Below are 266,802 nucleotides of genomic sequence, written 5' to 3' on the forward strand. Positions count from 1 at the left end.
CCTAGAGACCATTTTATCACATTTTCTCTAATGAAAGGCACCCTAAAGGGCGCTGTACCATGTTTTATCTACCGTAGAGGCATCCAAGAGTGTATTTTTGCTGTGTTTCTTTTGAACATCATTTTGTCTCTTTATATATTAAAGGCATGCATTGAGAAGTGACACTCAAAGTTTCTGTCCACCAGCTAACCTGCTGGTGCTATAGATCAGGCTGATATGCAGACACATATTTTCAGAGCCTCCTGAGCGTGGCTGCACATCTGCCGGGACTGGCATCCAGATGCCGTGCCCTCAGCCAGACCTCAGCCCAGACGACAAGCTCCACAGGCAGTGTACTGGCGTCTCTCGTCCTGCTCTACCCCTGTTTGCCCTCAGAGCTTCGGGGCTATCCGCCTCTACGGCTGCCTCTGTGCCAGCCTGACAGATGCCCCGTCAGCGCAGATGTGAGTGGTGTTTGGAGGGGTGGGGGTGGGGGGTGGGGGGGGGGTGGCGGCGGGCATGGCAGAATAGAGCTAAATCACTGTGTAATCAACGTGTGTGGTTGGGAGGCGATGGGGGCTCAGCGGGCACGCAAACATTTACAATTGGCCAGGCAGTCCTTGTAAACAGGAGTGGTTGTACAAAAGAGGCAGGTTGAATAATTGATAGGATGTAAGAGGATCTGGCTTTGGGGGGTTTTGGAGCATTGATTCTGGCTGAGAGGGAGTGAGCGAGGTGGGAGAGAGAAAGGCTTTCCTGGTGCTAACCTTTACAAAATGCTTTTCTCTTTCCTTCAGCCTTCACCTCGGCCAGCCGTGCCGATTCCATGCATGCCAGGTATAGTTTTTCCTGCCTGCCTCCATTCCTTTTCCGCCTCTCTCTCTCTCTGTGCTCTCCTTTTGTGATGCTTTTTCTGTGTGAAATGGTGGATAAGCCATCATGCCAGTGCATGACAACAACATAGCCAGAGAGAGGAACAAAAGAGCAGATGGCCGCAAAGAGCAAGAGAGAGAAATAAAAGACAGAAATGATAGAATGGGAAAAAGATGAAGGAGAAATTACGCAAGAAAAAGAAGAAGAGGGAACAGGAAGGAGAAAAAAATGATGGTGTGTCAGTGAAAGGGTAAAGAGAGGAACACTGTCATAGCAAAACATTTCATTCCGTCTGCCTCTGGCGCAAAATGTCAGAAAACAACTAATTTAAGTGTGTGAGATTTCCTCACTTTACCTGGATGAAAGTCATTAATAATCCGCTCTCACACACACACCGAGACATACGTACATGCACACACACACACTCCGCCTGTGCTGTGGTAACCCTTTCATCTCGCCAGCTGCAGGGCTCATAAAACGAGCTGATATAAATAAATTCACCAGCCTGGTTTCAAGCCTGAGTCTGCCAACAAACACACACAAAATGGTGCAGACACACACACACACATACACACACACAAGCACGCACTGTTTCGCAGCCTCTTTTGACTTTGCCCGCTTCACATTCGCATCATGTCCGCAGACTGAAAAACAAGCTTATCTGTGGTTGTTTCACTTGAGCCGTACTTTGCAGAAAGCAGGAGAAAATGTCTTGAAGTCTTCTCCTCGTCTCATCAGACAGAAGAGGTATCAAGATGTGACACTTTCTCAACACTGGTCACTGGTTATAGCGCCGCCGCCTTGTTATTGTTGCTCTAGTGATGGGCGCTCGCTCCATTCAAATGGAAATTTCTCTTTGAACAGCTGTACCGTGAGGTGCTTTGACTGTATATTGCCTGTTTTTTTTTATCAGAATACATCACAAACATTGCGCTTGCATATTGTATTCTACTTCAAAGTCATACACATTTTTGTGCAGTTGCTGTAGTAATTTAAAGTCCTGGTCTTGCCTTAGCGTATTGCAATTATCTATGATGGCTATGCTAATGCTTTCCCTCCTCTTGGCAACTCTTTGGTTTCCTACAGAGCTCATGTGTCTGGGGAAAGTGAATATAGATGAGGCTTCTTTTTTTATTTTTTGGACTTTGTCTTGCTCCGGGATTTGCTTTATCTTTAGTTCAAATGAGGCCCATTTTGTGCATGAAGTAACTGAGAACAGTGGGTGGCTTCTCCCAGACAAGAGACATGTGTTTGTTTGGCATTGGGTGGGTGGGTTACATCATCTAGCTGTCCGCCTCATGGCCATGCGCTCCTCTGTGCCGACACAAAGACAACGTGCTAAGACCATCATCAGAGGAAATTAGCTCAGTGGCGTTGAAAGCGCTCGCTTCTCACAATAGCCAGTGGCCATGCTAAATCATTAGCCTGTCACTTCGTTGGGGTTGAGTCCAATTATTCTCTCAATCCGCCTCCAAACCAAATTGCATTATTGCAATTATATCCATTGCATGACATATTGTCGCGGCGAGGGTGTATGAGACGGGGGAAAGGAGGAGAGGGACTGGAGAAAAAAAAAGAGGAAGATGGAGGGGGAAAATAATTTTGGTGGCATTATCAAGCACCAGGGAACGTCTCACTGTTTGCAAGCTGCCTCTATAAAAGGGCATATTGATTGTGTTTTCTGCTGTAATGGACATTTGTATTTGCCACATAAACATCTCTCCCAATCACTCTTTCTCTCACTTTCTCTCATTGATTAAGACATGTCCGTGTCAGACTTTGTTAGAGGACCTATTCTTGTTTCTTGCAGTGGGCAACACCGAGGTCTGAGAAGTGAAGCCAATGCTGAAGTGTCTTAAACCTGCATTCTTTCTAATAGCCAGCAGGGGGCGACTCAACTTTAACCCTTTCACAGTGTGTTTTCATTTCATGAAATTAATTAGAACCTTTTTGGTTGCCTAAAAATGTTTTATTCAGCGTTTGGTTGCACTTAGCTCCGCCCTCTCGTGTCACTTCTGGTTGCAAAAGACCAAAATGGCGACGACCAAAATGCAGTCGTGTCTAGAAGGTAACCCGCAAATTGTGAAATCGGATCTGAGATCTGCAAAAACTCTCGCGAGACTCGCTGCCCGACGACCTAGCCTAACCTTAACTATTCGAGGTCAATACCTAACCTTAACTATTCAAGGTCAATACCTAACCTTAACTATTTGAGATTAATGCCTAACCTTAACCATCTCGACTGAGTGAAAGCAGGTTAAACTGTCAGACCCTGCTGCAGTAAAATGAGAGGTTTTCTAAAGGGACTCAGGTGCTCGGGAGCACTACAGCTTTTGTCTGTAGGGACCGCCAAAATCAACACATAATGAAAGTTCCTCATAGTAACTTTAAGATTATAAAAAAAACATTATTTATTACATTACTAGAACCTAAATTCATTCAAATTAGCATGTTAAAATGTCACACAGAACTGCAAATGCAACTTTCCTACAAGTGTAGAGACACAGGATTAATGAAGGCTGCCTGCTGAGCACATTAACACAAACTCCCGTGACAATTTTTCACAAGACGGATCCTTTCTAGCCATAACGCTTCAAAACAGCAGTCCACAAACCACTTGGTGACGTCACGGTGACTATGTCCACTTCTTATATACAGTCACTTGTTACAGACACTTCTTCCTCTCTCTTTCTCTTCACACCCTCTCTCTCTCTGTGTCTGCCCAACTCTCCCCCTGTCTTTCTTTCACAGAGTCTCTCACCACAGCTTTTGATGTCACAGCACTCATGTCATCAGGCTGTCAGTGCTAATCATGGTGCTGCTGATCCTCGTGCATCAGATCATTATCCAGACCCTCCGCTCTGATGAAGTCCGAGGTGTAATACAGCACGGTCCTGTCAAACCCTGCCTCCGGTTCTGTCGGTGTCACCTGCTTGAACTGTAGTTCCTGCCAAGAGAGTCAGTGCTGCCACTGGGATGTGGGAGCATCAAACTGAGGTGTTCCACAGTTACACTGACTGACTTCATATTTCATACTAATGCACTCCAATCTCTAGCTTGATACACATATTGGCTCCCGGTTGCAACTCCAAATGATGTCAGAAAATAATATTTCTTCTTGCTTATAAGATTAGGATCAGCCCTCTAAGGGGGAAGAAAAGTTAATATACCGTATGTAGAAATGCTGTAGCTTCACTGTGCAGTTTCCAGTTCTCCCACGGCCAGTTTAAAAGTTAACCCTTTCAAGGGTAACTTAGGTATTTTTTAACCTGGACCCTATTTTCCCATGTTTTTGTGTCTAAGTGACTAATAGGGAAAACTATTTCTGAAACTGGTCCAGTATTGAGGGATAATGCTGTAACCGGTGTTGCACTGAAATCTGTGACCGTAGAGAGCCAGCAACACATGTCGTCACCATTTCTGACGGCTGTTATCAGAAAATGTGACCTCACTGTACCTGTATAATAAATGACGCAAATACGTGACAAAAAACACACAAAACTAAATTGTTTAAAAACATAAATGTATTTTATAGCTATATAATATTTAAAGATATATTCACAAAACTAAAAGAAAGGTAAAAGATAGGTACAGTATGGTCACCATGTCTGACGACAGCCATCAGAAATGGTAACCTAATGTTTGCTGGCTCTCTGCGGTCACAGATTTTGGTGTAAAACCGGCAGCCGAGAAACGAGCTGCGAGGGCAATCGAGCAGCGTCAATGTAACATTACGTTCACTAAAGGTGCTTGTTTTTGCCACCGACAGGCTCAGCTTGTTATTATAAGTGTTTAACATCATTGTGGAAAGGACCCTACAGAGAAATAAAACATTTTCTTTCCTTTCTCTTGATCTGATCTGTTTGTTATTGTGTCCAAGTCCCGCTCAAGGAGAAGTCTCTTGAAATCTGAGTATCCGTATACTCTGGCTGAAATAAATTCGGGCGGCCATCGAATTCAAAGACCTCATCCACATTGTCGAATATAATATTTTAATATTATTTAATATTTAATATTTAGCCATGACATTGAAAACGTTTAGGTAACACTAGGCTACGCTTTCTGTACTCCAACACAACAAACTCTGCCCGGCAGGTACTCACGTTTCCACCATGGATGTATTCCACTATTCCACCGTTGTCTTCCGGCAACACGTCACCTCGCCAGATTTCAGAACGAGTCTTCTTCTTGAGCGAGACTCTTTCTATAATGTCTGACACTTATTATAACAATCAGAGCCTGTCATGGCAAAAACAAGCACTTTTAGTGGTCATAAATGACGGTGCCAGCTTGCCCCAATAGCACCATATTGTGTGAGCCTGTGAGCAGCTGCTGTCTACAGCGTTCTCCCTCAATACTGGACCAATTTCAGTAATTGTTGTCGCTATTAGTCAATTAGACACAAAAAAATAGGGTCCAGGTTGAAAAATACCAAAGTTACCCTCTAACTATTGTTTTAGTCAACGCTGTTTGTTTCTTGCTCTCTGTGTGTATGTGTTTGTAAGTGTGCCCTTGTGTGAGTGCCGGTGTCTGTCTGCAGTGAGACCTTGGACTCAAATGTAATTAGACTTGGTAATTATGTGGCCTGTTTACAGCTTAAGCCCTCTGCTAATGATAAATGCACTTGACACATGTAGTCCGGACTACACTTCAAATAAGAGAGTGTGGGACAAGCTCCATGTCAGTTAGTCAGCCAGCGGTAATCTATCATTGATTTACATCCTGGAGCTCGTGCACAGAGACACACGTCCTCAGAGAGGTTTTGGACTGACCACAGTTTGGACAGCTGACTAATCACTCTGGAATTATGCAAACTGCAGAAAACCTCAAACTTAGTGAGCGAACTGGTCTAAATGATACAGCTATAATAAGAGTTTCACAGCTGTTGCTTTTATTTGCTATGTTTGTTGCAGATAAAATGTTTTTACTCTGTACATGTCCAGTGTTGAAGCCAAATCTCTTTAAAGGGTAACTTTTTTTTCAACTTGGACCCTATTTTCCGATGTTTTTGTGTCTAACTGACTGATAGGGACAATTTCTGAAATTGGTCCAGTATTGAGGGAGAACGCTGTAGACAGCAGCTGCTCACGGGCTGCAATAAGGTGCTATTGGGGCAAGCTGGCACCGTCATTTACGTCCACTAAAAGTGCTTGTTTTTGCCATGACAGGCTCTGTTTGTTATAATAAGTATCAGACATTATGGAAAGAGTCTCGCTCAAGAAGAAGTCTCCTTCTGAAATCTTGTGAAGGGACGTGTTGCCGTAAGACAACAGTGGAATAGAGGAATACATCCCGGGTGGAAACACGAGTGCCAGCCGGGCAGAGTTTGTTGTGTTGGAGTACAGAAATCGTTGCTTAGTGTTATCTAAATGATTTTCAATGTCATGGCTGAATATTTAGATGATTTCGACAATGTGGTTGAGGTCTTTTAATTCGATGTCCGCCAGTATTTATTTGAGCCAGAGTATACGGGTATTCAGATTTCACAACCAGACTTTTCCTAGAGCGGGACTTGGACACAATAACAAACAGACCGGATCAAGCGAAAGGTAAGAAAAACATTTTATATCTCTGTAGGGTTCTTTCCATAATGATGTTAAACACTTATAATAACAATCTGAGCCTGTCAGTGGCAAAAACAAACACTTTTAGTGAACGTAACATTACATTGATGCTGCTCACTTGCCCTCGCAGCTCGTTTCGTGGCTGCCAGTTACAGCGTTATCCCTCAATACTGGACCAGTTTCAGAAAATGTTGTCCCTATTAGTCACTTAGACACAAAAACATGAGAAAACAGGTTCCAGGTTGAAAAATACCAAAGTTACCCTTTAAGTTGTTGGTTTAAATTGTAATAAACATTTGTCTCTTGGTCAAACAGAAATGTCCTGGAGACGAGCGTACTAATGGACTAATATGCATTTCACACTGGCAGAAAGCCATGAGCTTGACATTATGAAAGAGGGATATACTGTATATATATACTGTATATATATAAAGAGAGAGAGCGATGCCATACTATCCAGACCCCTGACCACCTGCTCCCCCATCCTGCCTTTAGGTCACCGTGGACACACTCAGCAGACCTCCACTTAAACTCCTCTGAATCCGACTGAAACGCACGTTCCTCCTCATTAATCCACTCAGCATGTGTGCGCAGCAATGTGTGCACTTGGTGGTAGTGTGTAGCCAGCAGTGCATGCATGGCCCTGTGTGTCCTTGTGTGTGTGAAGAAGCTGGTCTGGCCCCCCGGGGGGTGAGATGGTGGGCTAGGTGCGTGGTGATGTGACAGCGCTGGGGCAAGAGCAGTGCCAGTTGGTGCAGCTCCATCTGTGGCCCTTCTGTTCCTTCACCACCTGACCTTTGACTGTCTTTAGGTGTTACATGACAAGGATATCTGAGCCAGGGCCCTTTAGGGCTGCTACTGCTGCAGACTCAGTATCCACAGAGGTTAGCTCGGTAGTAGGAATGTGCATAAAAGTGGCTCCAAAATAAATCACACCTCCTGCCAAAGGTCAAAATGTTGAATTCAGGAGTCCTTGTATGTGTGTGGACGGGTGTTTCTGAATAAAACTGAGAGGGGATTTTGTAGAGGCTTTGATTCACACTTGACACTGTGCTAATGAGAGAGAAAAAACTGTCACTTCACAGCGCTAATTTGGGTGTAATATCCCAAAGTCAGCCAATCCACTGTGGAGAGGAGAAAGAGAAAATTAAGCATCTGCTTCATTTCCCTAACTGGCCGTAGCCAGACTCATTAACAAGAACTATGCTCATACAGGGAGGCTCCACCGTAGCTGGGGTCCTCACAGAAACATGCACACAGCCAGTTAGTAAAGCACGTAGCAGACTATAAAGTCTGCATCACGGCTCACCTTCCATTCGCAGAGTCACAGAATCTCAGAGGGAAATCACACTACGGCAGCAGCTTAGTGACGACCAATGACATTAAACTTGAAGGAACCTTTCATGATATCAGAGGGGCCGATGTTCCAGACGTTGCTGCTGACGTGTGTTTCCAGTGAGAACGGACATCCTTCATTAACCTCTGTGGTGGGCAATGATGGTGAGCTGCGAGGCCAGCTTAAACAAAGCTGCCTATCAGGAGTGCAGAGCAGCCTGGAAACATTTCTGGGTCACTGAAAGCGAGAGCGTAACAAAATGGAGGTTGTTGTCACTGTGGAGCCGCAGAGCAGATGGGGTGCGGAGGCTGTTTACGGCCACAGCCACAGCAAGGTTTTCCAGTTTACAGGGGTTAGTGAGAGTCAGAGGAATCAATTAGCTTTTGATGGGGCGAGGTTCTTAAGATTCATTAGTGACTGCCTAATTACGGAGGAACAATGGGCTGATAATTACATCTGCAATAATTAATAGACTTATTGTAACAAAAGGAGCATTGAGAACACAATCATCAGCTAATAGCTTATTACTGAGTCGATACAATCAGCAATTCTGTAATGAGAGAGAAGACAGAGCTAGAAAACTTGGGCAAAAATGGGGGACTGTTGTGACAGATGTTTAACATCAGGATGTATTCCAAAAAGTCAAAGAAACACATGGTCGTCAATGAACTAGCATAGGGGAGAACGGGGTGGGTTGTCACATGGGCTGGTTGCATAGACTGTAAATAAGAAGCGGACGTAGTCACCGTGATGTCACCCATTGGTTTGTCGACTGACGTTTTGAAGCCTCTAGTTTGGCATTTTGGCCGTCGCCATCTTGTTTTTTTGCAACCAGAATTGATACAAGAGGGTGGAGCTAAATACAACCGATAACGCCGTATAATAAAAAGCTTATAATTAACTTTCATGAACTGAAAACACACTGTGAAAGAGTTAAAGTTGTAAGACAAAAACATGGACAACTCCCAGACCGGACAACGCCGTGGTAGTCACAAGGTAGCCACGCCCTAAAGCATCCCCTGCTTTATGGTCTATTTGACTCTAAATGGGACCATAATTTACTAAATGAACATCATGCTGTGTTGAAGAAGACTTGAAACTAGCGATTGAGACCATAAACTCATGTTTACAATGTTTACTGACGTAATAAATCAAATGAGAAGTAGCCTCATTTTCTCATAGACTTCAATACAATCAGACTTCTTTTTGCAACCAGAGGAGTCGCCCCCTGCTGGTTATTAGAAAGAATGTAAGTTAAGGAGGTCGCCCGGTGGCTGGCTGTCTCATTAATTAGATCTTCCTCCCTGTAGAGGGCGCTGTTAAAACAATGTTGCTACTGAAATTTTCAGAATTGGGGTCAGAGGTCACCTTCAGGGTCATTTCAGGAGTCACTTGACAATGAGGTGAGAGGACTTTTATTGTTTTTCATGTCTAGGCTTTTACACAATGTGTTAATAATATATATAAAATGTATATAAAATGAAGGTTGTTATCTTTAATGCTAGCAAAAAAATCCCAGTTGGGGATGCTTGTTGGATTATTATTATGTAGGATTAAAAAATGCACTTATAGGAAGGATTTTTCCTCTTCATGTTGTTAGGTTGTTGCATTTCAATGAAATTAACCATAAATTAATTTATAAGATTGCCTCCATTTTTTGTTTTTCTCCATTAAAATAACACAGGGACAACCAACGCCACGATGGGGACGGTTGTCACAAGTGCACAAGACAAATTTGACAGTCCATATGTTTTGAACAGAATAAGCTTAAGGAGAGTAACGTCCCTCTATTCCTACCTGACAGTTCAGGTTTCCATTGCTCATTGAAAGGTAATCTAGTAAGAATACAGTTTTTGAGGGATTAAACTGAAAGTAAAAAGTGTGACGACCAACCCAGTTCTACTTACTTAAAGGTCTTATTGATAGAATTTTATGTCGAGTAATTGAGTATTTTTTTCTAAAATAATAGATCCGACCTCTGCTGCTGAAGGTCAGACAGCTGTTTGTGGACCTGAGGCAGATCTAAATATTAATATTATCCTTGTTGTGTCCAGTCGAGTTGGTTCAGGAGAAGGATTAGCTGCTGTTTAGTTCAGTAAGTTTTTGATTAAAAAGTTTATTCTCTTTATTGATTAATCTGTCAAATGTTATTTTAAATTCATGAATGAAAAGTCCGAAAAAAAAGTTGATTTGATGCTCAAGTTGACGTCTATAAAAGTCTTGTTTTGGCCAAAATATAATCATATAAAACAGCAAATCCTCAAATTGGAGAAGCTGGAACCGGTGGATGTTTGCTAGTTTTTCTTGATTAAATAATTAGTATGAATACAAAGATTGTTTTTGTTTATTAATTGGCTATTCGTCCTGCGTTTTGTTCCAACATGTCACAATTAAGGCTTGTGTATCTTTTTATCTTTCTGCTGCTTTTATTTACTTTTTGAGGGAATTCAGTCTTTTCCACACAGAAGATTTAAAAAATAACTTTTCATGAAAAAAATGTCACAAAAAATAAATAATAATAATAGTAATACATCCACAGAGCTTTTAGAAAGGTGCCGAACTAAAGTTTGGCTTTTGCTATAAAAAAAATTGTGATTGTGAATTAATCATTTAAAAAAATTTGGCGGTTCCAAATGTTTTGTTTATCTCTGTGGAAGATATCTGACGTTTGATTCCCACTTCTAACAAGGTGTGACATATAGTGGCTTAATGTTATCAATGTTATCAATGTTATCAATAGCACCTTTAACATTACTTTACATGTTTACTCAAAGCTAACACATCATTGTAGCAAACAGGAATATGAACCCAGCTAATTTGTGCTAATACACCCAATGATATTGAGGTCTGAGACCAACAAGGGACACAGGCAAAAACTGAAATGAATATTGCGATGCCGTACTGCCCTATACCTTCACAACTCTGTCCTCTGCTGATAGACAGGGACTTGATGGGGACACTGAAGGTGACAAAGTCTGGAACGAGAGCATCAATGATCATACAGACCCATCCCAGAACCTCATCAGGGAGGTCTCTGCCGAAATGAGGGAAGCGCTCATCAGTTCAATACCCTGAAGGCGCCTCAATGCCGACGTCGGGTCCCAAGTGGACGTCATGTGAAACTCGGGCAGGAGACAAGGTCACTGCAGGTAAAGTCATCTTAGCTGCCGTCCTGCTTTTTCAGCTGAGAAAGATGTTGATCCCATCTGTAGGTACACAGATGTTTACACAGCTGGTCCTGGGTGGGGCTGTGGTGGGTTTGTTCTGATTGGCCCAAACAAGAACATGCACATTTCAGTGGCTCAGTAAAGAGTTGGTGAGCTTGTAGAGTACAAAAGAGAATGACGCATGTGGCGAATACAACGCCAATGACTTAGTTTTCCCTGTTTTCTAGTTTGTGCGTTGGCCGAACTGTCAATCAGTTTGGGAGTGAGCAGGCTCCTTCTCCTTTATGTGGGTCTATAGTATGTTTATATTTAGTTCACAGGTTGTTTTTAAAAAAATATTTTAATATTTGTATGCACTGAAATAAGACTAAATCAAATAAATACCAAAATGTTCTGAATTGGCCATTACTTAAAGGGACTATTTGTAACTTTCAGAATTGCTTGTTAACAGCGACACCTGTGGCTGTTAAATCAACGAACGTCAGTGTCGGGCTCGTGCTTGTGCTCGCTCTAAATAGACATGAACGAGCATCGCTCAACACAGTGAGGCGACACACGTCAGCTAAAACCACAATATCACTCTATATTTCAGCTGCTTGGCAGTAATGTTAGCTGACCAGACGGAGGTCTCTCCATGAATCACTGCTGATCCTAGTGTTGGCTTTTCCTGCCGTAGCCCCGCCGCTGCGGAGCCCCGGCTAAGGCAGCGGGGCTCCGCAGCGAGTAACGTTACCGTCTCCGCCCACAGCCGGAGGGAACAGTGAAAACACCGGCACCCGGTCGGAGACGATAACGTTTCTCGCTGTGGAGACACGGGAAACCTCTGTTGGTCTGGAGGAGCTGCAGCATTTATTTCTGCACAAACGTCCACTGTACATTCACTAGATATTCTCAGAGCTACTAACTCTTCTGCAGTGTGTAGTGAGCGAGCGTTGACATCTAGAGGTGGAGGGAGCAGAGCGAGAACGCGCGCTGTCTGAGTGAAGGCAAGCAGGCAGAGGAGACGAGGCTGCGGCCACACGCGAGCGCGCATGTGTCCAGACCCGGTACATTTATACGCTTAAAAAGTTACAAACAGTCCCTTTAATTAAAAGTAATACCATATACTAGAGCAACCTATTTTCCTCGAATCCCCCCCTACTTGTATCTAAGAAAAGCTGATGGCTTCCCCCCATATTAGCAAAAAATATATCTTTAAAAATAGTTTTATATACAGACTTTTGTATAAATTTACCAGTGTGTTATTATGATTTATGTTGTGCAAATCTAATTTTGACAACCTGGCGCACCCCCCTGTGATCTGAGGCGCCCCCTAAGGTCAGCCCAGACCCCAGGTTGGGAGCCCCTGAGCTAGAGTAGTATGTATCTGATCTTTCCAGACTAAATGGGCCGATCAGTTCATTTTTGTATTCATTGTATATGCAAGGAGCTACTGAGCATGTGTTCTGAATATTATATTAGTCAGAGTCCCCTGTTCAGCTTAAATAGCAAGTTAAGAGACAATCAGATGAGGAGACCAATTGCCTGTACAGTCTCAGCACCCAGTTTTCTGCTCTGCCTGTTATAGTTTTATTATTCAAAGGAACAGTGTGTAACATTTCGGGAGATCTATTAGCAGAAATGGAATATAATATTCATAGCTATGTTTTCATTAGAGTATAATCACCTGATAATAAGAATTGTGTTTTTGTTAGCTTATAATGAGCCCTTCATATCTACATAGGGAACGGGTCCTCTTCAAAGAATCCACCATGTTTCTACAGTAGCGCAGAAAGGACAAACCAAACCCTGCCTCTAGAGAGAGCCTTTTGCGTTTTTATGTTACCTGAAGGCCACCGTAGTTCTCCAATATGCTTGTGAAACTGCGGTAACGTGAGCCACAGTGTGTAAAACTGTGGTACCGCCAGCCGCCGTCTGACTCCTAAAGTAGTGTTATTAAGGTAAGGATGGACTCTGAGCGTAACGGTTTTACCACGGTTTTACACTTAGCGGCTCACTTTAACGCAGTCTTGCGCGGTGAGCGGAGGGGTTTTCAATTGGTTGCAATCTGCAACAACGCCACTAGATCTCCCCAAATCCTACACACTGTACCTTTAAGGAGTTTTTTGGGCTGATTGAGTGTGTACAAGATGCAGATTTTAATGAACAAATAACAATTGTGGCAATACTATATAAAATTACATTTGGTTGCATTTGGTTTAATCACAGTATTCATTTGTTTGTGTGCTTTGCATTTATCTGCTGCAAACACCTATTTAGCCTAATTTAAGTTTAATCATTTTTTATCAGTGTAGAAATACAATCATTGCAGCATGTTAATGCAGGGGAAGTGATTTGTTTTCTGTATTTTTTTCCTTTTACAGCCACATTCAAGTTTACAATTGTTACAGGAAAACTTATTTGGAACAAAGATTAATCGGTGGAGTTAAAGCCAGGTCCATGTGCGTTCTTACCGATGCCCCACAGCGATTTCAGTCTTTAAACAGCCATTCCAGACAAGATTTAAAGCCCACATAACAGCATGAGAGGACGCTTTCTTGATGTCTCCATATGAAATGGCGAAAATAAATCCTTTAATTGATACCACTTATTATATTTGTACATTTTGGCATTTCTTGATGAATCCTACCATTCCACTCTGCAGTGCTGTTAATTTAAACCCATGAGAGGAAGGTCCGTTTTAATTGATTGTTGTATGCTTGGCAGATAATGCACATGAAACCCTGGGCCATGATCAAGGGAACTATAACCGCTCATTAGAAAGTGTATAAACATAAGATGTCCACAGGGGAAGTCATAAACCATCTCCTCATTATTACCTCTGCACACCTTTGCTTGTGTGAAACGGTGTAGTCTGCAGCAGCGTTAACGCACGGAGAGCCCCCCCCCTGAGATCAGACTGTCTGCCCCGTTCTCAGACGCCTCGACAGATGTCAACATGTGAGCGCTTGTCCTTGAGTAAACCTCCAGTGGGCTGGAGGATGTGTGACGATGTCTGATGTAAGCTGGAGGAAATGAAGAGTCCTTGAGAGAGTTTGAGGCTTTGTTTGAAATACTTGTCATGTTTGCTTGTGATCACCGATGTTTGGAGCATTCAAGAGGCAAACACGTCACACATGGAAGAAGAATGAAAATACCCCAAAAAAAGTACAATAACCTTAACATTCAGAACAACAAAGATTACTGTAGAGTTATAGTCAATATTATTGTGTGACATTTAGGGACTATAGTCCAAAATGTATTTTCTATTTTGTATTTGCGCATAATAGGCTACAATATGTTGTGTTCTTTCAAATATGTTTTATTGAGCGAAGGATTCAGCTCACCATTGTGTCAATGCTTATATTCATTCACACGTAAGAATCACAGAACTACATTCGTTTGTATTCACAAATATGAAACGGATAATATAAAATGTACAGGATTGCATTTGGAGAACAATATAAAAAATAAGTAAATCAAAGGAAAAGGAAAAAATCTTCAAAATAAAGGAAATAGAGCTGTCAAAGTTAACGCGATAATAACGTGTTAACGGGAATATTTTTACCATATTGTTTCTTTTACACTATTTCTTTAACGCATTAACGCAACTTGTGATTTTTAGGTTGTCGCGGGCTCAGTTTTAAAGCGAAACTGGTATCATATGAAACTAGAAAGCCTTAGAAATCCATTGGTACAAACCATGTCATACTAGCTTGTCTTGAAGGAGGCTAAATAACAAACTTGCGCTAAATTTTGGCAAATAAAAACTGGCATGGCTATTTTCAAAGGGGTCCCTTGACCTCTGACCTCAAGATATGTGAATGAAAATGGGTTCTATGGGTACCCACGAGTCTCCCCTTTACAGACATGCCCACTTTATGATAATCACATGCAGTTTGGGGCAAGTCATAGTCAAGTCAGCACACTGACACACTGACAGCTGTTGTTGCCTGTTGGGCTGCAGTTTGCCATGTTATGATTTGAGCATATTTTTCATGCTTAATGCAGTACCTGTGAGGGTTTATGGACAATATTTGTCATTGTTTTGTGTTGTTAATTGGTTTACAATAATAAATATAGACATATATTTGCATAAAGCAAGCATATTTGTTCACTCCATGTTGATAAGAATATTAAATACTCGACAAATCTCCCTTTAAAGTGCATTTGCAATCATGCCATTAATCGCGATTAAATATTTGAATCGATTGACAGCCCTAATATATATACTAAATTGAAGGAGCTATAAATTAAATATAATTCTAGGAATAGGACAGTATGTTGTATTAACTGTATAAACAATAACTAATTTTCATGCCAGCCAATGAGAGACGATGTTAGTCGCATAGACCAGCTGTTTGTTCACATCGTCAAGGCTATTTGAGCAGAGGACAAGTAGGTAATTTCTGTACAGTACTATATGTAAGACCATTCATATAACTAATCTTTGAAAACATCTTAAACATGTTTTGTTAGACACGTGTCAAACTAATTTTACAATTCATTCTTTTAAAGAAACAAACACATTGCTGTTCCCATCTTTTCAAAAGGATTGCTGGTCACTGGTCCTTTAAAAAAAGACAAATTATGTTATTTATTGAACATGGATTTACTGAAGCAACTCTGTGTAGAATGCATTTGCAATGCTCTCCCAGTGGCCTTCCCCTCTCCTTCGGTCTGGATTGTGCACATTGTTGCATTCAATATTTCAATCAAGGGTACTTCTCAAAGGATTTCACAGGCTGGCATTAGACAAGGAGCAATATCACAACCCCAACCTGAAGAACGCCTCGGGCATGACATCGGAATAACCATTCTACATAAAAAAAGAAAAAATCTTTGATGAGTGAAGAATATATCAAAATAGCAAAAGAAAGACGTAACAGAGAAGAACAAACAAAAATAGTAAGAGTCTCTGACGAGGTCATGGCACAACATCCTCCTGAACAACATCACCAGTGTAATGATGCACCGTCTGGCAGGAGGAAGAACTTTTGTACGTGTCAGTGAGGGCAACACCTGCAACCGCTGCCAGGAAGAGTACTGTGTTGGTTGGTGAAGGGCTTCAGCTGGCGGCGGTGACCAAAGAGTCAATGGCAGCATCTGCATCCACTGCCAAGCGGCCGCTCTGGTGTCTGACATCTGGGATAGAAGGGGGGAGGAAATAGACATTCACAGCCTTGCACAGACTGCAGACAGTCAGTGAATGTAGAAATCCAGCAGCAGGGAGGACGCTTACTGTCAAAGGGGCTCAAACTGGCGCTGTCTTTTTGAATTATGGCTCCCTGTAATCACGATGCTCCTCCGCTGCCCAGGGAGTCCGAGGTGAAGCCGGTGTAGCCTAAAGTTTAGTTTATTTTCACTTCCTCACATCCTTATTTGAAGCATCGCTGCTCCTCACTGCCAGCAGAAGTCATTACTTCTATTGACCTTTTAGTTTCTGCCAGAACATCTTGTGCATCGCTGCAGAAAGCTGTTTGAGGCAGCGGACGGAGTCACGGCGAGATCGGACTGTGTGTCTGCCACTCTATCAGACAGGTATATTGACTTTTATTCATGGGACATATCTCTCGCCGTATGCTCAGCGTAAATGTTAGAGATATGACTATGTTTGACTGATGCTGTAGATCTCCCTCAAACTGAATATTCCCCTCATGAGCAGCCGTGGCCAGGTAGCTACATGGCTGTCAGCGGGACGTTCACAGCTCTATTACAACTGGCAGGGCACGACACAACTCAGCCAGATAGCCTGACTGCTATTTACACCTACTCACATCCTGCGTGCTGTATTTCTGACAGCCAGACCTGTTCCACCTCCAGCTCCATCCGTTCTCTCGGTGGAAATATGTGTACAGAGACGTACAATGTGTATCATCACGTCTGGTTCTACACAGTTAATTGTGTCCATCATTCTCTCATAACGTCACCCTTATTTTTCCACAGTCTTCGACGTCCTTTCTAGCCTTGTCAAAGCCAGCCCACACTCCTGCCTCTGTCAGCGAGGTCTGCCAAGGCCATGGGTAAATAAGCTCCAGACAGATATAATTTCAGATGGGTTGTATAACAGGTGAGTGATACTTTCACACAGACATCAACACGAACCATTCCTACATGTGTTTTGGTGCAATAGGTTTTCATTAGTCCTCATCCGATGTTCAAACTGTAATAAATACATAGTTTGATGCTCTGACATCGCTGTCAAATTACTCCTAAATTGTCCACCAGACTCAATTTATGAATAAATTGAGACAGGAAATGGACTATGCAGACGCAGAATCGGGTTTCATTTTATATCTAGAGTTTCAATAGATTTAAATTAAGTTTTAAAGTTCCACGTCACGATGTAAACATTCCCAACAGTTTACTGAAAGGTCAAGGAGATATCTGAAATGGCTAAATTGACCCTTTAGTGCAGTCATTCCCAAAGACGCAGGAGATTTCATCAGGGTCACCAAATAAATTAGCAGAATTTCTTCCACAATCTTTTATTTAAAGGGACTGTTTATAAGAATCAGAAATGCTTGTTAACAGCAACACCTGTGGCCGTTAAGTCAACGAAAGTCAGCGTCCTGTTGCTCGGGCTCGCGCTTGTGCTCGCTCTACATAGACATGAACGAGCATCGCTCAACACAGTGAGGGGACACACGTCAGCTAAAACCACAATATCACTCTATATTTCACCTGCTTGGCAGTAATGTTAGCTGACCAGACGAAGGTCTCTCCATGAATCACTGCTGATCCTAGTGTTGGCTTTTCCTGCTTCAGCTCCCGACCGCGGTCAGAAGGAACAGGGGAGACACCGGAGTTTTGGTCAGCGACGATAGCGTTTCTCGCTGTGGAGCCTCGTCACTTCACAAGACACGGGAAACCTCTGTTGGTCTGGAGGAGCTGCAGCATTTTTTTTTTTCACAAACGTCCACTGCACATTCACTAGATATTCTCAGAGCTAAACTAACTCTTCTGAAGTGTGTAGTGTGCGTGCATGCATGTGAGAGGTGGAGCGAAAGAGCGAGAACGAGCACGGTGTGTGAGTGAAGGCAGGCAGGTAGCGGAGCAGAGTACAGCAGAGACTCCGGCCCTGGAGACCAAAGCTACGATCTCCCCCATGTCCTCCGACCGCGGCCAACACTGTTTTGCAAGACGGGCTTCACTAGATATAACTTCGCAGTTTTGGTGCTTCCATATAGTTTGTGTTGGAGTCTTGTCTGAACAGCTTAGCCACACACGAGCGCGCACGGGACACCGACCCGGATTGATTTATACGTTTAACAAGTTACAAACAGTCCCTTTTAACATTTATACCTGCAGTACACCTTTGAGCCACATGATTGAGCCTGAATGTTCTGATAATTGTAGCCTGCTTATAACATTGAATCTAATATGAAAGGCTAGCGTACATTCTGTATGTTTTAACGATGAGAGGGAAAAAAAGTATAAAAAAGTATGAACACTCTTCCTCTCTTGATCACAGAAGGCTTTGATTCAACCTTGATAAATGTCCTTTCTATAAATACCCATGAATATGCAATTACAACACACCACGGGCACGTCTCGGCACATGCATGACATCCTGTATATGAAACGGATAAGGAGCTGGTGTTGCTGTGCATAACACTCTCAGCTTATGACGTCTTAATTAGCAGCATCTGCGCTGGATCACTGCAGTAAGTGTGTATGATAAACTCCCCAAGTCACCGCAGTCTGCAGGGACTTGGTTCTATAATGGCTGTTGACTATTTCTCATTCTGCGGCCGGTCTCACTGCAGTCCTCCGAGGGTTGGTTTCCCCCACCTGCACACACTCCCGGGGTCAGGCCATGACCCTGTCAAGCCTACCCACCTGGGAGATTAAACAGAGAGGGGGGACTAGTGGTTTGGTAACAATGGGGATATTCTAGCTCCTGGGAGAGAGAGAGTAATCATGTGTTTGGTGTTTATAAATGTGTCTGTGTGTGTGTATATATACGTCTGCGAATGGATAATTGCTTTCATTGCAGTTGCATCCATGTGATGTGTTTGTGTGCCTGTATGTAATTGCATTCATTTGGCATATCAACCCGATCGTACAGGAAGGTGAATAAATACTTTCCGCATGTAATTGCAACAAAATTGAGTTTTCGTCCACAGTTAGGTTTACTGTGGCAACAAAACTACTTAGTTAGGTTCCGGAAAAACGTCATGGTTGGGCTTAAAATAAGGATGTAATCCTGATAGGCTAGTGGGAAGGCACTCTTTAGATACCTTTACCGGAGGTAGAACAAAGCACAACAATGTTCTTCATATTCTCTTAGTTCTCCTACATATGAAATGGATTCTTGTATAAAAATATTTTACTGCAAATGAAGACAGATATTGTGACACAACCCATAAATAAAAGAAGTGCAAAATAAAGCCAGGCCAAATGGATGATACACCTGAACTCATGTAATTTCATAATGCAAGTTCTGATTGATCCTAAATTTGGTGTGATAGTGAATATAGTGAATATCTTGATGCATTGAGGGAATACAGTACTACAAACACATAAGAACAATAAGCGGAAATATCAAATATGAAGGTCTATGATGAATGTAGTCACTTACTGTTAGGCAGCTTTGGCTGGGATTGTCCCAGTATCACCAATCAGGGTTTGCTGGAATGGTATGACTGTGCATATATAAATAACATATGTACGGAAACATCTTAACATCAGTACGAAAAACACATCACAAACGACCCTAACGTAACTTACAAAACAAAACACCAGTCTCCTGGTTGAGAGTCCTGTGTTTGTTGGACCCATTCGCCTCCCATCTCGCCCACTATAAGCAGTCTTTCTCACTTTTTATTCTACGTCACTAGCTCTGAGCGTGACATATTTACATGGATGCATTTACACTACATCAGTACAGACTAAATGGCGTACAAATGACACACCTAAAGCAACAACGACGTTGTTATTGCACAGTTTTGCCTTGCGCATTATCGTGTCATTCATACGTTTTTTTCATGCCACCGCAATGGATATTTAATAATGCATTACGTGTGAATGTACTTGCTCCTGCATGCATTTCTGCAGGCGATACAATAACAGGAAAATCTGTACAGCAGCACAACCACATACTGTACTGTGGCCTCAAACTTCAAATATTACAATAACGTGGGTTTAATGCCTCAGCCCAATTCAATAAGCTCAAAATCAAACATCATGTGCTTCTCACAGATAGAATTTAATATGAAGATGTAGGATTGCATCATGTTATACAGGTGTTCCTGTTATGAAAAACACAATAACAAACAATATAGACACATCCCCTCCCACTTATCTACCCAAACATCAGACGAATCTATTTGAATTCACGAGAGAAATGAATATACTGTTTGCTCGCCTCCACTCAGCTTTTCATTCCGCGTCACCCGGAGAGAGCAGGAGGTGAACTGTGTCATATTACGATGACAGCATAGCAATAGACAAGGTCAACCTTAATCTCCACGCTTGTGGATGTGTTTTACCTCGTCTTCACCTCACCGAGAGAATATTCTGGTCAACACTCGTTTATTTATTAAAGGTGTTGAGTCCAATTATTCAGTGATAACAATAACGTAACATTAGAGACATTGATTAACTTCCTGTCAGTGACTTTGTCACAAGGCTATCTATCCAAAGTCCTCTTTAATCTGATCGCTTCATGTGGATCGCGAGTGGATTTTCGCTCCTCGCCGAGCCCCCACTATTCATGTTTTATTAATGTCATATGCTGTCGAACTGGGCTCTCCTAACTGACTCACCAAGTCATCCCTTTCCTTGTCACAAATCAAATTAGCCCAGGCTGTGATTAATCATCAGGCGGAGCACCCAGTGAAAGGGGGCTGGCACCTTATTAATTTCCTTAATTACATCTTGTATTAGGTTTCAGAATCGTCCCGTCTAATTATGCCGCCTTTGACTCCCAACACTTTCAACCTGGCTACACAAATTATTTGTGTAACTAGGGGTATTTAAATGGATTTCATTTATAGGTGAGTGTGATTAATGTAATAAAGAGGGGGTCGGTGCAGGTGGAAGGTTTTCAGTTGTTTCATAGGCTCGAAAATTACACCCCCTTTTTACCCACCATGGCGGAAATAGGCATTACATCATCTTGTGACGTTTGAGTCAGTGTTCGTCAGGAATTATTGATTACTGTAACCTTGACTTTTGCGATATTAACGCCCCGAGACCCGCGGGCGATCCCAACCGACTTTACAGTCTTTCAGAGGCTGTAGCAGGTTCAGTTTTAGAGCTACGCTGAATGTACAGATATCATATGAAACTACAAAACCTAATGAATCCATAGAAACCAACCATGTCATGCTCATGGAGGCTCAATATCATTCCAAAGTTGGGCTAAATTTTGGCGAGGAAAAACGGGCGTGGCCATTTTCATAGGGGTCCCTTGACCTCTGATCTCAAGATATGTGAATGAAAATGGGTTCTATGGGTACCCACAAGTCTCCCCTTTACAGACATGCCCACTTTAAGATAATCACATTTTTTTTTTCAGCATTGTATTTGTTTATTGCTTGTAATTGAATATTTCTGCATACTGGGGTCCCTAAACAGTCTTGGAATTACATAAATTGGGTATCACTGTAAAGCTGAGACTCTTGTGGATCCAATGAGTCTCTGTATTCATGTGTGATGATGTTAGTCCCCATAGTAGACATTTCATTGTAGTGAGACCATTTTTAAAAAATCTGACCTCACTGTATAAAATGACCTGTGGTGACCTCTAGGATAATCACAGCCTCATGAAACTTTACAGTCACAAACGAGAGACCTAGAGCATTCAGAGGATGGATGGCTTTCCTAGATAGATTAACAATAAGGGGGTTTCTGAGCAGTTTCCAGAACAGAAGTGCTCGTCATCCAATCGCCGAAAAATGCCGTTCTTGCATAAATCTCCAAATGTCAAAAGTTTTTGATGCCAAATCACAGCGTGGCTTTCTCTATGATGTTCCTCAAGGTCTTGGTGTCTTAATGTGGTATTTTGGAGGGATTATTGATCATTTTTATCAATTCTCGAGTTGCTGCAACATCATATGAGACATATTAAAGCATGCTGGTCATCACATACTTCTATCATAATGTTCTAAAGTCTTAAACACTTTTCATAATTTATTTTAATGAATGAATGAATGAATGAATGAATTCATGTTATTTCTGATTTATGACTAGAAAAACTTCCCACCCATTGCTGAACTGCATCTCAAATTAATCTTCAAGTTCCCAGCTTTCAGATGATGTACACCACTTCTATGTGACGTCTACTGTTGACCTGCTATCTCCCTCCAAAGACCCCCTGTACCCCCCCCAAAAAAAGACAAAAGTGGGTATATTGTGGGTCTGCGAGGGTTAAAGTGAATGAATTGTGGTAATAACAGCAGGAATAACCTAAGATGTCTTTGCTGGATATTAAAAAAAGGCAAAAATGATCTGCTTTAGACTTTACAGTATGTGTTAGTGTCTCTACACAGTGACAAAATATCATGTTTTAAAACTACCGCAGCATCCTTAAAGGGTGTAATTGCATTATCTCTCACACGTACCCTGCGTAATAGCAATATATTGCTATTTAGCATGCAGTAAAACAAATGTCTGACTGCTGCAGCACAGAGCTGTGCTTCCGGGTAGAGAAAAAATTATGAATCAGCCAAATGATCAACACATTTCATATGAGCTCGTGGATAGGCTCGCAGAGCTTTGCTGCCACCGTCATTATTTGTGTTTAGAAGGCAATTCTGGAGGTGCTGAAATGAAAAAGAGAGATTATGTGGCTGAGTGCACACACGCTGCCTATGAATCATAAGAGAAGGACTGTGCTGTTTAATCGATGACACAGACCAGGCATTCATTTACTAAGTTGTTCATTTGGGGAGCGAGTTTAAAGTGTTTCGCTTTGAGCAGAGCAGGAAAATGCACTGCCAGTGTTATATGAAATGAGAGCGGTGGCAGGGGACATCCCCGTACCGGCCTGCAGTCTACTGTACCTGGGGATTACAGTTTCACTCCGGTTGAACATTTCACATTAAAGCTTTACCATACTGTAAATGACACCATGTAAAGCACACATAACTGCTTTCATATGTACTAGATGGCTTCAGTGAAGCATAGTAGCTGCTGTAAATGCATTTTATATTATCATGATGAACACTCTTATGTGCAATCAGTAGCTGCAATATTGTGTTGATATTGCATGAAACATTTACATTTATTCACTAAAGGCAATCACATATTCACAATAAATATAGATTTACATTCACATAGCAACATGGAATGAAATACAAAAATATATGGTGAGAATAATACAGAAATAGAGTGTATACCCAGGAGAATAGGAGGATAAGGACATTGGTGAGCTATAGCCTACAGACAAAACGTTCAAATAAAATTTGATTGCAGTTTATTACAATTTTTTTTATCTCCATTAAAACCTCCTAAACTCCTAATTGTAATTTAGATAACTCTTTACCCCCCGTCCGCCCACTTGTCTATTTGACCCCTCCCTTAACGGAAATGTATTTTAATGCCACTAATTTCTTTAATGTAGTAACGCGATCAATATTTTGGAGGTTGTAGCGGACTCAGTTTTAAAGCTAGAGTGAATAAATACCATCATATTCTTGCTTTTTGTAATTAAGTCAGTGCTCTTCATCATATCATAGCATCCATTTACTAACCTGCTGTCTTTCTTTGCCTCTGAACCTCCATTCACTGCTCAGCCTCCATCGTAGCCCAGAAGTGGTGGTGCCAGATGCACCCCTGTATGGACGGAGAGGAGTGTAAGGTCCTGCCTGACCTCACTGGCTGGTCCTGCAGCACTGGCAACAAAGTCAAAACCACCAAGGTGAGAAGAATGCCTGTCTGTGTTTTGTATTTTTGTACACAAGTGTGGTGCTCTTTCAGTGTCACCTACTTGTTAGGGTTGGGGAAAAAAATCGATACAGCATAGTATTGTGACATTTTGTGTGGCAATATTGTATCGATACACAGATGTCAAGTATCGCTCTTTTATTATATATCTGACCGCCCGACGGCGGGGCCGGACACTGTTCTGTCTTTCACAGAGTGTAGCGGGCTCAGTTTTAAAGCTAGATTGAAGATACTCCTATCATATGAAACTACAAAAACCTAAGGAATCCAACCATGTCATACTAGCTTGCCACAAAGGAGACTAAATAAAGCTCCAAACGTACACTAAATTTTGGCAAGGGAAAACTGGCATGGCCAGGGGTCCCTTGACCTCTGACCTCAAGATATGTGAATGAAAATGGGTTCTATGGGTATCCACGAGTCTCCCCTTTACAGACATGACCACTTTATGATAATCACATGCAGTTTAGGGCAAGTCATAGTCAAGTCAGCACACTGACACACTGACAGCTGTTGTTGCCTGTTGGGCTGCAGTTTACCATGTTATGATTTGAGCATATTTTTTATGGACAATATTAGTCATTGTTTTGTGTTGTTAATTAATTTCCAATAATAAATATATACATACATTTGCATAAAGCAAGCATATTTTCACACTCCCATGTTGATAAGAGTATTAAATACTTGACGAATCTCCCTTTAAGGTACATTTTGAACAGATGAAATATGTGTGATTAATTTGTGATTAATCTTGATTAACTATGGACGATCATGCGATTAATCGTAATTTAATATTTTAATTGATTGACAGCCCTAAAAACAACACAAAAAAAGAGGGGAAATAATTATTATATAAGATCCAATTATAATATTATAGCTTTAAAAAGCAGTGAAGCTTATAGCTGACCTTCACTGGGCCACAATGACACGGGACAACGGGGCAAATTATGGAAGAGTATAAAAGTACATAAGCAATACATCATCAGGCTTAATTAACTTCACAACCAACATCTGGAGCATCATGTTGAACACGAGACTGAACACGAAGAGCAAAGCACTTGTGCTTTTGATATATCATTCGTCTTTGGTAAAGCATTCTTATATGAATATTGATATCGGCCGTAGAAAAATTAGACCATTAAGTGAAAAATTAACCAACAGAAGATAATTTATTATATCACACTCACTTTACAGTACATTAGCCACAGCAGCAGCTTAATGCAACGCTGGTCAAGTGAGCATCACTTAATGTGAATGGAGACAGTGTACGCTGACTGCCTCTTGATGAACCAGTGTTAACAATAACTCACCTTTATATTTCAGTGCCTTGCTTTATGACAGCTTCATGTCACTTACAGGTATTATGTATACACAGCTCTATTTGTCTTCTATCAGCTGTCTGCTAGGGAAGGCAGGATCGTTAACATTGTGACAGCCAACAGAAAAAATACTAATGCTTCAAGTCACCTGGTTGCCAAAGTTACCAATTTCCAACCTCTAATGGAAGCTTTGCAGAACTACAGTATATTTGAAGAGGCTGTTCTTGGCAGGTCTGATGTAAAGTATTGCAGGGACGCTGGATATTCTCTTGTATGTGGGTGAGTGTAAATAGTTGTGACTGTGAAAGTGCTACAAGTATTGTTGGAATATGAAACTACGGTATATGAGATAATAATGAGACGTCCTGGAGGACTGCGTCAGTCCAGAGAGCTGTCAACTATTTCTCCCTAATAGATCCATGAGGGACAAAGAGTGAACAGGGCACGCTTTGTTTAGCAATCTGGATGTTTTTGCATCGATTCTTATGCATCCATGTGCTTAGAAATATTATCTGTTAAGGCATCAGTGCCATTTTGAATTGGTGTTATTTTCTACAGTCGTCATGTAGTATGTAAAAACTATGACCATGCAGCATATTATGATGCATTCATCAAAACTGTTGACAGAATACCAGCCAATTAGACTGTTGTCAGGCCATTAAATAGGCGTTATATGTCGCTGTAAGCACCATAGATGTGGGACAGTAGGAGCCTAACGGCGTGTCCGCCGAGGCTTGTTTTCTGAAATATGTGCAGGACAGTGTTGTAGAACATGCAGTGACTTGCAGAGCTCCATGAATGAATAAAGTACAGGGTTTTAATTGCGGATTATTACTATTATTTACAAGTGAGCAGATGCTTCTTCAGTTTTTTCTGTCTAAAATAAATATAAATGACATTTATAATGAAAGGAAATGGCCATTATGAAAGGCAAACTCTATGTAGAAAGAAAGGGCTGGCAGCAGCAGCAGAAACGTAGCTGGTGTGGACACCAAACACGTGAAATACGCAACCTTTCAGCGAGGCAGCCGCTACGCGCTACCGACGTTCCCTGTGTGAACAGAGTGTAATACACCCAATATTAGGTTTTATCTTCTATTTACATGGTAGATCACCGAAAGAAGGTATAAAAGCCACCAAGATAGTGACTTGTCCTTGATGTCTGAGGTTGTGAGTTCAAGACCCGATTGAGGCAGAATGAACATGCTAATGCCTTAAAAGATTAATAGAGATGATGGACTGTCCTTCTCATTTGTCTTCCTTCTCTTCCTTCAGGGGCGGCTGTAGCTCAGTGGATGGAGCACAGCGTCTTTTATCCACAAGGTTGGGGGTTCGATCCTTGACTCCTGCTGTCTGCATGTTGAGTGTCCTTGTGTGAGACACTGAACCCCAAGTTGTTCGCGGGCGCTTTACAGCAGCCCACAGCTTCTAAATGCTTAGGATGGGTTAAATGCAGATGTCAAATTTCATGTATGTACCTCTATGTATATGATGATTCTAATAATAACGTTTAAAGCCAAAACACAATGTTTTTCCCTAAACTTGACTAAATGGTTTTGTTGCCTAAACCTAAAGAAGCTGTTTTGTTTGTGTTCAAAATGTAAAGTTTCATTCAGTTTTACAACGTATTAGAACGTGTTGCTTTTAAGTTTCACTTTCACTTTTACAACATAGTAGGTCCCCAATGACCCACAGCTATGGTGCTTATGACAATAACAGTCAAATCAGGTGTTAAGAGATGTGAACCTATAACATTATTATTCATATAGATCAGGGGTTCTCAAACTTTTTGGGGCCAGGGACCCCCTAAAGGGGAGAATATTTTCCAACGACCCCCTCGTGATCGTAACACCAATTAAGCTTAATGTGTACTACCATCTGTACTCTTAGATGCCATTGGAGTTATTTGTATTCTAAAACTTTTCAACCTAAATACTACAAAGAAACACATTTCAATTTGAATCATGTAAACACCACTTTGTTTTGCTCTAATATTCCGGGTGCTTTGTAATCAGATGTCGCTTTAGCTTGGCCGGCTTCATGGCTTCATTCAGTAGCACCTGAAGACACATGACGCATTTTGGTCTCCCATCGCTGTCGCTCGATAACTGTTGTCATATTTTCTCAATTTAGTATATTATATTTCTCCATGCTCGCCAACTAGCAAGCTATGTTAAGCAGCAGCAGGAACGGTTCGTTGCGCTCTGAGTGACATTTCAGATTGACGTGATGTGTCACAACCGTATCAGAGTTTCTATTGGTCCAAAGCTAACGTGGATGGGAGTAATGGACCCAATATGCTTGTTTTAGTGACGCAAATGTTCCCCATCTGTACATATGTACTTTTTAATGATATAGCACAATTTTATAATTTATAGCATATTATTTCGCGGACCCCCTGACCGACCGCTCTTTGAGAATCACTGATGTAGATTAATTCTAATTGGTTAATTTTATACCTGTACGAATAAGCAGGTTATCTATAGAGCTGCTGCAGTGTAATTTGGGTAATTGGCAGCCCTTTGTGATGCAGAGCAGCCGGTTTTAACAAAGCCATGTGCTACAGCCCTTTTTGTATGGTCTGTCTCTCTGGTTGCACTCATCAATGTGGCCCGAAGAATAAAATGCATTGTGCTGATGGCTCAGGCAGTAGTATCTCACTTCCAATATGGATCAATGGCCATCGCCTTGAGACACAGACACCATTCTATTTGGGATGATAGCTTGGGGAAAAACAAGGTGGGGAAGGAAGGTAATACAAAATAGAAATACCCTGGACAGTCATACTCAGGCCCTGTCGTGGGAATAACATCTAAATTGATTTCTGCACCATGCTCATGTTAACTTTCCATTATAGCAGCCAGGTTTGCTATACTGGCTACTTAGACAGAGGAAGGTGTTCTGCCCTTTAGCGTGCTTGTGTGTCTCTGTTCTTGTTGCCAGGTTATGGTGATTGGCTAAACAGGCTGAGTTATATGCATTTAGAGCCTGGATAGGACATTATGGTAATTCACACTAAAATCTGGTTTGATAGCCTCATCTAGACTTGCAAAACAACTACAGGTCACACACAATTGTCTCTGTGGCTTGTGCAAGGAAACGCCTGCTTGCGTTCTTGGCGCTGTATGGCGTGCAAGCATGGCACTTAGATTTCACCTGCCTAAGTGAAATGATAGTGTTGAATCTAAATGAGGCATGCTGCTTGGCCCTCCAGGGTAGCTCTGTCTCCTCTTGGTCCAAAGACTTTGTCCTTCACCATCCCTGCTTGCCCTTGTGCCTCTCATTTGCATACCAGAGAGCGAAGCAGCTCATTGGCTGAGGATGGAATTGGGAAAAGCAGTTCCATCCTACACCCATTAGACAGTCACCTTTACCATTAACCCAGACTAAAGACTCTGCAGAGAGCTGTCTCTAACTCTACTGCATCAGTGTGTTAATATGCTATTAATGGATGTATACATAGCTAAAGTAAATACAGGTAATGCATTAAACACTACAATGCTTCTCAAACTCTTGAGGTCCTAAGCTCATCACTTGACATTTTACCTTTATTTACCTTTATATACTTTACATACTGCTTTACAAACTGTTACACCTCTTTCTGTGTGTGTGTATATACATACATACATATATATATATTTAGCTTGTCGCCAAGGAGGTTAAATAACGCTCCAAACTTACGCTAAATTTTGGCAAGGAAAAACTGGCATGGCCATTTTCAAAGTGGTCCCTTGACCGCTGACCTCAAGATATGTGAATGAAAATGGGTTCTCTGGGTACCCACGAGTCTCCCCTTTACAGACATGCCCACATTATGATAATCTCATGCAGTTTGGGGCAAGTCATAGTCAAGTCAGCACACTGACACACTGACAGCTGTTGTTGCATATTGGGCTTGAGTTTGCAATGTAATGATGTAGTATGTATAGAGAAGTAGTAAATGTATATGTTACTTCTCATCATGCATATACCGACTACATCCTGCTTATATTCAGTTTTCCCATTTGAAATACTGTCATCAACTAAATTCCAAATTTACATTTACATTACTATTTTATATCTACTTGTCTTTATATTTATTTTAACTGTACTATTTTATGACTTAGATTATCATTTTGCCTTTACATTTATACTTCTGTGATTTCCCCTTTTATATAAACATATTTTATGAGCATTGTTGAAGGAACCTGAGACCAAAGACTTTCATTGCCAATGACTGCTTTGCTGGAATTGACATAAAATAACCTTGAACTTTGTACAGGTAACTGCTAGAATCCATATCAGAGTCAATGTACCAATTGAATTTGAGTACCTATTTTTTTTGCAAAGCATAATGAAAAGAGTGCTCCATCAACATGTTTAGCAGCTAATTACAAATTATTATAAATTATCAATGCTGATGTCTCTGAACCCTCTCAAGTGGTATCATTTAATTAATTTTTTCAAATCAATTTGCAGAACTGAAGGGTAGATGATACATAGTCAGGTAATGAATGAACAGCTTGATGTACAGTCAGGGTAGGCAGTGCCTCACCAAAGCTAAAAATAAATGTTGAGATTACATGATAGTTGTATTTACTGATAATTTCTTCATATTGATATTTTTTATTAATTGTATTTATTAAAGGGACTGTTTGTAACTTCTTACACGTACAAATCAATCCGGGTCGGCGTCCCATGCGCGCTCTCGTTTGGCTACGCTGTTCAGACTCAGACTCCAACACAAACTACACGGAAGCACCAAAACCTCAAAGTTCTATCTAGTGAAGCCCGTCTTGCAAAACAGTGTTGGCCACGGTCGGAGGACGCGGTGGAGATCTTAGCTTTGGTCTCCAGGGCCGGAGTTTCTGCTGTACTCTGCTCCTCTGCTCCTCTGCTCCTCTGCCTGCCTGCCTTCACTCAGCTCGCTCCAACTCACGTGTATGAGCACACACTCCACACTGCAGAAGACTTCGTAGCTCCGAGAATATCTAGTGAATGTACAGTGGACGTTTGCGCAGAAATAAATGCTGCAGCTCCTCCAGACCAACAGAGGTTTCCCGTGTCTTGTGAAGTGATGGGGCTCCGCAGCGAGAAACGCTATCGTCTCTGACCGGGTAGCGGTGTCTCCCCTGTTCCCTCCGGCCGCGGTTGGGAGGCTGAGGCAGGAAAAGCCAACACTAGGATAAGCATTGATTCATGGAGAGACCTTTGTCTGCTTGGCTAACATTACTGCCAAGCAGGTGAAATATAGAGTGATATTGTGGTTTTAACCGATGTGTGTCGCCTCACTGTTTTGACGGATGCTCGCTCACATTCAGGTAGCGCGTGCACACGGGCGAGCGCGAGCAACAGGACGCTGACTGTCGTTGACTTAACGGCCACAGGTGTCGCTATTACAACCAATTTCTGATTCTTACAAAAAGTCCCTTTAATTTACTTTTTTTCATTATTTTTAATTTTAATTTTTTCAATTTTCACTATTCATAATTTGTCTCAGGATTACACATACTCCAGTGAAACCAGTCAGAATAGTATAGTATGCTCCTTTAATTGCTCTTAAAAATACTGTTCCTGAATGCAGCAAGTTCAAGGCTCTATCTTGTCTGCAACTTTACGTAGGTTTGCGCATGCGTAGTCGTCATTTTTTGTTGCCAGTTTTCGCAGATTGTGGGTTCCCAAAGATGCTCTTTCTGAACCCTCTCTGGGGTTACCTTCTAGAAACGACCAATGACGACCCAGCTCTCATGTCACGTGACATCCACTCCCTCTCGGCTCCACTCTGCACCCTTCACAGCACATGTCCACTCTCCTTGTCATCGTGCACAATGCAAAGGTAAAGGAAAACAGTGGATTATTAAAAAAGCCTCATCGATTTGACCTGTTACTTTGCAAAGCAAGAGCTCAGCCTAGCTCTGTCAGTCATGGAAATTATGTTGCATGTGTTTGCAGAAAAAGATGACAAGATAGCCACATATTTAAGCTCTTCAAAGGCACATCAAATGGTATTAAGGAGGATTTAATTGAAGCAGCAGTCGAGGTTATCAGGAGTCATATAAAACAATGCATACAAGCAGCATCCTTTGTGGGAGTGGATGAGATGGAGGATATCACAAACAAGGCCTGGTGTTGAGATGTCAACAGTTGCAAGTGAGTTAAAAGAAGCCTTTTTTAAGAAATTTGACATTACAAATTGAAGAGTCTGTCCAGATATGCAAAAAGTATTTTATGTGGTTAGATTAAAGTCTTATCTCATGGGATTATACTGCTCTCAAACAGTCCAAGGATCGAGGCCAGTGCAGCTTCTTACTTTGGTGACAGATAATGATCAGCAGGACACTGTAAAAGAGGCCACAGCACTCTTAAAGCTGATACCACCAGCTGTGGAGAGGACCTTTTCAGTCTTAAAGCACATAAAGACCAGCAGCGGAATGGAACAGAACAGGCTTTGGTCTTTGGCTCCATTGAAAAGGAAAGACTTATGAAACTGAGCCTAACAAGGAGGACTTTTACAACAAAGTCACTGACATCTTGGTCCAGAGGGATAGGCGCATGGATTTCATCTACAAATAGAGTAAGTGCCTCCTTTTAAAATATAAATAGATAAATAATATATATATATGGCTGCACCGAATAGGTTGAAAGTTCAATCATAACGTTGACATTTGAATCAAAGTATTATTATTAAAGGTCCCATATTATGCACATTTTCAAGTTCATACTTGTATTTTGTTTTTCTACTAGAACATGTTTAAATGCTGTAATGTTAAAAAAAAACTTTATTTTCCTCATACTGTCGGCCTGAATATACCTGTATTTAACCTCTGTCTGAAACGCTCTGTTTTAGCGCATTTTGACGGAATTGCAACAGAATTGCATTGCTAGGCAACAGCTTGGGTCCATGTGTACTTCCTGTCAGCTGATGACATTCATACACACTGCAACCAGGAAATAAACTGGGACACATTTAGAATGTTTACGTTTAAAATTATGTCAAGGGTCTAAATATTGTATATTCGTGACATCACGAATGGGCAGAAATCCTGACAGCTTGTTTTAAATGCAGAGTTTCTGAATACGGGCTGTGTGTATTTCCCTGTGGATTGAGTGTTTCGATACTGTCACAGTATTTATATAGGACTGAAGCCTGCTTTATAATAAAAAACAATAAAATCTCACTTTTTTTTAATATGGGACCTTTAATATCTTACAGAAACATTGAGTGCAATAGTCGGCCTACACCTTCCACCTTCTCTCACACACGCAGCGAGCGACTCAGCACTCGACAGACACTCGAAGCTTCATTCGAATACCTCAATAGAAGCTTGGGTACAGCCCTAAAATGTATAATATATATATTTTTTTAACCTGTTAATTGTCTTTGTGTATGCTGTCTGGTGTTAGGCTACTGTCCTATCCTGGTGCGCCGTCACCAGACTCTCATTGTGTGTGGGTTTGTAGGAGTGAATAAGCTGTTTCTGTTACTGATGCGCCGACACCAAGGTTTCTCTCTTTCTTCTTCATCCTGGTGCGCCGTCCCCAGACACTCGTTGTGTGTGGATGCACTTTTGCACATTTTGTAGGAGTGAATAATGGGCCTTTCACACAAAACACAGCAAAGGCACTATTGTGCTCTGACACCCATTATTTCCAATGGTTTGCGCGGAGCAACAATGGCTTTTCGCCGCACTGAGCAGAGCGCAGCGTATACTGTAATGTGCGCTGAACCAGCGGCGAGCGCAACACAAACTGCGTTCGGTGTGAAAGGCCCATGAGCTGTTTTCTACTGCTGTGCTGACTACAAGATTTCTCTCTTTTTTTTCCAATCTTGGTGCGCCATTGCCAGATGCTCATTGGTTGTGGTTATTGGTGCACTTTTTGCGTATTTTGTAGGAGTGAATAAGCTGTTTTCTATTGGTGCACTGACACCAAGATTTCTCTCTCTCTCTCTCTCTTTCTCTCTCTCCCTCTCTTTTCTTTATCCTGGGTGCACTTTTGCTCATTTTTGCTATTTTCTACTGGTGCGCTTTTTCTTTAATCTGGTGCGTTGTTGCCAGAAACACTCATTGTGTGTGAGTGTGCTTTTGCGCATTTTTGAGTGAATAAGCTGTTTTCTACTGGTTTCATTTTGTGAATAAGCGGTTTCGTACTGGTAAACTGACACCAAGCTCTCTCTCTCTTTCTCTCACTCTTTCTCTCTCTCTTTTTGCTTTATCCTAGTGCACTGTCACCAGATGCTCATTGTTAGTGGGTGCACTTTTGCACATTTTGTAGGAGTGAATAATGGGCCTTTCACACAGAACGCAGCAATGGCACTACTGCGCTCTGGACCCCATTATTTCCAATGCGTTGCGCGGAGCAACAACGGCTTTCTGTCTGAAAGGCCCATAAGCTGTTTTCTACTGGTGCACTGACACCAATCTCTCTCTCTCTCTCTCTCTCTCTCTCTCTCTCTCTCTCTCTCTCTCTCTCTCTCTCTCTCTCTCTCTCTCTCTGGGCGTTTATTGTGTTGCATGTCTGCCTAACTAATGTAGACTATTATGTTATATATCCATGTGTAATGTAGACATAACCATATGCCTCACTTTCACTGCACGTTTCTGCTTCAACTGGCAACCATGTGGGAGTTATATAAAGATCTCGATATGACTTGAGGGCGTTATTAAACATCACTACTGGTTAAAAATGTACTCGCATTTCAGAATAATATCTATCGATTGAGAAACACAGGTAACTTAACAGAGAGGGAAAGAGAGATATTGCATGAACCCAGTGGCATGGCAAAACTTTTCAGTCGGTGTGTAGGCAAGACGAATGCTCTTGTTTTCCTTTCCATCATTCAAACTTGAGATAAGTTCACTGCATCACGCTGTGTGTGTGGGCAGGTATGGACTGACGGCACAGTGCTTTGTCTCTGGCAGGAAGCCTGAAGGCCAGGATGCTGTAGTGAACTCTCCATACAAACTTGGACAGACAACATGAAATTTCATCAGACTTCTGCTATAAAAAAAATTTCCAGTACACTCTCTTCCTGGTTATTATTATACCTGTAATGTACTAATAGGAGAAAATATTTGTTTAAGCAGGAAGGTGATATTTTAAACATAATTTGAAAGAACACTATCTAGTGTTATTCTATATTATGGTATTCTATCACATAGAATTGCCGCTATATAACGGCATCAGGATCACATTGATGTGTGAAATGAATGACTAGTACTCCTACAGGTTACTGAATGATGGGGCTTAGGACAGAAAGGGGAGAAAGAGGAAACCTGCAGTATGAGGGCTGTATTTCCAATTTCTGGTGGTTTTTTTTTCCAGAAAATTGCCTACTCTGGGCTACCACTTGAATTACAATCTGCTGAAATGTTATTATGGAATTTTTGCCCAATAATGCCACAATTAAACTGCCTCCCCCAGCTTTAATGTGTGATAGGTATAGTTGGGTGATGGAATAAGACTAAATATATGTGACTTATAAAAATAAACCCTGTATGCTCCCCTCAGGCTCGGAACAATGTGTCATTAGCTCTTTTCTCTACCTCTCTTTTTGAAAATCCAGCTCTCCGATCATTCAGTCGCAAGTGGCAAACAGTTGAGAACCTGTGTGTTGACGTCGATCCAGCTGTGTGGAGACACTGCTATGAAAAACGCTCTCTGTTAAACGGGAAAGGGTTAAGTTTGAAATCTTCCAACGAGGCTGGTCTGTGACGATATTGGTGTCCCTGCTGGAGGCCAGTTGCTCCACTTTGGGTTGAAACATGATGCAAGATGAGGTGAGGAAAACGGTAAAGCAGCAGAGAAATAAATTGTCATTATAGCAGATGCTGACAATCACAGACTGCCAAGTCATTTTTAGCTGACAGGTGTATTGGTGGTTGGCGGTCATGGCGTACTGTCATGGGACTATGACAGTGATGCATTGTGTACCCATCAGTCTGTGTGTTCATTTGTTACAAACAACGGCGAAGCAGCAGTGTTTCACTGTTTCGCTGTTTCGCTGTTTAGTTACAGACTGTAGAGGAAATGTAGCTGCAGGTTGCTTTGTATCAACTTTTTGATCTTCATGATGACTATGTGGTCTTGAAAAGTATCACATCTTCATCAAAGTGTAAAGAAGCAAAGAAACAAAACTCTGGTGCTTTTTTGGACTGAAAAAGTCCATGGCCATAGATGTATAAAGAGAAGTCTGTAAATCAGAGGATCATTTTTTTTAGGTAAATCAACTTCCCATTAAATCATTATTTCATAAAAGTTGTAAATTAACTAAAAGCCGAATTTAGAGTTATTTTCCTCGGCATAATGAACGTACATCAGACCCACGGGACTGCACCGCCCTGCCCGCTTATATGACATATGCGGTTCTGCCATCTTCCTGCTAGCTGTATGCGGCTGTAATAATGAATATATTGACTGTAATTCATCACTTTTATTATCTTATAATACATCCATGATCTGTATGCTGTGAGCCTGTACCGTGGTGGATGTCTCAGTTCCCAAACAACCGGCTATCGGCCAGTATCTAGTCGCGCTAGTAGCATGACACAAAGAGAATTTAAACTAACACACAGGGCAAAAGCACAGGACACAACCTCTTATACATCCATGGTCTGTGGTCTATTGTACATCGATTTTGGAGGTCCTTGACATGAAAAAGTTTGAGATTGCTCTCAAAATCTGTGTGCTGTTTTTTGCTTACGTCCATCGCTCACTTTATGCTCCTATGGGAAGCGGCCAGGCAAAAAAGTTTAATCAATAAATAAGTAATAAACTAAATAGTTATAATAGTATGTATATTTATAATATATTTATTGTTCAACACGGGCCATTTCAGTAGATACTGTACATTAAATATGACAATAGAATAGAAATAATTGTTTAAATTTAGTACGGCACTTTATAGGCAGACTTTTTACCGGCGTTTTACTGGTGTCCGGTAGTCGCTCTCAGTCCAAAATGGCGGAAGCGTAGGTCTGCTGCTGGGTGCTGACGTTGCAATGGAACGACCAATTGACTTTCACTTCTTAGCAATGTACGTTCTTTGTCTTCATCATCAACTTGCTAGTTAGCTTGTTAACTGTGTTTTAATGACATGATTAAAATGATTAATCAAGAATGTACTCAAATGGTAATAATGCCCAAAGTGTCTGAACAGCTATCGTGAGACCAAGTTTGAGTGCCGAGATGATTTTGAGATGCTCTTAGTTGTCCATCTCCAGTGAATGTTAATTGTAAAGGCGACATTCACAGTGACTCATGCCACATAATGACTATAATTATAGGCCGCAAAGCCCCCACAGGTAAGGAAGGTGCCCTTTCCACAGATTATAGTTTTCTATGCAAACTGATTATGAATGCGATAAAGTGCAAAGATGAGGAAGTGGTGTCAAAGAGGAGTGGAGGCTCCCACTAAAAGCTCCTAAAAGCAACCAAGCATTTAGCTTCTACGCCGGGCAAAAGTTTGCATTTCACTTGAGATACCCTTGGAAGTTACTAATGCAAGTTTTATAAACACAACACAGTCAGACATCTTCGGCACACGTCATCTTCTTGGCTGTATGAAAAAGGTTGTCCTTGCTGTCAGGCGTTGATTAGCCGTCCAGCGTGATGTGGACGCGGCTGTCTCTGTGTCTCGGTGGGAGGTCGGCAGGACTTGATGGATGTCTCTCTTTTGAGATTGCGCAGCACCGCGGAGAGGGAGGAGGACTCGGCCCCTGTTATCTATTCATGCTGTGTTCCTTTCTGCTCTGCCTAAAATGGAGCAGGACCTCCCTCCACAGCAAGACTCCATCATTTCTGGAGAGAGCTAAGGAGTGCATAAAAGAGAATAAGAAAAAGCACCTTTTCCATTTCTGATCCCTAAGCACCTTTTAAGCAAAAAATCCACTTAGAACTTGCATAAGTAGAGAGGGAGAAATCCCTTGATTTTCTACACAAGCACTGAATTGGAGGATAATCTTCACAGTGTGTCGTTGCGGGACGCCTGTCTCACAGACTCTGGGTACCCTAAAAATACATACACAAGCATAGTAAAACAGACACACATACACTCACATTCATTTACAGCGACAAAAAGCACCCAGAGACACTTTCATACACTCACACAAACTCATTCCCTGACTCATTTTCTTTCGCACAAGTTCAATAAGACTGCAGGACAGTGAATCCTATTAGATGTGAGAAAACAAAGACGGGAACGGCTCATTGAGGAGGAAAAAACACGCTCTCGCTCGCTCTCCCTTTGCATATTCCTTCCCGATTCTGGCAAGACCGCTGGGAGATTGATGTGTCTGTCTTTTTCATACCTTCTGTGACTGCTCAGTGAGGCGCCGGGGCTCCATGAAACTAGCCAAATTCCTAAATGATGAATGTACACTAGCGCGTCCACCGGGAGAAGAAATGAATCTCATATCACCCGAGAGAGGAGGTTGATATTGAAAATCATCTGGAATTTCGCCTGCCACGATATTGGAAATCTTTATTCTAATTGCACGAATGAATTGAATGTGCTGTTCTGATAAATCCTCGGCGCCACAAAGGGAATTGTATAAATGAAGCATCACAGATTCGTTTGTGTGTTTACTGCATGTGTGTGTGTGTGTGTGTGTGTGTTCGTCTGCCCGTGAGTCATTTTCACACTCGCCTCGCGCTGTTGTTGATTGCTTGTTTGCTCAAGCAAAAACTCCGTTCACAATGTTAACATATCATTTAAATGAAAGTCTGACAAGGTCTTCCACCCACATATTACAACATATCAAATTGTCATAAGAGGAATATTTTTCACAGTATCAGTTACAATATGAAGGAATGGGAGACAGCATATCAGTATAGAAAACCATTTTTATTTCTCATAAGGCTGTCCTGTAATGTACTTATATCTACTGGGGGGGATAACTGTATGTTTCTCCATTGTGACTATACTTTCTCACTGTCATTTGGAATAAATCATCTCTCTCCGGTGTGTGAGCGGGAGATCTACACGACAGACACAGTCGTCCATGACCACTTTTCTACAGCAGAAATAGACACTAACTGTCCGATTATGGTCCGGCTGCTGTTCCGTGTCCCTACTGTATCTGAGTGGAAAGCTCAGGGGTTGTTGTTAGTGCTGCTTTCTTCTGTGAGGCAGTTCTATACAGTGTTTTCCTCATCTTTACAGAAACTACAAGCATTTTCTGGCTTAACCAAGGACATTGCTGAATGACGAAAAGTGACCAATACTTTATTTTTATGACTCTGTTTGTGGCTTTTTCCAAAGCAAGCATAGTCCTATACACACACACACACACACACGTATTGGGCCTCTTATATTCAGTGGCTGGTCAATAATCCACCGGGGGGGCTCGAGCTCCTAATAGAGTCTTAAATATATTCTTCAGCTTCTTGGATCTGTCGTCTTATATGTGATGTATTTATATATGTATATATACACAAATTATCTTACATACAAAGAAAAAGAAGTGCTCATGGATTTACATCGGGCATGCCCACGAATAAAAGTCAAAATGTCCATCGTGAAGGATGAAGGTGAGGCCATGAGGACTCTTCATTAACTCATTATAGGCTGCTAGTGGTCTCCGTCACTGAAAGTCCAGTGTTTTTCAACCAGCAAAGGCCGTCCAGCTGCGGCAGCGAGTCAAACACAATAGCCTTCCACACAGAAACACAAGGATATCAAGGTAATTTCCCTCCTTTTGCCCCTCAGTTCTGTGGATCCCATATGTTCAGGTCCATGTAAGCTCCTAAACCGGTTTACCTTCAGGCAGGGGCGAATGTCTTCAAATAATGTTTTAACAACCTCTAAATAACCCCTGCTAAGCTGTTTCAGTTTTTGAGCGGGAGACAGAGTGTGTCTGGGGGGGGGAAACGGAGAGAGAGAGTAGGTCGGAAACTGGCCACAGCTGTGTGGAAGAGGAGAGTCACCAACATGGGGCTCATTGATCAAACAGGGGATTAGTCTGGTTTCAAATCCTTGGCACCACGCGAGCAAAGCTGTTTTATCTGGGTGGATATCCTTTCTGTGGTCCCAGGTAATCCAGTCAGTAGACGTGGATGTAATAGTTTTAGTCCGTTCGGCGGGAAGAGAAAGGGTAGATGAAGGGAAGAGCCTGGCACGCAGCCCTGCAATGGTGAGCTCTCTGTTAGGTCCTGGAATGAATCTGCAACACAGAGGAGGAAGAGGAGAGGAGAGAAAACACACATACACTTAGATAGAACAAAGGCATACAAGTGTGCGAGGATTACACCCAGAGGAATTGCTCCGTTCGCGTGTTTCAAAAACAAGGGGGGAGTCTTTTGAACTGTGGAGGCTTTGCACAGTCTCACCTCCCGGTTCCCGCTGCTACTAAAAACAGACAGCTTATACGAGTGGAAACGAAAAATGGAGGTGTGTTTGGCAATTTATAGGTATACCGGGATATATCAGGAAAGCTCTTTGTGCGAAAAACCCCTAGTGTGTTTCCATGCTGCGTATGTCTGATTCACAAATTGATATTTTTGACTTCATCTCAAACCATTTTAGCCACATCCACTCCCCTTCTTTGCACCTTCAAACCAATCACAGCTGAGGATTTTCCCTTCAACCCGATAGAATGACGGTATTCTGGGCTCCCACTGTGGTGTCTGAGCTGTTTCTGTGTGACTCTGGTTCAGGGACTCTTATTCAGCCTGAGTTGCAGACCTGGACACATTCAAATGGTACATTGTGCAACCTTGAGACTGCTATTGAATGTCCCGCTTTTCAGCATTCTGCTCAGCCTGAATAAAAACGGTGTGCACGACGTCTACAACGGTCGAGTTCATTGCCCCCTTATGACCGTCTATGCAGCAAAAGCATGCTCACGTTTTACAGAATATTTCTTTACCTCACTTTCAGCGCAGTTATTTTACTGCTTTAATATTTTACAGCTAAGAAATACGAAGTTCCCAGCACACCGTGGGGCCAATTAGAAATCCCATAATCCTGTTCAACTAAGAAATACAGCCATGACATTTCCAGCAGGCTTGGCAGGTGGTAGCCAGGTGTGTGGATTTGATTGTGAAGGGTGCTGCTTGGGACTCTGTGAGCCGTAGCACATAGAGGATCTCAGAGCTCCAATATGTTGAACATGCTGGCAAGAGAGTGATTTTAAAGACCATTTTCTGTGGGTAGAATTATGTGCACCTGTATAATTCAACTACCGTATTTTGTGTGTTATTTTGAGAATATGCTTCAGAGAACAATCAGAGAAGCAGCAGACTCTCAGGCATTTTAATTTGGGTTTAATTTAGCGTCAAGTCTGAAAACATAACGCAGTGTAGTTATATTGTTGGGAGATAGTGTTTGATTTGACAGAATCATTTGATACGCTACAAAAAGTCTTAATTTTTAGCGAGTTGTTTTGGTCATAAAGCTGTTTCTTTGCACTTGTTTCACCAGTTTTTAATGAAAATTAATAAAGTATTTTCTAGGATCAAGTGTCATTTGCAGACTTTTCTCTTTCTTCAAGGTGAGCATGTTTTCAGTAAGGATGCACGATATGTATTTTTTTTCAGCCAATACCGACAACCGATGGCCAGTACCGATAAGATAACCGATAATTTTACATTTTTGTATTTTAAAGTTCATAACCTGTAGTTTATGCACATCTGGGGGTAAGAAATGCTTAGATGTAGTGAGCAAAAATTAATGATTTCATATTCCACAGCTCTGACTGAACACAACACAACAAAAACAAAGAAGAGTTCTGACTCTTCAAAAGTTAATTATTTTTTTTAGTGAAGTGCATCAAAAAACTTGTATTGCAAATTGCAATTGTGTTGTCTTCCTCTGAAACTTTGAAAAACATCCACATCGGGGACGGCATATTTGGCTCCCTAGTCAGCGTGCTGCGCTTGTTTTTCTTCTTCTTTTCTGTGTTTGTTGGTGGATCACAAACCAACTTTAAAGTACATACCGCCACCTACTGTATCGGATGTTTAGATGCTGCACTTTTTAAGTCAGTGAAAGCAATCTCGCTTTGTATCATCAGCCGATAATTTATTGGCTATAATTTCATTCTCAGAATAATACATAATAATATACATTTTCCGTTATCGGCCTGATAGATATCGTGCATCCTAGTTTTCAGTCCTGTTTGTCAGCAGGACCGATCTCAAAAAGCTTTTAAAAGATTTCAAAGACGTTTGATGTCTTTGTAAAGGAGTTAAGTTTGGTTGTAGGTCACAGACCAGGTATTATTTGTTGGTGCAGATCTAGAAATTTTACCATTTTCACACGAACGTCTGCATTTACTTGAATTAAAAATGTGTCCCCTAATTCAGAGGTTCTCAATTTTTTTTTCAGCCGAGGACAAGACACAGAATATACCGGGGACCCCCTCATGTATGTCCCTTGGAACAATTTGACGTAGCCTATTTTTTACACTTCTATACTTTTATTTATTTGAAAGAACAATACAAGAGAAATATATTAGAAAGATATTAGAAAATATGTATTAAACATTTTTGCAGATTCATATAGATTTGAAAAGTGAAAAATTATTCGTTGAACTATGAAGCCTTTTGTAAATAATAAAAAATATATAATTTATTTAATTTATTAATTATTTTATTATTATTTTCATTTATAAATCAAATGAATTAATCTGAAACCTTCTCACTTTAAGATTCACTGCTCTAATTGTTTGTTACACCTTGTATTTTGATGCAAATCCAGATCCTGATGCAGATTAATAATCTTCAAACATATCCTGTTTCTAAAATAACACATGCACAGGATTGCACAGTTTTTGCAAAGGAATGTGCTGAGTACTTTGTAGATCTATCTCGTTTGAGGATACGGATGCTAGAAAGTTCCTGAAACAAGGGAAGCATCACTAATAATAAGTGGAACACCATTGGCAGATGTATTTTTGAAGAAAAATCTTTTTTGAGGACCAAATGACTTGTTAAGAAAGATGTCAAAATGAGCTGTCTCCCAGCGCTGTGTTAAAGGAACACTTAGCAGTACTGACGTATTCTCCCTTGCTGAATGCATCACGCCTATAGGTAGTTGCGCTGCAGCTGTTCCTCTCTGGGTGTGTGCTCTAAATAGCTTTCACATGTTGATTTCACCTCCAGGTCTTTTCACAGTGTCTTTCTTTGCACAGATTCACTCCTTTTTTCCTCCCCATGATGCTTAAACACAGTAATCCTCCGGGCTCATCTGTCCGGCATTTGCATCTGTATCATCTACTGTACGACGACATATCAGAAATGTGGGATGACCTCTGTCAGAACAAGAGCAGTAACAGGTTACACGTTACGGCTCACTCTCTACCTCAGACACAATCCACCGGAGGTTTGTTAGTGGGAGAAGAGGGGTTGTATGCAAATGCTGTGTGTGTGTGTGTGTGTGTGTGTGTGTGTGTGTGTGTGTGTGTGTGTGTGTGAGACTATAAGTGCCCTCTGTTTTTTTTTGTCCTCTGTCTCTTCAAATGAACGGTGCAGCAGGTAGCAGCGGATTGCTCAAGGATTTCCTGCCTATCCCAGTCTTTGCTGGCAACTAAGCCGGCCGCATTCTAATTTGCCGGCCGCATTAAATTGCAATTTACTCAGACTTCAGTTAGTAAAAGGAGCCAAGGACAACTGCCTTAGCAAAATAATTTAGTGCAAACACAGCCTACCCTTTCCCCCTTTTCTTGTTTAGTGCCGAACAAATCAATCATGCCAGCAGAGAAACCCTCTTCAAACAGCACTAAAGAGCACCCTCTAAAAACAGAAGACTCCAGACAACAAAATACATCAAGATCCATTTAATGTGACATTGACAATGGAAAAAGAAAATGGGTGTAAATTAATCAGTAGCACTCCTCCTCCCCCTAAAGTTGTATAAAATGCCATAAGAATGACAATCTGGCCATTCCCAGCAGCTCATGACTTCATACTTTAAAGAAAAAAAAAGTATTTTATTATCTCAAACGACACACTACTTTACCATTTGTCTATGCTTTTATGTTTATCATCATGGTGACTTTATACAGGAGTGAAGGAGGAGGAGAGGTGTTGTCAAGCACAGCGATGGAGGCAGATGATTTCTCGGCGGAGTTGAACTGTATGTGGCATGGTCGCTCGCCGAGTTCATTTTGATCGACTGCGGAGTGCGGTCTCCCGATTTGACAAATTAGATGGCGATGCGTCTGCCGGCAGGTCACTTTTGCTCTGAAACTGTCTCACAGATGGGCTACATCCTGTCACAGTGTGCTAGTTTGCTTGAAAAAGTGCCCTCCGCTCCTTTTAATAAAAGGACACGTGGGTCTCTGAACAGCATGTAAATCATGTTGGACCAGCTGAATGGGACACACACGGCAAAATGTGAAAGATGGTGTGTCCACTTGAGTTTGATGCTCACTAATCTGAATTACGTAGTAGAGCTGCTGTGTCCTTATACAGTTAAAACAACTACTGTACATGAGTTATGTTGCAGTGTAAAATAACTTAAAAAAAGCCATTAAAATTCATCGAGGGTTGTATTGCCACATTCCCGCCTTGATGACAAATTCATATTCAATCTAGCACACTAACAGAGGGGTTATGAAATCAACATCATTCCTCTCACTATTATCAAAAGCAGGGGAGAAGAATGAATGGGACAAAAGATGTTTTCATTACATCCCCTCTCATTCTGCCTGTCTCTTTTAAGGTGTGTAATTGTTTGGAGGGAGCAGCGATGGATTGGTCTATTTAGCGAGTGGAGCGGGTAACGCAGATCTATGGTGGGCGAGCTCCCGCCCCGTCTCGCTCTCACTGTGACTTCCACAAACAAAAGGGCCTGCCTTGTCTGCTGCTACAGAACAGGCAATGAAGGGCTCCCTCTCTGAAAGACATAAAGAAAGAAAAGAAGAAACACGGGTGTCAGGCACTGGCTTTGCTTTGGCTTCTTACTTTTCATGCCAATTTATTGAGATGAAATCTGTTTGCTGGTGAACATGTGTGTGTGCCTCATCGTGCTACGCTGACACTTTTCAGAGCAAAATGAGAACCTGCAGGTGAAATAGAGCGCTACAGGAATGAGTCCTAAAACCAGGGAATGAGTTAGCATTGTAGCAATTCTGGTTCCATCATCTGGAAGTCAATGGGTTTTTAGTTAGATGCCTGAAATAAGGTCTGTGGTTAACACAACTTTAAGAGATTTTAACGTTTTGTTCTATGATATGAAATACGTCGTCATCACGCCGACTTGCCCGCCTTTACAGCCTCGTTCATGCGACCGTGGTGTAGTTTCTTCATAGCCTGGCATTAGCTTTTTACTTCTGGCGATTGCATTCACACTTCAAAAGTCATAAAAGTGGTGTTCATTCATGGAGATTATCTTGTTGAACAAAACGTGTGACGGCAGGGACACACTGCCCGCATGAGCAGTACGTGACGGCTGCCTTGCTGAACTGCTGTGTGTCTCACGCGTGTGACGTCCACATTGGTGCTGTGCTGCTGCTGCTGCTGCCAGCCCTTTCTTTCTACATTGAGTTTGCCTTTCATAATGGCCATTTCATTTCATTATAAATGTCATTTATATTTATTTCAGACAGAAAAAATGGAAGAAGCGCATGCTCAATTATAAATAATAGTAATAATCCTCAATTAAAACCCCATACTTTATTCATTCATGGAACCGTGTAAGTCACTGCATCTCCTACAACACTATCCTGTGTTAACAAATGAAGGAATCCTGTCCACAGAAAAACGCTAGAGCGCTTTTATTTTTAAATGGAAGCAGGAAGTGTTGATTTAACAATAAATCTTTACTTTTTTTCATGTCCATGACATATTTTACAGATATAGACATTGAAACTGTAGTAATGTTGCTGGTATGATGTCAATATACTGTCAAAAGATCACTTTCACTGTCTGTTGTTGCTGTGAACTGCGGGCGGCTCACCGTTTAAAATAGGCGAGACCTCGAATCTCGAAAGAGCTGAGAAGTTCTGCTCACGCTGCTCACGCTGCTCACGCTGCTCACGCTGCTCACGCTGGCAGTGTGGCTGCTCTAACCTGTTAATATGCCGAACACCGAAACGCCACACGCTGCTGAGGTTCCCTGTGTGGCCCGCGCTTAAGTATCATAAACGTGAATTTGCCACAGAGCTTATTTTCTGCAATAATCCAAAGCCTAATAGAAAAATCACATTGGCTTTTTGTTGAGGGAACCCAATGCGATGCTAACTTCCTGGTTGGCCTACAAAAATACGTCATCCCCGGCGCACTTTATAAAATGGCGGAGAATAAAAAAACAAACAAACAATGCTGCGTTGTGTGCTTGCTGGCTTGTGACGGTAAAAATATACAAATGAGGCAATTTGGCCTGAGAGGCAGGTGAATGAGGAATGTTGATTAAAAAAAGAAAAAGAAGAGAGCAGAGTGCAGGATGAAAGGCCTTTCATGTAGCCCGTGGGCTATGCTGTGCACTGATAGCCGCTTCAACAAGACCCTCAGAGGAGGATCAGGATATCAAGTGGCCTCTGATAAGAAGCCACACAACGGAAAGGGGAAGAGGCCTGCCCGCACACACACACACACGCACACAGACATATCAAACACATCAAACACGTGAGTTCATACACAACACACACAGAGAGGAGCAAGTAGCATGTCACAGATTAGTGACTAATGGGATTGGCAGAGCGGTGTGAGGCACTGTAATCAAGCCCACACAGTTGCCGATAGCGAAAACAGGACATGGAACAAAGGAGGCAATGAAAGGAAGTGCGACTGATCCTGCCATTACACTGTTCACAGACAGCGGGGTTCTGCTAAGGGCTGGACCTGGCACTGAGTGTGTGTGTGTGTTTCTACAGTACTGCATGAGTGTGCTGCTACAGTACACGCATGTTTACCCGTCGATGTACTGACGGATATATTTGAGCACACGTGCAACCGTTTATATGAAAACTTACTTTTTATTCATGCGTGCGCCGCCTGCGCTCGGTGATAAATATTTACAGTGGGTGGCGGTGCGTTCAGTATTTGTGTCACGCCTGCCTAATCATGCACAGCATGTAAACACACACTTGATTATTTCGCACTGAGTATTTGGGTTAATGAGAAGTCATTGAACATGAGTTGGTCCCGCTCCTACCGCCCGACACTCAAGTGCATTACAGTGATGAGAGTGAGAGAGAGAGAGAGAGAGAGAGAGAGAGAGAGAGACGGGAAAACAAAAAACAAAGAACAGCTTTGAGAAAAGGACTAACCTTTACAGAAGCAAGAATGCAGCTCAATTTCTGTTGACCCATCCTCTGCATTTTGCTTCCGGAAGCTAAAAAGGGGAGTATGGCTGGGTGTTCTGCAAAGAGAGGGTCAAGAAAAAAGGACACGTGTGTATTGGGTAGAAAAGCAGCTTCCGGCCTGACCTTTTGGCCCTCTTCTCTTATGGTTTTATAATATGTTACTCAGAGATACGTATTAATGCTCCTCCTCCATTTGTGTGTAGAAATGTACAATGTGGATTAATGTCTCTCGAGAGAATAAATAAACAACCATGCCTCCTACAAAATGACGTTCCCATACAATTAAACTGCATTCTCAATTATGTTTCTCCCAGATTACGGTTGCAATTTTAAACACGTGGTTAACGTTGTAAATTGAAACAAACAAAAAACGCAAGAAAAAGTACTCCGTTGGTTAGGTTTAGTAAAAATCATCATGGTTTGACTGTTTGTTACGTTATTTAAGCTAAGTGAACGTTGATTTTTGGTTTCATATGGAACACAGCAGTAGTAGGGATGCACCGATCCGACTTTTTCAGTCCCGATACTGATAGCGATACCTGGGCTTTGGGTATCGGCCGATACCGAGTACCGATCCGATACCCGTGTTTAATTGATAAGCTGTATGGCTCACTGTATGGAAGTGACTGGGATCATTCTTTTATGTGTAAGGCAATATCAGGCTTGACTTAAACATGTTTTTCTTAATTTTGTAAAATAAAATGTAACAAATAAATACATAGATATAAATGTACTGAATTGTTATTTATTATTAAAATAATGAATTGTACATCAGAAACTTTTTAATGCAGCAACAAATTGGTCAAAACGTAAACGGGAATTAAAATTTCATATATAATGTTGATAGTATATAAACATAGAATTGAATTGAATAGATCGGCCCCATTGTCACCGATACCAGATCCAGCTATATGAGTCCATATTGGCCCCGATATACAGTCCGTTAGCGGTATCGGTGCATCCCTTAACAGTAGGGGTGGAAATCACCAGAGGCCCCACGATATGATATTATTATGATACTTTAGTCACGATACGATTTTATTGCGATTTTAAACATTTTGTGATATGCTGAGTATTGTGATAAGGTATATTTGATTTATTGTCTTTTTTCAACTGCAAGTTATGCAGTTTGTCAACATCTGTTTTTATCTAATATACAGTTTTCACTCTGTTCACGTCAGAGCTTTCATTCACAAATCTTGAGGTCAGAGGTCAGAGGTTTGAAAATGGCCAGTTTTTCCTCTTTAAAATTTAGCCTTACTTTGGAGCGTTATTGAGCTTTCTTCCTGGTTGGTACCAATCGATTACTTAGGTTTTCTAGTTTCACATGATCCCAGAATCTTCACTCTTGTTTTAAGACTGAGCCCACTACAATCCATGAAAGACAGAATCGCAGTCAGACCCCGCCTTCGGGCCGTCGGGCGATTGTTAAGAGGTTAATAGGTTATATAATAACAGATCAATACTTGATGTCTGTGTCTATGCTGTAACAATTTTTTCCCTTAACAAACAGTGGTCTCCTGGGTGGAAGTCATGTGCTTGTTTGACCCATCCACCACCCTTCTCTTCTCTGTCATTAGAAATGTATTTTTGATAAGTCAAATACAAATGTAATCCTCGACGACAAAAACGTCCCCTTGAAACGTAATTCACAATGCAGTTTTGTTGTACGGGAAAGTAATTTTTAGGAGACAGGGCTGTAAATAAAATAATCTGTTCTATAAAGACAGCTTACTTTACTTTTTTCAAATTGTGCAAAGGACTGAATTGAGAATTAGAGATGCATTCTTTAGAGTGAACCAAGCACTACGCCTTACCTTGACAGGAGGGCAACGCTCCATTCGATCAACTTCTTTTGTGAACATTTTGGACCTGTGGTGGCTGTGAAGTGGTCCAGTGAAAGCTTTATGTCTATCTGCTGACGTATAAATCTGCAGAACAACCTCGGGAAGCCCTGTGTGGTCTAACCTTCACTGGCTGTCCCCTATCATCACATTAGTCTCTGCTTCCATTCAAAGTCATTGTCACCGAGGACTAAGAGAAGACGGGGGTTTGCTTATCGCGAGCAGGTGGGGAGGGGGAGTCAATTAAATGAATACAAATCGGGTGATCAACCTGTCACAGAGTGCTGGACTGCTGGCTTCGAGGACTTAACTCCCTTCATTATTTTTGCATGGCGCATTCGCAGTCAGTTTACAGAGCCGGAAGGCAGTGGAGAAGCAGAGTGGCAGTTAAGTTTATCTCTGAGAGGAGTGTGGCCTGAGGCAGAGCCCACCTGTTTGTTTACTGCCTTCTTTATGTTTGTTCTTTACTACTATGGGCCCTTAGATAGGTTGCTTACACCGAACAGAGTCCATCTTGTTATACAGAGGGCACAGATGTGCTGCGCTCTTTGAGTATTCTCTATACGGTGGGACACATGCTTTGTGACACAGTGCTGGCTTGATTGTTAAATGGCAGAAGATTAATTAAAAATTAAGCAGGCAGTTGGCAGAAAAGCTTTGCTAAAGCATTTAATCAAAGTATTCAAACACAGCCTCTTGTTATATCTAGTGATTTCCTCATTTCAAGCCCAAGAAGGGAGGTTGACTAGTAAAGTGAAATTTGTCTGGTATTTGATCATTTACTGTGCACAAGTGGATATGTGTGCAATTGTGTGTATGTCGGGGTTAAATGTGCGTACAGAACAGCTCTGTGCGTATATTGTACATGTGCGTGTGCATCTGTAAATTGCGGGTGTAGGTCTGTGCATGCAAGTAAATGCATTTGTGCTCAAGTGTGTGTGAGGTCTCACTCTTGTAGTCTTGATTTTGTTCCCAGAGGAGCACATCCATCCAGAGTTGTCAGGCAGAGTCTTACACTCTTCTCCCTCCAGACATGGTTCCATCTCACACCACCATTTCCCAATTACAATGGACGCTGGGGGGAACAGATACGTAACAAAGCAGGTTAGTTTATCACGCAGACACCTTTGTGCACACACATTCATGTATATATGCATTAGGGGTGGGAAAAAATCGATTCACCTAGATATATACTGTATATATATACAGTGTCCGCATGGATACGACCTGCACCCTCACATTAAAAATCCAAAGTGGTAAACACTACACATGGAAGTATGGAAACGTGCCGACGCTACAACTGCATAGCACCAATATACTGACATTTATGTTAAATGCATTCAAACGGCCCCGATGGAGCTGAACTTGGATGTATAAAGAGAACGGAGCTGACGGGAGAGCTAGAGACGGACTTGGCAAAGTTAGCGGGAGTATACATGTGTGACTACGTCCGGTTTTCAAAATAAGGTGTTAACAAAGAGAACTGAATATACAATATACATATATGGAAATAAGATTGATTGGATTATATTCACCAGAAGTATAAAACATTACATTTCCCTTATAAATTAAAAAGAAAATACCACTAATTTGTGAGGGAAATGTTGTTATTCTTTGATTTTTTTTTGGCTGGAATAAATAATTCCTGACAGTGACATCTCTGACTACATTTATGCTGAAAATTCAACACTTTTACTGTATCAATTTAGATATTTTCCAAATTTAAAAGTCCTTAGAAGTGTATGGTTCCACTTTTTCCCATGGTTTAGTGTTAAAATAAATCATAATATCGAATCCCAATACATGTAGAATCGCAATACTTAAAAATCGCAATACATATTTAATCGTCACCCAAGAATTGTGATAGTATCGAATCAGGAGATAGGTGTATCGTCCCAGCCTCAGTATGCATACATACAAATACTGGTAATACCAACAAAAGGGAAAAAATAAGTGAATTTAGTAGATAAAAATGAACAAAAGTTCAGGGCGTAATTAAAAAAAAAACTTAAATGAGCATTAAAAGTAAGCTTAACAATAATTATAGCATACAATTAAAAACATAAACCAGTGTTTAAAAAGAAGGCAGAATCATCACAAAAAGTTGAATGCATGCAGAAACCTCCCACGCAAACACATTTAGTGTACATGTTGTACACAGGGACACTTGTATATGTGCACGCATACACTATATTATAACACCCAGCCGAGCCTCTAAATGGATCTTTTCCCTCCTCTTCGGCCTCAGAGCGATTGTAGCGTTGCTGCATGGGTACTTTTGCTGTCGACAATAATGTCTTATACAAACAGAAATTAATCATTATTTTGTTTTGATATAGCTACATTGCATGTAGGGGAGCAATCTCATTTTTAATCAAAACTAATTGCCTCTCATTAACATCGACTGAATTCTTCCTCCAGCTATCCGACAAAAACAAATATGTTCTCATCAAGATCCCCGTTCCTCCTTTCCTCTTTTCTTCCCTGCTCTTCCACATCCGCGTAGTTGTGATGTATTTGAAGTAAACGACGGTATTACTTCTAACAGTATTTTATATCAAGCAAGCTAAAAAGCACCTTTGCAAAAATGCATTTGATATAGTTTTATTCTTTTTGTTAAATCCAGATGTCTTGCAGTGGGAACCGCTCTTTGAATTAATTCATAGCACACATATCGAAACCATTTTTTGAAAGTCAAGTTCTGATTCATTTATTAACTATGATGTGCGGAGAACTTTTTAGTTCCTCACTCTCCTCCGTATGAGGTGTCTGACAGCAAAACGTGAAAAGTTCAAAGCAGTTTTTCAAATAAAATCCTCTTTTTACTCCCCAACAGAATTTTTTTCAGCATATAATGTTTTCTAAAAATGTCCTTTTTATCATGTTAACATAAAGAGGACATGAAGGTCAGAAGACTGAATGCAATGAGTTAAACCAGTATCATTTCATTTTCCAAAACCATTTTCTTGAACCATTTGGAAAAATATACTTTCCCCTCCAGCCTGTGTTGCCAAGGTTACAGGCCAACCACCAATCAATTGTGAGTATGAGCAACATGCCGTCCGACTGATGAAAGGAGACGGTTAAAGTGCAGTCCCTCGCAGCACAGAGCGTGCTGCCGTTCTGTGTGAACACACACACACACACACACACACACACTCACATATATACCAGACTGGACACAGAGCAACACCCCACTGCTGCTCAGTGAACTTGATGCATTTCTTGACTTCCTCCCTCGCTTCTCCCTCCACGAGCTCTGAGGATACTCAGCGCCACAACGAGAGCATCCACTAACAGGCTGCGAACCCGCCCTTTGGCTCCCCCCATGGCTGTTTACCTTATCCACTAATTACCACATGTTGGCCCATCATGCTCCTTGCTTATTCTCCCTCCGTCTTCATCCATGGGCTAAATATGCGTTTCACATCATTAATCATGTTTACATTCAGCTGCGGTTTAGGTGCAACACCATAACTACGCAGGAAGTCCTTGTTAAGTGGCAAATTATGACTTAGGCTTGAGGAGATGGGTTTTAATCAGTTCCACCGAGTGACGATGACGTGCCGCGACACCGCCACTCTGTTTAGCCCCCTTCTTCTTCTCGCTACAGAGCGCGGGGGGGGGGAGAAGTTGTTTTTCATTATATCACCCAACTGAGGAGGATTTATATTCAACAGTGTGAATGCAGAATCCACTTGAAATTGAAAATGGTGAAGTAATACCTGCAAAGCAAAAATCAATTCCTTCAAATGGAGCCAGAGAGAAAGCAGGGAAAGGGAGAGAGGAAAAGGGGAGCAAAAGCGAGGCGGGAGTTGACTCACACAAGGTGCCGGAACATGAGAGCCGCTTTGCATGAAAGTTGAATGATATTTACTGTACTTCACAGAATTGAATTCACCTCGCCCTCTGTGCCCTGAAATGTGTGCACATGAAGCATGGATAATTTATACAAGGGGAGCCCAGGAAACGGCCGCATTACATGGACCTGTGAAGTTTTTCATAGAATTATTCATAGTTTTCATTATTTATTTCTATGATTATCAATATTAAATTACTGTACAGTTTTTTTGAATTAGGGAAGAACTTCTGATTTGTGTTAAAGTTAACGCGCTAACACCACTAATTTCTTTAACGCAATCGATCTTTCAGAGGTTGTAGCGGGCTCAGTTTTAAAGCTAGAGTGAAGATACTGGCATTATTATGAAACTATAACGAATCCATTAGTACCAACCATGCCATACTAGCTTGTCGTGAAAGAGGCTAAATAAGGCTTCATATTTACGCAAAATTTTGGCGGAGAAAAACTGACATGGCTATTTTCAAAGGGGTCCCTTGACCGCTGACCTCAAGATATGTGATTGAAAATGATTTCTATGGGTACCCACGAGTCTCCCCTTTACAGACATGCCCACTTTATGATAATCACATGCAGTTTTGGGCATGCAGTACAAATGTGTTATTTTCACCTATTCTTAAATGATGTATTTTAATATTTCTGCATACTGGGGTCCCTAAACAGTCTCTGAATTACATATAACTGTAAAGCTGAGAGACTTGTGGATCCAAAGAGTCCAATTTTATTCATGTGTGATGACGTTAGTCCCCATAGTAGTTAGTCCCATTTCACATATTGACTTTCTTTACTCAGATTTTACACATATGGTGTGTCTTTATACTATGAAGGTTTGAAAAAAATCGCAATATCTCGCTTTGCTAACAGTATCGCTATATATCGAAATATATTGAATTGTTACCCTGTATTATGATACGTATCATATCGCCAGATTCTTGCCAATACACAGCCCTAATTATGATCAATATAAACTTCCTGTACAATGTTTTTGAATTAGGGAAAAACTTCTTTGTGAAAAAAAACAAAACACAGATCAAATTATGTTTTTTTAGAATATTAGGGCAGTGCCTGCTCGTGGCGTGGCTGTTTAGAACACGTGCCCATTTGGAACGGGCCGATTGCTTGTCACCCGGTAGCCTCCCGGTACGGCTGCTTGCGGCATTGTCGGGGGCTCGTGCCCGTTCAGAACACGTGGCCGTTTGGAGCGGGCCAATTGCTCCAACATACATGCCCCAAGTGCTGCTTGCAGCAGTGGCGAGAACCACTCATCGCTCATTGACTCCAAGGAAGTGATGGGTAGTTTGCTTGTTGTAACGTTAGTACAGTATATCCATTAGCAAAAGTGAACTGCAGGAGCCGCGCTCTGCCTCCTGCGGACAACATGCTCGACTGCAGAGCCCTGAAGCTCCTCACCCACTGCTGAAGAGAGCGCTGGTTGCTTGTTTTTTCATATTATATTAATATTGAACTTGTCACGTGTCCAAATTGCACCAAACTCGACACTGCACCCCATGGGGTCCCCGGCAATACACCTGCCAAGTGTGAAGTGGATTGGATGAGCGGTTCTAGAGATATGCAAAGGACATACAGACAGAGATTCATTGCTTTATAGTTAGATATCTGGAGGGATCTTTAAATGTATAAACTTAAAAATTGCAGCCACATGATACACGTGACATCAATAAATTTGCCTAATTCTAACATTATTATTTTATTTTTACTCATGAGGTTGTGCTTAAGTAGCGCTCATGACTCTCTAGCTTGGAAATAAACTCTCCAAGCACAGAGAGCGCAACCTCCTTATTGTCTGCATATCACGCCCACAAGATCAAAGATGGATTACCAGAGACTTGACAAATCGCATTGTTAAGCAGAAAATATGTCATCGTCCAGAAATTGTAAACTAGAGCATGGCTGTGTTAAGAACGGAAAAGCCTTACTGTAATATTATTCCACAGCACACAAACCAGATGATGTTGATAACGTGCCATCTTTCAAAAAATGCACTTTTGCTCAACCCTAATTAATACCTTGACAGCTTCCCATCTTGTACTAAAAGGAGAGTAAAACTTTAATGAGCAGTGAATGTGAAATACATCTTATAAATATTCATGTTCAAATTTGATTTTTGCCGTAAATATCTATTTCAGTCGGTCTATGTGGAATACAGCAGGTCGATCTGAGAAAACTTGACGGCGCAGACTGTTAATGAGCCTAATGTTAATACACTCGCTTGATGTCCGTGGCTGTACCCGGGCCAGGACATCTGACTCTGACCTTGACCACTGGAGAAGAGCCATGTCTGGGCCGAGATCCATGCATCACTCTCTGGTGACCACTGACCTCCAACAGTCATTTTACTTTAACTACTCCCAGTGCAGCCGTCAGCATGGAGGGTACAACCTTTGTTCCACTATCAGCAAACTGTACTCCTCCTCGGTGTCTGCTGGGGAGTGCAGGAGGAGGAGGAAGAAGGGGGACTTACAATTGACCACTGTCCCAACTAAGCCTTTTGGGCCGATTATTAATTTTCCATCTGTTTACAAGCCGAAAGCCTTGGATGTGGTTTAAAGCACCAACACCAATTAACACGATCCTCACATGTTACCATAAAGTAGCTGCTGTATACTGTCAGAGATGACAGATGGGCTTGAAATAATAAGCAAACAAGGACTGAAAGTGATTCAAGATGTTAGCCATGTAGCAGGCTGGAGTCTTCAGCCTTGATGGACAAACAACCAAGAGTGGAATTGATTGAAAAACACGAGGCGATGGACCTTTTTGCAAGTGCATCTGTCAGATCAGCTGTGAGCGCACACTGTGATGTGATGGACTGAACTCGCTGACACGTTCCTGCCAGGTAGCAGGATGTTTGAACACCTTGACTGATGAGGAAGTGAATTGATTTCTGTCTTTGTCAAAATGTGAATTTGTGGGCTCAATGAATAGTTAATGTTTTTTTTTTTTTAACTTGGAACGGCCTGCACTGCACTCGGTGGACTTAGATTAATCATAGCAAAACGATGGCTTTCCAGTGATGTCAGCCGTAGTGTCTGCTTTTTGGTGAGTCACTGAAATCAGTCGCCTTCAGCCAAGATCTGGAGCAGAAAGCAATCAGGCTTTAAATGCTCGTGACATTTTGTTTGGTTGAATTTACAGTTTTAGATGCAGGATCGATGCTTTCCACAAGATCACGGTTAACAACCAGCATCACTTCTTTTTAGGGCTGTCAATCGATTAAAATAGTTAATCGCGATTATTCGCATGATTGTCCATAGTTAATCGAGACTAATCGCAAATTATTCGCACATTTTTTATCTGTTCAAAATGTACCTTAAAGGGAGATTTGTCAAATATCCAATACTCTTATCAACATAGGAGTGGGCAAATATGCTGCTTTATAAAAAAATTATGTATATATTTATTACTGGAAATGAATTAACAACACAAATGAATGACAAATATTGTCCAGAAACCCTCACAGGTACTGCATTTAACATAAAAAATATGCTCAAATCATAACATGGCAAACTGAAGCCCAACAGGCAACAACAGCTGTCAGTGTGTCAGTGTGCTGACTTGACTATGACTTGCCCCAAACTGCATGTGATTATCATAAAGTGGGCATGTCTGTAAAGGGGAGACTCGTGGGTACCCAGAGAACCCATTTTCATTCACATATCTTGAGATCAGAGGTCAAGGGACCCCTTTTAAAAATGGCCATGCCAGTTTTTCCTTGCCAAAATTTAGCCTCTTTTGTGAAAAGCTAGTATGACATGGTTGGTACTAATGGATTCATTAGGTTTTCTAGTTTCATATGATGCCACGATCGCCACTCTAGTTTTAAAACTGAACCCACTACAACCTAAAAATTGCATGTGGCGATAAAACAAATTTTTGTTAAGGCGTTATTATCGCATTAACTTTGACAGCCCTACTTCTTTTCATTCACTGACTCATTCAGGTCATCTATCTCTACTACCAGAAAGTTCTTTTGTCTCTTCCTTTCACCTGATTAGTTTACGTCAGTCCTCCAAGTGCTCGGATCACCGGTTATTAACCAAACAAACAGCCAATCAATCAATCATTCACCATATAATCAAGCACGTAAGCAAACAGAGTTAAAGTGAACCGCTTGATTAGAAAAAAAAACACAATTCCTTGCTAATGAGACAGAGTTATGAGTGCAAGCATTGTGCAACAGCGGTAAAGTATTGAAAGGGTCACGGGTGCATGAAGCAAATGAAGCAAGTGTGTAATTACAGCGGGACTGAGACTTGGACCCCTGAACCAGAGGTCAGCTTCAGAGAGTCATTATTCTGCATTAATCTTTGCCCCTCGCAGAAAAGAGAGAGCCGAGGTTTGATTAGCTATTCAGGAAATATCGTTTGGCTTTCTAATCACACAGCTTTTCTGAATTTATGAACTTGTAATGGACACCCGCAGACTTGAAGAATAATTCCTGTGTTTTCATTTGATTATTTTCAGCATGGTATATTTTTTAATTAAAATGAATTCTCAGAAATGCCACTGAACGGTACTGGCAGTCATGAGACGAACACAGCATGTGGAATAATTCTGGGTCAAGATTGCTATAATTAAAATATACATGTGGTATAGTGGTATTTGCTATTACAGTAGAAAACCACTTACTGTATATGGATCTAAAAGCTTGGCAGAGAATCATTAGATTTACATATATAAAAAAGGTACAAATTGAAATTACATGGTGCAGAAAACCCTCAGAGGGGCGAATAAATAAAGAGAATAAAGAATAAAGAGAATAAAATATTAAAAGGGATGGTAAAGACAGAGAGAATTCCTATATAAATGCGGTTTAAATAATTCAGCTATAGTAATCAAGTGGTCCGTTTACAGTGTTTATTTGGATCTTTTTATACAGACGACATATGGAAAAATTGTTAAAACTACGGTAATTCTATATACAGTATATGATAGTAGCCTGATAGGCTACTTTGCCTTGCGGCTCGCGGTAACCCGTCTACATTCCAGCTGGCTACCAAAGGCTGGCGCTGCGTAAACATTGAAATCATGACGGGAAAAAAAATAATTTTCTCTGAATGAAATCAGATGCAGCAGCGAAACGTGGTGTTCCTCAGACTACCTTACAGAAAACGAATGCGCACGGGGAAAACACCTGCGGTTGAAGCCGCCCTCGTCAGGTGGATTGATAATGCCTGGTCACGTAATGCCCGCTTAAAGTGAAATTCTGCCGATCCTCAACCGGCCAGCACATGCAGACGAACGGCGCCCGGCCCGTCTCCTTTCATGCCGCCAGCTCCCGGAACTCAGTCCATTTGCCTGTTGAAAAAGTGAACAAGGAGCCCCGGCAAAGGGCCGCTGTTCACCGCCTGCGCTACAGTGAAAGAGCAGAGAAACAGCAAAGTCTCACCCCAAGCGAGCCCTTGGTGTTGGAAAAGGCAGAAGAAGTGTGTGCTCCAGGGATGACGTATTTTTGTAGGCCAACCAGGAAGTTAGCATCGCCCTGGTTCCCTCGACAAAAACCCAATGTGATTTTTTCAATTGGCTTGTGGATTATTGCAGAAAAAAATCTCTGTGGTAAACACATGTTTATGATAAACTTCACAAATGAACACCACTTTTATGATTTTTGTAGTATGAATGCAATCGCCAGAAGTAAAAAGCTAACGTTAGGCTGTAAACAAACTACACCACGGTTGCATGAATGCGAGTATACACAACGAGGCTGTAAAGTTGGACGAGTCGGCGTGATGGCGTTTCGTAGTCTCATTTAGCCACTTGTTAGCAACCGCCTTTTTTAAGACACATAGAGGCTTCAAAATTCACAAGTGGGATATTTACTGATGTATTTTATATCGTAGAACAAAGCGTTAAGTTCTCTTCAGCTTGTGTTAACCACAGACCTTATTTCAGGCATTTCACTAAAAACCCATTGACTTCCAAATGAGGGAACCGGAAGTGTCAAAATGCCAACTCATTTCCTGGTTTTAGGACTCATTCCTGTTGCACTCTATTGGCAGCGAGCCTGTAAATAGTGAAGTGGCCTGTTTCATGACTTTATATTCATGTAGTGAATATACAAATGTCAATTAGATGGTAATCTGCACGAGAAATAAAGAGAAACAAAGAATATCTGCTTATAGTGATCAACTTGACCCGGACAGACATGATCACATATAAGCGGTTTCCTCTGTAATATTATTATGATGAAAACTCTAGTATCAGAATTATTGAATGTGATTACTGTTGAGTGTGTCTGTGTGCATTTTGAGCATCCATGAGTGAGTGTAACTTCGTGCCTGTGGACTTAATGTGTGTGTGTGAGTAGGTGTGTGCGTGCGCACCTGTTAATGGTTGAACAATGACTCCTTTTGTTGTGTGGTTATTTTCTTTATGTGGGTACAAAAGCCATTTACGAAAACGTACCTCCCACACAGCTGACAGAGATCTGCCTTATGTTTCTCTATACTCTGCACTTGTTACTCTCCAGTAGTGAGAGCAGAAAGGAAATATGATGTTCCTTAAAGAAATAGAGACAGAGAGAGAGACGGAGAGGAAAAACCAAACTAAGGAAACCTCTGAACTCCAGCGGAGGGTCAGATCGTCTCCTGGCAGGTTAAAGGTCGAGAGTCTAATCACATCGTCGATGCTGTGAGAGCTCAGTGGGATGTGACAAAATGGAGGCGAAAACCTGCTTCACAATCATTATCTTCAACTTCTCCAAAGACACAAACATCTTTTTTTGGCCCAGGAGGATTTCACTGTTTGTCAGTCTCTCGTTATGTCTGCCTGTGTGTGTGTGTTTGTCAGTAAGAGAACGGAGTTATTGTTTTCTATTGTGCAGTATAATATGCTCCTTCTGTCCATCCCCTCAGGCAGTATCTGCAGCAGGTTTGCGTCTTGCCAACCACATACAGTAGCAGGGGGCTGTAGAACAATATGAGAGGCGAACTGTGGGGGGAGGCAGGGATTTTATAATAGGACGATGAGATGTTTGCTTGGCTGTTCTTGGGTGTCATCAGTTTGGACTTTGCTATCCATGCAAGCAAGTACAACTATGAATAAACTCTGGTTTTGCAGACCAGATATGTATTTATACTAGGGCTGTCAAAGTTAACGCGATAATAACGCATTAACGCCAATTTTTTTTTGTCAGTTTTAAGATACTGGTATCATATGAAACTAGAAACACATGCTGGCCTGTGCAAGGAGGTTAAATAACACTGCAAAGTTAGGCAAAATTTTAGTGAGGACAAACTGGCATGGCCATTTTCAAAGTGGTCCCTTGACCTCTGACCTCAAGATATGTGGATGAAAATGTGTTTTATGGGTACCCACAAGTCTCCCCTTTACAGACATGCCCACTTTATGATAATCACATGCAGTTTTCGGGCAAGTCATAGTCAAGTCAGCACACTGACACACTGACAGCTGTTGTTGCCTGCCTGAGTTTGGTATGTTATCATTTGAGCATATTTTTTATGCTAAATGCAGTACCTGTGAGGGTTTCTGGACAATATCTGTCATTGTTTTGTGTTGTTAATTGATTTCCAATATTAAATATATACATCCATTTTCATAAAACAAGCATATTTGCCCACTCCCATGTTGATAAGATTATTACATATTTGACAAATCTCCCTTTTAAGGTACATTTTGAACAGATGAAAAATTGATGATTAATCTCGATTAACTATTTGAATCTATTAACAGCCCTAATTTATGCACAAAACACATATAAGGACATGGTTTTGGTTTGATACACTACATTCCCGCTAATTACGGATGTCACAAGATCTGATACTTTGGAACCAAGTCAATGCCAAAATTCTGAAAACGTGACAGAACTCGTTTTTCGACAGTACTGCAGGTACCGTAGGTACTGTCATGGCTCGAGACTAACAGCGCGCTGTCGTCCCGGGGACGATTAAAAATGTGTTTGGGACGCAGTAAACTCTCTATTGACGCACCATATTTTTTCCCTGATAATGTTACATTGCAAACAACAAATATGTGTTGATATCGACAGGATGAGAGCTAGTTAACTTTAGCTGTTAGCTCTGTGCAGGACTGTGCTGTTTACTGGCTGCTAACAGCTAAAGTTAACTCGCTCTCCTCCTGATGATTTCAACACGGGAGATGCCATTGAGTTACATTATGATGCTCTATTCAAGCTCTATTCAGTAAAGATAATAATTGGGTGAAGGTCAATTATAATGTTATCATGATGTGTTCAAATGTAATTTTGTAAAATGTAGCTTTTGGCGAGAAATCCAGTTGTTTGAAGGAGATGTTTTTACAGCGATATAAAATAGATAATAGACATGGAATTATGATTAATTTGATTATGTTTAACTTCCTAACAAAAACCAGTATGCAAACGGTGATAAAGGAGTGGATGTTGAAGTACATGTGATTTATTGTTTTACTTTAGTTTTTACCGTGGTATTGAATTGCTATCAAGAGCCATGGCATTTCACTGGTATATCGACAATACAACATTTCTGGTATCATGAAATCCCTGATAACAATGGTGGCCTTCCTTGTAATGTAACAATCATGTTTTAAAGACCATGTCAAACTGTGCATCCTACTCATACATGCGTATGATATTCTGATTGCAGCTGTTTGACCAGTAATGTAGGTGGAAGAACTGCAGCGCTTCTTGTCCCTCCCCTAGTCCATGTGTGTCTCCCCCCCTGGATGTATCTCAAATGTACCATGACAACCTGTCATGCTCGGCTATACGCGCCCGCAGCCAAACAGAAGGGTTCATTCCCCATCAGTGATCAGCAGCGAGCGGGCATCTGCGTGCATCTCATGTAGAAAGAGTTTACTGCTACAGCGGCTACATGACAACACAACGCCGGAGCATGTGTGCTTAGGAGGGCATCTGCATGCATGTGTTGAGTAAATGAGTGTATGTGTGTGTATGTGTGTCCATACTGTGGCTGAGGGCTTACATGTCTCATACACTGGGATAAAGGCAGTGGTGCAGTGATGAGCGCCTAATCCGAGCGCATGTGATCGGCCCGGCGAGGCTGGAGAGAGATATGAGCGTTTGACTTGTTAAAAGGGATGTTCTTCACTAAGAGCCTCGTTGGCCCTGACATATCTGGGACATAGTTCTCCTTGTCAAAGCTAATAATCAATTCCCACTAGAGGGATAATCTGACAGCAGACCCCCACCGAGCACGACACCTCCCAACGCAAGCTGTCGTCACATCCCCATATATTAATAACAACCCAAACAGTTACCAATAGCAACTGCAATAACCCCACGAGGCCCGCTTTCACGAGGTAGTAAACACTCGACAATGGCGCCGCTCCTCGCTGCGTGCTTTGAAGTTGGAGTTTGATGCTAATGACCGATAATACAGCACGTCGGGGAGACTGCCTGTTTCTGCAAAATTTGGCCAAAGATAAAGGAGTGTTCGTTCCTCCAGGCTCTGTATGTGTGTCCAAACCAGATGACCTCTGAGGAAGACACACTTTTGATTTGTTCTATCAGAGCACTGGCAATTCTTTATATTCTTTTCTTTTTTTTTTTGTTGGAACATAACCTGTGTATGGTACAGGGGCGGCAGGTGTCCCCCAGGGGTGTGGCGAGATGAGCTGGGCTGCGGCATCGTTCCTCATCTGGACGGAACATTAATAACGCCGGGACCTGGGGAGAAAGCTCCATCTGGGCCAGGCCGGTGCGCTGCTGAGGGGACAGACCACTGACTCCACAAGTCTATAATCCCTCACATGGTGCAGCCGCAGCCCGCGGGGCCCGGTTGAGAAACACATGCAACTTTCACGTATACCTTTTCCTCGATAATCAAAAGCCTCGAACGGAGTGCCGCCCTCACCCACCCCCACCCTGTGTCCATTTATTTCCACACTTACAAAAAAAGATCCTTTAATTAAATGGCGTGTTTGCAAAGCGTGACACCTCCGACTACAGATGAGCTCTTATGAATAATAACATAATTATTGCGTCTGCCCTTCAGCCCTCATCCCGTGGTGATTTCTGTGTTAAATAAATAACAGTCTGACTCACTTCTAAGCAGGTGGAAATTATCCAAGAGAGGAGGCAAAGGCCCCGACTAAAGGAAATAAAATTATTAAGAGGTCAGGTCCTTTTAACGCTTTCAGTGTGGTGCAGTGGTGCTCAATAGTGTAGCTTGCTGCTCAGCGGCCTGTCATTTCCATTTTTATCACCACTCCCCTCTATAAGAGCTTGTTAGTCAATACACAAACAGCAAGGACTCTCGCTGCAGGAGCCTGAAGCATAGAGGCATGAAGTGTTAACAACATCTCCAACTTCATTTCCATTCTTCTGTCCGTGTACTTTAGTTTTTAATTTGTATACCTTCGTCCTACTTCTACTGGTAACTTTTACTGTTACTAGAGATGCACCGGTCCACTTTTTTCAGTTCCAATCCGATACCTGCATTTGGATATCTGCCGATACTAGATGAGTAACTCACAATTTAATCACGATACAATATTATGTCAATTCTTTGGACAAAGATTACAATATTTGCCGATATTACAAAGTCTGCCACGATACGATTTGCATTCAATTCAATTCAGTGGCCTGCGATCAATATTAGACGATATCATATAACCATTTAACATAATCAGTTATTTTTAAAGTATGATTTGACAGTTGTATTACTTGGCTCTGTAGGGAGGAGGTGCGCTTGGACGGAAATGGTGACACAGGCATGCCATGTGAATTTCAAAATAAAGGCGTATATTTAAAGATGACGACAAGTATTGATGTTTTCACTTTGCATTGATGATATTGGATTGTTGATCATTGAATCGATACATCGATCGTTACCCCCTTAGCCGATACGATATAATTCCGATATCAGTTTGCATTGCATTCTTATTTTGCATTAAATTTAAATGTATTCCAACACAATTGATTTGAACTCAATAGGTTTAGTAGGCTTCACATACTAACAGGTGTAGGAGTCCAAGTTGCTATGGCAACTCCTTAAACGTTTTGAAAAACTTAGAACATATGAAGTGCACAGCCATTATCAACTCCTAGTAGATTTCTATACATGAGTTCAGAAGTAATAGGATCATTTCAAAGACGAGAGCAACGGCAAACTGACAAGTCTTCATAAGGTGTTGAAAGAACTGTATAGAGAAATAAATATCCACCTTAAATCTGCTTTGTTATAAAATAGTGTGGTGTGTGTGACCAGATGTTTTTATGCATACATTAATTTAGATCAAGTAATAAAAAGGCGAGACCAGAGGACATGGAATAGAGGAAGTGATGAGAGGTTGCTATGGTTACCAAGCAGAGGTAGTAATCAGATGGAATAGCGGTTCATATACGACAAGCTAGATTATAAATACCCACTAGAAGTAGCCTACATGTTGAATGGTTTATTGAGAGCTGAAAGACCATCACTATGATTAAAAAAATTATAGGCCGATCGTGTTTACCTAGTCGAGAGCCAGAGGACCGTTACTGTGAAAATACAAACGATAGTAATGTGTCGTTTATCATGTTTATCTCCTGTTCTGGGCTTGGAGCAGCCACTCGACATCCATGCTAAAGCCGCGAGCGTAGCTAACTAACTTCTTTGCAGCCGTAACACAGCCGGAGGGACGTTCTCCACCATTAGTACACCATCACTATACACCACGCACCATTATTGTGTGAATTGTGAAGCCAGTACCGATATTGGATCGGATCGGCCCCATCTCTAACTATTATGGTTTCCATCTTATGGACTGGAGTGTAATTTTTAGTTGTGGTCAAGAAAATGTCTCAGTTTGATGTTGAGGTTTTCAGAATTTTTATTAGGTTTGTCTTAAGGCCATGTTTAGTGAAAAGACACAATGTGAGTGAATATAAAAGGAGTCCTCTAGCTGTTTGGTGCTGTGGAAGAGAGTGTCTGGTTGTCTGCCTCTTTGTACAAGGACAACACAGTCTCCATCTGAAGGTCAGAGCTCTCTAAATGTTTCATTCAGGAGATGTGTCCGACCACAGGGCAAACACATTCCTTTCTTGAACAAAAATGTCTCAAGGACTCAAAATGTAGCTGTTCCGCGCAAAAAAAAAAGTTTTATAAGGCTTTAGGTCATTTTACAGTACATGGAGAGAAAGTTTTTTGTGCCATCCGTGGCTCATATCTAATTTATATTCTAGGGTTTTCTTGAGTGTCAGCTGTGGCTAACCAACCCTGTGAAGCCCACTGAGCAGGCCTGTCTGGCCCTTCATGTAACATCCTTCATAATGAAGATATTTTGGTGTCACTTCTTGTCGAGAGGGCAGTCAGAGGGATGACTTTGATCTCTGCTGGAGGTGGGGGTGTAAAGATCGAGGCTGAGGAGCAATAAATGAGCTTCCTGGCGTGAAGGGGGGCATCGCAGTTCTGTCTCAGTAGACTTGTGACTTCCTGTCGGCTTTTTTTTTTTTTTTCCTCCCGTGGAGCTGCTTCTGCCTGATTTGTTTTTCTCAGCTGAGGTAATTCAGGTGCACTAGCCTGGAGCTTCCCTGACTTGTGTTTATTAGTTATTCATTTCCATCAGCCTGAGCTGCCTTAGGCGATGTGATCTGCAACGTGCTCCCTGCTCAGGTGTTCAACAGCCCAACTGGATCATCCTTTAACTCCCATGATGCCTAGCAGCACAGCACTACTGGGTTCTTAATGGTTGAATGTATTTTTATTATTAGAGAAATCACTGAGAAACAGCAGAGGAAGTTATTGGAATGTGCTGTAGGTCTTTGTCTAAAGTGTTTATGTAAAACATAAGTATTATTTTTTTTTTTTAAATAATTCATTTAAACCTGATGCTCGCCTTGGAACCATCTTGTTTTTGAAATATTAAGTTTATACCGCACATGTCCTGTACACAGCTGCAGTTTGGCAGAATGAATCAATGAGAAATCTCCTATGTAATAATTCAATAATGCATATATAATCAAAGTAATAATTAATTAAATTCAGCAGATACTGTATATACAGTGACCTCCAGTGTGATTACATGGAAAACGTCTTCTCAGGTTTCTTTACTTATTCTCATATAAAAGTCTAAGATTTCTTGCAATATTCTCATATTTGTATCCTGATTTATTGTAATTTAATTACAAATTACACAACTGTTATTTAGATGGTCTTTTATTGCAAATATAACTTTATTAACATTTAAGTAATATCCAATTTTTTTGCATAGCAGTGTCCTATTTATTGTTTTCATTCATTCAGTCAATTCATTAATTTGACGTGAATGCTATTTTTCATACCAGAAATGTGCAAAGTGTCCTTATAAATGATTATATTACGTTAAACCAGCTATTCTGAACCACTGGGCCGGGGCCCACTGGTGGGCCTCAAAGTGCCACCTAGTTGGCTGCGGAGGTACTGTCCAATGGTTACATGGGTAGACCTCTTCAAAATCCGGCAGCCTCTATTCTGTCTTTCAGAGGTTGTAACAGGCTCAGTTTTAAAGCGTGAGTGAAGATACTGGTATCATATGAAACTAGAACAGCTTAGGAATTCATGCCAGCTTGTCAGGAAGGAGGCTAAATAACGCTCCATTTTGGCGAGGAAAAACTGGCATGGCCATTTTCAAAGAGTTCCCTTGACCTCTGACCTCATGATATGTGAATGAAAATGGGTTCTATGGGTACCCACGAGTCTCCCCTTTACCGACATAACATGCCACAAAATGGAGTGGTTCTTGAAATGAAAAACTGAAGACAACCCTGCACCAGTAAAAGCTCCCAAGCGTGCGGTGAATACTTTGGATTCTTAATGGCAGGCAGTGATGGGTGTGGGTAACCTGGATATTTACAGTATGTGGGTCATTACACCTGACAGTGGCATAACAGATATTTATAGCCCAGTTTGTCATTTATTTAGGAAGGTGGTCCTCTGAATTTTTTTTAACAATCAGAAGTGGGCCTCAAGTTACAAAATGTTGAGAACCCCTGCGTTAAACTACTATTTTATTTTTACATTCAGTGCCAGTATCTTTAATATCTTTAAAATTCTTAATATGTCTGTTAGGGGTGTAAGAAAATATTGAGAATAACGAGTATTGAGATATTATGTTTGGTGATACTGTACTGATTCTCCAAAACACTATTTAATTAATAGTTTACATACAAAGATGAACTCAGTCAATACTTTATTTCATTTGCAAAGATATGCATCCTCAAAGTAATGCTATGATGTTGGATGTTACAGGGACTCTGATAAATGGACTGTTCTGATTGCATAAAAAGAAATTTCTTTTACTAAGATTTTATGGATATTACAGTCAGTGTGAACTATTACAGACAGTTTTCCTAAAATTAGACTAGAAAAATCTGAATAGATCCCCTTTCTTACAGTATCACAATATATTGCAGTATATTGAATCATATCAATACACAGCCATAATATCTCTGCATGAAAACTATGGTATGATTAGGTTTAGGCAAAGACTGTAGTTGTGGCAAATAATCAGGTAATAGTTACTGTTAATAAAAACGTGAATGCTGATTGCAGGTTTGTGTTAAGAAGCAAACTCCGGCCTCCTGCATGAAAGTCAGCTACACGGCCATAAACCACCTCAATACTGTTCCTTCCTGCCTCTTTACATAGGACACACTACTTCCTGCGTTGGCTCTGAATGTTGGCATGTTGGATGTAATTTGTGCATCATTTCTTGGGATACTTGGCTGGGTAAGACGAGGACTTTTCCCCTCACAAGAGCCTCCAGTAATTAACAGTCAGCAGCAGCACAATGTTAAAACACATGAGACGTCCTCACCATCCACACAGGAGGGTTTGTTGCGTGTCGTCCCGGCCACTTTCCCCGGTAAACAGGAGCACTTGACCGTCTGAGAACGCTCCTCAATACGATTCTTGTTACAGCATCGGTGGGCGGCGATCACCTCACACGTACCTCCCTCTGTGGAGAGACAGACAGACACAGCGGTACACGGTCAGAACATGAATGAGATTAATGTGAGAGGAAACATGCCACTGATAATTAACTGAAGCATCCACGATGGCCCCGTAACTTTTCATTAACAGACTAAACATTAACAGTCCACACATACTCAACCATTCAGTCTGTCTACTATTATATTCAGTTTTTTCACTCTTTACTTATTATATCTTTGTTTATTTAATTACTGTTTATTTATTTATTATTTGACATATTTATTCTATCTTGTTTTTTTTTTTTATTGATGCCTCTTGTTTTTTTAAAAACATTATTTAATGATTATATTCTAAAATATGGCCCTCAGGCTTGAGAAGCGGCTGTGCGCTGCTCTTCATCAGAGGTGGAAAACCAAAACTAATAGAAAACACTTCTGATCAGGCACAAATCTCACCATTGTGTGACTTATTGTCTTCACAAATGTAACCTGGTAGCTAACTTTCAAATAAGTTATTTGCTAATTATTAATTCAATTTATCAGCAGACCTTGAAATAAGGCCTATCAATTAACTTTGTATTCTTTTCCTGGAAATGTATTAAATAAATCACCAGCTATTGAGAAAAAGCAGAATATAATTATTGAATAATGTTTATAATAAAGTAATTTTCGATAACATTTGAGGTAAATATTGGGGTAATTTGGCAGTAATTCCAAAGAAATTTCAAAAAGTTTACTTGCTAATTATCACCATTACATTTGCAGACCTGTAAAAGGAAGTGTTACCGAAATGTCCCCGCTGTGGGACTAATAAAGGATCATCTTATCTTACATGTGTTTTTACCAACATCAGAAATCCAAATAAGCAACATTGTGAATGAAAGATGGGCTTGGGGAAACTTGTCTGCTTCACATCACATGATGTGAGGGACGCTGCAGTACAATCAGTGGGCACTTACACTGTAAGTATGTGTAACAAATTGGCCCTCGAGGCATCTCAATTATGTCATCTAATTGCCTCTCACTCAGTGCTGGCTGTTCTCACTCCATACCAATCAGCCTATGATGAAGATCACATCATGCACTATGAATGTCCCTGCCTTTGCACCCTTGACGTCTTCCGTATGTTGTCAATGTGATTAAAAAGGGATGAACCTTTTGTCGACGCTCCTCCAGGGAAGACCTGGCAGTCACAGGCTTCAGTCATACACTTAGATGGCTGACACCTTTGAGGCTCATGACAGAGCCAATACAGTCTTAGGCTGTGCTACACTAAAGCATTAACTCAAAAGCATAGGTGACATCAGTCAGAGCAAATGCTGTACAATAGGTCCCAGTCTGACAAAGGAGGATGTCAAAAAAATTCTGTGAAAAGAGAAGGCGATATGCGCCGATGGCGGTGCTGGGTCAAAATAACAATAGTGAGGATTGCCCACGGGAGGGAGAGGGGGTGATGGAGCAGAGGGACATCCTGAAATGAGTGAGACAGGCAGAGAGAGAGAGAGCTAGAGGACAAGGTGTGTCTGGCTGCCAGGGACTGGCCATGCCAGTGAGTAATGAGGGAGCCACTGGAAGTGCCCCCTTCACACAATTATAAAGCGTGGGGCTAATGCAGCCAGCGGAGCTGCAGGAGAGAGGCCCTCCATCACCGCTCTCCCCTTTCCTTACGCCCCAGGAAAAACTCTTTATCTTCCCTTGACAGCCACCGCAACAGACACCAGCGTCCAACAATTAAACTGGAGCTCATCCCTGGAAAGAAGAGAGGAGAGGAGAGGAGAGGAGAGGAGAGGAGAGGAGAGGAGAGGAGAGAGAGAGGAGAGAGGAGAGGAGAGGAGAGGAGAGGAGAGGAGAGGAGAGGAGAGGAGAGGAGAGGACAGAGGAGAGGAGAGGAGAGAGAGAGGAGAGGAGAGGGAGAGGAGAGGAGAGGAGAGGAGAGGAGAGGACTAAGGAGAGGAGAGGAGAGGAGAGGACTGTGGAGTGGACTAAGGAGAGGAGAGGACTGAGGAGAGGAGAGGAGAGGAGAGGAGAGGACTGTGGAGTGGACTGAGGAGAGGAGAGGAGAGGAGAGGAGAGGAGAGGAGAGGAGAGGAGAGGAGAGGAGAGGAGAGGAGAGGAGAGGAGGAGGGTTGAACTTATCCTCTCCAATCCACAGAATAGATCGAGGATAGAGTGCAAGAAGAAGAGGAGACAAGCAAATGTCACGTTCCATCTTGTTTGCGCATTATTTCTCTCGGCCTTTACTAATTTTTAAAGAGGACGTCCTTCTGCGTCCTTCCCACAATGCGTCTGCTTCCACCGGCATGACAACAACCGGGCTCGGGTCATGAATTACGGACCTGAGCTCCCAGCAGCCCAGACAAGTTTGGCAACAGTTTTCTTCTCCCATTCCCATCAATGTCTGCCGCGGCCGGACCAAAGGCCGCTGAGTCCCGGATTAAAAGGCAAACATTTGCAGTCCTGCCGGGACCGTGCTGTCGTGCAGTATTAATGTCACTCTCTCAGCGCTTGTTGTTAGATATTTCTGGGCAGGAGGAGGCAGAACACAGACTATAAAAGTGAGGAGAAAAGTCCCCCGAGTGTTCTAAAACCCCAAACCCCACAATGTGTTGGCTCGTTGAATATTTCACCGACAGCTTCCTGACCTGCAGACTTGCATTCAAGTCAGAGCAGATCTCTGAATAAGTGAGGACTTTACGTTGCATCACAGAATACTGAATGAGGTTGAATCCCCTCTGCTAGCTTCAAAGCCTGATCTGCAGGTTACATGTAGGACAACAGAGGTGTAACCAACAAGGGACAACTAAAGGAAACCCCAATCATACTAATATCACTTGGTTAAATGTGATGTAATGTGTCCTGATCTGGGACTTTTAGATTTGTTTCTTCAGCGGGACTTAAGTTACAGAAGCAAGTTTGTGTATCTTCAGAATTGTGTGTTTTCCCCATTTTAGCCAGAAACACTTCAGTCCATAAAGTGATCATTTATTACACAGTACGATTCAGCGAACAAGGCTCCGCTCTTTGAGAGAAACTGAGCAGCAACATTTATTCTGCTAGGACAAATAACCCCTTTTAACACATACTAATACATAATCAGGGATAGCTGTAAACATACACATTCATACAAGTCAACAATACCAAAGCTTCAGTTACATAAAGGAGGTTGAGGTGTTGGGGGAAGTTGTGGCAACAAGGAGTGTTGGCATGAAGGTATCAGAAGAGTTATATTGGTAACTGATTAGGAGTGCAGTAAAAATCAATACAGCATAGTAGTGCAATATTTTGCGTGGCAAAGTTGTATCAATACACGGGCGTCAAGTATTGATCTTTTATTATATAAACTGTTAACCTCTTTACAATATGACAGCCTGCTGCTATTCTGTCTTTCAGAGGTTGTGGCGGACTCAGTCTTAAAGCCAGAGTGAAGATACAGGCATCAAATGAAACTAGAAAACTAAGGAATCCATTGGTACCAACCATGTCATGTTAGCTTGTCGGGAAGAAGGCTCAATAGCGCTCCAAAATCAGGCTAAATTTTGGCGAGGCAAAACTGGCATGGCCATTTTCAAAGGGGTCCCTTGATCTCTGACCTCAAGATATGTGAATGAAAACTCTGAGATGAACAGAGTGGAAACTCATTAGATAAAACAGATGTTTGAAAAACTGCATAATTTTTAAATTATGAATCCCACCACAAAGGAAAGGCGGGAGGATTCACCTTGACAGCCAATTCAGCATGAGATAAAAAATGTGCCCAAACAGTTATAATAATAACTCAAAGCAAAAACAGAACAATAATAACCTAATAAATCAAGCAAGTATTGAGTCGCAGTCAGTTGATTTTTAACTTGTACTGAAATAAATCAAAGCCGATGGTTGGCATTAAGGCACATTAAACAATCTGCTGTACATAAATATACTACAATTTGCAAAATGATCATCAGTAATGTACAGAATAAACGGTCCGTGGGGGTTAAGCTTGTAAAAAAGAACAAAAGTGATCTTTCAGTGGATTACGGTTGTGTTTGTGTTACCGTTGGACATTGACTGAATACATGTAATTTGGACAGAACAAATTATTTTGATTATTATGATCATTATGATCATTATTATAATTATTGCCATCAGAATCCTGGATTATCCCTAACACACACACACGCACACACGCACACACACACACACACACACACACACACACACACACACACACACACACACACACACACACACACACACATATAAGCACATGCTTGTGTGTGTGTATGAACCATGGGGTGAGGTCCAGCCATCAGCCAGGTGGACATTAGGTGTGATCAGTATGAACCATCTGGTCTGTGGAAGAGAGAGCAGTGTAAATGGCTCCACAATGACTCTACTGGGCCAGTCACGAGAGCCACTTAGACGACAAATGGCCACTTGGACGAGACATAATTTCATTCAGGTAGCTGGGAGCTCGGGGTGGGGTAAATGACCATCCATTATCTGTGTCTGAGTATATGTGTGTGTGTCTGTCCGTATGAGTGTGTGTGTATTTACGCATACGATATTTTGTGGCATTTCATAATATATATCTTGTGCTGAAACGCTCAAGTGCACAACAGTAACTGTGTGTGCATTACGGTGCGATACGGGATCACAACAACTGGAGACTGCGGGTCGTGATGGATGTAGTGCTCGGAGCCCGTCAGGCAGCTAAAGGGGTTAAACCAACCCGCTAAGATGGAGTGGGTGGCGATGCACTCTAGCCTTTGGTGAGGGGAGGTGAAGGGCATCGATGGGACCACTGACTGGTCATTTTTCTCTCGGCGGCCCACAGTGACAGCAGCCATTAAATGACTGGATGAGGTGATTATGTTTAAGGAAATCAATGCTTCATTGTTTTCAGCTTAGCCCAACGGCCAATTAGGGGCTGTTAATGAGGTACGGCTGTAAAATGTGGAGATAGATGGGGGGGAAAAGGACTGGGAGCTCAGGATAAAAAGCCATACTTCATATTAAGAGTATTTTCTGCAGAGCACTCAGACATTGAGATTTGTAGACTGGGAAAATTTACATTCAGCAAAAATGCACATATACATACATTTTTAAACTTACATAAATGTACCGTATTGGCCCGGATATAAGATGATATTTTTAAAAAAGTGTGGTCTTTTATGACGATTGTCATATAAGCAGCTATTTTTTTTTTTTAATGGAGAGAGTACCACTGTAACATCGACTCCTACAGAGAGTGTTGCATTATGGGTTGTATGTAGAATTAATCTAGCATCTTTAAATCAATTTATAGTGTGACTTTTAGAGATAGTCAGTGTTTTGTTAGGCCAGTTTTAACCTAGATGAGTTTCTGGAGGCTTGTGTTTTGCTGCCACCGAGGAAATAAATTCATCCATCCATCCATTATCTGTAACCGCTTATCCTTTACAGGCGGTTACAGCTGGGATCGGCGTTGGAGCAGATCCCATTGGGACGAGAGGCGGGGTAAACCCTGGACAAGTTGCCAGACAATCACAGAGCTCACACACAGAGACAGACAACCATTCACACTCACGTTCACACCTACGAGCAATTTAGAGTTAAACTGCATGTCTTTGGATTGCGGGAGGAAGCCACGCTAAAGGCCTTTGCGCACCAAGTCTGTTTTTTTTGTCCAAAATTGTCGCACGTTTTTGCATCCGTGAAAAGGCAAAATAGGGTTGTTTGAGCTCTCAGAGCCACCGTCCGTGCAAACATAACCATCCAAAATGGCATGATAAACATTCACTCAGTCTCCCAGCACAAAACACGTATACAATAAAGAAATAAAAGGATACAGAGATGTGGAATTTAAAGACAGATTGTGGCAGGTGATTGCATATAGGCTGCTAAACGAAAGCTTCTTGCTAATGTCATTCATTCATTAGCCCCGTTTGGGACTAGCGCTAACCATTGCACCCACGTAGTTAATTCAGTTTTGTCTCGTATTAGAATTTTTCGAAACGAATCGGACCCAGTGTGCAAGGTTTCTGTGCATAATGTCTTTTATCGGATGACGGATTACAAAAAAAAAGAAAAAAAATATGTATATATGAAAACGGACCTGCTGTGCAAAGACCTTAACCCGGGCCCAAGCCGGCCAGCAGGTTCAAACCCAGAACCCTCCTGCTGTGAAGTGATGGCGCTATCCACTGCACCACCGTGCCGCCACCCCACCCTCGAAATATATTCATGACGAGTGAAAACGAGTCCAAAGCGTCTCCAGGCGTCCTAACTGCAGAAACGGACCAAAGACCGAATCATCTGTCAAGCAGCTCAGAATTACTGCTGTCACAGCTGATGAGGAGCTCAAAAAGACTGCCGGAGAAAATAATTTTGACCGCTTCCGAGAGCCTGACAGGAGAAGTGTGTGTGTATGCTTTAATGGTATTATTTCATGTTTCACTTCTACGAGAGAGAAAAAGCTTCAAGGATAAGGACTCACTTCTCCTTGGATTAATAGTATCCCAGGGAAACATTCCCCACAGAAGTAGTGTTTGAAAAAAAAAACAGGTGTCTTATGGGTCCTTTTTTTTATTTGGGCCAATATGGTAAACTTTAGATGCTTAATTCCCCATGCAGATCACCATCAAGAGCCACAAACGCATGATGGGGCTGCGTTCTGCGCATAAACTCAAGGTCACCGTAACAAACCCATGACAGTTTATTCCCCCCAAAGACTCGACGCTCGCAGGAATGAAAGTGACAGTTTCCTTTTATCCTCTGAGTGACAAATAACATACTCTACTGCCTTCTGATCTCACTGCATCTGGCAATTTTTAAACACACAGAGATAAATGCAGGTGCTTGTGACAATGTCACCACAAATCCCCCCCTCCCAAAACAAACATTTTCCCACTACATCTTGGCTCAGCTTCAGCGTCAACTACTATAATCTATGCAGAGTGGCCAAGAGCAGTAATCACTGGCTCACCATCGGCAAGCATTTCTGTCACCTCCTCTCTCTCCAGCTCTCTTTAGCTCTCTCTCTCTCTCACACCGCTCCTCTCACCGCTACACTTATTAAGTAATGACATATGGCCGAGGGATGGAACACAGCAGCCGGGAAAACTTAAGCCTCTCAAGAACTCGTCGTAACAACTTAATCAGTGCACGCTCAGGTGAAAATGAGCCGTTTCCGCCTGCGTGCTGGAGTGCCTGTTTTGTTTTGCCAGACACGCAGCTGCTGCATCAACCACAGTCCATCTTCCTTCGCAATCCCTCCTTGTTGTTGTTCCCCAGCGTTTCTGCGTCTTAGCACTTCTAATTGTCAATTTACATCTCAGGTGGCTACATGAATTACGGCTTCCGTTTGTCAGTAAATAAACGTAGATATGTGTAGAGCGGACAAATGTAAATTCTACACAGTTCTCACTCGAGAAGCAGCCGCATTTCAAATCATTGCTGCAAATGATGCACATTTGAAAGACAAATTGAGACTCTAGCGCTCGCCAAATTCCTTTTTTACAAGTGAACAAAGTTACTTTGTGGCGCGCGCCAGAAAAAGTCAATTCAAACCCCCGTAAAGTTTTATTAAGCAGCAGATTGTTAGAGGTTTTTTTTTTTCCTATCTGTCAACTTTTCTTTCTGTGAAATCATGCATAATAGAAAATTACCCTTTTTTTTACGACTTGTGATGCACAGTTTTAAATATAATATAAAATGCATCTGATTGAAAAGTCGTCAGATATGTCCAAAATGAAAAAAAGCTCTATTCTGTTTGTCCCGATTAGTTTTTCAGATTTGAGGGGAAGGGAAAAAAAAAAAAGAAGCAGAATATTAATGATCTGTTTCAAGAAGCGAAGGCATCAAAGTGGCTGTGGGGCAGCTGTCCCAGTGCATATATGTTTAATGATGCTCATCAGAATTTAGCTTTCCATTACTTAAACATCAAGTTAGAACTTCATGAACACTCCCCCTGATTACTTAGGATAATGTTTAAACACGCTACAAAGCGCCGTTGAGTGGATTCCAAATGGAGGCCTCAGAGGCAGCGCCAGGGAACAACTTTTCATGTCCTTCCTCTTGGCAACTGATACGGTTTATATAGTTTATCAGAAATTACACAACCCTCATTTATTGCTGAAATTCCTCTACTTCAGTAACAGGACCAGATAAAATGAATAGTGTGTGAAGAGAAATCTATACAGCAGGGGTGGGCGATACAACCTAAAATGTATATCATGGTGTGTATTATATCACGGTATTACAAAATTAAAAGGGATACTTCACTTAAAACATGATTCTCTGAACATGATACTCTTTTTTTTAAACGTGTTTATTGGCTGAAAATGAGGTATAGGCATACAGTAGATGTGTTTTGGGAGGAGTAGCCTGCACCATAAAGTAAATGTAATGTCATTCATTCAGAGTTAATAGTAACAGCCATGCTGTTGTTTTGAGTTGTGAGTGAACTGTAGTCGATTGCTGAGCAACCTGGAGATCGGCAATAACGAATATTTGGAAAAAGTGTAGTTTTTTCACATATTTACTAGGGCTGGGACGATACACCTATCTCCAGATAACCTTTTTAACACTAGACCATGGGAAAAAGTTGTATCATATACTTCTAGGGATTTTTTATTTGAAAAATATCTAAATTAATACATTAAAATGTTTGATTTTCAGCAAGTATGTACTCAGAGAAAAATCTGAAAAATCAAAGAATAAAGAAATTTCCCTCACAAATGAGTGGTATTTTTCTTTTTTATAAGGGACATGTATTGTTTTATACTTCTGGTTAGTATAATCCTTATTTCCATTAATTTATTTTCTATATACAGTTCCCTTTTGTTAACACCTTATTTTGAAAACCGACGCAGTTACACGTGTATACTTCCGCTAACTTCATCAACCTGTCGCCAGCTCTCCCGTCAGCTCCGTTCTCTTTATACATCCATGGTCAGCTCCGTTTGAATGCATTTAACATAAATGTTAGTATATGGGTGCTCTACAGTTGTAGCCTCGGCCGATTTAACTACGGAGATGCGCGAGGCGGCTGCTTTGACCGCACGTTACCGCAATACGATAACGTTTCCTGTCCGTGACAGAGTTAGCACGGAGCTTTAGCCGTGATGTCTAGCTCTGCTTTTCCTGGCAAATGTGTGAAACCCAAAGTGTTTCCATACTTTACTGTATGTGTAGTGTTTACCACTTTGGATTTAAAAAGTGAGGGTTCAAGTCGTATCCACGCGGACCCTACGCTGTTTTGTACGTCTTCGTTGCGGCCAGCTGTGGTTTGTTTTGGTTGACGTATACGGAACTGATATGACGTCACGTTACTCTGACTACAACAATAAAAGCGCTAACTTCCTTCTCCCTCCGTAAAGACTTAAATGAAGCAAATATATTGATTCTAGTTTTAAAAAATTGATTTCAAAATCGTAAAAAAAAACGTAAGTGAATCGATTTTTTATATTTTCATGATGGAGTGCTTTTGCTCTCTGAATAACACCTTAAAGAGCTTGGAGGAGGTGTGTGAACTAGTGTGAAGAATAAGAGAGAGGCAGAGAGAGAGAGACTGCATGCATAGTGCACATATCGGTGTATTGCCGCATTAGAGCTCTGCTGTTAAGCATGTCACTGACTGGAGGTGTGAACACGGACACCGACTGTGTGTATTCCACATAATAAAGAGCCCTTTGTTGGTAAAAGAGGCGACATTCCTCTTATGGTTTGGACATGGAGTACTTTTGAAGTTCTCCTGGCCTTTGAGAGTAAATCGTCCACTAAGGCTTGAGCCCAAGCCACTTGTTCTCACTCTGAAGCCCTTTCCCAGCGGGCTGCCTTCCACCGATGAATAATAAAAGGTAGCCTCTAGGAGGCAGGCTACCAGAGGAGCTCGCACAATTTGCCACTAAAACACATCTAAAGAAGAGGTGGGAGGAAAGCCAGCTGTGGGGGGTTTTACAGTGCGGACTGCCGCCAAGAATAACAAACAAAATTAATCTCAGGCCTTGTTAACCATTGTTTATCCAATCTAAAAACCTTTTGACCCAGGTGTAGCTAATGCATCAGGAGCTGGAGTGGATTCACCATTTATCAAGTGCCCATCAGCACCCTGTTGCAGCGATCTGTATGGTTTCTCTGGCCGCAGCCAGTGTGACGGCTTCGGGGCTGGTTCCTCTGACCCCTCTGTGGCCTGGATTTCACTTTCCTCCCGAGGCAGCATCACCCACAGTAATGGGAGTAGACAAACAAGTGGACATAGCAGCTATAGTAGCGCCTGGAGCTACCACAAACCTGGGGGATGGAGGGGGGGAGAGGGGGAGAGAGATACTCCAGAGCTCAAGCTGACTGACAGGAACCACTGACCCAGCTATACTGGAGTCACACGAATCAATGTTGTTTTTTTCCCCCTCTGCTGGTATGGCTCACCTCTGGATCCAGCTGCAGTCATACAGAATACTAAATACTGCTTTACTACAGTAGCTCCAACATACAGAGACTTGGGGTGTAAATCATCCGTTTCATCAATGATTATATTGATTCTCTGGTCAACGATACGATATTTGCCGATATCGCAAAGTCTGCCACGATACCATTTTGATTCAATTCCGGTGCCTGCGATCGATATATGACTATTTAACACAATCGGTTGCATTTATATCAACTCACAAAAAGAAACTAAAATATGATTTAACAATTTTATTACTGAGCTCTTCCAGACATTTAAATAAAAAGAATAAAAATAGACCTGTTGTTGTTTAAGATCTGGTTGCTGGTCAATGCTGGTGAACGGCTTGTTTATAAAATGAGAATAGCTGGTCCACCTTAACAGCCCACCTTAAGTGAGTCTGAGCTGAAGTTTTTGCTAACTTCAGGGCTATCCTCCTTCACTTTGACTTTAACCAGTAGGTAGCAAGCAAGACACAGGAGCTTGGCTCGGGTCTTGAGGAGTTCTAGCATTCAAGCTTTGTTTATACTCGCTTGCAACACTGTGGTGCAGGCATTCGTGGATGCCGCGCGCACTGCGAGCATGCACAGAGGTGTTTATGCTCAGTGCGTTGTTCGCCAGGGGGCGTATATAAACAAAATAGTCTTTGGTTAAGCAAGAAGACAATGGGTGTTACCAGAAAGGAAAGTAGGCTGCCTGGCAACAGTAGCAAACACAGACGGGCCGCCAAAACATTGCATTTGTGTACTGTCATTTTTACTGTCGCTTACCTCTATTTCAAAATGACTTTCCGTCTCTCGGTGCTTCCCCTCGGCTCGCCAATCTTTCCATGAGACCTTTTTTTTTTTTAGCTTTTATAAAACGATCTCTTATTCTTTCACAGCCTGCGGCAAAATTCCCCAGTGTGTTGCCTGTTTCTTTCCAAGTATTTAATGTCATGTGACTGTCCCTGTGGTCTCTCAATGAACAACTGTAGAGATGTCTATACCGACGTACCTGCTTGGCCAATCTTCCCTCGAAGGCATCCGTGTTGAAATGAAAGGCGCAGTATGCGCGTAGTTCCAAAAATAAAGAGTTGCACCAAACGCCGCGACAACTTGCGGAGCCTTCGTGCACCAAGCGAAAACAGCAATGATGTAATTTTCTGGCGCGCGTACTTTGCGCCGGCTTCACTACGGTGACCAGACATCAGGCTTTATTCACCAACAAATAAACTGACTTACACACACTGCACTGCTCGTCACACAAACTCTCTCTCTCTCTCTCTCTCTCTCTCTCTCTCTCTCTCTCTCTCTCGGCTGATCGCTAATGGCGCTGGATCGTTGGTCATTGAATCGATATATCGATCTGGATCGATGGATTGTTACACCCCTTAGAGAAACCTACCATGAATGGGTTTTATATGGAGAAAGACAGAAAAAAAGACATGGAAAAAAGGAAAATCTTAGTATTCAGTTTGCTTTTAACAGACATTCTTCATGCATGGAGACATGGAAATAGGCTCCAGTTTACTGAATAGGAAAAGTATAGTGGAGCAATTGCACCGTTGGTGGTAATAGTCTTGACATCTTTAACAGGTAATTCCATTAGTACGAATAAGAGATGCGAGGTGCTGCTGGCCACGGCCCTGGTCGATTCTTAATCACCTGTATGGGTTTCCTCTCGTGGGCCTGTATGACTCCAATGCTCACATCTTTATGGTTATTAAAGTTAACGATTGCTGCGTGCCTCATTTACCAAGGCTCTATCAATACCAGTTCAGCACCATGAAATTACCCCAGTCCAGAGGGAGCAGCGTGACAAACCGGATTAAGAAGGGCTCTGTAATGCCTTGGCATATATAACTCGCCGTGTCATGGACTCAGCCCGCCGCAAGAAGACCCACTGCCAAGCTAAAGCCCAGCGAAGGGAGGGGCGCCACAGGGGCTGCTGACAGCCATTATAGCTTAAATGTCAATTCAAGCTTTTATTACCCACATGGTTGTTCAGAAAAAACTAATATCTGGCAGGTTAAAAAAAAACACCAACAACACGGCTTTGGAGAAAACACATTAAAAGTTCTCAGAAGTTACCTCACAGATGAATGGAGAAAAGGGGCTGATTATGGTAAATATATGCAGGATGTAACCTACTTCTGTGGTCTTTCAGGTGTAAGGATAACTTTGTTGGATACTCTTTTATAAGCATGACAGTTAGATTTTGTTTGGAGACGGGCTTCGTTGCATTTTAAATGTGGTATCGGCTCGCGTCCCTTCACTTACATCCCGCTTATCTTATTTCCATGACAGGAGGGCGAAGCCAGAAATAGTGTAGTGCAGTGCCAGTAACACTATTGTACAGAATTTACTATGCGCCGTCACAGTCATATAAAGAGATAAAGTCAGCAAACTTCTATTTATCGCTTCTTATTTTTTGCTTTATGCCTCTCTTCTGGCGTGTGTCTGAGCACAACCGTGGGATCAAGGCATGCAGGTGTGGCTGCAACTCTCCGTGTTTTACTGCACCCTGCAGTACAGTTGGCGGCGCCTGACCTCTATCCAATGTCCATACGACACAGGTCACTGCTCGCTCTAAATGAGAGTCGGATGGTGAAATGAGAAACTAAATTGTCCATTCAAAATCACAAAACGGACTTTTTGAACGGCACCAGAGAGCAGCCTTCAAAAAGTGACATTCCTTGGTAGGAAACAATTGGATGCTGTGAGCCCTGGCAAATGGCTCGAATACAGACCATGAGTCTCAGTTCACCTCTTCTAAAAAAGGAAAAAGTTCTGAAAATGGCTAATAATAAAGTTATAAAATGCTATATGGGGTTATTGAGTACATCAGAGCTTCTCTCTGGTCGAAGGTGTGTTTTGAATATAGTGTGACACAGACCGACAAAGCGGAGGAGGTCTGATGCAGAGAACATGGTGGCCGTCTCGACGAGCAATCACGCCATACCGGATGCTTCTGCGTGTGGGGACCGGAACGATATGTCGCTCTGGGTTCAGGCGAGGTCTGTCTGGGTTACACACAATGCATTATCTAATATACATAATGCATCAGCAGGCACTTAACATCAAATTATAGATGCATGCAGTATGTAGAGAAAGGGCACTTTCCTGTGTAAATAATGTGCCCGCCTTCTGTAAAGCCCGGGCAATCAGGGAGCTGCATGATTTTGCATAACTGGGCCCCATATGCAATAAATGTTAATGAGCTCATATCCCTCTCACTCGCATGTTTGCAGGTTTTTATGGTGCCTTTGAGCATTAAGTTAGTTGGCTAAAGCTTAAGGTCTGTCTGTTAATGTTCTCTTTTATTTATTAATATATTTGATTCTAAATACTTGCAGGAACAAACAGCATCTTACTCCCATTTAGAGTAAAAGCGGGGGATGCTTTGGGCGTGTCTACCTTGTGATTGACAGATCGCTACCACGGCGGTGTCCGGGTCTGGGTGTTGACCGTGTTTTACTGTTACAGCTTTAACCCTTTCACAGCGTCTTTTCAGTTCACAACAGTTAAAGGACCAGTGTGTAACAATTAGGGGGGATCTATTGGCAGAAGTGGAATATAATATTAATAAGTATGTTTTCTTTAGTGTATAATCACCTGAAAATAAGAATCATTGTATTTGTGTTACCTTAGAATGAGACATTTATCTACATAGGTCCTCTCCACAGAGTCCGCCATGTTGCACCGCCATGTTTCCACAGTAGCCAAGAACAGACAAAAAACAGTTTTTTGAAAGTCGATAACATTGCTCGCACCCGTCGCCACCGCTCTCTCTCTCTTGCTTCACCACTCATTTCCTACGTACACACACACTCTACGCACTCTACTCTTACAACAACTGGCTCTAGAGAGGGCCATTCACGTTTTTGCGTCAGCCACCGTAGCAATCCTACACTCTTGGCACATGGGAGAAGTTGTAATCTGCAACCTCACCGCCAGATCCTACACACTGTTCCTTTAATTGTAACATTTTGGTCGCCTAAAAATGTCTTATTCAGCAATCGGTTGTATTTAGATCCACCCTCTTGTGTCACTTCTGGTTGCAAAAAAACAAGATGGTGACTGCCAAAAACTAAGATGGCAACGGCCAAAATGCCGAACCTCGAGGCTTCAAAACTGCAGTCCACAAACCAATGGGTGACATCATCATGGTGACTAAGTCCACTTCTTATATACAGTATATGATTATATAGGCTCTATGATTAGCACACGTGCTGTACAAACACATGACTCCATGCTGAGAAGCAAGCAACTGGTTGAGGCCCATCCGAGTCAAAGCAGCCTGGTCTCATTGATGTACAGTGTATGCCATCTCTCGCTAACTACATATTCTACAGATGTGTCAAATGCCGAGGATCTATTAATGAAAGCTTACAGCTCTTGCACATGTTTTATGATTCACTGATTCTCTCTTTAGGTTCAGTGTCATGGGCCTGACCTTCAAGACAAAGAATTTCCCACTAAGCACCGTATTAATGCGGATATTGGCGTTTAAATGACGCATTCGTGAGTTGATGATTGTATGGCAGAGCATTGATCACTTTCTCAAAGACCGACTTCTACGTGATGATCAATCTAAGCAGGAGCGAAATGGGGGGGAATCAATGTGCTCAGCCCTTAGTTCCTGTTTGACAATGCAGAATAACGATGTCAGATGTGGCATTAAGCGGCTGACCTTGCTCAGCGGTAGCGACAAAGACAAGAGTGTGTTGTGGACAGAAGACAGGAGCGTGAAGCTGTCATAAAGAGCTGTAATTCATCATGACGGAAGACATTTTATTAGATTTGATCATGTAACAGCCATTTTTTATACCTACCGAGATGATAGGTCATACACTAAAAAAATCTCTAGATTAATCCATGGACCAAATAAAGAGAACAAAGGTTATTTCAATAAAATAACCACCTTTTGTTATCAGATTCCCCAAATTTCATTGGTGGATATTTTTTCCTGAATAGGAATCTGTAGCTCTTTACTTTTGCTATTTCATATACAGTATATACTTTGAACTAGGTGTGACATGATGATTTATAATGCAAGGTTATTTAAATTGTCATCCATAACAACGTAGCGATCCCGTTAATATATCTGGTTGTATTACATAATTATGGTGAATGTTACAGGACTGTTTAATGGCAGTGTTGGATTTTTTTATGTGCAACACCAATGCGAGTATCTTGACTTGTCAGGTATTTAAAGGTAGTTTTGTTAGTGCCGTTCAAATACTTTCTTTTGTCATTTTTGTTTAAATTCTCATAACATCCGGACAGCAATCAATAAATCATATGCTGTGACAAAAAAATAAATAAATCCGGTAACTGTAGCTTTTGCAGGACTGTAATAAGCCCGTCTGGTCATTTCATTCGGCCCAACTTTCTCTCTAGATTTAGCGTTTTTTGGAGCTAGTGCTGCTAGCTACTGTCATTGGGCTGTTTTTTTTTCAGTTGGATCATTTTTAAAATCTAGTGTACTCTTACTCTTTTCACAGCATTACCGACCCAACCTTTAAATAGCTGGATTAACCAAAAACAGACATCAGGTTAGGGATTTGACGACGAGGAAATTTTCCCACCGGTTAATAAACTCATGACACCACCGGTGTTACTGATTACACCGGACATTTAACAAGAAAAGACGGCGCTCGATATCTGTAGAGCGCTTTACTTTCATCTTTAACGTTTTGGTGTCTGGCCTCTCCGGTAGAGCTTTTGCTGCGACGCTGCAGGTTTACACCCGGCTCGGCTGCGGCGATTGACTCATTAATGTTATGGTTCTGCTTTAGGATTGGGTTTAAATCTGAAATATTGGGAAATAGGCGCTTTTGCTCTTCGCTTTGACACCAAATCCTCTGCCATCGTCTTGTCTGTCGACTCTCTCTCGTCCTGTGTGTTTGAAATCTGACTCCTGCTGCTCTGTGCTGAGACTCCGTACGGAGCAGGCACTTTCACTTTCATTTTGTAGCGTCCCTCGTCCGACTATGTATTGATACGGTACGAGAAAATTAACTAAATGGGTTTTATTTCTATGAACCAAGCAAAACGATGGTGGATTTGGTGGGCAAGTGTTATATCATCAATATCACAATATAACATCACATATAATTCACCTCTACTCTGCAAATGCTTAAAATGATAGTGAAACCCTCTCCCTCTACACCTTTCTTATTTCGGAATTGGGGGCGTTTGTGTCCGACAATATTTGTAACTTTTAAAAATGACTGGCAGTACTGGCAGTATTGACTGTACTGGCCAGGAAAGTACTGTCGGGTTTGAACTTTTCTCTTTCTGTCACTGTTATCATGTACAAATGATGAATGTCCTCCAGGAGAGACTGTCTGAAAATGTGGGCTGTTATTCATATTCAATACATATTTAAAGTATTTAAAACGACCACGTCTCGCGCCTCTCCATGACAGCCGTCTTTTCACCTTCAAGTGTCGCCATTTGGAGCATTTACACAACGTATAAACACTTTTCCCTTCCAACGCGGTCAGACCACACGTCGTCAAACAAACTAATTATTTTCCAGCACAACCCAGCCTTGAGTAGAGGCATCACAAAGAGAGGACCCTTTTCACACATTCACAACACATGATTAAATGTAATTGTTGCCAGCGATTGTGTGGAAAATGATTTGACGAGCGGAGTCTCCACTGTTAATTCTCACTATCCTCAGTCGTGCTTCTTTACTGTAGAAGCTAATTATCCTCCTCATAAAGCATTGCAGATACCTTTAGAGACGCCTTCTCAATCCTATCACAGAGCAGAATGGAGACTATTGGAAATCCAGCACAGTACACAATGTGCAACAGATTAGCCAGGGGCCAAATAGACATCGGACAATGATAATCTATTTTTTGTGTCACGGAGCACTAAAATGGGTTTTCAACCTATTCCTCCACCTGTGGGAAAGAATCACAGCGATGACAAATGACGACGAGCGAGACGAGAGATGGGCGGTGGGGGTGAGAATGAGAGAATAAGGGGAGCGTAGTTATTTGCAGACTCTAAAATCGGAACAATATGAAGACTGGAACACAATTTGGCATCAGATTACTCACAGCGATATCCATCAAAACACACAATTCAGTCACTCAACATCATTACTGTCGGCTTGATAAGCTTTTAAGCTGGAGATAACATCTTGATGCGGTAACACAAGTGGGAGAAGAGTCTCAGTCTCATCTGTTCCTATTGTTGAGGCCACAACAGAGAAAAATGAACCGCGTGCCAGAGCAATGAGATGAGATGATTCATTACAGAAATGATTGACGAGTTTATCATTAACGAGCCGTTATCTCACATCCCCGGAGAGAAGAAGAAAGACTACAAACTTTCCTCAGTCTCTTTGAACCAATACTTTTATATTCTGGAGGTGTTTATTAAGAGTGTTTTTATACGAATCGCATGTTTTCTCTGTGAGAGATAATACTGCAATCCCGTTTTTGAAGCTTCCTGTGGCTTCTTATCAGACGTCGTAACATTGGGAACACACTGAATAAGTCTTGCTGAATGCTGTAGCTTTGTGACAAGAAAAAAAGTTTAACTCTTTTTTTTGACTGAGAGTGATTACTTCATCTTCCATAGCAATCGTCTGCAGAGAGGAATCAATCATGAATTGAAATATGCCGTGATTCAGTCACAGAAACTATCCCCCTATCTAGGAGATTAAATATCAGCCGTAATGAATGACACCGGCTCTTGTACCCATTAATTACATAGATTACAATCATGACTTTGTTTTGAACTCGTGCCCACGCTGGTTCTCAAGGTCTTTCTCTCTTAGAAGAGGACTGAACTTGGAACGAAACACAGAGAAAGAATGAATGAAATGTTTAAAAAATAGTTTCCAATGCATTGTTTCAAAACATATTTTTTCGCAAGCTTTTAGTTATGTTTAGTGTGTGGTTAACGGGTATAACTTTTTATTATTTATTATTATTACTTTTATTATTTTAGAAATCAGGAAGGCTGTCGAGGTGAAGGAATTTCCCCTGCGGTGATAATGATTGGCTCAATATGCGGTATTATTGCAACATTTTTTTATTTTTTTTTAGCAAGTTACACTATTTATCCTGATTTTAGTGATGTATAAATAAGCTTTATATTTAGGTTAATATTATTATTTTTTAAATTTTTATTATTATTATTTTTCAGCAAATTACTTTATTTATCCTGATTTTAATGCTGTATAAATAAGCTTCATTACGGCTATTATTTAAAAAAATGTTTTGTTTTTTTAGCAAATTACTTTATTCATCCTGATTTTATTGCTGTATAAATAAGCTTTATATTTAGGCTATTATTTTATTATTATTATTATTATTATTTTAGCAAATTACTTTATTTATCCAGACTTTAGTGCTGTATAAATAAGCTTTACATTTAGGCTATTATTATTATTATTTCTTTTTCTTTTTTAAGCAAATTACTTTATTTATCCAGATGTTAGTGCTGTATAAATAGGCTTTATATTTTGGCTATTATTTTTATTTTTTTATTTACATTTTTTAAGCAAATTACTTTATTTATCCTGATTTTAGTGCTGTATAAATAAGCTTTATTTTTTAGGCTATTATTAGGTATATTGTTACTTTTTAAATGACTTGTTTCTTGTTAAATGCAGAACAAAGAAGGGCAATGAGGCACAGCGTTTTTTTTTCAGCTGAGGTGCTTTGGTCGCGTCTGGTTGCTATAAAATCGTATGAAATGTACTATATAAATAAAATTTGATTGAATGATTATTCGCTTATGAAAAGTTACGGTGACAAAACGGACCAAATGATGAATTCTTAGAGTCTCGTATGAGCATTTATTCACAAACAACGCATGCACCTTTGGCATTATATTGTCTGGTAACTGTGAAAGTAGAGATGAAATGAAAACCTGAATCTCGTCATCAGTCTTGCCTCTACATACCTGTAAATTTGATCTGTGCCACCAGGCTGGACTGTGAAATCATGTGGCTGCACATCAAAGTGTGACTGAACTCAGTGTGCATACTAATGCCAGAGCGATGCATGCACTGAGCTCTGCGATGGAGAGAGGGAGAGAGAGAGAGAGAGAGAGCAAGAAGCAGAGAAAATCTCCCTTCAAAGAAAAATAAATATATTGGAAAAACTGAATTGTGTTGACATTTAGTGAATATTTTATTCAGGAGAAAAATAAGGTTAAACACAATTTTCAGGTACATAAAGGTCCACTTTTCCATGCCGGTATCTAGCTTTCATCCATATATTGTACTTTCAAAAATCCCCCTCCCTCCTTAACGCATCAACTTGGGATGAGAGATGGCTGGTGCCCTGCCAAAAGCAGCAGTCACCGTGTGTATCCTCTTTATCCATCATATCCGCTGCATCATTTCCCTGGTCATTGCCTGTGTACTGTGGTGGGTGCTCCAAGTCGTGACTGTGGGATCAGAGCTGGGAGATAAGTGATTGTCTCCTGGCAGACAGAAGAGCCGCCTTGACAGGCAATGAAGAAAGGAGCCTCTGCACAGCACTTCAGTAGATGTGCTCTCCCTATATTTCTCTCCGTTACGTCTCCCTCCATCCATCCATCCACCCATCTGTCCGTCCGTCCGTCCATCCATCCAGCGCTCTCCAAGGTAGGTCAAAAGAAAGATCCGGCATGGCAGCTCATTCCTCACTCTGATGAAGCCGCTTGTTAGAGACTCATCAACTCCTCTCTGCGTCTCACACACACACACACGCATGCACGCACGCACACACACACACAAACACACTACAACGCTATCTTTCACTCTAATACTTGTCTTACAATGTCTCCATTTTCTCGCTGCCTGCCTTCTCTTCTCATGTCTCAGGTCTCTCCCTCATTAAAGACATCTCCAGCAGCGGAGGGAGGTATAGCATCTGACCGGACTGAACTGTGACATGTTCAAAGAGGGCAGATCGCACCATGCAAGGGCTCTCATTACCCCAACTCACTGACCAGAGGTCAGAGGCCCTCAGTGGCTGGCAGCTGTTGCATCAAAAAAGCGCCTCTGCTCTAAAAAAAACAAACATGCGTGGGGACGTGAGTAGGCTGGCCGCGGTAGTCGGTGTTACACGGTGTTCGGGCATACAGCGAGTACATTACGTACCCACCGGCGTTTTTCTTTTTTGATAGTAATAAAACCCATTTATAGATAGTCGCATGACGGACGCTACAAACCGTAAGATTCTGCTCCATACGGAGTCTCATCACAGAGTAACAGGAGTCAGATTTCACACACACGGGACAATAGAAAGAGTTGACAGACCAATCCATGGCGAAGGATTTGGTGTCGAAGCGAAAAGCAAAAGTGCCTTTTTGGTAGGGATGTCACGGTGAGGAAATTTTCCCACCGGTTAATAGACTTGTGACAACACTGGTGTTACCGAATACACCGGACATTTAACAAAAAAAAATGACGGTCAATATGTTTACCATACTTAGTTTGATCTTTACTGTCGGATGGCGGTGTGTTTGGTCTCTCCGGTAGAGCTTTCACTGCGGGCCCGCAGGTTTCCACCCGGCGCTACTCCGCCATGCACACCCGCTGTGAGCGCTCCGTCCTCCTCTCAGCGATTGCCTCATTAACGTTATGGTTTAAATCCGAAATATTCCCAAATAGCCGCTTTTGTTTTTCACTTTGACACCAAATCCTCCGCCATCGTTTTGTCTGTCAACTCTCTCTTTTGTCCCGTGTGTGTGAACTCTGACTCCTGCTACTCTGAGCCGAGACTCTGTACGTAGCAGACATTTTCACTTTCAGTTTGTAGTGTCTGTCATCCGACTATCTATTGATAACATGCCGCTGAAACGCCCAAATGAACTAAATCGGTTTTATTTCTGTATATAAAGCAAACCGACGGTGGGGGGGCGGTGGGCAAGTAATACCATAATTTTAACGAGGCACTCGGAGTCCATTCGGAGGACGGAGCGGTCACAGATGGTGTGCGCGGTGCAGTAGCGCCAGGTGGAAACCTGCGGCCCCGCAGCGAATGCTCGACTGGAGAGGCCAGACACACAGCCGTCCAATGTCAAAGCTCTACCTATATTGAGCGTCTGCAACACCGGCGTTGTCACAAGGTTAATAACCGGTGGGAAAATTTCCTCACCCTGACATCCCTAGACGTGAGGCATGCATGCGAAAATGGAAAACATGCAAAAGGGGAACGGAAGACAATTACGTGTGTGTTATGGATTATATACAATTATTGCAATTAAGTCTGTCGCACAAAGGAGGCATTCAACACGGCGCTCATAAATGCTCCTAAATGGCAACTAATGGAATTGTGCTGGATGTCTTCTCCTCGACACTGCTGCAAAGAAGTATGTTTTTGATTCATTTCATCATGGGGTAATTTGTACATTCATTTTCACATTATTGCTCTGATCTGTCAACACCTATGCACTCTAAACGGAGGAAAATGCAATAACGATATTTGCCAGCTGCTTCTCGCACACAAATCAAATTAGAGTGCAGCTCTCAAGACTCAGCAACAGATGGTTGATCACAACAACAAGAGGAGAGTAAATCCCCAGTAGTTACTGTACTATGACACTCCTGTGTTTATCTCCGCAGACCTTTCTGGAAGAGCTCCATTATTTATCCATTTTCACAACTGATGGCATTTTGTAGCAGCAAACCGCCGTGTGTTTTAAACCAGGCAGACTCATCCAGCTGCATACAATGGCAGCTTGTTTAAACGTGTTTGAAAGGTCTCCTATCTTTCGTTTTCAGGGTTGCTTGTGGCGGAGGCAGATGCCAACTCTATACAAAATAGAAATGTCTTCAGACCCGCCTGTTCTCTTTGGAATTTAATTAATCACCTTCAGATTTTGGCACGTGGCCTTCTGAGAATAGTGCAGATTTTTGCTGTCACGGGTGGAGCCAGGCACGTCCTCGCTGGCCTACACGCCTCTGTGGGCACCGATAAGACGAAGGGACGGCGCGAGACACAGATTGTGGTATATTCTTGGGTCTAGCTTGTAACCTGAAAACCCTTGAGGCTCTCACTCAGAATGGACACTACCTACTCCCAATGCACTGCAGCACAGCAATATCTTTTACAGAGGAACTAATAGGACTTAATCTGGTTTGAATAAGACCTGGGTTTTATTTGTCGTAGTTTTTGATTTCTATTGGTAATAACTAGGGCTGCCAAAGTTAACGCAATAATAACACATTAACGCAAATTTGATTTAACGCGGCTAATTCCGTTAACGCATTAACGCAACTTGTGATTTTTAGGTTGTGATGATGGCATCATTTGAAACTACAAAACCTGAGGAATCCATTGGTTTCAACCATGTCATACTAGCTTGTCGGGAAAGAGGGTAAAAAATGCTCCAAACTTGCGCTAAATTTTGTCGAGGAAAAACTGGCATGGCCATTTTTAAAGGGGTCCCTTGACCTCTGACCTCAAGATATGTGAATGAAAATGGGTTCTATGGGTACCCACGAGTCTCCCCTTACAGACATGCCCACTTTATGATAATCACAAGTCATAGACAAGTCAGCACACTGACACACTGACAGCTGTTGTTGCCTGTTGGGCTTCAGTTTGCCATGTTATGATTTGAGCACATTTTTTTTAATGCTAAATGCAGTACCTGTGAGGGTTTCTGGACAATATTTGTCATTGTTTTGTGTTGCTAATTGATTTCCAATAATAAATATATACATGCATCTGCATAAAGCAAGCATATTTGTCCACTCCTATGTTGAAATGAGTATTACATACTTGACAAATCTCCCTTTAAGGTGCATTTTGAACAGATAAAAAATGTGCGATTGACAGCCCTAGTAATAATGTGTATCTGTCCCTGTCTTACCTTGTTGTAATGAAGTCACTGTGTTCTCAGATTTTGGTAATTACTTTAGTTACACTGTTGTCATAGCCAATAGAAGTGTGCCGTCCACTGTTGTTACCTTGATTAAATCACACGCAAATGACACCAGGCTGCTACAGAATAACCACACACACCTCTACACATATCAGACCGGTCCATTATAACTTAGTATTCAGTTGCTCATGCTGGAGACGTCGGATTACAGCAACTCATAAATCCTGCGTCCTCCTTTCCAACTTTCTAGCAAAAGTAGTATTTAGTTATTATTCCTCAAATGTTTATGGGTTCAAACGTTGTTGCATCACATTTTACAATAAGATGTGACCATTTATGATGTGACACACAGTAGAATTAAAACGGAAATAGCGTCGGATTGATGCGATCATATCGACAACAACATTTTTATTACTTGTTTCTATCATCATTGTACAAATTGAATAAAAAAAAGCCACCATCTGCCTCTGGCTGCAGACTTGATGTCCTCTGTGTTCACATTGTGCCGCTCTGCTCCGTCCAGACACAATATGATTCCCTGAAGAAGCGTCTCTTCATTTGTGGAGGTATTGTTGTCATGCTTCCCTGTGATGATCGGTGCAGCTGTTTCAGACTGAGCGATAGGACCGGCGATGTGTCTGGCTGAGAGTGTATTTATTAATCATCACACCCTCAGATTCACCCGGCCCTTTTGCACTTTGCATTGGTGCACATACAGTACACAAACCAAAATGGGCTTGGAGACGCCCACACAGTCTGCTAATTAGCACTACAAAAAAGTACAGCGGCGGTTGAAGGAAAAGTCATTAGTTTTGCTTTTATTATATTTTTAGAAACATATATTTCCCTCTACGTTTTGACCTCTCGTCCACACCCAAGTTTTGGGTCACAAAAACGGATATGATTGAAAACGCCTTGAATGTGCTTTTGGGTGATTGAAGGCAAGGTTTGGAGCACTCAGAGGGGCTATGGACATAAACCTGAATGACCGCCCTTTCGTCATTTATACGTGTAAAGAGTTGATGACAGCAGAGTGATGACAGTCGACCACGAATCCCAGCACCAACAATAACTGTTATCCAACTGACCTGTAAATATTACGGCGAGCCTTTGGAGTCGTTCTTGCGTTCGAGTGTGGACGGAGATATTTTGTAAAACGAAGGTCGTGAGGAAAGATTATTTTTTTAAAGGAGGGAAAAATATCAGTTTTTAAAAATATCTGTATACGTGTAGACAGAGCCTTAGGCTGGACCAAAGTGGTGGACCAGCTGACAGACTGACATCGTCATCTCTAGAGCCACGGGATAAACAAGCACACCTAGAAATACCAAACATTTTTTGGTAGGTAACAATGTCACGGTGAGGAAATTTTCCCACCGATTAATAAACTTGTGACAACACCGTTGTTACCGATTTCACCGGACATTTAACAGGAAGAGATGACGCTCAATATATGTAGAGCGCTTACTTTGATCTTTAACGTCCGATGGCTGTGTATCTGGCCTCTCCGGTCGAACTTTCGCTGCGGGGCCGCAGGTTTCCAACCGGCTGCGGCATCCTCCTCACAGCGATTACCTCATTAACGTTATGGTTCCTTATAGCATTGGGTTTATATCTGAAATATTGCCAAATAGGTGCTTTTGGAATCTGTCATCTTTCTTTTAGACTTCACATTAAATCGATTAAGTGGCGTATTAGTTAATCCTAAAATCAATAGATGAATCTATCATGAAAGTAATCCTCCGTTGCAGCCCTATGAGAGCGGCGGATGAAAAGGATGAAAAGAGACGGAGGAACAGGAAGTCGGATAAGAAGACAGATGGAACAGGTTGCCAGCCAGCAAGCTCGCCATAATGTTGTGTCTCCTCATATAACTCATCACAAGGCGCATCCCTTTTTTTCCTCCTTTCTTCATCAAGACTAGGTCTCTCACTGACCTTGTCACAACATGTAACTAAAACTTTTCTTAGAGGACACAACGAAACTTTCCCGCTGCATCTAGCGCTCCTCTTTTAGGAGATAAACAGGACCGTGAATGTGGGTCATCCCTGCTGGAATGCCTGAAGACTTTCAATCGCAAAACTATTGATGCACAATCTGGCTTGCGAAGAAGAAGCCCCCCCTCCCTGAAAAACTCCTTAATCAAAACCACTACCTCAGATCAAAACTTGAGGAAACCATTAGATTTCTCTCATTAATGTGATTAAAAGGAAGGAGGAACTTATTAAGCTTCCTGCAACATTGACACCTTCCAAGAGGAAGAGAGAGAACACAGAGAGGCATGAAAAACTACTTAAGCCATCACATTATCAGCTGTCAAATCTCTCCTTAAGCACTGTTAAACACATCATTCCTGTCATGCATTTAAAGACACTGCAGCCTTGGAAACGACACAGTTTTCTCATGAAAATGCGTGCACATAGAAAGTCAAACAGGAATTTCTCAACTCACTCAAGCAAAGCTTCAAACTATTGATCGTTATATACTGTACTGCAAAGGGCATTCATAACTGTCATATCTAGGCCTTGCATCAGCCTTGCTGCCAGAAGTAATTCAGCCCGTTGCACTTTACTTTGCGGTGTCTCTGAGCAAAAACTCTGTTGGATCAGAACGCCTTGTCATATTATAAGGCCTTCTCCATTATGGTGGAAGGCATATGGATGGACTAATTAGGAACGCTCTGTTCTTTGCCACGAAGTGCCAGCTCCCAGCTCAGGGCCAATGACTAGACCAGCCAGGTAATGAGCTAAGCCGGCCACATAGCAGCCCCTGAATGCCGCTACAGGGGACGCCCCAGCTAAGACCCCCGCACCGGAGACGTGTTCCCCCAACACGCACGGCGGCATGCGGCGAGGTACGCCGCGTCACCCCCACAGCAAAGCACTGTTCACTCAGTGTTAATGAATCAATCAATTCCTTCCAGATAAATCACAGCGAACGCCTCGCAACGGCCGACTGTCACCATGATGAATTCCTTCATTTCATGTAATAAGCTGGCTGGGAAGTGATTTATCCCTGGCGCGTAGGCGGCTATATACAGCAGTGGACAGAGGCGAGAGATACAAAATGAAGTGTAATATGTCATTGAAATATTTCCCGTGCAGTCAGTGAATAAGGTTGAGCCGAAGGAAAAACACTTAAGTCCAAAATCCAGTCGATATCAAAAGATTTCGCTCAATCTCTGAAGCAGCCAGTTGGGATATTCGGTTGAATGGCCGGTCTTGTGCTGCGCTAAGCGCTCCCAGAGCTGCTGCGGGCCGAAACATATTTCCTGACATCACCAGGCTTGGCTTGAATTATGCACTGAGCCTTTTCAGGACTCCTGTTCTCTCCACTCCTTATATTACAGAATGAGACAAAGATCAGTGGGAGTATAACTGCGTTCTAATGCTATTGATTGCCTTTGCTCTGCCCTCATTCAGGGCCGAGATTAAGAGCTGTTGTGATTTCTTTAAATGCAGACCTCCTCTCTGGCTGCGTGCTAATCAATTTAAACCACTGCTGAGCTCAAAGCATCACGCATAACAATCCCCTCCCAGTTTGTGTAAAGGGGTTGATGAGAGTGTTGTGGTTTTTGTGCTGATCCCGGTTAAGTGATGACTGAAATCCATCTGCCGTTTGACCCACACAACTTAAAATACTCCATCAATAACAGAGCAAATAGAACAAATCCAATCAGTGATATTTGTAGGTGTGAATCACCAGAGGCCCCACGATACGATATTATCATGATACTTAAAGGTGCTATTGATAACATTGATAACGTTCAGACACTAATTGTCTCATTCTCCATCCCCGTTCCATTGCATTCATTGTTGCCACGATAAATATTCACGTATTCTGCAGCCTGATGGAGACACTGTTGTCAGTGGTGCCAGGCATGGCAGAGGCAGCTTCTTTTAGAGCACTTGGGTTTGGTATGGGTGAGAAGCCAGGCGCTTACCGTCAAACTCAGCCATTTATCGTTTTTTTGCTGACGACACGGTGATACCACGTGACAGCAACGTCGTTATACTATTGGCTCACAAGCCTTGTTAGAAGTGGGAACCAAACCTGAGATATCTTCCACTGATACAAACAAAACATTAATTTTGGATTCGCCAAATTTTTTTTAATGATTAATTCACAATAATAATAATTTCTTTCAGGAAAAGCCATACTTTTATTCGGCACCTCTCTGAAAGCTCTATGGATTTCTTAATTTTTAAAACTTATTCGTCTACATAAAAATGTTTTCAATGTAACTTTTAAGTCATGATACGATCTTATTGCGATTTTTTGAACATTTTGCGATATGCTGAATATTGAGATTAATTAGAATTTATGTGATTTATTACCTTTTTTCAGCTGCAAATGATGCAGTTTGTCAACATCTGTTTTTTCTAATACGATACAGTTTTCACTGTGTTCATCTCAGAGTTTTCATTCACATATCTTGAGGTCAGAGGTCAAGGGACCTCTTTGAAAATGGCCATGGCAGTTTTTCCTTGACAAAACCCCACCCCTACTTGATGTCCTCACCCTGTCAACTGATTTTTTTAAAATGTTGTATACATTGCAGTGATCTTTGCAAAACTTGACTGGGCCAATCCAGATTTGAAAAGGAGTCGAAGGCAGTAGAAGTGAAATGAAATGAATTTAAGCGATGCAGCTATCAAACTAATGGATAATTCTGTGTGAATAAAAAAAGGCCTACATCCATAATCATTAATCACATTTATATTAACACTGCTAAAAGATTTATACTTAACCAAACTCCATTGATGGATCCGTTCGTTGAAATGGTGAAAAAAGCTCTCGGCACATTTCTCACTGCTCCACATATCAAAATAAAATCCACTTTCATTTATGAGTCATTAGAAATCTATAATAGTGAAAGTAATAATAGTATTTCATGGTTTTCTGCAGAGTGAGATAATTGGAACTGAGACATTAGGTGGCAAGTGGTCAGTAAATGAAAATATTACTTTCAAAAGATGATCCAGAAGCCTGACTAATCTGTTTCAATTAAGCTGCAAAGCAGGGACCCTTTGTACGTGTCGACAAGATGAAAGCTTGTAACAATGTTTGTCCACGTGTTACCAAAAATAGTGTTTGAAATAGATATTGCTTTCATAAGACGCACACAGAGTAACAACTTTTTTTTATTCCACCTCACCCAAAACTCAAAGTTCACAAACGAAGCGCCCCGAATTAGCCCCCGAAGATTCGTCTAGCCCTCTAACTCGTCATTACCGCCACCTTTATGGTGCTATCTGATAATTAATTAAAAATAAATGAGATATTCCCTGAACTTATGGGCTGTAGAAATCGAAAGGTGATGTAGGAGGCTGTGCTTTAACGACTTAGGCTGGGTGATAATTAAGAAGCCGTCATCGTTTGTTACCTCGTCGGCGCATGTGTGCGCGTTTGACTGTGCATGTATGGGTGTTTGAGCATGTGTGTGTGTGTGAATAGATCCGAGCCCGCTAATCTCTTAATATGCGTCTGAGGTCTCATTTGAGTTCAAAAGTCACCATTTAATTATACCGCGGCAAATACTTAATTTTCAATTATGATGGCGCTGGGGAGCTCACCTTGGAGAAGGACGACTCGGAGACGGGCGGACGGGGCCCCTGCTAACCTTTTCAGAAAGGGTTTTTATTTTTTTTGAAACACTGGAGTTTGTCAGTGTGGTTGATTTGCATGGAGGCTGTGGGATAATGAAGGTCGGGTGTTGGTGACCCTTTTTAGTTATGACTTGGAGGTCATGTTGCAGGGATAAGCTCCTGGCTGCCGAGGAATCTGCCTTTCACCGGGGGCAATTAGCGCACACACACACACACACGCACACTTCTTAGTAGGGCTGTGTATTGGCAAGAATCTGGCGATACGATACGTATCATGATACAGCGGTAACGATTCATTATATTGCAATATTTTGCGATACTGTAAGCAATGCAATATATTGCAATCTTTTTAAATTTAATTTTTAGGAAAACTGTCATCGTCTAAAGGAAACACCAGAAATACACCATTTTAAAATATGCAAAAATAACACAAAAACTGCATGTGATTATCATAAAGTGGGCATGTCTGTAAAGGGGAGACTCGTGGGTACCCATAGAACCCATTTTCATTCATGTATCTTGAGGTCAAAGGTCAACAGACCTCTGTGAAAATTGCCATGCCAGTTTTTCCTCACCGAAATTTAGTGTAACTTAGGGACATTATTTAGTAGGGATACACCGATACCGATCTGATATCAGTCCGATACTGACTCAAATAGCTGGTTTATATATATTATAGACTGGAACTTGAATTCCTGTTTAAGTTTTGACCAATTTGTTGTGGCAAAAAAAACGTTTACACTTGAACTGTAATACCTGTTAATTTTGACGTTTTTTTTTGCCAAGTTGCTGGTGTACGATTTATTATTTGAATAATAAATAACAATTCACTAAATTTATATCCATGTATTTGTTTGTTACATTTTGTTTTACAAAGTTAGGAAAGCAATTTTTAAGTCAAGCCTGATGCTGCCTTACACATAAAAGAAATATCCCAGTCACTTCCACACAGTGAGCCATACAGCTTATTATTAACCACTGGCATCGGATCGGTACTCGTTTTCGGCCAAAACCCAAAGCCCAGGTATCGCTATCGGTATCGGAACTGAAAAAGTTGGAGCGGTGCATCCCTGTTATTTAGCCTCCTTTGCGACATGCCAGTATGACATGGTTGGTACCAATGGATTCATTAGGTTTTTTCTAGTTTCATAGGATGCCAGTATCATCACTCACGCTCACGCTCTAAAACCTCCAAAAGACAGAATAGCGGCCAGGCCCGATGGCGGGCGGTCAGATTTTTCAGAGGTTAAGTAAAAATCAACTGTGTTTTGGAGAATAGATATCGCACAACCTAATATCACAAACTCATATTTCTCAATATTTTCTTACACCCCTACTTCTTAGAGAAACATTTATGTCTGTTTTTAGGCAAGACTTAGTCCCATGTGACTCCTCCCTACGGAGTGGTGAGCGAAAGAAAACCAAAATCAGACCCAGAAATGCTGACACGGCACGATAGAAACAAGGTCACGACACAGTTGGGCGACTATTGTTTGAGTCATTATTCAAAACATAATTTTCACTATGGGAGGTCACCTGCAGTGGTGAAACTGCTATTCAATTATAATGTCCCGTGTTTGAATTGAAGTGAAATAAAGTGGCCGGAATTGAAACGCTAAGTGGCAGGTTTGACAATGTAACTGCAGCTCAGTCCAGAGGCGCTGTACCACATTAGTGGAAACATTAATGTCCAAAAGGCTGAAAGGGGCAATTTCTCACGACGGTTTGACTTCCGATACGGAGCCGAGAAGTTTCTCCTGCGGAAAGGAATTAGCATTATGCAAAATTGCCCATTTTATGTTGCCTCAAATCTTCTCAGAGTGGCAGCCAATAGACAGCACTCAGCAGGAGGCTTTCCTCCGAGCAGTTGGCATCGCTGAGCCAAACAGTGGGACAGTCTCACAACACAATGAGTGATGAAATGGCTCCCGAACCAACCTCGCTGCCTCGTTCACTTTCCCTTCTTCCTCCCTGTCTGTTTCTCTCTCACTCGCTCTTTCGCCTGAATACTCCACTTCAACTGAAAGCGTCCCTTGTTCTCAGCATGGAGGAGCGGATGCAGGTTGAAAGACATTTCTTTTTTGCTTCATCTCAGTGAGAAAATGAGCCTGTTTCTGGCGTCGGTAGGGAGAAGGCTTTCTACAGCTTTCTTCTACTGAGAGCAGGTACAGTATGTGAGTGCCAGTTCTCCACATTTCCATTTTGCCAGACGTAAAGATGCCCCCCTACACTCTTTTTCCCAGCTCTAGTAGCATCACCGCACACTGTCAACTATCCTGCTCAGCTGTTACCGTCAAAGAACGAGAAGCAAAAAAAAGGGGGTGAGGAAGCGAGGGTGGAAAGAAGAGAAGGATAAGGAAACTTTTTTTTTTACTGTTGAATGCAATTTCCTCTGCTCTGTTTGTTCAATTCAAATGCTGCTCATTTATCAGGCAAAACTACCTGCTGAACAGGAGAGAAAATACACAATAACTAAATCCCCACAGACTTACGGAGGAGGAGGAGAAGGAGGAGGAGGAGGGAGGAAGAAAGGAAGGAAGGCAGCAACCAACCTCGTCTCCATTGGCTGACTCACTTTTGTCACAACCGGACCCAGTCTGCATATCTCTCTCTCTCTCTCTCTCTCTCTCTCTATCTCGCTCTCCTCTTTCAATAACACCTACACCGGAACACCTACACTCTTTCTAAGGTGACATCCGCCTGCTTCATGAAGGCAACCCGCACGGAAACAGGAAAAATAGCAGCGGTCAATGATGCTGACTAAGAATTTGTATATTCACGCTCTGAAAATAGCAGCCAACACAGGGTGGGTGTATTTATTCATGACATATGCAGTATATATGAAAACATGCATATTAATGATTTTGTTGGGAGAAAGTAATACATGGCCGTTCCTTTATTTATCAGCCTTAAAGGAGAGGTTTAGATATTCTCAAGTCTTTCTTAATACAATCATTACATACCATTGAAAAAGCTATAGTCACTGTTAAGGATTGGTACCGCAACCCGGTATTAAACGGGCACATCGGAGTATTGATAAGCTCCGACGTTAACAGTTCTTTTATCTGTGCTTTTTAACGTTTTGGTGTAATTTATTATCACGCTGCAGTGCGCATCTCCTCTGCTATCTGTTAACTCTTCCAGTCAGCAAACAGCAGAGCAGAGTGGCAGCGGTAGAGACAGGGAAGTCAACCAAGTGAAGTAAAGATAACTATGACAACTACGCTTGTTACTGTAAGTGCAATAAAACCGTGGCAAGTAAAAATCCAATACTTTATCAATACACCTGTAAAATAAGCATAAACATGATGTAAATGTGTAGAAAAGCGACCTTTAAATCGGCTCCGTTCGCAGTCTCTCATCCACCGCTACTATGTTTTACACTAGCACAGCGCGCAAGCTTGGCTAATAGCGAATAGTTACAAAAAACAAAGCAGTCTGTGTGTAGTCTAATTGTTTTGCTGAGTTTGCCACGTATCTTAAAATTCTTGTATCTGCTGGCTGAGACAAAGCAGCCCCTCCTCTCTCTACCAACAGTACCTGCAGCAGTGATTTACATCAGCAGAGGGAGGAGGAATGACTGATACTGACTGTGTTATTCATTCTTTATAAACTTCACTCAGGAATATTATTTATTTTATTGACATTCTAGCTCAGTTTCCAGGATAGGATATTATCGCGTTTATATAGTGATTTTCTGTAAACATTACTTTTGCTGCTCTAGAAACATGTAGTTATATTTAAAATATTAATTAATTCTGAATTTCTTTTTTTTTTTAAATAATATTAAAAAGCAATTATTTAGTAATGATAAAGAACCGATAAGGGAAAAGAGTAGTAGTATCAATAAAATCCTACCGATACCCATCCCTAGTCACTGTAATCATTCCTCCTCCATACCAGCCTTGAAGTGATCCCTTCCTTATACAACTCCTTATTGTAGGTTAAACACCTCAAATATCCAGAAAAATCAAACACAGAGAGAGGAGAGGATGAAAGATAACCAATAACTCCTTTAACATACAGTACATTTGGCATTAAGACAGACTTGAAAAAAGTGAATTTGCTGACTGCCAACACTATTTTTACATTGTCCTTACCCCCCGTTCTGATTGAAGCTGTGCACCGGCTCTCAGTTGGAACACAATCTCATTGGAAGAAGAGCTCTGCTGGATACACCAGCTGGCACTTTACCAGACAGTTTCAAGTATGAACAATATAACCCCTGTTTTGCTCCACTTTGTTCAAAATTGTGTTTTGTGTTTTTAAGCCAAAACAATTTGGAGAATGTGTGTATTCTTCTGGGACACGGCAATTGCCAATACGTGTGTGTGACTGAGCAGACTGTTACTAATTTCCTTTTTCTCTTTTCACCTGTTCCCCTTCTTTATTGGAAGAGGAGACCTTGAGGCTCTGTCGTCTCTCTGGCACAAGAGCAGCCTCATGTCGCAGAAATACGTGACATGACCACGACCTCTTAACAGCATATTATGTTGTGGTGGTGGTGGCATTGTGGAAACAATGCAAATGGAAAGTCAATTAGGGTCCTTTATCCTTTGTGGTGGACAAATAAGTTCGACCAACACATTCTTATCCCACCTCACCACATACTGGTGTTTTGTTGAAAATTGAAAATTATCATGGTTGTACATAAAACTACTACGTTTTGAAAGTGAAAGTGAAAATGAAACTGAACGTTGTGAACACTGGACACGAACAGCTGTCGCCTGGATGAAAGCCTTATGTTTGTTGTTGCCTAAACCTAACCAAGTCGTTTTGTTGCCTAAACCTAACCAAGTAGTTGTGTTGCCTAAACCTAACCAAGTCATTTTGTTGCCTAAACCTAACCAAGTCATTTTGTTGCCTAAACCTAACCAAGTAGTTTTCTTGCCTTAACCTAGCCAACTAGATTTATTGCCAAAACCTAACCAAGTAGTTTTGTTGGCTAAAACTAACCAAGTATCTGTGTTGCCTAAACCTAACCAAGTAGTTTTCTTGCCTTAACCTAGCTATGTAGATGTATTGCCAAAACCTAACCAAGTAGTTTTGTTGGCTAAAACTAACCAAGTAGTTTTGTTGTCTAAACCTAACCAAGTATCTGTGTTGCCTAAACCTAACCAAGTAGTTTTCTTGCCTTAACCTAGCTATGTAGATTTATTGCCAAAACCTAACCAAGTAGTTTTGTTGGCTAAAACTAACCAAGTAGTTGTGTTGCCTTAACCTAACCAAGTATCTGTGTTGCCTTACCCTATATTGTTTCCGTGGTGGCGGCATGTCATTTTAACACGGTACGTGCCGCCACCACCACGTCATACGCTGTTAAGAGTTCGCGGCCGTTTCACATATTTCTGTGAGATCACGTTACACCAGGGAGCCTTTAGACATCCAAACAGCACCTGGATCGAATGCTAAAACGTGTGGCAGCTGTGTCTGATATTTGAAAACTGAAATAAAAAGGGAGCAAGGAAGAGAAGAAAGGCCCGTAGTGAGTGGTAGGCTACTGTTCACTGCTTACTGAAAGCGTCAGTATCTGCATGTATCCACTGAGGGTTCTACGTACACTGGACATCAAAACTGTGTTTTCTCTTTGTTTTCTCTCTACTCATGCGAGGAAACCCACAGGGGTGTAACATTTAAAGAGGTAGGGGGTCTGACAGGGTCAATTGGACCGCAAATGGAAATGCACTATTTAATATTATCAAAGCAAATAGTTGGATTCCAACTGCAAGTGATAGAAGCGGGGAAGATGATGGAGAAGGGGGGGTTCTTGTTAGTATCCCATCGAGGTTTATCGCTGGGTGGTCGCGGCATCCCAGGGTGCTCCCTTTTTCTCATGTAGTGGTTTAATTAGCGATCCAACAGCACTGGAGAGGACGGGGGAGGGAAGGGCCGATGTGGTGCGAGATAGAGGGAGTCGCTGAGCAGAGGAACTCTTTGTGCTTGTTCTGGAGGCAGAAATTGCAAGGCCTTGTTTGTACTGGATTAATCAGCAATTGTCCTACAATTGAGAGCCGGAATATTTATTCTGCAGACAAGCTGATAGCGCTAATGATGTTAATAATAACAACAATAACAACAGTTGAGTCTCTTGGGAGAGCCTTTTCTGTGGGCATTTCTTCAATAATTACATGATGCATACCCATAATTCAGCGCTAATGTGTTTAGAAAAATAGCGGGGGCTGAGAGGTAGGTTACACAACCGAGGGAGGCTGAAGTCTGAAAATAAACCAGGCAGAGCTAACATGAGGCTGCACTACTGTTGTGGCTCTGTGTATTTAAGAGATAAACCAGCTGAAAGGCAAGAAAAATAATAACCCCACCGAGACATGGGTGGTCCCGTAAAATTCAAATGATGTTGATAGTTCCTGCGGATCCTACAGAGGAACCCGTGTGCCCGTTGCCCCCACGGCGCCCCCCGAGGTGAGCCCAAATCGCTTTGACAAGGGCGCTTGTTTTTATCTCATGCTTGGCTTCTCCGGGCTTGTGATTGATGCAGGCCCTTCTGGAGCAGCAGCACTCATTGTTTTTAAGACCACATACCTGAGTTATGAATGTTTCATTCAGGAGACTAAATATGAACCGGCTGGGCGAAAGCCTCCCAAAGAGCACTGAGAAACGGAAGACTCATGCGTGCTAATAATGGCCTCAGAGAGGCTGGAAGAGAGAAAGATGGTAATAACAAGAAAGAGAAAAACAGGCAGCAGCCAGCTCATCAATTCATTGCCTTCCGTAATCTCTTTCTTCTAGGGGTGTAAGAAAATATCAAATATCAAATATCACAATATTATGTTTTGTGATACTGTATTGATTACCAGAAACACTACACATTTTTAATTAATAGTTAACATGCAAAGATGAACTGAGTCAATATTTAAATTAATTTGCAAGGATACAGTATGCGCCGCCGTCTCAGGTCCTGTCTATATGTATACAGATATTTTTAAAAACGGATATTTTCCCCTCTGTCCTGGTCCAACTGCATGACTGTCATCACTCTGCTGCCATCAACTGTCTCTTTACACGCATAAAGATGAAAGGGAGGTCATTCAGGTTTATGTCCATAGCCATTCTAAGTATTCCAAACCTCGCCTTCAATCATCATTCGGCCTCGACATGTTTAATGTGTTCCCTGCTTTGGCCTCCTGTGACTGGATTATTTTTCAAATGCAAAGTAGTAAATTAGTCCGAGCAGTGCTGACAAAACGTAAAAAAAGCCGGTAGTCCGCCATCTTTGTTAGTGTTTTTGGCGCATGCTCATTACGCAAAGCAACAATGGGCGGGCGCGAAATGAGGAGAGGACGTCATCGTTTCCCAAACGCTCCGTTTTACACGTCCACACAGACACAAAATAACCAACAATAACAAAATACGTTTTTAAAAAATCTGCCATCGGACCATTTTTGAGTCAAATTATTGATTTCTTAAGCAAGTAGCCGTGTCATAAGCGGGATAATGTACAGCTAGCGAGTCATTGTTTGGAAATAAACCCCTTCTGGGCGATGCAAGACACCTCTGCTCCACGTCTGGGTGCCGCATCGCCCTGTCGGGGTTTATTTCACAACAATGTCGTCCAGATGTACATTATCCCTTTACATATTGCACTACATTGAATCGTAACCTCTGTATCATGATACGTATCGTATCGCCAGATTCTTGCCAATACACAGCCCTACTCTCTTCTGTATTTCTACCCTCTCCTTCAATCACTCTCAATCCTTGTTACCAGAAACAAAAATTCTGCGACAAGCTTCCCAAAAAACAGAGAAATAACATGAACGCTTTTGACTAAAGCAACACAGCAATAGATCCATCTTTGTGACTTGGGAGACGTGGGGAATAGTGTTTTGCTGCAGTGACACGCTGGCCTGTCGCATCTGAATTCGGGCGAGATTTATCAATATAACATGTGCTGCAGTGGTGGCTGACAAGTCCTCCTCTGTCCCACTGTGAGGTCTGCACAGGGGGAGGTCTTGATCTGACCCCCCCCCCCCATCCCATGCTGAGGTGTGAAGGAAGCCCCGGCACGCACCGTGTTAGGAGTTAGGAGTGGAACAGATTGAAAACGCAGTCATCCATGTGCAAGAAATGTCACATCAGCAGCGAGATAGTAAAACATGTTTGGTACACGGATGACACGAGTGTAGGTATGATGTGTGTTAGGTGTGACATGCAAATAAATCAGTTTGACTGTCTTTCTCTCTCTCACACATAAACACACTCCCACACTTAAACTCAATGTGACTCTCTGGCGTCGAGTCCCTCCCATGCTGAATAGTTCCTCTCACCATGAGCAGATTATGATTTGTGGTGAACCGAGGCACACTAGCTGCTTAATGGAGTTGAACAGGATGGAGGAGTCTCATTCTCATCTGCCAGTAAGAGACATGCGCATACACAGAGACTGATTGAAAGAAAGGGAGCAGGGAGAGAGAGAGAGAAAGAGAGAGAGAGAGGATGGGATCCAACGGGTCGTGTCAAATGTTGCATGAATCACTAAATGCCTCCAGCTCTAATTAGCTTCATTGAGAAGTGCTGGAAGAAGAACTCTGATCTTTTGCTGAGGTACAAGTAGCAATACCATGATGTAGAAATATGCATATTGATATTTTTACTTAAAGGGGACATATGAAAAACGCACTTTTTCAGTGCTTGTACACAAACATAGCAACTATTACTGACCAATAAATCATATTTTTGGCATCGCAATATGAACACGCGCGATAAATACATAGCAAAATAATTTTATTTAGGGAGGGTTATCGAAACCCGGTACAGTGGAAAGCGTTTATAGTGATCACGGTTACAGTGAACGCTTCATTTTGGGTCTTTTCATACATGACAACATATGGAAAAACATTTAAAATTATGTTAGACCAACGTTAATTACATTTTTGTTTTGTTTTTTACTTTACTCCCTTGATACTTTGCTTCGTGGACTGTCTGCTTTCCGGCTGGATACCTGAGGCTCATGACGGGTAAAGGAAAGTCATTTTCTCTGAATGAAAAATGAATGCACACAGGGGAAAGCAGTGATCCTCACCCGGCTCTGCGCCACCGCAGCGCGTGGCCAGAACATGCAGACGAACAGTGCCCGCCTTAATTGAACATTTATCTCGATCACGATTTGGGATTCCCACATTAAATGAAGATGATCGGCTGCGATATTGACGTTTAAAATACGTGCTCCGCTCATAGAAATCTCTGCTGCATATCAAATCAAGCACCTCCTAAACTAACAGGCAGCCACCAGCCGGCGATCGAGATGTTTTGGCTTCACTTTTGGGGTGAAAAACTTTCCTGAATGTTGTGGCTGCAGTCCAGAGTAGAAAAGTAATAACAGAGAGCAGATGGGCAATACAAAAATACACTGAATTCAGGTGAAGAAGAACCTTATTTAAAGTCTTATTTCGATGCAGAGATTTGTATATTAGCAGGAATGTGGCAAGACATGGAAGTGAAAGAAGTGCTCTGTTTATTTAAATGTGAAAGTGTAATAAAAATATTTTGTCCCTAAAATCAATGATAAATAATCGTGAAGCCCTACTACCGGGTGTGCGAGCGTGGAGCCCCGGCAAAGGGGCGCCGTTCATTTGCATGCACCGCTTGCTCTACAGAGCCGGCCAAAAAAACGGCAATGCCCTCTTCCTCGGTGAGGGGAAAAAGGCAGTGGAATTGTCAGCGAGCCAGTAAATAGTGGAGCGGTCCGTTTCATTACTTTGTATTGATGTAATAAATATACAAATGTCAATTAGATCTGCATGAGAAATGAAGCACAGCAACACAAATTTGTTTATAATAATCATCCGCTTATGTATGATCAATACGACCCGGACAGACGTGATCACTATAAGCGGTTTCCGCTGTATTTAAAACTGGTTCCTTTCCACCGCTGCTTCACTACACCAGCGTCCCCCACGGTGGGAGCCTCCCATTGTCTCTGTGTGTGTCTCACATCCAACACTCAAAGTGATGGGGATCAAAGGATTGCCACTGTGCGTACCAGTGAGTCATGAAGTGATATTGTCAGCCCCACTAAGGCTCAGATCCTAGTATGCAAACGTATGGCGGAGCTCAGGACTACTGAGCGAGGGATCTACAATGTTTTATTCAAACAGTTGAAAGTCTGACATCAGTGTTGAACAGACATTCAAAGTGAATACCAAAAGCACTTGTCCTGGACCATCATATAGGTTCTCAACATTCATTTACTTCAAGTATTCCTGACACAAACAAAGACGAGAGCACATTCACACTATGTTGTATGTACTGACACCGTTGAAGACTCATAAGGATGCTACCAAAGGGTGACCTGGAGCAGAAAACAAGGTTCAGGTTTAACTGTTGTGATTAATGGCTTTCAGTGGCTTACATCTCCGTTACATCATATTTTTTTTTTACCAGACACTTATTAAGTATTCATGGATTCTCCAATCCCTACATTGTTAGAGTAGCCATAATATTCCTGCTGTGTGTGCAACAATCGAAAGCGACAGAGTAAAATGCAAAAACACTCGCACATTTATATTTTACTCGAACATTTTATACTTTACGGAACATGGGATGTGAGCTAAATGACAGCATCTATGATACACTGTAATCAAATGGCATCATTAGGCAAACATGCATTCATCATTTGTGTAATGTATTCAGGAATATATAATAAATGTCATATTCAATGATTTTTTGCAACAAAAGCCTGCGTATTGAGTCAGACCGTGTTTACTAATGCACATTTAATCACTGAGAATACAAGTGATAAATAATAATTTCCTTCTGCACTTTGGCTTGTATTCACTTCTCTCATTTCGCCCTGTTGTTGAGTGCAAGTTCGCCGTGCAGCTGGTTATCCACTGGTATTACTCACATAACTTATTTTGTGCACACAATACTACATGATGCCTATAATATATAACATTAGGTCTGTCAAAGTTAACACGATAACGCATTAACGCAGTGATTTTTACGTTGTAGCGGGCTCAGTTTTAAAGATAGAGTGAAGATACTGGCATCATTTTAAACTAGAAAAAAACTAAAAAATCCATTGGTACCAACCATGTCATACTAGCAAGAAGGAGGCTAAAGAAATGTCCTTTTACCTCCAAAATCTAATCAATTCATCCTCGAGTCCAAGTGGACATTTGTGCCAAATTCAAAGAATTTAGCCCCAGGCGTTCCTGAGATATTGCATTCACGAGAATGGGACGACTCGGAAACAAAACGCCTCCAGCCACAACTGTTGCCGGCACCGAGGCATAACAACACATTATGGATGATAACTGAAGCTGTGAGTCAAACATTTATGTTACAAGATAGATTTTCTTTTGACAGTGTTATACAAATAAAAATGTAATTGCAGTATAACGTGTTCCATATGTGCGCAGATGGCTCATGGATTGGAATATATAAAGAAGATGGAAGATGGAATACACAGAGCTCTTGTCTGGGTCTAAATTAACAGTGGACTGCAGTAGCACAATTCAAACAGCTACAAATATAACAATAGTTCCCTTTGTCCACCTAAAGCCTGACCGGCGACAGAACACAAATGTTACTATTGCTTTACATGAGCTGTTTTTTTGGGGCATTTCATGTCTTAATTAGGAGGACGACAGAAGAGAAATAACAGGAAAGGAGGGAGAGAGCGAGAGATGAGGAACAACAAACAAACAAATGTCGAAGCCCAAACAGCAAGCACCCAGAGCATATTGTTCATATGCTGAAAAATTAAGATATGTGAATTAGGGTTGTCAAAGTTAACCGGATAATAACGCGTTAACACAGATTATTAATGCAACTTGCGATTTTTAGTTTTTAGTGGGCTCAGTTTTAAAGCTAGAGTGAAGATACTGGTATCATATGAAACTAGGAGGAATCTCATTCTAGCTTGTCACGGAGGAGGTTCAATAACGCTTCAAAGTTACGCAAAATTTTGGCGAGCAAAAACTGGCATGGCCATTTTCAAAGGGGTCCCTTGACCTCTGACCTCAAGATATGTGAATGAAAATGGGTTCTATGGGTACCCACGAGTCTCCCCTTTACAGACATGCCCACTTTATGATAATCACATGCAGTTTGGTTAAGTCATAGTCAAGTCAGCACACTGACACACTGACAGCTGTTGTTGCCTGTTGGGCTGCAGTTTGCCATGTTATGATTTGAGCATATTTTTTATGTTAAATGCAGTACCTGAGAGGGTTTCTGGACAATATTAGTCATTGTTTTGTGTTGTTAATTGAGTTCAATAATAAATATATACATACATTTACATAAAGCAGCATATTTGCCCACTCACATGTTAATAAGAGTATTAAATACTTGAAAAAATCCACCAAAAATGCACCTTACATTTTGAACAGATAAAAAATGTGTGATAAATTTGCATTTAATCATGATTAACTACGGACAATCATGCGATTAATCACAATTAAATATTTTAATGAATTTACAGCCCTAATGTGAATATTATTTAGCCTTGTTGTTTTCCATCTAAAACCTGTGTTTATTTTGCCATGCACCCCAGCTGTTGTTAAACCGTCCTTGGCTGTGCAGACTGTACTCAGGTGTGTGTGTGATACACTTGCTACCCGTCTTCTGTTCGGGAGGATTGTTATGGTTCTGCTGTATGTTTCTTCCCATTCCCCAGCTCAAAATGGCCAGGGGGAGTCAATTTAACTGGTAAGAGTCTGACTCCTGGGACTGCTTGAGTGCACAGATAACCCACTGATTGACACACTACACTTAAACCTATGTAGGGCATTGGCTATTGCAGGTGCGTGTACACACACACATAAACACAATATACTGGAAGATACACTGTAGAGAGTGGTAAGAAGAAAAAGACAGTTGCTGGCAAAAAACATCCTTTTCTCTGACCAGTCTCTGAAACTCTGGGTAATTCCCAACCCTCTGACCTCTCCCCCTCTCTTCTACCTCTAGAGGCTGCTGAAAATAAACGTAGAGGACTCATGGAGCACCATGACCAGTATGTCTTAGCTAAAACTGCCAGGCCTCACCCCAGGAGAGACCTAACATCCTCAGATGTACAACAACTGAGCCCTCCAGGCATTTGGCTCTCCTTTACCTTATCTGAAAGCCCTTACAGTCATCACAAACATTCACTAAAAGCAGCAGTCGAGGGGATAAACACTCTGCTAAACCACATGTGTGCACGGTAACCCTGCTTTGTGACCATGAACCTCTAAAACTCTATTTAGTATAACTTTGCTAACTCAACTTGGCTTCCCTCAAGCCATAAAGCCGGCAATGATCAGAGCGCAGTCATTAAAGGAATAACACTCGGGGAACATCAATAAATGCCCACAAGGCTCTTGGTTCAGGTCAATCATTCTAGTCAGTTAACGGTCTCCAAACAACAGGGCAAATTCATCATAGGGCCTAATCACATTGGGCAAGTCCACACTTCGCCTCAGAACAATATCCGCTAACGACATTAGCAAAGGGCTAGTAATATGATGTGATTTCCTGCCGTCACACAGAGAGGTGCTGATCGATGGTAGCGGAGTGGAGAATAATTCAGGGAAACCCAATGTTCCCGTAGAAATGTTCCTACCTGCTGCACAAACACTGTTACGTGTGGTGTTGCATGCGGAGTGTTTTTGTTGTGTCACACAGTAAAGGATTAAAAAGCACTCGGTATGTGATAAATGATGACAGATAGATACCTTGTTTTGCTGACTTTTAAAGGCAACGCAACAAGGGTTGGAAATTAAGCACCAGCCCCCATCCTAATGCTGATAAAATATGCAAGTGGCTGCTAGATTTGCTTCACTCACCAGCCAAAAAAAAGAATAGTAATCTATTGTGTGCTACAGGAATGAGTCCTAAAACCTGGAAATGAGTCAGCATTTGAGCACTTCTGGTCCCCTTATCAAGTCAATGGGTTTTTTGAATGTGTTTTTAGTCAGATGCCTGAAATAAGGGTTGTGGATAACACAAGCTGAAGAGATTTTAACGTTGTGTTCTACGACATGAAATGCATCAATAAATACTAGGGATGGGTTATGATTTTGTTTTTTTGAATAGTCATTAATTGTACAAAATCGAATAGTTTATGCGACTATTCGTCCCATCTTAAAACATATATATTTCCCTTGTATTAACCGTTGCAGGCGCTGCCTGGCAGTAACGTTACTACCGGTAAAACGTGTGTGGCTCAACCCCCGTGTTGCCGCCGTGCCGCACTCATGGTTTAAGGTTCCAAATGGCTGGCCAGGCCCGTTGGCACCGGGGCACCCTCCCCGGGCAGCCAACTCGCACCGCCGCGAGCGCACCCCAACGTCGTGTCCGTGTGCAAGCGCCGCCGCGCACTTAGTAGTTTCAGCAGGTAGATCAGCTGTTCCAGCAGCGGAGCATATCTTTAAATATTATCTTCAAATAGTATTTTTGCTTGTAATGCACATCCCTAATAAATATCCCACTCGTGAATTTTGAAGCCTTTATGTTTCTTAAAAAAGTCAGTTGCTAACAAGTAGCTAAATGAGACTACAATACGTCATCACGTCGACTCGTCCGCCTTTGCAGCCTCGTTGTGTATACTCGCGTTCATGTGACCGTAGTGTAGTTCGTTTATATCTTGACGTTAACTTTTTACTTCTGGGGATTGCGTTCACACTTCAAAAATCATAAAACTGGTGCTTATTTGTGAAGATTATCTTGCTGAATAAAACGTGTTAGTATCATAAACATGTGTTTGCCACAGAGCTCATTTTCTGCCATTATCCAATGGAAAAATCCCTTTGGCTTTTTTCTCGAGGTAACCAGGGCGATGCTAATATCCTGGTAGGCCTACAAAAATACGTCATCCCTGCAGCGCTCTATTGAGTGGCTGGTCAAATTAGGAATCCACCAGCTACAGAGGCAGGTAGACAAAAATGTTAATTTCCAACTCTGAATACACAACTCTAAACGCCACCCCTCGTATGGCTAGAAAATGTTGGTGTATCGCTTTGAGCTTGTATGTTTTTGCTCTTTGCTGGAAGTGAAACTAATATGTTTTTTTTTTTTCTTGAATGGAAAAAAAAAGAAGTATTTCTGGGGTCAACAGATTCAATTAACCTTCAAGAAGAAAAGCATCATACAGGAAAAAGAAGCAAAGAAACCCTTCAGTGAACCCATGGATGCACTCACACACACAGTCAGCTCCCTGTGAATTGAGTCCAGTCACCGTGTTTCCCTCAAAGGAAGGAGTCCAACCCCCCCCACGCCCCGAGTCCCCTGAGTCCCATAGGGTGTACATCAGTTGTGACAATAATTACAGGGTTTGCAGTTGGATTCTTGGGTGCTCAGATCGACTACAGATCCCAGATATATCCTCAATTTCCTCCACACACACACACACAAAGCTCTAATAACCGCCACAAAGAGTTTCCCCACAATATCCACAAAGATTGCAACCGAAGCCAGGGCGGTGAGACATGAATTGTAATTTTGCTGTCATTGTTAAAACCGACATCATCAGCCATGAATCTTTTTTCATCAATATGAATGGATCCAGGGCAGTGTATTATCAATTTTCAAAAGGAAAATGAATAATTACAATGAGGTGCCCTTCTGGCGGGTTACAGCAGTAACTGTAAACCACAGATCGGTGATTTTTATGACAGAAATATTTAATCTAAATTAATCACACATTTTTTATCTGTTCAAAATGTATTTTAAAGGGAGATTTGTCAAGTATTTAATACTCTTATCAACATGGGAGTGGGCAAATTCTCTTGCTTTATGCAAATGTATGTATATATTTATTATTAGAAATCAATTAACAACACGAAACAATGACAAATATTGTCCAGAAACCCTCGCAGGTACTGCATGTAGCATAAAAAATATGCTCAAATCATAACATGGCAAACTGCAGCCCAACAGGCAACAACAGCTGTCAGTGTGTCAGTGTGCTGACTTCACTATGACTTGCCCCAAACTGCATGTGATTATCATAAAGTGGGCATGTCTGTAAAGGGGAGACTTGTGGGTACCCATAGAACCCATTTTCATTCACATATCTTGAGGTCAGAGGTCAAGGGACCCCTTTGAAAATCGCCATGCAAGTTTTTCCAAAATTGAGCGTAAGTTCAGAGTGTTATTTAGCCTCCTTCGCAACAATCTAGTATGACATGGTTGATACCAATGGATTCCTTAGGTGTTCTAGTTTCATATGATGCCCTAGTTTTGGCTTAAAATAACTAATTTTCAAAAGTGAAAGTAGCGAGACTCGTGGGTACCCATAGAACTCATTTTCATTCACATATCTTGAGGTCAGAGGTCAAGGGACCCCTTTGAAAATTGCCATGCCAGTTTTTCCTCGCCAAAATTTTGTGTAAATTTGGAGCGATATTGAACCTCCTTCTCGACAAACTAGTGTGGCATGGTTAGTTGCGTTGATGCGTTAAAGAAATTAGTGGCGTTAAAACGAATTTGCATTAACATTTCATCATTGCGTTAACTATGAGAGCCCTGATCCAAATATTCAGTGTGGAGTAAAGGATTTTTATTTGAACTGACAGAACCCTAACAGGTCTTGAGTTGTGAAATAGGTGGTGGCCACATTTATTTATTATCTCCTGTATTAGTTACACTTCACTCTGCTGCGCCCCCCGGGCCAAGTCGCGTCTCAGATGCTTGGTCCTGTGCTGAGCAGTCACTGAGCAGTAACGTTTGTGGATGTTCTGTGGTGTTTAAGCGTTACTGGCTCTTGAGCGGGTAGAGCTCAGCACAGAGGCTGTCTGTCCGCTCTGCCACCTCGCTGACAGGCGAGCAACGCTCCCTGGATCCGCAGCTTCTCTGGCTCCCCTCCTCCTCCTCCTCCTCCTCCTCCTTCTACACCTCCCCAGCAGCACCTCCATCCATATTCACAGCCGCCTGCTCCCTGTCATATTCGCCTCCCTGAGCCTCCTCTGCTGCCCAGCCTCATTGTCACTCAGCTGGGGATGGGTGGCCAGGCGAGCTGGTAGGAAGCCAGGGCCTGAATAATGGCGACTCTATCCCCTACCAAGAGAAACCAGCAGTCCGTTTAGAGGCAATCTTACTGTGCCTATAAACACAGACTCCTGAGAGACACGCACAATAAAAGTGTGAAAACAACAGGGGAAAAAGGGACAAAATGGCGCAAAAAGACGCCAGCAGAGAGCTGACAAAGAAAACAAAGGAAAATGTGTTTCTCCTCTAACATTCTCTCACAGCTGTTATTATCTGTGGCTCCATGCAATTACCACATCATATAGTTATTTGGGAAAATGGAAAATATAACACCACGATACACTGCTGTCTGCCACAACATAGACACCAACACTTAAGTATTTGAACACAACACAGCCGGCCTTGCAAAACAAAAAGCAGTATGTGGGATTCCTTCAATCCTCTTGCTCCGGAGGTCTGATGCAGCGAGCAGTGTGGACGGCTGCCCTCTGATGGTGGCCCCATGCTGACTGCTGAGCATTACTGGCCAGACTCCAGCTGACGTCCCTTGACAGCCTCTGATCAATCACGCTAGCTCATTACCCTGCAGACAACTGTAGACAGTGGGATACCACCTTGGAGTCACCTTGGGTGTTTAAAGTCACTGTAGTACTGTAGTTAGATGTTATAGGTGGGCTTAAGCCCTGTCTACTCGTATACAGATATTTTTAAAAACACATATTTTCCCCTCCGTTTAAAAAAAAAAAAAAAAATCTGTCCACACGACCTTTTGTTTTACAAAATATCTCCGCCCACACGACTAAAACGACTACAAATGCTCGCCTTAATATTTACATGTCACCACAAAAGGTCAAAGAATCTTATTACCACCCTTCTCACTCCCGTTCCTTTGGCTTCATTACAGTCAGTTTGATAACAGTTCTTGTTGGTGGGGGGTTGGGATTCCTGGTCCAACTGCATGAATGTCATCACTCTGCTGTCATCAACCATCTCTTTACATGCATACATGCATAAAGATGAAAGAAAGGTCATTCAGGTTTATGTCCATAGCTCCTCTGAGTGCTCCAAACCTCGCCTTCAATCACCACTCGGCCTCGACATGTTTAATGTGTTCCTGCTTTGGACTCCAGTGACTGGAACATTTTTCTAATGTACAGTAGTAAATTAGTCCGAGCAGTGCTGACAAAACGTAAAAAAGCTGATAGTCCACCATCTTTGTTATTGTTTTTGGTGCATGCTCATGACACAAAGCAACAATACACGAAATGAGGAGAGGACGTCATCGTTTCCCAAACGCTCCGTTTCACACGTCTGCACTGATACAAAATAACAAGATTTTTTTTCAAATATACCCGTTTTTGTTTCCTGAAAGTGGCAGTAGGCAGTATATGCTTTTGGCATCATTGTGCAAAAATTCCATAATAACCTTTCAGCATATTGTAATTCAAATGTTCTGAAAGATTACTAGACTTCTGCTCCTCTCGGCTCTGTTTTCAGGCTTTAAAAGAATCTAGCCTGTGACGGGAGACTTTGACCAATCACAGGTCATTTCATTGAGAGAGCGTTCCTATTGGCTGTGCTCCGGTCATGTGACCGGAACTTGGCGTTCCTTCAACAGATTTTACAATGGCGGCGGCGTCACAAACTTTCTCATTTTACAGCTAAACCGTGCACTACAAGATGATTCTGAAAACGTTTGAGGAGAAAAATAGGCATTAACGTAACATAATATTGATTCATATTTGATCAGCGCTGCCTAGTTTGACCGTTTGGTCAAAGTGTGCTAGTGATTGACAGCCGGCTCTCATAGACAGCAGCTGGACAGCAGACCTCAGATCAGCTCTTACTGCTTGTTTTCCTCCGGTCTGTGAAATCTTGCAGATGGCGTTAGGAGCACCGGAGGACACAGAGGCACATTATTTTTTTTTCAGGTTACCCGTTTCATGAGCTACTGTTAGGATATAGCAACTGTTTTATAAAAATAACTTTTTTTAATCATATTTGCTCCAATCTCGCCGACTTCAGCTTTAAACCATTTGCGTGTGGACGAGAGGCCAAAACGTCGAGGAAAATATCAGTTGTTAAAACGGTTTGCACATTCACAGTCTGTATACATGTAGACTGGGCCTTAATTTAACACAGAATCAGACCTGCTGAGTAATTGCCGTAAAGATTGTGTTCCTAATACCAAAAGAGTGCTGGCAGCTCCCTCCTGCCTAATCCTTGGTTGTGCCGGGGCCAGGTAGCTGTCAGCTCCAGCCTGGTCAGCTGGTGGCCTGGCAGCTAGCAGCACTACGGCAGAGAGGGCTCGCTGTAGTTCACCAGGGCACTGGGGCTCACGCAAATCCATCTTCAGCACCGAGTTGTGAGGCAGAGTTGTGACAGAGGAGCCGTCACACCTCTGGTGGAAGGGCAGCCTTGATGGAGGGTACCCTGCAGCAGATGCTCCAGGAGGATGGGCAAGGTTAATGTGCATGGCTTTACCCTGGGGTGCATCGCCTTGTCAAAAATTAACAGAGGACAGCTTGATTGAAACTCAGCAAAGCAGGTTGTAGAGAGGTTTTCAAATTTAGATTGACCTTAATTTGCGACCTCGTGCTCTGCTCCATAAATAAAACACATTCTATAAAAGGTTGTTTACTTGTAAATGGCTGGCTTCGGTGCCAGGGCATGTTCCATCTTCTCTGCTGACATATACGTACATGCACCATCCCGAGACACTGACATATATAAATAATTCTCTGCACAATTTCAATGTAGTTCATTTCAGAGTTGTAGTTCAGAGTCGTTAAAAATAAATCTGTTTTGTGAGCTCACAAAGTTAAGTTAGGTCTAGGCACAAAAATGACTGAAACATTGTGGATTTGGGTTGAAATAACTATTTTGTTAAGGTTAGGGGAGCTTCGTTGTCATGGTTACAATAATAACCACTCGGTTAAGGTTTGGGAACGATCGTAGTCGTAGTAGAAACCAACCCATTCTCACTCCAAACTCGACAAATACCACCGTTTGGTAAATGCCCCTTGGCATTGGAGAATGACAGCCCTAGTTATCACCCTACAAGGTTTTTCTGTAAATGTTTTATTGAACAATAAAGCTGCTCTTGTATGATTCAAATACAACAGACCTATAGGCTATTTATCAATAATATAACTGCTGAATGAATACAGCCGTTATCCACCTGACCTGTCAGCTCTACTATAAGAAAACCTTTGATGTGTCAGCTCCAGGACAATCTAAAAATGAAACCTTTTGCAGTGGAATTTATCTGTGTTGTACAGTAGTAGGATTAGATGAGAGCATTGCACAGCACACACAGAACAAAGACAAAGTTTTAGTATTCAGTCTTATTCGTAGTTCTAAACTGCAGCTGCTGCTGCTGAGTCTTATTTCCTGTCACTGCGGTTCAGACAACAGAGAGAGTATTGGCTGTTCGTGGTGTCTGCTGTTTTCATTAGGGTCACTGCGTACCCTTGTTTAAGGCGGGGGCTGGACAACTGTGTGTTTTTCAGGATACAGGAAAGGGACCAGTTATCAGTTAGCTCCTAATTGAGAGGATGCTGGGACTAATTGTGCCATTGACAAATTGAAAGTGTTTACCAGGGATTATCTCAAGAGAGCAGGTTCTCATGTTGAGTTCAGGAGTGAGAAGTAGATTGTAAAATAATTAAGAACTGGGGAGTTGGCGAGACGGAACTGGGCTTTGGATCTGACGGGTTTAAAACATTAAAGAGGAACAATGCGAGTTCACTGCAATGAAAAGTATTTGGTTCTAGCACTGATGAACCCAGATATTCTCATCAGAGACTTGAAGCTGTGCTCTTGTTTCCACTCCCATGCTCATCGTTTTGTCATTCTGTTCTATTCTGGTGCTGTCAATCTGCTAATGTGTGTATCAGCTTGTTTATTTATATACTTGCCAAAGCTGGAGCTATGGGTTAGCAGTTTTTACAAGAGATGCCACTGCCACATTCCCCACATGCCTCCCTGGGACACACGGAGATAAACACAAGTAGAGCGCTCCACTTCCACATAGCTCCTCCAGAGATGGCTGGTGCTAACAGCATTATCATTATGCAGACATGTGCCGCCGTAAATTAACAGCGGATGGAATGAAAGATTTATGGGGACATGGTGGAAGTTAACTCCCAGCAATGCCCTTTCTTCATCTTGCCGCAGGATTGGCGAAGGAGACAATAACTGGGAAAGGTGTGTTTTACACTGTGTGCTGGAATAGAACGGTAAATACCGCAGCACCAAGTCGATGAAGTGAATGTCACAGTGGGACTTGTGTGTCCAGGACTGTAGCCTAAAGGTACAACAGAGGAGTTCAACACCAAACGGAATTCACTCTCTCGCTCTCGCTCCACTCTGAAGATCAGTCTGCTCTATATAAAGCACCATGTCAGTGAAATTCACTTGGACAGTTACACGTTTTTATATTTTTTTCCTAAGGCTGTATCATACTCTCAGATCATTTATAAATGAGTTGGCGGGATGTCTGCATCACGAGACGTGCCTGAGCGCGGCGAGAGAGCGTGATAATAGACAGACTAGCTCTGGCTGGGCATCAGTTTTTCTCCAGCGAAGTGGGTGAGGGTTATTATGTAGAATCACACTAGCAGCCATGTAAATTGTTCTCCCCGTGTTGGGCCTCTGTGCCAATTTTCAGTGTGAAATGCAGCGGCAGCCGGAGAAATAATAAGGCAGGGGAGACGTCTCTGTGCTCAGACACATATTAGCACAGACTTACTGCATGTTTGCATGCATTCGCACAGCATCCGTTCGGCTTAGAGGTGAAACATATCTGAATAATCCTGGCAGTGACTGGAGAAGAGAAACACGGCTGGAAGAGCAGGTCAGTGTAATGACTTGCATGGCTTACTGGAGTTGAGGATTAAGGCAATGAGGCACTGTCTGTCAGATTGTTGAGGCTCAACTGTCTGTGTCTATGCCTGTTAGGGGTGGGAAAAATATTGATTCACCTATGTATCCCAATTTCTTTTTTTTACTATTTTGAAATTGATTTTTTAATTCCAGAATCAATATATGTGCTTCATTTGAGTCTATGCGGAGGTAGAAGGATGATACCGCTTTTATTGTTGCAGTCTGAGTAACGTGATGCCATATCCGCTCCGTATCCGTCAACCAAAACAAACCGCAGCGAGCCGAAACGAGAAAGCAGAAAACGGCGGAGGGTCTGCGTGGATACGACTTGAACTTGAAGTGGTAAACACTACACATACAGTAAAGTATGGAAACACTTTGGGTTTCACACATTGCCAGGAAAAGCAGAGTTAGACATCACGGCTAAAGCTGCGTGCTAACTCTGTCATGGACAGGAAACGTTATCGTATTGCGGTGACGTGCGGTCAAAGCAGCCGTCACTCGCATCTCTGTGGTCAACTGCAGCGCACCCATATACTGACATTTATGTGCGATGCATTCAAACGGCCCCGATGGAGCTGACCATGGACTTGCTAAGTTTGTGGAAGTATACTTGTGTTACCACGTCCGGTTTTCAAAATACGGTGTTAACAAAAGGAACTGTATATACAAAATACATATATGGAAATTAGATTGATTGGATTATATTCACAAGAGGTATAAACCATTACATGTCCCTTATAAATTGTAGTATAGTAAATAAAAAAACTAAATGCCACTAATTTGTAAGGGAAATGTCCTTATTCTTTTATTTGACTGATATATTTGACCAGGATATCTCTGACTACATATATATGCTGAAAATCAAACATTTTTACTGTATTAATTTAGATATTTTCCAAAGTAAAAGTCCCTAGAAGTGTATGACTCAACTTTTTCTCATGGTCTAGTGTTAAGAAAGTTAGCAATAAATCATAATATTGAATCACAATTCTTGTAGAATCCCAATACTTACTTACAATAATACATATCGAATCGGCACCCTAGTATCGTGATAGTGTTTTGGGAGATGGGTGTATCGTCCCAGCACTAATGCGTACACATTTATAGACTGTATATGTGGTCCACTGTGGGTTTTAGTCCCAACAGCAGACATCTGATGCTCCAGTGCCAAGCCATAATCGCTCATCCGGGTGAAATGTGTGTGGTAGTGCAGGAAAGGGATCATGTCGGCCTGTGAGACGACAGATCCAGCTACCTGAAGGTTGAAGGTGTGCAGGTGTCAGTCACACTGTGCCTCACATGCTTAGGGGGTTCGGTGCGCTGCCTCCATCATCAGTGACCTCAAAGCCGCAGCTCTGCCGTGACAGCTCTGACATCTGTCCGTACACGAGCGAGCTTCCAGTTTCCTGCAGTCAAGGTCATGCGTGCTGCAGCGGGGGTTGGGTCAAAGCCCCTCAAAGGGTCCCGGGCAACACCGCGGAATATGTCGAGTTTGCCTGAAAATGCGGCTTGTCAGCAATTTGCTATACAGAGCAGGGGTCAGTGCATCTGGACAGGCTGCTCCTGCTGCTGCCACCGCTGAACCAAAGGGGGGGCGTTGGGAGGGAGACACCGTGAAGGGCACGCGGTTCATCACAGGAACACAGAGGGCCCGACCTTCGACAGCCACGTCAGAGAATTGGGGGTTTGAGTGCAAACATCCTTTTCAGGACCGGAGAGAAAGGCTGTCTGAGTAACTTCAAAAACATTTGCTTTTTTAGTGCTAGTATAGAAGGGGTGAGGGAAAAAATCGATACAGCATAGTATTATAATATTTTGCGTGGCAATATTGTAAGTCAAGTATTGATCTTTTCTTATATAAGTTATTAAACTCTTAACAATCCTCGCCTGTCTTTCAGAGGTTGTAGTGGGTTCAGTTTTAAAGCTAGAGGGAAGATACTGTTATCATATGAAACTAGAAAACTTAATGAATCGATTGTCGATGGTTGAACACTAAATAACGCTCCAAAGTGTGGCGATCGCCCAAATAAGAAATATTATAGTTTGTTTTTGTTCTTTGTTCTCATTCACCTCCACACACCAACCAGTCCTGTCGACCTGGGAGATGGCTCTAATTTACCCGCTTTCTGGAAGTCTGGCTCCGTTACGTCCCTTTATGATGAGGTGCACAAAACAGCATGGCGTCTGACGCCGGCGAGTGAGGAGCAGGGAGAAGTTCAGACCTCCACTTTGTCTGCCTACCTAGGCATTTTCGCCGTTAAAGTCTGAGTTTAACTGCGATTCAGCTGTGTGTGCGTGCCCCGTGGAGTCGTGGACCTGTCCTGTCATCGTTCCTCCTAGGAAGGAACTCGGTCAAACGTATTTAGATTAGGGCTGTCATAGTTAACGTAATGATAACATGTTAATGCAAATTTGTTTTAACGCCACTAATTTCTTTTACGCATTAACGCAACTAACCAGGTCGTACTAGTTTGTCTAGAAGGAGGTTCAATAACGCTCTAAAGGTACGCTAAATTTGTGTGAGGAAAAACTGGCATGGCCATTTTCAAAGGGATCCCTTGACCTCTATGTATGTGAATGAAAACTCTGAGATGAACAGAGTGAAAACTGTATCTTATTAGATGAAACAGATGTTGACAAACGGCATAATTTGAGGTTTAAAAAGGTAATAAATCGCAATATGTCTTATCGCAATACTCGCAAAATGTTTAAAATCACGATAAGATTGTACTGTTACTTCAGTATCGTGATAATATCGTATCGTGGGGCCCACCCCTATGGTATAATCAAGATGTAATTACAAGATGCATAATTGTTAACATTTTGTTGACAGATGTGGCTCCTGGATGCCCCCAAAAAAATGCTCTAAGCTTTTAAACGGCAGTGAGTTATTCTGGTCTCCTTCCACAGCTGTGCATTAACTCAATAAAACACAGCGGTAGGAGAAGTGAAACAGTTGCATAACAATTGATCACCCCCTCATTGTAAATGGCAGAGCGTTGCTGTCTTGCCAAATTTAACTGGAGGCGACGGGAGTTGTGGGTGGACATAGGGCCTGCTTCCCCCCCCGGCTCTGTCAGAGGCCCATGGGCAGCCCAGGGCCTCTCGACATAATTTCAAGGCCTAGTTCCCTTTCATCTCCATTATTTATAGACTTAGAGCAGAGGAACAATCTCCCTTGCGGCAGCTCATTGGGCTTATGTCTCCGCTCCCCTCCCCTCCCCATTACACAGAACCTTTATTTACACAGACATCACTGGTTAAGCACTGGCCTCGCAGGGACAATGCTGTAAGCCCTCCGTCTTTGCCTTCTGTGTAATATACTACAATATGAAGGAAAGCGAACGGGGACTTAGTGCTTAAGCTATTCACCGTGAGCGGCAAGAGAATTTATCAAGTTTTTGAAAAACCCTTTGTGCTTTGTATCCTTGCAATAGCTCTCAACTAGATGTCATCATCTTGCAATGTCCTCGTGTTTTCAAAGTCTATTACCCTTCAGGGAGAGAGAAATCATCTCTGAAATAAAGCAACTTCAACTTTGCATCTGTCACGTATCATAAACAAAAACATAATCAATGAAATATGACAAACTTTAACCCATTACCATACCGCTCTGTGTTTTTAGAGGGGTGGGGGACAGGGGATGTTCAGGGGAGATAAAAAGTCATCAGTATGTGTCACATAGAAGTGGTGTACATCACCTGAAAGCTGAGAACCTGAAGATTAATTTGAGATGCAGCTCGGCACTATTTCACAAGTTGTTCTAGTCATTAATAAGAAAAAAAATAATGAATTAATGAATTAAAATAATTTGTGAAAGTGTATAAGAGCATAGAACATTATGTGTCATTCCCATGCTCTATGATGTCTCATAAATTGTTTCAGCAATTTTGGGGTTGATATCATTTGTTACACAGATTTGGTGCTAAATTTAATCATTTTTTTACCACTCGAGAATTGCTAAAAAATATCAATTATCCCTGCAAAATACCACATTAAGACAGCAAGACCTTGAGGAACACCATGATTGGATTGAGAGCACTTCTGTTGTGTAAACTGCAAAAAAAACAAAAACTTATTGTCAATCTACCTAGGAAAACCATCCATCCTCTGAATGCTCTAGGTCTCTAGTTTGTGGCTGTAAAGTTTCATGAGGCTGTGATTATCCTAGAGGTCACCACAGGTCATTTTATACAATGAGGTGGTGTTAAAAAAAAAAATGGTCTCTACAATGAAATGGCTTCTATGGGGACTAACATCATCACACATGAATACAATTGGGCTCATTGGATCCACAAGAGTTTCAGCTTTACAGTGATATCTAATTTATGCAACTTTAAGACTGTTTAGGGACCCCAGTATGCAGAAATATTCAAACACAGCATTTTAGAATAGGCGGAAATACCATATTTATACTGCATTAAAAAAACTGCATGTGATTATCATAAAGTGGGCATGTCTGTAAAGGGGAGACTCGTGGGTACCCATAGAACCCATTTTTATTCACATATCGACATATTGAGGTCAGAGGTCAAGGGACCCCTTTGAATATCGCCATGCCAGTTTTTCCTCACCAAAGTTTAGTGTAACTTTGTAGTGTTATTTAGCGATCTTGCTGACAAGTTAACATGACATTTCTAGGTTTTCTAGTTTCATATGATTCCAGTATCTTCACTCTAGCTTGCTCAGCCCGCAACAACCTCCGAAAGACAGAATAGCACCCGGCCAGCCGTCGGAGTGTTAAGTGGTTAAAACAGAAATACATGTACAGAAAACTAAAGGGAAGCAGAGCTGGGTGGGGTAGGGGGATGTGTTGAGGATACCGTTGCCAAGTCTCTTGGAAATACTTTAGACAAAACAGGCTTTTAAAGCCAAAAAGAGTGATGATGGTGAGAGAGAAAAAGAAGGGGTAAACACACTGAGGAAGAGAAATGCCAGCATGTGTATTGTGCATCCTACTTTATCTTCCTCTGAAATATCAAAGGGTAACGTTTGGAGCTTTTGTCATCCTGATTTTAATACAAAGCAGCGAGCTTTGTAGGACAGCAGCAGGAAGACAGAGTTGTCCCCCTCAGGGTGACACATCCAAAGCCGGCCCATCAATCTCCAGACCCGGCGCGTCTGGGTCGGCTGCTTGGGAATTCTACGTGAATGCCAGCGTTGATGAAACCCTGATGCCGGCCAATTCTACTTTTCTACTTAGAATAATCAGGTAAAGATTGTGTGATGTATTACGTGTCGACTTAATTTCATACGACTGTGTATGTGTCTGCGTGAAAAGCCCCGGTATGTGTACATACTGTACGTGTCAGTAGTGGCGGCGTGGTGTTAAACCATGTATGAAAGTAATCACATCCCTGGAATGAAGCAACGTAAAAAACTTGAGGATGCAATTATGCTCCCATTGAATAACTCATCCTTCCTGGCAAGAGCTAATTGCATTAAAATGGATTGTGTATAGTCCTCTAGCATGAGGCATTAAGATTAACGCCAGGAGAGTTAATAGTGTGTCATCTCCTGAGCCCACCCCACTCTCTTCCAAGCAACCACCGCCCCCTCCCCACATCTCTAATATAAGATTAGAAGCAGGGAGAAAAAGCGAGTGCAGGAAGATAGAAAAACGTGTTCTGCTTCTCCTCTCAGCATCTGCTCTCCCAGCTGGGAAAAGACCTGAGCTATTCATCAGGCTCCACGCTGCTGTCTGCATGTATTCAACTCACTCAAAGGTCACACCGTTAAAACACCAATCTGAAATCTTCTGGCCTGTTTTTAGAGCTGCGTCCCTTCAAATAGACCGAACCTGTAGGCCAAACTTATTTACATACAACACAGACGGTTGTGGGTAGATATATGCGTTTCTGCATCATTTATCAACCTCTACTTCTCCTCTGTGTTCGGTGGCCCGGGGTCCTGTTGACAATGTGTCCTCTCCCATTTATTCAAATTTCATACTCTGTAATGATAATTAATTTGTTACGAATTTGTTTAGATTGAAAATTCAACTTTTGAAGGTGTGTACTACATGCTAATGCTTAGTGGTGGGCGATATATCGAATACACTCGATGTATTGTGGCTTGTTCTACGTGGGATGTAGTAAATGACTAAATCGCAAAGTGCAAATTGTCACAATTTTTTTAAGCCGCCGGTATGAGACTCGCTTTGGCGTTTTGCCTCTCCCACGGCTCTCTCCCCCTCACACACTCTTCTGGGTGAGTGTGTGTGGCGTTTGAGCATGGATGTGCATATGGGGCGGCGGGTGTTTTTGTATCTGGAGGGAAGCAGCGAACAGGGAAAGAGCCTGGAGAGAGCGAAAGAAGTGAAGCGCCGAAGAGAGTTTATACTTGTAGACTTCGTAACCAGTGATGGAAGATGCCAGCCTCCACTTTGAAATTAACCCTGCACGTTGTTTTGCGATACGTCTATAGAGATCCTAAGTCCCTTCACTTCCAGTGGATCCCATGGGACCGTATTTTCACAGTCTGGTACTTCAACAGTTTTACAACAAACTGCGACTTCCTTGACTTGCAAAATTAATTTTTAAATTGACAAACATCATGTGTGTGATTCATGGCACAATTCAAACAGGATCAAAAAGTATTTGTCTCTCGCTGTTGATTACTGTTAATTTTTTTTTCCGTATTTCCATGTTTTTAATGTTGTGGAATTATTCCATATTTCATGGGCTATTTTGGGATTTATAGTTTATTATTGCATATATACTATATATATATCTTAGGGATGCACTGATACCGGATCGGATATCGGACCGATACTGACTCAAGTAGCTGGATCGGGTATCGGTGAAAAGGGGGCCGATCTATTCAATTCAATTCTATGTTTATATTCTATCAACATTATATACTGACATTTTAATTCTGTTTAAGTTTTGACCAATTTGTTGCTGCATTAAAAGGTTTACAGCTGAATTGTAATCCTTTTCATTTTGAGGATTTTTTTACCAAGTTGCCGCTGTACGATTTATTATTTTAATAATAAATAACAATTCAGTAAATTTATATCAATTTATTACACGGCTGTGTTGAATACTCAATTCTGATTGGTTAATCATGGCGTTCTGCGGTCCGTAATTTCTCTATAACAGACCGTTGCTATGTATAACAGACCGTTGCTATGGGCGCAGCTCTGATGTCAGACTCTGGGAGAGCGTTTTTGTGTCAAAATATTGATTTCTTCAGTAAGTAGCCGTGTAATAAGCGGGATAATGTACAGCTAGCAGGTCATTGTTGTGAAAGAAACCCCTTCAGGGTGATGAGAGACCCCTCCACCCCTGTCGGGGATTCTTTCACAACAATGACCGGCTCGCTGTACATTATCCCTTACGTATTGGATCGGTACTCTGTATCGGCCGATACCCAAAGCCCAGAAATCGATATCAGAGCTGAAAAAGTCGGATCGGTGCATCCCTAATATAATATATATAAAAAACATGAAGCATTCGAATACTGATTTGGAGGTCGATTACCATGGAAAAGGTCGAAGTTTCGAAGCTTCAACGCATTCGGGTCAGCCCTAATCGAGATTTATATTGTATATCGCGGCATAGCCTAAAGATATTGAGATATTACTTCTAAGCCTTATCGCCCAGCCCTACTGTACTAATGCCACTGACATCGGTCACGTGTGGACGCACAGCGGAGTACTCGGGGAGCTACCTGTTCTCTCTGAGGTACAAGTGTTAGGTGTGTGATCTGTGCGGCAGCTTACACTCACACACACTTAGGGTTCAAGAAAACGTGTGTGTTCAGTTGTAACGCTCCCAAATGGCTCAACGCGCTGTGTCATAGTTCCCTGTCAGGCCCTCAGCGCTCCACCAGGCAGCTAATGCCTTGAAGAAATGGGCTTCCGAGCTAAACATTAATCCCTACAGCATTTCTGTCCTCGCTTCCCTCCTTCCTTCCTGTCAGAGCAAATTTAATGTGACACATATTCACAAGAACATGGGCCCTTGTAATTGTTCGGGCTCCGGTGGATCCCAAGTCGTGATAAAAGCTGTTAGCCATGTGGCTGTGTTGCCAGGGTACCAAAACTTCTCGCAAACGGGGGCAAATCCTCACTAATGGCTGCGGAGATGTGTTGAAAAGGAAACACAATTTCTCAGTTAAATGGTGTGTATAACACATCCCACACCGGGGAAGGTTCCCTCTCTGTCCTAAGAAGAGACGTCTTAGAAGTTCTTGGCTCGCATCCACAAAGCATTTTCTCACCCATAAATACTGTATATAAAATATAAAATATATATTCTGCATAGCATTAAATCGAGGAACTAAAGCGTTCTGTGATGTTATGTGCAGAGCTAGCAATTTTTAACAAGCACTTCTAATCTTAAAGGGCGGAGTTGACACTGAAAATGTAATCAGGAGGCGTTACGGCGCATCAGGCGCTGACACAAAGACTAAAATGATGAATAATGTTAGTGGTTCATCTTTCCTGCTTAAAAGAGTGTCACATATTTTGTGATTTCACTTCAAAAACAGGGCTGTTGTTTCAGAGGACAATAATGGGGATTATTTATTAAATATAACAAGCTGGGCATAATTTAAATATGTATTCACTACTCCCTACTAGCTACCAAGGGAGTTCTATGTAGATGACTAGATAGTGAGCTCATCTGCGAAATGAAAAAAACACTTCTGGACACTACTCTGGTCATTGTGTCTGCGTCGTCATTGCTGTCATTGACGTCATTGCCGTCGCACAATTAAAACCTGCCAGATCAACATCGGCTGGTAAACCATCCATGATGTGTACCGACTTGCATTTTTTGTGATAAATACATACAGTATGTAAGCTATGTTGTTGAGTTGCCTCTTAGCAAAATGCTCTGAGTGAATTTTAGTTCCCTCTGGTAAGCAGTGATGCAGCGTATATGTCTAGGGCTTTTATTGTGAAAGGTAAGAATTAACGGCCGTTGTGAATGTGGGGGCAATAAGCGTATTAACCCTAATTAATAAATACAAAGTACTTTGTGGCCGTTTGTGTTTTGTTGCTGCTCTGCTCGCATTAAATACATTATTTTTGCGCCACAACTCGTGGATTTGTCTCAATCGCGCTGCTCTCTCTCTCCTCTCGTCCGTCTGCCATTTTTTCTTCTCTTCCTGTATGACAATAAATAAATGAAAATGTAATTTACTGACCACCACCACTGGTTTCTTTTAACATAAGTTGGTCTCCGTTAGGGGTCAGCAATCAGGGTTTTCATTATGGGAGTTAATGTTTTACAGGTGCACTCAGTGGAAATGCAGATCTGTATTTTCAATATGTTCTCTTTATATCTTTTAACTCATTTAAAAAAAACATTTATATGTAAAACAGTTTGTTCTAGGATTGTATTCAAGAGCAGATGTCATTTCATCCATTAATACATTTGAGAACAGAGTTACAGCGGCTTATGTTAATTCTCATTTGGCAAAAAAAAAAAGACTCATATACGCAAATGTATTTTCCTTGTTACACTGAGAGACTACAGATGGAGCTGATATATATTCTCCACGTACTGTATGACAAAAAAAAAGCGGCCTGCTGCTTCATTTATAGTTGAATGAAAGTACTGTTTTTGACATGAATCTAATCTATTCAGGCTAAAGCTGTTGAGTCAAAACTGTGTTTTAATATAAGTGGTACTTGTGTCATTTGAATGAAATGGATTATTTGTTATTTGTGCTACAGTATTATGCATAGCCTGATGCTGATTGAGGCACAGTAGCCCCGGTTTTGCGTGCCTCTTGTGGGGGGGCCGAATATTTTTGTAGTAGGGCAAGATTTGACCTACGGGCCGATATTTAGGTTGAGGAAACACCAATCAGCGACAACAAGGCAAGGCTCTGCAGCTCTACAACCCCATGCAGCTCTTTACTGGACTCTATAGGGGAGCTTTCTATACTTGGTTAACATCTCCTGGTCCACTGATTGCTGCTGACGGCGTGCGTCTTTGAAGTCTGAGGGTGCTTGTGTACATGCATGCGGTACCAATGTATGAACCTCTTGAGAGAGAATAAAGAGGGCAGAGGAAGTACATATCCAGCCACCGTATAAAAACCAACTAATGGTGGTGATTTAAAAGCTGTGGGGGAGCCAGATAACCTTAATAAAAGCTGTAAAATTATTTTTCCAAGGTGCAACAACGACCCGAGGAAGCGGCAAATTGCATTGTGCTGCTATATCCTGGCTATTAAGTTAAGTTTAATGAATTCATGCAACGTTTATGCCATGAAACAAATCAGGTCTTTGAGTTGAATATAAACTGTAAATGGAGTTGAAATTTATTTTCACTTTTCTAACTATACTGTGCAGTAAAACCTTAGTTAGCCCTCTAATTGCTGGATGGCTGTGAGGGAGGTTATATGACCTATTGTTACTGTTTGATTTATTTGATATTAAGTCCTCATAGGTGCTCGGTTCATTGTCCTACGAACCTCACTTTATATTCCACAAGAGCTCAGAGTTAACATGCAGAGTTGTTTTCAACAACATCAGCATAGAAACCGCATGCCTGAGTGCATCTGAGTTCACTGTGAGTCACTCAAAGTCGCTCCGTCAAACTTCATCCAGCCCCACAACATGTTTCGATGCATCTATTCCAAGTTGGCATTCAATGACATGAACGCTTAACTTTCCATTTGAGAACGTTGCATGCAACCAGATAGAATATTACCGGTTCAGCGAATTAGTTGAGCTGCTAATACTGAGGGGAAAAGCAGCGCGGGAGAAAAAAAAAGAGCTGCTTTTTCCATGTGTTGATTTGAATGACCTGACAGCAATCACGCCCCAAACAGACACTGGGAGACAACAGCTGTAGTTTTGGGCGTTGAGCGCAAACCGACTGACGCCACGGTTTTCCAGAGAAGACATTCGCAGCCCACGGCGTGTCACTTCCATGTCGCTGGAGCGGAGGTGTGTGTGAATGCGCCGCTGTGAGCGAGGAGGAGCAGCTTTTATGTGATTAAGAAGATCTCACTGCTAGTGCAGGGAAGAAGAATACACGGCCTCGCTATTGATTTGGCCCTGGGTTCTCCTGCTGTGGTTGTTTATTGGCCCTTGACTTTGCTTTTGTGCTGAGGAGACACCTGCCAAGTCCTGACTGCCAGCTGACAGACCAGATTCCTGAACTCATGGCTGGATGGCGGCCCACCCAATAAAACCCACAGCTGCACACACGCTCTGGAAAGGTGTGAAAGGTGTGTGTGTGTGTGTGTGTGTATATGAGACAGTGTATCTACCAACTGTGTGTCTGTGTCACTGGACACTTTTCTGATGTGTGTGTGTGTGTGTTTGTGTGCGCTGAGTTCATATTGACTGATCGCAGTGTGATGAGAGTTAAAGCTAAGCAGCCCGGGGAAGTGTGGATTAATCGAAGACGCTGGCAGACAGATTCTTCTGCGGCTGCAGACATCTGGTCAGTCAAGGCCTCTTTTTCCAATACATATCTGTGTGTATGCGAGTGTGTTTTAAAAAACACCCACTCCCTGCTATCCCTCATCCCCATGCACCATGGTGGTGTAATCTCAGTGTCTCAGACCAGTTCAGGCTCTGATCCTCTGAATAAGTAATGCAGTTAAAATGTATCTATTACTTCGAAGCAATGAAACTTAAACTTTATTATGTTTGTCATACACATACAGATATATACATGAAATTTGACCTCTGCATTAACCAAACTGCTTAGCAGTTTGCTGCTGTAAAGTGCCCGAAGAGCAACTTGGGGTTCAGTGTCTCGCTCAAAGACACTACGACATGTAGAGAGTAGGAACTGGGGATCGAATCGCTGACCTTCTGGTTATAGGACGACCCGCTCTACCCACTGCTGCCCCCCAAAACTCAACCCAGGAGAAAATGAAAGAGTTCATTTTTAATGCAGCATTCTTAAACAAGCTGAGGAAGGAGGCTCCTGTCAAGGCCGGCCCACACTGAAAGATTTTTCAAATCTCAAACGATGTTTAAAATGTGAGACCCCACACATAGCGACATGTTTATTTAAACAGTTTTGTTCCTATAGTGTGTGGAGAGCAACAGTTTGACCAAAACACCACACCACACACTAACAGATTCCATACAAGAGTCCCGACTCTCAAAACCGGAAATCTCTAGCAAAATCTCTCATGATTAAACGTGACTTTAGTGTCAACAAACACTCAAGAACAATTAGCGATGTCAGTTTTTGCACTACTTTGTACTGAAAATTTGCAAAGAAAAGAGAAAGGTAATGGACGAAGTCATGTAGACATGTTAAATAAACACTTGTTTTGTTGCCACAAATCAACAAGTTGGTCCTCTATTTCTGAGCTCCATCTTACGACTACTTTATGCCTCGCGTTTTGTAATAGCTCATGCATTAGTCACGTCCGCCATGACGGCAGTTGTTGTACTTCCTTCTTCAGCCAGCTTGGTTCCCAATTGGCTATCGTTCTTTCCCATGCGACTGCCTCATCGGCTGTCCTCGGGGTTCCCCGCACACAACAGGATATACGATAGTAAATATTGAATCGGGCCGATACTGACTCAAATAGCTGGATTGGGTATCGGTGACAATGGGGCCGATCTATTCAGTTCCGTTCTATGTTTTTATACGTTACATTATATACTGACATTTTAATTCCCATTTAAGGGATGTTAAAAATCACTCTTAACATACCTCACACCACAGCAATATCTGGAAAGAGTCAAATCGGGCCCAAAATCAGCTTGATTCTCGTGTAGTGTCAACCCGGCATTAAAGAGGGAAGCCAAGTTTTTTTTTTTGTTTGTTTTTTACCTCAGAAAAAAAAAAAGTGCAGTAAATTCCTTCCCTTCTCTCACGCTGCCTTTTAGAGAAGAAACCCATTAGGCCTGGTACAAATGGCTGATGGGACAGGAAGGACTCAATAATTCAGCAACCATTGTTTCCTCCGCTCTCAATTGACCTCTGCTCCTCTGTTGTTTTTCCTGCCTGATGGATCTCCTCAATGTGAAACAACTTTTTAGAAGACTCCAAGAAGACCTAAATAAAAACATGGCTAGAGGCAGCAGCTGTAGCGACTGCATTATGTATAAACACACACACACACACACACACACGCATGTCTGGCGAAATGAAACGAGCAGACAGAGAAACACACAAAGAGAGAGCACACACCCTGGACTTCTACATAAATTAACTCCTATCTGTTTATCAGCGACAGGCGAGCCTCTGCCCCACAGCTTAACTGTCACTCAATGATAAATTAATTACTGGAGCACTGCTTGTTTCTTCAGGCTTATCTCCACCATACGATGGACTCGCGTGCATATGTGAAAACACAGGATCGTACAGAGCATCGTAACCCCAGTTGGAAAGTCCTAATCAAACGGCTTTCTCTCCCATTAAAGGGCTTATTAAACCACTGAATTCACTGCTGTTGTTGACTTCAGTCATTTAATAAACATATCAGCAACGGAACGCTGAGTGTGCGCTTGTTTGCAGCACAAAAGCACAAGTGTGGTGACCATTATTAACATGCTCGACAGTCCAACAGCTCACTGGAGGAATGCACTGTAAGAGGTTGTAATGATTCAGAAATCACTCACATTTTTACTCAATTATCCAACAGCCATAACTGCCCGCTGACAACTTTGACCAAATTAAGGGATTTACTGGAAGGATGATTTGTGCCTGACTTCAACAGGGAGATGAGGAAACCGGAGGCTATAGGGTGAACACGTCTGGCTTGGTTTGTATGATATCATGCAAAAGGTTATTCCTCAGTTTTTGTGCATTTTCCTATGAACATCCAGCAACATTTGATGCATGTGTCAATTTCTGCTCGTTACATGTATACAGTATAAAAACTAAACTTCCGTCTTCACAGGAAACAACTTGGTTAGGTTTAGGCAACAAAACTACTTAGTTTTTAGTGTACTGTTTAGCTGTAAAATGAGAAAGCTTGGGTCGCAACATGATCTCAACAGGGCTGCTGGGTCAGCCCTGTTGAGATCAGTTGAGGAAATACCAAGCACCGCCCACCAGCTGGAGCAAACTTTCTCATTTTACAGCTAAACAGTACACTACAAGATGTTTCTGAAAACATTTTAATTGAGAAATAGACATTACAGTAACAGAATATTGATTCATATTTGATCAGCGCTGCCTAGTTTGACTGTTTGATCGGCGTTCACGAGTGATTGACAGCTGTCTCCGTTGAATGAACAGCCAATAGGAACGCTCTCTCTCTCTGAAATGACCTGTGATTGGACAAAGTCTCCCGTCACGGGCTAGATTTTTTAAAGCCTGAAAACAGAGCCATGAGGAGGTGCAGAAGTCTAGTTTTCTTTAAGATCACTTGAATTACAATATGCTGGAAGGTTATTATGGAATATTTGCCCAATGATGCCAAAAATATACTGCCTACTGCAGGTTTATGTACGGAAGTTATGTGACGGCAACAAAATTACACTGGTTCAGGAAAAGATCGTGGTTTGGGATATAATGGCTTAACTTCAGTATATAAGTTATGTGACAAATAAATCATCGTTGACATCGGTGAAAGTCCTCCCTACGCAGTGTTTGTCGCTCTTTGTACTTCCTGGTTCACGATTACATGGATTCCATACAAATAGATTTCGTGGGATATATATATATATATGAATTACAGTGCATTACCCTTCGTAGGTATATCAACAAACGGTGTATGAGAACAGCTTGCTCAAAGTGGTGTTGTGATTGGCTAGTTTCCACATTGCGTTTCCCCACAGGGAGCTGATGTTTTAAGTGGACTGAGTACAGGAATTGTGGGTTAACCTGTACCACATGAGCTGCATTAAGCTGTCACATATTCAAGAAATACAAGAGGCAGAAAAGCATCTACACAGACGACCTGTGAAGTTTGTTGATCTCTGCTTGTCCTTCAAGTGGTGCGTTATTCACTTCAGCTCTTTGACAATGAAATCTTATCTACTGGCTGAGTGTTGTGCGATTCAGCATGGGGCTGGTGTAATTATTGCTCTGAGTAATTATTTTTTTTCTCCAGTAGGCAAAGACTAATCCATCATATTGATAGTCCACATAGATCCCTATGGGGGAGTGCACGTTGACTGAATATTTATACACTGTGTGGTGAACCACTGAGTCATTCATTGAAACTGTGTGAGGTGAGAAGCTTTTCCTCTGTGCCACAGCAAAGACTTCTCTGACAGCAGCCTGAAACAAACAGAGTTTTTTCCCCCCACTATGAATTGCTCATTTATGCTTTTTCGACTGTGAACTGGAAGATATCACAAAATCCACCATCTGAAAAATGGAATAACTGTTTTTACTTCTTTTTACCCTCCTCCTGTTTTTTTGGGGACAGGGCATTTGGGAAACGATTTCTTAAGGCTTATTCAAGGCTCTTAATGATCTAATACTATCACTGGGGTAGATGAAAACGCACTCCTCCACACAGCCCCGAAAAGAAAAAAAATCATTGAAGTTCAGAGCTCAAAGTACTGTAAGATAACGCAGAGACATGTTTCTGCTCCTGTCTAGCCATGGCCAATTGGATTAGCTGAACCAATGATAAACTAGAAAAGTGAAGGTCTCTCTCTGTGTAGCACCAGCGTGTGCTACATTAAAAGCCTCTTCCTCTTCATAGAAATGCAAAAATGGCAAAGTGAGACAGAAGGAGAAGAAAAAAAACCTTTTAGTAAGAGAGGCGCTGGCTGTTCCTTTAGCGGCAGCCAGCCTGCATAAGACCACTTGGCTCACGATACATAATGTAAAACTAGCTGGCTGTGGAAGTTGTGCTATCATGGAAAGGTGATGCATGATGGATGGAAACACTGTTCTGCCCACAAAGGCTGAACACTCTGAGGAGAGAAGAGGCTGCTAAGCCCTGCAGACAGCTTCTTAAGTTCCATCTACCACATCACTATTGGTTAACGATTCTTCGTTCCGTTCCTGCGGGAGCTATCGGCTACCTATACGGTACGAGGTCAAACTCTCCGACTTCCTTTACACTTGGCATTAAGATACCGTTTTGGGTGACTGGATTGCAATCTGATAGTGCTTGACCACAAGAAAGTACGGATGTACTGTAAATGCTCCCAAAATGCATTGAGGATGGATTGTGATCCAATCGGCCGAACCACCTCTGGAGGTGGTCAGGGATGCATTGTGACCACATTGGACACAAGTGTAAATGCAATTGCGTTTTCAATCCACATACAACAACTTTGTGGGCGGAAATATGTAATATTTCTTCCTCCTCTGGTCACTGGACCGCCGTGACCAGTCGGGCTGTGTATTGGCAACAATCTGGCGATACGATATGTATCATGATACAGGGGAAACGATTCAATATATTGCAATACTGTAAGCAAGGCAATATATTGCGATTTTCTAAAATTTTATTTTAGGAAAACTGTCATAGTATAAAGAACACACCCGAAATACGCATTTATACTGCATGCAAAATACTGCATGTCTTTTGCCCCAAACTGCATGTGATTATCATAAAGTGGTTGCGTCTGTAGATGGGAGACTCGTGGGTACCCATAGAACCCATTTTTAATTCACATATCTTGAGGTCAACAGTCCCCTTTGAAAATCGCCCTGCCAGTTCTTCCTCACCAAAATTTAGCATAAATTTGGAGCGTTATGTAACGTTCTTCTCGACAAGCTAGTATGACATGGTTGGTACCAATGGATTCCTTAGGATTTTCTCATTTCAGTAACTTCACTCTAGCTTTAACTGAGCCCGCTACTGGACCGTCGGATTTGTAAAAGGTTAATTCAAAATCAACACAGTGTTTTGGAGAATCAATACAGTATCGCACAACATAATATCGCGATACTCATGTGTATCGATATTTCGCTCTGTCTGTCCTCAGTGTCTCCTTTTCTCATACCTTTATTTGTGCGAGTGTTATCGTACTTCAAAGTCACGTTTACGGGTTCTAAAGGGCGGCGTTTGGAGGCTGATATGTCTGTGCATTACGCGCCGTCTCCCTGGCAGTGCCCGGCTGCAAGACCATACAGTAATGCAGCCTTCCTTTCAGCCCTTTCAGACAGAACGATCGGATCTTAATGTGGACACTGAGACACATATTGATACCAGGTGTAATGTAAATCAGGTTAAATCATATCTTGGTACAATCTGGATACGAGACGGATTTTAATGCCAGGTGCAAAGGGGGGGGGGCACTGTTGCCCCAACTCTTTAATCTGCACATGAATAAAACGTATTACGATTACACTCAGAAGAGAGTGAACAGAGTGTTCTCAACGCACAATGGCAGCTTGCTTCATCACACACGCTGAACATCTGTTGAATAATCAGACATATAGTTTTTTCCCTGTCTTGCACTCAGTGAAAAGCAGCGTGAAAAAGCCTTAATGCGCTCTCAGAATCCTGATTAACTTTCGACCTCATGCACAGAGACAAAAATTTACTCTTTTTTTTACAACCATCCTTCTTATCTGTACTCTCAATATGTTGTAAGATGATCACGGCTTAAACAGAAGAGCATCTATCACTGTTAGGATTTACATAAGGCTTTACATCACACTTTTATATAATGATGTATCTAAATACTGCACATGCTCACCAGTGAAAGGTACCTCGATATAGCACCGACCACGCAGCCCGGACACACACCTACACCGACTCGTTCACCCACACACACACCCAGGCAGTGTGTGTTTCCATTACACACTTATGTTCCCATCTCCTGTTTTGCTCTCTACTGTAATTGGAAAGCCAGTGAAGGCATTCTGGGAAACATGACCACGCAGCTCGGGGAATGCACCCAGGCAGAAGATTTTAAAATGTATAAGTTCCACCTTTTTTTGTCTTTTTTTTGTGACGGCAGTTCAGAGTGGGGTTGTGGTGGTGGTGGTGGTGGTGGTGGGTGGGGGTACGCCACAACCGGAGCGGATGGGGGACAGTCGTCGTCTCACATAGCCCTCCGGTGTCTTCCCACGTCTACGGTCATCTTGTGGGTACGCTAAAGTTTAACGCTGATGAAAGCTGACTGACATCATGAGAAATTAATGTTACACATCAGCCAGAGTGCTCCTGCAGCTGGAGGAATTTAGATATTTTACTTTTCCTTTGGGGAGGTGGTTGGTGGGTTGACAGTTGGGTGACTATGTGTGTGGGTTAGGATTGTGGTGTGCGCTTCCGAAGAAGCGAGCCGAAACGTCAAAGCGGAAAACGGTTGAGCGTCTGCGTGGATACGAACTGCACCCTCACATGTTAAATCCAAAGTGGTAAACACTACAGATACAGTAAAGTATGGAAACACTTTGGGTTTCACACATTGCAAGAAAAGCAGAGCTAGACATCACGGCTAAAGCTGCATGCTAACTCTGTCATGGACAGGAACCGTTATCGTATTGCGGTAACCTCCGTGGTCAAATAGGCCGACGCTACAACTGTAGAGCACCCATACTGTATACTGACATACAGTATATGTTAAATGCACTCAAACGGCCCCGATGCAGCTGACCGTGGATGTATAAAGAGAACAGAGCTGACGGTAGATTTAGCGACAGACTTGGTGAAGTTAGCGGGAGTATACACGTGTGACTACGTCTGGTTTTCAAAACAAGGTGTTAACAAAGGGAACTGTATATACAAAATACATATATGGAAATAAGATTGATTGGATTATATTCATCAGAAGTATAAAACATGACATGTCCCTTATAAATTAAAAAGAAAATACCATTAATTTGTGAGGGAAATGTCTTTATTCTTTGATTTTTGGGTTGCTGGAAAAAATTTAAAAAATGATTACTGACAAAGACTGATATATTTGACTTCAAGACATCTCTGACTACATACATGCTGAAAATCAAACATTTTTACTGTATCAATTTAGATATTTTCCAAAGTTAAAGTCCCTAGAAGCGTATGATTCAACTTTTTCCCATGGTTTAGTGTTAAAAAAGTTAACAAAAATTGCAATAAATCATAATATCGAATCGCAATACTTGTAGAATTGCAATACTTAAAAATGTCAATACATATCAAATCGGCACCCAAGTATTGTGATAGTATCGAATCGGGAGGGTAATGGGAATAATGGGCATATGGTCTCAGGAATACCTCCAATTTTCACTCGTATGGCAACACTATAAGAGCATTTTCGATAAGATAAGTTTCTCTGAAAATGCTTGGATTCATTTGCAACATTCATGGCCACAACCATGTCAATGGTCCCTGCGGATTAATTAGTGCATCGACACTCCCACCTTCAGACTAACACCTAACTTTGTTCTCGTTATGTAGCAGGTCTTTAATTAGTCAGGGGGACGTCTGTTGTATGCTATTTTTACTGTCAACCATGTTTGTTTTGTTATGTACTCTCTTTATGCAGTGTCAGCCTGCACAGAGGCCTCACGGACAGTTCAAACGGTGACGTATCTGCTAAAGATGCGTCTGAAACCTTAATGTGTGTTGTATCTGGCTTTTTCCCTGAAAACAAAACAAAACCAAACAACAACAACAGAGGATACAAGTTACTTTGTTGAGCAACTAACAGTACATGCTGGACTTAATTACTGCTGGAGGAAAACTGCCCATCGTCAGCGTTCAGCGGGAGAGATCAGAGAGTTGACTTCTTTGTTCTCCTGGCTAATTAGCATGTATATATATTTATATATACACAAGTGGAAAATAAGTGTTGTAAAAATCATTATCATCAGGAGGATAAATCTCAGAATACATGATTACTTTACACAGTACTCCACAACTCGAATGTCTTAATTTCATTTAGGTTTAGGGTACCGACACCAGAAATTTAGTAGTCGATACCAATACCAGTGAAATTCCACGATTCTCAATACCAATTTGATAACACAGTAAAAAATAGTAGTAAAACAATAAATCCCATGTACCTCAACAGACACTCCTTTATTATTGTTTGCATACTGTTTTTTTAGCAAGTTAAACAGGTCATAATTCCCTCTTTATTATCTATTTTATATTGCTGGTGAATAGGGCTGGGCGATATTGAGAAAACCAACAATATTTTTTACCAAATACCTATAATAATAAATATTGTGACGATATTGTAGGATTGACTACTGGTGCTTTCACAAAACATTTACACAATGAGATTTTTGATAAATAATCCTAAAAAGTAATATGGTTATAATGACAAAAAGGCAAATAATAGTACGGCTAGAACAATCTGGTAAGTTCAGATAATTACATCACTTTACTGTAAAAACACAAAAAGACAACACTTATAATACGCTATATTACAAAATTTCAATATCCAAAATTGAAGGTGATATCTAGTCTCGTATAACGATATCGATATAATATCGATATATTGCCCAGCCCTACTGTGAAAACATCTCCTTCAAACAACTGTTTTTATTCAAGTTTCCCGCCAAAAACTCCATTTTACAAGATTACATATGAACACATCATGATAACGTAATAGAATTTTCCTTCGCCCAATACTCATTTTTACTGAATAGAGTCTGAAAGCATCATAATGTAAGAGAGCTAGTTAACGTTAACTAGCTCACATCCTGCCGATTTCAGCACAGATCTGTTGTTCGCAATGTAGCATTATCAGGGGAAAAATAGGCTGCGTCCCCTGGACGCGCTGATAGCGAGTTTCCCAAACACATTTCTTTGGCGACGGGACGCCATTAGTCTGGAGCCACGGTAATTGCGGTACTGTAGAAACACGAGTACTGTCAGGTTTTCAGACTTTTCGCATCGACTTGGTACCGAAGTATTAGATCTTGGGACATCCCAAATTTAATCATGATACATTTCTAGCTATGTAAACACATCTGTGCTTACATTTCTTTTTTTCTAACTATCAGTTTCTAATTTCTCCCATTCAGCTCCCTGAAATCACTCATCTAAAGAAAAGAACTGTCGTAACCTTCTTTTTTGCCTTATTAGCTGATGCCCTGTTTTCCTGCATGGCAGCTGGTAAGACAAGAGGGTGGGGACTCCTATCTCTGCTCATTGTGTAGCTGTCTGTGTATTACTTTGTAATCTGTTGTTATTTCTTTTTACGCCATCTACGGCAGGGCGGGGCGGCGGTGCAGGGGGAAGCGTGGGGGCGGTGGGTTGGATGAAAGCTGGTGGGACAATTTATCATTCTGTTTCTCCCTTGTCAAGTCAAAACCCAAGACTGCTCTTCTCTTAGCCGTAGAGCAGTGATAACAATAGGAAAACAGTGGAGCCGTTTCTAACATCTGTATTTCACACACAATCCCCCCGCTGACTGGGGTTTGAACATTCCCCCTACAGCCCTTGACACAGCAAGCTGCCTGCCTCCTTACTTTGGCAGTTGCTGCACACAAACATACACAGAGACGCACGCCAGGAGCTTGCACATACCCCAGCAGAGATGCAGATAAACAGTTGAATAGATAAGGAGCCGACAAGATGAAATGTAAAAACAATTTGACTTGACATACCACACACAAACACGCACACACTCCTCCTCCTCCCTCGCTCCTCCATCCCTGCAATAAGAGCATCATCTCTGTTGTTGTCTATGTCAAGCTGTGGTGCTGCGTATAGATGCTTTTAGAAATGAGATGAGCGATTACAAGTAATTAAGAGTGAAGACACAGAAGAACGAAGTGCTGCTCTCCTTTGTGGTCGCATAGCAAAAAAATACCCACCAGTCTTTTATCGGTAGGAGATCAGGAGAGCAGTGCAGGAGTTGAAATATGTTCAAAGACACATCGCTGTGGATTAAGTGTCAGACAAGCGCCAAGGACCCAACACAGGAAGAAAAATACAACTTTGGTTGAATCTAAGCGTAATTTCTGCTCACTCTTCAACTCCATCGTTTCCTGTGGGCATCATTTTATCATTCACCTCACAAAATATGCTTGGAGACATTTTTTCTCCCTCTTGAGCACAGACAAGTTCTTTTCTATGCTGGAATTTTCTGGATGTTTGTGGCAACTTTACCCACGTCAAAAAAAAGTACTTGCTGGGGGAAAAAAATAAAATCTAACTTAAGATTTTGATCCAACATTTTTTGAGACTCTGGCATTTATAAAAAAAAGTGTGTTCTGCAGTGGGGAATAGCAATATAGTCCAAGACGTGAGGCAGAATAAAATTTTGTTCTTGGTCAAAGGGCTTTTACTGGGTATGTTGACATCTTAAGATATTAAATTCCTGCTGGTACCCTACTGAAAAAGTTACTACTTTTGAAAGTGCTGTAGAATTATCTAAAGTGTCTGAAATTAATACAATAATCATCATAATCTGGCTGCATGGATTATATATGAATTGATTACGTGGGTTATATACAAATTACAGTGTATGAGAACAGCCTGTTTAAGTGTAGGTTAGAGTCCATCAGCTAGATTTCTTGGCTACATATTCCCTCCTTAAAGATTTACAGAGAAGTGATGGTGACAACACAGGTGCAGTCGGTGGCAGCAGATCTGATCCATTAGGAAGCTAAAGGGCTCCTCTATCTGTCTGTTTCTAACGTTTCACCCCCTTTTTTCTATCCTGACGGCAGCACACACACTCCTCCTCTTGTATTCTCATCCATATCACACTATTTTTCATCATCTACTTCTTTTATTTATATTTCTTCTTTATTTATTTATATTTTCCCCACCAGCATCCAGACTATGCAAACACTTTTCACTGCCTCTGGCAGTTTGGCTGGAGTTTGTCTTCTTTCCCTAACATGAATATATAAGTATTTTGTATTCATTGTTGAAGCTGAAGCATGAATAATTTACACATTTATAAGTTAGAGTATCCCCCTATCCAGAAACAATGAAGGACAGCAGACTTGTGTAGTTTATAATAATCGTTCAAGTTGGATTCTTTTGCAGTTTTGTTCATATTCTCATCACAAAGATGTTTTTTACCCAGCAGGAAATTATTCCCATTATAATTTAAACTCAAGGAGCCGTATTCTGTAACAATCTTCACATGCCGTTGCACCATTAAGTTAATAAATATGCATCAGCAGATCAAATCACACTTCCAAACTTCCTTCAGCCTCGTCTCTCACTTTTATAAATCCCAGTTTTCCACCACGATGCCACATACTGAAGTTAAATAAGCAGAAACCTCCAGTTAGCTTCATAACGTTGCTCCATCTACTGAACAGTCTGTCTCTGCCAAAATAGATGATCAGCGCAAATGGTACAGGTTTCTGCCAATTTGCATGATGAGAAAATGATATGCTGGGCAATGGCCCCGGTGTCGATGAAAAGAAATATGGAAAATGGTTTCTATATTTAGCATACCCACGAGCATTCAGTTGGGGGTGGCTCTGGCTCAAACTCGTGCTGCTTTCTGCGAGCACGGGGATGAAACGCTGGTAGTGGCTGTTTTTAAACACCGTCGTTTCGACAGGCATGGCAATCTGCAATTTCAGGAGTCGCTTTCTTGTCCTTAAGTGGCACCGAATCAAACGGCAGAGATATCTCAGGGTGTAAGATGAAAGAAGGAGGTGTATGAAGCACGAAATACATCAATTTGCATTTTTATGATGGACGTAGTCGGGGGGGGGTATAATGTGTGTCCGGCAGTAGGGTGTAAGAGGGCCAGGAGCCGAGGCCTTGAGTGGGCCCATCAGATAGTGATAGCCATCATCAGTGCAATATAGTCTCCCATCACTGCCCGATCCAGCCCTCTCTTCTCCTCACAGCAGAGAGCCAAGCAGCCTGATTGTAACCTATATAAGTACAGGTGCTGTGTATGTACTGTATGTGTGTGTTTAGGGAGATTATAGTGTATACTGTGCGGGCATACTGCTGTAGCCTCCACCTCTGATTAACTCAGTGGGGGTAAAATGACTGTGAGGGCTGCATGGGGACTGGGATGAAGAGGGCTCGGAAAGGAAAATAATAGTGCAGAGAAGAAGTGGGGTTGGCTCGAGGAGTGGGTGGACAATTTGATGAGATTGTCCACTCCGTGTGTGTATATGCGTGTGTGTGTGTCTGAGTTGAACTATACCTTTTGTTTTAGTTTGTATAGAAGGTATAGATGAATCCGGGGTAATACCGGAAGTAACCAAGTCGCCATTACTGTGATGTTATCTCCCTACAATGCGCACACATTTGAATGCAAGCTGTTCTAATAAGTGCACTATTTTCTACTTTTACCTTTACTTTCTATTAAAGATAATAACACGTTAACGCAAATTAGTTTTAACGCCACTAATTTCTTTAACACATTAACACAGTCGATATTTTGGAGGATGTGGTGGGCTTAGTTTTAAAGCTAGAGTGAAGATTCTGGCATCATATGAAACTAGAAAACCTAAAGAACAAGACCATGTCATACTAGCTTGTCGTGAAGGAGGCCAAATACTGCTCCAAACGTATGCTAAATTTTGGCAGGGAAAAACTGTCAGGTCATTTTCAAAGGGTGACCTATGATCTGTAAGATATGTGAATGAAAATGGTTTCTATGGGTACCCAATAGTCTCTTTACAGACATGCCCACTTTATGATAATCACATGCAGTTTGGGGCAAGTGCATCTGTGTTCTGCTTTTTTATGCTAAATGCAGTATCTGTGAGGGTCTCTAGACTATATTTGTCATTGTTTTGTGTTGTTAAGTGATTTCCAATAATAAATACAGTATATACATTCATTTGCATAAAGCAAGCCCATTTGCCCACTCCCATGTTAATAAAAGTATTAGGTACTTGATAAATCTCCCTTCAAGGTACATTTGAACAGATAAAAACTGTGCGATTAATTTGCGATTTAACTATAGACAACCGTGCGATTAGTCGATTTTAATCGATTGATAGCCCTATTTCCTACTTGTAACATTACTTTTTACAATGATATTTAGGAGTTCGGGAAGAACCTGAGGAGTTCTCAGCTGTCACACGTTAGCCTGACATGATGTAACAAGTCACGTCAGCTACGTTAACACTGCTTAGCTAATATTAGCTAACGTTAGTGGGCTAAAGACGCTGTCTAGGGGCTGTGGTGGTCTTTACTCAATCAACTAACTGTGGCGTTTAACCGTGTTAACTGACACTCAGCCGAATGCGTCATGGTTGCTCGTAGTGACCTCAGCTGTTGAAAACACAAACATATAGGTATCATCTTAAAAGCCTACAATTTGACGTATATCCATTTTAACTACATAGTCATCTGCGTTTATTATATACGCCGACCATTTACATAAGTTACTATGAGCAACCACGGACGCTTTCGGCTGACAGTCGCACAAAGCGGTCGCCGGATTCATCTATATAAACCTGTGAGAAAGACTCTTGAAAGCCTATTATAGCATATTTCACCTTGCTTATTTTTCAGTGTATTTATAAGTAAATGCAAATGCATATTATTACACAATGTTGATGTTAATTTTAGTGTAAGCATTTTAGGAAAAAGCACTTTTGTTCTGTTACAGTCTTTCCACACAGGCAGAGCGTGATGGAGTGACTCAAACTATCTAAATATTTTCTGTTGCTCCGCCTGTGTTAAGACCATCATTGCAGAACTTGGCATTTTCCATTACAGCTTGACAGCTTCTCTCTGAAGTTTGAAAACATCGCCTCGTATTTTTCTCAAGCCCTTTAGTCCTCAGCCTCATAACCGGGCTAGGAAAAATCCGAGGCAACAAGTTGAGCCTAATAGGCAATTAGCTTTTCAATAAGCTGTGATTACTGGACTACATTAGTCCGTGATTCCCAGTAAGAAATGGTTGCAAGCCAGATAATCACAGCCATGTTTGAAAGTAATTAAAGTTTTGGTGCAGTCAAAAGTATTTTGCATGACAAGGTAGAGCTTATATTTATAGAGTGTGCATCCGTACACAAACGCTCCAGGAATAAAATTTAATACATTGAAGTTTTTTCGTTTACCACTAAACCAAGAACAGAACATTTCTCCAGGGGTGCTCAGTTCAGGTTCACTTCACACATTTCGTGTTGTCTCTACACTACTCTCGCTGACACGGCCCTTCCTACTCTCATTTGGAAAGACTTCATAGTGCGTGCCTCTGCTCCTCAGTGTCCCTGGCCTCTCCTTGGCCCCCCATCTCTTCCTGTTTCCTCGCATCAGCTCCATTTTTTGTCTCCGAGTGTCTGTGAGAGCTCCACTCGTTCACCCGCTCCAGCCTGAGCCCAGGGATCGATGAGCGACCGGGCCTCTTACTGTAATCACTGACCCATTCCCCAGCCACCATTTGGCCCCTGACCTCCTTTCTCTCCGCTCTGAGCACGGAGCTTTATTTCTGCGGGGCCGGGTCCAAGAGGTCGTAATGATTCCAGTTCACTTGGGTTACGGCCCCTGAGCCAACTCAAACTCCAGAAGTCGTGACAGATTTTGTACCCATTATTATCCATTGCTCTCACTTCTCACTGTTGGTAGAACTTTCTGCCAGGTTAGCAGAATAGACACACCACCAACACGGCAAGTTGCGTAGTTCAACAACAGCCAGGATGTCGCTTTCGTTTTGATTAGGGGTGGAGATCACCAGAGGCCCCGCGATACGATATTACCACGATACTTAAATCATGATACGATCTTATTGCAATTTGATGTGTATTGCGATGAGATATATTGTGATTTATTACCTTTTTTCAACTGCAAATGATGCAGTTTGTCAACATTTGTTTTATTTAATAAGATACAGTTTCCACTCTGTTCATCTTAGAGTTTTCATTTACATATCTTCAGGTCAGAGGTCACCAATTTGAAAATGGCCATGCCAATTTTTCCTCGCCAAAATTTAGCGTTATTTGGTATAATAAGTGTTATTTATTCCCGATAAGCTAACATGAGAGGGTTGTCACCAATGGATTCCTTAGGTTTTCTAGTTTCATATGATATCAGTATCTCCACTCTAGCTTTAAGACTGAGACCGCTACAACCTCTGAAAAACAGATTAGCAGCCGTCTAATTAAGAGGTTAATAGTTCTCAAACCGTGGGCGGTATATTCTAATGTGCCCGCATGCACCTGATTTGACAGTTATCAGGCCATTAAATAGGCATTATCGGTCGCCATAAGCACCATAGCTGTGGGTCAGTAGGGACCTACTACGCCTACTACGTTGTAAAAGTGAAACTTAAAAGCAACATGTTCTAACACGTTATAAAACTGAATGAAACTTTATATTTTGAACACAAACAAAAAGGTTTCTTTAGGTTTAGGAAACAAAAACACTTAGTTAGGTTTAGTGAAATACATCGTGTCTTGGCTTAAAATAACCATGTTTCAAAAGTGAAACCTAACGCTTGTGAACACAAAGACAACTACACATTGTTGGTCTCACACGGGATGCGAACCCCAGCCTCCAGGGTGAAAATCCGGTGTTTTGTGTCCCATCCATCGCCACTGACCACCACCCCATATGGAGTTTCACCGTGCCTATACTACAGCTCTAAGGTAACTAGAGGTTGCTGTCATGTTCTTTTATATCTTTTTTCAGTGATCTACCATGTAAATAGATGATAAAACCTAATATTGGGGTTTTAAGCCCCTCCTGTCCCACATCTATGGTGCTTTTAGTGACCGATAACGCCTATTTCATAGCCTGATAACTGCATGTGACATAGGAAGGGGAGCCAAATCTTGTTTGTATTGTAGAATCACATGTTTTCTGCTCTAGGCAGCCCACAAGAAACTGACTGGGTTGTCTTATTTCATAGTTTGAGGGTTGGTAGGCAGCCCAGGTAGCCAAATATATGAGCACAAGCACTGAAAAAGTGTTTTTTGTCCCTTTTAAAATGTCATTATGTTTGTGAGAGATTCACAATCCATTCCTGACTGACCAGACACTTTGTGAGCTTCTTCCTCTGAGAGCATCAAGTATCTAGGCTACATATCTGAGGGTGTTTTTTTTATTTTTTATAAATCATAACTTAGGTAGTCCAGATATCTGTCTCCATGGCAACCCTCAACCCTTGTGCATAGTATCTGCAGCACTGCATAGCATCGCATGGTTCTCGGCATCTAAGGGCAACAATTATAACACACTTCCTCAACAACTGATGATGGAAGAATGGGGAATTTTTTTAAGTCCAGGGTCAAATAAATACATTCTCACACGTTAGTATTCGACTTGTGTGTCACCGGACCTCGCTGGCCTTGTTTCTAGCTTGGCAATTCATCGGGTGAAGACCCCTGTGGGATAATGGTGTCGTGTTTGCTCAAGCCCAATGATGCTCTCCTGAAAATATTCATTGCTCAATAGCTGCTGAAATCAGACGGCAGACAGAGGATGCCAGCTAATTAAGTGTTAGGCAATAAGGGCACGGGCTGTCGGAGAAAGCTTTGCTTCTGACGCAGCCGTGTGACAGCGCTACTGATGTTGAATAACAACATCGGCCGTGCTGTAATGTTTGAAGAACAGGTTTTATGCATAACGCGGGAGGTTGATAGGGTCATTATTTACAATAACAGCACTCTCCCTGAGATGTTGAAAACGTAATCTATCATCTGTGTGAATCATCTTCGCAGAGTGATTTACTCCTCTGTGTCTCCTCGACGGTGGGAGCTGATAGCAATAATGTCAAATCCTGCTGGCTTTAGAGCGAACATTTGCGAAGGCATGTTGACACTGTCTGTCGCGCTCATGCTATTTCCATGTGCAGTGAATCATTAAATTACAGTGTGAAATGAAAGGAGTTCCTCACAGTCATGTGTGGATCCTAATCTTGTCTGAACATGTTACAAGTGTTGTGTACGTGCTTTTAATCCTACACACATTTGCTCGCCGCTTTTTGCATGTGACTTAATTCTTAATTTTGAATCTTCAAACAGACTTAGAAATGTGTGCTGAGAGAGGGCTGATTGAATTAAGACTTTACGCATTGCAATGTCAGGAGGCAAAGTTTGCTTCACCTCGGAAGACACTGATTGGCTCAGTGCTCTGCTGCTGTTTCATTTTAAGGTTAACATGTGTCTTGTTATTTTCCATATTTTTACATTTTATTATGTTATGTTCTATTACCACAAACCACATCAGCAGCACGTGGCGGCTGCGTGTCAGCTCTTCTAGAGATTTGACGTCTCATATTATATATATATATATATTTATATATTTATTTATTTATTTATTTATATATATATATATATATATATATTTATTTATTTATATATATATATATATATATATATATATATATATATCTTGATCCTCTCAAATATTGATTCATATTTGATCAGCGCTGCCTAGTTTGACCGTTGGATCAGAGTTTGTGAGTGATTGACAGCCGACTCTCATAGACGGCAGCTGGACGGCAGACTACGGCTCAGGTCTGATTAGTTGTTTTCCTCCGATCTGTGAAATCTTCTAGATGCCGTTAGGAGCATCGTAGGATACCGAGGCACACGATTTTTTTCAGGTTATCGGTCTGACTACTGTCAGGATATAGTGACCGTTTTATAAAAATAACTTTTTTTGAATCATATTTCCTCCATTTCTACCTACTGCAGCTTTAATAAAAATGCTTTTATTCTGAAATATTCGCAGGAAAGTGTTGTGAAAAAGCAGTTACTTGCAGGTCTCCATAAATTAATAGAGTATCGGCTTTTAATTTTGTAAAAACAGCAGTCATAGCAGGAAACCCCACGTATGCTATAAATATAATAAGTTATGTTAATAAGTTAAAAGAACATCAGGTAAAAGTCAGTATTTTTCCGATGTGCTCTCTGTCTGTGAACAAAACCTAAGGGATGACGCAAAACTCATCGTGGAGGTAGAAAAACACACAGAGCTTTATGATCTTAACCTTTTCTGTCTTAAATAAATATAAAATCCCATTTATAATGAAGTGAAATGGCAATTTTGATAGGCAAACTCTATGTAGAAAGAAAGGGTTGGCAGCAGAAACACTGCCGGTGTGTCACCACAGGCGTGGGAGACGCAGCGGTTCGGTGATGTGGCCGTCACGCGCTGCTCATGCGGCCTGCGTGGCCCGGCCGTTATATTTCAAGACTTGAGCAAAAACACATTTATCATGTTGACACCTCAATAATCACATTAAACAACCTCATTATTTGCACATAGAAAAGTTTGACACAGTGACATCTATGCCCGGGTAGGTTTAAAAATATTAAGACAGTGAAAACTAATTTATTGCCGAGCTGTGATGTGTTACAAAGCACGTCACACTCAAATGAGAGTGCCTTCTTTGTGAAATTATAGATATTTGTGTGACATGGTGAGAAAGGAGGATTTTGCTTTTTGTCTGGTCACCGAGCATGTGTGAAGGAGACGCTTTGTTTAGCTCCCATTAGCCAATGGGCTCCTGCGTCACACGACATTAGCATCACCCCCCTTGTCCACCAAGGCCGTCACCCAAAGGTGAGTCAGAGTCAGAGCTGCTATTTGTTACTATGGTGCCAAGTCTCAGTCACTTTCCCTTTTTTTTCCCCCACTCGTCTCTTTCATGCTTTCCATCCATTCTTCCTCACACATTTTTATGAATACATCACATAATTGCAGGCAGCATTGTTTGCTTTGCAGCACGCGTGCTTCCAACATTTCTATCTTAAAGAGTGCAGCGAGCAGCAAACACAATGGAGAGGAAGACTGGATGCAGAAATGGAGGGCTAAAACCAGCCATTGTTTACTCTCCGAGGAGCCTAGCTTAGAGGTTGCATTAGGTGCTTAAAAAAAGATTTTGTTTATCCCGGTGTATAGTCGGTAAATAATAAATAATGAATTAATTGATTCCTTTCTTCAGGGGTCCTTTGCTTTGAAGCAAGGTGGGCTTTGAAAACTTTGGCATCAGAGAGGATTTTTCCAGGTAGCTGCCTAATTACACTTCCAAGGCCTGGCTGTCTAATAGATTTAAGTTTCTAACTATCACAAAAGCAGCAGTCTGCCCCTTTGAGGCACATATGTCCTTTTAGAAAATCGTAGTAGGGATTAAGAACACTTTTGTTTGCTGTGGTATTATTTTTAACTGACTACACGAGCAGAGCAGAGCAAAGTCAGGGTATTTTTACACCGTTTTGTGAAGTATAAAAGGTGACGTGTTGTTGCCTCTTTGACGCAGCATACAAGTAGAGTTTAGATAATTTATAGTGATGGTGTTAAATATGTATAGAGGGTGGGAAGCAGGAGGATTCATGTTTAAACGCAGAACGCAGTGCTGACTTTTATCCGACACGGGCAAGGAAACATTTGATCAATATCAGTATCAGTTGTTCTGAAACATTTATAGACTACACGCTCTGGTCTCTGCACTCTTTACTTTCCTCTGGCCTGTCTCTCTTTCTATCAGGGATTTTTTTCTTTCACCCTGGTATCCAATAATATTTTGCTCTTATAATTCGCCCTGGACAAACCATTCAGAAACAAATAGAGTGGTGCAGGAATGACATATTTTTGTAGGCCAACCGGGAAGTTTGCATCGCCCTGGTTCCCTAAACAGCCAATTTTTCCATTGGGATTTGGATTTGTAAGAAAATACTGAAAATATTGAATATTGCAATATTACGTTTTGTGATACTGTATTGATTCTCAAAACCACTGTTTTGATTTTTAATTAATAGTTTACATGCAAAGTCAGTTAGTCAGTACTTCATTAATTTCATTTGCAAAGAGATGCGCCCACTCAGTGTATGTGCCCTCGCAAAGTAGTGCTGATGTTGGATGTTACAGAGATTAAGATAAAATAAGATCAACCTTTATTAATCCCCAGAAGGAAATTCAGGTGTCAAAGCAGCGAAAATAGCAAACAGAGTGAAACGCAGGAGTTACAGGTGTACAAAAATTATAAAAAAACAATAAATAGAGATGTAAAAGATACAGAGTGAATGGATGAAATTGTGATAAAAGAAAATGCAGATCCCAAAAGTAAACCCAAAAATTATACCCAGATTTTATGCATATGGTGGTGTGTTATTTATACTACTATACTAGATTTAAAAAATCGCAATATATCACCTTGCTTACAGTATCACAATTTATTACACGATGTGTTGAATACTCGATTCTGATTGGTCAATCACGGCATTCTGCGGTCTGTAATTTCTTTATAACAGACCGTTGCTATGTAGAGCAGACCGTTGCTATGGGCGCAGTTCTGATGTCGGACTCTGGAGGACCGTTTTTGTGTCAAAATATTGTTTTTTTTCAGTAAGTTGCCATTTTATAAGCGGCATAATGTACAGCTAGCAGGTCATTGTTGTGAAAGAAACCCCTTCAGGGCGATGAGAGACCAGTCCAGCATCGTCCTGTCTGGGATTCTTTCACAACAATGACCGGCACATTATCCCTTACATATCGCAGTATATTGAATTGTAACGCCTGTATCATGATACGTATCGTATCGCCAGATTCTTGTCAATACACAGCCTTAATACTTACAGATTTTGTTCACAGACATTATTTCAGGCATCTAACTAAAAACACATAAAAAAAAAACATTGACTTCCAGACGAGGGAACTGGAAGTGCTAAAATGCTAACTCATTTACGGGTTTTCTGACTAATTCCTGCAGCACCATATTACACGAGAGCTTCCTTCTCCTCTCAACATAACAGCATCAGAGAATTCACAGCATCCTCTCTGGATAATGAAGAGTTATTTGAGTATGAGGACTGTCATTGAGACTACTGGACTGACTAATAAATTGTGACATTCAGGCACAGCGGCAGGTGTTGTAAGAGATATGTATGTCAACAAGTGATCATCAGGCTGCTCTTGAGAAGGGAAGGTCTGCATGAAACATCGGCAATTATATTTAATTGTATGATACATCGTGTCAAAGCAACATGCCTTCTAGAAGTGAAAACAGGAGGGCGGTTATGGCGGTTTTGCATAGATTACATATGATAAATAGGCTGTAATTTGATGATAATCTGATATAATTACATGTGGATGAGTCATTACTTGTGTGTTTGCTCACGTCTGAGATAACGCCGCTTGTGAGGCGGAATACATCGGCACGTTTGATGAGCTGGGAGGTGCAAACAAACAGAGTATCGCCGACTGAATGAGAGCAAGCTTTAGGAGGTTGACGGAGGGGGGAAGTAGGGGGGGGAGTGTGTGCAACCAGAGTGCTGCACTGAAACGTTGCAGTTACAAAGGATGCATGCATCACTATGCAAAAACGTACAACATTTACCATGAATATGCATCTGTGCACAGGCGCGCACACACACGCAGGATCACACGAGAGAGAGCACAGCATGTCCACTCGCAAGTTAATGAACCAGCAAATATCTCAGCATGCACACATCAATGTTAAGTGCCTCTCTTCAACGGAGAAAAGTTAACTTACACCTCCTGGCTGTCGTAAAGAGACATGAGCAGCGACTGCAGCGTCTCTGTAGCTGAGTCTGAGCAACGGCAGGAAACAAAAGACATCCGATGATACGTCGCTGCGTTTTTACAACGGCGCCAGACATTCTATTAACTAGCGAGCGTTCTCGACTTTCTCTTGACATTGCCCAATTCAAGTTTGAGTCACGCTAATGTCAGTGACTGTGAGTGTAGCAGTGTGGGAGTGTTTAATGTCGCAGCTAGTAGTGTAAACAGGCAGCCTAGCACCATCTGTTTCTTTATGATCTCTGGTTCGATTGGGTCTAACTTACTACCTCCTCTCTCGCTTCCTTCTTAATGGCAGCTCTCCAGAGACGAGTCTGAAACTGAGGCCTTACTTTTAAAGAACCACGTCCACTGTAAACCATAAACCATAGAAGACCATAAAAGGCTTAAGCTGCCCCCCATTATACCCAACCTGGCTTGTCGGTTCGTCCCATAAGTGGTAATTGATTAGTAAGAGGGCCACATGTGGTAAAGCATCTTAGTTAACGTTATGAGGGGTTTGTGCATTTAAAAGCTGTTTCTCACCAGTGGGATGTGAAAATGTGGTGCAGGAATACGGAAATTTAGAGCGTTGCTGTGTTCCATTTTCGTCAATGAGGCCAAATGGGTTTCCTCTTAAATAGTGCCGTTTCCACTCCACACAACAAAAAATTATCCACAGAATGTCTAAGAACATCTAATGTTTACTCGACACCACATAAAACTAAAGGACCCCAAATTTGATTCTAACCATCGATGCATTTAAAGAGAACTGGATATAGCGTTCGAGACAGGCTCCCATTCATTCCTATCAGAGTTGCTCAGTGGCGCATGAAGCCAAAATGGTTTGACTGCCAAGTGATAAAGTACCAGGAACATCCGGCGATCTTCCGCATCCATTGGGTCCATAGAGCAGGCACAGTAGCATTTGCTTTGACCCCGTCTCCTGGCCTCAGTCCAGCCTCAGATTGGGTCTCATTCACAAGGAACGGAGGAAGGGAAATAACTATGGATTCAGCTATTTGTGCATTTTAGAACTTTTAGTACCTAATGATTTAAATAAGGGCTATTCAAGTGTTCATACTGGGAAGTGGATTTACCTAAAAAAAAAAAGATCCGCTGAGTTACAGACGTCTCTTTCCCAATGTAAGTCTATGGGAAGAAGTATTTTTGGGCCCAATGGCATCACGCGACGGAAACGGAAGTTGTAGTACCGCCGTTTGGCCACTGTGAAAATTTGCTTCAAAGCCCGGCGCTCTTCCTCGGGGCTTGATGCTAACGATCGCTGTTGTGGCTAGCCCCGTTCTGTGACCAACACATAACGATAGCAAGTGTTCACCTTACATTACCATCTTCATCGTATCCGAGCTCAAGCCATATATTGTTCCCTATTTGGTTGTTGATGCAGTAGTGTTTGTCGTATATTATTGCGTGTTGAGAAGGGGACGGCCCATTGTTATTCTGAAACACCAACAATCCCAAAAATGGCCCATTAGACCGAATAAAGCCCATTTGTCCGACAGTCTGATACCATGAAAACGAACGCCCATTGATCCAAACATACACACTCTATGTGCAACAAACAGAAGCACATGGCTGATTATATGGTAAATGGACTTGCATTTATATAGCGCCTTTCTAATCTTCTGACCACTCAAAGCGCTTCACACTACATGTCAGCATTCACCCATTCACACACACACATTCATACACTGATGGAAGGTGCCAACCATCAGGATCTAATCTAAATACTCATTCACACACGCCTTCAGGAGCAATTTGCGGTTGAGTATCTTGCCCAAGGACACTTCGACATGTGGACTGGAGGAGATGGGGATCAAACTGCCGACCTTCCGATTGGTGGGCGACCTGCTCTGCCTCCGAGCCACAGCCGCCCCAGTTACTATGCAGAATGATGATGATCAGTTGGAACAAAGGATCTCATTGGTCAAATATATATTTCCGCAGCTGGAAGTCCGTCTGAATATCTTTGCCCCCTGCACGAAAATTCCCCAAGAGTGTGCAAGCATTCATAAGAACCCACAAAAATCAGTTTTTTATATTAAATTTCCGTACGAATGCTTGGTGTGAAACAGCTTTGAACCTGCATTATTTAGATTTAGTGTGTTGAATGACTTTACTGTGTTGAGACTTCCCACTCCTGCTCGTATCTCCCTCCCTCTCTTTCATCATGTGTCTCTAATTTGGATTTCACTCACGGATCTCTTGGATCTCCCCACCACCACCACCCTCTGTACCACCAAGAGTCTCCTTGTTTAATCTATCATTTAAGAGCATTAGTTAGAGAGTGGCCTGTTAAGAGAGAACCACCCCGCCCGATCCTCTCCCTGCCAAGTGTGGTTTTTACTAGAGGGATACACGTCTGGTGTAAGCTCTCACCCTTTCCGGAGGTGCTGGGTTAAGTAGGTTAGCAATGATTTGGCATTTTAGAGTGCAGAAACAGGAGACATTAAAAGCCCTCACTAGTATGCTACATATTAAGATTGGATTCCTTCAGAGTGAGGCTTATTGTAGACGACTAAAGAGAAGGGGAAGAAAATGTGGAAGCGGTGAAAGAGGAGCTGCGTATCAGGCTGTTGCTGATTATCCTGTTGTTCTGTTCGGATTTCTCATATCAAATGGATTTGCAGCTTACAAGCTCTGATAGCTCTGTTGCTCATAATGTGTGTGAGCGAGCGTGACTGTATATGTGATTGAGTGTGAATATGTGTGTGTGTGCGTATAAGGTAATATCTGCGTTTTCATCTCTAAGGGGCCGTAGCGGCTCGTATGTCTCCGCCATGACGGACGGGGCCCAAGTGGTTTCCCCAGCGTGCCGCTGATCCCGTCACATCAACATGAAATGTTGATAGTGCGGCAATCGGGAAGTCGAAGGCTGTTCGCGCCGCTCCTTACAGGCAGCTCTGCTCATTGATTTGTGCTTGGGTTTTTGAGGGTTTGGATTTCCTAACGATTCACCTGCGGTTCTTTTTCCTCTTTGACCAGAAAGAGTGTACCCTTGGGAGGTTACTGTATGCTGTATCGGCGATATCTGTTGGGCCTATCTCTGCTGCAGTGAGGCAGTGAGACACTCCCGGACACCGTGAAATACAGATCTGTCCACACAAAGCATCAGCCTGGAACACCAACAGACATGATCAGCGTTTTCCATCTACCGGTGGTTTTGTTACAAATAAAGATAAAATGTGACGAAACTGGTCGTTGAACATTAGGGATGGATATCGTTAAGGTTTTAACGGTACTACTACTCTTACCGACTCTGCTTATCGATCCGGTAACTGTAGCCGTACTCTTAATGGTTCTTTTGTGTTTTTTTAAGAGAAAAAATTGGTAACACTTCATTTTACAGGATAAACAGGAAGGCGATCCAGGCACTCCAAAATATCGAAAAAATATCAAAACAAGTGGCAACCAGGAAGAGAATATATTAAAAAAGCCTTTATTGTAGTGTCCGAGTAAGTAGTCCGAGATGTGATGGCTAAATCATTTAAAAAGCCAACATCTTTCGACCACTGCAGTTCTTCGTCAGGGCTTACAAACTTCATTTTACATGTCTGCAAATTTCATGGTAATTAGGTGATAATTTGCAAGTAACCTATTTGAAATTTCTTTAGAATTACTGCCGAATTACCCCAATATTTACCTCAAAATTCACACAAAAAAAAGTCACACAATGGTGAAATTTGTGCCTGATCAGAAGAGTCTTCTATTAGTCTTGGTTTTCCACCTCCGATGAAGAGCAGTGCACAGCCGCTTCTCAAGCCCAAGGGCCCTATTTTAACCATTATATTCTATCTTAGCATATAATTATCAAATCATGTTTATAATAAATTAATTTTCGATACATTTTGAGGTAAATATTGGGGTAATGTGGCAGTAATTTCAAAGAAATTTCAAATAAGTTATTTGCTAATTCTCACGTAATTACCATGAACTATGAGGACCTGTAAGATGAAGTGTTGCCAAAAATATTTAAGAAATTAATAACAGAATTAGCACTGCTTTATGTTGTCATATATATACTGTATATGAATTAACATACAAGTAGAAACTGCAACAGCATAGTTTTAAACAAATCACTGATAATATGATAATTAGAATGTAAAATAAATAAATAATGAGTTATTGTATAAGAAACGGTCATGTTTTGAACAAATCACTATTATACACTACACCACTGTGTTGGTGGATGGGCCAACGAGGGATGAACTAAGAGCTAGTCTGTCTAAAACTGCATTTTTCCACGGACTTCAATATCATCATACTTTATCATATACAGTAGGCCTATTACTGCAGGAAGTACCATTATGATATCATAGTTTATTTGAATGATTTGGGGCATCTGAATCAGTGTATGAGTCCGACCCTCTGGAGGTTGGTATCATTTCTCATCGATCAGCTGGAGAGACACGAATCAGGCTCCAGTGTTTCCTATTAATTACGCACGACACAATTTCATAATGAACCGACAATATTTTTACACTTCTCAACGGGTGGGTACGGCGGGCGTACAGTCTGCCCGGGGGATTCAACTCACGGATCAATGACGACCACTCGCCCCATGTAGAAGCACCTGTATCTGTATCGCTGCACCTGTATCTGAAGCACTAGATGCTTTGACAGATTGCTCGCGTTTCTGCCCTTACAAGCAAAAGACTTGTTGCACTTTTGGCATCGAGCATTGTCTGCATCGACTTGACTGAAGTATGACCAGACTTTCTACCGGGTTGTTCTCTCCGCCATTGTCGTGAAGAGCAGGATCTTCGGTCTCTGTGTGTCTCCTTCGCACACAAATGACGAATTTGGAAAATGCATCATTGACGAATGTTTTAATCTTATTACAAATTAGAAACAGAGTTTGTGAAATAAAAGTTGCAAGATGACGTTTATGTGGCCTAAATAAAATAGGGGTGTATGTAAAATATCGAAAAAATCAAATATCACGATATTATGTGTTGTGATACCCCATCAATTCTCAAAAACCCAGTATCGATTTTAATTAATAATTTACATGCAAAGATTAACTTTGTTAATACTTAATTTCATTTGCAAAGAGATGTACCCTCTCAGTGTACATGTCCTCTCAAACTAGTGCTATGATGTTGGATTTTACAGGGACTGTGATAAATGCAAATGCAGATCTGATTGCATAAAAAAGTAAACTTTTCTTACTCAGATTTTATGCATATTGTGGCGTGTTTTTTATACAGGGGTTACGATTCAAAATATTGTGATATATGGCCTTACTGTAAGTAAGGCCATATATTGCGATTTTTTCTTCTAATTTTAGAAAAACTGTCATAGTATCATGATACGTATCGTATCGTCAGATTCTTGTCAGTACACAGCCTTAAAATAAATACGAACTCAAGTATCTTAATTTCTCCAGTACCGAACTTATCGATACTACGGTCTTGAAAAGATTTGCCCCGGGGCTCTTTAAGTACCGGGTTCCGGTACCCATCCCTACTGAACATGTCTTGAAATAAAACTAATTCAGAATTCATGCTTGCCAATCATTTCAGTTGTTCACAACGGTTCTGGATATAAACGCTACAAAAAAAGATCCAATTACCAGCTATTTTTTTAAAGCATTTTGCAAACGTAGAGGTCTTCAGCAGTCACACGCATTGGAGAAGCTCCCTCTGAGAAGTGTGACTACCTTTCATGAAAGACAGCAGTTGTGTTTTTAATAATGACAGATATGACATCCCAGCTGAAAGAGGAGTTCGGTGTCTGGGAGACGGGAGACTGATTGACACCGCCGCGAGAGCCGTCTGATAATTGCATCTGACTCCTTCAACGAACACAAAGACAAGGTGGCGCGTAGGAGGATAATGGTAGAGGACATCAAAGCATTAGATGCAGCGCTGTAACTTTGTGTACAGACTAGTGCTTTGCTATCGCCGTTATCGGCGCGTCGTGACGCTCACACAATCCGCGCCCATTAACAGACAATCATACTGTAAGTAATGCTCTGATTTGAGGTGACTCTGTGGATTATTGACTTCAAGGTAATTTTTTATCATCGGTGGTGTAATCATCCTGTAGCGCACAATAGCCAAATAGCCCCTTTTAGTTGACACGACCTCAGTCTCAGACCAAAGAGCTTTCTTTTTTTATTTTCTCCCTCTGTGCTATTAGCCGAGCAAAAAGCAGTCTGATATAAGTCTGTCTGGTTTTGTAATGGCTTGCTGCCGCAGGGACACAGGTTTGTTCATTGGAAATCTTAAACAAAGCACAAGGTCTTTTGGCCCCGTCTGATTTGGGAGTGGGGAGAGCGGGATTGGCTATTATCTCGCGGGTGCTGCCGCTGAGGAGCATCGGGAAGCTGCAGCCAGACCCCAGGTGCACTGTCGTACACAGAGGAAATTGAGCAAACAGGAGATAAGTGAGATGGAGGGCTATCTCTCTCTGTAGGGCCGCGTCATGGAACCATCCCTCACTATTAGGTTTCCACTCTTCCCTGCTCCTGGCCTCTCCTTCCCTCTCCCTCTCCTCTGCTATCTTAAACATGGGGCCAAACATCAGTCCGGACTAAGTGTTTGGCGGTGAAGGACGTCTTGGGAGACTGGTCCTTCTCGATTCCCCCCTCTATACATACCATCAAATTGCATTTACCGCGAGACATCAACCTAATCAAAAGCTAGCACTTGCTATTATGCTTTGCAATGCATAATATAAATATGACATATTGACACGGGTGGAGGTGGGAGGCAGCGACAGGAACGGCGGGGAAAGGCATTTACAGTCTATGCAGCAGCTTGTGCTGGAACACCCTGAGGCGAGTGAATAAACAGACAATGCTCAGTCAATGCTGTTTGTTGGCGGTACAGAGATGTAGCAGACAGGCAAGTCAGAGTGCAAGATGGTGGTCGACCACCGTCTAAGCCCGGCGCGTAAATGAAGCAAACGTTATGAGAAGCAACACATACATAAACATGGACAGCATCCGTGTCAGCTGGCGGAGGTACACCACCTCTCCACCCGCCCCAGAGGAGATGGCAGCGACAGGGAAACGAGGGACGTGGTGGTCATCGCCGCGGCATCGCGAGCCGTGCCAGAGCAAGAGCGGGAGTGGCAGGCTCCAGATGTGGAAGGGCCCGGGGGCCTCGAGCGCACGTCTCCAACCATCACAACATACCCGAGAGTGGGTGGAAAGATGAACGGGGGTGGTCGCTGCTGGCTTGAATACGATCACTTAGATGGAAAAGAAGGGAGATGGTTGCACGCCTCAGAACGCATTGTGTCTCATTTCGGGAAAGGAAACGCGGGGGCAGTTAATGACTTGTGTGTCGCACGCTTGAGAGCGTAGACGTGTTTCTCTGTGTGGCAGGGCAAAAAAAAAAAAAGAAGAGTTCTGTAGAAAAGTGAGTTTCAATAAAAGAGAGCACTGTACCTTCCTGTATTCATGGATGGATGATAAAAATGTCACCATATTGCATCACGCTGGTGGCCAGCCAACCTTTACTTTTGTCCCAGTGATAAAAAGATTTCCCTGCTAGCTATCTATTTCCTCTCTTTGTGAAACTCTGTTCTGTTAGCCTCATTAAAAAATAATTATAATGAAAAAAAAAAACAATACTGTGAAAATGAAGATGGCTTTGTGAAGGCCTGCTTGTGTCCGGCCCCGTGCGTGTCCACCGCTTCCCCGTTCAGCTGTGTGTTAAATGCACCGAGGGAGTAATTGTATGTATTGTACATATCAATCTCGCCGTCGGTGGACGCTCTCATGCTTTTCCTTGGCAGCCACGTTAACTCGTCTCTCACTCGTGAGTGGGTGACTTTGTCATGAAAACAGTGAACAAGTGGGAGGCTAGTCAGTCTGCTCTGACACGTGTGGTGTGATGACAGGCTGGCGATACGCTCATTATAGCGATCACGTGTTGTGGATGCCATATCCACATGCCAGACCGTGTCAATATTTTCTTTTTTCCGTTATTTATTTATTTATTTGTTTTGGTCTTGTGTGAAATTTATTGCATTTCCAGCCCTGCAGCAAGTACTATCATGGTCTTACATCACGCATCAGCGCAGTTCTGGCCTCTGACGCACGTAGCGCCGTGCTATCCCAAGGAAAACATCTGCAGCAGGAGGGGAAGAAAATGGGTGCATCAGCAACCGTTCGGCTCTCTTTTTCCGCACTTTCTCCCCTTTCTATCTGTCTACAACAGCACCGGAAGGATTTATTAGCTCATGGCAGTTGTTATGTCCATAATATACTTGATCATTCTTGATTGGTCATTGGTCACGCAGAGGAAAAAAAGCGGCTCCTGTCACCGGCGAAGATATCTATGGCCGTTCGTTTCGATAGATTCTCGGAGGATGTGACCTTTGCTGTAGTCAGTAGGGCTGGCGGGGTGATTGAAGAGCCACTTTGCCCTGGTTTATTGAGTGCTTCTTACTAAATCTTTGGGCTGATTGTTGAGTTGCTTGCTCTCTTTTTTTTTTTAAATCACAATTAGATGCAACTACTTTCTGAAGCGCCTTCTATGAATTACAGATATGGATGATTAGATCATTCTAGGGTGTAAATGATTCATGATCAGCGATAATCAGTACATATTCTATTCATGAGAGCGATATAGGAGGGAATTACAGCAGTGCTGATAATTCCTGATGTATCCTTGAACCGAGGTGAGCGTGACTGAACATACACGTGGAACACTCTGTACATGTCCTTGTATCTCATCTACAAGGAGGTCTCCAGATGCTGAATTCATGTTTGTTTGATTTTTCTACTTGTTCAAGACTGTCAACCCACCTGCTACAAAAGCCTCAGCAGCTTATCCCTCATTACGTGTGTGTAATGAGGGAGATTACGTTAAAACTCAAATGTATGCTTCACTGAGTGTCGACGTGTCCCCATCTAAAGCCAATCAGCCCATTGAGTTACACTGAGACAGGAGAATAAGTCGAGCTCTACGGTTTATTACGTCACCCATTATTGTAAGCAGACAACCAGCTGGTTCTGAAGATGAGCCGGTTATGCGTGTGTTTAGGTGTGTTTATGCAACCCGATATCACGCTAAAGCATGTAATAGACCCGCCTGTCCACGAGAGTGAATATAACATGCGTATAAAGGCCTTTACACACCGGGGGCGTGATGACTAAACGACACGAAAATGAGAAATACTCGCCTGCGAATATTATATGTCTAGGGCTTTTACTGTGAAAGGTAAGAACGGAAGGAGTGGCTCTGGTCTGCGCTGCCTTTGTCAAGATTGAAAGGAGTAATTAAGTTTGCCGTCCTGGTTCGGACTACAGAGTCCCCGTGTTGTTGTTTCATAAATATAGACGCAACTCATCTGGTTCCGCACAACGTGATTGGTTGGTGCCTTTCTCGCAACGTAATATTCGCATGTGAAAGTACATCTGACAAAAACAACAGTTTGCAAAAATATATTGACGTGCAAATTCCATCCATCCATCCATCCATTTTCGTCCGCTTATCCAGGGCTGGGTTGTGGGGTCAGCAGGCTTAGCAGGGAATTCCACACGTCCCTCTCATCAGCAACGTTTTACAGCTCTTCCTGGGGGGACCCACGAGGCGTTCCCAGACCTCCAAAGGGAGGGCATCCTGATCAGATGCCCGAACCACCTCAGCTGACCCCTTTCGACGTGAAGGAGCAGCTTTGCCTTCTGGCTCAGCTCCCTCTTCACCAAAAAACTGTCAACTCTGCACCGGCTATATCTAATCTAGTATGTAACGGCTTTAAGAAGGTGCAGAACCAGCAGGGGGGCTACAATACCACTTAGTTAGGTTTAGGAAAAATGTCATGGTTGGCCTTAAAATAAGTAAACTAAGTACGAAACGTACGGAAACAATATAACATAATTACGGAAAACACGTCACTAACGTCACAAACGTAACTTACAAAACAAAACACCAGTCTCCTGGTTAAAAGTCCTGTGTTTGTTGGATCCATCCACTTCCCCGTTCTTCCGTCATAAGTGGCACGCTTTTGTCTTGTGCATTATTGTCGTTCATACACCTTTTCGTGCGACCGGGCTGGTTGTTTGAGAGTGCTAAAGACAAAGTGAGGAGGTGAGAAAGAGCATCTAAAGCAGCCAATCTCTTCCCACTGAAGATTTCCTCCTGTCCAAATATTAATGTTGCCATCTTATAAAGTGTTATTGAATCACAAAGAGAACAAGGTGAAGGCTTGGGGGGCCGAGAGAAACGGCAGATAAGATGCCATAGAGTGAGCTTATTTTCTTTTCATTTGGTCCTGAGTGGTGATTCCGCGGCTCCGATCGATGCCGGGTAATAAATAAATAAAGCAAACATAATGTGAATCTGTTTCTTTTAGATTAGCACACATTAGAGCGAGGCCTCGCCATATCTTAATGTGAGGAGAGAGAGAGAGAGAGAAAACAATATGTGAACTTTCTCCTGATAATGGAGGGCTTATTCCAGTAAATAAAGCTCGTTTCCCTCTCTGCTAAAGCTGATATTTTGTAATGTGTCACTGGCAGTCTGCGACGGTTTTCCCGGCCAAACACAACGGCGCGGTTCAGCGCCGGTGTGAATGCTAAAAACACATTCCCTGGGAGAGCATTTGTTCATGAATACTATTTACTGACATTATGATCCCTCAGCACTTCCATGTGGCTCGCTGAAAATGTGTGAGGGAGGAAAACTTGATTTTCCTCTCATGCTCCACACTCCTCACTGTTTTTTAACCAAGCCAACGGTCCAATTATAAGGAGTGGAAAGTAGCGAGGAGAAGCAGAATGGCGAGTATCGGAATACAATTTATGAATCATTAAGAGAGAGGGCTGCATTAATATTTCATAGCCCTTAGACCACCAACAAGTGTTGGAGTGGATTCAGTAAACAGCCGTGTGCACTCTCACACACACATCTGTCTGTGCATGCACCGCAGCCTCCACTGCATTTATGCAGCACTGGATGGATTCATGCACAACCGCACCCTGCACCATAATGTAAAAACACATATGCTTAGCCTTTCTCTCACACTCACACAATACGCAAAACACAGTAAAATCCCTCTGGAGGAATTTTAATTGCTGTCTGTGGGGGTGACACAGTGGGAAATCTGAAATCAACCCCCCAGCAAAGTCTTCCTCACCCTAATCCTCCTCCCCTCATTGGCTTCTACTCCTAAATGCTCTCTTCTCAACCCTTGAGCATAATTACTCCTCTATCTACAGACAGAGTATTGGTTTCCTCTAACTAAAGAGCAGCAGGCTCCTGCTTCCTCCTATCACTCTAGACCTTAGCTGGGTCGCCTCTCCTAATCACCCACTAAAAGCCTGGAACTATATCAAAGGGGATGTGTGTGTGTGTGTGTGTGTGCAGAGGTGTGTGTGTGTGTGTGTTTGCATTTGCGGGTGAGTCGTGCGCTCATTTGCGTATGGGTGCGTGCACGCTTTTTCCACCTCACACACTGGGTATTGTGCGTTAGATCAAAGCCGTAAACCCCTCTGGGCTTGACACACTCTAGCAAGGCTGCCGCAGCGTCGAGCCGCAGTAATTCTGCTGATACTGTATGCTGCTATTAAAAAAAAAAAAAAGTTGAGTGGAGGAGGTATTTTTTGCACAACAGGGGATCACAGGATCCTCTCATTGTTCTGCGGAGGTGTATGTGTGTGTGTGTGTGTGTGTGTGTGAGATAGCGGAGGGGGCGGAGGGTGGAGAAGAAAGCGATATGTGTTCAGTTATAGATCTCACCTCTCGTGCTCCCTTCCTGAAACATTCCCCCGGGTACAGAGGACGGTTTTCTAGAGAGGCTGCACAGCGCCGGTCACTGTTTAGAGAGAGAGCTTTGCTGACGGCCAGTGCCACCGCCGCATAAAAAAATAAAATAAAACAACCCGGAACGGCTACAGCATACATGCTCCGCGGGGAATACAATAGCCGAACAGAATGTACAACAAGGGCCCCAGACGTATTTAGATTTCACAGGCAAAGTGTGAATGTGTGTTTTTTTTTTCACCCCATATCAAGCGTTGTGTTTTCAGCTCTTTTTTTACCCTTTAGAGAACACATATCAGGTTGAGAGAGGGGTGAGATGACGCAGTGATTTGTGGGTGCTGAGCATAGAGAGATGTATATATAGATGGACGACACGTCTCCACTTCCTTCCTCTGTGGAGAAGTGAAGCCAAAACATCCCGGATACTGGAGCTGCCATTTTGAGATGTTGACGTCATTTGGAGCCAGCGTTTGAGCAGAAATGATCGGGCGGTGGAGCCGCAGTATCGATGTCACCCACCCAAAACCAATCGCGAGCCTAGCGCGGCCGCAGCTTGTCAGTGAGAGAGAAGCACAGCCGCCAATCATGACATCACACCCCCTTTTCATAGCATCAAATAACTTTTTAAAACCGAACTTAACAGTAAAACGAAAACTTGAACAAACATCAGCGTGATAAGAACTTCCTAAAATGCCAGAAACTATCTTTGGGGAAAATGTATTTGACGTGTACTTTGACTTTTTTGGTTTGGCCCGTATCCCATCCACTAACATGCAGGAGGCGGGCTTTATGACTGATACTGCAGCAAGCCACCAGGGAGCGATCCAGATGTTTGGGCTTCACATTTTGAGAGCTGTGATGTCGTCCGTCTTTATGTACTACATGCTGCTGGTGATGTTGATGGGGAAAAGGTTCGAGCGTTGCAGGGGAGCCTAACAAATGAATATTCTCTCTGTTCTTGGTAACTCTACTCATCTTGGCCAGTGGTCGAGGGTCTTGGAGTGAAGTGGACATCAAGGTGGCATCGTAGGCGTCACATTTGGGGAGATGAAGGGCATCTTTCTGTTTTGGTCTCTTACCTCAGAGGGGCGGTGAGAGGAGCCAGGAGAGATGACTAAATCAAGAGCAGGGTGTGTTAGAGTTAGCGTGTCAGGCCACACAAGAAGAAGGCGCTCCTCTACCTCTCTCTTTCTGACGCTCTCTCAATCATTTGGCCTCCCTCCTTTGTTCCTTATCCACAGGAGAGCAGAGAGGGCTTTAAGGAGGACTTTTGGCGGGGGTCTCTGTGGGAGGACAGGTATAGAAAGGGGGACGCCTCTCGAAATCAATCCCTCGATCTCCCTCTCTTCTTCTCTTTTCTTCCTTAACACTCCCCGGCTTTAGCACGGGAGCCTGATGAATAATGGAGCGAACCGTGACCTTTGCAGTGTGGGTTCAGGCCCGCTCTGGCATCCCTCTGATCTGATGAGCGCTTTTGATCCAACCCACACCGGAGCGCTAAGAGACCCGGAGGGGTGAAAAAAAGCCTCTGATAGACGGTACTGTACACAAATTACCGCTCTGATCCCTAAAATGACAATATTTACCTCAAAGTGAATCCACAGATGTCTCCGTTAGTACAGGAAAAAAGGGGGAAAAAGAGGTTTTAACTTGTCACTGCAACACCATGCCTTAGTTATAATCAAACTTGGAGCAAAGTTTGTTGGTTTTCTGCGCCTCTGAATTGTGATCGCAGAGCCAATATAACAGCCTTGCACCTCTATGTGAGGTGTTATAGCAGCATAGTGTGAACATAAACTAAAATCTCACACGTCTTTTTCTTTATAGCTTCCAACCGTATGCCTTTGTTCGCGGGTGTCAACGTCTCCTTCAGGGTGGATAATAAAGTGGCAAATAATTTCTCAGGGTTAAAATAAAATGAAGAAGTTATGATTTGCCAATGATTTTATGATTTTTATTTCCCTAAAGGATTCGCTCAGCTGGATCAATGAGCGTCGCCCCGGCCTTACCCTCCACTCTGCATCACGTAACCGACCTCGGAGTCAAACCTCTCCCTCGTTTCACACCGTATACCATCTCTCTACCCTTTACCTGAGGAGTCCTCTCGCAGGGAAGACTTAAATAACACGCTCACACTTCAGAGGAAGGAAAAGGTGGTGAGAAAAGTGCAAGACGAAAGGTGACAGAGGGAAAGCGGAAAGGACAGGGCGCGCTTGTCTCCGGAGACCCGAGAGGGGAGATGATATCCTGATTAAAACGACATGTTGGGTCTGGAAAACACTGATCACACAAAACACCGTTCACCTCGGCCACCGAGTCCCGAGATGTGAGGAGATATTAAAAAATCATGAAGAGTGGATCCCCTCGGTTATGCCGGGGGGGCTGGGGAGAGCGGAGGTGTGGGAGAGGGAGGGAGAGTATAGCGATGGATGGAGCGAAGTCTTTAAGTGTTCCTGCCAAGCGGAGCGTGTAGTAAGGTCAGGAGAGCCGCATGCAAGAGTGCAGAGAAGAGGAGAGGTGAGTCCCTCATTCAAAGAAGGGAAAGCTCCACCACTCTAAGAGAAAGAAAAACCACTCATCCTAGACTGAATCTCATAACACAGTAGCAGGAACAAGTTCACAATGCAACATTATGATTAGGCCTAATAATAGGGTCAAAATATTAGTTCACATTTTCCAATATTAGCTGAGATGTTTTCTCCCTTGCTGAGCTTATGTGTTGACAGGTGCAGTCTGGATTTTGCGGCGTGTTTTCTTACAACAGGTGATGTTGCAGCAGCAGTTGCTGGGGGGCTGTTTGCACTCCCAGATTGTCAGGGGTGTTATCAACCTTGGAAAAGGACTGATGAGTCATTTTGGTGCAGATGGGTTCATTCTCTCCCACTCTCCTTTCCATTTAAAACACACTGAGGGAAGTAGAAGAGATAAAGTGAGACAGTCTGCCACCTGTGTTACTCTTCTTCCCAAATTGTACTAAGTAATCAATTGTAGTGAAACAAGTCAGGAGGGATGGTAATTTGACAGCTGGAGAGAGGACAGATGAACCAAGCGGAGAAACAAAGAAAGTAACTCTGTGGGGGCGAAAGAGTTAAAGGTGTGTTCGTAATGAAACTTCCACAGTAAATGCTCCTGTTTAAAAGCTTTGATATTTAAATTATTATTATCCTGGACTCTTTCTGAGAAATATAATTTATTTGTTGGTATGTATTAATCTCATCCCAGCCCTGTGTCCTAAAAATGATATTAGTATATATTAGTATTGGGCAAAGGTAAACTATAACATATTATTATAACACGCTCTAAGCAGCTTATAATACAGCATTAAACTACTAATGGCAAGATTTTTTTAATCAGTACAAATGCAATCTTTTATTTCCCATTTTTTCCAATTTTGTCATTTGAATAATTTTTTTTGTGTACAAATAACCACTATAGATGACTATAACAAAGTAAAAGGATAACGTTTACATTTTTAAAAAAAACATTTAAATTTAAATACAGCAACAAAAACGATCTGAATCCGCCGATATAGCTCATCGCTGATTGGCAGTCTGTATCTGCAGCAAAAAAACGTGATCAAGGCATCTCCAAAAGTTATATTTGCTCCCTTTTCCGATTCATGACTTGAAATCGTGATAGGATCCAAACCGTGGGTTTTACCTAATAGCGAGCGACCGCTAATGAAAGTTACGTGGCATTATAACGAGTATAAAAAGCAAGAAAGTCCACTATGGGCGGGTGGGTCAAACAAACACAGGACTTTCCCCCAGGAGACTGCTGGGTGAGTGTTTTTTTTGTTTTTTTCTGTTTCATATTCTTTCAATTTACAATGTTAACCACGTCTTTAAAACTGCAAAACTCCAGGAGAAAATATGTTTCCTTCAAAACGTAACGGAGAATGCAGCTTAGTTGCATGGTAACGTAATTTTGTAGGAGACAGGGTTGCTCATACACACATACGTAAACACCCGCCTTTCACAAATGGGATCAACCATTGGAGTTGAACAGAGTGCCCAGTAAGTGTTGCTGCCCCTGAGTAAATAAGTGACAATTTACTAGTGTTGTTGTTGCTGCCGCCGAGCCCTGTGAGCTGTGTGATCATGTTCAAATGCAAGGAAATGGAGGGAGCAAATGGGTTTGAGGAGAAAAGGATAGCTCTCAGATCTTCGCCGCACCGCTCACAGCTGAATCCGCCGACCGCTCCGCGACAGATGCTCATTGCTACTGAAACGTGTCGTCTGTAATTTTAGTTGCAGGTGTGTGTTCACTGGAAATGTGAGCAGTGACATTCAGACACACGACCGCAGCCACGCGTGTATTCGTTCCGCTTTTCCAAACTGTGATTGCAACGGAGAAGCGTGACAATTGCACAAGTTCAAATGTGAAGCACAATGCAGACAAAAAATGTCAGTTTGGGAAACTAATTGACGCTAATTGTCTAGTTGAGTGTTAATATACTGTAACCCAATATCACGGATTTGCCTCAAGGGGCTTTGTGGGACTTTCTCCAGAGTGAAAGTTTGATTTCTTAGCCAATAATTCTTTCGCCCCTTCTTTCTGAAAAAAAAACACATTTCAAATTGAATTATGGATCCAAAAACTTTGATGTCTTTACTCATTGATGACTAATTCTGCAGCCCCTGCCTTTATGCTGTGCTCAACACTATGCGCCATATGCGCCCACTCTGTTCCTGCTTAGTCCGTCCACTCCTCGAGTTAAGATCCTAGAGAGACAATTTGTGCAGTCCATTAAGGGCTGATGAATTGGATTTTAACCAGCGGACCGGTGTGAATGGAGGGTCTACGCACACAAGCTGACAGCCCCCCCCGCTCCCTACATGCTTTTGCAACTCGGTGAGTAGCATCGGCTCGGTGTTGGCATCGTGCTTCAAACGCACAAACATATAGTAACTCATTAACGTGGTCCAGAGCTCACGGCTGTATTTACAACAGAGGCACAATAGGAAATTGGCTGTCTATCAACTGGCATCTATATGTAGTATACAGAGTGCTGAGCAGGGAGCGTGCTGTACTTTAAAGAGACACAAGACACTTTAATCTCATCAGTGTGGTACCAATGAATGACGGGGTCTCAAAGAAACATGTCCACAGACGACAAAACATGAGTCACGTTGCTAATACGATGTTTTACGATGGTGACCAGCTTTTAATGTGAGCTCAGGAATGAGGACGAGCTTGGCACTTTGCGGCTTTTGTAATAGCACGGCGTGTAATAAGAGGAAAATATAGTGAGAGGAAAGCATAAGTGAATGCTTTCACATTTTTTTCTGTTTTGAGGTCTGAGTCATGTCAGCAAGCCTTGTTTACTTCTGAGTCAAACTAAAAAAACGTGGCTGAAATTTTTTTTAAATAACTAAATGATTCAACGTCAGACCCTGCTGGGTGGTTTACCACAAAAACCACACATCCACATGCAAATGCTCATGTCCTGAGACAACGTAAAGACGTGCTATGTTTTAATACCCTGCATTGATTTATTCAAACCACAGACATTTTAGTTTTGATCTAAATCATAAGGTGGCCATTTGTTAATAAGGCTAAGATCCAGATCTGAAAAGTATTTAACCCTTATAACGTGCTAGATGCTAATGAATTGGACATGCATGATGAATGCTGAGTAACCTCCCCCCCGGCTCTTCTAACTGCAGTCCAGTCCGTCTCTCATTTAAACACAGCGAACACTAGTTACTCATATCTCAGTACTGAGGGTGTGTGTTGATACCGCTGCCGTTATTAGTGTTGTAAAGCAGTACAGTACAGCAGCTTAATGTGGTTTTCTACCCAGTCTGATGAATAAGTCTTAATTACAAACAACTAGAACGACTTCCTGTTTTCTGGTTCATTGGTAACATTTCCTATCAGCGTGATCCTTCTTTTAGTCATCGCATCTCAAACTGTGTGCGGATATTGCTGATTGTGGTGCTATTAAAAGCAGGCACTTACTAAGTGTTTAATAAGTGTTGGTTTAATTTTTCAACAAGCCCAACCAGTCCACGTCATAAAGAGCCTCTCGTATAAATGAAGAATAGCAGACATGCAAGTGTGAATACTGGACCTACTCATAGACTGTATGTAAGAAGTGGACGTAGTCACCGTGGCGTCACCCATTGGATTGTGGACTGCCGTTTTGAAGCCTTGAGTTCGGCATTTTGGCCGTTGCCATCTTGTTTTTTTTGCAACCAGAAGTGAGACAAGAGGGTGGAGCTAAGTATAACCGAAAGATGAATAACACGTCTTTTTAGTGACCAAAATGTTACAATTTACTGTCATGAACTGAAAAAACACGGTGAAAAATTCTAAGATGAAAACGCGGACAACTTCCACTGCCGTTGTAGCAACCTGTCAACCACAAGGTAGCCACGCCCTAAAGCATCCCCTGCTTTATGGTCTATTTGACTCTAAATGGGACCATAATTTACTAAATGAACATCATGCTGTATTGAAGAAGACTTGAAACTAGCGATGGAGACCATAAACTCATGTTTACAATGTTTACTGAGGTAATAAATCAAGTGAGAAGTAGGCTCATTTTCTCATAGACTTCTATACAATCAGACTTCTTTTTGCAACCAGAGGAGTCGCCCCCTGCTGGCTGTTAGAGAGAATGCAAGTTTAAGGCACTTCCTAGGTTGCCCTTTGTATGTGCTTTAGGTAAATATATGTGTGCATTAACTGAAAAAGCACTGTGATAAATGTAAAATGGGGGCAGCACTCAGGATTGTTGGTCATAAACGTATCTCAAGTTTTAGATAAGCCAATTGCTGTAAAAGGCGAGTGGAAAGGTTGGTTTGATTCTGTCAAACCTTCTGCGAGTTTGATGCAATCACCCAGAAAGTGTCTGTAGCACTCTACCAGAGGCATTAAATATTAATTTCTCCACTTAGGATCCACTGATTCAGAGAGAAAGTGGAAGCCATAGGGCACTTAATGGGATACTTATCACACTTACTCTGATAGGCCCACTGCTTATCTTGCTATTTAACATTTGCTATACTCGAAAAAGAAATCACGCCGCATAGCTTTGTATCAACACGAGGATGAGACGTCTGCTTTGGGTTTGTGTGTGTGGAAGAAGTTCAAACGTGTTTGTATTTCTCTGTCTTCATTTGAGCACATGGACGGTAGAAAAAAGGCAAGTGTGTGGGAGTGTGCGTGCTTCTGTGTGTGGTTTAGTGCCTGACTGAAGCTGGATTTTTTTTTTTTTTTTACAGTGGCCTGTTAAATGCCCAATATCAAAACTCGGCCCTGCAGAGCTGTCAGCCACGCGGCGAGCATATAGGCCTAATATCTGGCATGGACCGGGGATTAGTTTCTGTCTGCTGCTCAGGGTGAAATGTGTAATCTCATATCTGAGAAGTGGGAGGGAGAGGAGGAGGAGGAAGGAGGGCATTCCTGCCATTAATGTCTAACCTTTTAAAAATGGATTTGCAAGTGTGACGAGATAAGGGCCGAATGTGATCCTGAAAATGTCTCCGCCCGCCCTGAGACGAGCAACAGGGAGAAAAACGAAGAGGAGACAATTGCAGTGTTCGTAGTAAAATGAAAAACGCTGTGCTTACTGTAATGCCTTTCATCTAATATCAAATGTGGGTACGAGGAAAATTAATACTCTGTGTACTCAGTGTTTTGACAACGTAGAACAAAGCTACTCCCGTTAAAATCTAACGCCTTTAAAAGAAAGCATCTGTATAAGGCGTGTTGCTGGAAAACGGTGAAAACAAGCTGGTTTGGGTGACGACACACTGATATCTCACTTTTACAGAGAAATTCATTCTCTTTAAATCTTTTTATCAATCATAGAAATAGTTTCCAGCATGACCTTCCTATTGTGTCACATACAGTAGTACGTCAACACATCTAAAGGATAAGGCTAGTGTTATTTTATCTTTCTATTATTGTCGACAAATTCCATGAAAAGACCAAACAATAGACCCATATGTATTGTCTGTACTATACCATGCCATACAACTCCATTATCATCCAAGAACTACTAAGAAGATATAAAGAGCCATACTGTTGAGTCTGGGAGGCGAGTTTCTCTTTAACAATGAGCTCTGTCAGCATAGTTCATTCTTTTCAGCAGCATAAACCAAGAAACCATGTCTTCGAGCAGCTCAATAACATCTGGTCTACATGGAGCTACTCTCCAGAAATGCAGTTACATCGATGTTTTGCAGTAATATACACCGCCCATGTTCCTTTTGGTGAGCCCCGATCTAAAGGTATGACTATTTTATGCACTTTTAATACTTTTAAGCCACACTAGGAGTGTGACTCTAGGGATGGATGTCCACTTTGGTTCAGACAGAAATATCTTAAAAACTATTGGATGGATTAACATGACAATCCTTATCGACATTCATGGTCTCCAGAGGATGAAAGCTACTGACTTGAGTGATCCTCTGACTTCTAGCACCACCATGAGGTTGGCATTTTTGTTTTTAAGTGAAATGTTTCGACATGTATTGGATGGATTACATTTGGTACACAGATTTATGTTCCCCTTGGACCACTAAAGGTTTCAGGTTGTATATTGCAATACCTGCATAACTAATGGCATTCCCATCAGCCTCAGCTGTGTTAAGTTCTAATTAGCAGCTCGGTCGCACAAAAAGGCGTATGAATGGTACGATAATGTGCAAGGCAAAAGCGTACAATAAGAACACCATTCCTGCTTTTGGCATGTCATTTGTACGCCATGTAGTCTGTACTGAATGCAATGTAAATACAGCCGCGTAATTATGCTACGCTCACAGCTAGTGACGTCAAATAAAAACTGAGAAAGGACTGCCTATGGTGGGCAGCAGGGGAGGTGGACGGGTCCAACAAACACAGGACTTTTAACCAGGAGGCCGGTGTTCGGGACCAATGTTGTGTTGTGAAAGTTAAGTTAGTGACATGTTTTTTAGTGTTGTGTTTTTCATACTGATACGTTGTTTTTGTACATATTGCACTTGGTTTATACACTTATTTTAAGCCCAACCGTGATATTTTTGGATGGAAATGAATGGAAAGCTTTGAGACGCCCTCCGTCGCCGGTACTGGGGGAAATGCACCTTAAGTGCAGCTTCACAGAGCTGCAGGCATGACTGTAGACTCTTAGTCTTGTTGGACAATATAGGTTATGGCATGGAGCCATAACTAACAACAGGTTGCGTTTATATAGACTAATGTCAGTTTAACTTAATTGTTGATTTTGTTTTCGTAGAGGTCTTAGAGGAATATACACACCTTGAGATCTGAGACAGTCCTGATAACGATCTGGCACATCAGCCAACAAATCAGTGGAGCAGTTGTGGAAAAGAAGGTAAGTCCTTTTTAAAAAGGTTAAAGTTGTCATTGCCTGGCACACTGGAAGTACGGCCTGCCCATGAAGACCCAATAACAGCCTCTCTTAGCCGCTCCTGGCCGACCATTACAGCATCTCCCTGATCAAATGGATGCCATCTGTCTGGCCAGACTTCAGCAACAGCACCGCAGCAAGCTGGTTGGCTGGCTCAGATAGACGCATCCTATCTCGTTCTTTTGCATACACATTAGCTCATTCTCTTTCCCTCCCCTCTATTTCGCACACACACACACAAACAGGTGAATTCAGCCAAACATGCAAATGTCCGAGATGGCAACTGGCATCTTGCTGGGAATGAGATGTAACATGTAAACGATGATCGATGGTAGTCTAGTCGTTGGGCAGGGGGACGTGAGATTGATCGGCCAAATTCTCTCACTGTTCAAACACATTGCTGCCTCCTCCAAATGGCAGCCGGAGCTTGAACAGGATCACATCAACAGAAAACATGAATCGAATTGTCTTCACTCACACAAAGCATAGGCACAAGCATTCTGCCTGGCTGACGATAAGGGATTGGCGAGTAATTACCTAATATTTTTACTAGGGCTGTCAAAGTGAACGAGATGATAACACGTCAACGCAAATTCGTTTTAATGACACTCATTTCTTTAACACATTAACGCAACTTGCAATTTTTGGGTTGTAGCGGGATTTAGTTAGTTGTAGTAGCTCAGTTTTAAAACTAGAGTGAAGATATTGGCATTATATGAAACTAGAAAACGTAATGAATTCATTGGTACCAACCATGTCATAATAACTTGTCACGAAGGAGGCTAAATAAAAAAAGCTGGAGTGGCAATTTTCAAAGGGGTCGCTTGACCTCTGACCTCAAGATATGTGAATGTAAATGGGTTCTATGGGTACCCACGAGTCTCCCCTTCACAGACATGCCTACTTTATGATAATCACATGCAGTTTGGGGCAAGTCATAGTCAAGTCAGCACACTGACACACTGACTGCTGTTGAGTTTCCCATGTTATGATTTCAGCATATTTTCTATGCTAAATACAGTACCTGTTTTTTTGTGATGTTAATTGATTTCCAATAATAAATATGTACATACATTTGCATATGTCAAGCATATTTGCACACTCCCATGTTGATAAGAGTATTAAATACTTGACAAATCTCCCTTTAAGGTACATTTTGAACAGATAAAAAATGTGCAATTCATTTGCAATTAATCACGATTAACTATTTTAATCGATTGACAGCCCTAGTTTTGAATGCTTTACACTATTTAACTAATGTTAAACCTTCAATTTATGTGCCTCTAGTGTTGATTTGTATTTTTCATGTTTAGAGTATGAGAACTACATTACTCCTTTAAGTCTACACAATCCCCTCTTCCTCATGAAAAGGAATATGAGGCTGTTTTATCGCCGCTGTCCCATGTGTAAGACACCTATTATAAGTGCCCTTGCGGAGAGAGCCGTGACTCCTAGAGGGGACTTACGAGATCTGCACTCTTGCCCCTCATCCAATTCACCTCAGGATGAGATGGCGTGTTCACGAGAGCCCGTAAGACCTTACGAGGTGCTCGTATTCACCTTCCAATATCACCAATACTGCTAACATTAGCACAACGCTCCTCCGGCTAAAAGAGGTCCCTTCATCTCCAGCGCTGGTGATGGATAACATCTGTTAGGCTCAACTGTAAGGATTTTATATCTCCTCAGGCCTCAGAAAATCTCCACTCATTGATTCAGCGCTGAAGTGGTGCTCAAGTTCATTCCAAGTGTCTTCATTTTATTCTGGCGGTGGCAGGAAACATTTATCACACAAACCGTTGACTTTCTGATACTGAGAGAATCCCGCCAGTTAGGAGCAACGACACAATTTTATATCTTGCTCAATAGGTTAGTTTAGTCCGAATCAGAGGGAAACTGCTACTTTGGTTCGTTTTCTATTTAGTCTGTCTCGGTTTCACAGTGCACAAATTAAAGCGGACCAAATAAAAAAACTAATCTGCCGAGGGGCGGGTCCGAAGGAGTGAATTGATCTTTTTCGTCTCAAGAGCTGCCCCTTCTATGCAAGGAATCGCGGACTTTGATAAATTGCTGTCGAAATTCACTTTGACTGCACTGATCTACCGTGTGTTTGAATCTCTTCTCCTCCAGTTTATCTCAAATTACTTTATAAACGCCACTGTTTTTGTGGACTTTGTTTAGCATATTGTCTTCTCTTCGGATGTCAAGCAAACATCGGATTTTTACGGAAGCTCAGTTACCTGTGTCTATCTCATCAAATGCCCGCGCAGGCAGCCTTTTTTGGTTCGCTTGGAAACGGTCTGAGACCACCTCTCACAAGCGGTTTCGGACCGGTTGTTTTGGTCCGCACCACTGCCTTCACAACCGCCCAAACGGACCGCACCTGATGTTGAACCGCACCAAAGATCGATTAAAACGGACTAAATGTTGGCTTGTGAAAGCGCCCTTAAAACGGCTGAAGCAGCGATACAAAGGGTGAAGAAAAGCATGCAGAAATGAACATTAAATGTCAAACGGTTTGCAACTAATGATTATTTTCATTATTAATTAATGTGCCGATTATTTTCCTCATTCGTCAATTAATTGTTTTGTCTATAAAATGGCAGAATATAGTGAACAATATTCGTATTAATTTCCCAGAGCCCAGGTTTACGGTCATGTATGACAAAGAAAAGCATCACATTTTAAAATCCTCTAACTCTTTTAATGAGATTATATTTGACTTTATGCATCTACGGACCTAATTGTATCAGATAATATTTCATGTAGAATTTTGTTCAAAGTCAAAACCAATATAGATTTAATTTTAACCAGACATGAAGCCAAACCTCTGCAGCATTTAATGCCCTAAAACTTGATTAGAACTAAGTTACACTTTTATAGCAGAGTAAAAAATGTCACCCTTTAGTAAGTAAGTCAAATAAGAAAAAAATAATCATTAGACGAAACCCCACTTGACGAAACAAAAGAGAATTGAGATAAATCTGAGCCCATCCTGGCACTAAATATACTCTATACACTGACTGTTGACATCTTCGGTGATTGCGCTTTCAGTCTCTCAAAGGAGGACATGGTCTCCACAAGCAATAACCCTCCTCAAACATGCTGCCATAAACTTTATTCCCACATCCCTTTATCTTTATTTGAGGCGTCTTCATGAGCCAGAACAGCTGTTCATTTAGATTGATTTAACATTGTAAAGTTTGTCCTGTAAAAGCAACTTAACATGAGTAAATAAATATAATGGCACAGCCTGAGATCAGAATGTGGCATTCACTTTAAAAATGTATTTCGGTTATATTAACTAGACACAAACAGAAGTGACAGTACTATATCTAGTGTAGGAAAAGTCAACAAAAGTAAGTTTGTCTGACAGTATTTTGTGGACTGGAGTCTGTGACACATCTAACACCAAGTTATCAAAAGTCTAAGGTACAATCTAACAGAAGGTTCGAGATTGAAAATGAAAACACAGTTGCACCTCAGTGGGTGCTTGAGAGGAACTGATCCTTCTCTATTTGCACATCTCAACCGAAGACACTATGATGTGATACACAAACGGTGACATGCACGTACACAACACACATTTTGGTGGGACGGATGTCACCGTGTCGGAGCGGAGAGCAGCCTGTAAGAAACAGATATTCACCAAGTCAAACTCATGCTTCCAGCCCCTAATGAGCCTTGTTCAGGGGTTTCCATCTTCTTCACCATTCTGCCCTCCTAAAGATTCCTTTACCTCTAACGATGAACTGATTGCAAAATTGTGGGCTGATACCGATGTTTAAAATAAGAATTTGTCCGATAGCTGATTCCAATGTTTTTGTTTATTTTGTTTTTGCTGTCTTTTATTCCCCTTTTGTGTCGGGAAACAAAAACCTCTTCATTATAAATAGAAAATAACTGAGCTGTTTTGGAGTCAGTCAGTATTTCATTACACCGTGTTTGAATGAGCACAAATTCAATCATACAGATTTATGAACCTTTAATATGACCTTCTTTCAAATGAAAAAGATTATTCTTTTTTTTTCAATAACTGCTTCAAAAGCCTTTTCAGCTGATATACAACTACCTACTCAATGAGAAGAATGTTTCAGTAAACAGTCCAACAAAATGTTTGTTTTGTGAAATATTAATGAATGTAAATGTAAAAGCGATTAAATGCATAAGCAGTGTTTCTCACACATAAACTTTACTTGGGCAGGCCGCCTAAGTACATTTTAACATTTTTCATTTTTATTTTTTTATCTGTCCGAGAGAACGACGCCATCCACGATCGATTAACCAGAGGAATAGTAGCGGCTGAACGCCGTTGGGGAGTTGATGACGAGCTCCACTCTGCTGGTGCAGCTTTGGGCCTCAGCTGTCCGGGTTGGACATTATATTACTTGCCCACTGCCCCCACCGTTGTTTTGCTTTTTTAATAGAAATAAAACCCATTTAGTGAATTTCAGCGCTGTGTTATCAATACATAGTCGGACAACGGATACTACAAATTGAAAGTGAAAGTGTCTACTCCGTATGGAGTCTCAGCAGAGAGTAGCAGGAGTCAGATTTCACACACACGGGACAAGAGAGATTTGATAGATAAGACGATGACGGAGGATTTGTCAAAACGAAAAAGCCTATTTGGCAATATTTCAGATTTAAACCCAATGTTATAAGGGAACCATAACGTTAATGAGGCAATCGCCATCAGGAGGACGGAGCGGTCACAGCTGATGTGCACGGCGGAGCAGCGCCAGATGGAAACCTGCAGCCTCGCAGCGAAAGCTGGACCGGAGAGGCCAGACACACCGCCATCCGACGGTAATAATCAAAGTAAGCGCTCTACAGATATTGAGCGTAATCTTTTCTTGTAAAATGTCATGCATGGCGCATGGCACTAGCTGCCAAAGTCGTGTCCCATTTGTGGCTTCTTCTCCGACTAAATAACCAACACAACATTTAGCTGGCGCAAAATTGATGCAGCACATCAGATAAACATCGGCCACTGCCAATAGGCCGATTGCAGTCAACAAGGCGAATATCGGCCGATTCCAATGCACGATAAATCGCTGCATCTCTATTTACCACCACCCTGCCTGCCCTCCAGGCTATACCTCCATCTACATCACACCAGTGGAACAAATAGTCGTAGCTCTTTGAATATGTGCCCCCTCAAGCCTGCCCCAGCTGCAGCTGTTGGTGACATTTCTCATTTGCTGAAGAGCCAAGAAAAAAAAAATGTGATGGTGTCTGTCTGCCTGCCCTCTCATGTGAATCATCCAAAATTGTAATAACATCACTACAGCAACATGCTGCAGCACAGAGACCCGGTGTGGTGTGACTGCCCTGACAGGAAGCTCCTCCATATCCCAACAAACTGTGAGAAGCAACAACTCCTGCAAAAGCAGAATGTTAAAGGAGATGCTCTGTCATGTATAGAGAATTATTATCATGCCAACAACACGTGAGCGTATCCAACCTGCAATCAGACAGATGATAGAGGTGTGGAAGTGTGACAGAAGTGGCGGAGATGGTGGATGAATAATACTGGTGACAGATTTTCTTCCTTCTCTGCCAGCCTGACATACATTCTGTTAAAAAAAAAAAGAGAAAAAGTGTAACATTGAAGCCAGACAGAGGTGCTGCTCACTCCACTGAATGTATCACAAAACATTTCAGTATTTTATTCATGGTTAAAATCAAAGGCTTGCGCTTTGATTGCACCTAAGAGAAGAGGGGGAGTCGTGTCGGAGATGTGAGCGCGGCTCGACGCGAGGCTTGCACTCAGCAAAACAGGGGGAAGAGGTGGAATGTAATACTAAAAGCTAATATACAGTAAGTGAGCCAGAGGTACTTCTTCTCTCTTCAGCGAAACATCACACTGCTACTGTGCTCCTTTGCATCTGCTGAGAGCGAAACTAAAGCCCTTGATCCCGACGAGAGCAGAGCACATTGGCTCGGCTCTGTGTAGACTTTTCATTACACGCTTTCACCAAAGTCACACACATTTACAGGAGCGTAGGCCGTCAATGGGGAAAAAAGAAAAGACACATAAAGCAGCGTTCAGCTTGCCTGAGGAAGTCATTTTACAGCATGAAATAACTATCAGCATCTGGGGATCAAACATGAATGTCCACTACATTGATTTTTCTGCTTTAACGTTTGCTGTGGTACGGACAGCAGAGGTGGGAAACACATTGATTCACCTGTGTATCACAATTTATTTTTTTGAAATCGCTTTTGTGATACCTGAAGTAATATATTTGCTTCATATGAGTCTATGTGGAGATAGAAGGAAGTTACCGCTTTTATTGTTGTAGTCTGAGAAACGTGACGTCATATCTGCTCCGTATCCGTCAACCAAAACAAACCACAGAGAGCCAAAACGAGAAAGTAGATACGACCTCCGCCCTCACGTATTAAATCCAAAGTGGTAAACACTACACATACAGTAATGTATGGAAACACTTTGGAGAGCTGGACATCACGGCTAAAGCTGCATGGTTACTCTGTCATGGACAGGAAACATTATTGTATTGCGGTAACGTGCGGTCAAGACAGCCACTTGCATCTCCGTGGTCAAATCGGCCGACGCTACAACTCCAGATTACTGGATTATATTCACCAGAAGTATAAAACATTACATGTCCCTTATATATTAAAAAGAAAATACCACTAATTTGTGAGGGAAATGTTTTTATTCTTTGATTTTTGGGGTGCTGGGAAAAAATTTAATAAATAATTCCTGACAGTGACTGATATATTTGACTTCAGGACATCTCTGACTATATACATGCTGAAAACCAAACATTGTTACTGTATTCATTTAGATATTTTTCAAATTAAAAGTCTCTGTATGATTAAAACATTTTCCATGGTCTATTGTTAAAAAAATTAACAAAAATAGCATTACATCGTAATATCAAATCGCAATACTTATCGAATCGGCACCCAAGTATCGTGATAGTATTGAAGCAGGAGATAGGTGTATTGTCCCAGCCCTAATGGACAGCATGCATTATCCTGCACATGTCATTGCAGCTCCCCCTTTGTGGATGCGAGGGATGAAATTATTTTGCACCCTGACTTGTCCTACAAATGTAAAAGCTCAGCGGCGAGATTATAAAAACTGCTGTTTTTTTGTTTGTCTTTCATGAAGGAGCTTAAGCTCCCAGTCCTCGATGTGGATTCAACTCCACAAGGACAGGGGGAAAAAATGATAAAAGATGAGGTGATGGATCCAGTTATATACATCAGTACAGTTCCAGCACTCTTTATTTAGCATGCATGTGTGCCTCTCAGTTTATGCCTTGGAGAGGGCTGAAATCCACAAGAGGAGAGGAAAAGATTTCATGATCAAAGACGGCATGTGGAAAAGTATTCAGCTCTATCACCTCAGCTCCAATCACACTCTTATTTTGTACACACGTATGCCATCCTCACACCTCTTCTGACGCCTTCAGGGAAAGAGGTTGAGCGAGTTCCTTAGAGCAGGCATTAATCCTCATTTAAACTCAACTCACAAAAGTTACAGAAAGCGGGTCAAAAGGTCTTTTTGTTGGAAGAGCTCGGTAGCACATACCACTTAAACCTCTGGGACGTGAGATGAGGAAGAGAAAATCCTACATAGCTTCGCCTGGCTGCCTGAGGTTCTAAATAATATTTCCTTGTGAACACACATTGCCAACTTTGCTCGGTTTCCCAAGATAATTGAAGTTAAACGTGTCTTTTTTTAGCGCGTCCACAGAGGAAACTGTCGTATTGAGGAGTTTGGGAGTAGAAGAATAAGATTGGGATAAGTCCCGAGGCAGATGAGCTGCGGAGCTAATAGGCAGACGAGGTGTCCAGAGAACGACAAAGACAAAGAGCATAAAAGTGAGGAGAGAGACAGTGTGTGAGAGAGAAAGCTCCTCTGGGTCATTAGGCTACAGACAGACACATGCAAGTGCCACCTCATCCTTCATTCTCTCACTCTCCTGGTGAAGGTATGAGGGCATCGAGCCATGTTCACTGAACCTGACATGTGCCGGAGATACTGTGGCAAATGAAGATACATTGCAGGGACAGTAGCTACTAATTGTCCTCCGGTCTGTCAGCGTTCTCGTTCTGTACAGTACAAGTGACTGGCACATTTAATACAGGATACACAATAGTGTGAAAACCACAACATGCAGATTAGAATAAGATATCCTGTCCACTTATTCAGGTGTCCGTCTCATGTGTCGTGTTCTGCATGGCAGCGATGAGCAGTTAACTGTGACATCTCAACCCCAGTTCCATTATTAGAGCGTCTGCTGTCAGATAAGGCTGTGATAAGACAATACGGTGCTGCCTCGGCACAGCAGCCGCAGAGATTCATCCAGACACATCAGACAAGACAAATAGACCCCGGCTAATGCTGACAGAGCACCCCGGGTGGAAAATTTAGACGGACTTTCAATCATTCGCTTGACAAGTGGGGACATATTCAAGCAAGAGGATTTCTGTTTCCATAATTCCGAACCCCGTAATCCATTTTTTGTCCCCTGTCAGGGCTCGAATGAATGATTCACGGGGCCAAACTGAGAGAGTAAGTCACCTTAAACCAACTGAATATATGCAGCTCGAATTTCATGTTATCACGAGTGTGAAAACTATTCTGAAACACAGAAGGTGCAAAGATGAAGTGCTTTTCCCACATTGTATGTTTGTGTTCATTTAGAGGGGTGAAATGATGGGATAAAAAAAGACATGAACTTTAAACCTGCATTAAAGATGCTAAATGCAAGATTGGGAGCATTTCTATTGCCTCCGCACAGCTCTCAACATGGTGGCTCATAGCTAACTAACTAGCTAGCTAGCAGTGTTTACCTGGAGGGGAAACTGAGGGTGGGTGCTACGCTTCTGCAACGGCACCATCGGTCAGGACGGTGTTATCGGCTGTAACCGCCGTATGCGAGCAGTGCAGTGCAGCGGCCGTGAGCTAGCCAGTGTGGCACGCTCACATGCACAAACATGCACTAAAAGCATGCAAGAAGCTCGGATTACAACACACTGACTTCAGAGTGACTTCATCCTCTGCTCAGGTAGACATTACTCCTCTATATCTTTACATAGGAAATAGTTGTTTGCTGCTATATTAATGCTCTGGATATCATATAGAAAACCTTTAAGGGATTTTGGAGATATGGAGCAACATTAGCATTCATTTGAAGTGATGTCTGTATCGTTCACCTGATGAATCTCCAATATTGGGTAATAATTGTCTGTGGGTTTGTCATTGTGAGAAACCATATGCACATACAAGTAGTCATGAGATCCATTATTAATATTGCAATATTTATTGTAGCGGTTGTGAAGTAGAAATACAGATATTTAATTATAAAAATTTCACAGGCTAAAATGCCAATGAACAAACAATTTATCAATCCAGAGGCAGAAGCTGTAATTCAGAATCGATGATTCTACGGGGTGCGTTTGCATCCTCAAATCCCTTGTTGTCAATGTAGACGTGCAGAATGTGCACCCAAAGGCAAGAGCGGCACACAAGCTCTTATTTTTCAGGGCGTGACGGCTACGCCCCGAGATGAAAATAGTTAAACTTTTGTAATGCAGCAGCGCACACCACATGTCATATGACAAAGAACAACCAATCACAGCCTGCAGACATCTTTTCTTTCTTCTGTAAATATCAGTCGATGGTAAATAGATGGAGGAGAAGTTAATCATTTTAGTGCAGGGCTACCTAGAACTTCACCATCTATCCCACGGACTATTTCACTGGCTTCACCCTTTCCGTCCAAGAACGTCACAACATCCGGTTCAAAGGTGAACCAAATTGACACAGACAAATCAAGCAGTAAAGCTACTGTTGCTTAGTAACCGCAGGTGCGACAGGAGCGCAACCTCCCAAACACCTCGGATGAAAGGATGGAAGCGGCACTGTTGGCGTTTTCCATGCGTTTTTTTGCAACATGTGAACTGCCACTATATCTTTTCAACGAAGAGAAAAACATGGCACTCTGAATTAACCAGCTATATGGGAAAGACAATGGAGGTCAACATATAAGTGATAAAAAAAATCTATTTTATATATATAGATGCGCTCCTGATTGCAAAAAAAGAAAAAACAGTAATGCAGTGAAGTGAAACGATCTAGAAAGTAAATTAGTAGTATGGTTAAGACAACCTAATTTGACTGCCACTGGGTAAATGAGTTGCCGGGGCAAAGTGAGTCCTCTGCAAACAAAACACTCAATGAGTAACATTTGTCCCCTGCAGTGGATCTAAATGATGCCACAAAGTAGCTCTGCTGCATCACAATTACCTGGCAGTGTGTCTCTCTGCTCCATTAACATAAGCAAGCTATTTCACTTCACTGAGACGCTACTAATGGGCTTGAGGGGCCTAGAGGTGATGGAGAAGCTGCATAAGAAAGGCCTTTTGTATGAATAAAGATGGTAATAAATGTACGATACAGTAACTTTCCGCTGCTGCTCTGAAGATGTGCAGCGAGGGAGTTGGCATGAATCAAATCTGACAGAAAAAGAGTACACATAGAGGACTATTTAAACCAGACAGCTGAAAATAGACTAACTGTGACACACAGAGGTGTATCTCAAGGTATTTGCAAGACAGATGGGTTGTTTGAACACTGACTGGTTTGTCTATTTTCATATTCTTCCATTTATTGGGAATAATTGGGGGAATGAGCCACCTGTGTTAAACAGCACCTGTGCACTCCGTCTGATACAATTATCTGAAATCAGAGAAGAATAGGATCTAATCTGCTGCAATCCAATCTTGCTCAAGGAGGCAGAAAATGCACCAGAGTACACGCAGTTAAAGGCTCGAGATGAGAACGGCAGCTGAGTAAATAAATACTAATGATATTGATACAGTGGTGCCACATGGGTGAATCAGAATCTGTTAAAACAGAATATGAAACAGTGAGAGAAACAGATTATTTCTCATAGACTCAGACCTTGTCCACATGTACATGGGTATTTCTTTTGTTAATGTAGCTTTTTTTCTGTGTTTTGGGCTTTTGTTCACACCCAAACGGTGTTTTAGGTCACTGAAAACTGAGCTCTTGTAAGACTCCCGCCAGGGTGAGGATTTTCAGAAACTCTGTTCTCAGTGTTGGCGTATAGATAGGATAGGAAAAACAGAGTTTTTGTGCCTTTGTGAGGCGACATTAATGAGGCATCATGTTGTGCAATGGAGGCATAAATACATCCATGAACGGCGGACGTGGCCTAATAACCTTGCTAACAGGACTTTTTAGATGTTTGACATAATTGTACAGTTATACCTAAGAGTTTAGAAGCAAAGAGACGAAACTTTGGACTGAAAACGCTTATTATATTTATAATATTTTATTGTTCAACACAGGCCATTTTGTTAGAGACAATAAATATGACAATAGAATAGAAATAATTTTGTTTTACTTTTGCACGGCACTTTGTAGGCGGACGTTTTACTGGCGTCCGGCAGTCGCTTTCAATCCAAATTGGCGGAAGCGAAGCTTAGCTGATGTTGGCAGTACAAGTTCTTTGGTTACTCTTCTGCTATATTGAGGAACACAGGCATCAGAATGGTAGTTAGGTAGCCCTTATTATGCTCAAGAGTTAAATTTTCTGATAAGTTTGGTTTTAATTAGTTATTTGATGCTATAAAAAGGGGTTGAGACGTCATGATTGGCAGCTGTGATTGACAGCTGCTCTGAGTGAAACTACGATCACTACTGTGCAGACTCAGGCTCTAAATGACATTAAAATCTCAAGATGGCAGCTCCAGTATCCAGGATATTTTGGCTTCACTTTTTTACGGTGGGAGGAAGTGGAGACGTGTCGTCCATCTATATATATATACAGTCTATGGTAGAGACGGTTTGTAGTGTAACGATCTTCAAAAGGCAAAAAACATCCTGATTCACGGCTCGCTTAAACAACTCTGGCTTTTTTAATATTAGCTTACGCTAGCTAGATCAAATCAGCTCGCGAAAAATCCAACATAGTCAGCTAAAAATACGAAATCTGCTTTTGTTCACTTCTGTGTGAAATCAAGAACCCATAGTTTCTAAAAATAACCACAAACTTTGAATGGTACCTCTACCGCTGTTATCATTAGCTGTGTTTCCATTCAATTGTCGAGCGAATTTTAAGCAAAATTTTGAAATGCGTTTCCATCAACTGGCTTGGAGCGAATAAACTCAACTTGTTGGCTTCATCTTAGTTTGGTCAGAAGTAGAGGTTGAGAATGCGAACTGGAAACAAAACAAGTTGGCTTGGCCGTGTGTGCATCTAACCATCTACCAGAGAAAAATGGAAAGATATTTCAGGAATTGGGCAAGTTGTAATTGTTCTTTCACGTCAGATAGTATTAACCAATTTCATACTGTCCGGAGACGAAGTCAAGCATTCCCACGTTATGGTAATATCTGAGAAGACGCCGACAGCAGAAACAGCTGATCAGTCATGTGAGTTAAATGTTATCTACGTCAGCAATATATATAACACATTAAGCGCATGAACTATTTTTCGATAAAAGGCACAAGCCACCGCAATTGAGGAAGTTTTATTGAATTTTGCCGTTTCCATGCAGCTTTTTCTAACGGAAACACAGCTATTGTAAACTGCTTATGTGAAGGAAAGCTTGAGAGGCATGGCGGGGCTTAGCCAACAGTCAATTAAATGGCAACATATTGAACAAGTGGTGAACCAAGACAGAACATATAACTTCTGTTCTACTTTCCCAGTTTAGACACATCCGTGGAGCTCACCTCTAAGTGAATATCTGATAATGTGTGGAGGAAGAAAGTCGAGAAATGGCACACAGGCCATAGAAAGTGCCAATTCAACCTCCACTCCTACCTCCCCTCTCGCCGGCCATAAAACGCAATGTAATAGGATTCCTAAGCTTTTCCAGTGACTGCTTCCACTATCACACAGACATTTAAGTGCACTAATCCATGACAAATTGTCTCATCTGATCCATGACAAATCGTCTGAGGGGCCGATAGAGACGAGGAGATGGAGGGAGGGTGGGGGAGGTTGAAAGACGATGGAGGGGTGGAGGAAGAGGCCCGGCACGGAGAAAGAGCAGCTCGGCACCTGAATGATCAGGCAGTTATTGCCTAGTTTTTAGAAAGGTTGCTTTCATTACCTCGAAGGGCATGCTGTGTGATAGAAAGTGAGATCACATAGCGCCGATGAGCTCTCTACCTAAGCCCACAGTTTTCAAAGCAATTATAATCCCATGTGGAGGTAGATTATGGGATTTCACTCCCGTTGTTGGCAGGATTTGCAGATGTGGAAAAATATAAATGTTTGTAATTAAATCTGTGTCGTAGAGAATTTCTGATTTCCATTTCCCTATAGTTATATTTTAGCTCTTAAAGAGCTGTTTTACATGACACATAAATGAAAACATGCATACTGCAGCCACATAAAAGGCTCTTCAGTCTTGGACATAATGACTTGGATCTGTTAAAAAAAAATATGATTACGGCGTCATCCATTCAAGTGACTGTAGTTTAATTGAATTTTCTTTCACCATCAATCCTCACACTAATTAGTCCCCACAGTTTAATGGGGGTGTAAATAAAGCTGATTTAATGGCAAAACAAAAACACAGACAGCCTACAGCTGTTCCTCAGGGTAGTATGGATGGATTCGCCGTTCGTAAACGCTCTTACACCTCCACAGACGAAGCGAAGCGGCGAGATTAAGACGCTTTGAAGATGACTGCGTAAAAAAAAAGAAAAAAAAGTGCGTGTTCACTTTTGCATTTCTGCTGCTAACGCTGAGCAATCTGTAATGAGGAGTCGGATGGAAAGGAGTTGTGTGAGTTGCATTCAGTTTGTGAGCCAGTGGAGCTAATTTCTTCACGTTCCCAAACACTGCCAGAAAAATCATCAATCTTCTGAAGCAGCCATCCGTTCGGCAAATGGAAAGAAAAAAATAATTCAAATAAAAAAATCAATTCATACTGTGTGTATGTATGGCTTCCAGACTTCTACCCCCGTCCTCATTTACCAAAAGACAGCTATCCTAAATCAAGTTCAAGGTTTATTTCAACACCCTGTATCTTGTCAGATTTCCCCCCTCTCCCTTAGATCTGAAGTTAAGAAACTTAAATAGAAGCTAAAGTTGAGCGCTGCAGTGTTTTGACAGGTTGTGTTCTTAAAGCCGAAGATGCATATCTTAATCTACCAAACACGTCATTGCCGATGAGCTCTTGTTTGACCATATGATGCATCCCGGCTAATCAAAGTAATTACATGTTTTTTTCTACCTCAAAGCGTTTTTTACACTGAGGGAGCATTATGGCACATTGAACAATGAGCTCATTAAAATGCCTTCCAGTCATCTGTGATTAGACTTTACAAGTCATTTCAAATTAGTGGATGAAAACACAACAGCAGCTCCACCACCGCTGCATTAGTTATCTGCCTTTTCAGCCATGCTATCACCCATTTTGTGTTCTGTTTAAAGGCCTTTTGCACATCAAATCTGTATTTTTCATCCGAAATTGTCACAGGTTTAGAAATAAGTTAGGACTGTCAAAGTTAACACTTCAGTTTGTTTTAACGCCACTAATTTCTTTGACGCATTAACGCAACTTGCGATTTTTATGTTGAAGTGGGCTCAGTTTTAAAGCTAGAGTGAAGATACTGACATCGTATGAAACTAGAAAACCTAATTGGTAGCAACCATTGCATACAAGCTTACTCTACTCTGACATCCTGTCTGAAAAGAAATTATCAATAATTCACTTTTAATTATACTGAGAGTAAACATGCCCACTTTATGATAATCACATGCAGTTTTGGGGCAAGTCATAGTCAAGTCAGCACACTGACACACTGACAGCTGTTGTTGCCTGTTGGGCTTCAGTTTGCCATGTTATGAATTTAGCATATTTTTAATGCTAAATGCAGTACCTGAGAGGGTTTCTGGACAATATTTATCATTGTTTTGTGTTGTTAATTGTTCCTCTATAATAGATATATACATGAATTTGCATAAAGCAAGCATATATGTTCAGTCCCATGTTGATAAGAGTATTAAATACTTGACAAATCTCCCATTTTATAAAATTAATTTGCGATTAATCGCGATTAACTTAGGGCGGTGTATTGGCAAGAATCTGGCAATACGATATGTATCATGATACAGGCGTAACGATTCAATATATTGCAATATATATTGCGAAACTGTAAGCAAAGCGATATATTACGATTTCTAAAAAAAATCGAATTCTAGGAAAACTGTCATAGTATAAAGACACACCATATGTATAGAATTTAAGTAAAACAAATGTGAAATGGCTACTATGGGGACTAACATCATTACACATGAATACAGTTGGACTCATTGGATCCACAACTCTCAGCTTTCCACTCATACCAAATTTATGTAATTCCAAGTCTGTTTAGGGACCGCAGTATGCAGAAATATTCAAATACACCATTTTAGAATAGGTGAAAATAACACATTTATACATTTGTGCATGATTTTGTCCCAAAACTGCATAGAATTATCATAAAGTGGGCAAGTCTGCAAAGTGAAGACTCGTGGGTATCCATAGAACTCATTTACACAATGATGGGTTTGGTAATATGTGAAGTACAGTTCTGTAATAGTGCGTACATATACACAGCTCTGCCTTGTCATCATGGCTGCCAAAAAAAAAAGGTCAAACAAAACGTCAGCACCAGACTGCCATCAAAGTGTAACAGGGAGGCAGAGTTAGTTTTTTACAGCTGCACCTGGAACAGGAATCGTGTTGTTCTATTAGATCTGAGACTCTCTTAAACTGCCCTGTCAGAGTCATAATGAAACAAAGCAGCAGCTAAAGTGTTGTTATATTCAGACTGCCCCTCTGGGTATTGATACATTATGAACATGGCTACTGTATGCATACTTCAGCTGAACAAGGGTAAATAAATACAGCACCTGCTAAGCGTGACTATACTATATTACACTGAGCAGACAACACATTAGGGAGCGCCTTTCATTTCAACACCGAATCTACAGTAACTTCAGCGGTGCACTGCCAAAATGCAAATCGGTTACACTTTTACCGACTTGTGATGGAGTCCAATACTATGTGCTGTCAAGAGTGGCCTGGTTTATGCAGCGGCAGTCTTGGCAGCGAGCACTTCTGCTCGCTGTGCTGGCAGGTGGAGAGAGTGCAGAACCGGCCGTGTGTGTGTGTCATGTCACATTCGGCTCATCTGTCAATGTAGTGGATTATTTCTTGAGAGACCAGAATTGGCTGCCCAGAATCAGGCCGCCATCAATCTTCAGCCGCGCGAGCAGGACACGCAGGGGAGGCTGTGTGAAGCAGAGAGGCTCATGGGAAAGGGGGGGAGCGGCGCCGCTTCCTGAGCAGGTGACGAAGCAGTCAGGCAACTCGTTACTCAATCTCCGCCTCAGCGGTGACTGTGCCGATTTGTCACGGAAACGTTTGAGAGAGAGGAAAATAAATAAATAAATATATAAATGCGATCTTGAAACTTTATCTCGGCAGTCACATTTATTTATTTATGTATGCACCGTCAGCTCACTGTTGCAGGAGGCAGATTTGGCTGATTTCTCAAACATTGTTAAATGCTTCAACAGGCCGGAGGATTACATCTGCACCTAGCTCAACATGACCTTCACTTCCTGCTCAGATACCCGCACAGCCCCTTGTCTGTGGATCTTTGTCTATGTTGGAAGGTTTGTGAGTTTTTGTAAGACTCTGTCTCTCAGGCAGTCAGCCGGGCTCCATGCCAACATCCACAGTAATGTATGTTTTCTTACAAAATACCAACCTCCCTATTAGGGATGTCACGGAGAGGAATTTTCCCACCGGTTAATAAACTTCTGACAACACCGGTGTTACAGACACTGGACATTTTACAAGAAAAGAAGGCGCTCAATATATGTAGAGCGCTTACTTTGATGTTTACCGATGGGGTCGCTGTGTGTCTGGCCTCTCCGGTCCAGCTTTCGCTGCGAGGCCACAGGTTTCCACCTGGAGCTGCTACACCATACACACCGGCTTTGACCGCTCCGTTCTCCGCACGGCGATTACCTCATTAACGTTATGGTTTCCTTATAGCATTGGGTTTAAATCTGAAGTGTTTTTGCTTTTCGCTTTGACACCAAATCCTCCGCCATCGTCTTGTCTGTGAACTCGTTCTCGTCACACTTTCACAGTGGCATCGTCCCAATATGTATTGATAACACGGCGCTGATACAAAAAAAAAGGCAAAACGACGGTGGGGCGGTGGGCAAGTAATGTAATCGGTGTATGCCCAACCACCGTATAACACCACACTGACTACCGCGGCAAGCCTACCCCCTATTTCATATCAAAACTTGGATTATGACCGTCCAGAAGACAATACATCTATCTATCTTGTCATCAAGTAATTCTAAAGATAATGAATCAATAACCTCAGCAAGTGGAAGGCATGTGTGAGTCTAAGATAACACACTATTTCTACTAATCTGTTTATCAGCACAGACATTTTGAGTCTTGTATTTCTCATGCTTCATTAACAAAACCATTTTACAACTTAATTTTCTGTATTGCAGAGAGAGTATATCACACATCTTTTCATCGTCCTTTTAGAAACAACAGAAACATTATTTGATTACGGAAAAACAGCGAGGCATGAAAGCCAATGGATTTTTCAAGGCAAGACATCTCTTTCTTTTTCTTTTTTTTGCTACGTCCTACATAGCCATATCTATTTATATCTGAGGGTTCTGGCCTCAATGAAACCAGAGAGCTTCTCAAATTATAAAATCAATTCTAATTCAAATATTCATCATAGCATTTCAATTCTGAGAGAGCAGTTCTGGTTAGATCGGTTAACGCCACTCCGCGGCTGAGTAAGATTGATGCCGGTTTAATCCTCTTAAAAAAACATGATATACTGTAAATTGTACAGTAACCGAGCAGCAGAGGGAAAAAAACAGACAGGGATGTGTTCTCTTCGAGCGCCCAGTGATAGACCATTATCCCTGGGAAGCCTGCTGATTAGGAGAGTAGAATATCTCAACATACGCTCGGCTTATGATTGTCAGCACCAATTATGGCTGTCATCCATCACAGTTTGTTTGATTTTAAAAGTTTTCTGGAGAGAGTATAACATAACATAACACTGACCATCAGTCTCAGTGGGAATGCCGGTAAAACTTCTCTCTTTGATTACCTCTCAGTGTGACTCGGTCTCACTCCCAACTCGTCAGTTGAGGCACCCTTCAGCAACAGTATGTGATGAGCCGGTCTTTCAACTAACTCCAATGTAAACCCACCCGCAGCGTTATTTGACGTAGTATCACAACGAAGTCTCACAGCAGTGTCACCAAATTTAATCTATTTGTTTTGTGTACATAGACACGAATTACCCTTTTTTTTTTCGTGACGTTCAGCATGACTTTCGACAATGTATTTTTCGTGCATTTTCCTACGAATGTCCAGCAACGCTTGACAACCATGTCAATTTCCGCTCCAGTTTAAAAAAAAAAAAAAATACTTTGTTAGATTTAAAAAAAGATCATGGGTTCAAATAACTCCCAAAGTGCTGTAACTTAAGTACAGAAGTTACAGGGCAAATAAATCAACTTTGACTTGTGGTTTCACACTGGACACGAAAACCGGTCTCCTGGGCGAAAGTCCTGTGTTTTTTGACCCAGCCATCCACCCCGACGGCCTCCCTATGCATCATTCGCCACTCGCTATACTTCCCAGTTCACAATTACGTGGATTACATACAAATTGATTTTGCGCTGACCATTATGAAAAAACAGTGAAATTCGTGTCAATGTACACAAATCAATACGTACAATTTTGTGACTATTTCCCGAACTGCTGTGCGACTGGGCTGAGTATTAATAGCATGAGATTAATAGCATGAGAGACTGCTAAGGATGGGTGGGAGTGGTGGCTGATGGGTCAAACAAACACAAGACTTTTAACCAGAAGACCACTTTTTGTGTCACATGCAAAACTAAAAGTAACGTTGACATATTTTGTCTCGTTAGTCATGTGTGAGGCACAGTTTCCTAACCTTAACTAAGTGGTTGTGTTGCCTAAACCTAACTTCCTGTTAAAACAGCTTTATATTGAAAAGACACTATACATGTAACGCGTGTTTATTGACACGCCGTCCCTGACACGTCCAAAAGTAACACAAGAGAGTGTGCGTCGGTCTCCGATGTCGAGGGATACCAACCAAGTGGCGGTATTTCACGAGTTGGGAGTGAGAATGTGTTGCTTAGTGACTTTATTAAAAATGAAATGGCTCAGCTGAAATCGGTCTACTAACATAAACGAAACCTGAGACTTAAAAAGATCAAATCAACAGTGTTTATCATCCGTCTGTACAGTGTTAGCTCGCATCCTCTCAGACGATGACTGATGTGTCCTGAACACAGCTCCAGTATCCCCTGAGGGAGCCATGAAAGCACCACACCGTAATGGCCTCGGTGAGAAAATGGTGTGTAACTGTGTGAGCATGTGCATCTCCGCACCGACCTTAGTGTTGTATGAGTTGATCTGTCTGACAGGGAACCTTCCAGAGAACCCTCAGCCATAACTATCTTTTGCCTGGATGACTCTTCTCGATCTACGCCGGGGGTGGTGGTTGGAAGGGCGGGCGGGTGGCGGGCGGGCGGGGGGGGGGGGCTCTTATTTTTTTCCTCTCTTTCCCTTTGGGACCACTGCATTATTCAAGAGACACTTACTGAGCCTTGCACTTCCTTGTACATCTTTGACACCAAGCTCCACTTGCCAACCAGTCAAAAAGGAAAAAAAAAAAAAAAACAACAGAAAAACTGGAAGCCAGCCTTTAAAAATTCATCCGGAGCTCTCTGTCGCTCATCCCTCACCCTCTTGTTCCAATTAACGGGACCCGGGATACTTTGAGAACTTTCTATCTATCATAGCTGGGATTTTCCTGTGTCAGCTGTTCCAAAGCAAAAGTAAGCCAATTCTCCGACACAAAGTCACCAATGTTCAACACAAGCACGGAGAATTCAACGCTGGACTTTTTTTTTTCTTCTTCTTCTTCTTGCTGTGCTTCAATTACTGTCTTTTTGCTTGGCAACGCGACACACACACACATACACACACACACACACACAAAAGGGAACCAAGCAGAAGATAGCATCAATGTTTAACAGCCGCTTGGCTTCTGGAGAAAGAGAGACCCACTCTGAACGAGGGTTCAGCATATGGGAGTCGCACTCATTGTTAGAAGCTTAAAGAAAGCCTTCGCTTTGCTCAAGAAAAACCTTTTGCCTTCCCTGTAACACTCCCACATACACCATAAGCAACGCTGGTAAGCTTTTCCATAATCAGAGAATTAGATCCGCCTCGGCGTCTACCCTCCCCTTTTGCCCCTACGGTGCAGAAGGCGCCGGGCTTAATTGCCAAACGTTCCTCGTGCAAAAGAGGGAAACATAATTGTCATTTCCATCTAAGCCACAGTGATCAAAGCTCCCTCGGCTACCAGCACAGTAATAGAGATTTTTGCCTTCAGCTTGTCCTACTCGTAGCAGTGTGCCAGCAAGATTCAGGGTGTAGTAGTCAAGAAGTCTTTGCTGCACACAAATCATCTCCTGACATCTAACTCACAATGTTTGAAGACGCTCTTTGTGTTTGTCCCTGTTCAGATTTAGCGTCCAGCTCAGCCAAAGAAAGTCCAACACTGCGACAGTCGACATATTTCTTCCATAAATAGCAACAAAATGTATGTGACTTGATATACGTACGTAACATGCAATTGGAAGCACAATTAGCAGTCTCCTTTGCTTGACTGCGAGCGCGGTGAATCATCATGTTACAGTACAGCACCGCGACAAATCATTGTGACATACTGCAGCAGCCTCTTGCTGTTGATTTTTTAAACAGCCAAAAGCTGAGAGCCGCTGCCCCATCGAGAGGGCAACGTCTCCACTCGCTGCAACGCTGCGCCGCGAAAGCAGGAGTCTTTACAAAGAGGCGTGAACGTACCCAGGGTGAGGATGTCGGTGCGACCGGGGCGGGCCACGTGGTGCTGCTGGATGGTCTGGTAGAGCGTGGCCTGGCACAGCAGCAGGAAGCCGAGGCTAATCCACATGGCCAACAACCAGGACATGGTAGGGCCGAGTCTGCAGGGCGGCACACAGCGGGTGGGAAACAAACAGGGGAACTTTGTATTACAGCATGTCTCCATAAATATTTACAAAACACATTGTGTTCGCTTTAATGCACCAAACAAAAAGAAACAATACCACTTTATCCTCTGATATAACCAAGAAATATTCAGACCAATATCCCCACTAGCATGATTTATTTAAAGGTAAGTGCATGGGTATTTTCTTAATAATAACACTAGGAATGAAAAGAAAAAGAGGAGACAGAAGCTTTAATAAAAGAAATCCTGCAGACAAAACACAAAGTTAACCTTGTCAATATCTGTCTGCTGTAGTCTGAAAAGGACTTGTACCACACAGAAATAAATAATGAAATGCAGTAAAAGGAAAATAACCTCTGTCAGATTGCAATAATTGTATGAAGATTACAGTTCTATTAACAACAACAGCAGCAACGTTAAAGCCTTGAGGTTTATAAAAGATTGTAGAGCTGCAACGATTAATTGATAAGTTGTCAACTATTAAATTAATCTGCTTCTTAAATGTGAATGTTTTCTGGTTTCTTTTCTCCTCTATGACAGTAAACTGAATATCTTTGACTTGTTGACAAAACAAGACGTCATCTTGTGCTTTGGAAAACACTGATCGACATTTTTCACCATTTTATAGACCAAACAACTAATCCATAATCGAGAAAATAATCAACACTGAAAATAGTCGTTAGTTGCAGCCCTAAAAGATCACATCTCTCAGCACCAACAGCCTTGTCGCAGATGAGTTCAGCGACTGCCTAATGGCTGCTGAGGGCCAGCATATGGAGACACGCCTTAGCCCCTCATTGAATAACGAGGCTCTCCTCCTTTCCAGGTGTTATTAGCGCTTCTCTCCATTCACGACTCCGCAGTGGGAAATTTAAAAGCATCAGCCCACCTCCTCTAAAGACTCTTTTAGGCTCCCCGTCGACGACATCCTGTTTCAGTGAGACTGTTTAGAGAAATGAATAATCCTGGGACTGATCATCAGTTTAGAGACGAATATATTTCACTCACTGTATCACTGAGATATCACAGGCACCGACTGCATTTGTTTTACATTCGTCATTCCTCGCCGAGGTGGTGACTTTCTGAGTGAATCTGATGCTTTAATGTGACAGTGTGAATCCTTTAATGTTTGATTCTACCATATCTCCATACACAGGAGACTATGAAGCAAGACTATGAGCCCCAGGGAGTCTCTTCAATATGAACTTCAAACCGTGGAAGTATCACATTTAAACAAGGAGTCTGTATAATATGTTTCAAATGTGTGAAGAATGAAAGCAGGCCTGATCCAATAAGATGTTTCCAGAAAGCACCAACGCTTACTCCCAACAAGACCACTTTGTGTTTCGATGTGCATCTGAGATTAAAGCCATTAGGCTACTAAAATGTGCTCTGTGCCCTCGGTGACATTGAGACTGCTTAATATTCAGCGAAAATTAAGCATATAATTATGAACAGCACATTGTAAATCCCCTCCCCTGCACTAAATCCACCATAATCCGCGGTTTTGTGGAAATGTGAACTGCTCCCATGGGTATGTTTTTAAACCACACAGTGTTTCTGTTCGCCGAGGCTGGCTTCATATTCATAAGAAGCGTTGCGCTTGCATGGTTAACTGCATATTGCATGGATACTCTGAGCTCCTCCCCGGTTATCGGGAGGCAAAATGTGGTTCTTACCAGCAGCGTTTCTTTTTTTACCAGAGGAAAAGACGCAGGGCAGACTTTAAATAAAAAGGAACAAGCATTATAAAAGAACTTCAGGAGGAACAGCTTTCAGGAAAACAACTCCTCTAGTCGCTGTTGCAGCCTCTTTTTCAGAGCTTTTATAGAAATACTCAGCTTGTTTTCCATGAGAGAAAGAAAGACGTTAAAAGCTCTCAGTTTTGTATTGTCACATCAGAACGAGGGAGGACAGCTCTGTGCATAATTGGTAAGTCCAGCAGCGTGAGATGGTAAATGCGGTCGAAGGAGTAAAAACAGCAGACACACCTGCAGGCAGAATAACCCACTGATGCACCTGCCTGCAGCATTGATTCAACAAAATGAGACTCGTTTTGTTTCTCGCTGCCTGCACTTCTTCTCCTTCTTCTTTTAATTCTTCTGCTGTGGAGACAACTTCAGGGATGACTCCCAACAAACGCATGTGTCACACAGCAGGAGGAAAGCACTCAGGGTTGAGGCGTCACAACATTATCCAGGCTGCCATCTTGAACTTTTTTGCCATTCATCAAATGCAGTGCACTTATAATATGTCTATAGTATGCCAACGTATAGTTTCAAAGGAAACTTATAGAACATTGGTCAATATAGAGATATAGAGGGAGTTTTTAGTGGAAGCTGTTTTTCACATTTCACTATAGTCTTCCAGTCATTTTCTTTACTCAACTCAGACACATTTCTCTGTATCCCTAATGTCCTAGTAAATGACCCCCTTCACCCTCCACCCCACCCATCCCGTCCCCAAACACCAGAGGTATTCCTCGAAAGTCCCACACCCTTACCTGAGCAGTGTGTTCAGAAGGAAAGGAGCTCAGCCAGAATCACTGTCTGCCCAGCAGACTCACTCCTCTGTCTTAAATCCATCCATACTTTGAAGCCAGGGATTCCCGCCCGAAATTCCAGTACCAGATAAGCCGACCACCGCACAAAAGGGGGCTGAAAAGCTGTCCCCCGTCCCCCCCTGCTGCTCACTTCCTTTTGAAATCCTTGCCAACACAGTCACCAAAACACCCGGGGGTCTGTGTCACAAACTGACCAGGATTTGAGGCTGATCATGTCACTGCTGTATCAGCCACATACGTGCAACATCCTCTCCTTCCTCGAGTGTGTGTGCCTCCTCTCCGTCAGTAGGACTCCTATGTGGTGTGGTGACAGGGAGCTAATTTAGCCCCTCTCACTTGTCGGCTCCCTCTCACGCGTGCAGCGGAAGGCTCCAGTGGAATGACTGCTCTGTCTGCTCTTGGCTGCGTCCCCCCATTGAGAAGCTGCGCTGATAGTGTGAGCCTCAGTCCTCTCTCCAGCGCACTAAGTAGAGAGTGTGTGTCAGAGCGGCGAGAGCGAGTGTGTGAGTGAACGTGCGTGTGTGTGTGTGTATTACAATGTAGCCCAGCTGGGAAGAGAGAGAGAAAGAGAGAGAGAGAGAGAGAGATCACATGTCTTAAAGCAAGACTGCCCACTTCTGCATCAAGACTTCATCAGCAAATGAAGAATGCTTTATTAACCCACCCCTCTTTACATCCCATCCCCTCCCCCCTTCCCATCCACAATGCCAGGAAGACACGCGAGCGTAGCCTTCAGCTCACTTGTGAATGTGTCTGAGTGTATCCATCTGCACACGTATGCGTGTGAGTTGGCGAGGGTGAGGAGGGAGGATGACTGAGTGCGCCTGTTTTAGTCATCGCCCGCCAGCCTTTGAGGGGTGAGAGTGAAATATGCTCCAAGCGCAGCACTTTTAGTAGAAGGCAGAGTGCCTCATCAGGGCGCCGCAATCACCATATTATCTATTACGAGCTGGCTGTGCTTCTTCACCCAATTCGACTGTTATCAGGCCATTAAATAGGTGTTATCAGTAGCTATGAGCACCTTAGATGTGGCTCAGTAGGGGGCCTACTACGTTGTAAAAGTGAAAGTGGAACTTAAAAGCAACACGTTCTAACACATAAAACTGCATGAAACGTCACGTTTTGAAGACAAAAAGGCTTCTTTGGGTTTAGGCAACAAAACTACAACTTCTTTAGGCTTAGACAAAAAAAAAACAGTTGGGTTTAGGCAATAAAACTACAACTTCTTTAGGTTAAGGCAACAAAACTACAATTTCTTTAGGTTTAGGCAGAAAGACTACAATTTATTTAGGTTGAGGCAACAAAACTACAACTTCTCTAGGTTTAGGCAAACAACCCCACTAAGAACACAAAGACAACTACACATTGTCGGTTTCACACGGGATGCAAACTCCATGTCTCCTGGGTGAAAGCCCTGTGTTTTGTGTCCCATCCATCGTCCCCATCTTCCACCCCTGATGGAGTTTCACACTGTCTATACTACAGCGCCTGACTTCCACTTCTGCTCCTGTCGTAATTAGTAATGTTTTGTTCTTTTAAACCTTCTGTTGGTGATCTACAATGATACCAGATGATAAAACCTAATGGGTGTAATAGGCCCCTACTGACCTACATCTATGGGGCTCATGGTGACTGATAACGCCTATTTAATAGCCTGACAACAGTCGGCTGGCTTCTTTCTACCTGTTTTTGTGGGGATTTGTTTTTACAGTCTGCCCATTTTGTTTGTTTTCCCAGCACCGAAACCAACTTGCATCAGCAGCCTGAAAGAGCTGTGAGCATCCTTCTGTCACATGCTCACAATCTGAACCTGCTGGCTCTGAAGGAAAGACATCCACTGTCTTTTGTATGTTTTTGTTTTTTGTATTTTTCGTGTGTATTTGTTTGTGTGGGTGTATGCACGTGCGTGAGCATGTGTGTGTGTGTGTGTGTGTGTGTGTGTGTGTTCTGTACCTGAGCCATGCAGGCAGGTGAAGGCAACCAGTCTTTGTTTGCACGGAGTATGTTTTCCCTCCAACACATTTCCTTCCATGTGGAGGAGCTCCCCTTTAACTCATTATACTGTTAACCAGAGATTTACAGTATGTGCCAATCCCACGCACCTGCCATGGCTGACTCACAGTCTGACATTTCACAGAAAACGAACCCTATGCTACTCACAACAATACACAGCTGAGGGGCTAAATAAGCCGGCAGACAGTGAGGATAGCGTTGGTACTGTGGGGGAGTACAGACAGATGAACTTGATGATGAATATCTGGAGAAACTTTGTCTCAGAACTGTTGTTACGGTTTATGTGAACACATATATATCTATAGTGCAACATAATCAGCTTCCTGGTTGTTGTGCAGTTGCCTAGCACAATAGAGTGCTGCAGGGATGACGTATTTTTGTAGGCCAACCAGGAAGTTAGCGTCGCCCTGGTTACCTCGACAAAAAGCCAATGGGATTTTTCCATTGGGTTTTGGATTATTGCAGAAAATAAACTCTGTGGCAAACAAATGTTTATGATACTTACACGTTTTGTTCAGCAAGATCATTTTCATGTATGAACTTTTATGATTTTTGAAGCATGAATGCAGTCGCCAGAAGTAAAAAAGCTAACGTTGGACTATAAACGAACTACACCACGGTCACATGAGCGCAACTATAGACAACGAGGCTGTAAAGACAGATGAGTCGGCGTGATGACGTTTAGTAGTATCATTTAGCCACTTCTTAGAAACTGCCCATAAAGGCTTCAAAATTCACGAGTGGGATATTTGTTGATGCATTTTATGTTGTTGAACAAAACGTTAAAATCTCTTAAAGCAGCAGTGGGTAGAAATGGAGCAAATGTGATTAAAAAAAGTTATTTTTATAAAATGGTCACTATATCCTGAAAGTAGTACATGAGATAGGTAATCTGAAACAAATCATGTGTCTCTGTGTCCTCTGCTGCTCCTAATGACATCTGCAGGATTTCACAGACAGGAGGAAAACAACCAATGAGAGCTGAGCTGGAGCCTGCCGTCCAGCTGCCGTCTCTGAGAGCCAGCTGTCAATCACTCGCGAACTCCGACCAAATGATCAAACGATGTTTTCAGAAACATCTTGTAGTGTACTGTTTAGCTGTAAAATTAGAAAGTTTGTGACCCGGCAGCCATGTTGAGACCAGTCAAGGAAATACCAAGCAACGCCCACCAGCCGTAGCACAGCCAATAGGAACGCTCAATAGAAACACTCTCTCTGAAATGACCTGTGATTGGCCAAAGTCTCCCTTCACGGGCTAGATTTTTTAAAGCCTGGAAACAGAGCCACGAGGAGCTGCAGAAGTCTAGTTTTCTTTCAGAACACTTGAATTACAATATGCTGAAAGGTTATTTTGCCAAATGATACCAAAAACGTTCTGCCTACTGAAGCTTTAAGCTTGTGTTAACCACAGACCTCATTCAGGCATCTACTGTAACTAAAAACCCATCGACTTCTAGACGAGGGAACCGGAAGTGCTAAAACACTAATTCATGTCCAGGTTTTACGACTCATTTCTGTGCCACTCTATAGATACTTAGATGGTTAATAAGCCCTTAAATTGGTGGTCACTGTGCCATGCCACAGGGCATCCTGGACCATATCATCTGCTGCTGCTGCTGCTGCTATTACCTCTGCTTGTTCTTTACACACCATAGTGTGATTTGACAACCAGATGTGCTCAGCCCCGCAGAGTCACAATCTGCAGGGGAGAAAAGAGCTGAATGTAGAAAAGCACAATGCAACGAAATGGAGAAAGAGATTGTTATTCCCTCTGCTGGATTACTTTAAGTGTGATGTGAGTACCTGAGTGGGCAAAATTGTAGCTGTTAACAAAGGTCGTCTCTTACTGGGCGAGAAAATAAGAGTGGTGTGGTTCCTGTTTTAAGCCATGTGTCGATTTGTTTTCGCCTTTTGGACCGCGCCCTTTGTATTCACATCGTTCTGCAATAATCTAATGTGAATGGAGTTATGGATAGCGAAGCCGCCATCTGGGCTCCGCTGGGTTAAAGCGCGCCACATGTTAAGTGACCAGATTCACATTAAGCAGGAACCGCAGAGTAATTACCACATTGATTAGTGCTTCTACACTGTCAAGCTATATTTGCACAGAATGGCTTGATTACCAATAAATAGGCTTATTGGTATTTGCGTGTAGTTGTTGATGTTTCCTTTTGTAAGGAGCTTTAATGGCATGCACGCTCGGAATTTCATTTTGTCTTCGCCGCTTAATGTCTCTATGATCTGTCCCATTGGACCGAGATGAAGGCGTGAAATGAAACAGGCCCACAAACAAGCCTCAGAGGAGAACTTAAGATTGAAGGTATCCAATTACTACATGTTGCTTTCAGCGATGTGCGGCACCAACACAAGTCCCCCCATTTGTATCTTTTCCTTTCTGTTGATTTGTCGCGGCCTCCTATTTTCCATGCTGACACAATCGGGGCTGTGTTGGGAGAATGGACTGGGACAACAGAATTTCACAGTAATTCTGGACTGTTGTCGTGGTCCCGCTCTTCCCCCGTCTCCCCTCTCAGGGGCTTCCATCATTTCCAAACAGCTGTCGCTGCAGCCCGTGCCAAGACATAACCACAACCGACCAATCACTGGCCAACTCTGTGTTTGGATCTGGGCAGCCCTGTTAAACAGCGGGGTTTGCCAATACCGCTCTCTCGCTCTCTGTCTTTCTTTCCCATTCTGTCATTCTCTTTCTTTCTGTTTCTTCCTCTGGCTAATAAAACCCTTCCTTCCAGTGCAGCCAACAAGCTTCAATATGCACCCGCTAGCAGTACCAAAATACCATTTTAAACCCCCCCTCCCTCTCCTCCCTCAATCGCTTTCTGCTTCCCTTTAAAAAATGAGCCCTTGTCCACTATTATTCCCACATACGTCTCAACATTTCTCACCAGAGCAAACCAAGCGTTTCTTCATCTGATGAGGGGAGCTGTTGTGTTAGTAAAGCTACTCTCCATAGACACTCGCTCCATAACACTTTCTATCAGAGAGAGGAAAGTAGAGTGACACAGGGAGGCAAACACAGAGGGAGAGGAAGAAAATAGCAAGAAAGATTAAGGCAGGGAGAGAAAATTCATTTGGAAGAAGTATGCAGCGGCAACTCCTGCTCAGTGGTGGAGGGTGAAGGGAAGAAGATGATTAATGAAACGAAGGAGCCTGATCTGTAGAAATAATTTATTTCACATTTATCAGAGCGTCCCTTTTCCTGCGTTAGCTCTCAGGTGTTCATTACCGAGGGGACCCGGCTTTGAGGATATTGTCGATTTGTAACAGAGGAATTTTAAGTGTAAAGAGTATATATATACAGTTCTCCACACGTAAACCTCTCAGGCGTTATCTTCTCTGCTGTCAGCACATCCTGGGAGAATAACATGTCAGTATGAACACTAACAGGAAAACAACACAAGAGCAAATTGTTATTTCATAGGCATAAATATAAATGATTTTTTGCTGCCGCGCCCCTAATTACTTTCTCATTTTCATCAAGAGGCAAATTCAAGTCAGTTAGTCACTGACACACTTCACTCTTCTATAATTGGGCCATCTTGAATTCACTGCTGTTTATGTTTGTGTTCAGAAGCAAAGGCAGATGTAGTGTGACGAAGGGCTAAACCCGAATATTTGACTATTCGGTTATTCGTTAGTTGGATAAGTAATTGGTCAGATATTCGTTGTTGTTGTTTTTTTAACCCCTCGGGTTGCATAAAACCCACCAAACCTTTTGGATAGGGCTGTCAATTGATTAAAATGTTTAATCGCGATTAATTACATGATTGTCCGTAGGTAATCGCAAATTAATTGCACATTTTTTGTCCGTTCAAAATGTACCTTAAAGAGAGATTTGTTATGTATTTAATACTTTTATCAACATGAGAGTGGGCAAATATGCTTGCTTTATGCAAATGTATGTATATATTTATTATTGGAAATCAATTAATAACATGACAAATATTGTCCAGAAACCCTCACAGGTACTGCTTTTAGCATAAAAAATATGCTCAAATCATTGCATGGTAAATTCAAGCCCAACAGGCAACAACAGCTGTCAGTGTGTCAGTGTGTCAGTGTGCTGACTTGACTATGACTTGCCCCAAACTGCATGTGATTATCATAAAGTGGGCATGTCTGTACAGGGGAGACTCGTGGGTACCCATAGAAACCCATTTTCATTCACATATCTTGAGGTCAGATGTCAAGGGACCCCTTTGAATATGGACATGCCAGTTTTTCCGTTAGTGTTTTTAAACCCTTCTTTGCGACAAGCTAGTATGACATGGTTGATACCAATGGATTCTTTAGGTTTTATTAGTTTCATATGATGCCAGTATCATCACTTTAGTTTTAAAACGGAGCCCACAACAACCTCCGGAAGATCGATTGCGTTAATGAAATTAGTGGCGTTAAAACAAATTTGCGTTAATGCGTTAACTTTGACAGCCCTACTTTTGGAAAATGCTTCTTATTCAATATCAAATAATACAAACAACAATACTGTAGAATAACAGAATTCTTAAAAAAGAATGCCTTTAATTAAACCTAAAGACACGTGTTGCAGCGCTATACTGTCCAGCTCAGCCCAGGATGGAGAAATGTCTGGCTGAGTCCTTCCCGAGCCATATCATAGAGACGAGCCAAGTCAGAGCCCTCGTCGCCGTTGCTTATGTCGGAGCGAAACCCGAAGCACTCGTGGACTCATCGTGACATATTTTTGTTTGAAAAAGCCTGTGTGGGGGAAGACTCCGATTGTGTGACAGAGGAACTGTGCTGCTTTAATGAGGAGTCCGTGCTGCCTGCTAACCGAGAGGTTAAAGCGCTCCTCCGGTCACGGCGGTCCCGCGTTCCCCCCATGGCCGAAGTTTTGAATATTCGCTGTTGATTACTACCGAAGCTGCGGAGCCCAAAAAATGGTATTTGGGACAGCCTTAGTGTGACATTATACCACTTTATAAAGTCTTCAACAGGAGGTTAGGTTAGATGGTATGTGTGTGTCAGTGGTAAATTGCTTTTACTATACCATTTCATATCCTTAAGCATCACCTGTCATGTACAGCTGCCCCTTACTATCCCATTAGTGCAGAGCGTATATATAGTTGCCACTGGTGCTTCTCTGCCAGATTGTGTATGTTGTCTTGGCATTCAAGCTTTAGTTGCCTTCTGCCTGCTGTTATGACCTCGTTCGATTTGTTTGCTTGTCCTGACTGTCTTCACACTGCCCGACCATAAGCCTGCCTCTCTACAAGGTGAGGACTGTTTTTACCTCGGCTGCTCTGTCTCTTGAGTCTGCTTTTTGTTTCCAGCTCTGTGATCAGCCGTTGTACTGTCAGCTCAAACATGAACCCTTGTTTCAGGATCTCTAACAGTATGACCGCGACAGGCCTCAGTGACGTCGATGCAATGGTGTCAGGCAGGTAGACCATAGACTCTATATAAGAAGTGGAATTAGTCACTCTGACGTCACCCATTGGTTTGTGGACTGCCGTTTTGAAGCCTCGAGTTTGGCATTTTTGGCCGCCAGCATCTTGGTTATTTGCAATCAGATGTGACACAAGAGGTTGGAGCCAAGTTCAACCAAACCCCGAATTAGACATTTTTAGGCATCTATAAAGTTTAATTTTCATGTACAAAAAAACACTCTGTGAAAGGATTAAAGTTTTAAAGCACGGACAACTCCCAGACCGGACAACGCCGTGGTAGCGACCTGTCAATCACAAGGTAGCCCCGCCCTAAATCATACCCTGCTTTATTGTCTATTTGACTTTAAATGGGACCATCATTTACTAAATGAACATCATGCTGTATTGAAGAAGACTTGAAACTAGCGATTGAGACCATAAACTCATGTTTACGATGTTCACTGAGGTAATAAATCAAGTGAGAAGTAGGCTCAGATTTGTTTGCAGTTTGCATCCCATCTAGATTATCTATCTATCGTCATCTCTTCACCCATTCTTGTCACCCACTCTTGAAATGTATATACTCCTACACCAGCATCACCACATCTCAGATGTATGTGTGCTACCTTAAACCAATTATATTGTTCTCTATCTGCATATGCATTTATATATGAGGTTCCTTATTACTGCCTGGCATGTGGGCATGTTTATGCTGATGAACATATGACTAGCACTATAAATCTTGGCAAACAAATCAGACACTGTCAGCCTCTGTATACTGTTCTTTTCACACCAAACAGCATCTAGTAAACCACGAGAAGCCACGCTTTGACATCAAATGAGAACATTGAAATTCAAAAGTGTTGCTCTGAGCAGTTTATTTTTGACATATGTCATTCAGTAAATCATATGTAAATTGCTGCAAAAGACATCTGACTTTACTGCTCCCTTTAACACACTCTCTATGGAAGTAGAATCATGAAAAATACATTTTCCATTCTTTTTACATCTTATTAAATTGTTCTTTTTGGGAACTAAATCGCCATTTTGCATACATGTGTTGCTATTTTACACATAATGTATGGAACCAGCACTGCAGGGAGGAAATAACCACATCATCTGCGTACGAAAACTTCCAGTCTAGCGTGAATTTATTCATTTATTTTGGTTGCTTGAATATAACTTTCGGAGGCCTATGTTGTTTGTAAAGTGCTATACAGATTATAGTTATTATCGATATTAAATGGCCCTTCACTTGTTTATTAATGTGCACCTTTGAGATATTGTATTACGTGTGGCATTGGTGCGCTCAAACGTATGTTTTAAATGCTTTCTTTATGTGTTGTATGGAAAAGTATGTTATTAAAGAGTCTGTGTGCTGCTGCCTCTCCACCCAAACTCCAAGGGAATATTACCCGCCACATATTCAATCATATACAGTGAAAATAAGTTGTGAGTTTTTTGTGTTTGAAGTAGGTCAGAAATTCTGTGCTGGTAATGCGCTGGGACTCACCAAGTCTCAGCCGGGGACGCTTTCTTTCCCTTGCCAGTTCAGGATGGAGGAGTAATTGAGCGCTAGACGACTCTACTCCTGGAGATGATGGCAGCCATGGAAATGTCTCCTCGCAGACCAATAAAAATGTCCTCTCCTTCTTGCTGTAATTGGACCGGGGACGGTGGGGTTGGGTTCTGGCCCGAGGAGACCACCTGTGGAAATGCTTTGCTCAATACGCTACTATTAAACTGATGAGACAGGGGACTCGCTGAGAGAAAAAAGCCTGATAAAGAGAGTAATGCTGATGAGAACAAGGAGACAAAAAATAAAATAAAATGCACACGCTGTTTTTTTACTTTTCAAATTGGAAAAGTGTAATTGCTCAAGGCTTCCTTAAAATGACAGCTGTCAATTTTCCTCAACTCACTGGTCACAAATTAATCAAGGAGTCAGAGCGTTAAAGAGAGTGATTTATCCGACTGCTTGATAATTCAGGCTGTTTGGAGATAAAACTCTGGTTAAGAGCGACCATATGAATCAAACTTCAAACCTTAACAATAGATTGTGACGGAGAGTCGGATGCTGAGTCTGTGAGCCTTTTGGGGAGAATTGTCTGTACCTTGTAAACATCCATAATAAGTTACCCAGCAAAAAAATTCATTTTACTTTATTTTCACATCCAACTACTAGCCTTGATTTTTAAACCTGCATTAATTGATTTATTTTTGGCCACCCGGGGGGCAAAAAGCTGTAAACAAGACGTCGACATATTAACAAGATGATATGTTAGCAAACCGTTGCCTCTTTACTAGAGCTATCAATCGATTAAAATATTTGTGATTAATCGCATGATTGTCCACAGTTAATTGCGATTAATCATGCACAGTTTTGTTGTTCATCTGTTCAAAATGGACCTTAAAGGGAGATTTGTCAAGTATTTAATACTCTTATCAACATGGGAGTGGGCAAATATGCTTGTTTTATGCAAATGTTTGTATATTTGTATTATTGGAAATCAATTAACAACACAAAACAATGACACATATTGTCCAGAAACCCTCACAGGTACTACATTTAGCATAAAATAATATACTCAAATCATAACATGGCGAACTGCAGCCCAACAGGCAACAACAGCTGTCAGTGTGTCAGTGTGCTGACTTGACTATGACTTGCCCCAAACTGCATGTGATTATCATAAAGTAGGCATGCCTGTAAAGGGGAGACTCGTGGGTACCCATAGAACCCATTTTCATTCACATATCTTGAGTTCAGAGGTCAAGGGACCCCTTTGAAAATGGCCATGCCAGTTTTTCCTCGCCAAAATTTAGTGTAAGTTTGGATTCAGGAGGATGTCAAGCAGCTTCCTGGCGTCGCCAAACAGGTAGAGCCAGAGCAACACAATCTCCTCTCCACGCCAACCAGCGTTAATGCGATAAAGAAATTAGTGGCGCTAAAACAAATTTGCGTTAACACGTTATTATCGCATTAACTTTGACAGCCCTACTATTTACACATCCAACAGACATGGATCAGCACTACCTTTCATTTGAAGATGCTGTTTTTTCACTCCTCTTTGTTCACCAGCTAGTCACTAACTCTATCTGTCTGATGTTTGGTGCTGGATAGGTGTACAGAAGGGCTTGTCGGAGCTTTTCCACTCAAAACAGTTGCCTGCTGTATCTGGAAATGGTGCTGATGAGAGCCTTGAAAGCGGAACAAAAGTTTTTCTTTTTACCTTCAAACTTTCTTATTTAGCAATTACCAAAGCCTCTGAAGTGCAGTCGTGTGATAATTCTCTCTGCATGGGTTCATCACTACAAGATACCCTTTCACATTACACATAGTAATTCATTACATTTTTAAAGTGGCAATAGACAAGTTTTATGTTTTAACTTATCATTATGATATAAATATTGATTGCACAATGTAATGTATATCGAATAATGACGCCATCGGCATTTAGATTGGTTCCCTATAAGCTTCGCTTTCACTATACAACTCTGTCTACCACCAGGTCGCCATTTTCTGGGAAAATAAAGGCTCGATTTATGGCACAAAGGAAGAGGATATATTTGAGTTGAGTTTATACTTATGAAGTGTGAACCAAGAAGGCAAACTCTTCATTGCCTCCCACATTGTTAACGACATAACAGCTACACTCCTTCCATTCTTACCTTTCACAATAAGAGCTCTAGACATATACACTGCATCGCTGCTTACCAGAGAGCATTTCGCTAAGAGGTAACTCAACCAAAAAGCTTACAGTGGGTATTAGGGATGTTATGTATATATATATATATGATAACTATTATTTATTTTATATTGTGTGAAAACATCTCCCTCAAATAACGATATTTGTTCAAGTTTCTCAACAAAATCTTAATTTTACAAGATTACATTGAACACATCATGATAACATTAGAATTTACCTTCTGAATACCTGAACGCATCATAATGTAACTCAATAGCACCTCCCGTGTTGAAGTCAGCAGGACGAGAGCTAGTTGACTTTAGCTGTTTGCAGCCGGTAAGCAGCACAGTCCTGCACAGAGCTAACAGCTAACGTTAACTAGCTCTTGTCCTGCCGATTTCAAAATCAACAAATTTGTTGTTCACAATGTAGCATTATCAGGGGAAAAATAGGGTGCCTGGACGGGTCGATAGTGAGTTTACTGCGTCCCAAACACATTTTATATTGTCCCCAGGACGACAGGACGCCGTTAGTCTTGAGTCCTGTACCTGTAAAAACATAATAACAAGTACTGTCATGTTTTTAGAATCTAAATGATAGAAAAACAACTGCAGCATCAACTGTGGAAACTGTAGCTGGAGGCAAAGAAAGTAAAGAGGGAGAGTAATCATCGCACTTAGATGGGGTGGGTGGGGATATCTGTTGCCACTTTAATATAAGAATATTGATTAGTGCAGTTTTAAAGCAACACATTTGTCTCTATGTCTTTATTTCTGTCTGCCGTTTTGTTCAGTACCTGCATTTAGAAATTGGAGAAGCAAAACAAAAACAGACATGAGAGGAGACCTGGACAAGTTTAGAGTCGCTGTAATGTTCTCTTAGCTGGTTTTAACTGTATACGTCTGGACGCGGTGCAGTACAACGGGTTTGATCCTCAGTTGACCTGCACAAAAGAGCATGATCCCTTTCAGCAAGACTCACTCTTCACTCAAAAAAACGCACAGACAGATTCAATGCCCCCTCACACACAGTCATAGAAAGTGAGAGCAAGAGAAACAAAAGATAGAGGACAGAGAGAAGCTGGCGGCAGATAAAGTGAAACAGGTAAGGCATTCACACTCGAACCCCATTCAAACATTCATCCGGCTCCTCTCTTCTGCTGCATTCATGCTGCACAGCCAATTCCAGGACGATAAGCCAGCTGTGTGCTTCTCAAGGTAAGAGTGAATAGAGCAGTACAATCTTTGGCCGATGTTGAGGAGGGACGGAGCCTACACGCTGACCTTCCTTACGCCAGCTTTACTTCAGTGGGGGGAGGAGGGGTTTCATAAAGGGATTATTCCGCTCGCTCACCTTTGACCTGTCTGGCTGCCATCCACGGCGGCTCAAGCTGCCTGTCCATCACTCAAAGAGAAGCAGAAAGAGAGAGGGAGATAAGAGAGGAGATGGGTTCAACCTGTGGGAAGGGATTAAACCCTCTGTTGCTTCGCAGCGGAGTGATGGGGAGGAAAAAGTGGGGAGTTGTCAGCCACCGCCGCCGCCATATGTACCGGTGGCTCAGCAGGTCAGGGTAATATGGAGGAACCGAGGTGACCTTTTACATCAGCCATGAGACAAGGGTGTCCAGCATTTTTTCCTCTGCTGACAATTATGATCTGTCAGAAGTGGCGCTGAAGCCCTAAGGAAAAGATTCAGCCGAACACTAAGAGTTCCACCCACAAAGGATTGCATTTTCCAATGCGATTTAGCGGAGTTGGAGAGGGACTTCTAGCTCTTCATTGAGAGGTACTAGGAATGACTCAGCCATGCTTGAAAGCAGCATTATGGAGCGCACATCTGCTGGAGTGACTCACCAAATCTAGATAATAATGACTGCAATTTAATCCAGGAAAGGACCAGAGGCGCATGCAACATGTTCTCTCAGCCCCTTCGATCACAACAGCAAACGAATCAATGAAAAGCATCGATAGTGCTGCATGTCATAGATGAATCATCATGCGTTATATCACAAGTCTATACAGTGAATGACGTGATGGAGGCACGTTTGTTGTCCTGAAATGCTTCGAACTCTTAAGGGCCGCAGCTGACCGTGAACCACGGTTGATGTTTTGGACGACGATGAGCCGGCGAGCTGTAACAACTCACTCCAGAGAAACAAAATCTCCTGCAAGTCTCAAAGGAAAGCTCTGTGAAGGAGGCATCCAATTCCAACTTCCTTTCAGCAATCGTCCGCCAGGCACGCAGGAATGAAAGGAGCGGGATTGAGAGGGCAAGAAAGCAAAGGAGATTGAGACATACAGAGGAGAGATGAGGGAAGGTGGAGGAGGGGAGGAAATGAATGCATGAAGTAGCGTAAGTAGGAAGCAGGGAAAGAAAGAAAAGGTGGTGAGAGTACAGGGGGGATTTTCTCCCCTCGCTCCCTTTCCCCTCCTCTGGCGATGTAGTGGTTATTTACTGCGGCCTCTCCTCTCCCGGTGGAATGGGAGGGAAATGGGCTCTTAACTGGGTTTCCATACATCACCTCCTGACACTGATGCTTGTAGTTTTGGAATGCCTACATCTGATGTTTCTTTTTAAAAATCAATTATTTACAGAGCATCTAAAGAGTCTTGCAATTCATCACAGCTAATTGCAGTGCATCACCCACCGTCATCGATCATGGCAGCAGCATCTTGTTCTATTTCAGCTTTGTTGTAGATGGAGGAGGAGCGGTGGTGAACGTTTCTGACAGTGCGAGCTGCGAAATTGGTGGAAACTGAGCTGAGAAATGTTCGTCGTAGAGCACAATGACACCCCTGCGTGTCATAAGTTATTGTCTCTGTGTCTTGTGACCTCTGTATTATGCAGCACAGAGACTTGTGAAGAATTCTTTCATAAGGAATCAGGCTGCACCTGTAACCCACAGGGTAAATTCAGTTGTCACCCAGAGTGGAAATATGTGTGATATTGGGACTCTCTTCCTATAGACTGTATAAAATATAATTTATGCGGGTGAGTTATGTAAAAATTCACCCCCCGTACAGTTGTCATGAGCGGGGAAATTAGCAATAGAGACCAAAATAGTTTTTTGTACCAGCCTGTTAAACATGTTTCTGCTGTAAAGTGTTGGACATTTTAACATGGGGGTCTTTGGGGATTGACTCACTTTTGGAGCCAGCCTCAAGTGGCCATTTGAGGAACTGCAGTTTTTGGCACTTCTTCATTAGCTTCATTTCTCAGCACCGAATGGCTACCCTTGTCTCCTCCCCTGAGAGAAAAATGTCACTATTGGTCAATTTGATCACTTAAAATAAGTTTTCTTGACAAGCAATCTATCGTGGTCAGAAGCGAGATAGGTGACATTTTATTAGCACCACAAATTTGGTTGCACGTTAGCTGCTGTTAGCGGTTATGCCTAATTTATACTTTTGCGGAAAAGCTTGCTCGCAGAGCGCCGCGGAAACACACCGCGAGCCTCCTGAAAAATGTGACTACATGCCAGGCACCGTGGAGGTGGCATATCCGGACAAGTATCTCAAATCCATAACAACAACAACCTTACTAATTCAAGGCATGGGAACTCCTCCTCATCATCCAACTCTTCCATATTTTTTTTCCAGCCATGGAGTTGTGTTGGACCACACTTAATATGGAACTATTTAATCACGCCTATCAAATAAGTCAAAGACCGCCCTACAAAGGATTTGCAAACTGCAGGACCAAATCAAAAAGAAATGACTTGCCACGCGCAATCCGCCGCAGATAGCAAGCAACGTACACAACGAATGTGCGTTTGAGGGTGTTTGTGTGACGACTCTCTTACTGCTTTCAGAACTTACCAAGAACTTTAGTTCTGTTATTTTTTTTATTCTTTCCTTTCGTATGTTTGTTAATGAAGTAGAGGCGTAAAGCCCCATCTTTCACACCAAAGTTGAAATAATTCCAATTAGTACAGACGTGTTTCGCCCCAATTTGTGGCGCCCAGAGCGAATTTGCATATGTTCGCACCCACTCGTCCTGCTTCATTGACTTTGTGTGTCACATCTAAAAATCTGTTAATTTGTTTGCCAGAAGACACCTTTAGGGAGGAGGCCATGATCTAAGTAGTTTTAGTAGTTTAGTTTTAGTTGCCTAAACTTATCCTAACCTTAACCATCGGGGCGTCAGATCAGAAAACGGGCATATGGGTTGTTTTGAAAGGCAGTGAGAAGGTATGACAACTTGTTGGAGACAAAGGTCCTGGACACCCCAGCGTACATATTGTTGTTAAGTGTTGTGTTGCACAAACTAATACGCCTCATGAAGAAGTCCCTCTATGTGGAAGGGAAGCCTGGTGCACCTGTTAGCCCACGGGGTGGATTAAGTTGTCATCCGGTATGCAAATATGTTTAATTTTTCTCCTCATTGTGTCTGCCCCCAAGCAAGAGCTTTCACAGTCTGATTGCTTTTACATGAAGCTAATGAAATATGATTGCATTATGAGGCAATCCAATAAATACATTAACCTTTACAAATCAAAACATGTCATCTCCTCCTTGCTGTTTTCCCAAAATGGTTGGATTAAACAAAACATAATTATCCTCTTTCATTTTTACTGGGCTGTTACTCTTCTCTCTTGAATGGAAATAATAGAAATGCTCATGTAAAATATTATGTTATTAGACTGAAAGGATGCTTTTATTACTTAAAATGCCACAGACGTGCAGCGCAAACACTGAAAAATGCTTCCCAGACAGGCTTTCTTTATAGCTCGCATTACTATGGATTGATGAATCTTGCATGTTCACGACCTTCTCCGCGCTCGTTATTTCATTCAACCTGGATGAAGTTCGTGTCAATATCTCCTGGGCAGATGGAGACAAGCCCGACAGGAAAACATGAGGTGGGGCTAGTATGTAAAAGGATGTAAGGAGAGGAAATGGGAAGTAAGAGCAAGGTGAATGATGGCGAGATGATCACAGGGAACGAGGTGAAGGCAGCGACGAAAGATGAGGCGGCGTGAGGGGAGGGAGAGAGAGGTCTGATTGACAATTTGCATCCTCTTCAGAGGGTATCAGGGGACATGATTGAATCCAGTCAGGCTGAACCCATTAGGGGAGCGCTGCTGTCGGAGGCCGAGCAGAAAGCCATTCACCGGCACCGGGTCCCCTGCTCTTCGCCGGTCTCCATTTATATTCATGCCAGGGCTGAGTTATTGAGGAAGAAGAGTGAGAGGGAGAGAAAGAGGGACTCTGGCGGGCCACCTCCAGCCATCCGTTTGCTATTTGTGAGCCGTAAAGTTCCGAACTCGCTGCCAAGATCGCTCACTTAACCTGGGCGCGACTGATCCCATTTGCATGTGATTTTCATGGGTCAATATGTCTATAAATTGGATTCAAATTGTAGACATGTAACATCTCAAACCACTTAAAAGCACTGTGGGATAAAAAAAAACATTTAAAAGCTCTGGAGAAAATGTCCATTTGCATTTTAATCAGTTTAACGCGTCTCTTCTCGTTAGCCCGCCTTGACAATGTTGCCATAACCGAAACCTATCTGGTGCATTTTCTTGGGAGGTAGCCACGTGAAACATCTCGGTGGAGCTGAGGCGGAAGGTTTCTTCTTTGTACTTCTCAGTAGCTCCCTGGGCGTGATGAGAGCAGCGCAGATATCACACACTTGGGGGCGTGATAAGCCGCAGTGGCCGACGGCTGCTGGGAACACTTCCTGACAGCCGTCCCACCCCTCATGTCTCCATCCACCTCAGCCAGACAGCTGATCCAGAGCAGCCCGAGAGTTTGACTAGGTGACAAAGGAGGTGGAGAGTCTTCCACATGTCGCCATTTATCTCCAAAACACAGCACATGCGCCCAAAGCTACAACACTGCAGCACAGTCTTGGTTTGTACCATCCAGCCAGCTGTCAGAGCGGAGAACCGCGCCGACAGACTTCTCTTTCTTCTCGAGAGTGAAAATCAGGAGTTAGTTGAGAAGATTTCATCCTTTGCTTGTGAATGCTGGGATTGGACCTTTTGTTATATTCAGCGGCTGTGCGTGACTCAGAAGTAAATAGCAAGAAAAAAGGAACATTGTGGCATTTGAAAACTGTTGCATTCATATTTCTGTACCTTAGAAGTGCACTCAGTTGGACGCCAAATTGCCTATTAGGCTGTTTTTATAGGAGCTGCCATGGCGCCGCTAATCCAGTTTTTATACATTTGTTCCTTGCTTTGATGTAATTATCAAAACACAAATTTGATAAGCCCATTCGGAGCATTTTAACAATCCAGCTGTAGCTCAAATGATATTCAAACTCGTAAATATAAAGGTCATTGGAAGGACAGGTAATTAGATATACTCGTACTCAGGGTCGGAGATTAACTTTTTTCACTGTCTGCCACTGTCAGGCAAATTTCTTTTCGTCTGCGACTCAGAAATTTTATCTGCCACGTTTGAAATCTATGTGCTAAATGAAGGAATAACATTTTAGATCTGATGTCATTCAATCTTTGATATATTTTACATAAAAATATTATATCCATGGTAATTTCCAGAGTTATAATTACACCGTAACTTCCGTGGGAGCCCTATTTTGGGGGGAGGGAGGGTACTATACTGTACTTTGCTATTGACATTTATAGTGGTTATTTGCATAAAAATACACAATTGAAATGATTATGATTATTTGAATGTTTGCTTTTTAATGTATATTTTGGCATTAGTAGTTTTAATGATGTATTAAAAGCTGCTTAGAGCTAGTGTTAGGAAGTTAAACAACTCATAATTCCCTCTCTAATATCTCTTTTATATTGATGTGAAAACATCTCCTACAAACAACTGGATATATTCAAGTTTCTTGCCAAAAACTACATTTTACGAGATTACATTTGAACACATAGTACAACACAATAGTAATTTTTACCGAACAGAGCTTGATCGCCTCATAACTTAACTCAATGGCACCTCTGTTAACGTTAGTAGCTCCGTTATTTTGCCAAGCAGGACTCTGCTTTCCACCTGCTAATAACAGGTAACGTAACTAACTCTCCTCCTGCTGATTCCAACACAGATTTTTTGTTCACAGTGTCGCATTATCAGGGAAAGAAATAGGGTGCGACCCATCAGGTTTAGCAGTATAGCGTTATGCTTTTGAACGCTTTTTTTTATTTTCAGTGGCTCCAGTCCTAAATAAACTGAAACATGATATAGCGTGCATATATGTTACTGTGCATGCATAACTTTTGGAAAGCATCAATAAGAGGAATCGCTAGTCACAGAGGCATGAAATGACAAGGAATCGGACAACTAGGAGCTGATTCTCTATTCCCATCCCTAGTGTTTTCTCTGTTTGCCAAAGTGGCGGATGGCCTGATGATTTCCTTACAATTTACCTGCATTTGGCGGTTGGCGGGTGCTATATCTGGGACCCTGCTCGTACTGTTGGGACTACTGTGGAGGAGACCGGCTATAGGGACTTATAGTCACTTTTCCTTTTACTGTACTCGTAGCAATATACATCTGTTCCTAATGTGTCTGTTCTTCGTCTCTCTTTCTCTTCGACTGTCTCTCGTTCCCGCTCTCCTGCCTCTCCCTCTGTGTCCCTGAGGTTTAAAATAGTCACAGAGGGATCATGTTCGAGTTATGAATGTCCCAATTAGCAGGAGGTGGAGGGAGAGGGTCTTGAAAGAGGTACTCAAGTAACTGGTGCAAAAACATTGCCAGGCCATTGTTTTTATTTAGGCAGGCTTAATGCAGTCTATTGACTTCTCCATGAGGACCAGGATTAGGTCAAATATACTTCACTCACTAATGCACGCCTAATGGCTCCGCTATAGATTAGCCATAAAAGTGGATGATCATAAATATTGCTGTATTCTAAAACATTTATGAGTGAAATCCAATGCCCTGCTTCCAAAATTGTGAGTCACTAAGCGGCGGTGGTGCTGGATCCAGATATACGCCTCATGTTAAAAAGAATATTTGGACTCGGCACAACTACATCAATTCCAGTTTCACTCTACAAGATGTGTTGTTGTTTTGAAGTCTACTTTGTGGCTCTTTCTCCAGCTGGCATATCCATAGCAGAATAATAACAGAGGAGGAACAGCGAGCGCTCAGGCTTCCAGAGCTGACATGTTCATGCCGAATTGCCATGGTTACTTCTGTTTCTGTGGCACAGCTGCCAACAAGTGCCGGCTTCACCTGTCACAAGCTCATCTGTCACCTTTGACCCCTGGCAGAAATTTAAGCAAGGGCTCAATGTGTGAAATCCCGGACACTCACATACTGTCAATGCTGTATGATATGCTTTCAGATTGAAAGCAAGAGTGAAAACTACAGTACATGGCAGTAGAGCTGCAGTCAGAGAGAATTTCGTACCAGTTGTGGTTTGACAGAGGTCGCTGGCTGCTGGTGGGATTTAAGGAAACAATTCTGTTTGTAACCACCCTGTTGAAGGCTTAGGGTGCTTCAGTCTGTTTGCACGAAACGGCGAATGAATGCCACGATAATACGCAAGGCATTTAGCATGCAATAAGAACGCCTTTCTTGCTTTTGGCGTGTCATTTGTACAGCATGTAGTCTGTACTGAGTACAATGTAAACGCATCCATTTGAACATGCTATGCTCAGAGCTAGTGACGTAGAATAAAAAGTGAGAAAGACTGCTTATGGCGGGCGGGAGTGGAGGTGAATGGGCCCAACAAACACACGATTTTCAACCAGGAGAATGGTGTTCAAGATCGGTATTTTGTTTTGTAATTTTTGTTAGTGATGTTTGTCACATGTTTTTAGTGATGTTTATGATGTGTGTATTATTCCGTACCTATGTTTCCGTACGTATTTTACTAAGTTTACGTACTCATTTTAAGCCGAACCATGACGTCTTTCCAGCAACTCCCTTGTTGTGCGAGGTAAAATTAATGAAATGTTTTTGTTAAAGGAGTCTGGTGGCTTTGAAGAGAGTTAACGGCTTCAATTCCCCGTCAGAAAGGGCTGTCGGGTTAGGTGTGAAAGCACCAAATCGGGCCTCACAGGAAGGTGTATAAATAGCACGACATTGCACGCATGACATTACGCTTGTCATGAGGACGCATTTTATCCTGACGTTAACTAAGGAAACGTCCGCAGTTAGATTGGCAACAAAACCACTTACTTACATTTAGGCAACAAAACCACCTAGTTAGCTGGTCTACCACTGCCTTGATCGGTTCGTTTTTAAATGGCTATTTTTGTCAAAGGAGTCTGGTGGCTTTGAAGAGAGCATAGATGGATAAGGTGGCTTCAGTTCCCCGTTTGAAAGGGCTTTCTGACAGCAAGGTCAAATTGTGAAAATATTTTAAATATAGCGATTTTAAACTGATATTGCTTTTTGTTTTTTTAGGTGGGCCTTTTTTAAGGTGGCTACAATACGTTTTGCTGCTGCCCCGTCCACAGCAGTGCTTTGCTTCCATGCCGGTACTTCTGTCTGTTTCTCCAAGCTGGAGGCACAACGACCTTCACTACTGTAAGTAATATACTGACTATGGATAAGCACCTCAGACAACCCCACTTCAAAACACCCAAACTATTCTGCACAACTATCCTGAGTCCTACTCTTTATATTTTAGCACTTCCCGGATATTAAGTGAGTGAAATAAGTGAGACGTAGAAACCACGCAGTAACGATCCTCCTGTAATATTGCGGTAATAAATGTCTCTTGTTTTTGTCCCGTTTTTGTTTCACTATTTATAATATACATGGTCCATTTCCAGTCTCTCAACTAATAATGCTCATAATCAGTCACTTCTCATGAGCTCTTTGTCACCACTAGAGAAGATAAATATACACATAAGGTGCAGTAATGTGCTGCATGACTTGTCTTTCATCCTCGGAATTTGTTTTCCCCACTTGGGTCTACGTAGCGCTGATGATGCAGCATCACTAAGGCTGCCCCCTCTTAGTCGATAGTGGTTTGTCGTTTTTGTCTTAGTCAACTAAGATTTGAAAGACTTTTTATGCTTTTTTCATGCTGAATGACTTATTTCCAAGAAAATTGTGAGCACATCTCTGGTAAACTCTGTGAAAATGGTCGGCAGACGTCGCTTTATATCATATATATCACAACAACGGCTTGTATGTCTGCAGTCCTCGGTCTTCCGTTTTCCCTTTTTGAATGACAAATACAGACTACTGCCTCCTGCTCATGTGGAGAGTTATTTCATCTCATACAGGTGCAGAACGTACGTGGTTGTTGGCCGTCAGCTGTAGACTTTGCAGTGTGTTCCAGTGCAACTTTTTGGCCAGGACAAAGGCGACGTGAGGCGACTAAACTGGTTCTTTGATGTCGGGTTGGTGTGTCTGGGCCTTTAGTCGACCTAGAATTTCTTTGATTGAGGACAGCCTCTAAGCATCACTGTCATCAAAACTGTCCAATCATGAGTAAACTGAGATTCCAACTTACTGCTCTTGGTTTTTTTTGTAAAACCGTTTCAGAACTAAAAGCGTAGCTAACTTTTGGAAAAGTACAGTGTGATCATTCTGCTCTCTGAGTGTCCATTACATCTCATGCATCAACTAGTAAGATAAGAGGCTGCAGCTGTCTATGTATCATTAGAGAATTAGACATGTTCATTGCATACTTTCTCCTTTTATAGAGATATGAATCAATTGCTGACTTGCATTAAGAACATTCTGCTATCCGCATCAATCTTACCTCTTACTTTCCTGCCGCTGATCTCATCTTCCTGTTCATTATCCCCGCGGCAGATAAAAACATCTCTGTGTCTCTCCCTATCTCTGTTTTACACACACAAACAAGTTTATACCTGCGCGCACGCACGCCACAGAGAAAAACAAAGAGTTTGTTTAAACAATCGCTGCTCTTTTGTTTCCCTGCCGTGAGTGGGGTCAGGAAGAGGCTGGCAGCAGATAGTGTGCGTCCAACGGATCGCTGCTCAGGAGTCAATTAACCGGGGTCTGTGCAAATGAACAGAACAAGGGTGCAATCGGCTCCAATCTCCCGCTAAGTCCGACTCATCTATTAAAGCATGCTGCTAAATTGACTGCTCTGGACTTTAATGGGATGAATCTTAAGTGGTGGAGGTCGGAGACTGTTAAGGAACACAGTCCGGCATTTCCAGAAGAGGCAGATAATAACAGTCGGAGAGATGTGGAGGAAAGATGGCAGAGGCATTGATAATGAAATGAGTTTCTGGGCATGGTCCGCTCAGATAACCTCCCCCTTCAGTACATCGCATCGGCATTGGCGTTATCAGACGGAGCAGGGTGCGTTACAAACGTTTTTAATTAATTACCTTCCCGTAGCCGCGAACGCAGCTCCAGTCACTCCGCACCACTGCCCCCAAACACTAATCCAGGAAATCCATGTTGACAATCCTCTCAAGGCTGTCCTCTTCCCTTAACATTCATTTCCCTTCTGCCCATTTTATACGTGGAAACTCCACCAGTGACATTTTAGGTCAAAGATGATTTCCCAAGTGGGATTCGGCGGCCCCTCTCCTCTGCATGTGAGCAGATCAATGAGCTCACTGCATCGCCACCATGAGAGGTGTTTACTGCTCACTACCTGCAGTTTACCAACCAACTCACACCTCTCTATACATTTATGCATTACTAACCTACTGTACTGTGTATGTATAATGCAGTGCCCCTCGGCAAGGCTGGATATCGTCTGCTGCTCTTAGAATAATTCCTCCGTATTTACGCAGTGTGAGGTCTGAATAATTATCTTGATATACATAATGTAGCGCGTCTTAAGAGGTAGCTTTCAAACCATTTTCCTCCACTTCCATCACCTCCAGTACAGTAAGTTAATGCATCATAACTGTGGGTTATTGGCATCTCGTCTCAAATTAATCTATATCTGGCCTCACGCTATTTCCTGCTGAAGCCTTGGTTTTTTTTCATCCAATTAATGTGGTGAAAGGAGACGGTTGATGCAGGGGAAATGATAAAAACACGTTTGTTCATTCAAAACCTCTTCACGGCCGTCTACTATATATATCAGTGTCCTTTAAAAGCGCTGCCCATTTCCCCTGTGAAAATAGTAGAACATGTTTTAACAGCCTTTCCAAAAATGGAGCTCAAAAAACTAAAACAATGAAAGGCTGACCCCACACTGTGTACCAGCTGTGACATTAGAAGTGAGTAAAACTTTCAAATAAAATATGTCTGCCTTGTTCCTCCTATTTTTCATTTCGGTGGTGTTCTGTTCAGTGAGCAGCGCAATAAAAGTTTGAATCATTTTTAAAGGCCCGTAAATCGAATCTGTGGATTGGACACAATGGATAAAAGGGGAAGAAAGGGCACAGTCATCAGCAGGCCGCGAGATATTAGAGGCTCCTCATATAGGAAGGCTCGGCGCTTCCGTCAATGTCAGCTGGCACAATGGATGCTGGATCTGGGCTGGAGAACTCGCCGCCTATTTCATTGTTATTTGGTTCAGACGATGTTCTTTTTCGTCTCTGGCTACTATCCCCAAAGAAATGTGAGGCGCTGCGGTGTTGTTACTGGAATGTCTGTCGTGTGGTGACCTCCTTAAAAATACAGTACACGTTTGCAATTCAAGATCTATGAATTGTAAGGGTTATATGTGATATTTTTATAGTTATTTTATGTACATGAAACTGTTCCTTGACAAGTAATTAACATTTTCTGTTGGTTCGTTTTTAGTTAAATCCATTATTAATTTGAAAAAAGAAAAGGTTATATGTTCAAACACCAATCAGTGTTAAGATTATAGGAGAACCAATCAGGTTCTGCCTCTTTACTGTGTCACCTCACTGCTCTGTGACGGAGGTTAAAGGAGCAGAAAAATTCATGAAATTGCGTGAAATCTTACAACTGGTGATTTTAATGAAGCTTAGCATAAGTTCAATCAGGAAGACTGTCTTCATGCCTACTCTATTTATTTACTCTCACTCTCTGTGTTTTCCCTCCAACTCAATCAGCTGACTGAGGGCGTTCACTCTTTCAGTTAAGCTCAGATCCCCCGACCGTTCCAATCGACATTTCTAGGATGTTTAGATCTATAAGTCATTTCATCTGACTCCGCCCAAGTGCACAACCTTATTTGATTGGATGTCTATTAGCCAATCACAGTGTTCAACGTCATCTAAAGTGGACTGCAGGTAGAGCCACACCCTCTTTTTAAGCCAACATGTCCGACCATGAGGCAAGGGCTCGTGTCTAGAAGGTAAACCACAAGTTGAAACTCTCGCAAGATGGTTAAGGTTAAGAACTGACCTTGAATAATTATGGTTATGATAGGTCGTCGGGCAGCGAGTCTTGCGAGAGTTTTCGCACATTTTCGCAACTTGTGTGTTACCTTGTAGACACGACCGAGGCAAGGAGGAAGGCGCATTTTAATCTATTAATAATTGTGTTAGTTACTGTTAAAGTACGTAATCTGTGTTTAAACTGTGTTTGAATTAAACACGAGATGTTATATTACTTATACATGTCAAAATATCACAAGATTTGTAGCTTCAGCTCAGGATTTTATCAACATCTGTCTGAATATCACCAGAAGCGCATAGAGAAATACTGTTTTGATTTATTCTGACTGTTCTAATTTGATTTTCTAATGAAACAATCAGCTCATAATGCATCATACTGCTTATATACACATAATGTTCAACAGAAATGGAGGATATTCTGAGTAGTGATGACGAGCCTGAATTAAAACCTATAATGCAATATGTTTTTAAGTATCACTTTACTCCTTGATATGAGTTAATTATTCAAAAAAAAAAATGTTCTTGTTGAAAAAGGTCTCTTAAAGGCTGTTACACTGTTGTTCAGCTCATGGCATTATTACCCCTTTAAAATATGACATCACGATGGAGTCTAATCGCAAAAGACTCCTCATTTTTCTAATAGCTCACTATGTCAATAAATTTAATTTGATTACTCTTAAAGCATCTCTTTCAATTAAGTCTTTGCTGATTGAATTACAGACATTGTAAACAACACTGTTACAGATGCCAACTAAGTTGAGAGTCATTTTTTATTTTGTTTGAACTTGAAAAGTTGATGTTTAACATTTGCTAGAGCATGCTTGGAAGATAGCTTACTCTGTTAGTACAAAGTTAATTGCACTGCTCGTGCTAATGTTTGTTAGAAAGATGAATGTTAACATTAATAACTCAGACGAAAGCAATTATGTCTGATTAAATTATGGTTTTAATATGTAGAAATATAAGATCAGATGTGTTTTTTTTTGCTAATAGTTACCCAGTTAAACCCAGAGACCCAGTTAAACATTGCTTACTGGGTCCCTGTCTGTTTAGCTTGTAACTTGTGTATTTCAGTAGACATACATTGATGACAGGGATTACATTAATACACTAACTCTAGATTGTCCAAATGGAAAAGTGGAGGCAAATTTGTGAACAGAAAAAAGAAATAAAGTCTTTGATTTTAGCTTGATGCTGACTTGTCTGTTCCCAAATATCTTGTATAATAACTATATTCAGTAATTAATACATTGATTTTGTGTATTAAAACAAGAAAACCCTTGATTTCAGTCTTTACTCTGCAGATAGACCCTTATAATTCCAAGTGAAAAATTACCTTTCGGCATTCAGGTCTTTTCAGACCAAATGCCAATAATTTGTGCAAATAAATTACACATAAATTTAAAAATTCAAACCCATCTATCTCTATGAGCCTATCCACACCAAATCCCAAACTTTAAAAACAAGCCAACCAATAAAATAATGACTTTTACTCAAGCGATCAATAGATTTTCTCTGACGTCAATGTCAAGCCGGAGAGCAAATCGTTTTTTGATCGCAGTGAAAATGTTTTTTTTGAAAGGCTAAACTCCAACAAATTTGGATCTAGCAGAATATTTCGTTCAAGCGCCAAGTGGCTCACTCTTTGTGTGTGTGTGTGTGTGTGTGTGTGTGTGTGTGTGTGTGTGTGTGTGTGTGTGTGAGAGGGAGAAGGTGGACTTTTGCACGCACTGTTTCTGTAAGTTATTAATAATAATAATTTTAATGTCAACGTTATGAAACTTTGGACTATTCGATGCAAAACTTTCATTTTTGGTGGAATGCTTGAAACGCAAATATTCGTGTCAGCCTTGGTGTGAAAGGTTTGAACACAAAAAAACGTCAGTGAATATGTCGCACTTTCGTTTTGTGTTTTTGCTTTTGTCCCTGGTGTGAAAAGGCCTTTAGTCAAGTTAAGTCAATTTTATTGATCCAGCCCAATATCACAAATTTGCCTCAAGGGGCATTAGAAGGTTTTATCTGTAAGAGTTCCTTCAGGGTGCCTGTTATTTTCACAAATAGAACTTTGCTGTGTTTTGCTTTTTAGGATGTGAAAACTTCAAAGCTCAATATCTCAACACTCAGACTGCAGATAGAAACTTAAAATCCCAAGGTCACACATTCTTCACGTTATGTCTCGTCTCATTTAAGCACTCAGAAAGATCTGACTGGAGGGAAAGAAGTTTAGTGTGTGTTTGTCACTGTTTTCACGCTGTAAAGGACCGTTAAACAATAAATGAAGCAACGCCGCAGAAACCACAACCTATTGAGCTTGCCTGTGTCGCACTCGTGTACGCGAACCCCATAGGATCCATCTATCTGTTACTCCGGCTCCCTGATGAGCTGTGCATCTCCGACCCAATAAAAAACTCGCCGAGCTCCGCTGACAGCTCTGTGCTGCGGAGGGCTCTGATCAAAAAGAGCTACAGCCATTCTAATAGCCACATCTCATTGCATTATATTTCACACAGTAAATATGGCAGCGACCTGTCAAGGCCCAGCGAAATTTAGGACGCTGAGCCGGCAGCCCATTTTTAAACCCAGCCGGAGTGTTTCCATGTAAAAACAGGACAGAGTGATAGATTTCTGCTCACCTTGTAGAGAATATTTTAAGGCACTGAGCAGCAACTTCATGAGGTTGGCATCCTTTATTGACCTGCTATGTAAAGTCTTGTAAACATACCATAGATACACATACTGTAGAATTCATAGTTATAAAATCCTCTTGACTGCACTTAGAAAAAAATCAATTACTGAAAATTGTTACTGTATAATGACATGTGGCCTTGAAAAGTGAGTTATCCTTTTGTGCTGCTGCTGCCTTTTAGCAGTTCAACGTATCCTCATACAACGGTTTGTATGATATCTTACAACAAGTAATTCCTCATTTTTCATTCGCTTTCCTATGAATGTCCAACAACTTGTGACGCATGTATCAATTTCCGCTTGTTACATGCATGGAGTCTTTTCAAAATACATTTCCGTCTTCACAGGAATCAACATGATTAGGTTTAGGCAACAAAACTACTTAGTTAGGTTTAGGAAGAGATCGACTAGGTTAGGTTTAGGCAACAAAACTACTTAGGTTTAGGAAGAGATCGACTAGGTTAGGTTTAGGCAACAAAACTACTTAATTAGGTTTAGGAAGAGATCGACTTGGTTAGGTTTAGGCAACAAACTACTTAGGTTTAGGCAACAAAACTACTTAGTTAGTCTAAGGAAAAGATCGACTTCGTTAGGTTTAGGCAACAAGACTACTAAGGTTTAGGCAACAAAACTATTTAGTCATGTTTAGGAAGAGATCGACTTGGTTAGGTTTAGGCAACAAAACTACTTAGTTAGGTTTAGGAAGAGATCAACTTGGTTAGGTTTAGGCAACAAACTACTTAGGTTTAGGCAACAAAACTACTTAGTTAGTCTTAGGAAAAGATCAACTTGGTTAGGTTTCGGCAACAAACTACTTAGTTTCAGGAAAAGATCGACTTCGTTAGGTTTAGGCAACAAGACTACTTAGGTTTAGGCAACAAAACTACTTAGTTAGTCCTAGGAAAAGATCAACTTGGTTAGGTTTCGGCAACAAACTACTTAGTTTTCGGCGACAAAACTACTTAGTTAGGTTTAGGAAAATATCGTGATTTGGGTTAAAATAACACCGGAAGTGGCGTTACTAAGCACAGAAGTTATGTAACAAATAATCAACATTGACTTCTGGTTTCACACGAGGTACGAACACCGGACTCCTGGGCAAAAGTCCAGTGTTTTTTGGCCCACCTATCCACCCCGACCTTGTTGCTATGTGGCGTTTGTCGCTCTTTATACTTCCTGGTTCACGAGTACGTGGATTACAGGAATGACAGTGCGTTACTTTTTGGAGATATAACTACAAACTGTGTATGAGAACAGCCTGAGCAGGTAGCACCAGCTGTTTTTTTTTTTTTCAAGGAGAAAGACTCAAAAATCTGTCTTCTTTATTTTTCTGTGCTATCATCACTTCAGATTTTTGTTTCCCTCTTTTGGCTGCAGAGTCAGTCATGGCAGCAGATATCAAGGGTATAAGCAGATAACCAGATAATCCCACTTCAAGCTTCATTCCGGTGAGGTAGCACACAAAGGGTTCAATTGTCTTCAAGAGATTCGGCTCAGAAAGGATCCAGCTGCTCCTCTGACAGCTTGGCTGACACAGCCCTCTAGTCTGAGGATGGTGTTGTTGGGGTTCATTTATTGGTCGGGACTTGACACACAAAGACAAGGCTCCCTTCAGAAACCTTAAGCAGGTCTATGTGGGATTTACACTACGATGCATCAGACTTCTCTTACTTAGGAACGCTAACCAGGCGTGTTTTAGGCGTTTTAGAACGGTACTGGTGAAAGATTCTCCACTGTAAATATTAAAACCCTACCACTGAGGATCTAATGATTTCTAAATTGGGCTGAAATCGGGCAATGCTATAATTTAATAGAAGCTGTGAGGAAAGCTTTTCTCTAATGAGGCAGTTGGGCTGGAAACGGGAATGATGGAGAGCTCAGTCAGGTGTGCTGCACTTTGTGGGTGTCTGGTTAGAAGTAGTGCTTTGAATATAATTTTTCTGCAGAAATAAACAAGACAGTAAAATATGAGACTTCGGTGGAAACACCTCATTAATTAAGCAATTGCGATATCTTCCATCTAATCATAGCCTCGATCATTGCAGCGAAAGCTGTTGAATTCTAAAACAGCAATGTATAAATCAACATTTTAACTTTTTTTGTCCTCATCACCGTTCCTGCTGCACATTATAGTTTTGCACTAAAACTCTACAATATATCAAGACAGTGCTGAGCTAGGAGTGAAGGAGCCAGACTGATTTCATTACTCGCAGAGCGGATATGACAGGCCGAGGAAATGCCACTTTAGGAATCCCGCGGGTGCCCCGTGTTCTCCCGCCACGCACCCTGCACACTTAATGGAATCTGTGCACTTCTGGTTTCCATATCAGTGGAGCTGAAATGTCAGAGGAGTAATATGGACATCCCCTCCTGACACTGCAGACTTAATTAAAGATCCTGGACACATCTTGGGAGATACCAAAAGAGAGGAGAAAACAACAGGTTGATGGGAATGTTTAGTTTCTGTGATGGTGGCAGTTGTAACGGCAGCATTGTACATGGATAATAAGACACTGTTGTGTTCATGGTGTCACTAACGATGTCTGAGGGACACAAAAAACTCAACTTATTAGGGGTGGGGGCAAAATCCGACACAGCATAGTATTGCGATATTATATCGATACACGGACGTCAAGTATTGATCTTTTGTTATATAAACTATTAACCTCCTAACAATCCGACGGCCCACCAGCGGGCTCGGCCATTATTCTGTCTTTCAGAGGTTGTAACAGGCTCGATCTTAAAGCTAGAGTATCAAGATATGTGAATGAAAACTCTGAGATGAACAGAGTGAAAACTTTATCTTATTAAATAAAACAGATGAATGCATTATTTGCAGTTGAAAAAAGATAATAAATCACAATATATCAGAATATATGTCATCCCAATACTCAATATATCGCAAAATGTTTAAAATCACAGGGTTGTATTGTGACTTAAGTATCGTGATAATATGGTATCACGGGGCCTCTGGTGATTCCCACCACTACAGCGTATGTTGTTGTTTTTCATCTTATGTTGAGAGTAAAAGTTTGTAATTTTGGGAATTATGCTTATTCACTTTCTTGCCGAGCGTTATATGAGAAGATATCTCATATCTGTATGGTAAATATGAAGCTCCAGCCAGCAGCTGGCTAACTTAGCTTAGCACAAAGACTGGAATGGTAAATGGACTTGCATTTATATAGCTCCTTTCTGATCTGTCGACCACTCAAAGCACTTTACACTACATGTCAGCATTCACCCACACATTCATACATTGATGGCAGAGGCTGCCATGCAAGGTGCCAACCTGCCCATCAGGATCTCATCTAAATACTCATTCACACACCGATGGCACAGCCTTCAGGAGCAATTTGGGGTTCAGTATCTTGCTCAAGGACACTTTGACATGTGGACTGGAGGAGCCGGGGATCGAATCGCCGACCTTCCGATTGGTTGGCTCTACCTCTGAGCCACAGCCTCCCCTGGAAACGGGGAAACCATTAGCCTGGCTCTGTCCAAAGTTAACAAGGCACCAGCACCTCTAACGTGTACTAATTAACACGTTATATCTTATATAAAATGACAAATCACCGTTTTACAGATGTTTGTGCCGGGAGAGTTGCCTTACTGGAGTTTCTGCTGGTTGCTGGGCAACTAGGCTGATTTTGTTACCTGTGGACAGCTGTGTCCAGGCTGTTTCTAGTCTTTGTGCTGAGCTAAGTTAGTTGACGTGCTGGTGGTAGCTTCATATCTACATATATCATATTTACATACGGAGTGTTATGTTCTCATTTCTGAACTTTTCCTGTCAACGTACAGTTAATCGTATACTGTGCACGCTTTTCAGCAAATAACTAATAGTAGAAAAACACAATGTATTCATGAAATGTACCTACACAGTAACAACATGAACATAAAAATGCATGAGCCGCCTCTTCATGTCTTCTGTACACAACAACCTGGTTGTGGTTCACATGGAAGTGGCCTTTGGCTCCAGAATATCATTTATAGACTCAACCAATCTCATCCCATCCAATCCTTTTTCTCATGTGTGTGCGTGTGTGTGTGTGTTTGAGATGGAGCAGCAGCGGCGGTTTTAGGTTAATGTCAGATTTAAACATGAGTCGAGTCCAGAGAGATAAAGTTGAAATCGTTTTCAGATTTCAGAGTTTTAGCATATTTCTGATACTTTTCCCCTGATGTATTGATTTGGAATAAGCTCTGACTCAGATAGCACTGTGTTGTTAAATCGCAGCTTCAAAGAATAGATAAATCAGCTAGCCTGTGGTAGATGCATGCTGGCTATCTCTCTGTGTTTTTATGGGACTGGGTTTTAGGCAGGCCCGGTATTATAGAGCTGGATGGCTGACCAGCAGCTGGACACCGTGAGCACCCCGAGGTGTGTGCACTACCCATCATGCCAGCTGATGAATTTGCAGCTTCACTGATATTTTTCCTCTCCACAACCAGCCAGTGTGCTGGAGCACCTTTTAGCATATGGTGGGAGACCAGGAATAGTTCTGACCTAGTTGGAGCTTCTGTACTTCACCATCAAACTTCTATCTCCCTCTAGATTCACAGCCAAATATCTTCGCTAACATCACCCTACATGTTTTTATGTAGTTCTCTTCAATAAGTACTCAGTTTTTTTACTGCCTGTAGCTAAGCTCATAATAAACTCCAATCAAAGCAATTGCACTGTAGGACAACTAAGGTTTCTTGTTAACAATATTTGAAACATAGTCATATAATTTTCTGTAGGGGCTGGGTGATAATTCAATATGATAATTTATCGTATCGTGATGAAATCATATAGATATCGTGATACACAATTAATTAATTAGTTGATAATAACAAGCACATTCTAACTCAAATTTCTCAGAAAATCTGATCAAACTAAAGCCAAGTCCACTCTACACAACTTGCTGTCTTGTAATGGGGAGTCTTTAAGTCGTTGTAGTTTTCACACTACATGACTGACCGGCGACAGGAGGTCACGCACTACAAGATCTTTCACCGGGAGGAATCCCTGATGAGGTTTCCAAACTACTTTTGTCACGAAAACACACGCAGAAATACACTTTAAATGACGTGGTACAATGCGAAAGACACATTGCTGATGTTTTTGTTTGCACGTGTTCACAAAATAGCCTGTTCCCACCGGTTTCCACACTTTTTTACTATTTATTCCTCGAGGTGCAACAACAACTTTCCCCTCAACCCATGTCTCCCGCTCTCATTGGCTGCAGCTCGTGGCCGGAGTCTTGGACAGGTCCAGATATTTAGCATGCTAGATATCTGGAATTTGTTTGCAAGGTGCCGCAAGTGCGAGCGGGGAGACAACGCTGATTTGCCTCTGATCTGGCGTTTTTGTCTGGGAGCGGAAAATCAGGGTTAAAGTCGTGTACTGTGAACTAGACATTAGTTAAATCAAACTACTGTCTTAATCTGATTACTCTGTATTTGTGTGCATGTATGTAAACATATTCAGTGTATTGCTGGAAATATTTATAAAAAAAATTGTTGATTTTAATGTTAATTTTGCACTAAAGTCCTTAATTAAATGAGAAAGTACTGAGTACTTTTCATTTGTCGTGTATTTAATTCACACAGGAGTATACAAGCATAGGCTTTACCATGTGGTAGTTAATATGGACTATTTATTTATTGAATTACCAGAAAACATGCTATAATGTGATATATATCATTATCGAGATATGAAATGAACTATACCGAGATAGAAGATTTTGACCATATCGACCAACCCTAACTCCTGTCTTACATTGTTAATGGTCATTAATTTAATACAGATTTTGACTATACTATTGCTCAAATCTCTGCACAAACTGCTATTTGAAATAACGTTTTATTATGTAAAAGGCATTGCAAAAACAGAGCTCTTTCCCTCATGCACTCAACAATATGACTGAAGCCGATGCACTTAATACTGTTTTTCATTACTTTCTGATGTGGATCGAAAGATCCCCATGCAGTTCTGACTATTGATTGACAAGCCGGGGGTTCTAAGAGCTTTGACAAACAGATATAAGTGGAAATAATCCATGCCGGCCACATTGAGGGTAGTGTCCATTTATATACATGAAGGTCAGCCGATCGATACTCGGTATTAAAACAAGAAACACAAGGTGATGCTTTGTCAGATCAATGTGCCGGCAATCTATTGCTGTAACTCCACACAGTTCTGACCTTTTCACTTAAATTCTGCATCGCCGGGTGCCTCTTTTTTTTTCGCCTGTTTTTGAACAAGTTCTCCGTAAGCATCAATTTAAAAATTAAACTGAATGCATAAAATATTTGCTCGAAGCATATTTAACACGCTTAATCATTCACATTGAAACACCCGGATAACAATCCAGATGAACTTAGGTTACAACAAAGGAGATTCATTATTCATGAATCCTCCATGTAGCTGTAAGGAAGCTGTTTTATGAATATGCTATAAACCAAAGTTCATGTTAGATGTCAGGTTTATCGTTTCAGTTGTCTGTATTTTTGTTGCCAATGAGACGGGCCTCTGTGTATCTGTGTACGGTAGTTCAGCACCACGGACAGCTCTCCACCAACTGCTGCTTTATGCTGCAGTTTGAGTTCAGCACCGCGGACAGCTCCCTCTGCTCATACTGTCTGATACGAGACGGACTCCGTGATGCTCTGATGGCCTGTTACATGACCAGACACCATCATCACAGACCTTGTAGCTAACCTCTTACGGCCCTGTCCAAGCTAAGCTGGAACACTTTGCTCTTTGCGTTTCTATTATTACTACCTTCCCTCTGTGCACACACACAACACCTCTTTGATGGGTTCCACCTGAACCCTTTTCAAACGGTCTTATAAGATGTTTAAATTGACAGTTTACCAAAAAAAAAAAATAGAGAAAAAGAAAAGAGACCCGTAACCTAGGTGTACTCAGAGTTGTCTTCTGACGCACAGGTGATTAAAGTGATCCCTGCTTTGTCCAACTGAGACATTTAACCACGATCAGGTCATTCCTTTTCATCTATAGACCTAAAAAAGATCATCCATGCTTTTATCTCCTCCAGACTTGACTATTGCAACACACTTTATTCTCTGCAACTACATCGCGCCAATCCTCGCTGCCCTTCACTGGTTAGCTGTGATTTTTAGCATTGATTTTAAGATTTTACTGCTTGTTCTAAAAGCCTTGAATGATCAGGCTCCTGCCTGCTTCTATGATCTGCTAAAGGCTGGCCCACACTAAAACATTTTTCAAATCGGACTTTGCCTCTCTGTAGATCCAGCGCACCCTTTTCCTTTCTTGTGGTGTACCTTTTCTCTCTGCAGGACGGCCACTCGGTGTGGGAGGATCCCCTCTCCCGGATCTCGCCGCTTAGTGTCCCCTGTCTCCTTGCTGTCCCCTTCCTCAGTGCGGCGATGCCCACCTGACCCGTCTTGAAACAAGGACCCCATCTCATTTACCATGCTGTGTGGGTGTGATTATTTTTTTATTTTTTTTGCCGTGACATCACCATTCATATCTATACAACCAATGTATGTATGATTAAATTGTTTACAATTTCTTCAGTTCTTCATAGATCTAGCCTCTTAATTTTGCTCTCAAAGTGCACCAGATTGATGCATTTAACTTCAAAATGTTCAACATGTTCTTTCTAAATGCAAGATGTTTACAAAATCAATGAGTAATCAAGTCAGATAATTGTGATTATGATTTTTGCCATAATCGAGCAGCCCTGTTATTATTATTATTATGAATTGTCTAGTGAAATATTTGAGAGCCTCCCAAGATCAAGCCTGAATAGCATGAATAATATGTCTAACCTTGTGTGTGCTGTGAATTCAAGTCTCCTTCACGGCTCCGCAGCTTTGTCTGACTCAGATTCACCGTCTTCGTAGACACTCTGAGTCACACAAACAAGCCCGCTGCAGGTGTCTTCATTCCTGGGTAGTTCAGGCTTTCAGTGAAATTCTTAATACACTTATTGTGATATAGCAATGTGCAGGTCTTTGTCTACCTGTGCTGAATAGCAATGTATCAAATTCACACTCTTTTGTAAAGCAGATAGGAGCCTCGGCTTTCCTAAGCGCTGCTACGTACTATTTCCAGATAGATATTCAAATTTCCTGGTGGAGTTCTCAATCAAATGCTAATTGAGCTGTTCTAAGGACCCCGAGGCTTGTAGTTGTGTGAAGTGTTATGTTGCGGATGCCTCATGTAAATGGCCAGTAAGTAACCTGGAAAGGTGAAAAGAGGTCTTGAAGTTGATGTAAACCCCATGTGTAATGCCTGCTGGAGCGATAAGGCCCTGTTTGTTTTTCCCCTCCACCGCAGTAAGCTAAAAATTGACTGGCACTATCTAAGCCTCTGGCGATTATCTGATGTGCCAGAGGGTTCATGCTGCAAAGACTAATTAGTTTCATTAACTTGCACTCAAGATAAAAAACAATTGCTTTCATGTAATTGAAATGCTGATTTTCCTATCCCTCAGCTCTCCCCTCACCGCTGCCTCGTCTCATTCTTCTCTGGATGCTATATCGGTACTCCGACCCGCCCCTCCGCCTCTGTGCTTTAGGTGGATCTCACCATCACCTCTCTCTTTTGCTAATTAATATTGTTATACACGAACACGTCATCAGTTTCATGAGCTCCTGTGAACGTTGCTCCGGTGTGTGAGTGCTTATTTTGGGGGTGTCGTATTCCGTTTGATGATCTCAGCAGCTTCAAAAACAAGACTGAAACTGTGTGTTAGTGTGTGCTGATAAACTCACTCACTTAAGGCCCTGACACACTGAGCTGACGGTCGGCTGTCGGACAGTTTGGGGCCGTCGGTAAGCGTCTGTTGGCCTAGTTTTGTCGGTGTGTCCCACACCGTCGACTCTAGTGTTCCTGTGTCGGAGCTCTTTTGGCCGATTCGGCATGTTGAATCGGCGGCGGAGCCCGTCTGTGATAATATCACTCTGATTGGCTGTTCAGCTTCAATGAATTAGTGCACAAGAGTCAAGAGGAAACACACAGAAGGCTTTTCTCATTTTATATTTTGTATATCTGCCGTCATCGGTCTTCCAATTTCCCTTTTTGAATGACAAATACAGACTACAGACTGCCTGCTGATAGGGAGAGTTATTTCCTCTCATGCAGGCGCAGAACGTACATACTAACTGGGCGGTAGTCTTTGCGGTGTGTTCAAGTGCAACTTGTCAGCCAAGACAAAGACAACGTGAGTCAGCCTTCATTGCCGCTAGTTCTTTGATGTCGGGTTGGTGTGTTTAGGCCTTTAGGTACAAATTCGGGAAAAAGCCAAGCACAGTAAAGCACCTCTGGTCACGAAATCACAAAACACAAAACAATCTGCATTGCACCTCGGTGCTGACAGAAAATAAAAGCTAAGACGGTCCTCTGGTAAATCAGATTATTTTTCTTTTATTATGGTGAGATAAACTTTTGCTGTGATGTTATTTCTTGCTCTCTACAGAGAGGGCTTGTCACTCAAACAGCTTTTCTGCAGATGGTGTGATGTGTTTTCTTTTTTTTTTATCAGTGTTCATTGTTCACTTACTGCGTTGTTTATTAATCAGCAATAAAGCAGCAAACAAGACTTTTCCTGGTGTGAAAATGTCACGGATTGTTTCTCATGTCATTAGATCATGTATGATTAAATGCCATTATTGTCACTATTATCGTCACCCATCACCACCCCAGCTAGCAACTCCGTCACTAATCAGCATCATCATTATCATCTACATAATTAATAACAAAAGCAATAAAAGCTGCAGCATAACTGCAACAGAAACAACACGATAGCTGACGTTAACAGCTGGTATCTTCATAATGAAACATCACTTTTCACTCAAGAGGAAATCCAGACCATCCAGTCAAACAGAGATTCAATGAGACAGCAGGAGTAGTGTGTCTTGGACTCGAAACACATGCATGAGAAAGTGCTTATCGACAGAGCTGTAAATATCAATGGAGCCGCATTCAAGGCCACCGAGTGCGACACCCTCCTCTCTTTTCATGTTGAAAAAGTTTCACTGACTTCTGATTACTATGCACTCATTGCCACATGAAATTTGTTTTATTCTCCTCTCACTTCTGCTCTTTTACAGTTTCAACACTTTCACCTTCTCCTACTGTCCATTTTTACCCAGCCAACATGTGAAGAGATGTGTGATGGGTATTTTTTGAGACTGCTATGTTACATATTACCATAATTATAACATTATATATGCATCATTTAAATTACTGTATTTCAGTCTGTTGCAGGTCATAACCACACATTGAATAATAGTCACAGAACTGCTGTTGAAATAACAGTAAATGCTTAATAGACCTTAAACTTTTATCACCAAATTAGCCCCGTTTCACCTCGAAGCACAGCTGTTTTTAAGGGGTGGCAATGTTGGTCAGTCGGTCAAACATTTTGGTCCAGACTAGGGCTGTCACAATATTAGATTTTCACTAGACCATTATCCGATAACGATATTATTGCAATATCTGTAGAAAATGAAGAAATGAGACTGAATGAGACTACTAAACGTCATCACGCTGAACACTAGTCCGCCTTTAGCTTAGTGGTGGTGACTTGAAGTCATAAGACCGTGGTGTAGTTCGTTTATAGCCTAACGTTAGCTTTTGACTTCTGGCGATTGCATTTACGCCTCAAAAATCATAAAAGTGGTGTTCATTTGTGAAGATTATCTTGCTGAACAAAGCGTGTATCATAAACGTTTGTTTTCCACAGAGCTTATTTCCTGCAAAAATCCATAATCCAATGGAAAAATCCTGTTGGCTTTTTGTCGAGGGAACACAGGGCGATGCTAACTTCCTGGTTGGCTTACAAAAATACGCCATCCCTGCAGCGCTCTCTGTATCAAATCATTTAAGAGTTGTTGGATTATTTACACGGTATTATCATATGTGTATTATTAACATGAAATCAATATCTAATTTTTTAAATATCACAGTTATCATCAATACCGGTTTATTGTGACACCCCTAGTCCAGACAAAATTCGTTGGATAGATTGCCTTGAAATTTTGGAGAGACATTCATGTTCCTCAGAGGATTAATCCGACCCACTGTGACTTTTCCTCTTGCGCCACCAGCAGGTCAAAAATTATCCTTTTAAATCATCTCAACATCTACTACATCATGGAACAATGTCTGGTGCAGACATTCATGGTTCCCAGAGGATATATCCTATAAAGACTTTGGTAATCTCCTGACTTTTATTCTGCAAATGAGCCCCTACATGAGGCTCACGTTTGTGGTTTTGAATGAAATATCTATAACAATTGATGGATTGTAATAAAAATTAGTACAGACATTCATGTTTCCCTCGGGATGAATTGTAATAACTTTGATGATCCCTTATCTTTTTATCTAGTAGCATGATAAGGTCAAAATTTTAATTTGTTGGGCGCCGCAGAGGCGAAGGAGTTACGATGAACCGCAGCCTTCCCAGATCGAGTCTGGCTAGGGACTTTTGTTTCATCTTCCCCCTGGTTTCCTGGCATCTCTCTGTTGACACCAGAGGGTAACTCCGAGGCCTGAGAGGTGAAGCCAATGCTGAAGTGCCTTAAACTTTCATTATTTCTCACAGCCAGCAGGGGGAGACTCCTCTGGTTGCAAAAAGAAGTCAGATTGTATAGAAGTTTATGAGAAAATGAGCCTACTTCTCACTTGATTTATCACCTCAGTAAACATTGTAAACATGAGTTTATGGTCTCAATCGCTAGTTTGTCCGTGTTTTCGTCTTACAACTTTAACCCTTTAACCACAGTGTGTTTTCAGTTCATGAAAGTTAATTACAGTATAACCTTTTTGGTCGCTAAAAAATGTCTTATTCAACATTCGGTTGTACTTAAATCCATCCTCTTATGTCACTTCTGGTTGCAAAAGACCAAGATGGCGACAGCCAAAATGTCGAACTCGAGGCTTCAAAACAGCAGTTCACACCCCAATAGATGACGTCACAATGATTACGTCCACTTCTTATATACAGTCTATGATTAGCACCATCTAATAAAGGCATAAATACCCGACAATTATAATTATAATTTGTCCAATACTTTGGTTTATGACCAAACACCTGCAAAACTAATGACATTTCCATCAACCTCAGTTGTACTTTTGTGTTTAGTGCTAATTAGCAAACATTATCATTGTCATTGTAAGCATGTTAGCATCCTGACATTAACATTTAACTCAAAACACCACTGTGCCTAAGTACAGCCTCTCAGAGATCTATGGACCTATAAATTACTAAAACGTTGCTTTGTGGACAGCACCAACCTTCTCCCGCCTCTTCTCCTCACTTCACCCGCTCTCTTTGTCCACTTCCTCTCTTCAAACAGAGAGGGAATTTTATTCACTATGGAAACAAGGTTGCAGCAGACTGAATCAAACGCCCCGTTCTCCACTCACTTTGCATATATTTTAGCCTTTTCCTTTCCTCTTTAGTGCTGCAGAGATTCTGATCTTTTATAACTAGATAGATGGGGGTGACGGGTGTGATTTTGTTTGGTATTGTTTGTGAAGTGACACACACCGGGGTTTGACAGAGAGGCGCAGCAGGGACCGACACAGGCCTGTTTGCCTTATAAAGAGATATCGGCGTTTTGACCGCGGGGGTCCGTGCCCGTCATTAATGACCTTTTCAAACATTGTATTGCGGCTGTACCGTCAAAAAAACCTCTTGCTCGCCCAGGGCTGCTTTGTTCTCTGAAGTGTTCGGGCTGCATAAATCAAAGATTTAAAGATTTTGATATCTTGCCTTTTAACACCAACACAGAAATGACAGAAGTGAGCATGAATGGGAAAAAGAGCGCCGTGCTGTTTGTGACATTTAACATGTGTAATTTGCCGGTAGCAACAAGCATAAAGATAAATATATAAACAGATTTTCCTTAAGCAGCTTTAGAAGACACAAGTCATCATTTATTAGTAGCTTCAGTCAACGTACAATTTATTTACAAGTTTATAGTCTTCAATAAATGACTTTAACAGTATGTTGTAAACATTCATAGGCTGTGTATGAGGCCGACTAGAGGATGATTAGAGTTGCTATTTGGATCAACAGGAAATCCTTCAAACTGTATTCTTATTGAACTGTATTCAAATTAAATTCATTAAATTAATGTGGGCAGTTATGACACAATTCCTGTCAACAATTTCAGTATTTTTTAAGACATTGGCACAGCTTCTCTTGATAAAAAAAAAAAAATTCTCCACAACCCTTTAAAGTTTGGAGCTTGCACATGGATTTCGGAGCCGAACATACTGAAAGTGATTATGTGCCATGAATGATTATGGGTTAATGTGAAGAGAAAGTGACAGTAATAAAGCACCGCAGGATGAACAGACAGACTGACTGGCAGGGAGAACGAGACACTTCCTCCCTCTGAAGCATTACTTCCCGAATTTCCATTTCAATCAGCGGCAGCCTCCCGGGAGGCACGCGGCACCGGAGCCTGCATGGGTGGGAGGAGTCAAGCCCCCTCGTTGCCAACAGTGGTTAGCGTCGAGCAGCGCCGCCTGACGTCTCTGCGTTGTGCTCCTTCTGCTGTGAGGGAACTATTCTGGAGTTTGCATGCAGCACAATCTCCATCCTCCACATCCTCCATCTCCCAATCTCGCCATCTCTCCCCGGTGCCTCCGCCCGTCTCCATCTGCAAACACCTCACTATCTTTAAACGTGATAACACCAAACTTTCCTACACATAGAAAGTTGGAAGCCTCACTAGAGTTTGCTTCCACTTTCCCGTAGTCATCACTATACTAAGTGGAAAATAATTGAATGCCTCAAACTATAAGGACGACTCCGTAGATCCTTGTCTGCCCCCGAGGCTTGTTTCCTCCCCGCTCAGTCACGGGTCATTTGACTTGGTCATTACACATTAGCGTCTTCTGGCCTTGGAAGTGGAGATCCATTTAGGGGTGTAATCTAGCCATATAATCTGGGTTAAGAGGTGACTGCAGCTCCCTAAACAATAAGGCTGTCTCCCGTGACGAGCGTTGTATGCCCGGCTATGCTGAGGAGTCGTAGCAGTACTCTCTGTCTGTAAGTGGGATGCACTGATGCTCACTGACATAAATAGGTCCTGCATATTTGGTAACACATCGCCTGGTTATATTTGGATGCGATGCAATAAAACCTCTCTCTCTCTCTCTCTCTCTCTCTCTCTCTCTCTCTCTCTCTCTCTCTCTCTCTCTCTCTCTCTCTCTCTCCTTCTCTCTGTGTTTTATATAAGACTGTCACAGCTAAAGTGTTTTACTGTATATCTGTGCAAATTAATTGTATTGCAACTTCTTAATATTGACATTGTTCGTCACACATCATCCTCATGAATACAGATGTGCTTAAAGGGGCTTGATGTAAGAATCAGGAATTGGTTAACAGTGACACCCGTGGTTGTTAAATCCTGTTGCTCGCTCTTGTGCTCGCACTACGTAGACCCGAAGGAGCATCTGTCAAAACAGTGAGGCGAGACACACTGAATGTGATTGACAGCTAAAGCCATGATATCACTATAGTAGGGATGTTAATAATTAACCGTTAATTCACATTAAGAATTTAAACCGATTAACGTTATCAGTTAAACGGTTAAAAGAAATATTTTAATTAATTAAAAAGCTGAGCAAAACTCAGAGAAGCGGCTTGTCAGTTTAAGGAGAAAAGCTGGTCCACCTTAAGAGAGTCTGAGGCCGAGTTACAGATACAGGAAGTTGGCTTCGGTCTTGAGCGGAGGAGTTGTAGCCTCGTAGTATTTATTCACCGACAAATAAACTGTATACACACTGTCTGCTACGGCTACGTTTACAGCTATAACACTACCGACAAACCAAAACTCATCGCCGCCACACAAACGGTCTGTCGGACACTCGCTAAAGTTACGCCGCGCTGACAGAGCGTAGGTGTGTGGCTACGGGGAGCAGACACACAGCTGACAACCTGCTAAACTAAACTAAATGATGCGGTGGTGGTGGCAGACTTTTACTGGGAAAGTGGCTGCATGTCCGCGACAATACACGCAGCAACGTGGCTGCTACAGTAACGCTCCCGGAACTGGGGACTCAGTTGTCTGTTGTGCTCATACACTGCAGCCGGCGCACCGCTGCATGAGATGCATTAATCTTGTCGGGGTTTTTTTTCTTTTCTTTTTTTTATGTTTCTTTTTTTTGTTTATATATGTTGTTGCTGCTGTCTGTATGTCTATTTACAAGTATGTGTATGTATTCCTTTAACCTTAAATAAAAAAAATAATCGGTTAACAACGGTGGGTTATCGATTACATTTTTGTTTTCAAAATAGCATCCCTACACTATATATTTCACATGCTTGGCAGTAACGTTAGTTTACCTGTCCAGTAGGAAATTTTCCAACTCTGTGTCCGTTTTGATACCCAAAACCAAAGGAAGGTCCCTCCATGAATCAAAGGCCCGGCCGATGTCGATCCTAGTTTTCCCCCCGACATTGGTCACATTCCTGTTTTGCACGACGGGTTTCACTAGATATAACTTTGTTGTTTTTTGTGCTTCCATAGAGTTTGTGTTTGGGTCTGAGTTGTGGTGGGGGCTAGTCGTTTGTTGGCGTTAGTGGTTAATTGCACACTGTTAGTCCTGTAGCGGAGCTGAAGAGAGTAAAAGCACTCGAGAGCGCACATAACGTCACATCTGTTGGATTTTCTCGGAAAAAACGGCAGATAGAAGAAACACAGAAAGTCGCAGAAGGTCGAATTTTAGGTTACAACCTATTCAGACAGATTGGTTTAGAACCCAAACAACTGAAGAAAGCCACTGGAGAAATAGCCACGGTAGCCGAGAGTAGCTCAAGGTGGCTCTGGTTGACAAGAGCCCGCAGTTGGAACCCTTCTGCAGGTGAAGGCTAATGTAGTCTCCACTGCCCCACTCTGGTGAAGCGTACAGGCTAAGGGGCGAAACGCTTATGACCCTGAGATACCTGCTGAAGATGCAGAAGGGTTCCCATCAATGTGAATGCTCTGACCACCTTGCCACCAATGAATGTTATTTAGAGGAGGACGTGCAACACCATGTCCTAAGTTGCTCCTGCAGTTTCTGCTTGTAGCAAAGCATCTCTGATGTTTATTTCACCCTAGACACTGGCAATAAATAATTATTAAAAAACGTTTACACATGTACAAACTCACATACAGTCCCTTTAAGAAGAATGTGGATACAGTGATAAGGAACAAATTAGGCTAGAGTAAGTGGTCGTCTGTGTCTCTCTCCTTTCTGTGTCTCATTCTCTCTCCCTGTGTGCTGTCAATACTGTAAGTAAGATGAAAGGGCTGTTTAGGCGAAATACAATAAAGACATTTCTGCCTCCGGACCCACTGGCTCAGGATCGATGGCCGCTAGGCATGTTTTCCAGTTACTGGAACATACATGAACAACATTAGGTCTGTAGTTAGTCATGGAGATCTTTCTCCCATGATTTGAGACCAGTCATGCATGAGGTAGAACTTTATCTTTGTTGTGCTCCTCACGGTTGAGGCTGGAGATTAAGGGGCATCTACTAAATGTCAGAGAGATGATTCTTTCCATTGACGCACACATTACATTGGATTACTTTTGTTTGCTGTTATTTCGGTGAGCTCAGCTCCATGAAAAAAGGTATTGATCCACCTATAACAGACCAAATCCAAGCTCATGCACACAAACAACAAGAGACAGTAGTTGTTCCCTCTGACTAAATCCGTTATTCAGGTTTTTAAACATGGTTACTTTTGCAAACTTTGGATATGACTTGAATGTATTGGTCTGCCATGTCTGCTAGGATGTTTTTATAAATATTTTGCCACTTAGTTTTTAAATACCAGCAATTTTAAACCACATTACACTGTGAAGCTTTAACTAGGGTTAAAAAAAAAAAAAACACCATGCTTCAAAACAAGCTTTCACACTTCTTCACTCTCGTCCACGGCTGAAGAATGCAGCGCCAAAACAATTTTGCCTCAGGAGTGAAATCAATATCAGAGATGAGAGCAGAGACACATGGCTGAAAGATACACAAAGCTTCCAAACCTATTGCCGGTGAAATGTACTGCTAGGTAAAAAAAAAATTATGCTTTTACAATTGCAATTGGTAATGATGCATTATACGTTCTCCGGCTCGAGAAATAGCAGTAAAACAAGATTAATTTACCAAATCAGTTCATGTGTAAAAATCTACCCCGCTGTGTGGTTCATTTTAATTTGCTAAAATTCACAGTTGGGTCCATTAGTAACACTTAATGTAACATAATTCATTCATTAATGAACAAATGTATCTTCATGCAAACTGAATATTTAACAATGTAAAAGGTAACTGATCACCAGGTTTCGTTGCCCTCCCGGGTTGAACGTTTTTTTTATCTCTGACCAACGGGCCCAGGTCACTGCAGCGAGGTTAAACCACAAAAACTTGGTGTTAACTTGCTCTTTAGCTGTTAACAAATGCATGCAAAAAGCACTTACAAATTGTTTCAGCAAATGCCCCCAAACGATAAAGTGACGAAGCCCTCTAGCGGCGGTAGTAATTATGACACTTCATGGATGGACAATCACAAATCATGAGATTATTATAGAACAAAGTCCATGTAGAGAGGAGGTCGGGGCGGGTAGATGTTCAACAGACCGACAGACTTTGACAAGAGACGGCTGTTCATTTCCTGTTTCCTACCACTAATCAACTTGTGTTTCTTTAAACCACGACCGTGATTGTTCTGTAACCTTAATAGTGGGGCAGCTAAACGGAAATATCCATAACAATTGTGCATTTTGTGATAAAAGCAACACATTTGGCATACATGTAGGTTTATATGTTATGAAAAGATATAGATATCAGGGTGCTGCAAATTTGGCCCTTGGGAGCCATGGCAGCCATTTTTCAAAATGTATAGGTGCTAAATATTACAAGATGTTGCAGAAAACTGATTTTATGACTCTTGAAGATTTCCAAGATTTATTCAAGCTGAACAGATCAAATGTCAGAAGATCACAGACATGTTTTTTTTCCCCCTCTCTATTTTTAAAGGGGGCTTTTTAAAAGCTTCACCGTGAGTCACCGGAGTCCTCCACAGGCTGCTAGCTTGCCAGCTGTGAGTACTAACAATAGCCATGTTTGTTCTTTACGTTCATCAGGATAATTTTGGGTGGAGTGGCTTTGCAGGGATTCCTGAAGGGACAGACTGTTGCCGTGTTGACGACTTGGCGACTTTCTCTCTAGATCTGGGGACTTTTGGAGCTACAGTAGTGATGCTAGCTACTTTCATTGGAAAGAGTTGGAAACACTGCGCTCGTTTTTTTGGTTGGATCATTTTTTAAATCTGTTGTACTCTTGCTAGTGTCTCAGCATTAAATGTTTAACTAAGTTGAATTTTTAATCCAAACCAAGATGTTTTTCTAACCTTAAAGGTCCCATATTGTAAAAAGTGAGATTTTCATGTATTTTACATTATAAAGCAGGTTTAAGTGCTTTATAAATACTGTTAAACTATCAAAACGCTCAATACGGAGAAACACACAGCCCGTATTCAGAAATTGTGAGTTTGAAACAAGCCGTTAGGATTTCTGTCCATTTGTGATGTCACAAATATACAATGTTTTTTAGACCATTTCACGGTTTTAAACGTAAACATTCTAAATGTGTCCTAGTTTATTTCCTGTTGCAATGTATGTGAATAACATCAGCTGACAGGAAGTAAACATGGACCCAAGCTGTCGCCCAGCAACGCAATTACGTTGCAAGTCCCTTGAAATGCGCTAAAATGGAGCGTTTCAGACAGAGGGTGAATACAGGCATATACAGGTGGAAAGTATGAGGACAATAAAGGCTTTTTTGAACATTACAACATGTAAACATGTTCTAGTAGAAACATACAAGTATAAGTTCATACAAGTATGAAACCTGAAAATGAGCATGATATGGGACCTTTAACTAAGTACTTATTTTGACTGAAACCATGATCTATCCCTGAACCTAACTGAGTAATTTTTTGTGCCTAAACCTTAACCATGGCATTGACATTTCACAAAACAGATTTGTAACGGTTTGAAAAGGCACAGACAAATGAGTGGGCAGCTGTCAAGGACCTGTTCAAACGTTTTCATGTCATGAAAATCATATTAAACTTCAGTTTTATTAGAACATTTACAGCAATTTTAGACATTTCTGTTCAGTAATGAAAACAGGAAGGCTGGGCCAATGCAACAACAGAAGAAAACCAGCATGTGTAATTTTAAAATGATGTATCGACATTTTCAGAAAATCTGTGTTAAGCAAGAATGTGGAGCTCATCCTCCATTTACTCATACGCACAAGCACAATTAAAAAAAGGCTTTAGATGCACAAACACAGATGTGCTTAACAGACATGTTCACATCCATTCAAGTGAGCAACCACAAGTTTTTACAATATATTCATGGAATGAACAACTATGTTGTTTGATTTAGGTTTTTATCCTACAACAGCTCCAGTCTATTGGCATCAGCCTCCACTCCAACAGCAGTTTGTAGATATGAAGCAATGAGATGGAATGACTTTGGCTCGATGTCGGTGTGAATATCTGGTATCAAAGCTAAATATGTGTTTGTCTGTTGTTGTCAGGCCGAGCTCATTGTGTTTGTGTGCCTATCTTTCTATGCATATTCCTGGGAACATTTTGTTCCCGTTCATGTGGCTCCTCCATTGTGTCGCTGTGGTTTTGTGAGCACATTCTGTGTGCAAATATGCTTACAGGACACAATTCCTGTTTTTATTTCCCTTTTCTGCTGGCAACAGAAGACATCTTCTGGAAGCACATGGTTTTTTAAATAAGCCGAGCGAGTGTTTGATGTGTAAATGTGTATTCCAGGCATGTAAATAGAATGCTATCAGCTTCTCAGCGTCTGTCTGTCACAGTTTTGACTTGTCACCAATGTTCTTCCCCTTCATCTACGCGCACTTCCCTCTCATGTACGTTTCCTTTCTGCCTTGACAAGAAAGCAAACTGGCAAGTGTGGCCCGAGGCAGAGCAAGTGAGCCTTTGTTTTAAAGGTTATACATTTGTGCTTGTAAATGCTGATAGAGAACCAGCCCAGTGGCTTAACAGCTGTTTGAAATAGTTTCATCGAGGACAAAGTGATCACATCTGCACCTGAATATGACAAAGAAGGAGATGTTCTGTCTTGTCATATATGGAACAACTAAGATTATATAAATGGGAATATTTTTAATTAAAAGAATGTTTCACAAGTGTATATGTATTCATAAACACACATATTTATATATATAAATACATATATATATATACTGTACAAACAGATGCATTCATGGCCATGCATGCACCCATACATTCATACGCACATTAACAAAAGCAGGGACCCCTTTAATGGGAGAAAACTTTCCATTTTCACACCACTCTCACTCACCACTTAGCTCCATTCCAGATGTTCATGTCGTTGTGAAAATATCCGTGTATTGGAATGATCAGATGAGATGAAGATGAAAAATGAGAAGAGCCTTCTGTGTTTTTCCTCTTGACTTTACTCGTTAGCTTTAGCCAATCAGAGTGACTTCTCTCACCGACGGGCTCCGCCACCGATTCAATATGCTGAGTTGGCCAAAAAGCCTTCGACAAGGGTGGACTAGTGCCAACGGTGCAGGACACACTGCAAAAACTACGGCGACAGACGCTCACCGAAATTGTCCGCCGGCCACCCGTCATGACTCTCCCCCCGCAGGTTTGAAAGATGGCTGTAAAAAAAACGTTCCCCCTCATGGAGAATGAAATCTGTGGTCAGCTTGGATTTGTGACAGTTGCAACATATTGCAATGTTTTCCCAGTGGAACAAAGTATTGAAATGGCCAAAGAAACCTCATCGTTACTCTCCATCTGTGAATTAGATATGTGCCAAACAAAAAAGCTATGACAGAGCAGTTCTCCTGACCAGTGATAGAGTTTGAGATTGCTCTAAAATACACAAGCCAACAAACAATCCTGCTGATCAGCTCAATATGCTGGATGGACGGAGGAGAGGGTGGATTATGCTTCAGAGCTGATATGAGACTCTTATGTGGATGTTTTGACTTTTTGTGCAATAAAAACATGTGACTATTGGAATTCATTGTAACTGACATGACCTCAAGTTGATTTCTGTTTTCTATGAAGGTGCAAATTAAAAGTTTTACATTCATCTTTCAAATTTGCAGGAGTTGAATGTCTCAAAAGATTTTAGGTGGAATGTCACTTTAAAATGCGGGTTCATCTGTCATCTGTTTTCAAATAGAAACGCCCACTCAGTCGTTGTAAAAAGCAGAGACGTAGGTTTCCAAAGTATGTGAATCGAAGCTAATCAATAAGGTTATGAATAATGTGAACGCTAGCACTAGCTGAGTCAAAGTTAGCTGTGCTAAGTTTGGAAATAACTGAAAGAGTTCGGATTTGTTTGAAGTAGGGTTGTATGTATACTCCCACGCTCTGCGAGGTAAAATGAAATTAATTGAGTCTGGTCTGGTCTTGAAGACCGCAATATAATGGCTTCAGTTACTGTCGGAACGGGCTCTCTGACGGCGAGGTAAAGCGGCTGTGGATGAGAGCAGCAGAAAAGCCACCTAAAAATATCAAGTTTAAATGTAAGCTATATTTAGAATATTTTCACCTCACTATTAGACAACCTTTTCCGACGGGGTACTGAAGCCATATATCGCGGTTTTCAAAACTAGACCAGACTCCATTCACAAAAACAGTAATTTTACCTTGAGGAACACAGGAGTTGCTGGTCTACCGCTGCATCGATCGGTTAGTTAGTTTGTATTATTGTGTGACTTTCAGTTCCGAACTAACGCGGCGTCCACACAGCAGCGCATTGTTAGCTTCCGTGCCAGTACTCCTGTCTGCTTCTCCAAACTGGGAGCGTGCCGAACGCCATCTAAGTTACTGTATGTAACATTAATATACTGACTATAAGGATGTATATATACTGTAGATGTAGCAGCGTCGTCATGCAGAAACCTACATCAGGTAACGTTGGGAAAAGTCTAAAGAAGGGCTTGAAGGGAAAATAGCATTTTGACACTAAAACATACTTTGAATGTTTGGATTTGAATACATTAGAAACACCAATGTGAAGCTACAGAATGATATACAAACCTGATAAAACTCAAAAATAATGGACCCGCCCTTTAAGAGGACAATTACTATGAGGTTGTAATGTAATAAGAGCTACTGTACAGTGTTCATACTGTGGCTTCAGCATTAATTTATTCACAGCTACAGTGTGAGCAGCAGTTAATCAGTCCAAGAAAATGTTTAAAGAAGAAAAAAAAAAACACATTATCTCTGTCTTCGTTTTCCCATCAGACAGTAAGGCCTAGTTTTCAATATTTTAAATATTAAACACAGAAAGTTTCACTTTTAATCTTGAGGACACTATTCTTTGATCTTAAACACACACACATAGAGTACACACACTCATATACACACTGTTGACATTTAAAAGAACATGAGTGAAATGAAATTGTTGTACAGTTCAATTCAGAATTTCTTATTATTCATGGGCATCGTTCTGCACACACAACCTTCCAGCGGCAGAACTATAACTCACTGGATAAGCTTTGTACAATATATTTCCTCTTTTTTGTTAGGCTCTCTGAATACCAGTCTCAATTCATATTTATACTGAAAACTGAATGAATGCTCCTTTAATTCCCTCAGGGCCTGCAGTGTCTGATGTGTGTGTGTGTGTGTGTGTGTGTGTGTGTGTGTGTGTGTAGTGTCTAAAGAACAAGATTAAAAACATGTATGTCTGGTGTCGTAAACACTTTCTGTTGTAAAACACAGCTTTGGGAAATCGCCTCATAAGAGCAGAACCTCTGTTGGGTGATATGAAAACCCATCTAAAAGGTCAGAGCCAGCCAAACCGCCGTCCCTCCAGAGGCGCCGCTTTGCGTTGATGTTGGCGCCACCGCCGCTGTTTACTTCATAACCCAAAAACATTTGTTCATTTCATTTGTGGCGTTTAGAGGAACTAAATATCCCCGAGATGTTTGGCCCTTTTCAATGTCTGATCTTACCATGAGCTCATTAAAAATACATGATCTGTATTCCAGCTTTGGCTGTTGGATAACTGCTTTTCTATCTCCCCTTCTCTCTCTCTCTCTCTCCCATCTGATGGAATTAAAAAGTTGTTATTAATATATGACTAATTCCACCCTCCAGGGGATTTACATGCTCGCAGTATGATGGCAACTTGTCAGGACACACTAATCAGTGGCTGCTGTATGTATATGTACAGTGATGTGTGATGTCATGTGAAATGTACCATGAACTTAAATCAGGATATTAAAAAAGGCAATTTCGTTAATGTCATGAATATACAGAGTTAGTGTAGATCTTCTGTGCGTTGGGCTCTCAGGATCAATCCACTGTAGCTTATCATTTTGTAAAGCTGAGATATTTATAGAGCACATTTATACAAAACATGTTGATCAATGTGCCTCACAGAGTAATTGATCCTTCGCTAAGTCCCGCCCCTCGAACGCAGACTGGCCAATCATAGTGTAGCATCAGCCAGCTCTGACCAGTGTCGGACAGTTATACGGCTCTGCTCCGTAGACTCTCATGCAATCGTTTCACATTTTCTTCATTTTCAGGCTGGTTTTGTGGATTTCAAGCTCGTCATGCTTAAATATTGTGTAATAGTGATACTCGTTACCCGGAGAGGTTGGAAGGAGATACGCATCTCTTAAAACGTTGCATTTCTGCTAGGGATGCTAATTTAAAAATAAAAAAAATTTAACGATAACCGACCCTCGTTAACCGATTATTAACCGTTAACTGACAAGATTTGTGCCTCGCGTGCAGCGATGCGTCAGCTGCAGTGTATGAGCACAACAGACAACTGAGTCTACATCCATGGTCGCGGACATGCAGACACTTTCCCAGTAAAAGTCTCCACCATTTAGTTTAGTTTAGCAGATTGTCAGCTGTGTGTCTGCCCGACCTAACGATAGCGAGTGTCCGACAAACAGTGTGTGTGTTTGTGCTACGTTAGCAGCTGTGGCGTCTGTCAGCGCAGTGTAACTTTAGCGAGTTTCCGACAGACCGTGTGTGTGGTGGCGGTGAGTGTGGGGTTGTTGGTGGAGTTATAGCTGTGAACATACTGTAAGTGTAGCCGTGTGTGTACAGTTATTTGATGGTGAATAAATGCTACGAGGCTACAACTCCGTAGTTTAAAACGGGAGCCAACTTCCTGTATCTTGCAACACCAGCTCAGACTCATCATTATCTAAAGTGTCGAGCCGCTCCTCTGAGTTTTGCTCAGCTTTTTAATTAATGATTAGTATTTCTTTCAACCGTTTCACCGATAGCGTTAATCGGTTAAAATGCTTAATGTCGGTTAACGGTTAAACGGTTAATTATTAACATCCCTAGTTTCTACGTCAAAATCTGCGGAACTAACATTTACAGTTAGCCATCACTAACTAGCACTATTCTACGCAAACTACTGAAGGTATACTGAGTGTATACACATGCAGCTTTTGCTTTTTAATGATAGTAACAGTGAATAAAGACCCACCTGGCTTTACAGGAACTGTGTTGTTGTTCCTTAATTTCATTGTCTTCTGCCTCGATCGGCAGGTGATGGTGGTTCATTTTTACAATGTGATCTGTAACATCAGGCTGCAGCTTCTATCTTTATCTTTTTAACTTGTTTTCGCCGCTGAATCAGTTTGACATCCTGATATATTCTCTGAACACATAGTGTAAATCTTTCTGTCTGCTTCTCTCTCTGAAATTGCTTTTTTGTTTTTGGTAGATATTTATGCAGGGAGTGCAGTGTGTGGGCTCCATGGTCGCTCTGACAGCTTGATGGAGTAACAGCAGGGGGCGGGGCTTAGCGATGGGTCAATTAAATAGAAATTTAGATTTTAAATTATTTTAATTAAAATTAAAGTAAGCAGATAAATAGATTATTAAGCATAATAGACTAAATTAAAGCAATTATGTAGTTGATTTTACGGATTAGTTGTGAAAAGATGGGTCTTTGATAATATTTTTATGTGGCGATAGATGGGGAAGACCTGATAGTGAGGGGTGAATTGGGGGCAGCAATAAACAAGACTACAGCCATGCTGGCGGCTCTGTGAAGCTGTACTTAGGCACAGTGGTGCTTTGAGCTAAATTGTCGCTATAGAAGAAAAGTCAGGGGATCATCAAAAATCATTAGGACTCATCATCTGGGAGCCACAAATGTCTGTGCAACATTTTGTGTGAATCCTTCTGGTGGATGCTGCGATATTTTACTGAATAAGTTTGACCTGCTGGTGATGCTGTAGATGAAAGTTCACCAGATCACCAACATCGTTAAGATTCTTCCTCTGAGCACAATAGATATCTGCACCAGATTTCATAGCAATCCATCCAATAGTTTCAGAGAGATTTTATTGAAAAACAAAATGTCAACATCTCATTAGCACTAGATGAAAAGACCAACACCATCAGGATTCATCCTCTGGGGACCATGGGTGACTGTACCAAATGTTATGCCAGTCCTCCGGTAGTTGTTGAGATATTTCAGTCTGGACGAGTGTTTCTCAAACTTTTTCAGACCAAGGACCACTTATCCAATCAAAAAAAAACTCACGGATCACCTAACTCCCTAAATATCCCCAAAACCCCAAAGTAATAGGCCTCCTACTAAAACATAATTCGAGGCATCATTCATTACGTTGATATTCAATTTGATATTATTAACTTACAGAAAAATTGCATGCAGTAGAGCACCGTCCATCTTCTCTTCCCCTCGCTCTGTCACTCTCTCAAACGCACAGTAGGCGATACAGCGCTCAGTCGTCTCTGTACTAATTATCAGTCCAAAAGTCAGAAGTTATTGAAAAAAAGATAGATGTTATCATTTCAAAATTCATATTTCATGTTTTTATCCAATTCATATTTTGCTTCAATTCATATTTGTTGGCGTTTAGCCTTTCAAAAACAACATTTTCACTGCTCTCCCGCACACACCTGTATTAACGGGGTGATCTAGCAGCAATCTAACAGCACCACAAACATTTACATACATTTATATAACAACAACACACGTTCAGACAACAACACATTCGGTACAGACCTACTATTTTACAAATTACTGCCAAATTAAATGAGTTTTACAAATAGCATAACTTACTCAGGCATCATTGTCTCTGTTGGCATCTTAGTGGGAAGAATTGTGCTGCTTATGCTGAGATATCAGCAAAACAATATCTTGCGCCAAACTGGAGAGTTTTAGTCTCATATCGGGGTCCACATTGAGCCAGTCGCGCAGTAAAAACAAACACATCTGTATGCTACTCGCTAATAGGCTTTGGAGTCGCTCGCAGAAAGTTAATTTGAATTTCAAATTTTAAAACACGATATTTTACCAAATCTTCTCGCGGACTACCAGGAGTCACACCAACCGACACGACCACTCTGTCATCCCTAGAGACGTTTTTGTTCGGGTGGTCAAAACTGTGAATAACCTCTGGATTTTGTCGGGAAAGTATAGCTGCTTCTGTATTTTACAGCTACAGCAGTTAGCTTCAAACAGACTAGGAGTGGTAAGCCTGATAAGCAAGCAATTCAAGTTCAAGGCACAGATCTATGCCTACCTACATCTGAAAGTGTGTTTGAGTGTGTGTGTGAGAGAGAGTGAGAGAGAGAGAGAGAGAGAGAGAGAGAGACTCCGATTTCAGTATTGATATCACAGATTTCACACACCAGGCACCAAACTGTCTGAACACTTTAAAAGAAGCCCCTTGCAGCAATAAAGCCTCTGTCTTATGCCAACAGAGACTCATACGCCTTCAATCAATGACCGACTTTTCTAATTGTTTGAAAAGCTTTTGCTGCACCACTGTGAGACTGCGAGGGACAGGACTATACTGTGTCTGACGTCGATTCAAAGCAAATACCTCTTCTTTTATTCGTCATATCTTTCTGGTTGTTTATACGCCCTCTCCAAAAACACAAAAAGATCCCAGGTCAACGGTCTTAGATCAAATGTTGAAGGATTAATAAAACAGTGGAGGGCAGGGAACTCTTCCCACTTCCTTCTGCTGCGGCATCCATAATACATGACCCACTATCAAGGCCCATCACAGCTGAGAAAGACAGACTTTGTACAGCACGCCGGTCATTCCAGGTCGCAAATCCAGTAATCTATATTTCAGGAGTTCTCTTGTGAAAGCGACGCCCCTCCGTTGTTTATGATGAGTTATAGAAGATTCCTTTTTGTTTTCCTCGATACTTTTTTAATCTTAGTTTTAAGTGCCTCATCAATCTTTCATAAGGCCGCTCTTCCTGTCTTTTGTGTGATGGCTTTGATGTTAGCCCGCACTTTCCCTACCTGAATCCCATGTATTTTTCATGTCCTCCCTGACAAGCAGCTCTGCATTCACAATGCATTTCCGCTGTTTCACTGGGTGTCCCCCAGGGGTCAGTATTGGGTCCACTCCTGTTTATCATTTACCTCCTTCCCCTTGGCACTATCCTCCGTCATCACAATGTCCGATTCCACTGCTATGCCGATGACACACAGGTCTACATTTCAACTGCACCCACTGCAGCCCTGCCACCCGCCTCCCTCACCACCTGCCTTCAACACATCAGGAGCTGGATGAGCAGGAACTTTTTAAAACTCAACAGCCATAAAACTGAGGCCCTGCTCATCGGCTCCAAGAACAACATCTCCAAAACTCAACACACCACTGCTCAAAACATCACCATTGATGGTTTCCCAGTACCGTTCTCCACCCATGTCAAGAGTCTTGGGGTCACCCTGGACAGCACACTCTCTTTTTCATCTCACATAAAAAACATCACCCGGACTGCCTTCTTCCACCTCCGCAACATCTCTAGACTCCGTCCATCACTATCCCACTCCAGCACTGAAATCCTGGTTCACGCTTTTGTTACATCCCGGATCGACTATTGCAACGCTGTCCTCTCTGGCATTCCCATCAAACTACTCAACAGACTCCAAATCATTCAGAACTCTGCCGCCCGGATCATCACCCGCACCAAATCCTCCGACCACATCACCCCCATCCTCATCCAGCTGCACTGGCTCCCTGTTAAATCCCGGATCGACTACAAAAACCTTCTGCTCACCTACAAAGCCCTCCATAACCTCGCCCCCACCTACCTCACAGACCTCCTCCAGGAGTAAACTCCCTCCCGTTCCCTCCGTTCATCATCAGCCGGACTTCTGACCACCCCCACCTCACGCCTCAGCACCATGGGAGCCAGGGCATTCAGCTGCTCTGCTCCCAGGTTATGGAACTCACTCCCCCCACACATCCGGCAGTCTGACAATATCACATCTTTCAAATCCCTCCTGAAAACCCACCTGTTTAAACTGGCCTACTCTCTCTAGAACTCATCATCACCCATCCTATGTGTTTGTACAAATATGTCTCTGTCATGTCCTGTTGTTTTTATATTGTTTTTTATCTGACTATGTTTTAACAGATTTTTGTAAGGTGTCCTTGGGTGTCCAGAAAGGCGCCACTAAATAAAATGTATTATTATTATTATTATTATTATTTCACATTGTATCATCAAAAGTATTAGTTTATGATAATGCAGTACTGCACGTATACACAATCAGGCTGTTCTCATACTGTTCGTAGCTATACCTACAAAAAATAATGTACTATAATTCATATACTGTATATCCCACAAAATCAATTTGTATGTAATCCAAGTAATTGCGAACCAGGGAATATAAAGAGTGACGTGTGTAGGGAGGACGTCTGGGTGGATGGGTGGGTCAAAAAACAACAGACTTTCACCCAGGAGACTGGTGTTCTTACCCCGTGTGAAACCAGAAATCAACGTTGATTTATTTGTCACGTAACTTCCGTACTTAAGTTACGCCACTTCCGAAGTTATTTCAACCCAAACCATGATCTTTTCCTAAACCTAACTGAGTAGTTTTGTTACCTAAACCTAACTAAGTCAATATTTTCCTAAACCTAACTAAGTAGTTTTGTTGCCTAAACCTAACTTAGTCGTTCTTTTCCTAAACCTAACTGAGTAGTTTTGCTGCCTACACCTAACCAAGTTGATCTTTTCCTAAACCTAACTGAGTAGTTTTGTTGCCTAAACCTAACCAAGTAGTTTTGTTTCCTAAACCTAACCAAGTAGTTTTGTTTCCTAAACCTAACCAAGTTGATCTTTTTTAAACCAAAATAAGTAGTTTTTGTCATGTAACTTCAGTTCTTGAGTTACGCCACCTCCAGTGTTATTTAAACCCAAAAAACAATCCTTTCCTTAACCTAAACAAATAGTTTTGTTGCCCAAACCTAAGGTGTTTCCCGTGAAGACGGAAGTTTATTTTGAAAAGACTGGAGCAGAAATTGACACGTTACTAGAAATTCATGGGAAAATGTACAAAAAATGTGGAATAACTTTTCGTAAGATATCATATTGTATGAGGATACATTGACGCAATGATTACATCCAAGGAATTAAACAGGTTACAGTTACAAAAACAAATTGAATCTTATAAATCAGGGTCAAAGCCACAATTGCACAGCACTTGTCTGTTAGAATAAAGAGCTATTTCCCCAGCATGGTAATGCTTCAACACTCAAAGTTGTGATAACTTGTTACAACTAAAGGGCTGATCATGCTGAGAATAATAGGCAAATATCGCAGCTGTAAATTATGCCCCATTAGTTCAGTTCAAGTCCATGCAGTGCCGAGGCGGTTCTCTGCTTGAGGCTCAGGGCGCTCCGGCTGTTGGATGTACGGCACAAAGTAGCGCAGGGTCAGGTGGGGGTGTCATTAATTAAAAGCATGTGCTCCACGGAAGCGCCTCTCTGCAACGCAATAAAACAAGTTTATAGGCCTCCGCTGCCCACATTCTTTTCCCCCACTTTTCATCTCTATGACAAAATGCCCTCTCGCTGGTCAGAGCATAACTCTCCGCCCACTGACAGCTACAGGATTACGGCTGTGGGGAGGAAGAGGGTGAGGTGAGAGGGAACGGGAGGTGACGACTGGGCTCCTCAAAGTCATCACGGCAGCCGTAGATTAGAGCATCCTCTCCCTCGCTCTTCTTGGCAGGCGGACAGCGTGCATGCTGATCAGTTGTGGGAGAGGCGAGGGAGGAAGGACGGCGGGACAGGATCGTATGGCCTGGGCCCTGCGAAGAATAGCCACCTGATCCCACAGCTGCTGGTGCAGCCCAGGCGCCTCTCGCTCTCCGACTCAATAGGTGGAGACAGGAAGGGCTGGCGTGAGCTGAGTGATATGACTGGAGCCTTAGCTGTGCTTCCATCAGCTCTTTGTGTCTGCGTTCACACCTCGGCTGTTCACATCTGGTCACGTCAGTTCTGTCAAGAGTCATCGCATCTGCTGTACTAATCCTACTATTCCTTTATGCAATCTGCAGTATGTGTTTTTAAAATTTGTTTTAACTGAGGCTCCCCAATACCTCGCAGGTCAGCTACATGACTTTCATTCCCTTTGTTCTATCTCACGGTCCTCTATGTTAAAGGTGCTCTGTTTGATATTCAGAGCATTAATATAGCAGCAAACAGCTATTTGCTGTGTAAAGATGTAGAGGAGTAATGTCTACCTGAGCAGAGAATGAAGTCACTCTCCCTCTGTGTGCGTTGTAATCAGAGCTTCTCTGTTGACATAGCCGGGCCGGGCTGAGCGTGCTTTTAGTGCGTGTTCCTGCATGTGTGCGTGCCCCACTGGCAAGCCCACGGCCGGCGTTCTGCAATGCTCACAAACAGCAGTTACAGCTGACAGCGCCTCCCAGATTGACAGCGTCGTCACGGAAGTGTACCACCCACCCTCCGGTTCCCCTTCACTTAAACACTGTTATCTCTGTCAGCACTTTTGTGCAACTTTTGCGTCAACACTTTTGCGGTTATTTGCACTGTTTAGCGCCATTACCTGCTAGCCACGCCTCACCGTCGCCATGTTGAGAGCCGTTGAAAGGCAAAAGACATGCCTCCCAACCCCGCATTTAGCACCTTTAAAGCAAGTGGCACTTCCTGTAAAGTAAGTAAAGTAAGTAAGTGTAGGCTTAATGATAAAATGTAAGGTATTGTAACAGCAGCAAAATAGAGAACAGGCATTAAGTCAGTTAACTAACCCAGTTATGTCAGTTTCACAGAAATATCTCCGTAAAGTTTCTAGAGATATACCGATGCCGGATCGGATATCAGGCCGATACTGACTCAAATAGCTGGATCGGATATCGGTGACAATGGGGTCGATCTGCTCAATTTAGGTCTATGTTTATATACTATATACATAATAGACTTGAATTGTAATTCCTGTTAATTTTGAAGATTTTTTTACCAAGTTGCTGGTGTACAATTTATTATTTTAATGATAAATAACAATACAGTACATTTATATCTTTGTATTCATTTGTCACGTTTAGTTTTACAAAGTTAGTGTGACTGATCCCAGTCAGTGAGCCATGAAGCTTAATTAATGACCGGATCGGATCGGTACTCGGTATCGACCGATAACTAAAGCCCAGGTATCACTATCGGTATCAGGACTGAAAAAGTTGGATCGGTACATCCCTAAAGTTTTCCATGATAAGCTACTGGTCTTACAGACCATAAGCAGGATTTACCTGGAGTCCCACCTCATCGGAAGGGTAGGTTTTGATTTGTAGTTCACCGCAGCAACACTAAATGTATGTGGGCCTAGTGTATGTGATCAGGTCGTATCCTGCTTTAATATACAATATTCCACACAGTAAACGTGTTTATATTGTTCCATTTGCTTTGTGATATAGACGGTGATCTACGCACAGACACTAATCAGGGCTCTACAGTGAGAGCTTTCCTAGGGGTGCCCCCCAAAACCAGGTTCTAAATGTGTAAGAACCCGGAGTATTTTATTGTTGTTTAAGAAAGCAGTGAGTGAGATTAGTGGATCGGAAAATATGGTTTTGGTGTAATTTATGATCCGGCATGCAGCCTCTCATCTGTCTGCCTCTCCTCGGTGTCGCCCTGAGGGCGGGGCTGAGCAACACACACTCACACACACACACACACACACACACACGGCTGCAGAGAGAAGTGAAAGATAACATTTTCCGCTTTAACAACTACTGTAAGTGCAATAAAACCTTCACCAGTAAAAAGGCAAAAAGTGCAATTTATCAAAACATCCGTAGCACAAGTATAAACTGAGAAAAGTGATGTTTTCAACCCTTCTTTGCCCGCAGAGTGTCCCCTCCTCCTTCTACAGCAGCAGTGAGCGGCAAGGTGACGGTGGACAGGATGAATGATCGTGACTGAGTTCTGTGAACTCACTCAGTGTTTAATGTCAGGAATACTACAGTATATATTTTATTTCGAATTTCGATTTGTATCCAGAGATATGATAATATCAACCGCAAAGTCAACATTTAAACTTTATAGTTTATATAATAACTGACTTTGCTGTTGTAAATATTGCTGCTCTACAAATAATAGCCTACTTTATTTATTTATATTCTGATTTATTTGGGGCGTTTGTGGGAGTGGGTCGTCCTTTAACAGCAAGGTTGGCGGTCTGATCCCCGGATACTGTCTGCATGCCAAAGTGTCCTTGAGCGAGGATGGGTTAAATGCAGAGGTCAAATTTCAGGTATTTACCTGTATGTATATGACGAATGTAATAAAGTTTAAAGTTTTAAAAAGTTATTCTTTAAAAAAGAAAAAATTATTAAAAGTATGAAAAAATATAATACAGGACCGATAGTATTGATAACAGTAGGCTAGTATTATCAATAAAATCCATCCCTAGTTCTGACTCTCATTAACGAAGCTCAGTGTGCCAACATTATAACAGCTTCTCACTTTTTGCTGGCGTCGGTCGTCACTTTTACCGGTTAAAAATGAAAAACGGACGGTCATATCAGCTGTCACTAACTAACCTTCATTCCATGAATGACTTAGGTATTGTGTCAAAGTATTGAATAGTGTTTCCCTCCACTTTCTCTCACCTTATTTCCTAAATTAAGGTATGGCATATGTCAGTAGGCTATTGTTATTTCAATGTGTAAATACATATTTAATCAACATTTGATATCTTCTGCTCCTATGTGTAAAATGTCCTTTAAGTTCTATCTTATCTCATTTTCAGGTTGTAGCTGCAGGTTGTGAACATTGATTAGAAACTGTTTCTGTCTTCTCAACCTGCAGATTTCAACTGAATCTTTTCAGTTTTACTTATCATCATACAGGAACATGCTGGTTTAGCCACCGTTAGCTCGGTCGCTAACAGGAGAATAAGTTCACACGGTTTATTCATCGATCCTGTCTTGTAACTGTCTCCAAAACATAATTTCTTTTGTGCAGCAGTTTATATTCCAACAAATAATATTTGGATTGTGCAACACAGCTAATGTACCACAACAGCATCCTCCGTTTTGGACTCTTTGTTTCCTCAAAGGTCAGCAGTGACAAGACAGCTTGCTTGGTCAACGGCACAAATTTGCATGTCACAGTCCAACATGATTGTTTCATTTCCACTGGAATAAATTGAGTGAGCGGGGCCTGAAGCAGCAAAACTCCTCCGTGTGCTGAATCTATTGAGGGTGCGTCTTATTGCTTATGAATACATGTTTTCATTTAACATGTTTTCATCCCAACCCGTCACATACTGAGGCTGTGTCAGACCCCTTGGCGTCACTTTACGGTCGCAGTAGACACATGCTTAACGTTGTGAATTAAAGAAAAACGTTTGCTTAGGTTTAGGAAACAAAACCACTTTGTTAAGTTTAAGAAAAAACATCATGGTTGGGCTTAAAATTATTAAGTTTTTATAGTGCAAATGTGACGTTGTGAACACAGGACACAAACAGCTGTCTCCTGGATGAAAGCCTTGTGTTTGTTGGACTCATCCACCTCCCCTCCCGCCCGCCCTTAGTGTGTCTTTTTGCTCTTCAAACTACGTCACCAGAGCACTCTCTCTGTGCGTTTAATATTGACGGGTTTACATAATAGTTCATTGAAAGCCCGATGTGTCTCATACAGGCGCTAAAGGGTGTCTCGTTGGTATCACCCGCCGAGGGGTGTGACAAAGCGTTGGTATTTCACGTCCTGGGAATGAGAACGGGCTGATTTAAAGGAATGAATGTGCTATTTATTCTCTCATAAGTTACATGTCTTGCTTTAGAGCCTGCTCAGCCATGCAGGCATGGACAACAACATTATGTCAGCTGTCAGGTGAATTATATTCTTTTCTTATCGTCATGGCAGCACTGTCAACTTGCATGCCCGTCACATGCATCAGAACACGATTTTCTGTGGTACACCGGTTCAGACCAGGAAAAAAAAATGTCATGCTGCTCTTTGCATCGCATTTACTAGAAAATATCAAATCTGTGTTACACTTGACGTGTGACAAAAATCTGAATCAGGGAGCTGCAGTGTGAATGTGCCCTTGTCTTTCCATCTGTCTATCCTGGCTCTCTCTGTCTGTTCCCTCTGTTGGCTCTATCTGTCTGCCTGTCACCTCTCTATCACTTCCTCAATGTCTCTTTCTCTCCGCGACCGGTCTCCTTCACTGTCCCGTTTGAACCAATTTCCTCTCCTTCTCTACCTCCTTCTCCTTCTCTTCTTTTTAACGCCATCATTTTCGTCCCTTCGGTACCTGGCTCTCCTCCTCCCAATCCCAGATGGATTAACATACATTACACATCTCACAGTGACTCTGTAATAAAAGACTGTATTCAGCTTGTTTCTCCGAGAGCAGAAACCAGTGTGCACATCTCCCCAAGGTCAGGACAGACCTGAATAGCCCTCCTTAATTCATTTCGGGGGTGTGCCAGCCCAGTACTTTGGCACGCCGTCTATTTTGCATCGCCTAGTGGCCCAGGTGTTGCTTTTAGATTACACTGTGTGCTCACACGGGCGAAGAGAAGGTCTGTAATCAGGTTAGCCGAATAAAGAGACACAGCTCCTCGCCCCTCTTCATAAAATTACAGCCATTTTGTCAACACTCAGGACCATTTATCCCTGAGGCTCTCTGACGATGAGCAACACGGAGCGTGTCTGACTGCATCTGGCTGAGAGTGTGTCAAGGTTGACGTGACGGCGGGACGGCGGCGAAGGTGAGAATAGCCAGCCTGAATCGCTAACAAAACATGAAGAAGACATGGCATCAGACACCACGTCTCAACACTCACCCAGACCCCTTCTCCCACCCTTCTAGACAGGTCTCTCCGGAGACGTTTGGGCAGACAGCAGAGCATCTGCTATTATCTCCAAATTTAGTTAGGATTCCCCCGTTACCCCACTACTGATTCGTCTGTCTGCGTTATGCAATCGCCACGGCGATACACACACACATACACATATATGTATTACAAATCATATCGCTGCCGGGCTGTCAATTAGGGAAATCACTCAAACAAACTGGAGCAGTGCCATTTCACACCGCGACCTCGCCACCCACGGACTGAAAATAATTAACAGTGTTGTAGGAAGACCAGGCACACATCATTAACTTTCATCACAGTGTTTCTGCGGCTGAAAACTAAACAATCAATGAAAAATGCCTCATGAAATCAGACCTGAGGACAATATCATGTGGAAACACACAAATATGTGTCTCTCTCGCTCTGCCTTGGGAGAGCGGGGAATTGGAATTATTGATATTGGCCCTGAGCTTGTACTTGCCATTCAAAAATATACTGAAGTTGAATCAAAAAGTGTATATTTATTTGAAGAGAATTATTTAACAAACGCGTGGAAGCTTGTGGGCTCTAATAACAGGAATGATAGAGCAAACACAAATCCTCTTGCACTCAAACTAAAAGGATAATTTTGGTTGATTACAACTTTGGTGATATTTTTTTGTAGCTTTGTCCATTGTTCCTAATAGAGTGGTGCAGGGATGACATACTTTTGTAGGCCAACCAGAAAGTTAGCATCGCCTTGGTGCAGAAAATAAGCTCTCTGGCAAACAAAATTTATGATACTTACAAGTTTTGTTCAGCAAGATAGTCTTCACAAATGAACACCACTTTTATGATTTTTGAAGTGTAAATGCATTGGCAGAAGTAAAAAGCTAACGTTAGTCTATAAACGAACTACACTATGGTAGCATGAGTGCGAGTTTACATAACGAGGCCGTGAAGGCGGATGGGTTGGCGTGATGACGTTTAGTAGTCTCATTTAGCCACTTGTTAGCAATCGCCTTTTTTAAGACATACAAAGGCTTCAAAATTCGCGTGTGGGGTATTTATTGATGTATTTTATATCGTAGAACAAAACGTTAAAATCTCTACAGCTTGTGTTAACCACAGACCTTATTTTTTATTTTCCCTCAGTAAGAAACAACTCGATAAGATGAGAAATCCAAATAAATGGAAAAGGAGACCACTGTTCCAGACTGGTGTTTTGTCTTGCAAGTTACGTTAGTGACGTTTGTGATGTTTTCTGTACTTATGTTACGTTGTTACTGTACGTATTTTACTTAGTTTACGTACTTATTTTAAGCCAACCAATGATGTTTTTCCTAAACCAAATTGGTTTTGTTGCATAAACCTTACTGTGGACGTTACCGTAGTTTTTTGTGTGGCATAGAAATGACACGCAAAAAGCCTAAAATGTGTCATCATGATATGCGGAATGTCGTTGTAATATTGTGCTATTCATATGCCTTTCCGTGATAACGGGTTGGTGTTAAGAGTTTGTCAATGTCGTGATGTCAGTGTAAGTTATGTATGTATGCCTGATATCTTGTGGATGGAGTTGTACTCATTTAACTTATTGGCTGTTGTTGCGATTTCTCTGGGTACAAAACAAGAAACAGAAAATCTGGTGAATGTTTTCTGCTTTCTTTTTTTCCCCACTGGTTAATCTCATCTCACGGAAAAGTTCCAGGTTGTGTGAAGTGAGCTTCACTCAGCAGGAAACTCGCATCTGCAACATTAAGCCTCATTAAACCCCAGGATGTTCACTTTATGCCACAGATGTCCCACGGCTCTTACCTTTTCCCATCACACCTTGCGATCACATGAGGAGAGACCTCCCGGGGGATTTGTCTTGCGTGTAGAAATAAAACATTTGTGCACCTGTGCGTTCTTTTGTTTTAGCGTTAATGGCCACTTAGTCAACTGTAATAATAATGTAAACGTTTGCAAAAAGCACAATACACACACACATTTTTTGTTTTTTTGCATAAGGCATCTTGATTATGCATGGTGAATTACATAAGCACAAGATCTGTATGCAAACAGAAGGCACCCGGAGTAGCTCAGTAATTGGTTTTATGTAATAAAACTTTCCCCCTAAAGTATTTCTTCTCCTTGTGTATGCAGTGACCCAAAGTTATCAACTGACAGCCAGACTGGATCAGGGATTTAAGATGAATAACACAAATCAGCTTACTCACAATAACACAAAAGGTCTGCCCGAACGCAGAGCGGCACCGTCAGCACTTTGCGAGAGGCGGCGGCGGCGGCGGCGGCAGGAAACGAGCTCCACTGACGGCGTAAATCATAGATCAGTTCATTAGCAAAATGGCACTGATGGATTTACATTGGGGTCAGAACATTATCAAGCGCCTGAAGGATCCTGACTCTCTTCTACAACCTTGTGCAATGTTTCACCTCAGTATCCTTTTCTGCTGAACATTTACATTTTTTCGTTTCACACCTCAGGCGCAAGTAGAGAAGATTTACACCTAAAAAAAAGAGGCTTAGTCTGTGAGAGTCTTTCCCCCATTCAAAGTATAACATTACAACCTCACAGAACAGCAAGGAAAAGAAATCATACATCCATACATGGCAGCCTCATTTGCATCCTGTCACAGTGACATTGCCTCTAATGTTGTCACATAATCTTCCACATTAATTCTCCATAGAAAGCTTATTAGTGACAACACCGTATCGAAGCTGAAACACATCTGCATGTAACCCGGCAACGATCTGCTAACATTAACGTATGTGTCTGATTTCATAAAAGCAGAAAAGTTATGCGGAGACTGAGTGGGCAGCGCTGAACGCCCAAGGGTTGTGAAGTTTGCATGTTCTTCCTGCATTTACAGTAATGTATCAACAGGTGTTGATCTCATTATGAATATGTGCATTTTGATAGACTGGCAACCTTTCAATCTGCGCGCTGCACAAAGTAGGGCTGTAAATTACAAGTTTCATCATGATACAATATTATATTGATTCTTTGGACAATGATATGATATTTGCTGATATCACAAAGTCACGATACGATTCTGATTTGATTCAATTCAGGGGTCTGAAATGGGCATTTGATATCATCCCATATCGATAGCGATATGATATCATATCATAAGGCCATTTCACACAATCAGTTACATTTATATCAACTCACAAAAAGCAACTAAAATATGATTTGACAATTTTATTACCGGGCTCCTCCAGACATTTAATACATTGATTGTGGATACAAGCTGCCGAAATGAGCTTCCTTCGTAGGATAGCTGGGCTCAGCCTCAGAGATAGGGCGAGGAGCTCAGACATCTGGAGGGAGCTCGGAGTAGAGCCGCTGCTCCTTCGCGTCGAAAGGGGCCAGCTGAGGTGGTTCGGGCATCTGATCAGGATGCCTCCTGGAGGCTTTTTCCGGGCACGGCCAACTGGTAAGAGGCCCCGGGGTAGACCCAGAACATACTTCTTATATATCTTGTCTGGCCTGGGAACACCTCGGGTCCCCCAGGGAGAGCTGGAAAAATGTGCTGGGGAGACGTCAGGAGTTCCCTGCTAAGCCTGCTGACCCCGCGACCCGGCCCCCGGATAAGCAGGATGGACCATCTATTCTTTTTAGTAAAAAGAATAACTATAAAGTGGGAATTTCAAAATAAAGGCGCATCCAAATGATATCTATCGATATTTTCCCTTTGCATCGATAATATTGGGTCGTTGAACCTTAAATCGATATATATAGATCCAGGTCAATGTATCGTAACACCCCTAGAACTATAATCGATTTGTTTTTAACTATTAAATTAATTGTCAACTATATTAATCGGTTTGATTAATTTTCTAAGAAAGAAAAGTCTAAATTCTCTGATTCCAGCTTCTTAAATGTGAATATTTTCTGGTTTCTTTACTCCTCTATGACAGTAAACTGAATATCTTTAAATTGTGGACAAAACAAGACATTTGAGGTCGTCATCTTGGGCACTGATCGAAATTTTTCGCCATTTTCTGACATTTTATAGACTAAACAACTAATCGAGAAAATAATCAACAGATTTATCGACAATGAAAATAATTGTTAGTGGCATCCCTACTGTATATTTTGGCATTTTATTATCATGGCATTAACAATGTGGTCAAAGCACATCATCTATAATGAAGGCTAATACATAAGTCTACAGCTGAAACAATTAATCAATTAAATTATTGACAGGAAATTAATCTACAACTATTTTGATAGTCAATTAATTCAGTCATTTTTTCCATCAAACATGTCAAACATGCTTTGATTCCAGCTCCCCGGTTGGGAGTATTTGCTGCTTTTCTTTGTCTTATGTGACAGTAAACTGAATCTATTTTTTTTTTTGGGACGAAACGAGTCATTTGAGGACGTCATCTTGAGCTTTGGGAAACACTGATTTCACCATTAAATCAAACAACAAATCAATTAATCGAGAAAATAACAACAGATTAATCGACAATGAAAATGTTTGTTACTTGCCGTCCTAAAGGGCTCTGATGATCCAGAATAGGTGAATAAGCAGAGAAAGACTGAATGAATGAAAACCCTGTTATGATGCTATTACGGAATATACAATTGTTCATGAGTGATTTGTGCCCCAATGGGAAAAAAAAGGCTCTGTGTATGACAAGGAGGAGAAATCAGGCTGTGAGTCACAGAGTACTTTCTCCTGCCTGCACAAAGGTTTCTTTCTTTTCTTCCCTGGCAGGAATTACCTTTGCCTGGAGCACTCTCTTTTGAAAGTCAAAAAGGGCATTCATGTGGCATGCAGAAACTCTTCAACTGAATTGCATTTCCATTGTAAAATAAAGCATAAAAGCCTTTGAGCTTTGGGCAATTCATTGATTTTGCCGGTTACAGTTTCATATGGGGGGATGTCTGGCGGTGATTAATGGCTCCTTTAATTGCTGCACTTTCGTGACGTTACATTTATGCGCAGCTCAGTGCCTAACCAACCACTGTATTATAATCATTTAGTTATTTATAACAGAGCGTCACCTGTGTCTGAACCCAACATGTAATATCATTCAGCCGCCCTGAGGGGATGAGTGTGTCATTGTCTGTATCCGAGCTGTCCTGTGTTGACTCACTGCTGAGGGGCTGCCACGGCTGTGGTCTGGCTCGCACTCCGCTTTTCTCTGTCGGAGCAGCAGCAGCAGCGCCCGGCCGCTGCCTGCTGAGAGCAACTTAGTCCATACAAGGTCAAGTAAAGGTGAAGCACTAGTCTCTTTGGCCCTGGTGTGTAGTCTGCTTTACTACTGAAGTGTATTCTGGGCTCTGCTCTCACTCCACCAGACTAGAATGAGTGTCACTCCCCGGAGAGGGGCTGTCACAGGCAGGAAATGTTCGCTGAGAGGAAGAAGGCGCCGCCTCTACAACCGCTGACCAGCGGCGAGCGCAACACCACTGTGAAGAAATGAATGGGAGCCAGAATTAGAGCAGCAAGAGGCAATGCCTCTCAATTAGAAAGGTTTAGCTGAGGGGCCTTTTATCAAATCTTGCAGCAGGTGTTTATTAGACATGAAATAGATTCTGCCCTGAATTGAACACTCCCCCCTTCAGGACCTGGAAGAGCCACAGAATTACAATTACACACCTGGAGAATTCTGCACCGGCAATCAGTAAACATGATTAAAAAACATTGAATATGAGGCGGTCTCCCATGAATCTTAATCTTCAAAGCACCACTGTGGTGGAATTTTATTGTTTTATTATCTCTAAGTGGTTTAAAATGTTTGAAATTATTATTGCCATTACCAATTTGATATTAATTGGTCAGCTTGTTTTCAAGATTATATTCTACTTTTAATACAAGATACCCAATTATGTTGTGCAATAAATGTCTGACTGGTACAGAGCGAATTTTCTTACAGAAAGTCTACTGTTACTGTTACCAGCCCCAATCACAAACAATGGCCTTAAAACAAAATTATCCCCAAAACACAAGATCCCAAATATCCCAATTACTTCAGAATATTAAGTTAACAGTAGGGCTGTCAATCGATTAAAATATTTAATCATGATTAATAGCAAATTAATCACACATTTTGTATCTGTTCAAAGTGTGCCTTAAAGGGAGATTTGTTGAGTATTTAATCATATCAATAACAATGCAAACTCAAGCCCAACAGGCAACAACAGCTGTCAGTGTGTCAGTGTGCTGACTTGACTATGACTTGACCCAAACTGCGTGTGATTATCATAAAGTGGGCATGTCTGTAAAGGGGAGACTCGTGGGTACCCATAAAACCCATTTTCATTCACATATCTTGAGGTCAGAGGTCAAGGGACTCCTTTGAAAATGGCCATCACAGTTTTTCCTTGGCAAAGTTTAGTGTAAGTTTGGAGCCTTATTTAGTCTTCCTCCAATGGATTCTTTTGGTTTTCTAGTTTTATATGATACCAGTATCTTCACTCTAGCTTTAAAACTGAGCCCGCTACAACCTCCAGGAAAATCTATTGTGTTAATACGACGTCCATTTCTTATATATACAGTGTAAGTCCAAAACGGAAAAACCAAACACTGGCTCTAGATTGGGCCATTCACGTTTTTGCATTGGCCACTATAGTTCTCCTTCACGCTTGGCACTCGGGAGAAGTTTCAGTTGATTGCAATCTGCAACCTCACCGCTAGATGCCGCCAAATTCTACACACTGCACCTTTAAGTCTCAAGCCCCATCCAGGAATAACCCCTAATGACATCACCAGGGTTATTTTCCCAAACTTTCCCAGAGCTCCCTCCAGAACTGCAGAAGACATTATACAACTTTTTTTCTTAGGCTGAATAGCACTCCTCATTAATGATAAACATATCGTCACGTGTACAAACTGCGGACTGCCCCTTTAATTCTGCTCATAAAACTAGCATTTAAGTGTGTACAATGGTGGCAAAAAAAAAATCAAAAGCACACTGTCAACATGCTGCTGCTTGGTGACGTCATAGCAGGTGGCGTCGAGGATAAAAATAGCTGATATCCTTTGTCACTCACACATATAGGAGTGGGAGGCAAGAAAATCACTATGCACTGACCATAATGCTCCTTACAACCCCTTCAGGTGGCGTAGGAGGGTTTTCAGCGCTTCTCGTGACACAGTAATGGCTTCCGGGCCTTTTAGAGGGTTCACACTCAATAGTGTGTTTGAACAGTATAAGGCCATGGTGAGGCCATGCTTTCCACGTCGCCCCTCTTTCTTCTGGCGAGGATATCTTCTTAGAAGGCTGGAAAGATGAAGAGAAAGCATGGAGGTGGCCAGCGGGCTTTGGCATTGCGGGGGGTTCACCTGTAGCTGGGTGAGTCATATAAGTTTCCCTCTTGTGCTCCTGGAAGGTTCAGTCATTGAACCAGCATCCTGCAGCCACCGATAAATCTGCAGTAGGCTGAATGTTTTGGGCATCATTGAGCAAAAATTCCATATTTATCTTTCAGCATATTGTAATTCAAGTGTACTGAGAGAAAACTAGACTTCTGCACTTCCTCATGGCTCTGTTTTCAGGCTTTAGAAAATTTGGCTTTGGCCAATCACAGGTCATTTCAGAGAGAGCGTTCCTATTGGCTGTTCATTCAGGAGGCAGCTGTCAATCACTCACAGACTCCGATCAAACGGTCAAGCTATGCAGCGCTGATCAAATATGAATGCCTATTTCTTGCCTCAAGATGTTTCTGAAAACATTTGAGGAGAGAAATAGGCATTACAGTCACAAAATATTAATTAATAATTGATCAGCGCTGCCTAGATTGACCATTTGATCGGAGTTCACGAGTGATTGACAGCTGCTCAGAGACGGCAGGCTCCAGCTCGGCTCTGATTGGTTGTTTTCTTCCAGTTAGTGAATTCCTGCAGATGCCATTAGAAGCACCGGAGGACACTGGAGGACACAGAGGCACATGTTTTTTTTCAGATTACCTGTCTCATGCACTACTGTCAGGATATAGTGACCGTTTTATAAAGATAACTTTTTTTAACTCATATTTGCTCCATTTCTACCCACTGCAGCTTTACTACTTGCTATTTTTGACCTCTGCAGACTTTTTTCCTCCTCCATGCACCTTGGAGGTAGGTTGAGTTGTGCCAGAAATCTCTACTTTGTTAAGACTCGATCACCAGCTGACAAGCTGTCTCAGTGGTGTTGCGAAAATGTTGCAGCAGAAACACTGAGTGGCACAAATCCAAACAGGCCACTGAAGCAGAGGGAGCTGTAAGCAGGACCTCTCTGTCTCCTACTGTAGAGAAGTTGCATTCAACCATGGCTGTCAGTGGTCCAAGCCAAGACACAACCCATGGTTTGAGCAATGTTGCGGGACAAATTATTCCACTGATACAAGCAATAAGCTATTTATTTTCCTGCAGAGAAGGAGGATTTTCCAGCTAACAGGCACACAAGAAAAATCAGGTTGCTGCCAACCGACACTGCTGCGTGAGGTGGTAGATTTTATTCACATATTTCACTATCTATTTATCACACTGCTGCAGGGGAACAGGATGCAGATGATTTCTGTGAGTAAGCTGGTCAGAATTCATCCATAACATCCCCCCCCCCCAGCAGCAAATCGATGGAAAGCACCTCGCAGTCCAGACAGTCAAAGAGGTCCTTAGAGCCAGGAGCATAAAATCCCAGGCAGATGTACTAGACTGTCTGAAGTCTTTCCCTCCATATAGTGCTGCCAGAGCGAATCTCCTAAACTGGTCTCATAAATTTTCCATTCACTTTGGACGTATTTGTGCTGCCACGCAATTTTTTGCCTCATATAGTTTCACCCACATTTAGAAATCTCCAGCAATGCAATCTTTAAATCAAGTGCCCCCCATGGAGGAAGGCTGAAAAACTCAAACCAAATTTACGGTATAAGAAAGTGTTGGTTTCTTGCAGTTTCTTGGTAAATCTGCTAAATAAACACTTCACATCATCAATATCATAACATATACATAATCCATAATTCATATAAAATATTAATTTAAAGGGTTTAGAACTCTGCCTTTGGGTG

General features: G+C 41.9%; 1 protein-coding gene across 4 annotated transcripts; it reads right to left on the minus strand.

Moving 5' to 3' along the window:
- Positions 1 to 37,884: 37,884 nt before the first annotated feature.
- On the minus strand, positions 37,885 to 196,225 carry tafa1b (TAFA chemokine like family member 1b). Of its 4 annotated transcripts, none has more exons than XR_012591428.1 (6): positions 195,585 to 196,205; positions 192,919 to 193,055; positions 66,820 to 66,960; positions 49,133 to 49,257; positions 46,303 to 46,394; positions 37,891 to 39,252 (listed from the first exon to the last, which is right to left on the minus strand). XR_012591428.1 is itself a non-coding variant. In XM_074615953.1 (5 exons), the coding sequence occupies exons 2-5, from the start codon at positions 193,040 to 193,042 to the stop codon at positions 39,235 to 39,237; spliced, it is 408 nt and encodes a 135-aa protein (XP_074472054.1). In that variant the 5' UTR covers positions 193,043 to 193,055; positions 195,585 to 196,225; the 3' UTR covers positions 37,885 to 39,234. The 4 variants fall into 4 exon arrangements, 1 of the variants encoding a protein (XP_074472054.1); XR_012591438.1 differs by lacking the exon at positions 37,891 to 39,252 and adding an exon at positions 42,771 to 43,928 and having other exon boundaries at positions 195,585 to 196,209; XM_074615953.1 differs by lacking the exon at positions 46,303 to 46,394 and having other exon boundaries at positions 37,885 to 39,252; positions 195,585 to 196,225.
- Positions 196,226 to 266,802: the final 70,577 nt, after the last annotated feature.

The sequence above is a fragment of the Sebastes fasciatus genome, chromosome 1 (genome assembly GCF_043250625.1).
Source record: "Sebastes fasciatus isolate fSebFas1 chromosome 1, fSebFas1.pri, whole genome shotgun sequence".
In the NCBI taxonomy this organism is placed as follows: Eukaryota; Metazoa; Chordata; class Actinopteri; order Perciformes; family Sebastidae; genus Sebastes; species Sebastes fasciatus.

Coding starts and splice junctions, on each gene's coding strand:
- tafa1b (XM_074615953.1), bottom strand. CDS start 193,042: ATGTCCTGGTTGTTGGCCATGTGGATTAGCCTCGGCTTCCTGCTGCTG. Junction 66,961..192,918: donor CACCGACATCCTCACCCTGG/GTACGTTCACGC, acceptor GTCTCTCCACAG/AGGGAGGTACGTGTGAGGTG. Junction 49,258..66,819: donor CAAACCCTCCTGTGTGGATG/GTGAGGACGTCT, acceptor TGTTCCCCCCAG/CGTCCATTGTAATTGGGAAA.